This window comes from Odontesthes bonariensis, chromosome 2 (assembly GCF_027942865.1).
Source record: "Odontesthes bonariensis isolate fOdoBon6 chromosome 2, fOdoBon6.hap1, whole genome shotgun sequence".
Classification (NCBI taxonomy): domain Eukaryota; kingdom Metazoa; phylum Chordata; class Actinopteri; order Atheriniformes; family Atherinopsidae; genus Odontesthes; species Odontesthes bonariensis.
Window position 1 is genome coordinate 7117141 of NC_134507.1, and position 282608 is coordinate 7399748.

Here is a 282608-nt window from a genome sequence, read left to right on the forward strand (position 1 = left end):
TGCCTTTTGCCTTTTCTCTTTTCTTTTTTTTTCTTCCAAAAGCAGCAATCACGTTATTGCTTTTGATTCATTTTTCCAGATATGGTAAGCGTCTCCATAAGGTAAGTCTCCATAAATGACTTTCAGTTGAGAGTGCTGCTATAAGCAATCTTTCCACCCTCTTTGCTTTGGAATCGGACTAGTCTTGCATCTTAGTCAAGGTTACACCTTGAAATGAGAATAACTGTGCAGTAAATTACACACTTTGCCTGATGGTAAATGAAGCATGCCTGAGCTGGGAGGAGAAAATCATATTCCAGTATTATGACACTTTTGGTTTCTTAAGGTTTTAATATAGAATGACTTTCAGGAAGTCCCTGCTTCCCTTTTGTTGTTGGCTTCGCGCAATCTCACAGGGAATTTAAAACGTTTTTGTTTTTTTTAAATACCATGAATTTCAACATTTATGTATGATGGAAAGTGAGATAGGGGAGAGTGTATTGCTTTTAATGAAGTGGCCTCCCTGTGTGCACTTCTCCCTGCTGAAGCTGTGCTAGTGTGCTTGTGCCTCAGTGCGTGACGGGTCAGTTTATTACTGTAACTTACAAAAGCACACCTCTGCTCGGAGGTTCCCTGTAGAAACAGAAATGAACCTGCCATCCAGACAGGAGTGCGAGGGGTGGGACCAAGCACAAGTGGCCTTTTTTATGAGCAAGGTGAGTACGAGTAAAATGAGAGGCAAATCAAGGCACTGAGAGGAGCAGTGGAAGGTAAGAAGGGAAAACTGATCTATTTTCTCACCATTTAAAATATTAGTTTCATGCTGTAGATCCTGTTTTAGATCAGGGAAGTGACAGCAAGTATTGCAAGTAAAATTCATCTTGAGTGTCAATGTCACCAGAAAACTAAATCCGCATCTTTACCATCCTCAGAATAATTTGCAAGACTGTGCTGCCACCATTGCTCGACTGAAAATGGATGGACAACGACTTCTGGTGAGTTTCTCTCAGATGTGTTTAGATTTTTACCTGAGAAGTTATTCTTTCTGTCTCACGTTACCTACTAATCCGTTCAGGGTCATGTCAGGACTGCTGCTGTGCTCAGTTTGTTTAATCTATGACAAATCTATGCAAGCAATTATTGGTGTAATTATGGTCTTAAAACAGCAGTAGAATTGCATTTGCTGGAGCTGTTTGTCACAGTTTTGTCCCCCAAAAAAACAGCTAAACTCCAGTTATAATTATACAACAGATATGTTTAGGAGATGTTTTTGTTTTTTAAGTATTTCTGGACAACACACAAGAATACAACACATTCCTGTAAATCTAAATGCATACAACCACATTAGAGAAAGAGAAGAGAGTGGCATATGAGACATGACTGGTGTAAATTCAACTGCCGGCATCACTTCCCAAACTGTTCAGCCCTCCTAATATGGAAGTCGGTAAATCTGAAGCAACTTCTGCTTTAAGATATCTCTCATTGTTTTGTCTACACCCTCCACAATGTGTGCCGAAGGGCCTCGTAGTGTTTCAGAGAAGCGCACACACACATGCTATGAGAGCAGCCGGAGCTGTCTGCGCTTCTGTTTGGGAAATAGAGAGCGCTAATGGTTAATAAAGCTGCCATCCACGCTAAATAGGAATCTTTAAATTTGCCCCTGTCCTGGAGATGAGAACTGTTTAAGGAGGATTTTATGTGGCAACTAAGTGAGGAGTGGATGTGTAAGAGCACCGTTTTTTGTGCTTCAACGATCTCAGTAAGACTGGAATGAAAATGTAAATGCTCCTACATCAGCGAGCCTGTAGCAGCTTTCTTTGCATTTGCATTCTTTCAGTGGCCACTCAAACACCTCTTGTCACTCTATAAACAAGAGCAATGATCTACTCTTTTATTAAATACTCACTCCCCCTGAGAAGAAAAAAAAAATTATCTCACAGGCTTATTTCTACAAAAAAAAGAGAGGGATTTTGATCAATCCAAAATTATTAATGCTTCAGAGCAGAGATCATGATGTCGAACGTACCAGCACAGATCTGAAAAATGCACATACATGCAGAATGTGTATCGACTGATAGATCCCGCGGGCACAGATTCAGCCGAGTAAACCCATGCTTGTATTGAACAGCTGCACTGCATTTGGGTTTAACCATCTTCAAGGCCGCCAAATGTTCTCAGTCGTGCACTAATCAGTTCGCAGCTTAAGCAGCGTGGACTCCTGTTCACCAAATTTCTTTTTTTTAGTCATGATAGCAGCGTGGCTCACGGGAAAAGGCAAAGATCCTGACTCCAACCTCTGATCAACTTTTGGATTGTTTGCTTTCTGTGGATGCTGACATTCTGACTTTTGTTTTTCTTCCGGAACTGCTTAAAGGTGGACATTTGTTACTGTAGTAGACTGTGGCATCCTTTTAGCAACGAGACACAGAGCTGTAGAGTTTTGCTGCAGACAGGCCTGTTCAGGACCTCCAGAGGACTCTGGTGATGGCCTAACTTTTTGTTTTGTGCCACATGCTGGTTGTTTTTTCTTCTTTCATTTTTTTTTAAAGCTACTAAATGGCTCGTTTTTAACTTCTTCAAAATAGATTGGCTACAACATTTTGTACGAGCATTACGGATTCACCAATTATTCATCTTAATGACTCCGATGATCCCTGCCTTTTTCTCTAACTAATCCCCAATGAAATATCCCTAGAATAATAAGATGCCTGATGATGCCTCAGCAACATCGGTTTAGTGCTGAGACAACACTAGCATGCTGATGTTGGCATATGACTCAAAGCACTGCTGTGTTGGAGCACAGCTTGACAGAACCACGGCTATGACAATATACGTATGTTTGCGGATGGATCACCCAACCAGCACACTGTAAAGTGAGAGCCCTCGATGTAATTAAAGAGTGATTTGTCTCCCTGTCCTTTTGCGTCCTACCTTATCATCACCATGTGTGTTTGACAGACCGCTGTTGATATTAAATCTGAATCCACACAGATTCACTTTTGACTTCTTGAGCTTTGAAGTTTCTCAATACAAAATTGATTGACCTCAACCAACCCATTTCTGTTCATCACGCGAGATAAGATGAAGTAGGACTATTTCTATTGAAATAATCTCTTTATGCCTTAAATGGCTAAAATGTGTCTTTTGATACCTTTGACACATCCAATATTCACTGATGATTATATGCACCGCTCGTCTCCAGGCCTTCCCATTTTTCCTCTGCCAGTGCAAAGAAGCCCAGTGTGCTGCTCCATTGAGCTATAAATATCAAGGTCAATATCGTCCAAGTGTGCTTTCCTTTTTAAGCAGGAAAACGCCATGCTTCATTTGTAAAGCGGTAGGTCATGGATCATTACAAGGGCTCTGTTTCAACAGATTACCACTTAATGGGAAGATTTTATTGCAACAGAGGGCAGCAAAACAACAGCAGAGACTCTTACACTGAGCTGAAATGGGAGCACTCAACTCTATCATGTTGCCACAGAGCAAATCATGTGATGCTAAATTCTAACATTGTCCCGACTAGTTAGCGCCAAACCACAGGATAACAAAGTGGGTTCCTTGGGTTTATGGACAAAGCCCTGGCTATTTGAATCCAGGATTTTGAGACTATCACTGGTTTGCTGGGAATGCCAATGGGGGGAATAAAAATCATGGTGTTAACAAGCAGTTAACACCATGGTTTCACTCATTATAGCTTCTACCTTAAAGCCTACAAAGAAAGAAAAAAGAAACTAGGATACAGTAACAAGGACTGCAAATTACTGATTTGCACTGGAGGCGGTCTTCAAGAATGTCAGGTTTTATTGTACAGTGGGTGGTCTTCTTTTTTTTTTTGTTCTTCAATTAAGCGTGTTTCTGCTCTTTGTGACTCTCCAGTTCCTCTTCTATTTTTGACAGATGGCCTGAAATTTCCTCTGGCGGCGAAATGTCACTTCCTTTATTTTGCAACCACACATACATCCGAGGAGGACTTTGTGACACAAAAGTGAAAGCCAACCATTGTTCAGAATGCAAGTGTGTCGTGGAAATATCTAGATGCAATGTTTATGTGGAGAAAAACTGTACGGAAAAACTCAATTTCATTCTAAATCTTTACATCTAGCCTTCAATATATCTGCAGTAATACCATTTCTTTGTAGTGAACGTGCATCTGTACTTATTCCCCCCTCTGAACCCATCTAAAGTTACTGAATGTCCTTATTGCTGCTCAGTGTCCTGAGACTGCGGCAGAAGAGGAAGAAGATACATTAATAATAAGTTATGTCCGATTCATCAGGAGCTCAGCGTGTGTCTAAGGACAGAGAGGGGTTGTGCTGTGGGTTCTGAATGTCATCCAACAAATGTGCCGTTGCTGAGCAGTGCCTTTGGCTTACTTTGCATATTCATGGCATGTTTATACTGTAGATGGGGCAAAGATCATAAAATCCACAAATGAATAAGCACACGCGTGCAGGCAGCACAGATCTAAATTGCTAAAATCTAAAAACCTCAGACTCTGCTATGTATGAAGGGCAAAAGTTCAGTTCCCTCTCTTAGTTTGGTAATTGATACCAGGGGTGGGAAAAATCCGATCTGGTTCTGTATATGGCAGCAGGGATGGGAATGACAGTCTGCCAGCACAGCGAAGATAAAGGTAATCTGACTCTTTTTGATGCCACGTTTGCTCACACAGGTTGACAAAGTAAAAGAGATATGTAGTAGATCAAAGAAGCTGTCAGCCTCTATCTGCCTTTGATGCCGCCTGTGTTTGGCAGCTGTGTGCGGAAGTCACTTTCAGCTCCTGTGTATCACATCCACATTTCAAACTAAGGCCAGTCAAAGAGGACAGCTCATGCACACGTAGATGGCAGTACACTATATACTGTACATGTATTATATGGTAACTTTGTTCATGGTATCAACCATCTGCAATGATGCTGAAATGCAAATGATAAAAGCTTCAAAGGGAAGATTCTGTAACACTTCTATAGGCAAACTTTTCAAAAATAAAAGACACAAAGATAACATGTTTTAGCCTCACTTCATCTGATTCAAAAGTTGACACTTTTTCTTCCAATGGATCAGAAAAACCGAACGACACAAAAAGGCTGAAAGTCATAAAAGAGAAAAAGAAAAACACCTCAAACCAGAATTAGCTTTTCACGCCTGTAATTCTGGAACATTTAGTGTAGAGTCGTGACCTCGTGTGAAATCTGTCACCGAATGGTGAGACTTTGTGCAGCTGCTGCTGTGCCCACAAAGGTGCGGAGCTCTTCTCTCTTTTGTGAAACGAAACTCATTTCAACAGATCTATTAAAACCTCCGGTACATTTGCATTCCCACCGTAAACCGCACATGAACCGAAACAGCAATGGTGGCCATGTTTGTGCCTCTTTTTGGGTGAAACTGAGATTTCACCCAGAATACCTTCTCTTCTTCTTCTTTAAGAAAGCTAAGCACAGAGCTTTTAAACAACTGGTCCAACAACAGCTAGCTTATCTTACAAAATATGGACAATGTTTTAGATAACACGTGTAAAGCAGCTATCTGGTCAATTTTTACATGATTAAAAAATTCTGCAATCTTACCAATCGCTCTCTCGGGCCAATCTCTGTGTCAGCCGAAAACTCATAATAGGTACGTTTGTTCCATTTTTATGACTGATAATAAAATACGTACACTGGTCCGTGGAAAAAGGGAAAAACAGCTTGAGCTACATTTTCTTTCCCTACGATGAAGCTCTCGCCGGGCTGTTAAAGACATTTCCACTTCTGCCATGACATGACTGTGCTGATGCCCAACAATCGTGAGATTAGAAGAGATTTGAATGAGAAGTCTGTCTGTTGCCAGGTTGGGGCACAACATTAGTTACCATAAATTTTACAAAAACTTTCCAGATTATTGATCTCACTAACTGTGATGATCCACCCAGAGGTATTGTATTTTTGTTTTTCTGATGCAATTCTTATACTATTGGATGGGTTAGCACAAAATGTGGTACACATGTCCATGCTAGAGTGTCCACATAATATTACAGTTATGTAAAAAAGAAAGTGCACCCTCTTTCGGTTCCTTTTGGAGATTTTTACCCATCAGAATGTAGAAAAATGATCAGGTACTGGGCAGGTCTTAGAATTAGTTAGAAGTTTTGGCACTTTGTTAACACAATGCCAAGAAGGAAAAACAACAGCAGTTATCTAAGAGAAGCAATTGTTAATGCCCATCCATTTGGGAAGGGATCTAAGGTCATTTCTTGAGTCCACAAGACCTCTGGAACAATGGGCCTCATGCAAGAACATTTTCGTATTTTTATTCTAAATTTCTCTCACTTTTTTCGTAAGAAGGTCTCGTACGAACACGCCACGTCAGATTCAACAAGCGCTCTTAACTTCGTAAAAAGTGTGTAAACGACCTGCGTAAATGATTAATGCCACCCGTGCGTATTTAAGTGCACGTGCACGAGGATAGCAGATTTGCATACTCCACGCCCAAAATTATACCATATAAGGCTGTGCTTCCTCGCTCCTGCAAGGAAGTGTTGAGTGTTGAGTCATGAGAATGGCATCAAGGCGCAAAAAGAACAACTTTACGGGCTCTGAGATTGAAGTTCTGCTTTCAGAGATCCAAAAAGGAAAATCTGTCATTTTTAGCAGTGTCAGCAGTGGAATTACGGGACCTGCTGAAGCGAAGAAATAGGAAGCAATTACGAGTGCTATTAATACCGTGTCACCAGTAGTTCGTAATGTCACCGAAATAAAAAAGAAATGGTTTGATATGAAAATGGCTTAAACAAAAAAAGTCTCGCCCTGGATAGGCGCTCGATGACTGCAACTAAAGCCGTGCAATCAGTTGTTGCCTCATCATGATGGCACTTTGATGGGGTGGTCCATGAGGGGGGTCTTCTGGCACCGCGCCTTCTGGTCTGCCTGGGCTGGTTCAGGTAGTGGGAATCCCTCGTTCATGGCAATATTGTGCAAATCTGGCATGCCTTCTCTGGGCTATAGAGCAGTTTGCCCCCCGCTGTGATTTGATGTATCATGGGGATAAACTGATGAGAGCTTTGATGACCAAGGGGAGCGTATGACTCACAGAGGACTGGGACACCCCCGATCTGTCTCCAATCTCGCTCTGAAAGGTTCCAGTGGCCAAAAATCCAAGGGTGCTGAGGACCTGGATCTGTGGTGGAATTGGGTTTGATTGGCGTGTTTCTCTCTGGAGTTGTGGCTCCAGCAAGCGGCATATTTGCAGCAGCACAGTCCTTGGCAATCTAAATCGTGATGTCAGCCATTCGTCTGTCTCGACACGCTCTCTTCCAAGAGCCTGACGCACTAAGGCATCCAAAAGTAGAAAGTCAGCCGCTGGTTACGCTATCCATTGACCGTGTTATGTACAGAGTCAAATGAACGTTCAATTAGTGCATAATTTAAGTCAAACAGAATAATGTCAGCATCATTATGGGGTATAATGTATATATTTATTTATGTTTGCTTCAAAGTAATTAAATATAAAATGCATTAGTCAAGCAAACATGATTCAAAAAACAGCGGACTATTTTACAAAACTCCTAAGACAGCTCTGGATCACTCGTAAATTCTGTTCGTACCTGAAAGAAAACGTAAAATACGAAAAGATTGGTGAATGCGCAAATTCTCCTAAATCACTCGTACGCACGACTTAAGAACAAATCTGTGCGTACGAACGGTTGTTGCATGAGACCCAATGTCCTTTGGAAAGATAAAATTGGAGAGTGGAGGGGTGGTTGTTTTGGGCTTGTTTTGTAGCCACAGGACCTGGACATTCTGCAGTCATTGATTCAACCGTGAACTCCTCCGTTTGCTAAAGTATTCTAGTGTTAAACGTGAGGCCATCTGTCTGACCGCTAAACGACGATGATCCCAAGCACAGCAGCAAATCTATAGAAGAATGACTGAAAAAGAAGAGAAATCAAGGCGTCCCAATGGACCAGTCAAAGTCCAGACCCTCAACCTGATTGAAATGGTGTGGTGGGACCTTAAGAGAGCCGTGCATAAATGAATGCCTGCAAACCTCAATGAAATGAAGCAACTATGTAAAGAGGAGTGGGCCAAATTCCTCCACAATGATACAGAAAGCAATTATCTGAAATATCTATTATTTGAGATATCTTCTAGAGCTTCTGAATCACGGGATACTTCGGTGTTTTACACACTGCCTCTACATTTTGGCTCAATTTTTGGTGAACAAATTGTTACAAAGTCAAACATGTAATTGTTAATTTGAGATTTCACTGAGAGATACTTTCTTTTCGGCGTGGCTGTATATCTGAAGTACAAAATGAGCGGACAATGTGGGACCCAGCTTTGCATGGTTTTTCACGTGGGAAGCGTCGCCATCTTTTATTCAGCGAAGCAAGCAGACAGGGAGCGCTGCACGGATGGGTTGGGGGGGCACTATGGTGGGCGTTCGCGGTGCCAAGAGACTCGATGATCGTGTCCCGTCACTGCCGTGCTCACCTCCAGTCGACAGCGCTCACCGATGTTTTTGTTTAAAAATGTAATTTGGCATATGCCCGTGGATTTCCGGATTATCCCGAGAAAGAATCTAAGCTGAGCTAAAACCAGTATTTCCTGTTCTCATCTTGATCCTTGTGTGAGCTGCAGCAGCATGTAAAATGTTAAGATGGGATCGAGTGTAGTTTTACACTAAATCAGAGCTGCAGGTCTATAGTACAAAGGAGAGGCTGCAGCTCGTAGAGCTGTTGTGTCTCATCTGAACAAGCACAGACACTCCTATAAATAATTCAAGGCGGGAGTAGTACCTGAGTATCCACTGGGGTGGACTGTTTGATATTTTATTCTGTGTCAAAAGGCTAAGTCTGATTTTATACAGATGCTCCCCCCCCCCCCCTCCCGTAAGCCGGTGTAAAGATTAAGTGCGCATCTACGAGGGCAAGGTTCAGCTCTTTGAAAGAGGTAAAGTCTTTTATATTAAGTGATCCAACTCTCTGATTTACAAATGATTAAATCACAAGTTCTGCTTAAAAGGGCTTCCACTATCCGATGGTGCTTAAACACATCCTTTTGTTGTGCCAAATCTCCCCCTGTCCAAACAAGAAAGGTAGCGTGGGCTGCATCACAAAACCCCCTCACGTGTTTCTGAAACGGCTTTAAAACAAATTAAATCCGCCGTGAGCATCTGAACAGTGCATCATCGGGCGCGTGTTTCACAGGACGCTCGGCACACATAGGGCCATCCATCCACGATTCTTATCTATTCCCTGCTCGAGTCCGTACCTCATACAGTGAGGCGTTATGGCAAAGCTTCCTCGCTTTGCTCGTGTGAAATCCCTCGAGCCTCCACGCACAATTTCTGACTTTCTCAAAATATTGTTGTCAAGGGTCTTCGTTACATTACAGCAAAGTTTAAAGGGAAGAGAGACAGAGCAAGTAACGACCTGCAGCAATGAATTATGAATGAAGGGGCGAATACATAATTTAGCTGGATTTGGTGCATATTTTATGGTAATCATCTCCCTTTCATTTAGGAATCACATTTGCCTCACTGCAAGAGACAATAAGACATGACACATGTACATATATTTATGTGTGTGTGTGTGTGTGTGTGTACATTCATATACATACATGTGATTGGAAAGTAAACTTTTTTGAGTGTTTGAGGATCCAGTTGAGGTTTTTGATAGTGGTGTTCTTTGCCTGAGGATAACAAAAGAAAAAAAACTTGCAACACCACACAAAACACAGCATTTCTTTCAATCACTCTTGGCTTCATTTTCAGGCATTCGCCGCTCTGTGTGATGTTTTTTGTGTGCGTGCGTGTGCATTCATTGTGTTTCCTTTTTATTTTAGTTGCCGCATCAAATTAGAAAACAAGCAAACGATGGAGTAATATACACTTGCAATGTTTTCCGCTGTCTCTGACCCCGCAGCCTCCTCGGTGTCAGTTGAAATCAAGAACACAATGAGGGTTAAAACGAGCTCTGCCTCTGAGGCGACCTTTAGTGAGAGGCTGCCATCTGCTGTTAGCCAAGGGACGATGCATTTCTGTCTTCTGCCACACACGCTCAGGTTTTTTTAGTGGAGTGAGGTCCTTGCACTGTGAGCCTTGCTAATTCTCTCTCAGTTTTCCCACATGTGATTAAAGTTCCTTTCCCTGTTTTTACAGAACCTGTCCGAGAGTGACATCAGAAAGTTTAGTCTTCTCCACCAGCCGTAAGTATCTCACCGTCACTCTCCTTTTCCTTTCCTCCTTTAATTCTGTGCCCCTCATTTCTTGCTGTTTTCCTGTGTGTTACTGAGGGGGGGGGTTCAACATTTAGTGAAACTTTTCGTGAAAGCCGAAGTTATTCACAGAGCGTGAATTGCCATTCTTTTCTCTATTGAACCTATTTCACATTCTCAAACGGTGGATTCCAAATATTACCAGCCGGCCAAACTTGTGTTCACACCTCTACATTCGCTTGACAGTAATAGAAGGCGCAGAAACAAAATGGCATTGTTTGCATCACGTGTCTTTGGTGGATGTTTGCAGCTGTGCGCACCTTCATACAGCTGGTTTGTGCTGGTACACACGTACAGCTTGATTTCTGTTTGCGTGTGCAGTGTGTGTTGTGAGGGGTTTTATGCCTGCCTGGCTGCACCTGCACAGCACTCAGAATGTGTCTGTTCATGTTTGTCACATGCGTTTCTGTTCGTGTACCCCTGTGTGTGTGTGTGTGTGTGTGTGTGTGTGTGTGTGTGTGTGCGTGTGTGTGTGTGTGTGTGGCATTCATAATCAGACATTATTAAGTTGGAAGTGGCTCAACAGAGAGCTTTCACTGGTCCTTACATGTAATATTTAGAGTTTCTGTAAAATGAATTAAACAAATAATTGATCAACTTTGGAAAAGTCTGAAAATTCTCTTTGCCGAAATCTAGAATCAAGAGACAAAAGCGTTATTCGTAAAGATCTGCAATATTCAGTCCCAACTTTGAGGCTCGAATTAAAACAGGAAGGCCTGGGGTGGCCTGGGGTGGCCCGGGGTGGCCTGGGGTGGCCTGGGGTGGCCTGGGGCGGCCTGGGGTGGCCTGGGGTGGCCTGGGGTGGCCTGGGGTGGCCCGGGGTGGCCTGGGGCGGTCTGTGGCGTAGTGGGTACAGCAGGCGCCCCATGTACAAGAGGCTTTATCGGACGGTCCTTTGCTGCGTGTTGTTCCCCCTCTCTCGGCCCCCTGCTTCCTGTCTCTCTACACTGTCCTATCTAATAAAAATCATTAAAAAGAAAAAAAAAAGATAACATAAAACGGGAAGGCCTTACGGTGAGGGAACACATTTTTACATGAATTTATAACATGTGAAAAGTACCAATTCGTGGAAGCCTCGATTAAATAATCCGCTATGACATTTCAATTATTAGGATTCGCGATTTGTTCCTTCTATTCGCGTGAATGCTGCCATTCATGGGAAGGGCTAAAAGAACGAAGCAGCGATGGCAGCAGGTGTGGGATGTGCTGAATTCAAACATGCCGTTAACACTGATAACGGTCAGATATCAGAGGTGTAAAGCAATGATTGTACTTTGTAGTACTTTGTGGTCTCTTAAAAGAAAGACTTGAGAATGACATGTTGCTGTACTGTGGCAATGCTCGTATGAGTCATGTTTCCCTTCTGCTGCATGTCGGGTTGGGCACTTTACGGCGTCGGTGGTTTCCAGTCACCCTGTAGTCCCTCGTTGTCAGAAGTCAAATCAAGACATAGCAGCAGCAAGCTGGATTAAATTTTTGAAAAAGCAGTGAAATATAGTAAAAGTAAAAATAGAAGTTAAATATCTGGCATATAACAAATAGCAACTAACCGCCTGGAACAGGGACCAGGATTAACAACTATGAAACCATTTCATTTCTAGATTGAGTGTAGGAAGAACTCGGTCATAGGGGCCACAAACATTGAAATCATGAGGGAGTTATGTTTAGTTAATGAGTATTTGTAATTTGCTGCCACCACTGCTTAGCTTTTAGAACAGAATAGGACACAAAACAGCACTTTATCAATCCAGAGAGGAAGTTAGATGGCAACTACAAATTTCAGAGTAAAATGAGCATTTTTTTAACATTCCTTTATACTACTTCCTACTTTGATACGGTTAGTCTTAACCCTTTGATGCGCAACATATGCACACCCCCTCTAATGCACAACATTGTTCAAAAATGACCCGCATTCATTTCCAAGGTAATTTCATGCTGGCTTGAGTTTCTCTTTGTTCTATCTTTTGAAATCAATTTAATTTATGATTGAATATTCCAAGTATTCTTTAAATATCTTGTTTTTGATCACCACTGATCATTATTTTCATTTTTACTTTCATACTTTATAAGCAAAAGTAGTTTTTATATTACTACATCGAATTTACACACATGGGTCAAAAATGACCCATTCATCCAAATGTGACATAAAATAAAGTAACTTAATACTATTTAACTCTTTTCAAGTAGTTACTTTAGTAGTGAGTGGGGCCAAACAATTATTTAGTATTTGCAACATGTTTGTAATTTTTTCACACATACTGTCAGGTTTTTGGGGTGGCAAAGCAGGTGGACCCGAATGCAAACACTGCAGGCTGAGAGACTTTGAACAAAGCATCTTTAATATAACCAAAAACAGGATCCAAAAACAGAAAATGGAAGAACAAGGCAAATAGGGAAAACATGACTATGACTTTAACTATGACGACTACAATACAAATACAACTACCAGACAAAGACCAGAACGGCAAGACTTACTTTGGAAGACTAATGACGCAACAACAAAATAAATAACTTAAATACAAAGGAGAAGAAGAACAGGTGAAGAGAGGGAGGGGAAGCTCAGGTGAGGGGAGTGAGCAGAACATGGATTGGTGGGGAAAACACTAGCAGGCAGGGATGGACAAACAATACAACAAGACAGAGGTGTGAGCAATCAAAAACGAGCAGGAAAAAGACAAAGACAGTAAGTGAATTTGGAACAGAACACAAGAGGACAACCACTACAAAAATAAAACAGGAACTAAATAACAGACCCAAGACAGGAAATAACATAACCATGGTAACACATAACACATAACCCTACCCTAACCCTAACCCTAACTAAAATAGAATATGTCAACAGCTAGCTAATAATAATTATTTGTAACTTTCTGACAATGTACTCACTCTCAAGGTAACCTAAACCTAATCATCATATAATGTAATGTAATGTTATCTTTCACTACTGTCATCTAGAAATCTCTAAAGTAATATTAGTATAATTGAAAAACAAAACTTAGTGTACTTAGATGTCTGATGGGAGCTGTACTGAGCTGTGAAATGGTAAATGCATGCGGGTCCTGTCTGACCCATGTGTGTAAACTAGATGTAGAAATACCAAAGCTGTGGTTCTTCCTAAAGTAAGAGAGGAAAATAAAAATAAAGATTTGTGCTGAACAAAAACAAGATATTTACTGCATACTTGGAATAGAAAATGATTAATGATTCATTTATTTCAGAGATATATCATAGAAACACTCAGCCATACATGAAGTAACATAGAAAATGAATGCGGGTCATTTTTGACCCATGTTGCGCATTAGAGGGTTTTTATTCAAAAAGTAAGAAAGGAAAAAATAAAATAAGGATGCATGATGATTAAAAACAAGTTAATTGAGGAATACCTTGGATATTGAATGATAAAGTTAATTTATTGCAAAGATATGGAAAATTTTAACTCAGCCGGGTCACTTTTGACCCATGTTGCGCGTCAAAGGGTTAATAAAGTGTTAGTGTTAATAATAAAATAACACATGCATGCTAAATACCATGAAGTGTATGAACCGCATGGTTTTTGTTTAATGTCAGACTGTGACATAGAATCAATATGATGTACATGTATGCAGAGGACAATGCTGGGAGTAACGGCGTTTAAGTATAACGGCGTTATTTTTCCAGTAACGGAGTAATCTAATTAATTACTTTCCCCATCGTTACCACTCCGTTATCGTTACTGAGAATATAAAGTGGCGCGTTACTACAATTTGGTTGTAGGCTTTCAGCTACACATCAGCTGCCTGGAGAGAGCAGGGGTGGGGATGATGTCACCATTGCAAATGCGATGATGAGTGGCTGTGTGGGCGGATGCCCTGCTCACGCTGTCTCACTGCACGCGCTACACACACACAAGACAGCGGCGACAAGCCAGGGAAGTTCACAGGTAGCGTTCTCTAACTGGAAGTACCGGCACTACTTCTCACCCGTGGAGATAAAAGGCAACAATGTGTATGTAACATGCACGCTATGCCCAGGGAAAAAACTTTTTCCACATCTGCCTCAAGTAACTCAAATCTAATGAAGCATCTTCCATCAACCCATGTGAATATGAAGCACTTGTTGCTTCTGCAGCTAGCGTGAGCCCCAGCGAAGGAGATGGAGCCACTCGAAAGCAAACAACACTAGATTTTTCGGGTCAGAATTTATTTATTAATTTATTTCTATGCATCGTATGGCAGGCTGCAATCTATTGAGTTCAAATAAATACCGAATGTTCTAAATTACTGTATTTAGTGTTTTTATATCTTCTATATAGGGAGTATAGGGGACCAGAGTCTGGTCCATTTTTATTTTTTTTTCCTTTAGCACAAGTTTCATGTGTTTACCTTGAATGAATTAAATCAGTTAATATAAACACATTTGATGTTAAAGATGTTATAGAACACAAAAATAACGCCACAGTTACTTTGCTGAGTAACTAATTACTTTTACAATGTGGTAACTGAGTTACTAACTCAATTACTTTTTGGGAGCAGTAACTATAACTAATTACTTTTTAAAAGTAACTTGACCAACACCGGCAGAGGATGAACCAACCCTTCTGTTAAGTAACGGGACGCCTGAAGCCACACTGACATGTTTTATAGTTTCGCGTCTATATTTAGCACGGCAGCAAAAGGCTTGTTTTCTCACAATGAATCACATGCAGATGTTTCCTTAGATTCCAAAGCCGTCTGATTAGGCTCCATGATGAACAACATGGATGTTTCTCACCACTTCCTGTTTTCCCCTCGTCTGTTGACTGTGACCAACTGCTGAGTGGACATTTATTTAGCAATAAAAAAAAAATCCCCGTTCAACACATTGTCGTGGGTCATCATCCCAACACGCTCCCAACTTAGGGAGAATTTAAGATGATGAGACATTATTTTCCATGCTACAAGCGGCATGACGCGATTTTTGATGTCTTCTTCGTAAATCTAAAGTTTAAATCATTGCCTATTCTTCCGTCGGGTAAATGGATTCTTGTTCTCATCGTTTATTCAGATTTTTCCCTCAATATGCCGTCTGTCTTTAAACACGGCGCATGTCGTCATCCGAAACTGTCGACCGTCTGGCATCTGGACGGGTGGAAATTGAAGAAAATCAAGACACATGTGACACAAGAAAGTGTGGTCTAAAAAAAAGAGAAGTGATTGTTTTTCCAACAGAGGTGGCGAGAGCACAGGCCCTCCCCTCAGAGACATAGTCAAACAACGCCGTTTCATTTACGATTCTGCCTCCAACCTGGTGTCACACACCTGACGCATGGGGAGGAATGAGGCAGGACAATGCAAACAATCGGATTAAACATGAATATTGATACGTTGAGTAAACTTGCTGCTCCTGCAACAGCAAAGATCAGGTAAGAAGTTGACTTTCATTTCCACTTTTGCACCAGCGTGGACTCTGACAATGTTTTATTGAATCCTTTTGTATGCGGCAAAACGAACCACCTCTCTTAGATTTCTGCTGCCTTAGATCTTAGATTTCAGTAAAATCGTCGTGTAACGAGGTTTTTTTTCCACAGGCCACGAATGAGTTTATATGCGGGCAAAAATGTCACATTATGAACATTTATGGTGCTCTACACAAAGGAAGATTTACCATAAATCCCCACATGCAAACTGATTTCTGTATATATGAATATATTTATATATACATATGAAACTTTTGTGTTTCCCAGGCAGCTTCAGAAGATTGTTCAAGACATCAAGAAAAACGATGGCAGCTTACTGAATAAACTGAGAAGGTGAGTTTCTGAGAGATCCCCGATTTTAGGGGCTCTTTTCGGGAGGGCGAAGCGTTCTAATGTTACGATTGGAAACCAACGCGCGTTGGAAATGCGTGGGTTGAAATGTCTGTGACTTCATTCGGACACCACTCTGTGAGAAGCCTGGTGATCTAAAAATTCTCCGTGTGGTTAGTGTACACGCATCACTGAAGAATGCCAATTCCTCTTTCGCAACCGTTGGAATAAGAGAAAGACGCAGAGCAAAAAAAACCTAAAACAGATGGCTGTTCTCTCGCTTTCTTTTCCTGAAATGAGTACGCTTAAGACACAAATGTACAGAAGCCGACACATTACTGAAGCTATTTATACACATCCTGCCCAGGAAACATGCCCATAAGTCCGCTAACTGCAGCTATCTTTTGTCTTTTCACCAAAGTAGTCAAACAATTCCACTTTGACTCTCGGGCTCAAACGTGAATCATCACTGCTAAATCTTTCTGTGTGTTTCTGTGTGGCAGACTGAAAAGCAAACCTCGTCCAAACTTACCTGCGAGAGACTACAGAGGTAAGAGTCGTCAGAGAAAAAGGTTGAGAATCAAGCATTTGGATTGTTATTTCCTCTGATATTGTTGCCCGAAACTGCCCATTGGACCGAAACGACCACTTTAGATCTACAAACCGTATTCCCAGAAAAGTTACGTTTTTGTAGAATGCAACAAAAACTGCAGTCAGACACTTTGAATCGGAGTTCCTTTGAACCTTTATTTAGCAGACACATATACAAAGGAAATGATTTCATTGTAATCAGTAACCATCTTTATTATATTTAGAAAATACACAAGCAAGTGTAGAAATTGCGGGCAGTGACACACAAAAGAAGTAGGAACAGAGGCATGTTTACTGTTGGGTTTCATAGGCCTTCCTTTTAACTCAACTTTCTTATCTAATAAGAACTGGTTATACCAATTGCTGCAGTTTTATCAAAAGAATCTGTGTCCATTCTGTTGAATACAAGAATTTAGCCGCTCAACACTCTGTGGACATTGTTCCTCCATTCTCCTCCTCATAAAGCTCCATACATGTTTGATAGGAGACAGATCTGGACTGTAGGTAAGCCAGTAAAGCACTCCCTGTGCCAGTCTTTGGCGTTGTCCTGCTCAAATAACAATTTGCCTTCAGAGATAAGGCATCGCCTTGATGGTAGCAAATGTATCTTCCATTCTACGCCCCTGCATCAAGTCACCCCTGCCTTGGACACTGATGCCCACCCACACCATCACAGATGCTGGCTTTGGCAGCTTTAACAGGCTTGATGATCTTTGTCATCTTTGGCAATTAGAACCCAATGTCCAATTTTCTCAGAAGCAACTGAAATGTGGACTCATCTGACCAGAGTGCACATGTGCACTGACTTTGTGTCACTAGTGACTCTCAGATCGTTTCCTAGGGGGAAAAAAAAAAGGAAAAAGTGGCCTTGAACCACTCCGGCTCTTAAATATAAGTTGAAGCTGTCATCTGAGAGTGCAGTGTAATAACCAAAAACAAGGGGGAAAAAGCTCGCGTTTCACAGAAAAAGCCACCAATGATCCCGATTCCACAGAATCTGTTTTACTGGCGATAAATTCTACATTCATTTATATTTTCCAAACACAATTAGGTCGGCCAGTAAAAGCACTGGGAATGATTTCCTTTGTACTTCTCTACGTTAAATAAAGGTTCAAAGTAATTCAGAAGTTAAAAATTTCAGTTTGTGTCTCATTATAGAAAACGCTTTCACTTCTCTGGAAATCGGGGGTTTGTGCCAGCTTCACGCTCAGCTACACTGGTAGTTTGAGAAGTTTTCCGTGCTTAATTAGAGCAGTTTCTGTTCAAAAGGCAAGTTACTTGTTAAAAGAGTACGCCATGAGGTTCAAGAGGTGAGGGGACGTGCTTTGCAGGTTTCGCTCTAAAATTAGAAAATGTGCCCCAACACCTGCTCGTCTAACTTATTGTGATGACTGCATTTGTAATGCTTTGATTAAGGAAATCCACAATTCAATTTATTTGCTTTAGCACAATAGAAATCAGTTTCAATCACCTTTTTTTTCTATATTCTTTTGGTAATGATGACATATTATATATATATATATATATTTATTTATTTATTTTATTTCATTTTTTGCAGATGACAACAGGGAGGTTGATCAATTCTCCGATCCAGACTATGTAAGTAGTAAGATTTTTTTTTTTTTTTTTAAATAAGTCAATGAATGAATTTGATTTTTCTGTCTGAGATACTCCTTTAAAGCATTATGTGTTGTTGGCAGGACAACGAAATGGATCCACCTGACGATGACAGCTATGAGCCTCCTCCAAGCCACAGAGTCTTCTCAACTCCCTCGGCTTCTTTGCCAAGGGGCGAGTATGTTGGTCAGTTCCAGCCATTTATCTATTTTTGCCACAAGAGTTCCTCTAATTATGCTCTTCAAAACTGTCATGCTGAATCAAGTGTCCACGGTTTCGACAGGTTTGAAAGTTTCCACTTTAAGTCGCCGCTCCTGCAGAGGTGTAACTGGCTCCTTAAGTTGGACAGATTTAGACGTGTTGTTGAGCGAAAGCCACAATACACAGAAGGCTTCAGGAATTTTCATCATGCAAATGCAGATGTCGTGTTTCTGCTTCTGCTTCTTCTTTCTAGACAGCTGCCGTAACCGTCCTACTCCCAGCCGACCACCCAGGACGCACCTTCACCCAGACAAAGCCTCCAAACAACTGCCTCCTGAGCCCATGCACCTGGGGAGCGATGAAGTAGAGCCTCTTTGATTTTCTCACCTTAGTTGACCCGTGCATTGGAAAACATATTCCAGGGAGTGTGGGAACACTGTTTGTGTTATTTTGCAGGAAGACTACATCGACCCAGATGCAGCTAACGACGACGACAACTATATAGAACCAGAGGAGAATTCGTCTTCTTCCAGTAAGATACACATCAGAATATAGAGGAGAAAGTCTTGGGCAATTTGATATGTAGGATCAGAGCAGGAGTGCTGATGAAACTGCTTTCAGCACCCCAAGCACAAAATGTAAATGAAATGAAAAAAAATAACCTCAAATGGGGACTTTTTCTCAGATCTCATGTCACATGGTGGGAACAGAGCTGGAGGAGAGCGTCCACCCAGCCCAACCGGTGGGTAAAAGCTCTGTACTCAAGACAAACAGAATACATTATTTGAAAAATCTCATGTGATTATAATCAGGTGATACCGATCCTTTCAGAATAAAAGGTCATTTAAAGCTAATTAAGTCCACTGAACTATGTATCTGTAAACGTCAGAGGGGGGATTTGTATGATGAATTTGGTTGTTTTTTTGTTTTTTTAAATACTAACTTCAGTCTGTTCCAGTCTGTTTGTGATGTTTTGACATAAGTATATTGAGGTAGTGTACAGTACAAATGGTACAGATAAAACAGTTTCAAACAGCTCGTTTTTCTAAGTCTAAGTCTTGGCTATTAGCTTTGTGACACTAACGTGAGCGTGCCAACATGTTTTCACGAAGAATGCCAGATTTGAAGTCAGTACAGAGTTGACATGGAATTTTGACATGCTAACATTTTCAAATCACCATTTTCGATACTGATGTGACTAGATGTCCTGCAGGTAGTTGGGCATAATGTCCATAAACTTAATTTTTAAACAAAAACGCCTGGGGGGCAGATACCATTACATGCTGAAGACAGTTGAAAGCAGCTCAATCCAGCATCAAAGGTTGTTTTTTTTGCTTCAGGCCTAATTTCAGCTTTGGTTATTTTTCAGAGGTATATGAAGTCCCTGACACCGAGGTAGGCTGCTTTATGTATATAACATCATTTAAAAGACACATTGAAAAAAGACAATTGAACATTGCTTGGATTTGATGCTATCTTTACAGGACTTGTCTTCAACCCTTCCAGCAAACAGGTCAGTTGGCAACTTTAACTTGGTTCCATTTGAGAAAGTGGATATTGTAGTAGCCTGTAAAAAGCTTTGCAGTCTTTATCTTTATCTTAAAAATGCAACAATAACTTAAATCGGGCATTTTGTTAATTTCTTTCAACCTTTATTTAATAGACAGAAGTACTAAAGAAATTAATTTCATTGTCTTCCCTGATGAACTTCATTGTATTAAGGAAATATGAATGAATCTAGATTTGATCCCAGCAAACCACTTGGGAGTGTTCTTTATGATGTGCCACGGGCATTTTCAACAGGATAACAAATAATCTCCTATCTGCTTTTCCTTGACCTTAATAGAAAAGGTCACGAGGTTGAGGAGAGACGTAGGAAAAATTTCGGAAAAGACGGCCGTGTTGTAGGGAGACACACTCGCACGAAGCTGTGACGTGCCCGGGAATTACAGCTGCTTGATAAATATTCGACAAGAAGGCGCTTTAAAAAACATTGCAATCGTTTTACACAAAGGTTATCTCTTAGTGTGTCATATTAGAGATGATGTGGAATACTACTTTATCCATGTTCGTTATCAAAACAAGGAAAGAAAAATGTATAGAAATAGGTGAAATGGAATGTCAGCGGCTGTTCACACTCGCTCACACTCGTTCAAATATTTACTGTGTGGAGTTGATATATGGCTTCTTTAGTGTGTAATACAACTTCAGCTTACATTGAGCACTTTGAATTGCCTTCTGTACGAATTGTGCTCTACAAATAAACTTGCCTGGCCTTGCCCTTCTGAATGCAGCAGACTTTGATTGACAATGGTTTTCCAGGGTATTCCCAAGCCTGTGTGGCTATATTGATCATAGTGGCGCGTCAGTTTCTCATGCTGAGGGCTGGGAGAGTGTGCGCACCCCACAGCATTCCCCATCTTTGCCCTTTACACACTTAGATTTCACAATACGATGCACCTTAGATGTTGATAGACCAAAGTTATTTGAAATCTTGTGTTTCACAAAGTGACTTCCTTCGATAGATGCTCCTTTTCAACCCAACCCTGACACCCTTACCCCTCACCAATTATTCCCATGATTACTTACTTCTGTCTCTCGTTGCCCTCTCCCAACTTTTTTTGAGTGTGCTGCCGGCATCAAACTTTAAATTTGTTCCCGTTTCCTAAATACAAAGAAGTTTTTTGTTTAAACTTTTCTGAAAGTAGGGCTTGTCCTTGAGTTGTACTTTGACATTACATTTACATGACAACTTGTGGTTGTAGGGTTCTTTGACCCGATGTTTTGATGCTTCATTTCGTGAAGTTAACATCTGGACTCAGATGTTGGGAATAACGGGACTAAACTGTAAATAAAGTCATTTAAACTAGCCTCAACTTGATCACAAGTTGAAGATTTGGAATGCTTCCTCTCTTGTAAAAATGATTTTGGCTGTGGTGAGAGACTTAATCCTTCGTTTACTTGCCTCCGTCTCGCAGACTATGTCCAGTCCCCCCTAAACCGTCTCAGTCTTTACCACCAAAACCCAGTCCCAGGTAGGACCGACACGATTCAGTTTTCTTTGAAGGGCAACTAGAGGAGCCCGTCGTGGCAAACTTTAAAGCTCACGTTGCTTTTCTGTGTTTCAGGATAAACATGAGGAGATCTCCGCTGCCTGTAAGCAATGACGGAACGTGCAAGACTTAAGTTTCAAATCTGGGACTTAGTGGAAATTTGACACAATCTTCGTATGATTGCCTATTCCGCAGGTCCCGGAGCCTTCAGGCGAAGATGAATATGAAGTCTGTGATCCAGATAAGAGTGAGTAATAATTCGAAGAGCAAGGGAATTCAGTCACTTAAGCTTGGTGCGCCATCTAGAGGCCAGCTAGGCAGCACAACATTTCCTGTTAACCACACAGAGTATAATATGCCAGACTTAAATATTACACCGCGCTGTGTGTGCTCTTCTAGGCTCCAGTGATAGAGCTGCGGGCGGTCCTCCTCCCCTCCTACCCAGACCTTTACCCAAAGAGTAAGCATCACTTACCCTATCATTATCGCAGCTGCAGTGGAGTTCAACTCTAATTAAAAAGTGAATAACAAAGCATCTGATCTGTCATCGTTCCCCCAGGAGATCCCCGAAACCACCTTTAGGGCCGGTAGGAGTGTCTCTTGATAAATAGACAAAAATATATAACTTTTAATTATTACTGTTTAATTATCATTTCGTGTGATGGAAGTGTCAACTGTCAGCACTTCTTCTGTGATACTGAAAACCACTGCTTTCATTGCAGAGGCCAGATGTAAAACCAAGGGACAGTAAGTGAATTAAATGCATCCAATAAACACTGAACAATCACTGCTTCTATAACCACAGTTTCTTTTTTTTCCTCCAAGTTCAATTTTTAGAGAAGTCATTTGATTTCCACATTTCTCGCGTTAAACTTTCCACTAATTCCGAGAAAGAAAACAAGCTCATTTCATGATGTTTGTATTTCAAAGGCAGGACGATGCCGGTGGTCCCCGCTGACCTGAAGCTCCCTCCGAAAGCTTTCACATTGGACTACAAACGACCAAAGTAAGGCAAGCAGCTGTGCGCTTACATTATGTTTCACACGTGTTGTGCTGCTCAGATAAAGTGGATTGCAACTACTTTACTGTGCTGTGCCCCTGTTTGTGGACTCTCTTTCAGAATTCCTCCTCCACAGTTTACCCCCCCCAGTAAGTACAGCAAGCATTTCCACTGCGGTTCAGGTATGTCAGCATGAGGCGATGTCAGATTGTTACGTTTGTTGTCCCAGAACCGGCCGAGAGAGGGAGCGCCGCTGCGGAGAATGGGTCCATAGAGCAAGACAAGGTGCGCTCTCGCAAACGCAAGATAGAATAATTACATAAAACTTTCACATACAGAGTTTAGATGGTTTAGAATATTCCTGTATATGATGTGTTGTCGTTTCAGGATGCAGACGTGCACAACAAACCCTGGTATGCCAGCTCATGCGACCGCAAGACTGCCGATGACGCCTTGCTACGCTCGAACAAGGTGTGTGAGAGATGAGTGTTGTTCCTGGGAATTCCTTCCAAATCACCTCCTTTTGGGTCTGACTGGGAGAGTCTTTCCTTCTTTCAGGACGGAGCGTTTCTGGTGAGAAAGAGCTCCGGTCAGGACGCGCAGCAGCCGTACACGTTGGTGGTGTTCTACAACGGGAGGGTGTACAACATCCCCATCCGCTGCATGCCGAGCACTCAGCAGTACGCTCTGGGAAGAGAGAAGAGAGGGGAGGAGGTACACCCGAGGGCTGCCCGCCTTTTTTTTTTTTTTTTTTTTAAATTGTCTTGTTTGTACAGTTATCTAAAGAAAAAGAAAAAAAGATTGTGCACCCTCTTTTGATTCCAAAGTTTCGCTCGACCTAATATCAAATTATTCTGCACTTAAACAGCAAAATCTTGAAAACAGAGAACACGGTGACACAGATTTAGTAAAAAAAAAAACGAGGATAAATAAGTCAGTATTTTAACTTACTTCCTACATATGGTAGGAAGTCTGTTAGTTTTGATGGTGTTATATTACTTATAACACCATCAAAACGTCTCACAAGCATCTCATAAGTAGATTTTAAGGAGCATTTCTGGGATCCCGTTTTCAGTGTAAAAGCTTTTTAACATACTTTCTTTGTGTGTCTGTTTCAGTACTTCGGTAGCGTCTCCCACATCATCGAGAACCATCAGAGGAATCCTCTGGTGCTGATCGACAGTCAGAGCAACACCAAGGACGCCACAAAGCTGTGCTACCCTGTGAGGCCGTAGACGAACCCTCACCGACTGCAGACGGCAAACAGTCGGGGCTGAACGTGGCAATCTGCTGTGTTTGCTGAGGACTCTGGGGCCCCCTTGCTCTGTCACTCAGGAAGCGGCTCGCTCGGCCGCATTTTTAAGGGTGGGACCAGCTTAACTGGTAGTTGAAGGGGTTTTAAATGGCAGCCGTGCGGTAATTAGGACCTTGATGCATCATCCAAACCAGCACAGAAGCAATTCAAGGGCATCAACACTCACACCTCAAGTGGAACTGTATGATTATTTAGACTTTCTTCCTCAAGAGTGATCTAGACACACCGCTACATAACAAAGTATACAGAGTTTGCTCGCTCTTAGACAACTTTGGCTGCGTTTTAGTGTGAAATCATGAGATGATCTGCATCTTATGAATCTGTCTGCAGCAGTTTCTGTGTTTTCTGCGAGACGAGTCGGCATAAATCAAAAGGTGCAGACCAAAAGAAAAAAAGAAAAATGGAACTTCAGCGATCACATGACCCATACGATGCAAGCTCAAACACATCCTTCGCCTCAAACTGCAGCGCCGACTCCGAGGGACTTCTCAACTCGTGTTTTATTAAGATTTCCTTTTCACGCTTTTTCAGCATCATAAACTCAATGCAAGGAATGAGGGGGGGGAAAAAAAAAAAAAAAGGGAGCGGGCCGGCCCTTTTTTGTCCGAGGACCCAAAATACAAGGCTGTACATTTTTGTTTGAATAAAATTCTTTGACTCTGCTCAGGTTTTCAGTCGCAACAAGAAAAAAAAAGAAAAAGAAAATGCCACCAGGAACAGACAAAACTGTTTCATTTATTCTGTTTGTATAAGTAATGCTATCACACTCCTGCACATTTGTTGCATAACAATAATTACCAGGCACTTGGTGAAGATTCTCAGGTAACATTTTTTTTTTTTGTTTGTTTTAACAGTACCTCCAACGGGACTATGTACAAATATAAATCTTTTTTTTTTGTTTTGTTCAATCTAAACTGGAAAAGCATTACTGACACTTGAGAAAAACTGGGATTTGTGCACAATTTGGGTACATCTGTTCAATGGTCCTCGACTTTCAGTCTAAATCTGTCTCACACACGCACGCTCGCACGCACACACACAGAGGAGCCAAATGTCCCTTGTTGGGAATACTGAGGGACCGTGGCTGCACCGTAAGGAAATGTTGAGCCACGAAAAGGACACTGCTTGAGATTGTCATGGGCTCAGGCCTGGTGAGGTGAGGTAATGGGAAATAGAGATCCTCGTGTCATTAGTGCAATTAAAAAAAAGGTACGATTATCGTCATTTCAAGTCAAAAGAGGGCACAATTAAATCGCCTTGGCCTCTTAAAAGAAAAAAAAAAAAGAAAAGAAAAGGTAAAACAATCCAGATTTCTTTCAATTCATTTTTCCCTAAATGAACTGTCGGAAAGAAAAAAAAAAAAAAAACGGGTGAAATGCATATCTCTTCGCAGGTAATGCTATATTTTCTGCATACACACCATTTGGAGGTGATACAAAAAGAATTTCCAAATACATCGATTTCCTTAACGGCCCAAATCAAAACCAGAAGGAAAGAAAAAAAACAAACAGGAAAAAAAAGCCCAACAGAAGCGTATAAAGACTCAAACTAAGCATTATAAATAAACGTTGAACAGAACAGCTTATTGTCTTTTTTTTCTCCTCCAAAAACGCACAATTTTGGTATATCACGAGTAAATTGTGGGCGTTCCGAAAAACATAATAAATATGACAGCCGCGACCGCCGTCTGTTCTACCCGTACAGAAACTGATCCATAAAACAGATGGGATGGCAAATATACATATTACAGTGTTCTATAAAAGATTCCACGTGACAGTGTACGTAAATCACTTTAAATAAAGCTATGATGTAGACAAATATAAACAATACAGGGAACCAAATTATCAACGCTCCCGTTTCTTGTGGCTTTACAAATAATCGCTGATCTTTAAAGAGTTTGTTGCCGAGCCACTCGGGCTGGAAGGGAGACCACAGGTAAATGTTCGATAACCCTGAGAGTGTGAATCCTCCAGGAAAGGTTAAGAAATCAGATTCTTTGTCAAATTTAACTAATCACAATATAGACTTTAAAAAGAAAACTAAAACAAAAGTTTCCGTTATTGTTTCGTTGTATTGCAAAGCGTACTTTTTTCGCCCCCAACCTCAGACTCTTAACTTTCATCCAGTGTGTGCAACATTCAAGAGTTTTCACAGTTTGGCCTTTTCCACTCCATCAGATGTCGCTGCTGATGGGCCATCACCGTCTCCTGCCTCGTAAAGACCCGGCCGCAGAACCAGCAGGGGAACTTCGACTCAAAATCCCCGTCGGGAGAGACGGCGCCCACTATTTCGTACTTTTTCCTGCTCAACCTGCGAAGTTTGAGCTTCAAGGTGAACCTCTCCTGCACGGAGTTTTTGCCCCGCCACGCGGGCCCAGTCGGGGCCCCCGTCGGCTCGTCCGTGTCGCCGTCCAAAGCCGTGAGAGCGTTCAGAGTCCTTCGAGACAGTACGACTCTCTGAACCTCTCTGTGCCTGCTGACGACCTCCATGATCCTGGCCACCTGGGGGATGTCAGCATCCGGATGATTTAGCACCACAACAGGCTGGTCTCCCGCTGGACGCTTTACAAGCTGAGCGGGATTTATGGCTACGAGCTTCAGGGTCCTCTCCTGGTGTTTCGGGGCCGGCTGCAACAGATGCCCCGGGGCCGGTGCGGGCTCCTGCTGGATGGCTTTACCTGCGGGCAAATGAACGCTGCCGAGGAGATTTGGGCAGGAGTCGGCGGGCACTTCTCCGTCTCGTGTCCGCTCAACACTCGGGTCGCTCTGCTGTGCGGGCAGTTCGGGGCTGGAGTCTTCCGTGTTAGTCTTACCTGTGATATAAAGCGGGGAGAAAAAGAAAAGAAAAAAAAAGGAGGAGGAAATAAAAACTTAGGCAGTTTGGTCCAGTCCAGAGTCCAGACTAAACATGGAGAAGCAGCATTTAGCTGTTATGCTGCAAACAAGTGGAACAAACTGCCAGTGGAGATTAAACTTTCACCAAATGGAGACATTTTTAAATCCAGGTTAAAGACATTTCTGTTCTCATGTGTCAATGCATGAAATCTGCACAGTATCTTTTCATTTATCTGGACTGTTGCTTGTTTTTAAATTCATTTGAATTATTTTATTTGTTTCTCTTTCTATTATTTTATGTTGTTTTAATGCTTCTTCCACTCCCTGCTGCAATGCTTTTATTTTATGTAAAGCACTTTGAATTGTGTTGTACATGAAATGTGCTGTACAAATAAATTTGATTTGATTTTAAAGGAACATTTAACTGAATGTTCAAATGTCAAGAAAATGCTGTTGTGCAACTCTTTGGTCTGTGTAGAAACAGAGCCCGTTTCTTACCCTGTGGTGTAATACCAGGTTGGGGAACTGGTGGAGACTTCACTCCACCATCAGCAGTTGGACTCTGATTCTGATCGTCTGTAACGAGACAGTCGGCGCCGCTGTGGGCCTGCTGGAGCTGCTCGCTCTCCCGGCACATCTCTTCCTCGGCCCGTGGATTTGTCTGGCTTGTTCCAGCAGCCAGTCTGCCCGCGTCGGCTTCAGTCTCCAGGACAAGCGGCGGTTTCTCGGCGTCCCCCTGCGTTGCTTCGTGAGGCGGCGCAAAGTCTCTGAGAGTAGCGGGCTCGCTTCCAGTCACATGTTCCGGCTCCGTTGGCTTTACAGAGCAGCTGAGGGCCAGCTCCTTAACCGGCCCCGATTGCAGACTCAAAGTTATGGCTTCAGAAGGGTCGGCAGGGTCAGTCGGGGAACCTTTGGTCTGGTTTTTTGGGAGGACATTTTGGAGAGCCTGGACCATTTCCTCCACTGCCGGAGGATTTGGCAGCCCTTCTTCTGATGCAGACGGGGGGCTTTCTGAAACCCACTGCTTCTCCTTCACAGGATTCTTCTTCAGAACTATCTTTAAGGTCTCCTTTGACTTTGCCACCGCTTTTTTGAATCTGGACTTCCTTCTCCGCCGTCGATTCGGTCTCCTGGTCCTTGGTGAGGCTCTGCGAACGGACGTCTTTTCTTCACATTCGTTTGTCGACTTCGGATCGCCGGAGATGTGGTTCCCCTCGCCGTTCACGGGCCCCTCCGGTTTTTTACCATGTCCCTCGAGTTCCCGATCGGCCTCCAGTTCATGGTTTTCCCTGTTTTCCTGCATTCCAGTGCGCTGAGACGGCTCGTTCTGCACAGACAACCCGCTGTCATTGTGCAGTTTGCTTTCGGCCTGCGGACAAGATGTTTGATCCTTCAAATTTGACTCGCGTCCGTTTTGGTCCGCTGCACACTGGGAGTCGCCAGCGGCGCTCTCAGGAGTTTCCCTATCGCCGGGCGCCGTTGTTCTCAATCTTTTGGCATACGTAGCACCATTCGGAGCCACAGTGATCTTGTTCTTGACTGTGAGCACGGCGAGCTCCGACGGGTTCGACGCGATGCCGTTTTCCGACTTCGGGTGAAGACTCATGTCTTGAGGAACATTTGACAGAACGCTTTTAAGAGCCTTGGTCCACTTCTGGTCATCGGTTTCCCCGGCGACAGATTTCATCAAAAACTGTTGAGTCTCCTCGAGTGTCGTTTGTGGATCAGACAGATGGCAGTATTTATCCAGGAATTCTCTGCCTGGCAGAGAAAGGCAGTCCTGTGTCAGCCAGCACATTTCCCTCACTGCACTTCTCGTCAATCTGGAGCTCATTCTGGGGATCGTGTCACTGGGTTCTATTGCTATGGAACGACCCTCCCTCTTCTTTTTCCTCTGGTTACCGTTCTGGCAAACGTGGACAGCTTTGACGTGCTTGGTGATCAACCACTTCTGAGATGCTTCAAAGCCACAGTGCTGACAGCGTAAAGTCTGAGAGGCTGTCAGCTGACTCTTTGCTGCGCCCGACACCTTTTTGTGCAGCGAATGGTCGCCGCCGCCGCCGCCGTCCGGCTCAAAGTTATGTCCGTACACGTGCTCCAGGAACACCGCGACTTCCGCCGTGGAGAATTTACGGCATATTTCACACAGATATTTGCCATTCGGGCAATGGTGCATTGTCAGGTGTGCGCTGAATTCAGGCCACGTGCGCTGAACGTTGTCATGGCACAGGCTGCAGCTGGAAAACGTGTCCTCGTGGCTTAACAGGTGAACCTGAAGGTAGGAGAACTCGTGTGTGCCAAAAGAACACATGTGACAGGAAAAAACCGGCGGGCTCCCTCTGTGTTTTTCCTCAAAGTGTCTCGCTAAGTCTTTTGGCGCATATTCCGAGTTGTCCTTGCATTGAGAGCATGTGAACCTGAGTGCGTTTCCTCTGTCGTTCGTCACGCGCCGACTCTGCTGTGCTTCCTGGCGGGGCTTCTTCGATGAAGGCCACACCATGGTCTGCTCCCACTCCTCCGCTATCTTCTTTGGTCCGTTCTTATCTTCGTTTTGCATAGCTGGGGGCTGAACGGCAGTCTTCCTGAGATGAAGCCGTTTGTGCCAGTTTCTATTCTTCGCGTTGAAGCGCCGTTTGCCGCCTCCCGTGGAGGTGGCTGCGCAAATATCCACCAAATCCATGGTCGTTCCGCTTTCTGAGAGTGCAGGGAAACACAAAAGGTTCAAGGACAATTCACAATGCAATAAATATGCTTTAAAAAGTTCTCAGTGAGACACAGCATTAAAACCTTGTTTCATAGTTTAAAACAGAGGTCTTCAACAGGGGGTCCGCGCAGGTACTGCAGGGGGGGGGGGGTCGCGAAATCTTTGGTTTATTAGACGATTTTTAATATTTCTTTTTTTTCCCTCACAAATTGTGTGCAAACGTGTGCCATCCACAGATGGTTTGAGGATTCATTGTCCCATCTAAATGCATGTTTAAAGTTCAAATCTGTGGATTATTTGAATAGCTCAGTGTTGTATGCAAGATGTTTGTTTATGAATGGCAGTGGCACGGCCACCCTGTACCTTGCACATGTTTAAAATAAAAACATGAATATATTAACCTGTGTATTATTTGAATAGCTTAGTGTTGAATGTACAATAACAGAGTAGCTATGTTTATACACGGCACTAGGCCCCGTTAAATTTAAAACACAATTGTATGCCATATAAATAGTAGGGGGGTCCCTGCTCCAACTCTCCATCAGTTTCGGGGTCCCTGGCCGGAAAAACGTTGAAGACCCCTGGTTTAAAAGCAAGAAGCTGCATGGACTATCCTGCTCGATTTTTACTTCAAGTCCACCTGTTGCTGCTTATGATTCATATTCACAGCGTGGATAAGAACCTATCACACTCTTACTAACGTGTGAAACAACGAACACGGGTACTTATCGACGCCCAGATGCAGGAAACCGCATTTAAACTCACCTGCTTGATTAATCAACCTCAAACCCCGCGTTTAAAAAAAAAAAAAAAACTAAAACACGGACGCGCGCCATGGTGGGCGGTGCGATGAAAAACTTTACAAGGAAAACAATTAATGCACCTACCACCACTTAAAATGTAGCGAGCAAACGTTTCATTAAAAGCGGGCATTGTGCAGTTTAACTTCACCACATCAAAGTGATCAACAGCGGCTCTGCGCCGAGCCACGAAAAGCCTTTGGAAATTAAGTTACGATAAAAAACAAATACAGCAGCGACTAAACCCCCTTTTGCTTTCGCAAGGGGACGCGTTTTGTTTGTGAAGCAGCCGTGCTAAACTGTTAAAACTCCAGATAGCATGTGAGTGATTTGAATTAACGTGACGCACAAGAGCTTACAAAGAAGAAGAAATAACTTGAAAGCGTACCGAGCGTGGCAACAAAGTTACACCCCGCAGCCCCTTTTTAACACCACGTCGAGTTGTTGCAGCAGATAGACCCGCCATTGTTGAGTAAATGAATCATAACCGCGGAGTTGTTTAAAGTAGTTGTGTCGTTTTTTTTTTACCTTTTTCTTTTGTGGAGAGCTTGACAGCTCAGCGAGTGGCAGCCATGATGGTTTCATCCGGGGATTACAGCCTCTGAGCTGCTTTAGCCTTTAGCCTGGTGCCTGTGTGCTGTCCCGGGCCTACAAAGCGAGACACAAACACCGAGCCGAGCCGTGCTGAAACTGCTATTCGTGCCTGCGTGTCTGTCGCTGTGTAGGGATAATGCACTTCTGTCGACGGAAGGCCAAATTACCTTGAAAGAAACTTTTAAAAAAGAGAGTGGAAGAACGTTTTATAGGGAACATGAACAGACCCATTCTGCAAATGGAGTCCGTCTGCTGATATCAAACCAATAAGGGGCATAAACTGTAGGAAGCATTCCTGATACTGAGGACGCAGTCCGCTGAGCAAATACTCTAAAAAGTATTTTAAGCTGTAAACAGTTAGAAAAATGTACAAAATATATTCTTATTTACATGTAGGCCTGCTGAATATGAAACAAAGGGCCCTGGAGGAACACGCTGACTGTGGCATTGCTGTGTTAATTTACAGCTTGTTCGTTTGTTTGTTTCTAATCTGTATACAGAATAGAGTTTCACAATTAGCTACAACACTACGATTTGAAAATGGGATGGAGGAAGCTTTGCTTTTAATATTCCAACCCCTCACTCAACCGCTCACAACAAAACAAACATAAAAACACAATTCACTACAATAACTCTCAACGCAAACACAGAACAAAGACAGGCCCAGACAAACTCCAACCCTACACCCCTCTCCCAACAGAATATATATGTGTATTTACATATTCATACATACATATGTATACACATACACATATATATATATATATATATATATATATATATATACATACACACATAACATACACAAAATCTGTATATTAAGGAAAATAAATAATAATAAAAATAAATAAAAAATAGAGAACATGTCACATCATACTACATCAGTAGTGGTAGTTTAAGCTCTTCATAGAAAAGAAGAAGAAATAGACAAATATTTTATTCATGTTTGTTTTTGTTCCATTTTAGTATATTTTGTGGCCAGCTGTGCTCGTTTATGTCTCATTATTAATATTTTAACTCTTTTTATGGTTTTATCTAGCCTAATTCTTGCATCTTAAAGCAATACTATGTAACATTTCTACCTTAAAATAACAGCTTGAAAAAAATTGTGCGGCTAGAATGAGTTTTAATATTACGATTGGCCTGTCTCCTATGCCCTTCGGGGGTCTGAGTTGGAATAACTGCGCTATGTAACTTTGCTGGACCGGCCCGGGAGCTGAGCGGAAGTACTTCGACTTGCTTTCTCGCACACCTACCGCAAAAACAAATAGACCCCTCTCACGCTCCCAGGTACATTTGATTACTCTTACCTTCTCGGTCGACATAGCTTGCACCTTCTGACTCCTCGCCGGTTCGTCAACAAACGTGAAACGTGAAAGCGAAAGGGTGTTGTATTTACGACAGTGTAACCGTACATTACCTCCAAGCCTGTAGGGGGAGCTCCTTAATGGGCTTTTTGAGAAGTTACATTGTATTGCTTTAATGTGGTTGTTTTAATTGCATTTGTTCATTTCGTGTCTGATCCGGATGCATCCAGCTCTTTGTAGCCATTTTCCCTTTCTGATTATGTTTTTTCCTTCAGTTGCATCTCATTTTGGCTGTCTTATTCTTGTTTTGAGGATATGTAAGTCAAACATATTTGTGGCACAAGATCAGTGGCGCCCTGACCCATGTTCTGTAACTGTTCACTTACCTTTTTCACACACCTAAATAAAGGCTGATAGGCAGGCCGCTTCTATTTGTGCTGTATCTTTCTCGGGCGGAGGAAAAACTGCATATGGTCTGATGTTAAAACATAAAGACAGGCTGCAGGAACACGGGCTTTGTGGTTATACCATGTGCAACCTGTCGTGGTCCAGTGATAGGCAAACATCGCTAAATGTGAAAATCTCATGTGATAATGAAAGTTTCATATAGGCAAAGGACAGCCTATAAACAGTAACGAGTGTTACCGAAAGGTAAAAGAACATGAATTTTAATCCAACTTCAATCATTTCTAATCAATATTGCATTATTTTTATACTTGTAATGAAGTAAAACAAAACCATAATTACTTCAAATACAGTTTTAATACAGAAATAAGGATTTTTTTATTTTTTTTTTACATGAAAAACATTCTAAATGATAATACTCGTTTGTGTCCTTTCAAGTAAAACCCATTATCTTGAGAAAAATGCTTGAGAAATGAAACTTTAGGTTGACTCCGGTGTACCTCAGGGAAGCTCGATCACCTTTTGGTTTTCATTTCACAAATGACACGATCGCACAGTCGACGGCTGGTCCTCACACTAGACAAAGTAGTCCAAATGTAATTTCAAACAACCAACCTTGTTAACGAGATTGTAACACAGATATTTGTTTAAAAAAGTGCAATCATTCCTCATTCTTTCATTGTCACTTCCTGCGTGAATGACTGTAAGAGAGTCTCCAGTAGCAGTAGCATGTCTGAAACTCTGCTGCAAACATCCTGGCAGCTCACTGGCTTCCTATGAATTACCTGCACAAAATCCTCCAATTCACCTTTACATCCTATCCTGTTTTTGCACTCAGTAACTCTCCGACCTCCTTCACCTCTGCACCCCCACGCAACGTTGTTGTTCCTCTTACACGGGGCAGCTGTCCGTTCTCATCTCCAGAGCCTTTTAAGTCCAGACTCCAACACTCTGCAGCTTTCTTTCTCATAACACCCAGAATGTTGAAACCTTCAGACAGTTTAAGTTATTTCTTAAAATCCACCTTTTCAGACTGTTGATGCACTGGGATTTTATACATTTTAAAGGGGTTATTTTCAGTATTATGTCGATAACAAAGACTGCTTGTGATCTCCGGTTCAGTATTTCTGGCCCTGTGCTCTGAGAAAGAGCCACCAGCGGGTTGTTCACACTCCTGGGCAGGTCAGCGGCTGTCAGCTGCTCTTTAGTGAGAAACTGCATGACACCGAGAAAAAGAGAGGCACTGAATGGACTGCCACTAGCTTTGTCCACCCAGGGCGCCTTTTGCTTCCTCTGCGAGAGACTTCCAGTCCATTAAGAGCGAGACATCCCACCACTTCAGCAGTGTCTACCGCTGAGCAGTTAGCATTACCAATCCTATTAAGACTCAACCCCTGGATGGAGCCATGCTCTCAGGACTGTTCTTTTGATTGTTAAGGCACAACATGGGAGCACTTGGAGGCCGTTGGATGCCTTCTTAGTCTTTTTTTTTTTATTGAATGTGCTCAAGTGGCCTTGTGATGCACTGGTAACCTGTCCAGGGTGTACCCCGCCTCTTGCACAATGGCAGCTGAGATAGACACCAGCCCCTCGTGACCCTTAATTAGGTTAGGCGGGTACAGAAAATGAATGGATGAGTGTGCCTAAGTGTTCCAGAGAAGGGAAAATTGAAAGATTTAATGTGCTTTATATTTAAATTCCACTCACAAAATGATTTACTTCTGTCCTTAGCAGACGTTTTCTGACTGATCATTTATTGGAAGTGTGAAACAGCTGGAAATCATGCATATGTCTGCTTGGGACCCCCAGTAGGACTGGCACAGTATTTTTAAACTCTTGACAACTTGATCATTTCTTTACCTCATTTATTGGCTCAACATAGTGGACATTTATTCACAACTGTAGCTAAAATTTGAACTGCTTACACTCAATCACTTAAGTTTGTAGTATGATGTATATATATTATATTATAATTTTTTTGAGCTACGTGACTAATTTGAATTTCCCCCATTGGGTGATGAATTATGTATTTTTCTATTCTATTCTATATGATACAGTTCTGTCTATATAATGATCAAAATTAGTCTGCCTGCTAATCTGGTGTGGTGCAGTACATATGCTGTGGAAAGACTTGGGAAAACCAATGGGACATTGACATTGCTTAGATTTATTCGGGTCAAATTGACCCATTTTGCTCGTGAAATTAGTTAGCCTGCATGAAACTTAACCACCATGGCTTCTTTTGGGGGACGAAGACGTGCAGAAATACATAAACAAAAAACAACGTTTCAACAAAGTACGCAAATATTTTTATGGTGTCCATCGAGTGGCATTTCTTAAAAGTAGGCAAGAGTATATATCTTAAGTTGCTATCATGGATGTGTTAGCAAGCCAAACATATGAATGTATAAACTCATTCAGTATGTAGAGGTTGTAGTGTCTTTGCCCCTATCGACATCATATTCCATATGTTTAAGGTACAGCTGGGAGGATTAGCTGATGTCTTTAACCTTCACTCAAAATTTTTTGCATTATTATTAGAGAGACACTGAATTAATCTGAATGATACTTTAAGAATCCCAAAGGAAATTAGATTGTTGCAGTATATGCTATTGACTGTAATAAAGAACTGAATTTGAAACACAAAATAAGGCAAGGCATCTTTATTTATATAGCGCATTTCATACCACAGGCAACTCAATGTGCTTCACATAAAGACAAGGCATTTAAAAGAACAGCATAAAGCAGCATAAAAACAAGCAATTTAAAGAGAAAAAAAATAGAATAAAAATTAAAAACACAGTTAAAAGCAATCAAAGAAGAGGGGAAAAGAAAGATATAAACTCAACCATACGCACACGGAAAGAGAAATGTTTTTAACCTGGATGTAAAAGTGCTTACAGTTGGGGCTGATTTCAGTTCTGCTGGTAGTTTGTTCCAGTTGTGTGCAGCATAACAGCTAAAAGCTGCTTCACCGGGTCCAGTTTGAACTCTGGGCTCCACTATCTGACCTGAGTCAGCAGATCTCAGAGCTCTACTGGGTTTATACTCTACCAGCATGTCATTCATGTATTCTGGACCTAAACCATTCTGTGATTTGTAGACGAGCAGCAGAACTTTAAAATCTATTCTGTATCTGACCGGGAGCCAATGTAAAGACTTGAGAACTGGGGTGATGTGATCTCTTTGTTGTGGTTTAAACTCGGGCTGCAGCTGTTTGAAGCTCTTTTGGGGGAGTCCAGTCAGAAGACCGTTACAGTATGAAAGCATGAATCAGCTTCTCCTGATCTGTTTGGGACATGAAACCCTTAATTCTGGATATGTTCTTAAGTTGATAAAAGGCTGATTTGGTGACTGATTTGATATGATTGTTGAAGGTCAGGTCTGAGTCTATCAGCACGTCGAGGTTCCGGACTTGGTCTTTAGTTTCTAGAGACAGCGACTCAAGATGTTTACTGACAGCAAACCTCTTCTCTTTGTTGCCAAACACAATGAAAAATAAGATCAAAGAGTCGTTAAAGAGAGTCATTATGTAAGGTTATTGTGGTGGGCAGCAATGACCTTCTGTACCAATTCTTATTGCTTCGGAGCCGAAGGAACCTCTGACTGAAGGCCCTTCCTGACTGTTTAATCATTATGTTGTGTAAAGGGTGTGCAGTGTTGCTGCTCGTGTTTAAAAGTTTACTGCAACAAACTTGTTTCTATTATCAGAATGGCATGTTACTGCGATCTGTTCTGTCATCCAAAAGTCAAAATCTTACAATATTGAGTCATAGACATACAAATCTTGTTCTGGGTCATCTAAATCCTTACACAAATGCATTTTGGAATTCCTGTCTATGGACTATTTACTTCATCAGGGAAGCAACAATGTGAACACCATAGACTGTTTCCAATGCATATCTAAAGTCCGTATATCATTTTCTACAATGTGTGATCCAGGCCCAAGCTGTCTAGTTTATACAGTGATTGGTCGCTAACTGTTGTTGTACTTATGTGTAATTGGCTGGCAAGGCAAGGCCAGGCAATTTTATTTATACAGCACAATTCGTACACAGGGCAATTCAAAGTGCTTCACAGCTACATAAAATCACAAGAAGGCAATACAATCATTAAAAAGAAATTAAAAAATAAAATAAAAAACCCATTAAAATAATCATTAATTAATTCAAAAGTGAAGAGTGCAGATAAAATACTTTCAGGTGTCATATGCACAGCTAAATAGAACTGGCTGCGTTCCTGAGACTACTTCTACACTCACCGAGGGACGCTTTCAAGTTAATCAAAAACTCACCGACTTCAGAGATATCTCCTGAAGACAGTTGTGATCCAGGCGTAAATATTTCTGGGAGGGGAAAAAAGACATTTTATCATTGTGTTTCTTCGAGCCTATTTTCTAATAACCACTTAATTAGGGTGTGGGTTACTTTATTTTTATTTTTATTTATTTTTATTTTTATTTTTATTTATTTTTATTTTTATTTTTATTTTTATTTTTATTTTTATTTTTATTTTTTACTTTTATTTTATTTTTATTTTTACTTGTCTGTATGCTGCAACTGCGAAATAATTTCCCGGCCGGGATGAATAAAGTACTTCTATTCTATTCTATTCTATTCTAAGACATTTTAGATAACCCTTTTAAAAAGAATAATAAAAAAAAAAGAATAAAAAAAGGCGTGTAAATTGGTATACATTAGTTTGTGATGCTTTTCGCCCACATATACATCACGTGTAAAGCCTTTTTGGCCTAATTTCAGTCGTGTTGTTGTTGGCTTCTCCATTTAAAGGCTTGTATTTCGGACAGCATTTGAACGCACCCGGTGGAGTTTGATGAGCTCGTGCTGCTGAGCAGTCACGCCTCGCGGCTACAACAATGAGTGCGAGCAAACCCTGTTTGGCTCGTTTAAATTGGAGTTTACTTCAGTGAAACTGCCCGTAATATTCACTACATGTGCTCATTTGGGTGAGTCTCCACATTTAAAGCCGCACCAGTAACATTCACCAGCATTCATTTCTCCACGTCCCCAGATGAGGAAAGGCAACAGAGACCCACTGACCGCTAAGTCAACAGTTATGTCGCTGCCTCACTGCGAGTTTGAAAGTGTGACTGTGGGTCAGAAGTTGAGTTATCCATCACCAAGTGTTTTTGCCGACTAATTACGTTTTCTGTCCTTTGCCTTGAGGAAGTTTCCAAAGCACTGTGTTAAATGGAGCTAGAGGACCAATGGTGGAAAGGACAACTTGCTGCAGATATATACCAGGCGCTGCGATACAAAGTGAGTGCTGCACTATAACTTAGCGGCGTTGACAATATATGGGACCAGGGATGGAGCAGTGATGTTAAATGTGGGGGTGTTCCAGGGGGGAGGGGGCACATGAGCACCAAGCCTATAGACACCACGCTGAAGTTGGAATCCCATTCGCGAAATAAATGGATGGGCATGGATGAGTCTTTTGCATTTTAATCACCCTAAACTGGGTCCTGTATGGAAACTACAATAGTTACACTGCTCAAACCTGGATGGAATTATTCTAAAGAGGCTATAGATTCATTAAAATCTTGTTTGGGATTTGAGAAACCTTTTTCTGATTTGTAAAAATGCAGAACAGGGCCATTTTTCTGCATTTTTGATCACACTAAACTAGGTCCTGTATGGAAACTACAATAGTTACACTGCTCAAACCTGGATAGAATTATTCTAAAGAGGGCACAGAGTCTTTTTCAAACACATTTTATGATTTGTTAAAACTTTATTTGGTCATTGAAAATTCAAAAAGGTGAAATCATCTTGCTGTAAAAGTGGGGGTGTCGAAACACCCCCACCCCCCACGGGTGCGACGCCCATGGCGTTGACAATATATGGGACCACCCTAGAAAAAGTAATTAGCATCTCATTTTATTTCAAGCTGACTAAGAGTTCTGTTTTGATGAAATGTGAAAAAAATGAAAATAACGTGGGTCAGTTTTTAATCAGTGCTTAGCAATCACAGATGTGTGGTTTTGAGATCTTTATCCACAAAGTGTTCTCTAACAGGAGCTCAAGTTGCCTTCCTACAAAGGCCAGTCCCCTCAGCTCAACTTGAGACGATACTTCGCAGACCTCGTAGCCATCGTCAGCAACCGCTTCAGGCTTTGTCCCGCCGCCAGACACCTGGCCGTCTACCTGCTGGACCTTTTCATGGACCGCTATGACGTCACCATGCAGCAGCTTCACATGGTCTCGCTCTCCTGTCTCCTTTTGGCAAGTAAGTGCGCTGCTGATTTCACACCCTCAACGCCTGACTGGTTTTTGTCTTTCCACCGATGCGATGGATTTGATTTATTTTTCTTCCACTGCAGGTAAATTTGAGGAAAGGGAGGACCGGGTGCCAAAGCTGGAAACTCTGAACAGCCTGACCTGCATGAGCTCCATGAACCTGGTGCTGACCAAGCAGGGTTTACTGCACATGGAGCTGCTCCTGTTGGAAACCTTCCAGTGGAACCTGTACCTCCCTACAGCCGCTCATTTCATAGAATACTACCTGTCTATTGCTGTCCATGAGGGGGATCTGCATGATGGCTGGCCCATGACCAGCCTGGAGAAGACTAAACTGTACATGGCAAAGTATGCTGATTACTTCCTGGAGGTTTCCCTGCAAGGTACATGGCATTTTGTGTTTGGATTGTTTCCCTTTACGGCTGTCTTCCATAAGAATATCATACTGTTCATTACTGCAGCGCCTCTTGTCCCCCTACATGTGAGACACAGCGTCTGTTTCTTTAAAGGTCTTGTGCACTAAACAGACATCAAGAGCCGGCCTTTACCTGCACAAGAGGAAATAACTCCACAGAGCAGAAGTGGGTGGTTGATATGTACGTCATTCAATAAGCAAACTGGAAGACTGGAAGATAACAAATCTGTTTTCCTAACATCGCGTCGTCATTTGCTCGCCACAGATGTTTACGCAGAACTTGAGGATGTAACGAGCTGGAACGTGGTTTGTTTACTCCAGATGGCCGCCTGGTGGTTGAAAATGAGGTGGAAAAAAATGAAGATCACTAACGAGAAAAGCCATTTGTGTGACATCTTGGATCCGGTCGGAATAGTTAAAAAGAATTGACCTCCTATAGTCGTTTCCTAATCACTTTTCTTTGACCTTGGAAAATTGTCAAGAATTCAAGGATGGGATGAATGGAATTCTTAAGAGACTTGGGAGAAGACAAGTGTGCTACAAGAATCTGATCTGTTTGTGTACACGGGACTCGATCCTCCCCTCCAGGAAGACCCAGTCTGCATGCGGCAAAACTGATGAAGTGATCGATGTAGCAAAAATGACATCAGCCATTTGTTTGTGAGCTGCGTTCGACCTTTGCCAGTTTGAGGGTGAAACTGGAGAGGGATACTTGATACTAAACTGGAGAAAAACATACTTCTTAGTGGCCTAATTTCTATTAAACTACGAAATGCAGCGTCCCCCAACAGAATGTGCTGTTTCACTCATTCTCACTCCCAGCTCATCACATACCAACACTTGGTCGGGAACCCGCAGAGTCGGTGCCCTAAAAGACGTGCTGGTTTCCTTGAGCTGGTAATATCACAGTTGTGGGACAAGTTGTTATGGCAATGTTGGCAAAGCTTTCCTTTCTAAAATGCATGCGATTTTGAATCTGAATGCCGAATGAAGATGCTTTCCTAAGTACTTTTACTGTTTACATCTTTTAGAGAGGTTTCCTGTGCATGGGAAAGTGACTGCAAACAGGTACCTTGTGCATTGAAAACTGACATGAAGGGCTCGTGACCCAATGGCAGAATTTGGCGAGTTGGGATTGAAATCGTGTTGTTTTTTTATACCCTTTTAACTTGGTTCCTTGGTTAAAATTTCTTTTATTCTTAGTTCATGGCAATAAAAAGTAACTTGGTTCTTCTCTGCTGTGTAGTTACTGCAAAGTGCATATGAGGTTTTCACACACACACAAAAAAAGAGAAGCTTAACATTTCTGTAATTACTGCTTTTTCGTCTTCAGATCACGTGTTTTTGTGCTTCACGCCCTCAATGGTGGCCGCTGCCTGTGTGGCAGCCTCGCGCCTCATCCTCCACCTGTCCCCCACCTGGCCCCCCCGCCTGCAGCGCCTCACAGGCTACTCATGGGAGAACCTGGTCCCGTGTGCAGAGAAACTGCTCACGTATGTATCCGCAAGTCGCTCCGTACGTTCTCATGAAACAATTAGGGCTGGGCAACGATTACAATTTTTAATCTAATTAATCACATGATTTCCCTGATTAATCACGATTAATCGCATTTGTACGCAAAATCCAAAAATGAATTCAAAAGTAGAGTATAGCTTTTAGCATTTAGTTTTATTTTAAATGTGCTGCCATATGAATGAAAGTGCCATAACATTTATTGTGCAAACACACTTTTAACATCAGCATCTTTCTGTAGTTTTTATGTAGAAGCCTCGCTCCACTGTCTGTTTCCTTGAATGACTTGCTGCTATCAGTTGTGTGTTTTGCCTTTAAGTGATATTTTAGACTGGAACTACTACGCTGAGAAGACAATTCAACTTGGCAGCGTTTACAGATGACTTTGGTTCTGTCGACTCCGCCGTCTGGAAGAACTTTAAAATGAAAAAAGTTGGGAGTAAAAGTTCCGTACCCTTCTCCATGTTTGGTGGATCCACCAATTACTTTCTTTTCTGGTTCTGCAGCAGACAGCAGCAGACTTTTACAAAATAAAAGCCTGTGAGCAACAGACTTTTATAATAATAAAATAGATAATAAAACAGGGGTGGTCCGTGGCATAGTGGGTTGAGCAGGCGCCCCATGTACAGAGGCTATAGTCCTCGCTGCAGCTGGCCCCGGTTCGAGTTCCGCATCGGACGGCCCTGTGCTGCGTGTTGTTCCCCCTCTCTGCCAAATTTTTTTAAGAATAAATAAAACCTGCGTCAAAAATGACATGGTATCACAAGGCAACCCGCGATAAATAATTAATGAGTTTACGAGTTAAGTCGCCCAGCCCTAGAAAAAGTGACATTCACTACGAATGATTAAATAAAGGGATTGTTTTTCTCAATAGTGACTCATAGAGGTACGAATAACTCAAAGTGGCACATCGAGCACAATCTCAAAACATAATACAGGAGATGACACTAGCTCATACATTTCACACTGCACATGTAAGATAAAGACTTCCGTGCTATTCTGAAAGCACTGACTCTTGTCGCTAATCAACAGTGCAACTCTTTTTCTCTTTTTTTTATTTATTTATTTTTTTTTTTCCCTCCAGTGCACATGACAGCGACGTCAAAGAGGCCAACAAGCAAAAGTGCCAGCAGCTCGGCCAGCAGCAGGGCCAGACGGTATACCACAGTTCAGGCCAACCAGCCACTGTGTCACAGTACCTGCACCTGCCCAGTGTGCAGTATCCCCAGCAGGCTCCACAGTCAGGATTGGCCAACAACCACAGGCCCGCCTCCTACCTCAGCCACTCCACCGCCAGCCTGCAGGCTGCTAACGGGCCCCAGCACGGCGGCACCCAAGCCATCGCCACCTCTCTGGATCCGAAGTCTAACATTCCCAACAGGGCTTACCAAGTCAGCATGCACTACTCCTGCGCTGCGCCGTGTTTTGAGAGATGATGGATCCTGAAGGGTTTGATCATTTTGGTGGAGGAGGAGGTGAAATATGGGTGATCTGTTTCTCTTGAACGTTTCAGATTACACCGAAAGGGGGGGAGAAAAAAAGGAAAAGCTTGTTTTTAATTTGAAGAGACTTGATGAGATCGGTGCGGCACTTTAAAGCATGAGGTGCGCGCAATGTGCAATATGCCTACTCTGCTGTGGTTTTCAGTCCAGATGCTGCATGAGGACTTTTTCTTTCAAGAGGTTTAAGATATCGGGTATGAATGTTGTTGTGAGGTGCCTAGACGCACCGTCTGCTTCTGTCTCCATTGGTGTTGGTTTAGCCACAGACCAAAAGTCTTGTATTTATTTAAGCCAAAGTGTAACAGAAGTATTGCATGCACAAATACGCCGAGCCTCGAGCCATTGTGACTATTACTATGCTAAGTTAAGAAGGCGAGAACAAATAAAACAGATTTTTGTCAGTTTGTGGTTGAAATAAGTTTGTGTAGGTGTTGTGTTTTTTTCTTTGTTTTTTTTCTTCTTTATTTTATTATTATTATTGTTTGGACTAATGTCATTTGAGAAAAAGAGATGGTGCACCCCTCTAGATGTTACAGTGTACAGTATTAGCAGAGGAAATGTTTGCTGCTTTGTACAAAGAGAATTTCTGTCAGTGCTTTCCACCTCAATGGTTGTTTTAAATAAAAATACAAACCTGTGTTCGTGAGCATGGGGCTCCAGTTCAGTACAATTGTGTAACAAGTGATGTGACGGTGACTGAAATGACTTTTTGTTCGACATTCTGTGAAGAGTGACTACAGCCTGGAGTTAACACATGCACGCATAAAGGGGATTCTAACACAAAAACAGAGTTTTTTCCGATTCAAACAAGCTTGAAAGTCAGTGTTTGGTGTGACCATCTTTATTCTCCAACAGCCTGAACCCTCTTAGACAAGTTTTCTTGTCATTTCTTTAATTAGTCTTCAGGAATAGTTCTTCAGGCTTCTCAATGGACATTCCAAAGCTCTTTTTGGATGTTGGCTGCCCTTTGTGCTGTTCTCTGTAAAAATCCCTCACTGCTTCAATAATGTTGAGGTCCAGGTTCTGAGGAGGAGTCATGCCTCCATCAGATCTGTTGCTGCTAATTTTGTTCCTTTAAAGCTCCTTTTAAAATGGCATACCTCAGCTAGGGCTGGGCGATATGGGGGGAAAAAGTCGTATCACAATATACTTTTTTTTTTTTTTTTACAGTCTATCAATATATCACAACATAAAACAAATCACTATTTTGTGAATTTTAAATGTTCCCTGTTACTCTTAATTGAGATTTGAAGATACTTAGAAGGTTATTTATTGATTAAATATTTATTTTCTGTCAAAGTCGAACATGACGTGTGACACTAAACAACTGTTTCAGATAAATACAGAACAGGTATTTATCAACTAATCAAAAAAAGTTTGCATTCTCCATGCGTAAAGGGAGCACTCATTTTCATTTTTACACGGCTGCAGCAGCACAAACAAACAAACGTGCCACGACTAGCTGCTGGCATGGCTCTATTCTAGCCACGTGATTGGTTCAAAAGATGGAAGAATGTAATCTATCAAAAAAAAAAAAGTTTTTCCTCGATAGCTATCGTTTTATCTCCCAGCCCTAACCTCAACCTTTTCTACTTCAAACTGTGCACGACTCCTTTTTCCCACCACTTTCTGCATTTACTTTTCCACATATTAAAGGTAAAACGTCATCTTAATTACAGCTTAAACAAACGTATTTTCATAATAAATATATGAAAAGATTTAAAACACGTTTTTGTCATAAATGACCCAAATGCTTGTACAGCTAAAGCTAAAACAAATGATTAATTAACCACTCACTTAAAAAAAAAAAAATTCAATTGTTCTGATAATCATATCGTTGGGATTCAATTCATCATTGGTTTAGATTTTTTTTCTAATTAACAGCATGTATGAATGTCATATCATGTACGTTTTTTGCGGAGAGCGGGAACACCCACCTGTACTTTCCAGTGAAGGTGAAGAGGCCTCTGGGTGAAGGCACTTAGAGGATGTGCTGTGTTGTCTATCATGCTCATGCAACTTGCATCATTGTTCTTGCACAATCGGTTCTAGGCGCTCCTGTACAGTTTCCAGCACAAGTCTCGTTTACCAGTTGGTTCAGTTTCTCTGGGTTATTGGCTCTGTTGCTACAATCCCAACAGATGGCTGCAGGGAGAATTCATTCATTCATTCATTCATTCATTCATTCATTCATTAGAAACACCGATCAACCAAGCATAAATGTTTCCGGAAGGTGGAAGGAGGCCAGAGCACCCTGAGAGAGTGCAAAGAGAACTGCATTACAGAAAAAGACATGCAGCACCCTGTTGCAAATATTAAATGAGCTTCCTAAAGAAGTAGATTCTGCCCTTTCCCTTTTTTGGGGGGAAGCTTGAGCGTTGCGTTTACTCTCCAGTCTGGCGTCCGTCCAATCTTTTCACCTTGAAGATTAACTGATTGTTCCCGCAGTGTGTCACCAGTTCCCTGTGCTCACCACTCTCTCCATCACTAATACACCCCAAAAAATGCAGTCTTCTGGGTGTTTGTGCAGATGACAGCATTCAGTTGTTCTGGAAGTCTGACGTGTACAAGGTGAAGAGATACAGTAAGAGTACGGTCCCCTGTGGTGCTCTTGTGCTACTAATCTCTCAGACATGCAACCCTTCATGCTCACAAACTTTGATCTGTAGTCAATAATCCAGGCAGATGTGGAATGGTCCATCTTTATTATCTGGAGCCATAGCACTGATGGCTGATGTTACTCATGTCATGTTGCACACAGAAATACATCTTATGGAACATGTTTACAAGGTTGAACAGTCGATTTCTATTGTGTCCCTGCCGAAGTCAACTACTGATCTGACCAATGATAAGCCAGCATTGGTAACCAGCTCTGGTAGCCGAGCGGCTGATGGTGGCAAATGAGGAGACTACGTCTTCTTTGGCCCACAGCTGGATCATCTACTGTCTCAGCAGGGCATTGGCATGGAGAGGCTAACAACTAGCATCTCTAAGCTGGTGACCCTCTGGATTGGATACTCCCTTGGCTGAGCATTAACAGAGGTTGACAACCTACTACATCATCTACTACTCTTACTCTTACCAGCATGCCAAAGCTAACTGCATAAGCTGCTGAGTTGGCACATCTTCCTTTCAATTTAGCATCAGGAATGCTTCTGCCACCTAGTGTTGACGTGGCTGTTATTGCGGTCTGTGGCTCTGAGGTCTCTTTCATGAAATAAATGTTTGGGGTCTGTGGGACTTCCTGGTCAAATAAACAGGTATAACTATGAAATGATATAACTATATGCTTTCACTTAGTGTTGAGTGTCTCTTGTGTATTGTAAAAGCAGAGTGGTGAATGACTTGATTTTGAATTATATTCATTTGTAGTCTAGTCCACGTAGCTTCCAATACAACTGTCTTGAAAATGTTTAATGTTTAACAGCTGATCATTCTTGCACCACTTTGTATCTGTCAGTAGGTGTCACCGTAAACACAGTAAGGCTGTCAAAGCTGTCAGCCAGCATCTTTGCAGATCTTATTTTACCTAAGCAGAACTAAAAATGAATGCTAAAATCATCCAGTTAATTTAAATTAGGCTCAATTATAGAGACTTCAGGCTAAAATGCTACTTTGACATTTGTGAAAGAGGGTATTTATTTGCAAAAGCCACCAAAACTACAGTTCTTTAGCTTCTGTAATTTACAACACAATGAGGGCCATATTTGGATGCAGTCTGAAATCTAGTGAGAAGAAGAACTAAAGTGGTGACCAAATATCAGTTATTTCAACCCGTGCTTAAAAGATGCATTCAACATTTTTCATTCACTCAAAATACCCAAGAGGCGCACAACACTGTGAATAGAATAGAATAGAATAGAAAAAATACTTTATTCATCCCCCAATGGGGGGAATTCAAAGTGAAATGGTGTAGTGATATAATTTTAGCTTATTTTACCAAGAGGTCCTCTTGGGATCAATTGTATTTTGCAAGAGAGACATGCATAATATATCTGCCACTAAGTAGAAAAGAAGACAAGCTAACTCAGCAGTTTATTCAGTTAGCTTCAGCATGCTAATAAATAAGGCAGCAAACAAGAGCCTCGGCGGGATGGTTGCCAGGCTAGAAATACTAATGGAAAGGCTCTCAGTCCTAATACCCAGCCAAGGGAGTATGTAATCTGGTGGGTTACCAGCTTAGACATGCTAGTTGTTAGCCTCTCCCTCTCCATGCTAACGCAAAAGTTGAACAAAAAATTCTGAAATGAGTGGTTGCCTTTCTCATTTGCCAACTCCAACCGCTCAGTTACCAGTGTTGGCATATCATTGGTCGTATGAGTAGCTGGGCTCAGCAGGGTCACAGCCTCCTGCTACAGGTATATAGCCTCTGCTGAAGGCTTAATAGTCTTATTTTTGGCCCCTTTACTGCGCCACACTGGCTCTAGCACCTCCAGATGGAGGAGCAGGGAGGAAAGTGACGAGGAGCAAAACCGCTGCCGAGAGGCCGAGTTTCATAGTGACGTGACGAGGCCATGATGGGACAGCTGCAGCGACTTGGAATGAATTTGTCTGGCCCCGAACACTGCAGCACTGGCCATCCATCTCTAAGTGGTCCCATTTGGAAATTATTTGTATCTTCATTTGTTTGTCAGTGTTGTGGCTTGCTCTGAGTCTGGCAGGGCTGGTGATGCCTTAGGAAGCATCTTTCACCAGGGCCTCTCTTTATTCAGCTGGTTTTTAGCCACTGAGTCTAATACTGACTGATAATGACTTGGGTAGTATCTTGCAACAGGTCACTTTCTTTGTCCAGCTGTAATAAAATCTTTGGGAGCCATCCTTTGTGTCTTGCAGGGATGGGAAAGCCTGAGGTAACGACTTGCACCAGGCAAGTAATGAATTTCTGAGCTGGAAGCAATGACAAGTGATCCCTTACCTTAGTGTAGCGGCGCAGCAGCACCACAGGGAACTGTACCCTCTGTCTCTCTTCACTCTGTACACCTCAGACTTCCAGTGCAACCCAGAGCATCTCCAGAAATGCTCGGACGTGTCTGCAGTTGTTGGACAAGACGGACAAGAGGCTGAGTACAGGGAGCTGGTCGATCACTTTGTGGCACGGCGTTGCACCAATCGCCTCATCTTGCACACAAAAGAAAACAGATGATGGTGGATTTTATTATTTTGTATCTGAGTGCTCACACTGTGTTTTTTTTTTGCCCTGACTTCACCTTTAATGAGGTCATCGTGACTGAAATGAGATATAAGTGCAGGCCCAAAGAGAAAAGTATGGGGATGACAGAGACCCAACATTCCTATTGGAAATCCATGAGGTTCCCATGACAACAAAGGCCTCCCAGCCAGATAAGGATCGCAGGATAAGGGAGACAAAGAGAGACGCAAAATCATGATTGAATTTGGATGGTGTCTTGTGCCATCGTAGAAATGATTCCAAACAGATTGGCGATTTCTGGTCACGATTCTGCAGAACTTGAGTTGACGTCAACCAAGCTCGAGTTGGCCAAAAAAGTAAAAGAACTTTAGAGATGAAGTTGTCACCATGTGTGTAGCTATTCAAACACACACACACACACGTATAAATCCCAAATATCTCCTCCCCTCTTTTTGCCTATAATTTCCACGGTTACTTGTTACAACATGCTTTGGTGTTGGAGTCTGTAAAAAAAAAGAATTATATTAAAACTTTCTACTTTGTGTAGTCCTTTACCCTCAGTTGGTTTCAGTTGTTAATTAAATGTAAAAAAAAGGATTTAACTTGAACTTAATTTACTCAAGTAAAGAAGAAGTGAATTTTTCTGAATTTCATAGCACAAGGCTTGCTCATCAGAGACGAAAACAAAAGAATGACTTGATATTATTCGTTGGTTGACGTTTGTGGCACATTTAAAGCAAATGCACCTTTTTGCCAGAGGATTTAGAGAACGAGATATCCTCCTGAATCAGGAATCCAGTGAATCAGGACAGGACGAGGGCCACGGGAGTCGGATCAGAAGGAAGTGGTTCTGGATGCGTTATAAGGGAGTGTTGCATATTGGGCTGTGAAACGTGAAATAGAAGTTCTAAAAGTAATGGTAAAGAAAAGGGTGCCATATGTAATGGACATTAAGAGAGTGGGACAGTAGGGAGAGGATGCTGGACAAAGGCAGAGAAAAGGACGTGTAACAATGAACGAACAGAAGGCCGGCAAAACAAGGATGTTGACGGACGAAGAAAAATGGTTCCTGGCATCTGATGTCAGAATCCAAGACAAAATTCAAACTGTGGTAAAGGCAGCAGTTCATCTGGATACGGTAGGCAGGAAACAGGAGGAAATAAGAGGCAGTTTCAGTGTCTCATCAAGTTAACATAGTGAGAGGGGGCGTCATGTGTGGTTCCGAATTAGCAGTCATACTAATGTTTCAGTGGGAGCTAAGTAAGAAGCCAGATATCATGCATTCAGCAAAGATGGCTCGAGTCTAACTTTTGTACGGTCTTGTTGGAACTGGGCGAGATAGGCAAGACAGAGTGGGTGGTGGTTGTGCTACTTTTATTAAGGGATCCTTTACAGAATGCAGGGTAAAGTGGAGGTCTGGGCTGGAAAGAAGAACTTTGTGACGGTAAATTATTATAGGCCACGTAAAAGAGTACAGTTAGACGGGTTAGAAGAGGACGACAGTCAAGGTCAAAAGTAATGTGGGGACTTTGATGCGCATAACTCACTCACTATGGGGCAGCAAAAACATAAACAGTATTGGACAGATTGTAGAGGATATCCTGCATGAGAAAGGCCTGGTGTGCCTTCATGACTGTAGGAACTACTACAGGGAAACCCAATCAGTACTGGAACTTACAGTAGTATCAAACCAGACTGCCCTGTTAAAGTGACTGGATAGAAACTGCAGGAAGTAATCACTATTCAATATTCTGCAGATATAAAGATATTACTGCATTTAAGTCATAATATGACCTTTATGGAACTTGAAAACAAAATAAAACAAGGAATAAGGAATGCCGCCTTGTTGACAGTACCAAAGAGTAAAGGAAAAGCAGTAAAAGATAAGGGTCCCATGGTTGCATTTAAGGTGTAAAGAGGCAGGGGAAAGCAGAAACAAAGCTTTTCAAGTGTTGTAAAGCAGTGTTTCCCAACCCTGGTCCTCAAGGCACACGGTCCTGCATGTTTTCCATGTTTTCCATGTTTTCCCTGCTCCGGCACACCTGATTCAAATGAATGCGTCCACATCAGCCTTCTTTAGAGCTTAAAGAGCAGAAAGGCTGACTTGTTTATTTGAAGCAGGCGTGCTGGAGCAAGGACACGTGGAAAACAGGCCGAGTTGTGTGCCTGGAAACCGGCTTTGGGAACTCGGTTAGCAGAAACGGATCATTATCATTATAACATATGATAATAATGTATGGAAGAGAGACAGGTGCCAGAGAGCTGGAGGGAAACATTGATTATTCCCATTCAGATAAAAAATGACAAAAAAAAACAGGGAAATACTCAAGCAATCCAGCAAATTATAGGAGCACAGTCTTAACATTTCATGTCTATAGGTAAGGAAAATGGTAATTTATAGATTAATTTATAATCTATGAGGGAAAAAAGGCATTATAGTGGCTTGAGCAGTAAATTGAACATATAAGGAAAGGTGTATGATATACTTTTAATGAAGTTACATAATAGTAAACATACTAAACATAAAATGGGCATCAAACATAAAGTGTTCAGAGTGATAATGGATAAATGGGGGGTTTGTTCAAGTTGAAATAGGTTATGAAATGTCAGGTAAACGTGTTTCAGAGAGTAGCTCCCCACGGGAAAATAAGATAATTTTCTTTTTTCCTAATGATAAATGAGATTTTTCTGATTGGATTATCCAGTCAAGAAAATTAGGGGCGAATCGGTCGAGCTGAAAAACGAGGACCAGGATGAGGATTTGAATTCTGGAGGGGTTGGAGCCTAACCCAGCTGCCATTGGGTGAGAGGCCGCGGGGCCGCAGGGCCAACACAGAGACAAACATCCGTGCACGCTCACACGCACTCCCGAGGTCAATGTAGAATCATACAGTCGCAGCGGTTTTTATTTTTAGAATTTCCTCTAGAAATATTCCAGATTATCCTGAAAGCACCAGAGCAATAAAGTGGCACTATCAGTGGATAAATGTCTGAGGAAAAAAAAAAAAGACACGAGAAGCAGTATAAAAGTAGTACACCCCCATCTAAATGAGGAAAACCAGGATGTGATGAAAGCATTCTTTGCTTTCTGTTCCTTGAATTTATTTCAGTAGCAGACACTTTCTGTTCAGTGTATCCGTCCGCTTTGTGCGATCTGATAGTTACGCTCCCCGTGATCCTGTGCACGTTTGACTTTGCTTTTTGATCTTTCGTTTCCTATTTTTGTTCTCTGTTATCTTTTGCAGTTGACACCTTTTGCAATATTGAATTCATGTGAAATCTGACTGTCGCCTGCAGATCATGTGGGGTGACGAGGTGTTCCACAGTCTGTGCAGCATTTCTTTCTTTCTTTCTTTCCGTCTCTTTGACTTCACGTCTCGTGTTATTTTTTTGCACGTGCTGTTGAATTGTCTTTGCTCCCTCAGACACTGGACTGAGTAAAATGAAATGTCATCCATCTACCTATCTTAATGCTCCTTTTGCATTGCCCATCTGGTTTTCAGAAGGCGCCGTCCTTTATATTTCCACTTGAAAATCAAGTGATAATTATATCGTCAAGTGCACAGAGGAGAGGTTGTACAATGGTTTTCTTGGCTTTGAGGTTAAGAAAGACTGAGAGACACTAAATATTTATTCTGCTCGCTCTTCTCTTTTACACCTGACAATATCTTTAGGCGCTAATACACAAACCCCACCTCCCCTCTCTTATGTAAACCCCACATGAAGTCGTCCTCCCTCCCTTAAGCTTTTGTTTGTTCGCCTTCAGGTCTGGAACTGTTATTCTTTAAAGGAAACCCCAAGTGATCTGAAGTCACTCCAATCCAAACGGAGTTCCTGTTATAAAAAAAAGAAATGTGGCCTAAGTAAACCTCGGATGCATTCGTGATTCCACCACGTCATGATGTGGCGGGGCTGCATGGGTATAGCGTTTCCTGTTTGGGGTCGCACACTGACGAAGGCTTCCTGTGGAGGAGGAAGCAGACTGATGAAGCTGGTGATGAGGAGTCCTCTCGCTCTTCATGATTCCATGCCCCCCCCCCCCCCCCCCCCCCCCCCCTCTCTCCCACTCCAGTCCGTGCATGTGCTATAAGTCTGCCAAAACCAGTAAGTGGGCTAAGATAGATGAAGCCATCCAGCAAGTTTTACCACTCTGCTTTATCTTATTTCTGCTCCGTATCCTGCTGTGGTCCGGATGTGGAGTTGCCACTGACATGTCTTTTGTTTGTCCTCTCATGTCTGTGGTCAAGGTGACGCAATGAGAACCACAGGGGTGTTCAAAGTCTGCCCAGACAGCACAATTTAACTCTCGTCTTGTTATAGGATCCATAATCACGATACTATGTTTTCATTTGAGAACGACCAGATGAGTAAGGCAGTGGTGAAGTAAGTTGAGCAGTTCCAGTGCGTAAACTGAAAGAAGCAGAAGAGCAAATCGTATCACACATATGTGAGATGCTCCATGTATTTGACTTATGTCGGTGTTAGTTGTCAGAAAATATTTCAGTAATTTATCTGCGATAGCTTCAAGGTAATAAAGTGTCATTGGTAACTTTAACGCTGGGTTTTACACACTGCATGTAGGCAGGTGACAAAGATGGAGAGAATTCAAGCAGGTTTGAGCAGAACCAAAATGAAGTCAGCTCAGCACCTAACAGACTAAATGCAATTTTTATTGCAAATGCATGAGGTTCAAAATGGAGAAGTGCCACAGCAAAGGCACAGAAGGTTTGAGATGGTAACATTTTTGATTGCCTGTTGATTTGAATAAGACATGATGCAAATTAAATCCTAAACATGTGTTGTTGTTGTTGTTGTTGTTGTTTTTATCTCAGGTGCTTTCTATGTTCTTATTTATGTCCAAACTGATTCAGGCTCAGCAGAGGACAACGGGTAAACATGAGAATTGTGTTGTCAGGGGAGTCCTTTTCAAATCCAGGGGGCCCAAAATAAAGTGCCAGGGCTGTGTGTGTGTGTGTGTGGGGGGGGGGGGGGGGGTTCTGTGTTTTTTGGGTTGCTGGTGACTTAACCCAGCAGAGCTCTTAGATCCAAGGACTCAGGTCAGCTGGTCCAGTCCAGAGTCCAGACTAAACATGGAGAAGCAGCATTTAGCTGTTATGCTGCCAACAAGTGGAACAAACTGCCAGTGGAGATTAAACTTTCACCAAATTTTTAATTCCAGGTTAAAGACATTTCTTTTCTCATGTGTCTATGCATGAAATATCTTTTAACTTATCTAGACTGTTGCCTGTTTTTAGATTCATTTAAATGATTTTATTTGTTTCTCTTTATATTCTTTTATGTATTTTTAATGCTTCTTGCACTCCCTGCTGCAATGCTTTTATTTGATGTGAAGCACTTTGAATTGTTTTGTACATGAAATGTGCTATACAAATAAATTTGATTTGATTTGATTTTGATTTAAGACACCCAAACATATGCTCTCAAGCAAAAAAAAAAGGGATGTTTCCATAACGTACCCTTTAATGCACTTTTAACAGATAAACTCACAAACACGATCAACTATGAGAGCCAGTACGTCATGAAGCCAAGTGCCAATAACAAATCTGTTTTATGATGAATTGCCTCGGGGATGGGGGGTGGGGTCAATGGATCCATTATGTCCTTGTTAATGCATCACTCTGTTCTCTATGAGCTGCAAAAGGAAATAACAACTCACGTGGGCGTTTCCACATTAAGGCGGACGTCATCCCGAAGTGTTTTCTTCATGACATTCATGTTGGATGTTGGGTGACGTGGTTACTCACAACACTTTTACTCATTCATACGTTCGCGACAAGTTCAAGACCAACATGTGGCCTTTTTGCTTTAGTTAGTCTCAGTCAGTAACACTTCATTAAAACACCTTGTCACTCTATGGTTTTGCATTTAAGCAACACCATTACTTGGTAAGAGTTAAACTACGATGCAACCATCGCCCTCATGGATGCCAATTTTCTCGTTGCCTTGGTAACATGTGACCGCAACATGTTATGTTATGAAACTTTGTCAGTTCTTCGTTGAAACGTATCCAATAACTTGGTTAGAGCTAGAGAACAGAGCCACTCGATTAGGGCAAAATTACAAGCATCCCTTTGTGGACGTCATTTTCACATTTCACACGCAGTTGTTTTCATGCTCACTCGAGGCTGGATGCTCCTGCAAATACAATTACTTTCCATTTCAGCCCCGTGGAGCTCTTTTTGGGTGATGGATAGTCAAACTTTAAAGATTAACTTTGCCAATTTAGATGAAATTGTTTTTAACATTTTAACAAATCTCATATAGCTTGAAATTGACATTCATGACATCCATCAATCCTGTGCTTTCTCTTTTTTTTTTAGGTTCAGCCATACGAAGTTACTTCCTTAAACACATCTATGACTTGTACCTGTTGGTGAAACTAGAAGGATTGAGGTGTAGCTACAGATTTAGTTGTAAATGTGACTTTCTAACATCAGCGTGACAGATTTCAGACTTTTTTTCATACATATATGAAATCTCCTCTTTGGCATGAAGTGAAATATCGTCATGTTTGATTAAATAAAAAAAATACACATAAAAGTCACATGCTACATGTGTTTACATGCAACAGATCGATCTGATCTACTTAACATCACCATTAAAGCTTTTTATTTTATTTTTAGTGAATAGTTCTAGAGGCTGATAGACGCTGAGGCAGAAGAGGAAGAAGGTAAACAAGATTTACAAGAAAAGATAACAACACACAGGATACTGCGCTATCCTACACAGCTTCATTGTTGATGAAAAAAGAAGTAACTACAGGCTTAGAATTCCCTCCCACAGAGAGGTATAGGTTGCATTCAGTGCGTGCAACCCCTGCAACTTAAATTCCAAGAAGACGTCTGACTTGTCACGATGTTTCTCAAAAGCCAAGGTAGAATTTCTGCCTCAGGGCACCACATGAAAGCTCATATGTCTCTGCGTTTTACAGTAACCTGCTGTCATTCATGTCGCCTGGGCTGAAACGCACATTCACTTAGAAAAGTAACTGTGAAGTTGACTTAGATCAAATGATTTATGTCACTCCAGCTGAAACCAGCAACACACGAGTTCACGATCATTCATCGTGCCACAGCTAATGCTCAAACATTCACAAGTTGTTGGTAGAAGTGTTTGTTGTCATGACAACAATTTCAAGGGAGGCAGAATTGAGCAACTTTTAGTTAGCTGTTCAGTGCAGGTGGATGGACCCCCAATTAAATGCACTAAACAACACAACCAGCACAAATATTTCTGAAAATGTATCTCGTGTTGTGGCAATCAGGTTGGTTACGGGTGGACGGGAGTCCTTCCTGTGATGTCACAAACTGGCAAACACGCCACGTTCCCTCCACCGGGCTCACCACATTATTTAGCAAAAATGTCCAACAAAGAGAGCAACCAGAGTCAACAGTGCTCTCGCATTCCAGAGAATAAGACTCTCTCCCTCTGAGCTCCAACGGATATATTGTCGGTTTTCATTTGCTTTGGTCTGAGATGCTGGTGCTCTGTAGTTGTCTTTGTTAGTTTACAACAGCAGTCTCCAGTCGGTTGAAATGCTGCATCTTTGGCATTGCTGCTGCTCTAGTTAACAGGAATAACTGAGTAACTTTGGCAACAGGGGGACGTCCCAAATGCTATTGAAAAGTAAGAGGGCAATGACTACTAAGAGTCATGATGGGAGAAGTGTTGTTGTGAAATAAAATGTCACAATGAAGCAACAGCAAACCTTAAAGGATCTTTGTAACTTGTTGTGACTTACTCTTTTGTTAGAATGTTGGGTTTAATATCAAACATTTTGTGAGTGGGGTCTAATTCCAGATCCCAGAGCCAGGACAGCATACTATACAAGCTACGTATATATATATATATATGTATATAGATTCTTTATATAAGCAAGCTATATAAAAAACTTATGAAAGGTCCAGCTCATTGTGCTAAATGCTGATAGGTCGTTAAGTCCTAAAGGAAGTGAGGCTTTGCCTCAGTCGTATAGTCAAGTGCTTACTTGCTGATCCTGAAGCTATCCATTCAAGTTTAAACTGATTATCTGCAGATAAACTCAACTGTCTCAGGGTTAAACAAGTTGAAGCTCTATTTCTGTTTAACGGGCATACATATGGACCATGTAGACGTAGTCTGGCAGTCAGCATACCAAAAATACTGGTTCTGTGAAATAAAGATTCAAGCATGACAGTTTTAAGATTTTGTTGCACTTTACAAAAGTTCACAGCCAGAATTGGGGTTTCTATAGGTGTATGGATGATGTACTGCGTCAAAAGTTCAGGGTAAACTCCCCTCTCTTTGTATTGAGTACCAGATCATGTATTTGCCACTGTGCTCAGTGGACAGATGGTACAAATGTAAGCCAGCATGATTACCGTATGCCACTGAGATCTCAGCGGTATATTAAAAGATGGCGCTTGATATGTCGCACAACACATTCAGTCACAACCGGCTGTCTTTTAACTTGTAATCGATCTATTAGGATGCATTTACCATAACACAGTGCATGAAACAGGCCTCTCTCTGTTTCATCTCTCATGCCATCTCACCACAGTTATTGGTGCAGAAGATCAGCCTCAGGTATCGCTGACGACTTCCTAAATACAGCCTTTTGGGCCAAAATGATACTCATCATACCATTCGCACAAAGTTTGATCCTGAAGGCTTGCCTATTCATCTAACCTGTTTAATTATTATTATTATTAATATTATTATTATTTCCAATTGTTTCTGTGTACTCCATCCCTACTAAATGGCATCGGTGGCTTAAATAATTGAGATTTTGGAACAATATGAAACACACAACGCGCACAACCAGCCATAACCATATAAATCTGGAGCATCTGAATGTGTTGCTTCTCCTTCAGGTCTCCACAGGACGCTCTCTTTAAACTATTTCTTTCTTGTCAGAAATGTATTCACTCCTTTTTTTTCTCGTCTTCGCATATAACCACAAAATGAAAACCGACCAGTTCGGTGAACTCATTCCCATGATCGCAGTTACTTTTCCGTCAGTAGGTAGTAATATGTCAGTGGTCCACGTGCAAAAAAAGGACTTTTGCAGTCCATTCAGTCCTATGCGAGGCGATAGCTCAGGATTCACTGTGATCCGAACGTAAGCACACATGCCGTAGTACGCCAATCTGCACTACTAGGAGCCTATTTTGGACATTACGTAACAATGTTTCGTAATCAAAATTCTCAATAAAGGCAGGATGTTCACAATGTTATAAAAATAATTCCTAATCCTTCGCAGCAGCTCTGTACACTGATATTGTCGAGGATAGAAAGATTTAATATAATCGCACGTCAAAAGCTGCCCTCTGCGTGCATGCTGTGCTTAGTCTTATGTGACAAGTTCACATTCTCCTGTCCTCTTTTGTGTGTGGGTGGGTTCTTTTTATTGCTAAAAATACTATTCTTTTTTTGGGCTGCTTGCTAGACCTTAATCTGCCGTTTTTCAAGGGCTCGGGTGAAGAATGCTTTGGTTTATACGACCACACTTTGAGGCGTCTGCAGTGATACATTCATCCTTTCCTCTGCATTGAGGAAATTCAGATTTATGTTCCTACAGTTCACAGAGGTCACGCTGTACTTGTGATAGTAAATTGTCACATTTATGGGGAAAAAAATATTGTGACTCTGGGTGATTTTGGAATATCTCTAAGAGAGGAATAAAGGATGTATGATGTGAAAGCCCCCAACCATGAGAGACTGAAGATATCATTAGACTGCGGTGAGAAAGGTCACTCAAAAAGTCTAACTTCCCTTTTCCTGTCTCTTTGCAACTATGAGTAAAAACAAAGTCATACACTGATACTGTGGAAGCTTAGTGTTTGTTCTGACCTCCTTAGTGTTTGTTCTACGGTCTCAGACATAACTGCCTTTTGGAGTAATAAAAGGACCTTAATAAATTCTGACTACCCTATCAATAAAGTGTCACCGGCAGGATTTAGTCAATTCTGACAGAACAATTCTGAATTCTGTTTTTATTGTTTTAATATTGTTATTGTTTTTGCATTGTTCTTGTGTTTTATGCCTTGTATTTTGTGTTGTACAGCAATTTGTTTCAGCCACGGCTGTGTTAAAAGGCTATATAAATAAAGTTGAGTTGAGTTGAGTTGAGTAAAAAGCAAAATGTGAATGTTCATCTGCCTCAAAAGTGTTGTTCCTTGTTCAAAGGCAGCAATACAATTGTCCATAATACTATCAACATGTTTTACCAGTTTGTTAATCCTACTTAATACCACCCAGCCATCTGAAACACTAAGCATGATTAACCTCTACTGAATGCCACTCATAATCAAACACAGTTTAATGTACATCGTAGCTCAAGAAATTTTCAGTTGTGTGAAAACACAGAGATAAGATACTTTATTGCCCCAAAAGAAAGCGAGATAAATCTTTTCAGGACCATGGTCAGCTCAGAACTCAGTTGCAGCGTAAACTGAAGGCAAACCCCTACCAAATGCAAAAATATATGTAAAATTAATTAAATTCAGAAAGAAAAAGTTCAGATTTGTCAGTCTAAGAGGATTTCACACCATGTCTCCAGTGCAGACAGTAGGCTAGATGGTAGTTCAAAAATGAAATCTTCCAAGCATGAAAAATGTGTTGTGGCAGTTTTGTATTTTACATGGATGCAGGTTTATTCAGTATAGAGCAATGTCAAGCGCAAAAATGTACCTGACACGGTCAAGGAAAACTGTAAACTAGTCCTTTTTCTTTCTCTTCGTTTCCTCTTTTAACACGCATTTTGATTGGCTCTCCCAAATGCTTGTAGCCAATCAGCCTCCCCCTGCTATGGAGGAAAGAATAAATGCAAGATGGCTCCTCATATAAAAACAGTCTTCTGGGTTGCCCTCGTCGCGCAACAAAATAACTCTTTAATACTTATTAGGTTGAAATATTTATCCGCGAGGACTTCTGACGGATAAACTGAGCTATAGATTGACGTCGTTTGGCGATATTTGGTGGGAGAGGATGGCAGAGGAACCGCAGGGGCTACTTTGAAGACATGAATCGGTTGTGAGTTGTGGTGATCTGAAGCGCACAGCCCGGCCGGGCCTCGGCTAGCTAGCTAGCGGTAGCTGCTAACTAGCTAATGACTTCGCCTGCTGTTTTCTGGCGCATTGGAAACGTTAACCTGCATAGGAATAAATATATCGAGTTACTGACTACATGTTGAATGTGGGACTTGGAACTTCCTGTAACAACTGACCATGGCTGTATCAAGGTAAGCCAGCCCAGCACCGACTCCGCTCTGTATGCTCGACTTTCTTTTAACAATTAGCTATCCGACTTGCTAATGCCGCCTTGCTAGCTGTAATTTGGCCGAGAATAGCGTGGCCATGGCCGACTTAAGGCTAGCAAGTAAGCTTGGAGTTTGTAACGTTACGGAGTGAGTTATTACCACATGTGGCACATAATGGGATGTATTTGTCAAACAGAAATGAAGTTTACAGCGGGAATCTTTATTTCTGCTGATCACTTGTTGTTAAGTACAGCTTAATTAATTGTGTCAGAAGTTGTCAGGAAAGCGAGTTGGAACGGGCGTGCTACCTGTTGGGATTATTTTACTGTCACTGAAGACAGTGGGAAAAAAAAACCAAAAAAAAAAACCTCTACAGTTAAAACTCTTGTACTAGTTCGTGACACAGTTTTGTCAGTGCAAGCTGAAGTCCACGAACTGTAGAGTAGAGTATCGTTGATTAATCCCGAAGGAAATTAAGGTGTCTAGTAGCAAACATATATCAATACAAAATACACAAGGCCATATAAACATCATTGCACATATAACAGCCATATAGCTCTTCCATACATTCAGCAAAAAGGCAGATCTCACACACACACACATACACAGTATGTATGTGAACACGACGATGGCATCACTGTCAAAATCATCAGTTGTTTTGTTTTGTACTGGACTCAACGTTTGGGATCGTTGCTTATTTCACGTGTTTCCGGTGGCCTTTTTCCTGCATAGCAGAGCACATGCATGTCTTAAGTATTTGTAGTTTCTGAAGTTAAGCCTGGTACATCTGAAATCCTCTCCACACAAGGCGAGCATCGCGAGCCACGCGACTTTCAGGCGATCGTGTCATCAAAACTGATCAAATGAATCACCCTCGTTGTTGTTGTTGTGCACCTGCAGTCTGCAATATTTCTTCTGACCTTCTTGTGTGTTTTGGTACCTGTTGCCAGACTCGACCGTTTGTTCATCCTGCTCGACACTGGAACTACACCGGTAACCAGAAAAGCAGCAGCGCAGCAGCTTGGAGAAGTAGTCAAACTTCACCCGCACGAGCTCAATAGCCTCTTATCAAAGGTGTGTTTTTGATTCATTTGGTTTCCCAGCATTCTTTCACGAGCCTCTGTAAGTTATCCACTATATCAAACTTGGACATGCTTAGCTGCCACTTCAGTCACGTGCTGAATTTTGACATTTGATGATATAACAGTATAATTATCCAAAGTAGGTCATTGAGTTTCACAGCCAAATTCTGCCTTTGCTGAATTAAAAAATGTATGTAGTCCTGCAAATGTAACAGGCCTCCTAAATGCTTATCTAAGGGGACAAAAAGCATAGGTGTGGATTGTTTGTGTTGGCTGTTGCATTTGCCTTTCTGCCCCCTCTTTGTTGGTATTAAAGAAACATTTTTGTCAAATCACAAGGTCTTGACCTATCTACGGAGTCCCAACTGGGACACTCGAATTGCCGCGGGCCAAGCTGTGGAGGCCATTGTAAAGAATATTCCTGGGTGGAACCCAGCTCCCGGGCCTAAGGAAGGTGAGCTCTTTAGGCTGCTTTACGTTCGGTGAAGTCGGTGAGATTGTGTGTGAAGTTTTTCCAGGTCGGTAACGCGCGTCTCGTGAAACGGATGTTCGCAGTCGGCGGCCTGAATTTAGTGGCACGAAGTATTGAGAAAGCGTTGCTTTGAATATAGATTCTGTGTGTTGGTAAAACATGCAGGTTTTTGTTCCTAAATGCGTAAACACATCAGTTTATTGTGAATTGGGGGGGGGGGGACAAATGCATGGTTCTGAGACTCTTTGTTTCCCACAGAGTCTTATGAAGATCTATCTCCAGAGGACTCATCGTGCGATCGGTTGAGTTTCTGCCACTTTGACATCTCCCGTCTCCTCAAACACGGAGTGTCTCTGCTGGGATCTGCAGGGGCTGAGTTTGAGCTGCAGGATGACAAAACTGGTTTGTACTTCAACCTTAATGACCTTTTTAGCCCTCGGTCTATAATTTCCAACCTGTTTATTTTGACATGAGACATAAACACACTTTGCGCACCTTATTTTTAGGCCCTTTCCCAGAAGCTTCACTTTTTTGTGTGTGTGTGTGTGTGTGTGTGTGTGTGTGGTGAACTACTGTAATCAACCAGTCCCACACAAACCAGCGAGGCCACTGTTGTAAATTTGAAAGGGATTTGAATAGAGAAACCGGCCCACTCTTATCAGCTGATGAACTCCTGTCAGCGAGTCATTTTCTGTGTTCTGCTGAACCAGTCGTTTTGCTTGTCTTTTATCTGATCTTGCTTCACATTCAAGGTTCTCTTTACTGTCAAAAGATTTTTCACGTTCTACAGAGACATTGAAGCTTTTCATGATGTTTTTTTTCCTATATTTAGGCACTTCTTTGTTCTCCCCCACCTACCAGCACTTACATCCAGCATTACTCACCACTGCTCTTACACAGGCACACAAACTGACACCATCACCGTGTACTCTTCCACCATATTTCCTCCCACTTTCTAAACCCTTCTCCGCTTCTCGTCACATGTGCTCAGGTGACATGGACCCCAAGGAACGTCTCGCCCACCAGAGGAAGCTTCTCCAGAAGAAGCTGGGCCTGGACATGGGTGCTGCCATAGGAATGGACACGGAAGAGTTGTTCAACGACGAAGACCTGGATTATTCCTGTCAACAAGGTGGGCTCAGAGCCCAAGGAATCAAAGTCACAGCTGGCTCCAGCTCCCGCAACCATGTGGTGGGTTTCATTTTAGTGTTTTGGCTCTGAGTCACCAAACCGTTGTGTCGTTTGATCTGCATGATTTCATTTTCTTTCTTCTTTTTAATCTTTAAAACCGTTGAAGAAAACAAACAAGAGCTGGTCTCTGTTATTTGACCTTAAAATGTGCCACTGCAGCTTGTGCTATAACAACCTGTCGTATCTGCTAAATGAAAGAGTGGAACGTCTCTCCTCCTGTGAGAATGTGGCTTTGACAGAGATCCCAGGACTGTAACTTGAGGTCATGGACTTTTGGATCTGGTTAAGTACAACTGGAGCTGAATAAAGAAAAGAAAAGACAGCGAGTGTTTTCCTCTGGCTGACTCTGCCCTCCTGGCACTTCTGTTTTCATTGTATTTTTATTTCCCTTTTTTCTGCTTTGATCAAATTAAAAGTGGACCCTGCCTTTCAAAGCAAGGGTGGGATTCTTACACAATAATGTGCCACTGCAGTTTTAAAGGGGACAAACATAAATGTCTATAAACTCCTGTCCAATTATATTTGGCAGTCCCATTTAGGAGAGAGGAAAAACATATTTTCTTACAATAAATTATTCCTTCGTGCTGTCTTTCTCTGCAGAAGTCAGAGAGAAGAAAGACCTCGAATTACCGTATTTCCCTAATGATTAGAATCCATGCTCACTCCACACGTAGAGGGAGCCAATTAGAGCGAGTAGATGTTGTGGCAGACTGCTTAACCACAGCCCTCTGTGTACGGCAAAATGGACACGACAGCTGACAAAGTCACAATAATATTTTAATTTGGCAAATGGCGACTACGTGTGAATATAAAAGACACGTTTGGTAAATGTCCAACTCAAAAAAAGAAGAGTAGATGTTTGTGTCTTAGGTGATTCTGATGAAACTGGGAGTCTAAAGCGTAACATTAAACATTAAAGGGATAGTTCGCCTCTTTTGACATAAAGCTGTATGACATCCCATATTAGCAATATCATTTATGAACATTGACTTACCCCCCGCTGCGTCCTGTGAGCCGAGTTCCAGCTGAGTTTTGGCGTTGACGAAGGTAGTCCAGCTAGTTGGCTGGGGCCACAAAAATAAAGCGTTTTGCTTCTCAAAACAATATGCGTTCAAAAGAGTAATACATTTGCATCACAAAATCGTTCTCCAGGAAAAAGTCAGACCTCACAATCGCTTGGCGCTATTTTCTCTCTCCCTTCATATCACTGTGTGCTGCCGACAGCCGCGCCTGTTACTGTGTTTACTGCTTGTAAGCAGGGGACTGCTCGGTCTGCACTTCTGGATGAACGATTTTGTGATGCAAATGTATTACTCTTTTGAACACATATTGTTTTGAGAAGCAAAACGCTTTATTTTTTAAACCCCAGCCAACTAGCCGGACTACCTTCGTCAACACCAAAACTCAGCTGGAACTCGGCTCACAGGATGCACCAGGGGGTAAGAAAATGTTCATAAATGATATTGCTAATATGGGATGTCATACAGCTTCATGTCAAAAGAGCCGAACTATCCCTTTAAAGTGACTCTTGCATGACTTGGTGGGGAGAAGATGTGTGATCTGGCTGCTTTACTTAAAGGAGAATGCGCTCAAGTTTGAGACCCCAGAGCACAAATGTGTTGGGGTGACGCGTTTGACGGTGTGGTGCGGCTGATTGTTTTCTGTGTTCTAAAGCTGTTTTATGAACTGTTTTGTTGTCAGACCATTCAAGCTGCTGAACTGATCGACTCGGAGTTCCGGCCAGGCATGAGCAGTCGTCAGAAGAACAAGGCCAAGAGGATGGCTAAATTAGTGGCAAAGCAACGATCCCGAGATGTGGACACCAGTGAAAAGAGGTGGGACTGTGCATACGGGTGTGCCTTTGCTATCGCCCCGTTTAATCCTCACGTGCAAAGTGTGACTACAGCACTTGTTGTGAGAAAGTGACGCCGCTTTTTTTCTTCTTCTTCTTCCTCCCTTCGTCTGCAGCAACGACAGTTTTGAAGGAGAACCCGAGGAGAAACGAAGGAAAACCACCAACGTAGTTATTGACCAACCAGCAACCGAGCATAAAGTCTTAATCGACAACGTTCCAGATAATTCCAGTCTTTTAGAGGAGGTAAGGAATGGAAAAAGGGGAAACTCGAAAAGTCTTTGGTTTCAAGCCCCCGATCCATCGCTCTGATGCCAGTGATCGTGTCGTTGCTTTGCCTTTTAGATGCATGAATGGCCTCTGGAGAGCTTCTGTGAAGAACTCTGCAATGACCTCTTCAATCCGTCATGGGAGGTAAAAACAAAATGTTTCCCATTGACACCATTCTTAATTTGAGCCGACGATAAAGTTGGTTGGACGCGAAGGTGTGAGCTGAGTTACAACCTGAATCGGAACGCTTCTAAACTTAAAAAAAAAAAAAAATCCTGTCACCGTTTATAGATCCGTCATGGTGCAGGCACGGGTCTCAGAGAAATCCTTAAGTCCCACGGTGCTAGCGGAGGGAAGCTGATGGGAAGCACCGCAGAGCAGGTACGTCTTAACCATACTTTCAGGTTTTTGGTAGCATTTTGTCGAGGGTAAAACACAAAAATGACACCAGCTGTCCGGGCGTTTTGGTTTAGATGAAGCGGCAACATCAGGAGTGGATTGAGGATCTGGTCATCCGCCTCCTCTGTGTCTTCGCTCTGGACCGCTTCGGGGATTTTGTCTCCGATGAGGTAGGGTGACCGAACAGAGCAGCTGGCATGTAACACGTCACGGTCTTTCCCAAAAAAAAAAAAAATCCTCCAGCCTTGCGTTTACCCGTGCTTTTGTCTCGGCAGGTGGTGGCTCCCGTCAGGGAGACGTGCGCCCAGACGCTTGGCGTGGCGCTGCGCCACATGAGCGAAACGGGCGTTTTCATGACGGTCGACGTCCTGTTGAAGCTGCTAAAAGAAGACCAGTGGGAGGTCCGCCACGGCGGCCTGCTGGGGATCAAGTACGCCTTAGCTGTCCGTCAGGTACTGCCTGTTCCATTTGTGTATGACGACATATGAAATAAGCAGCAGCGTTGTCCAGTTATTTAATGTGTGCAGCATATGGTCGTGGATGGAAACTGGGAATGGAAGGACGTGTGCATATTTTTCTTTATTTCTTTATTTGGCTGCATATGGGCTCCTTGTATCTCCTCTGACCGTGTGGTCGTAATGTTTGCTCTTGTGTGTTAGGACTTGATTTCCGTTTTACTGCCCCGGGTGCTCCCTGCCATCTCTGAAGGCTTACAGGACCTAGATGATGATGTCAGGGCTGTGGCAGCCTCAGCCCTCATCCCTGTGGTGGAAGGCTTGGTGCAACTTCTTCCCAGTAAGGTCAGGAGATGACTACTTCCTCTTTTGTATTCTAACCACTGGCAGCGTAGCCTCCACCGCCACCTTCTGGCAACACTCAGCGGCCTCATTTATTATCTTCGAAGCGGTCTATGGAAACATGTCTGATTCTCATGTCTTTTCTGTGGGTTTAAAATATATATATATAAAGTTATTTATGTTTTGCTTGTTCTGGATGCCGTAATTTAGTCTCAAAATCTCAATGTCTCCCAGGTTCCCTTCATAGTGAACACACTCTGGGATGCCCTTTTGGACCTGGATGATCTCACCGCTTCCACCAACAGCATTATGACTCTGCTGTCCTCACTGCTGACCTATCCCCAGGTCCGACAATGCAGGTCAGTAACTGGATAATTAGTACAGATAATTAGTTTATTATTTAGTATTCTTGTTAAGGGCTTTCCTTTCTAGTCATTTTGACCTGCTTTCTTCCTCCAGCATGCAGCAGTCGCTCACCGTCCTGGTTCCCCGCGTTTGGCCGTTCTTGAGACACACTATATCATCAGTAAGAAGGGCAGCGCTGGAAACTCTGTACACGCTGCTGTCCAAAGCCGATCAGGTCAGTTCCCTCAAGCACATGAACACATTTTGTCACGAAAAATGTAGTTGGCAAAGAAGAGTAGTCGAGGTGCTTTTTGTTGTCCTCCCTAATAAATCGGATGTTTTCTTTTGTTGTTCCTCAGAGTTGTGCAGTCTGGATAAATCCCATCTTACAAGATATGCTACGGCACATCTTTCAGTCCTGCATACTAGAGAGCAACGAGGAAATCCTTGAACTGATACAAAAGGTTTGTCGAATAACTACTTCAGCTGACAGCCAGAGTTGATGGATTAAATGAAATTATTGTGTTAATTGTCTATTGAGCTCATTTTCATCATAAACTTTGGTTTAAAAAAAAATAAAAAAATTAGACTTTTGTTTTTGGATATGAATTGGAAGTGGAGGACATTCGGAGGATTTGTCTTGTTTTGTTAATGTGTGTGTGTGTGTGTGTGTGTGCAGGTGTGGATGGAACTGCTGTCTCAGGCCCCTCAGCAGTACGTGGTCGCAGCCAGCTGTCCGTGGATGGGCGCCTGGCTGTGTCTCATGATGCAGGCCTCTCGCATTCCTATAGATGTGAACATGCTGCTGGAGGTGAAGGCCCGCTCCAAGGTTGTACAGCTTTTCTATCTACATTAGAACTAAATACTATCACTCTAAAATCAAAGTGTATCTTTTGCACGATTATTATTATTATTTTTTTCCCAAATAGCTGGTGCTGTGATATGTGGGGACCCTAATATTTTTATTCGAGTCAGGTTTTTATCAATCCCGATGGCACGGTTTATCTTCCTCGTTGTCATACAAATATTACAAGTGACTTCAAGAAGCACTGCACGGATGCCCTTTGCTTTAGTTGCTAGGCGACAAACTACCAGCCAGCATGAAGGTAAAATAAGATATGTTGCCAAGGGAGCTCTGTGCCCTTTTCACACATCTCCTGTGGCTTATGGTGCAACAAAGATGTCTTCTTTAACCCGCTGCTGTTCCTCTTCGGTAATTCACACACCAGAAAGAAGCGGATCGGCCGACACATCAATGTGTGCCTGCGCACATGAGGCCGGAGTCGGCTTAGTGACGGCAGTGTTGTTGGTTAGAGAGGCATGTTCCGCTTTGCTGCCTCTGTTTCGACCACAGTGCTGTTGCTGTAGTTTCATATATGACACCAACGTGTAATAAGGCAAATATCAAAAGGCCTTCTGACTTTTGAGGAAACGGTTATAACACAGCATGACATTTTCTTTTAGATATGCTAACTGATGATTAATATCGGTAATGCAACAGGATAAGGCTGGAGCAAAGGCCCGTCAGGGGATCTGCCAGGTGAAGGAGACCATCCAGGAATATATAGCTGGTGCAGAGACCGTGACCGATGACCCAGTGACGAGGGACTATGTCGTGGTCCGCGCCCGACTCATAACTGCCAAGTAAGTTTGTTGGGTTTTTTGTTTGTTGTTTTTTTGGTAAGTACTTTTGAAGTCGTAGCGCACTCTGACTGCGTTTTTCTTGTGTAATCCAGACTGCTGGGGGCGCTGTGTCGGTGTATCTGTGACCCGCAGCTCAACGCTGCATCTCAGGAGATCCGACCAGCCGAGTCTCTGGGCCAGCTGCTGCTCTTCCACCTCAACTCCAAGTCCGCCCTGCAGCGTCTAGCTGTGGCGCTGGTGCTTTGCGAGTGGGCCACACTGCAGAAGGTGACGCTCGGAAAGAGATTGTTTTTTTTGTTAGTTTATTTTATGAGCAGAACCGGTCGAGGCTAAATTGGGTTTCTTTTTGTCCCTTCAGGACTGTCAGGTGGTGTCATCCATGGTGCGGCCTCGTCTTCTGGCCATCCTGACGGAGCAGCTCTACTACGATGAAATCGCCATCCCCTTCACACGCATGCAGACTGAGTGCAAGCAGCTGATGGCGCTGCTGGCCGAGGCTCAAATAGACCTTCAAGAGCGTCTCAATTGCAGCGTTCTCACCATCGACCAAGCCAACGACTTGGTAAATCCCCACTCTGATACGTTTGAGCTGTACACCTTCATCTTAAAGGGATTAGCAATATCATTTATTAAATTTGACTTACCCCCTGCTGCGTCTTGTGAGCCAAGTTCCAGCCTCGTTTTGGTGTTGAAGAAGGTAGTCCGGTAAGTTGGCTGGGGCCACAAAAATAAAGCGTTTTGCTTCTCAAAACAATATGCTTTCAAAAGAGTAATACATTTGCATCACAAAATCATTCATCCAGAAAAAGTCAGACCTCACAATCGCTTGGCGCTTTTTCTCTCTACCTTCGTATCACTGCGGGCTGTATAGACCGAGGAGACCGAGCTTTCCCCTGCTTCCGAGCAGCAAACACCGTAACAGGTGCGGCTGTCGGCAGGTGGCTGCACGCATTGATATAAAGGTAGAGAGAAAATAGCGCCAAGCGATTGTGAGGCCTGAATTTTCCTGGATGAACGATTTTGTGATGCAAATGTATTACTCTTTTGAACGCATATTGTTTTGAGAAGCAAAACGCTTTATTTTTCAAACCCCAGCCAACTAGCCGGACTACCTTCTTCAACGCCAAAACGAGGCTGGAACTCGGCTCAAAGGACGCAGCAGGGGGTAAGAAAATGTTCATAAATGAAATTGCTAATATGGGATGTCATACAGCTTCATGTCAAAGGAGGTGAACTATCCCTTTAAAGCAGGCGGCCCTCTGCAGGACTCCAGACTAACTGAACGCCCCTTTTTCTTAAACATTTAAATTGGACCCACGGATACATGGAATGGCATTGCATTCTTTGCAGGGTAGTTAAATGGGCTGATATTTCTGGGTTGAGTCGTGGCCTGAGAGCGCTGGTGGCAGACGGTGTCACAAAAAGGCAATTTGAGCAGCACAAGAAAAGAAATACAGTTTTTGTGTGGTTTTTTTTTTTTCTTTCTTTTTTCTTTTCTCCAATACTTTTATAAACTGGGTGGGTGTTTTCCAAACTGGCTTTGTATGCACTATCTTTAGTCTCTGACTCACACGCGCACATAAATTCCCGCTCCCCGCTGTTGTTTCATAGGATTTGATAATAAAAGCTCAACACAGTTTTCCCCTCTCGTATGAGTTATGATGAAGCTTTCCCAAATTGTTCTGTTGCCCATAATTGTTGGATTTAGTCTGCTCTGCCCACGAAAACTGGTGCCAGTCAAAAACATCTGCGCCCTGCTTGTTCTCTAGGTAACCACCATCTTTGCGGAGTCGACAGCGAGTCTCAATTCGAAGTCGAAGCAGTGGCAGGCGCTGGAGAGTAAGCGGCAGCAGGCTCAGTCCACGGTGGTGGAGACCAACTCGGACTGGCAGCAGCTGCATCTGCGCGTGCACATGTTCACGGCCTGCGCGGTGATCAACCTGCAAGTGCTTCCTGACAAACTCAACCCTCTGGTCAGGCCTCTGATGGAGGCCGTCAAAAGGGAGGAGAACACCCTCATCCAGGGTTACGCCGCCTCGTTTATAGCCAAGCTGTTGCAGCAGTGTTCTCCCCGCTCACCGTGCCCCAACCCCAAGATCATCAAAAACCTGTGTGCCTCGGCATGCGTGGACTTTGCAGCCACACCCTCATCTGCTTGCCCTGTGCCCCCAGCACAAGAAGATGCCAAAGGTATGAGCTCTAAGAGTTTTACAGTAGTTCCACGTGGGTTGTTATCTATTAGGAGGATTACAGAGTTTGCTCCACATCAAGACTTGACCTCTAAAACAATCCTTTGTCAGCGATGACAAATAATTTAGGGCTGGGCGAGTTAACTCGTTATAATCGCGTTAATTATTTAACGCCAATAAATATTTTATCACGCATTAGCGCAGGTTTTATTATTTATTTTATTATTGTTAAAGTCTGTTGCTCACAGGCTTTTATTTTGTAAAAGTCTGTTGCTCACAGGCTTTTATTTTGTAAAAGTCTGCTGCTGTCTGCTGTGGAACCGGAAAAGAAAGTAATCGGCGGATCCACCAAACATGGAGAAGGGTACGGAACTTTTACTCGGCCATTTTCATGTTAAAGTTCTTCCAGACGGCGGAGTCGACAGAACCAAAGTCATCTGTAAACACTGCCAAGTTGAATTGTCTTCTCAGCGTAGTAGTTCCAGTCTAAAATATCACTTAAAGGCAAAACACACAACTGATAGCAGCAAGTCATTCAAGGAAACAGACAGTGGAGCGAGGCTTCTACATAAAAACTACAGAAAGATGCTGATGTTAAAAGTGTGTTTGCACAACAAATGTTATGGCACTTTCATTCATATGGCAGCACATTTAGAATAAAACTAAATGCTAAAAGCTATACACTACTTTTGGATTCATTTTTGGATTTTGTGTACAAATGCGATTAATCGTGATTAATCAGGGAAATCATGTGATTAATTAGATTAAAAAATGTAATCGTTGCCCAGCCCTACAAAAAATACTTGGTTAGAATGTCCCTACATATCCCACCTTTTCTGCTTGTAGGGGGCGGGTTGGAGAAAGATGGCATGCATCACGTGGTCAACAAAACCCGAGGCATCATCACCCTGTACCGCCACCAAAGAGCTGCGTTTGCCATCACCAGTAAGAGGGGCCCCGCCCCGAAAGCTCCAAAGAACCACACAACAGAGCTTCCTCCTGGCAGCGCTGTTGGCGCTGACAATGATGAGGTACAAAAGGCAGCTGAAGCCAACTCTCCCGTCATTTAGCCCATATCCACATCAGGTTGTGTGTGTATAGTTTGTATGTTTTATTTGGGTTTTTTTTGTTTTGTTTTTTCTTCTGACCCTCTCTAGAGCAAGAAGCCATTTCTCATTCAAAGACGAGGCGCCGACTTCTGCCTGACAACCATCGCCAGGCACTTTGGCTCCGACCTCACCCAGTGTCTGCCGTACCTCTGGGAGAACACCGTCGGACCTCTGAGGACGGTGGCGGCAGAAAAAGGGAGCATGGGTACGCTTTTAAGCGTCGGATTTTAATATTCGATGCGTACTGAAAACCATGGTTTTGTTGCTTATTATTATTTAATTTTTTTTAAATAAAAAGAACAGAGGGGTGTAACAGAAATGTACATGGTATGTTAGGACCTCAACATCTGGTTTCTTTAAACAATTTAATAAAATAAACGGGAGACCGAGCAACCTTTTCCTTAGACAGTAGAGCTGTGTATCAGATTATGAGAAAAAATGAAACGAAACAAATAAATCCCAAGAATTAAAAAAATTAATGAATAAAACAAACAAAGACAAAACGCCACCACAAAAACCAAATCTATCAATTTGTTAACTCCACGAAATCTGGCTATGACTGTTGTACATAGGAGAGCCATTCTGACCACAACTTAATAAATCTGTTCATTTGTAGGCGAAGTGACAAAGTAATTTTTTCTGTTGCTTATTATTTCATAATACAGCGATTATTGATTCTAGTTTAGACTGAAACTCTAGTTCTAGAGTTCAGTTTGAAATCCTAAAATCTTGGATCATCTGTAGCTTTTGCATCATTGTTCACATCGGTACAAGTTCAAGTGTTTTTTGTTTGTTTTTTTTTTTTCCCCCCACGTAGACAGTCCTCCCAGTGTTATACGCTGCATGTTTTAAGAAGAGCAACAAGTCTGAAGGCGGTGCTCTTAATCACTGTGTGTGTGTCTCTTGTGTGTTTTAGACAGGCCGGCCCAGCTGGAGAGGGGAGATGGTGCTGCTCAGGATTTGGTCAACTCCCTGCAAGTGTTGGAGGTCATGGCTGGAGCCATGGCTGCTGAGCTCAGACCTTTGGTAAGAGTCTGATTCCATCATATCCTGACTCCACAGTTCAACACTGTTGTTGTCCTTTGGACCCACTCAATCAGTTTACCGGCGTAATGCAACAGTATTTGTCAGTTCAGGATTTACTCGCAGTAAAAGGTTCTAAAAGGCTTCTCGCAGCAAGTTTTTTTTGGCTATTGAAAAATGATCGAACTTTGTCTCTTGTGTGCTTTCAGCTACTGGAGCATCTACCTCATCTGTTCACCTGCCTGCAGCACCCATACACGGCGGTGCGACACATGGCGGCACGCTGCGTGGGCGTGCTCAGTAAGATAGCCACACTGGAGACGATGAACAGTTTCCTTGAGTGCGTTCTCCCCTGGCTGGCTGCTATCGACGACTGCACCAAACAGGAGGGGGCCATCGAGGCTTTAGCCTGTATCCTTCACTGTCGCCTTTGGAGTTGCTTATTCAATGGGAAAAAAAGGCAGCAACACGTCTTTTAAGTTGGGACCGGGCCACGTTTTACCACCGTGTAGCATCGCCTCCTCAGTCTGTAAAAGCTGTGGAACAGAGGAGAGAGCCGCGTTGTCCCAGGATTCCAGCTGCTCCACAGTCTCGGGTCTTCCTCTTTGGCAGCTCAGTCCAGCTACGAGAGCTTTAAACCTGCATAAGTGAATGGAACGGTGAACCGTGTTCACAGACATGACTTCTGGAAGTGTTTCCTGAGCTCACGCAGGGATTTCCAGGACCGAATCAGTCCTGTTTATGATGCCGTGCTGCCTGAGGGTGGACGCATTTCCGATTGCTCAGCCCTCTGCTCTGTTTTTTCCTCTTAAGACTAAGACGCTCTTTAAAAGAAAAAAAAAAAAAAGTCACGTGACTGACCTGCTTCTAATGAACCTAATTAGTTGCAACATGTTTCTCCAGCTGTTTCTTTTCCTGCTTACCGTTTTTTCCTTGGTTAACTTTGTGTGACGTGCTGCTGGCATCAAATTGAAAATGAGGGAATATTTTTCAGAGTTTGACATGCTGTCTGTAGTTACACTTGCACAACGTCCCAGTGAGCACTGTGGTGTCTGCTGTTATTTCTGTGCATTACTGTCCTTGACCGGCATCTCTCCAGGTGTGATGGAGCAGCTGGATGTTGACATTGTGCCCTACATCGTGCTGCTGGTGGTGCCGGTCCTGGGGCGGATGAGTGATCCCAGCGACAGCATCCGCTTCATGGCCACCCAGTGCTTCGCTACGCTGATCCGCCTGCTGCCGCTAGAGGTCTGAGCGCTCGCAGTAGAGATTTATTCTTCTCCACGGTTTCGATTCTGATGATGGGGTTTCCTTTTTTCACAGGCCGGCATACCAGACCCTCCCGCCATGTCCGCCGACCTGATCCGCCAGAAAGCCAGAGAGCGCAACTTTCTGGAGCAGCTGCTAGATGGCAGGAAGTTGGAGAACTACAAGATCCCTGTGCCGATTAAAGCCGAGCTCAGGAAGTACCAGCAGGTGTGTGTGTGTCACACATGGAGAATGGCCCACCCTGTTGACACATTGAGCAGTTGCACGTTCAGTCCACCTCTGGACCACTTCGATGCTTTCGTGGCGTCGAAGCCTGTGCCGACACCACAAGTGTGATAATTTTTCTGCTCGACTCAGGAAAGGGAAATGCAGCAAATCTGCAGACCAGCAGCGCATACAACAGAGATGCTGACGACAAAATATTGCTTCTGACTTTTTACATTAAAAGCAGTCATGGGGCGCACTGCTTCCTCTTAGTGATGCTGTGTGCTGGCAGCAATGGAAGTTTTTCTGTGCCATCAGTTTGAATATGAATTTCTAATATTGAATTTTTACAGCATCAAAATCAGACTTTGAATTTGAAAAACCAACAGTGTAAAAAAAAAAAAAAAAATCAATTTCTAAAAACAAAAATTTGTGTAAAAAATTCAGTGGAAAAAGAACCAGACTCAACATCCGGGCAAACGGGGAGAAGCAATCGATCCCCGTCTCAATACATCCAACGGCAGCCAATCAAGTTACGCTCCAATGGACTTGGTCCAATTGATTCTTTATTTTTTTTATTTTTTACACTGTTGGTTTTTCAAATTCAAAGTCTGATTTTGATGCTGTAAAAATTCAATATTAGAAATTCGTATTCAAACTGATGGCACAGAAAAACTTCCATAGGCAGCTCTGCAGTAACCAGCCATCCGTCTCTTTAACGGAGCTGTGCAGCCGTCCTGTTTCATGCGCCGCTGCTTCTGTTGGTCAACACACCTCGCAGTGCAGCGACAGACCTCGGAGGTCTTTGAAGTCAAACCTTCTCAATCTGAGGGCTATTTTTAAGGATTTGCGTCATAAATCTTTGACTGTATTTTAGATGTTTGAGTCATTCCCACTTTTCATGCCGAGAAATCCGTCTCCTCTTGCAGGACGGAGTGAACTGGCTGTCGTTCCTGAACAAATACAAGCTGCACGGGATCCTGTGCGACGACATGGGTCTCGGTAAAACGCTGCAGTCCATCTGTATTCTGGCAGGAGATCACTACCTCAGGTACCCAGGCCGAACGGCACTTCTGCTGCCGCTTTTCTTTATTTTATTTTTAACTTTGTTTGCTGTAGAGCTACTCTGTCCCAGCACGCCGACTCACCTCATTCTTTCCCTTTACTCTATACTGAGTTCCATCCATTGTTCCATTCACTTCACTTTTGATGTTTTCCTCTGGATCAGCTGAACACACACAGGACTTTGTCGAGTAGTAAAAGACGAGTGCAGATATGATCACGTTTAGCTAAGAGAATGATGAAAATAAACCTTTTTGATGCTTGCTGTGTGTGATTCAGGGTACAGGAATATGCCAAGACCAAGCATGCGGACTGCAGCCCCCTGCCCTCTCTGGTGGTCTGCCCTCCCACACTCACCGGCCATTGGGTGGACGAAGTGAGCAAGTTCTGCTCCAAAGAGTACCTGAACCCGCTGCACTACACCGGGCCCCCCACAGAGCGGATGCGGTAAGGATCAGTCGGTCTGGGGGGGTTGGGGGGGTGGGGTGATCCATGCTGGTCTTTCTAAGGCTGAATCCGTTTGTGAGGACGATGCTTAACAGAGGAATTACTTTTCCAGGTTGCAACACCAAGTGAAAAAACACAATCTTGTAGTCGCCTCTTACGATGTTGTACGGAACGACATCGACTTTTTTAGGTGAGTCTCCCCCCCCCCCCCCCCCCCCGATCTGTCTCTGTTTGCTGTTGGAATCTTCTTTTGATGACCTTTTGTCTTTTTTTTCAACACAACTTTCAGAAATATAAGATTTAATTACTGTATCCTCGATGAGGGTCACGTTATCAAGAATGGGAAAACCAAACTTTCCAAAGCCATTAAACAGCTAGCTGCTAACTTCCGGGTCATCTTATCCGGAACACCCATCCAGGTGAGGCCCGCGGAGATCCGGCTCCGTTGCTCTTTGTGACGGCTTCACAGAGCCTTGATATTTTTGCTGTCTGCCCCTCAGAACAATGTGCTGGAGCTCTGGTCATTGTTCGACTTCCTCATGCCGGGCTTCCTTGGAACAGAGCGGCAGTTTGCCGCTCGCTACGGGAAGCCGATCCTGGCCAGCCGAGACGCCAAAAGCTCCTCGCGGGAGCAGGAGGCAGGTACGTCCGCTCTTTGGGAGTCTTTGATAACACCGCAGATGTCGCAGCGTTTGACTTAACAGTAAAAAGGCCATTTTTTCTGACTTTCAGTGTCTTTTTTTGCAAATGAGATGTGAACAGTGAAAGTATGGCTTCCCTCCTTGTCAGGTGTGCTGGCGATGGAAGCCCTCCATCGACAGGTGTTACCTTTCCTTCTGAGGAGGATGAAGGAGGATGTCCTCCAGGACCTTCCTCCTAAAATAATTCAGGACTATTACTGCAGCCTGAGCCCTCTGCAGGTACCTTTGGCCCCTCCAGTTACTTTTGACAAATCAATTCTGTTTCAACTTTGAGATGGGAAGATATTGCAGCTTCAGCCAGTACCTCAAGTTTTTAATTTTTTTTCTCACCAGTGGGCAAAACTATCGAGGCCATGAAACCCCTTTAAATGTTTTTTTTTTTTTTTTTTTTTCTATGGGTACTATAACTCGTGTGCGTGGGCTTTATTTGATAACCTGCTATGTTTTCTTCATACTCTCAGGTTCAGCTATATGAAGACTTTGCGAAGTCTCGAGCCAAAGCCAGCGTGGAGGACAGCATCTCCATGGCGTCCACAGAGGAAGAGGAAAAGCCCAAACTGAAGGCCACGGGCCACGTCTTCCAGGTACAGACTCTCTCCTCCTCAGAGGATCTTTCAGGTGTAAGAAGTGTGTGGATAGAAACTTGGTTTTGAAGAAAATAAAAATGAAAGTGAGGATGAAAGATGATAACAGCTCCCACCCGGCAAAAGTGGAAGTCGTCGACTCTGCGGGTTACTTCTGAGTGATCAAGTTATTTTCCTACGCCAGCTTCATACCTGGAAGGTGTGGCATGTGTGTTTGCTTTGCTGAGCTGCTGCATAACTGCCGTGTGTGTGTGTGTGTGTTTGCTTTGCTGAGCTGAGCTGCTGCATAACTGCCATGTGTGTGTAACTGTAAATCAGTCGTTGTCATAAAAGGTGCACTGCACCTTTAAGGTCTGTGACATGTTGCCTAAACACTGAAATACAAAGATTGATAAATGTTTTGAGTGTATTTTGCTGAGTCACAAGTCGGCATGAAAAACCTGATCTGTTGACACCGAAGTTCCACACACGCCACGATCCTGCTGTGACCCCGGGCTTCCAGTGCAGTGCCATTTTTAAACTGGCTTTCCTCACGGAATCGGGTTTTATTTGTTTGGAATTGATGATAAACACTGATTGTTGATCAGTTTTTTTTGTTTGTTTGTTTGTTTTTTTAATTTTATTTATATATATATATATATATATATATATAAATATCTCCTCGTCTTTTGATTGTGACATCGTGTCCATTCCTTCAGGCGCTGCAGTACCTGCGTAAGCTGTGCAACCACCCCAGTTTGGTCTTGACCGCGCAGCATCCAGAGTTCAAACGCGTGACGGAGCAGCTGACGGGTCAGAACTCCAACCTGCGCGACATTCAGCACGCGCCCAAACTCTCCGCTCTCAAACAGGTAATCAGCCGTCTGAAGTTCAGCGACTGTAAAGCGCTTACGTAAGAATGGAGATGAAAAGGAGGCGCCGACTGGTTTTTAGCTAAAGTGTCCAAAGGGATCTTTTGGTCATGCTTTGCTTCACCAGTTGCTGCTGTCCAATATGAACGCTGTTTCTTCTTCTTCCTTCTGTGATGAATATTTCCCCCCACGTTTCGTGTGTGTTCCCCAGCTGCTGCTGGATTGTGGCCTCGGGGGAGGTGGCGGCTCAGAGGGGGGCACCGAGGCAGTGGTGGCCCAGCACCGTGTGCTGATTTTCTGTCAGCTGAAGAGTATGCTGGATATTGTGGAGCAGGACCTGCTCAAACCCAAACTGCCCACGGTGACCTACCTGAGGCTGGACGGCAGCGTCCCGGCTGGCCAGCGCCACTCCATCGTTTCCCGGTCAGTCGGTTCCGTCTTTTCTTTTTTTCTTTTTCCTCTGCAAAGGTTTTAATCGGCTGCCGTGTCGTGTGAGACTAATGCTCTCGTGTTTGTGCCTCAGGTTTAACAATGATCCATCCATCGACGTGCTGCTGCTGACCACCCATGTCGGCGGTCTGGGTTTGAACCTCACAGGTGCCGATACTGTGGTGTTTGTGGAACATGACTGGAACCCCATGAGGGACCTGCAGGCCATGGATCGTGCTCATAGGATCGGACAGGTGCTGTGGTTGGACACAGTCTGCTTACAGCTGACTGTGTAGATTTTTTTTTTTTTTTTTTTTTTTTTTTTTTAGCTTCACACGTGACATTAAACCCAAGCTGGCAGGCCTGAGATTATGTGAGGTATACATTTTAATTTTTGTCTGTTTTTGTGCAGAAACGGGTGGTGAACGTGTACAGGCTCATCACACGAGGCACGCTGGAGGAAAAGATAATGGGACTGCAGAAATTCAAGATGAGCATCGCCAACACCATCATCAACCAGGAGAACACCAGCCTGCAGAGCATGGGCACAGACCAGCTCCTCAACCTCTTCACTCTGGACAAGGTGAGCTGCACTGGACAGAGCAGAAACACTCTGGAGGGGGGGGCAGCGAGCTTAAAACGGATGTTAATTTCCTTGATCTGAGTCGTGCAGACGTGACTGATCGCTGTAACCATGTAGGTTAAAGCTGCAGTCTGCAGGATTTGTTGTTGTCATACGTAAAGTCCTACTTTTTGGCATTTTAAGAGTTTACATGATCTATCAGAACGCTTGAAGTTGAAAACGGTGACCTCCGTAGTCGCAAAATGCAAGAAATGCTTATTTTTTAACCGAAAAATAAAAAGTTATTCAACTTCCTGTCCCGCCCCATCAAAACACATGAGAACTCGTGCATGTCTACGTGCACACCAGATGCGCCTACACGACTCCTCATTCATCAACTCACCTGTCATTTGCGATCATGGAAGACACAGTAAGTAGACTAGCCCGTAATGAAGTTCAATAGTCTAGATAAATAAGCGTGGGGACGAGCCTACCTTGTATCGCGCGTGCACAATCGGTGATTGACAGGCAGCAGAGCCCAGCTCGTAACCTGATTGGTTACCTTTTACCGGTCCGGTCTGCAATTTTGTAAACAAACCTGCTGGCTTTGGAGGGACCTAGCGGGACATATAGGGGACCTAGAGAACTCTTTTTTTTTTTTTGTATTGGGGTATTTAATGTACTACTTTCAGAATCCCCGGACAGTTCCAGGCATTATGCTTGAAAAAGAGTTGCAGACTGCAGCTTTAAAGGTGACCTTTTATTTTCTTGAAAGAAAAGCTTGTTGGGTGACTTTGGCAAAGGTACACACCCGTTCTGCTGCCGTCCCTGTGCGATGTTGGGCTGAACTTCCTCTTTCTTTAAATGTTTCAGGACAATAAGGGTGACAGAGGCGAGCATTCCTCATCATCATCATCAGGGATGAAATCTGTGCTGGACAACCTGGGAGAGTTGTGGGACCAGCAGCAATACGACACGGAATACAACCTGGACGGCTTCATGCACTCCCTGCAGTAGCGGCGTACGAGCCACCCTAAGCCCACACCCGGCAGTCTGGTGGCCAAGCAGGACCTGGTCCCAGCCTGAAAAGACTCGCCTCACACAGGACCACGGTTACAGTATACGTTCCCCAGCAATATTTCAAACACAGCCACAGTGAGAACTGTTTTATTGCTCTGAAAGGTCTCCAGAAACGATGTTGGAACGTATTCCTTTTTTTTTTTTTTTTAAGTTTGTCACACATCCCGGGATTTAATGTTGAGTAAATGGCCTTCAACAAAACCACTGGGAGAATGAAATGGTTCGATGTGTCTCCAGTGTTGGTTTACAGCGTCTTCAGTAGTGAGCAGCAGCGCCACCAGCTTGTTCTCCCCTCTCCAGCACACGTGTGTCATACTCACAGCCGTCACTTATAGTTACAGCACCCCAGCCTTCTTTGCACATCACATTGCCAGAGTAGACAGTGTTAACTGCGTCAGACACAAGGCAGTTGGATCTCCCTCACATATGCCCCCCCCGTCACAAAGTCTTAAAAGCACTTGCTGTAACCAGCCACACCTGTCGGCACCTCTCTGATGGATCCATGTTATTGTAGGACAAAGGGAAACTGGGTGAGAGTGACAAGAAGCCATAGGATGTCATCACTGTCCTGGCCTTTTTATAGCACCGCCGAGCTGTTTGGGCTCCAACAAGATGGCTCCCATTCACAACTTGCTGCTTAAGGAGAATCTGTTCCTGTGGCCATCAACGGGCTGTGGTGGGGAGGCAACACCGTGTCCACCTCTTCCACATGTGGTGTAAAAAATCACCTGGTGAAAGCACTGCACTTGAAGCATAGTTACAGAGACTGAACACTTTTTTGGGGAGGGCGGGGGGGTAGCTGAGACTGGTACCCGAAACTTGTCACAAGTATTTTAAAAGAGACTTGTACATATTTTCTGCAATTGCTGCTTTTTGTTTATGAACGTGGAATTGTAATAAATTCTACAAAAATTTGAACTACTTTATGCTTTTTGGTTTGTTTGTTTTTTAACTGTGAAGACCAGTAGGTGGTGTCGTTACACATCATAAAACCATAACCCGTGTGAACATGGCCATGTTGGTGGGATTGGTCCACGAGTGTTTGTCCATCTGAGGATTGCATCGTGTTCTACTGCAGCAACACGATTCCAAGGAATACACTGAAAAGTCCACAAACAGGATGCAACTTTTTCACTCAAAACAGCACTTTGGGGAAGTGTCCATAGCAACATTATTAACAAAAACTACTAAAAGGATCGTATGACTGTTTTAACACCACAATGTGCCATTTTAAAATGTGAATTTAAGCACTTTGATTGTAGTTTTGCTGAAGTTTCTCAGAGGGAAAGTTTCAGTGTAATTTGTGGACAAATGATCATTATCAAGAGAAATGCTAGTCAGATCTGAATGTTGAAAGTTGTAGACGGAGGGGAAACGGTGTCATGCGAGACACCACAAGGTTTCACCGCATGAAATGGCTACTTTTAATAAGGTTTTGCCGATAAGTGCAGGAAATAAGCCAAACTGCAGGTTGAAAATGACCAAATCTGAAGCGGGTGGAAGCATTTTTAAGTCCGTTATATACTGTGAAAGGTGGAGTCAACAGTCTCAAAATCCCTGTGGAGTTGGTGTTAATTCAATGTTCAAGTCACAAAATAAAAACACAAGATGCCAGTTAAAGATGAAAAAAACAATAGAAAAAAAATCACATTTCAAAAGTAGTGGGATGTTTGTGGGGAGAAATAAAATTATTATTTTTTTTAATCTCATTTGAAATTACATGACAAGATGTACAGTGTTAACCTGCCCAAGAAGCAGAAGTGAATGTACAGTATATTGTTCAGGTCACGTTACATGAAATGCATCTGAACACCTATAGAGAAGAATACAAAATGGGTGCCAACATGCTGTATAAACTGAGAGAAAAGGCCAAAAACGCCACACACACGAGCACTGGAGCCTTTAAGATGACAACTATAAAGTGAGGTGTCACAAACCCAACCAGGTGATGGTACGGAAACCCAGAACGGCCATGGATTTATTTCAGTTTTTTTTTTTTTAATTTTTTTTTTTTTTTTTTTTTTATGCACTTATCTTGTGATAAGGATTTATTTCAAAGTTGTGGAAAAAAACCCTACTTATTATTTCATTATCTCGATATAACAAAGACTTTTCTCGTGATAATTTGAACTTACAAGAGCTGCCACGACCGGCCTCCGTACATCTGCTAACCGGTAGCCCCTAAACAAACCCAGTCAAGTTAACAAACTAACGTAAAGTGTAACTTACCGGTAGGCTACAGCTACAGCCGGTGGCTATGGAAGCCATTCTCGGTGGGAGCTTGTTCACTGTATTAAACTGAAAGTTAGAACTATTGATAAACTCTTATATGTTAATAAAAGCCTGATAGGGGATAATTAACCTAGTTTCACATAGAGCCATGGAACCTCTTCAAGGAAACTTACGAAAGTCACTTAGTTTCAACAAGAAACGGAACATTAAAGGATAACTGTGGTATTTTCAACATTAAGCCTCTTTTATGAGTCGTCTGCAATATTTTAGAACCCCCCTCACCGTTTTTTTTAATTTTACTGCCGTCTCCGGTATTTGCCTAATTTTGATTCATCTCAACCTGCTTCAGAATAGAAAGTCATGCGCATGTCCAAAAAGGTCCGTAAAAGCACCATAAACGTCCGTTTTCAAAATCATCAACTCACCGGAGTGGTTACTGGTGTGCACTGGTAATCCATATCAAATTTCGTTGCGAAAAGTTGCTTCTGTCGTGTTTTATTTGGCAGCTCGTTCATGCTCGCACTATTTTCTTAGCGGTGGCGGAGTAATATCAACGAACATCCAGTACAAAATGTCAAATAAAGTAAAATTAAAAAAAAATCGGTGAGGGGGGTTCTAAAACATTGCAGACGACTCATAAAAGAGGCTTAATGTTGAAAATACCGCAGTTCTCCTTTAAAGGAAAAAAAAAAGTTGTTTCTATTTTAATATTTAGTCTATTGTCTACATAATCAAAACAAACTGATGACCTGTTACTTTGTGGCCCTAAACTGGCATTGTTAGCTTTGAAAAAGAAGTGCATGATTAAGGCAAGAATATGGAAGCTGGTAAGGGTTAGGGTATGAACAGGCTGAGGACATGTAGTGGGTTGTGCCTTCGCTACTCGATAAAAAGAAAATTCGTAGCAGAGCTAGTGGTTTTCATATTTCCAGTCTATGCTAACTGCTTAGCATTAACAGCCACAGCTTACTGAACAAACCACAAGCCTTTGGCGTAGCATTAGCACAACGACAAGAGCAGAGACGAAAAGTTGGGCTGCCTAAACCTTACAAATTCACTTGGTCAGTTTACCAAAAAAAAAAGCTTAACAGCTGAACTTGCCAGCTGTAGCTTTGTTCTGACCAAACACCAAACCTTTAGCTTAGCCTAGCATAATGACTGTATCTTCCAAATTTATATCGTATGTTATCCATGTATAAAAAGAAAAAACTGAAAATGAGGGTGAATTTCTCATATTTTTTCACAAACATATTTCCGCAATAATATAAAGCGATTATACATCCACCTTTCATCATTAATTTCCATCCGTATGCAAGTACAGCCACTGGTGTATTTTGCAGCGCCTGAACCATTCAAAGATTTAAAGATGTTTTATATTATATATTTCACACGAGAAGAGGCGAGGATCAATTATTGTAGCGATGGTGTTAACATTAGCATTGGGAGTACCAGAAGTAAAAGGTCAGTGGTGTGTTATCTTAACACAATTACATACAACATACTGCGTGTTATGCTCCATTCTGCCATTTTTATTTTATTGCCCATTCATTTGTTTACACTGCGAATCACTTATACATCACCAACCACCAATTCTGTTTCTTTGTGAGTAGTTTTTTTTTTTTCTCTGTAGATCATTTTCACACTAATGTAAGCAACATCAGCGAGTTAACACATAGCTTAGCAAGAAAACGAGACACTTTAGTAACAATATTACAAAGGTTGTTTTTTTTTTCAGCTTCAAAAAAGAAAAAGAAAAAGTGAACAAATGGAAAAAATAAACTTTTAAAGAATTAGCATCATAAAATTAATTTATTCCAAGTAAAAATACAAAATAATATTAATGACATTGACCAGATATGAAAGTCTCCCCCTCAACGGTTGAGAAATAAAGTCTGTAAAGAAAAATCTGAAATAAAAATGAAAATATGTAAATATGTTTAAACTCTTTTTCTTTTTTAGCAAAAAACTTTCTAAAAATAATGAAAATTTCTCAGTACAAAGGCTACATTACTACTGGAAGGTACTAGCAGGTAGAGTAGGTAAATACACAGTAGAAAATGATTTTAGTGAATCACAATGCTAGCAATGAAAATAATTCCGCAATAAAGATTTATGCCTCTTTTTCTTGTTTTCTTCTTTTCTACAAACAGTACAAACAGTATTGCACATTACAACAAAGAATCAAGGCCATTAGCCTTCAAAATAAAAGAAAAAGAAAGGGACTAATTCAAGTCTTGCGTGAATAGAAGGCCACCAGTCAATTGATGCACCTTGGGGGCTTTCGATCAAGTTTCAGGTGAAAACACTTGTGTCTGTTTTGTGTTAAAAAATAACATTCTTTTCTCTCCACCTCCAACTGTCCAGTGGACTCTTACAAGTCTCGCTTTATTCCTCTCCCAGCTGTGACAGGCCAACAAATTAGGGTTGCCTTTTTTTTTCTTTTTTTTTTTCACCAAACAATTTTTTTTTCTTACAAAACAAAAGGGAGCACATACTTTTAGGAAACATAAAAAACTTCTCTTAAAAAAATAACAAACAGAAGATCTCTTTCACAACTCTGGTCAGCATAGTAAATGATTGATTAGAAATATACAAAAAGGTGGGAAATCGGTTTCGTCGCCTTTCCGAGCACCTGATAATTGATTTTCCTTAAGAGCTCCTCTCTCTGATGTTTCGGTTTCGACCGGGTTCGACTAGCGGGACGCTCCAGCTTCCACTGCCGTAAAGTAGACAATACTCTAACTACGTCATTATATTAGTTATAAAGCTCTAGCTCCTTCAGTTGTTGTCTTTTTCAAAAAATAAATTCTTAAAACAGAAATAAAAAAAAAAGCATGATAAAAAAAAAAAAAAAAAAAAAAAAAAAAATCAACCATCTGTTAAATCATTTCTCTTGAAGAATTAAATTAATATATATTTTTTTCATCTGAATAAACTTATTTAGAAAATATCTGTTTCTCTCCTAATATATTTCAAAATTGAGGTATTGCAAAAGATCTTGTCAGTCAGAAAGCACGCTTTTTCTTCTTCTTCGTCTTTTTCTTTTGTCCTTTAACAAAAATAACTGCTGACTGTCGAAAACTGTTCACATACAAAGTGTAGTGCATAACAAAATATCGACCATAGAGAAGGAACAAACACAGAAAAACTGTCTGGATGGGTGGGGGGCGAGGGGGATGTCACAAAAAAAAAACAACCAGAATTTATATTGATAAGGATGCTTATCATTACTCAGGGGTAAGCCTTTTTTCCCCCCCCAGTTAAAGAAAAAAGTATCTCCTGCTCCATTTCAATGAGCTTTTCTTCAATAAGAAATAAACAAGAAACATCCGTCATTGAGCGGAAAAAAAAAAAAAAAAACAGTTTCCGACTAAAACAAGAAAGGGGCAGGGAGGGGACTGCAGGGCGCCAGCATCACATCTCACGGAGAATTAAAAGGGGAAGGGGGCGACACACATTAACATGCAATGATGTAGGTTCCCGTTTGGATTGTCCACAAAACTGCTAAAAACCAGTGTAACTTAGCTTTGCAAACCCCGCCCCCCATCCACCAAAAAAAACAAAAAACAAAACAGAGCCGCTCTCCTTCAGCAGCCAATACTTAAATTTCCTATGCATTGCATTCAGGTCTACCAGCCACCCCGCACTCATGTTGGATTAAAACTAAAAGTATATAGCCTACGTCCACCTCGTTTCTTTTTTTTTTTCTTTTTAAGCAGGTCCGTTACTTCAAGCTTTGCAGGAAAAAAATAAAATAAAATGAAATCTAGATAAATATGGTAACCCCGGCTCGCACACCTGCATGTTCTGGCAACGTTGTCCCCCCGCCCCCTTTTTTTACCCCCGCCCCTTTTAGTGAGAGCATGTGCAGGGCTCAGTTTATCTGCAGTAGCTTCAATGTTTCATTTTACAGCTCTCTGTTCCTTTTTGCCAAAAAAAAACCCCAACAAAACAACAAAAAAACGCCCTCCTTCGTCGCTTGTTCGAAGCCAAAACGCGTGAGCTCTTTGGTTGCATTCTGGGACGTAAACTTGCGCTTTTCTCACAAAAGACGGAACAAATTTCTTAAAAGAAAACTTTAAAAAAAAAAAAAAAGAAAAAAAAAAAGAAAACCCTCAGTTGTCAGTTTAAGCTCACATTGTAGCGTCTTCTCTTCAGGTCAGACTCGTGTTTGTAGGCCTGTTCGTGTGCGTAAGAAAGACAGCCGTCCAAAAAGGATATGTTCGTGTGTGTCCAGAGGCTTCTGTGTGTGTGTGTGTGTGTGTGTGTGTGTGTGTGTGTGTGTATACAAGAAACATATATACGTGTGCATACACTAGTTATGAAGTTTCACAGGACTTCTATGTCGGACATTAACGACAGTTAAAGCGAATCACAGTTCTAGGCATACTCAGATCTAACTACGTACGGTATAAAAAAAAAAATTGCACAATTATATCAACAATCACTGCAAAGAAGTACTTCACCTATCAGACAGTTTTATATGGTAATCCTACATTTTATTCGACATGTAATCATTAGTTGTTTTCCCCCACCCCCACTTCCCGTCGCCTGGTTGTGAGCCCTATGACGCGGAGTTGCCCTGATTCCTTTGACCAGCCTTCCCGGTTTCTGTCCAGTTTTCGTGCCAAGTCGAACTACGGTGTGTTACGCAACCGTGGGCAGAATCGAACAGTTGACATGATACTGAAGAATCTATTGCATGCAGCAACCTGATTGAAAGAAACATGCAGTTAGGGGCGACCCACCCAACAAAGTTCGCCGTCGTTGCCTCGGTGGGGGGGGGGATCTCCTTCCCCAAGACAGCCCGTCGCTCTGAAATAACCAGGTGCGTCTCTGCGTCTGTTCCTTATTATTCTACACCCTAGCCTGAATAAAGTACTTATGGTATGGGTTTATACCATGGATTTAGCAGCAAAGCTATTGCAGCATTACATTTACATAACACTAAAAAATAATGTTATTATAAAAATAAAGACCTAGAAGTCGAAAGCAAACTAATCTGATTGCGCGCGTGAGGTATTAACATTTTCAGAGTCAAAAATTGAGAGCGAATATATCCGTTTTTGTTTCGGGTTTTTTTTTCCTTAACTTCGGGCGATACGGGCCCACGCTACTAGATAGTTGTTAAATCTTGCTACATCTTATGCCACCTATTCTGCTTTTCTGTACGCATTCCTTTAATTTGCCTTTGGTTATACTTTTTTTTTTAGTTTTTTTTTTACTAGGGGCAACTTAGGTACAGCCTTTTGAAAATAAGTGCATGCTCCTTTGACGTAAAATTTTAATTATCTATGTATGTATAGATAGGTACAAAAACAAAAAAAAAATATATATATATATATATATGTTGTTGGTTTTTTTTTTTAAATATTCATATGGTCCCACCTCTGTTTCAGTAAGGGGAGGGGTCCAACAGGACGTACCACACCACCCAGTCAACAGAACAGGGAGCTGATGGTAGCCAGGTGTCTAACATACCATCCTCTGTGTGTGTGTGTGTGTGTGTGTGTGTGTGTGTGTGTGTTTCTTCAGTGAGATTTTGTGCCAAAGTGCAAATTCTAAGCTGATGGAGTTCATTCCCCCACAAAGGGAACACTAGACAATGAGTTCAGAGTCGTGTAAGTTACAGTCCCGCTAAGAGATGGTATCCTTTCTTTTTTTTTTACCCCCCCCATGAGGGGCTTGTGGGGAGCAGGGTGGAGCAGGTGGGGTTGAAGGAGGGGACTTTGCAGCACTGTCCCGGACTGCAGGTGGCCTTTTGCTTTTTGCTTTTTTTTTTTTCCGGGATCAGGTGTGGGTACGGCAGACTCGTGACCATCCTGCCCGCCACCCCCCCCTCAGCTCCAGCGGAAGGACACGTGTCTCGGGCGGTCGCCCCCCTCCTTCACCAGCGGCTTGTGAAACTCGCGGCCGGCTCGTGAGTGGATGCTGGCCCAGCAGTACTCGCAGTAGTACTGCAGGCAGGTGACGTTGGCACAGAAGAAGGGGGCGAACTTCCCCCCGCAGCGCGCCCCCTGGCACTCGTCGCACATCTGGTCATCGAGTACGTACGGCTTCACCTCCACCTGGGAAGACAGAGCCGGAGAGGAGCCTTTCAGTTTAGTTTCAGCCCAAATGGCCAATTCAAGGATTGTAAACTGCATATTTACCTAAACCTTTCTCACCACATGTAAAAGAACATTTCCTGCTCTAGAAAAAAAAAAGGCCATTTTTCGTTTTTTCGTTTCTAATCAGTTCACTACATAAACCAAGATATACTGCACGGTTTGGAGGAGTGCCGTTCAATAACAGCTGGGTTGATCCAGATGTGTCAGCCAGCATCAACAGAGCCCACCCGAGCTGATCTCTGTGCAGTATTTCTAAATAAAACCGAGCTGGACTCAGGCAGGTATTCTCTCATCAACCAAGGAAATGAGTTTGCCCACTAAGCCAGGAGGCAAGAAATGAGAGCTTAGTCACCATGGAGACGCCTCTGCGTATAACCAGGCTGCCAGCCTTGGCCACAAAATGAAAGGTTCACTTAAACAGCAGACCACTGAGCTTCCTGCCTAAACTGTGCAACAACTGTGGTGCGATAACTGCAGACAAGTGAGAAGAAAACTGCAGTTTCTCCAAGATAATAAAAAAAAAAAACTCAACCGGGTGGATGGCCAGGCTGACCTACGCCCCATCAACGAGAGCCACGTACAGTAAACGGAACCGTGAGGAAAAGAAAAGAGGAAAGACAGCATGTGGCAGCGACTGGCATCGATGCTCCGCCCCACAGCTTTGAACTCACGAATCTGAAGAATGCGCCCCACTTGTGCTCCATTCTCTGCGGCCCCGCAGTGACCATAGATTGTTCTGTCGTGTTAATTCTGCCAGCGTAAATCATTTTGTTGCTACGGCGATTGAGGGGAAGAAAAATGAAAATATCTACTTACAGCACGAAAAGACAAATTGCTGCCAGTTAGCTGGTTCACGGACTAAAAAAAAAAAGAAAATAACCATTGTCTGAATTCAGGCCCCTTTGATGTTGACTTAAGTGTTGTTTTTCTTCGACTTGTTTTGAGCATTATTTGCATCCCGCCCACGTTCCTGTGAGAATAAAGACAAAACTTAATCCACACTGAAGATATATGGTGATAGCTGAGGTGGGGCGAGCTGCCCCGCCCTGCAGAGGCTCGGCTTCCTGGCTGACAACCAGTCTCTCTCGGTCGTGATCTGTCTCGCTGCAACTGACCGGTGTGCCGAAAATAACCAGGCTGCAGTAGATATTCATGTATGGGGAACTACTATAATTAAACCAGCCCTATGTGTCTGCAACTTGAAACATCTGTTGGGACTCCGGCAGCCAAAGGCCGTAGTGATTACACAGCCAGGCATGGCTTTGCGTTATTGTAGGCTGTGCTGAGAAGTTGGCTGAAAACCCAGCTATAATGAAAGCTCTGATACATGGGAGAGCACTCGAGCGGGGCTCTGCCATAGGAATGACTGTGAAAACCCCACTTGTGGCCTGGAGCCTGCTTTCTCTCGGAGGAGGGGCGCCGTGAATGAAGCTTGTGAACCCGCTCACCCTTTTGTCGATGTCATTGTGCTGCAGCTGAACAAAGCGGGCACTGATTGCGGCGATGTAGCTCTGCTGATTGGAGAAGGCCACGCGGCCGGCTCCCTTTGGATATTTGAGCTCCGGGTCGGTGTCGATGCCAGCGTAGCAAACACCCCCGTACAGCCGGTCCATGATCATAGCCAGCTCCACTGGAGATACAGAAGGGGAAAATGGAAGGGAGGGAGATTATTAGTGCCGTAGATGGTCCTCACAGGAGATTTATGAGATTTATTGAATAAATTATTCTTATCTAGCTCTTTTTTTTTTATCTCAGTTTTTGAAATTCTACACCATTCCCCTGAGCAGCAGTCTCAAACTGCTGGGGGTAATTAGCTGGGGTCAGATTGCAGACAAGCCAGCCATGCTTATCCCTGTATCACTGAGACCGAACCTTCCATTACACCATGAATTCTTAACATGATGACCACTGGGCCGACTTCCTGGAAACCCGAGATGAGGATTGCTTTGTCACAGGCAGAACTTTCATTGCACCCTCAGGCCGCCGGGCTCGGATGTTACAGAGCAAATCTAAAGGCTTTGGGGGCTGACGAAAAAAGATATTTGATTCATATCAGAGAGTTACCTGCACGCAGGGGCCGTGGCACCCCACCAACAAAGATGGTCTTGCGGGGGTCCAGAGGCTGGGAGCCGTCCATGACGAAGTCACTGTCGCTCAGGTTCCAGGGACGGATCTGGACCTGAGAATGACAGACAAACACGTGGCCCTTAGAAAACACTGTATGCTTCCTGAGAGGAGGTTATGAATGCATTTAGAGCGCTGGATACAACTTTTCATCTGTGGTAATAATGGTAACTAATGACTAATAACTAATGGTTTCAATTAGGAGTTTTGAATTGATGTAGATTTGCCCCATGTGGTGTCATCCATCTGTAATTATATCGTATTCAGCAGCGCAGTACGAAGCAAAACCCCACAGAATGTTGGAGCTCCTGCCGCTCTGGTAATGAGCTGCTCGTGCCATCACAAGATAGAGGATAGATTTTAAAATGTCTGGACATCTTTTGCCATTTCACTGGAAGACTTTCTCTCCTTACTGGTTTGTCTTTGATGGTGGGACTGGAGACACATAGGTAGAGCTTGCCATCCTCTTCGATGCAGGCGTCTATCAAGGCCTGAACGGAAGACTCTTCTTGGAAAAGCAGGAAGGCATAGCCTGAAAGGGACAGAAATAAGATTTTAGGGTTGGAAAAGAAAAAAATAAATAATAAGGTTACTATACATGTACTGTGGTTTGCAGTCACAACCCTGGGAATAGGATGTTTTTAAGCCTTTCCCTTGGGCCAGGATTGATAGATGAGTATTTTCACAGAGTCGGCATTGTATGAGTCCCAACCCCGTGACTCAGCCCCATCACTTTTTTTCCTTTTAACTATTGATAGTTTCAGACAACTTGGGCTCCACGCAGGCATATGACTGCATGGCATGTTTTTCTGTCCTTAGTTATCCACCCCTGGCACCTTGCTGCCTCCCGAATAAATGGCTGCGAGCGCCTCGCTCCAGAAGGAACCATGCAAAATTGATCAGCCTTAACACACCGCAGGTCTTCCTGAGCAGTGGGTCAGGTGGTGGGGGGGGGGAGAGTGGCGATGTCCTTGCGAAGCGGAAAGAAAGAGCAATTCAGACAGTCACTCTGTACTGCTGAATTATTTAGCTGGGAGAGCTGAGACCTTACACAGAGTAAGAGCTATTAAGCTATTTCAAGAGAGACAGAAAACCGATTGAACAGGGTGACGTCCATCACGCGATGCTACAGAGGTCGCTGAGTAAGACAGAAAAAACAAAGAGCCAAAAGTTCAAATCCACTTTGGGTTTTTTTGGGGGCAATGTCAATACTTGTCGATACTGAGAACCCGCCCCAAAAATGAATCGCTTTTGACCAGACTACGCTATAACCCCCCAGTCGCTTCATTGGTAGTGTTTCAAGAGACCACTACAAAAGCCCCGTGTCACCCGAGGACACACACACACACACACACACACACACACGCACCTCCGCAGACAAATGCAGGAGTAAAAGGGGCAGACAGGAATGTGCTGCTGTCATGTCTCGCTTTCATTGTTCCTGAGTGGGCCTGCTGCAGCTGAGCGGACCGGTGAAGGAGACGTGTCCTCAAAAGGGTTGAGGACCGGCGGAAATAGAAGTGGGGCAGGACAGGAAAAAGCTTCAAAGGTGGGGTGGGGGGAAAAAAAAAAAAAAACAGGTGCAGAGGCAGGCGGATGTGTCCTCGGGAGGACTCAGAGCTGCTGGTGCAGGAGACGGCTTCTGTCAGTGTGCGCGACACGTGTCCTCGTGAATCTGTGTCACCATGATCGTGACAGCGATCCAACCCCCGAGCAGTGATGCCATTCGTGACATTTGTTTCTATAAGGGCAGAAAACTTTGCAGATCACCATGCGCTTCACAGAGCTAAAGGGTAACAATCTGATGACATTGAAGAAGAAAGCATCAGTCTCTGCATGCGTCCGGTGTTATGCAAAGCCACCCCAGAGGAACTCGGTAATGAAGTCATTCTAGTTGTTGTTTGCAGCCCAATAAGCACAGCAGTGCTGTAATATTTTCCTCTAATAACATGCCTGAAGAAAAAAAAAAAGCCACAATCTGAACCTAATTGCAATCAGCAGCTTTATGTCACCAACTTAACTCGGGTTTTTAGGCAGCTGGTTATTATACAGCCAACACCTACCACGACCACACACCGAAAATACACGTTTAGATTGGGCATAAAGAGGATTTTGTGCTTCTTCATCTCTCGACGTAAGACCCCTGCGGGTGTTGTTGCAGGCTTAAATAAAGAGGGTTTGTCACTGGGAGAAAAAAAAAATCATGTGGTTCAGCAAGGACATCCCCCCTCAGAGAAAAAACAACTTACACAGAGAGACGAGAAAAAAAAAAGTCATGAAAAGGCAGAGCAAGCCAGCAACTCATACAGTCAGAAGGAGGGAACAACATGTTCCATGACCCAGGGCAGAGGAGACACAGAGGAAGCAGGAGGGGGAGAGGAGTTAGGCAGATTGAAAGAGGAAAAAGGAAAAAAAAAAAAGGTGAGGAAAGGTGGGGAGAGAGGCGGCGTGAAAGAGCGCATTACAAACTTAAAGTTCAGAGACAGATGGGAGGTGCTGGTGAACAGTAGGGACAAGGGTGACAGAGAGACTGCCGAGGCAGACAAATAGCTTTCAGGGACTCTCTAAGGAAGTTGCAGATGCCTACAAATCCATTTCACTCAGCAGGAAAAAAAAAGCACGAGCGAAACGGTGACACCTGACAGGGCAAATTAAAATAACCAGTGGGTACTAACATCAAGGCAAGCTCATTGTACACAATAAAAATCTCTGTTAAAAGTGACACAGAACCAAACATTTTGCAGAATAAATTCATGTTTATCGTCTTTATAGACCCACTGGGGGCATATGTCAGTTATTATAATTCCTTCCACTTTAAAACAACCCTAACTCAAGCACCACAATGCGCAAAAAGTTGCGTCTTTCCATCAATATGCTTCAGAGCCTAAAGACTAAAGCCTCGCAAGCAGACTCCAAATTCCATCGGGCGCTATGCTACTTTAATGCTCTAATATTCAGCCTGAACGACGCAGAGGATCAGTCTCTGTCTCCATCAGCCTTGCGCAGTGCGGAGGCTTATGCCACAGGAGGAGAGCGCAGATCTGCAGTGGCTCGTGCCTAAGATTTATAGAGCTTTTCTGCTGAGCTCCCAACTCTGTCTCCAAAGCAAGGGAATACGTACACCAGCAGCATTTCTACACGCTAAAGGGCACCGTTTACAGATAAACAGGGACCTGCACAGACTAACTGACCAACAGTGACCTCATGCTGGACTGATGCTTTTTCTCCCGCCGTGGAAGCCAGCAGTTTGACTCATGGGAGAAAGAAGCTGTCAGCTCAATGGCCTCGTGACATGAAATTTTGTCAAATTTGAAGGAAAACCAAAGAAAACAATGACTCTCTGTTGCCACTTCCCTGATAACCATTACCTACAACAACACTGACTTACTTAGCCTTCAATATCAATAGAAAAGCTTAACACACGAGGAATAAGCCAGTTTGACTTTCTAGAGAAGTAACACCCACTGAACTCTACATTAACTCAAGGTTACATGCTGGAATCTTTCTTGGTTGCGAAGTGCTAAGCTAAGCTAATGCTAGCCATCTTCTAGCGTTAGCTTCATTTTCATAGTACAGATAAAATAGTGGTGTCAAGCAAATTGTTTATTGAGTAGATATAAAATGTGAGAAAAATCAATGCAACTAATCACTTATTAAAGATGTTAACGACGATTGAAGATGGCGTTATCCCTTTCACTTTGTGAGTCGTGACCCCATGTTAATGCTCTGAAAAAACACTGCTGAGCCACAGTAGCCTATTGCACAGCTCCTTGGTGCTAGCTTCAACTTCCTTTATCTACATTGCACTGTTGTGCTTGTGCAGCTGATACTGAAGTCATTTAGGCTCAGTCATAAAGCAGCACACAAAAATCCTTTCACTGGTATATCAAAGTCTGACATAGAAAAATGATTTTCTGATGACGTCTTGAACTGAAAGTTATGTTGACTTTGCTTAAAACCTAGTCCACTGACGTTCCGTTCCTTTCCACAGTCGCCTCAGGCGAGATTGGACTGACGGCAAGTTTTGGTGCAATCTGTTGGTTTCCTTAGCTAGGAAATTGTTTTTGAATTGGCTCTATATGAATGAATTGGATTATTTTATAAATAATTATGACTACAATGAATTGAATTTGGCTTGAATTGGACTTTATTATTTAAGTGCCTTGAGATGACATTTGGTGTATTTGGCGCTATATAAATAAAAATGAATTGAATTGAACTGAATTGACTAGATGCTGTGCACTTTTCCGGCTTTAATGCTGACATTTAAACCGAGGTTTATCTCATATGCAGATTTGGTTGCCCAAAGAAGAAGACGAACGTCTTTTCGGCCCTGCTGAACAGAATGACCAAGAAATACTGGAAATCTGCAACTTCATCGAAGAGACATAAGAGTTTCAAGGGTGTGACAGAGGGAGACACAAACGTCTTCAAATATAGACCCAGAAGTGAACCAGTTGGAGAGTAGTTGGGGATAGAGAAAGAGGAGCAGAGTAGTCAAGAGTCCCTAGTAATCTCAGTTTGAAGAACCCGCTCCTTGGGTATCATTCCAACAAGATAAACCGAGACCTGGCTAATGCAGTAAGGTGCAGGACTGTCACTCTTCTTGATCTTGTAACATTCAGACTTATATTACAGACTCCTGTATTGAATGCCTCGTGCTGAAAATAAAAAATGCTGATCGCGTGGCTGTTGTCAAGGGACGGCTCGGCTCTAACCTTTTGAAGGCACAGTTATTGGAGTATGACGTGAGCATTAGCATTTTCATCGGTTTATAGCTCCCAGCATTCAGTCAATGCCAAACAGACAGCACAGCCTTTCCCCTCCTCCTCCTTTTATCCCCAGTCACAGACAGAAATAGCTCCCTAACATTTCAAGCTCACCACCAACAATAGCGATGACTGTTAGGAGAGGATGTGAGTGACAGCACCATGGTGACCACAGCTTACCTTTTATTTTTCATTCTAAGGGCGACGTGGCCAGCTATGCTGCCCCATATTTTACTGTTCATGAAACTATGTATATTTTACGAGCTGTTGTGAACATACATTGTTGGCCATTTGGTGGGCGTCGGAACAAGCTGCAGCTTGAAAACAACACTGTTTAAAAGGGTTACATGGCAAATAAATTGGCCAGCTGCTACTCGTGAAGGCATGCCCAGACACAACTCAACATTCGAGCCTTTACACTCTCTTTAAACCACGTTCGATTCTCCACCCATTCCTGAGGAAAATACGTGCATCTTAAAAAGGTCATTTTCTGCTCCACATTCACTAGTCTCTTAAATTTGTGGTTTGCTGCTGGGCCCAAAACCTAGATTGGCTGAGGCTGAGCTGCCTGTCAATACCTAATGTGAGTCATCCCATGCGAGTGGCCCAGAATATGAGTCGCTCAGGCGCCATTTTGAATCGACCCTCTCCAATCTCTAAACCTGCATACAGCAAACCCAGATGTGAGCCGGGCATTCACTAGTGAAGGCTACGTTGCTGGTGATTGTATTTCAGTAGACAAAGTAGTTGTCCTAACTGACAACAAACCTTGAGGAGGAAAAAACAACAACAACAACAACTATAGACATCCACAATAGGAGACGAGATGGAGTTCTTCTTTGGGAAATACTTTATTTTTGGGGAATATCTAAAAAACTTTATTTAATACAAGATGAGGTTTTTAATTTTTTTTTTTAATTCACATCTTCTAAATACAAATAAAAAATGGAGATGGGGGGGCGGTCTGTGGCGTAGTGGGTACAGCAGACGCCCCATGTACAAGAGGCTATAGTCCTCGATGCAGCTGGCCCCGGACGGCCACATCGATCGGCCCTTTGCTGCATGTTGTTCCCCCTCTCTCTGCCACCTGCTTCCTGTTTCTCTACACTGTCCTATTTAATAAAGGCATAAAAAGCCCCAAAAAATAAAAATAAAAAATGGAAATGGACACTCAACTATCCCCCAGACTTTACAGTCACTAGTCTTCCACTGCAACTTTTTTTGCTATTCTATGGACTAAGCAAGCAGTATAATTATTTTCTATTAAGAATAGACAATCGAAGTTCAGTTTTTCCACCAGCTTGTGTTATTTTGAAATCCACTATAGTTGGGAAGTAATAGCGTCAGGCAGACTAACACCGGGTAAAGACACAGCCTGCTGAGGCTGTAAACGAGACTGACGATAAGAGTAATGAGACTGTACTAAAACTGTAAAGTCGCCGGCCATAAAACCAAAACTGTGAGCTGAAAGGTACTAAAAGTCAGTTCCTGAAATTTTCTTCCTTGAGACTTCTTCAGCACTCACACACCCTTCTGATCCATTCTAATATTGCTAAATGCAGCGTTTATGTATCAACAAGTAGTAGTTACAGTAACATTGTGACTGGTTTCTGTACACTGGCAGCAAAAAGTTTGGATCCTGTGAGTTTCAAGTTGAGGCTTGACAGAGCATATCGTCCTCGTGTTGAGGAGTGCTGCTACCATGGGAGGAGATGTGCTTGGTGAGACAATGTGTAAGTGTGGTACATGTCAAAGGAACCTCAACATAAATGACAGTTTTCCCAGCAGCAAACTGCATTGCAACAGCAAGAAATGGTGTTCTGCAGTTCATCTGCCGCTGGCTATGATGATGTGGCTGCCTGGTGTTATTCACTCTTATCTGAAGTTCCCTCATAGCCACCAAACTGCACACCAAAAGTGTAGTTTCTGTAACATACTTTAGCAAAACAGAGAACAACCCTCCGCCCAGCATTCCATCTACATACACCGACATGCAACAAATAAAGAATGAAGCCTGAAAAAATGGAGTGGTGACAACGCAAGACCCAAAAGAGCAGCCAGCTCATCTTTGTTTCTACTCTCTCTGGCCCTTGAGTCAGACTCAGCCACAATATGAGTCATCCCCAAACCAAAACGCTTTCATAAGTGCGCAGACACATGCTGCCGGCAGTTTTAATGTGAAGCAGGACGGAAAGTGACAGCTACCTTCCATTCTGTCAAGCTTGGAAAGACGTTTAACAGGAGGAGGGGTTGATGACCTCTCAATCCCACGTCTATAAATTACTCATTTTCACAGTCCCCACAGCGGTGAGACACATTCACACACATCCGTGCACTTGCTCTCAACCCCCGAAGCTATTAGCGCTAAGAACTCTGTCACCAGGCATCTGTCCAAGCTCCCCTAATGTGGAGTGTGACATAAACAGGATATTTCAGCAGTTTCTCTTGGAGTTTAGGAGAGGGGCTCTAAATTAGAGTGAGGGATGAACACTGCACAGATCACTAGTCCCACATGTCTCCTCCCCTTACATGGCGGCGTCCTCCAGCTACCATAAGCTCATTCATTCCCCTAAAAGGATGCTGCATTTTTCCTTCTGTCTTTGGATGTGAGGGAGCCAAGCCTATTCAAAATAATCCTCAAAAGCATTAAATAAATAAATATATATATATAAAAATATGAAAGGAGAGAGGGTAGAAAAATGAGAGTGGAGGAGAAACTGGCAGTTATTTTCACAGGTCCTCCAGATGTGCATTTCCATCTGCCTATGGAATGTCAGTTATTTCCAGTGTCTTTAATAGCTTCCCTAATATGACACACCGCAGCTCCCAGGCCAAAAGGAGGCATGCAGAGGCTTGGAGGAGGGTGGTGCTACTCTGATAACCTGCCCAAAAATGACACCTGTGAGTCTAAGCAGATAGAAGAGGATCTTTCAAATTTCTCAGGCCACATTTACACATAGCCGGGTATTTAGAGAAACGAATATTTCCCCCCCTCCGTTTTCAATAATAACATCGTGCAAACAACATCGTTTTCAAAAAATTTATTATTATTTACATCAACCCGCATAAATACGCCGTCAAGCGCCATAATAACTCTGCCAAACCTATTGGCGGCAGTGTAGGGAAAGGAATAAAGCCATGCAAGCCAATCAAAATCCTCAGAATCGAGGACTTTCCTCATGTGAAGGAGGAGATAACGCGAGCAAATATCACAACAAAACTGAAGGCAATAAGAGGGAAATATAGACAGTCAGTGCATACTGGACGCAGGAGCGGCCACGGAAGAGTGGTGCTCCTCTACTTTGAACTGTGCGAGCAGGTTTGGGGTGGCAAATACAATAAGGCCAGAATCGTTTGCAGAAACGTAAAAATTAGTAGAACTTTAACATCATCCATGATAATCCTGATCATTAGCCAAACAAACTGTAAACATAAGGCGCTCGCATGACGTTAAGTATTTTCTGGCGCATAATGTGACGTTTAAGAACCTAAAACGCCGTTTCTCCCAGTTGACACGGCAACACATAACCGGCGTTATCAGAAATCTCCACTTTGGCCAGAGGTTTTAGAAATAATCATTTTCTGTGATAAAAATGGGGTATTGGTGTAAATGAGAGGCCAAACCGCAGGAAAATATCTGCGTCTTCCTATTGTGTAAACGGGGCCTCAGGTGTAAAGAGTTCTTGGTGGCCAGTAATGGAGTCATTTTATACTGTATGCGTCTCTACGTGGGATGACCACAGGGGATTCCTCTTATAAACAGACACCTTCATGGTTACCCAGCTTGAGCCACGGATTGGAGGTAATACGAGGCTTTACAAAACTCTAAGATGTCGATGCACCCGAGGTGATATTTATTAGTTCAGACTTTGATGATAGATGGGAAAATAAAGATTCTGCACTGAGAACCTGCTGTTACCTTTAGGTGGGAAGTAGGACTTGCTCTCAGCTTTGTGGGGCCAGTCTACCACCAGGTGCCCGTAGCGGCGGAAACTGTTGGTGATTTCATCTGAAAAAAAAGGCAGAGATAAGAAAAAACTAACTGTTATTTTAATTAAACTGGACCCACTGGTTGTTGTGCAGGTAATACAGATAAGAGGGATTTAATGCAGAGCCTTGCTCAGTGCTCTGACAGGCAGGCATTCTATTTTTTGCCCTGTTCCTACTGCAGTAGTAGCCACTGCAGGAACAGGAACAGAGGCAGAGTACATCCAGTCTGCACTGGGCTGACTCGTGCTGTGGAAACTCATGAATTTTTTACCCTGCTCGGCACACGTTCAGTGCATCAGTTCGGCACTACATGTTCATGTTCAACTGTGCAGAACATCTCTTGTTAAAGTTAAAAGGAGAAACATTTGTAAAAAAAATTCTTTAGTTTTTGGTTTAAAAAATTGGCATTTTCGTTTGACTTTATTAAAAAAAAAATAAACTTTGTAGTTTTAGTTACAAAGTGTCAGTGCAAACTATGCAGCAAAGCCAATGCAAAATTTAAGCACGCCTTTTTTTCATTTTTTTTCTTTTTTTACAACAGCTAAACTTTGGTTGAAGTAATACATGCAGAAAGGACTGTCAAGGTGTCCCTAAAAATGTATTCTGAAATAATGAGAAATGCCCCTTTATAACTTTCTTGTCAAGATTCAGATCAAATTCTCTCACTTTAACAGCAGCTAGTTAGCTTAGCGTAGCTTAGCAACATGGTAAAAACCGCTAGTTTGGTTCTATCCAAAGTTTTTAAACTTGTTTTCCTCATGCAAGTTACTATAAGCTACACCAGTTACCTCTAATGGTACTAAACTAACCAACAGTTAGCCTTACTTTCGGATTTAATAGCCATATGTTTTTTCGTGTTACATAAGCAAGATAGCAAAAGGATATTTCTTAAAATATCCTTTAAACCTGATAAACTGATTAAAATACTGTTTTAGGTACAAGGTTTCAAATGAAAGAATCAAACTGAACCCAAACAGACTTTTTAATTGTAAAGAAAACCATAACAATGGTTACTGTTAGTAAGCTAAGCTAGCAGCACACTTTTTTAACGTTAGAGAATCGTGTCATCTAACCCTCTGCAAAAAAATACATTTCTCAAAATACACACTATTTGATTAGTTAAAATAGCATGTACATTTAATATATTCTCCAAAATATCCTTAAAAAAGAAGTGTAAAGTCCCCTTCAGCAAGTTTCACATTTATTAGTGTAATTGTTAGTGGCAAAAAGCCAAAAACTGCTTGTGAACTGGGTGGCATCCAGCTGTGAAGGTTCTGCACAAAATGCATCAGGATTAATCTGCGGCAGGATGGTGCTGACTCAGGTGTTCCCTCACTCTCAGGCTCTTTTCACCACATGTGCAAAATGAAAAACAGTCCCTTGTTTACCTTCATCTATGTCAGGGGGGAGGCCTCCGACAAAAACTTTTCTAGAGTAGCGCTCCATCCTCTCTCCGTTCTGACAGCGGGTTGGCGAGTTCAGGCCCGGAGTCATGGAGGGGTCACCGTGGCCGTCGTCGAGGAAGCCATCTTCAAAGGGAAAAAGACAGGAACGACCTGGGAGGAGAGGAAGAGAAAGGGACACCAGGAAGACGGATAGGAAAAACAGGGGGAGACAGAGAGGTGCGAGAACATGAAATAAGAAGGGAGGGAGGGTGTGAGTATTTTTCACATATGGAAGCTGTTACAGCAGCAGCAGTTTGGATATTAGAGATTACCATCATAAGTTTGGTTAAATTCTTTTTTCATCAAAATTTATATACTTTCAGTCAGACTCTTATGCGATTAAGGTGTCCTGTAACACTTTCATGAGCCGATTCGTGTTTCATTCTCATGCACTACAAGTACATTAAGACTTCAAGTTCTTTTTCATTTGGTGTAATGGTTTCCCACCGCGTACCAATTGAGAATCTTATCTTTCAACACATGTAAAACTGATGAGGAAAAAAGGTATCCACGCCTCTAGATAATCTTGCAATCTTTTACAGGGGTTTTGAACAACAATTCTTCAGACTATCTGAAGTTCTTTTAGAGTTTTCCTTTACACATTAGCTGCTTGTTCACTTGTTTTAAGTCCAGTACTAAGACCTGACCATTTTCAGAGGAATTGTTTTTTTGTTTGTCAAGATAATTTACACTAAGCCTGTTGACTTGACGCTAGAAAAAATTAATTATTGTGCGAGTCCGGCTAAAACCAGATTGGCACATACACATGTTTGTCTAAGCAAAATCACATAAAGTCAAAGCTCTGACAGCCAAACTAACAGATGTTGGGGTTGGAGATCGAATCACTTCTTGCATGAATATGCTTAACTAAACTCAACTGGGCCTAGGCGGTCCACACAACTCCAGAGTTCTATCTTTTTGTAAAAAAACTAAAGTGTAAATGTATGTTTACACAATGGAATACCGAAAAAAAGCTGCTCTCATTCACATGTTTTTCTGAATGATTTGCTAGACGGATAAATGAGTCAGAAATTGTGACCATTAAAGTAAACTAAAAGAACAGGTCTGTGCAGTGGTTTGGGCTCTACTTGTACAATAAGAAGCAGCAGAATATCTTGAATATTTATTGAACGAGCCGCAGCGTCACAGTTTCGGACAGACTTTGGTCAAATTCAGCTCCTGTGCACTCATACTGGGACAAAGGTGTTGGTCTAGTTAAATAGCAAAGTGGAGATGTAACCGTAGCTCGACTCAGCAGATGCACTGCTGTGCTAACTGATCTATTTTTCCCTCAACCATAAAAAAAAAGCACCCAACTCAAGGGATGAATCAGTGTTGTGTCTACACATAACAGAACTGTATTGCCATTCAATTTTGCACGTTTTGATTAGTTGCTGCACCTATTCACCATTTTCCTGCCAGATAAAAATAAATTAGAGGTGGCTCAAGACTTTTGCACAGTAGGCTACAGTGCAGAAAAAGACCAGAAAAATAAAAAGGCCAGAATTATGTGGGGAAGGTATACAATATTCCCCTTTCATGTGGAAAGATTCTCAAACGATGCATACGGCTGTAATATTATGGAGTATTTGTACGGTTGGCTGGTGTTTATTTCAAAATCTAATCAGAAGTTTAATATGGCGCTACAACGCGGTAATGATTCTTACTCCTAAACACCATTACAGCAGCAGTCAGTTCACTGAACTGAAACACATTATGAGAATGGATGGACTGTGGATCAACCATCTTTTAGTTCCACTGCAAATTAGCAAAGAAAAATAGAATTTTAAATGGTATATTTTAGTTTGTTTAGGTGTTGTTGTTGACTACACAGTCACGTGTCTCTTTGCTTTTTAACAGTAATACTGCCTCCCAAGACTTTTCATGTCAAGACCCGACGAGCACTTTTTGTTGAAAGCAACCTGATCAAGACGACATTCCCTTCACAGTTCCAACAAGTTTTCCCCAAAGCCCATGACTTCACAAATGTCACACAGCAGTCTTGCTCAAGAAAAACTGAATCAATTAAACAGCAAATCAAATCATAGATGAGTAATGTTTCCAAGCACACGTCTTTGCCCTCGAGATGATGGATTACTGAGTCAGAGCACTCTGTCCGGAATCCCTTCAAATCAATTTTGAAATCATTCCAATCAAAGTCAATATTAGTTGTATCATGTGTATATATATATAGATATATATCTATATATAGATATATATAGATATATATATATACACATACAGACAGGTAGTAAACTGACTCAGAGGGAAGAGAAAAGCAAGAGATTTGTTTTCCCCCTCTCATCATCAAGCAGATTCATTCAGACAGATTTGATGGACCCCTGCCCCTTCCTGATTAAGCACAAATGATGGGAAATAATGTGTCAAAATTAATATGATTTCATTCAATCACAGCACAGATTCAAAGCAGAGAGTGACACCACACTAAGACCCCCCTCAGCCTCGATGCGAGACACGGCTGGAATGGCAAGCAGAAAACCCAGAGAAAATGCCACACGTTACCTCTTCTGCGGCCATAGCTCCGGGCTGTCAGTGCAGTGTGTGGAGCGGGAGGGGGGAGGGAGGGAGGGATGGGGGGGGTGGTTGGTGGGGGGGCAAGGAGAGACAGAGGGTTGGGGCAGGAACAAGAACAGGAAAGAGATACAGAGATATGGGTTTTGTGGAAATAAACCAAACCAAGAACATCTCTAAGGCAACAGTGAAACAGCAGATGACCACACCTAATCTTCAGCAATGGAACGAGTGATTATGGCAGCCTGGCACCGGCCCACGGTAAACCTGCTGCACCTGCCTTGGCAACAGAGGCGTGCAGATGCTGCCCGGCGGGGAGGACCGATAGCCACGGAAACGACCGAGGTACTTAGCAGCATAATGTAACGCCACATAGCTGGAGATTATAATCTCTATTTAATGAACCCGGAATGGCTAGAGTCCCTGATAATCTTCTGTGAATATTCACAAATGAGGCCATAAAGCTGAGTGCACGTAGGGCAGGAGGCTGAGCAGGTTAGTCATTATCATGGCCGTGGTGAAATATTAAAATTGCTGTAGTGTCAGAAAGGGCAGGCCAGGTGCGAGTGGAAACTTCCCAGGGGATAAGGAGGGTGTTAGGACATGGCTGGAAGACCTCACGCTATGAGAAAAACATGGAAAGAGGAGGAGGGCCATTGTGTGGTTGGCTGTGTTGTCACACCTGAGCAGGTCTGCATCTGGAGCAGGGCAAAAGTACAGTCCACTGCAGGTTATAGGAGCCAGTTCTTAAAAGCACTCGACTTATCTTTGAACACAAGTGCTGATTTCACTGCCATGACTTGGCAAGTTGGAAAGAAACTATGTTCTCCTGTACATTAAAAAAATAAAAAAATCTTATAACATACTTCTATAAATCAAGCTCAACATTATTCATACCCGCGTCCATTCTTCTACCATCCTTGGCAACTAGTGGCAAAGCCTTCATTTGCCATCAAAGAGCTCAACGCCATTGTTTAGCAGCTTCACTTGGATTTTTGGACCACTCCTCTTTGGCAACGATCTCCAGGTCTTTGAGGTTGGAAGGCTTTCCTGCCATCACTATGGTGTGGATAACCTTTGACCAAATTATGGAATCGCCACTCTTTGAGGATGTTGATTCAGGAGTTATATTTTGTAGAGACATTCTGGCTTTGTAAAACATACTGTAAACATACTGCTTTGTTACAGGCCATTCATTTCAATTTGATGACCATTTCATTGAGTTTCTTTCCTAAAGGAGAGTTTGATGCTCTTTGCTCTTTTGGAATCCTCATCCTTAAAAACTCGGCATTACCAGCCCTCCTTTCGGACTGATGGAAGGATGAAAGTGTCCAAAACTTCATTGTCAATCATGTGTTTTCACCTGACATGAACTCCCTATCATCAGTGACTGTTGAAAGTTGCTTTACAGCCATCTTTATGTTTCACTGGACCTGCACCAAACAAAAGTTCTGGCATGATCTCCTTGACCACTGCAGATACATGATTCCCCACTGAATATCACTTTCATCCACGGTCCATTAAAGCTTCTCTCTAGCCCCCCTGTAATATTGTTTTCTAGTGTTTGTTTAGCTGTTAGTGATGGTTCACATTTTGCTTCTGGATGGAAATCCCATTTCCTTCAGCTGGAGCGGCACATTTTTCATTTTCAGGCATAACCTCTTTGAGTTTTCTGACGCTTTGATGTCTTCCACGGTCGACCTGTACGTCTTCCTTTTACAACCTTCCCTTTTTGTTTGCGCTTGCTTCAAATTTTAGACACAGCTGACCCTTTGGCCTCACTCTTTCTAGAAGGCAGTTCAGCTTGGAGTCTTGTAATCATTCCCACTGTTTTGACTGACAGATGTCTAGGTGCTGCCATGTTTCCCGTCAGTCAGCCAGGTGCAACAGCTTGTTAACCTCTGAAAGCGCTCTCTCTTATCTGCCGACTAATTTTGCGTGTTTTGACTTGGCTAAACATGCTAATTACAAGGTGATTCCATCTTTTGGCCAAGGGTTGTAGTTCCTTACAGAGATTCTGGGTGGAATTCAGGTTGCTCGGCTCTAATAAAATCCTGAGTTCATAACAGCATCACCCGACAATATCGCCATGCAAGCAAACGTCTCTGCAGTTAAATTCGGAGAGTACATGTATGATAATCTCCCACAGAGAGCGTTAGAATCAGGAGAATGTCTGAACATTTTCACAGTCCACAGTATCGTGGCAATCGACATACTCCGGTCAATGACTCGATTCCCTTCAGGAGCACGTATACTGGAACAAGGACGGTGGTGAAATTGCAAGTCAAGTTGCTTGGACACGGGGACGTGCAATGCATGTGATGACAGAAAGAAGAGGTGGTTTATTCAGCCTCTTAAATAAAGTGGAAATTGTTTCATAAGAGGAAGAGGTCCAAAGTCTCAGAATAAACATGCAAAAAGCTTGTAAATAATTATCATTCAATTATCCCAGAGAAAGAATCCTCAGATATGAACTTATTAGATACATTAAAATGTTCGGGATGAAGCTACCAAGTGGACCTGAGTAGCTTTTTCTTTCTTTCTTTCTTTCTTTCTTTCTTTCTGTTTCTAAGATGAAAATGAACTTTCACATTCAATAAAGCTTTATAGACAAAAAAGGACCTACCTAATCTTGTTTCAGGGTTGTGTTTGAGTGTCCCCGCCCCCCCATCTCTGAAATGTTCCCACTAACAATTTCGAAGAGAATCCTGCTGTGCCGCTAAATGAGCCCACAAAAGTGGCAAAGTGTGGTTTAAGACAGTGCAAATGCCAACAAACAGCAGGAACTGAGCACCAAGCAGACCCTCCTGCACCTCTAAACTCATCAGTCACAAAAGCAGACTTGTCGCCTCAAAAACTAATATGGGCTTTTGCATTGAGAGGGCTCCATTATGTGACGTGCCCCTTTGGCTTTTACTCAGTGAGTATATTGTCTCTGAGCCTCTTCTCCCTGGCTATGGTTTCATTAAAAAAGATCCGTCTCTTCGAACCAAAAAAAAAAAACAACCTCAGGCTGTCTCTCTGCAGCTTTGCCCTCTCACCGTCTGGCCTTGACAAAAACAAAGTCACCTAGCAACCGGGGCAAAATGAAGAGAACGTTGAGCTGGGAAAGCATCAGATGCCTCAGAGACGGAGAGAGCACAACCCAGGAGGAGAGAGAGGAGGGGAAAAGCAAGAGGTTAAGAATAAGAACAAACTTCAAACTGTGTGTGTGAGAGAAAATGTTCAAGAGGAAACTGGGCGATTCCTGTGGGCACGATGAGTTTGAAGTCTCTCCAGCTTCGCTCAGCTTGAGAGCCTCAAAGACAATTCTATTACGCTTTCAAGTAAACAACAACAATAAATCTTGATGGGGGAGCTTTGCTTAATATTCTCCACTCTTTCTTCTCCAGTTCAATTGTTGCTGCCATCCGTAGAAAGTACAACCCTTACAGATTCACACAGCGTGACGCCCCAAAGTTAATGGGAAGAAACGGAGGGAAAACGCTGAGTAAAAGTCTTCCGTTTGAAACCAAAGCGTTCCTGTCTGCAGGCATCACAGACTACAGTGGAGACGGCCAGCTCTGACAGACTTAGAAGATCCGGACAGATCTGTGCTCGCCTCAGCGGAATCCCATGACACAACGGTTTAACATCAATCTGAGATACGATTTCCAGGGAGACAGATGATAAAAAAAAACAGCAAAAAAGAGCAAATGGCTCGACTTTTTGGCTTAACTTAAAAAAATATCCGACTTTACCAATTTCTATACCCTTTGGAATGACCGAATATGCCCAAAAAGGATCACCAGTTGCCTAAGACGCTCTTAACCTTATGCCGAGATTTGGACCCAATAAGGAAAAACATGACAGACTCGAGCAGCAACGAGAGGATCAAGTCAAAAAGCCAAAGTCGGGGATATGGAAGAGGAAAACAAATACCCAATCTCATCCAAAGACAGATGAGGAGCACTGAGAAAGTCAAACCCAGGCCCAGAAAATTCGGGGGCACCTATTTAGCAGCATATGACATCAAGAACCTTCCCTCCCTGGTTCTGTCACTGTTGGTCATCTGCCCGCTGACGAGGAATATAGTCTTACATGCAGGGGTATTTTTAGAAGTGCTATTCACAGGTCGAGTGTGCTTCCCACAGTGCTAAGAGGTCTGTCCTGGTTTATAGTGTCAGGGAATCCAGGCCTTAGCAAAGAACAGCAAGGTGCGCCTGATCTGTATCCCTGTTGAGAGGGCACATTTATCATGAAACTCCCTCCCGCTCCTGGTTATGTTTTGAAAGCAGAAGGCAAAAAGCAGCTGCAGTTTAGTGTATATAAAGTGTTTATGACTAATTCCTACAACACAAGTGTGACTTACTATTCAACGGCATTATGTGGTCTGCTCCGGGATGATGGAAGTTGAGTCCCATTCGTCCTGTTGAGGAAAAAGAAGAGAAAAGATGATGAAAAAGAGGAACGTATTTGATAGAAGTTGGCCTGTCCACTGATATTCATTTTTAATTTCCCCACTCTGCCGTGTGCACGGGGGAAACTGCTGCGCTAAAATCCTTTGCCCGCCCTTCGTTCCTTTATGTTTTTGCTTCAAAGCGCCCGGAGCTTTTTGAATTCTTCTTCTAGTTCCAGTTCTCAGGGCTTTCTGAAGATCTTTTTTGACGTTTTTCGAATTTTCCAGTCCAGTCCTCTTACCTGACAAATTTCAGAGGCATGTGATGTTTCGCCCGTTAAGCCACTTCACACTGACCTAAGAATCATTCAACCAGAAAAATGGCACTTACAGTGACTCATCAGAAATGGTCCCAATTGGAAGGATGTCTGTAAAGAAGCCATTTTTTAGGAAGAGAAAATAGGATAAAAGGCCTGATCTGAAGCTCATACCAAAAATGGACTTTCGAGTTTATTAGAATTGTACTAGAATTGGGTGGGATCAGTGGGCTGCTGCTCCCATTCACCGTTTTTCTCGCATTATATAAAGAAACGAGTGGCGACTCAAGACTTTAGCACAGTACAGTATGATGGACATGAAATTAATAGATTACTCTAATAGATCCACCAAACATGAACCAATAGGAGGAAGGACACACAGAGACAGCAGATATGGAAAAACAATGTGGAAACACACATTCCTTTATTGTCACATATCTTATAACAGCTACGAGGCTAGGAATCCAACATGGCTACTATGGTGACAATGTGTGCGTGGGCCCATCTGTCAGTGCTTTCATAGAAATAGGGGTGGTGTGGGACATGTAAAAGGAAGACTTCCAGGTTATCTCTGCCTCCGCTGTCTTGCTCACACAGAACGCGGCAAGGAAAACAAACTCGCAGAAAAAAGCCAAGAGAAGACACTGCCGTTTCACCGTCAGCATCAGTCACAGTGGCAGCTGCCGAGCAGAGCACTTGAGATTAGAAACAACAGCAGCTCTCAGCCCACTCGAGCCTAATTTCCCGCGAGCGCATCTCACGCATCAACATTTGGCGAATTTGCTTTGCGATTCAACCAACTTAAGGTGTGTTGCTGACCTTAACACTTAAGTGTGGTCAAAGTTAAAAGGTGTGGGCGGGGTAATGGGTTAATGCGTTAATATTTCCCTTGACATGGACATAATGCTTGCTGCTGTGGCGTAAACAAGGCGGCTCATCAACAGTTTCATAATTCGGCCACAGAAATCAGACAAGGGGGGGGAAGTGGGGCGGGCCCCTTCCTGGCTTGCAAACAAGGGTGGAGCTGGGAGTTAGTCCTGGTTGAAAACTGGAGAGGCAGGCCTGAAGGGGGGGGGGGGGCAGCCACCCTGAAGTTCCACAGATGTGGATTGCCACACTTCTCTCAGAATAGTGAGAATCCAGGCAACACTGCTACTCGGGGGCAAAGAGAGTGTGGCCAGCCCATCGCATGCACGCACAGGTTTGCATGAACACGTGGACGCGTGCGACAGGTATGACCGGTGTCAGATTCTTGTCGCCGTCTCCAGCCGATAATCACAAAGATACTGAAGTTTAGAAATGAAAAGCGTGTCGTGCCCTGACTCATAAGGGCGTTATTTAACTCTCCCCGGAAAGATCTCTGGCCCTTCTCTTGTTTTCTCTGTCTCACCACCACATCATCTGATGGTTGAGCCAGGCTGCTATCCAAGTTCAACAGCCCCAAGGGATGGCAGAGCAGAAAGGGGCATTGGTAAACGTGTGGGTGGTTTGTTTGTTAGCTCTCCCGCCACATTACAAGGTCTCGGCTCAAACATATGACTGGCTGAAGGGCTCTTCACAGAGAATCCCTTTTACCTCAAAAGCAGGTCATCCACTTTAACCTAGTACAACCGCATACAAAGAAGAGAAGATGATAAGACCAGATTACAACACACTACATTGAAAACAGTCGCAATCAAACCCATGACTTTGCTAATTGGAAAGCAAATGTTGCAACAAACACGAGGCCTGGGCTTGACTTTCTGTCTATATTAGATATTTCGGGTGACATGGGGGGGGGGCAGACAGTTGCCTTCCCGAAGCCTTTAAATAACTCCGGGCATGTGCCATCTGTTTCCCTCAGGAGCTGCGTGGCACAGCCTGAGGGGCCTCTGGGTTGTTGCTGTTCGGGTGACATTTCCTCGCTGAGAGCCCGAGCTATTCTCAACCTCTCCGTGGTGGTCGCGCAGCAGCATCGGCCCCTCGGAGCGAGAACCCACCCGTCGGCTTCCTGGTTCACCGATCAAACGGCAGCTCCCCTTCGCATGCCTGACCCGATCTGCCAAGTGGACAATGACATCGCTGTGACTGCTTTGTTAGCGAGGGTAAAGGGTAGGGAGTCGATTAGCTTGACAAGACTGGTCGCAATCCCTTTGGGATGTACTTCCCTTAAGCGGGAGTGCCAAACGTTTCACTGTGGGGGAGGGTTAAGATGAGCTGTCAAAAAGAAGCTCCTCTCAGCTGCTTTGGTCATGCGCTACTGCCTCTGGTCTACATTACAGCACACACTTAATCCCCGAGAAAACACCTCCAGGAGAAAACACTAACAGAGGTTATGAGCAAAGAGTGGGTGTGTGCCAAAGGCAAGCTGTGGAAAGGTCTGTCCGTTTGGGAAAAAAAAAGAAAAAATCCTTCTGACAGACACAGAAATCTTCAATTAACAACACCGCACGAGCAGAGAAAGGGAAACAAAAAGTGCTGCAGGAAAACCTGGCGAGAGTTATTTTCTGTACTTGTCTTTTTGCCCTTGTGACCGACTTTATGCATTTCATAGCAGCTTGAGCTGAAAATAACATCGCTAAACACAATGACGGAAGGTGGGGAAAAGCTCCTGAGGACTTATGAGCCAGACATAACACCTTTATAAAAATGCACAGTATGCTAACAAATGATAAGGGTGTATCTAAAGATGGAAACAACAACTATCTGCACAGCAACCAGAAATCCAGAGCCACTCATCTCTCTACTTACAGGTACAGCAATGTGTTGACGCATCTACAAAAATACACAAAAATCACAGTATATAAGGCTGAAACAGAGTTGGCACAGTTCTAATGAGCTTTAAAGTCAATATTTGACACGACCACCTTTATTTGTCCCACTTCTTAACCACATCGTTTTGGCTCTTTGGAAGCAAAATGTAAAGAAATGAGTGCGGCTCAAGACTTCTCTGCATAGCTTGCTCAATGACAGTAAAAAAAAAAAGATGACAAAACTCTTAAGTACCTTTGAAATAATAGGAGAGACTTCCCTGTTAACCCCGCTGTCCTACTTGGCAGACACTCACACTTTCAGCAGCAATTCAGTTGGCGAGATCTGGATAAACTGCTATTTTAATTAAAAAAAAAAAAAAATAATAAATCAAGCCCAGACTTGTTCCGTAGCCTCGACAGGATATGCTTGGTCATGGTTACGGGAGTCACCACAACAAAACAAAAGTATTCTGACAACGTTGTTTATTGCAAGCACGGTGCAATCTACCCTTTCGCACAGCTAATAAACCCATCATCTTATCTCGGCGCAGTCATTACAGGCCGTTGAAAGTGCAGGACATCCCTGCTTGACACGAAACCATCCCGTGTGTCGCTGACTGCGAGGCCTGAAAAGTTTGAGAGGTCAAAAGAAGCTTCAAAACCAGGTCGGGAAATTTGCCCAGCCAGATTTAACTTCACGTTGGGCCGATCTGACCCTTTCCTGCGCCCGAGCAAGACGAGCCTGTATGAAAGCAGTGCGATCTGCACTCGAATCCTCATGTTTAAAACTCTGTCCTTAACCTAAACCTTCTCGGAGGTCCTTCGAAGCAAAACTTTTTCCTGTGAAGATATAGAAGTGCAACATCTAGGCTGTACTTTTGCGGAAAAAAACCCAAAACAAACAAACTTACCCTTACCCACTTACTCTTTTTGGAGAAGAACTACCCAAAATAGACCTGCGCTGTGCTTGAAATTCATGTTTTCCACTGACCGCTGGCCCTGTCAACAAGTGCAACGGAGCCAGTGTTTGCTTTCCTCTCAACCACTTCCTTGAGTTAGGGCTCTTCTACGGTAACATTATGCCATTTCCAATCCACTGTTTAAGCAATTCGTTAGGCACGGGCTGCGATCAGCAGCTTATACTTACATACTTTCTTATAAGGACTGATACCTGTACGGACTGAGTGTAATCTATTCTCCCATTTAACAATAAGCCCAATCATCAAAGGCTGAACTACAGCTTTAACCAGTTAATGCAAAAAAGTAGCTTGTTATAAAGAATAAACAGAAATTGCAGTAATTCAAAATTCAAGCCCTCTGAGAGCTGCGTTCAAGCACACAGACACACACACACACACACACGCACACACACATACACACACACACACACAATGCAGATTGCAACTGACATATGAGTAAGACCATGTGAGTCATAGCAGCTGAGGTGGCCTTGTGTTCGTGTTCAGACCAACACAATGGGTGGAGGAGGCCCCGCACACAGCTTCCACGGGGACCACAGGGACTTCTTATCACTTGTGGATGTCTCAAGTGGTTAGCGACAACATCTGTGAGACTGTGTGTGCGTGTTCGTGTAACCGTGTGCGCGAGGGGTGGCTGCACAGCGCAGGCAGACTATCCCATCTGCTGAGCCCATCTTGTCCCCGAGACAATGAGGACTGACGGCCTGAGATAGTGGAGTGTGAGGTGAGAGTGCTGCGCGTGGAATGTCACAGTTGATTTGCATGTCGGGGACAGTTTGGACGTGCGTTTCCTGCATGTGCTCGTGTGTGTGTGTGTGTGTGTGTGTGTTTGAGTGTGATGCCTCTGCTGGCAGCAGAGGTGGTGGCTATTGTCAAACTGGCTGCATTTTTCCAGGCCAAGGGGCGAGAATCTTTGATGTGTGTGTGTGTGGGGGGGGTCACGCACGTGATCTCAACTGACCCAGTTCAGAAACTACATGAGACTTGTGTCTGTTTGTGTTCGCACTGCAGCAAAAAGGGCTTGTTTGTTCAGACGTCCCCGCGGACCAGCTCCTCTCAGCCAGGAGCTTTAAGAAAGTTAAAAAAGATTCACAGCAACGTAGTGTCTCTCAACAAACTTTTTTTTTAAGCTGAGCCATCTCCAAAAAAGGGCTAAAAAAAAAAGAAAAAAGAAATAAATAAAACAGCACAACCTCACGTAGTCCTGTCCTGATAGAGAGAGGTGGAGGGTGCAGGACTCGCCTCACGCTCTCTCTGACTCCTATTTGCATCGTGCCACAAACGCTTTGTTTGTCCCTTTAAAAAAAAAAAAAAAAAAAAAAAAACACCCGCACACATACTAGAAACATATAAGGACCTATAAAAGACTCGAGTGATAACAGCTATTCCAGGCACAATGAGAAGTATGCGAGAAATGTCTGTGTTGGGATGGATGTGGGCGGGAACCATTTGGCTGGGAATGCCAAAGTCGGCCTGCTGGGTTAATTAGTTTTGACTGGTGGTTGTCAGCTGGTGAGTGGTATCCCCACAGAGGGATGCCAAGCTTAAAAACCCCACAATAAAAAGCTTAGGATTGATCTTGGATAGAAAAAGACTAAACATCTGTTAAACAAATAGAGTAGTGCTGGCAGAAAATTAACCTTAACTTTAAAGAAGGGGGGGAAACTGCCGCACCAGATCATCTCAGCTTTGCTGCTCCATGATAGTAGACCCATCTAATGTAAAAATATGAATCTACCTGGTGCGAGTCCTTAGGGTTATATAGGCATTAGAGAGAAGTTTAGTTTGTGCTCACTAATCAGTAGGATTTCTTAAATTCCATGACACGATTGGCGAGAATAACTCTTTGTTTGTGGCAACTTCGCTGCACGGGAACAGGTTCTTACAGGAAAATAACACGGAAGGAGGAGAAGCTTTTCTATCGCGGAAAGGTTTTTGCAGATCTTTATGGAGGATAAAAATGCGTCTTGTTACTTTTTTGTGGTGATTCAGACACATTTTGCACGCAAACTACGAACCGCCTCTTCTGCTGTATCAGGACGAAGCCTGGAAACATCTTAAATGAGCTGGCTGTAGCAGCACAGTGCTGTCAAATATCTCCAAACGGAATGTAGATGAGGTCTGCTAAAAAAAAAAAATAAATCTTTGCCAGATGACTTCATTCGACACATTTATGACAACATAGTTTCGCATTTGCTTTTCTGCTTTTTTTGCCAGCCTTTTACATCCGTTTGCTTTTCTCCTCTTCTGAATCGTAAAGGGACCGTTCGCCTCTTTTGACATGAAGCTGTATGACATCCCATATTAGCAACATCATTTATGAACATTTTCTTACCCCCTGCTGCGTCCTGTGAGCCGAGTTCCAGCCTCGTTTTGCCGTTGACGAAAGTAGTCCGGCTAGTTGGCTGGGGTTTAAAAAATAAAGCGTTTTGCTTCTCAAAACAATATGCGTTCAAAAGAGTGATACATTTGCATCACAAAATCGTTGTCCAGGAAAAAGTCAGACCTCACAATCGCTTGGCGCTATTTTCTCTCCCTTCGTATCACTGCGTGCTGCCGCCTGCCGACAGCTGCGCCTGTTACGGTGTTTACTGCTCGGAAGCAGGGGACTGCTCGTTCTGCACAGCACGCAGTGTGATGCAAATGTATTACTCTTTTGAACGCATATTATTTTGAGAAGCAAAACGCTTTATTTTTGTGGCCCCAGCCAACTAGCTGGACTACCTTCTTCAATGCCAAAACTCAGCTGGAACTCGGCTCACAGGACGCAGCGGGGGGGAAGTCAATGTTCATAAATGATATTGCTAGTATGGGATGTCATACAGCTTCATGTCAAAAGAGGCGAACTATCCCTTTAATACAACCGAATTGCCAATAAAGCTGCTCTACATCACATGTCTTTCTGTTCCGGGTGTCGGACGAGGAAACAAGTGGCCCGCAAAGACTTTGTGTTCACCCACAATCTCTTCTTGTGAGCTTCTGCTCCGCTCTAATAAAGAATCAAAAAAAATTCTCCCTTAAGCGACGCGTCATCTGACACAACCACCCCTTCACTGAATGAAAGTCTGTGCAGTGATTTCACTTGAACTGACATGTACCGTGATTATCTCGCTACTTCCTGCTCACTTGTATGCAAAGTACACACACACAGCAGACCACTACACCCTGCCCTCACGCAGCAATATTTGCATATATCTCCTCGTAAGACGGAGAATGTTTGCCTGGAAAGTCACTAGATCAGTCGCTTGTTGCTTTTTTTTTTCCACATCAGCAGCACGCGCAAGCTTCAACTTTAATGAGGCAATTATGTCTTGCGATTCAAGAACGCCTGCTGATTGAAAAGCGTCCGCTTTGATTGGGAGACGCCCACCTCTGCTCTGCACACACCTCCGACCGAATCCTCTTCCTAGGGTTCTGGCTTGCAATCTGGCATCACTCCAATGAAATTATGTCACAGAAAATGCCAGCAAGTGCATAAAGAGATCAGAAAAACTTTGCGAGATACAATAAAGATTAAATAGATGAAAAAAAGGAATAAAGTCTTCGCTGCGACTGCCTCATTGTCCGCTGAAAATTTTCTGTCTGGGGTAGATGAATCGACTACAGCTAATAAACAAATTCACTTCCAGTTCAATTAACCTGTTCCCACTGGACATTACACTTACACTCTTTCCCTAAAACAAAAGGAAGATGGCCCAGACCTCTAATTGTTAGGTTGCAACAAAAAGTCTCTTCCTACGTGTTGTTTTTGTGTAACATGCCAAACTGTGGTCTGAATCAGCTCATGAGCTGAAACCCACGGCCCTCCTCAGACACCGCGTAGGTATGCTGACGGGGTGGAGTCCTCCGTGGTGAGCAGAGTCGCTCTGCATGACGACGGCCGGGTAAAGCACGCACAGATCCCGCACCACCCTCCCTGGCTTTTCTCATATCTCCTCTGCGTTTGTTGTGCTTTGGCAAACACCGACCAGGGAAGCCCTGCTGGACGTTACGACACCTTTCCAGTGAGGCTGATTACAGGGATGATCACTTTGCTGAAACAACGCACACAAGATTTGGAAAAACAAGCCCCGTGGATGGGAAATTGACATGCTCTGCCCATTGTGCACTCCTCCCACCAATCTTTCCATTGTTAAGATGGGAAGGCCCCATCTGGGAGGCAGAAGTTTTTACAATGGACACGTGACTTGCGCTGCAAAAATATTGACTTAGAAAGCCTGACAGACACAAGACGGCCTTAAAAGGGTGTGAAGAGAGATTTCTTAAGCTTGTATGATTCCAAAGGTTCTTAATATTTCCCAAGGAGATAAAACAGCATGACGTTTGTCTGAGGCGGCGTTTCACCGTAAAGGGAAATCTCTGCATCAATGTTGCTTAGCAACACCGACTTAATCCTCGGGCTATCTTTTCTCAAATGTGACATAAAGACTAAATCTGCTTGATTTTGATCACCAAATGCAACAAACAACAACAACAACAAAAAAGGCACAAAAGAAAGCAATTTGTGGATAAAAAAAAACAATAATTACGTTCACATTACAGTTTCTTCGGTCCACTACACACGTAAATTATGTGAGATTTTGCAGGTAAGGTTCATTATAACAAATTACTCATTTCTCTTTCAAGCACAACAAGATGATCCAAACTGGACTGATTTGGCAAATAAAAAAAAGAACAAATCCAAGATGATATATGCCCATGAAACAAAGAACGCAAAAAAAAAAAAAAAAAAGAAGCAACCTAAAGACGGTAAACATGGACGTATGAATATTCCTAACCTGCAAAATGATTCCTCCATATAATATCAGCGATAGTCATTGGTGGGCCACCGGCAGGGTGTGGTTTACCTTTGTCGTGATCAGTCCTTATCATATCCATTAAGGAATTCTCCAAAGAGTGCAAGCTAAAAGCATCGAAGGGCCGATTCCGGTCCTGAAACACACACACAAAAAAAAACAAAAAAAAAGGGAAGAGGGTCAGTATTAGAGTAAACATAGTGGATCATATACAAAATGAGGTACGGGTGTCAGGATTGGGTATAAAAGGAGCATCATCCAAAGGATAAGTTGGATGGATGGATCATGACTCATTGCTTTGTGCCAAAAATCGGTTAGTTTCATTACTGACTAACAAAAAATATTTCTCAATACAAAATTACAAAGAAATTTGGTCTTTTGACATCAACATGATATTGTGAAATAAAATTAAAGGTATCTATCCATCTAAGCGTTTAAAGACCAAGGACTGAAACCACTGCTGGACAGCTGTGACCTTGGAACCCTCAGGCAGCACTGCATGAGATACCATCATGCCACCATGATCAATATAGCCACATAGGCTTGGGAGTCACTTGGAAAACGATTGTCACTAAATTCATCCCGCTGCTGCATATATCGACTCTACAAAGGAAAGCCACCAAGCTCTCTGGGAACAAGCTCATCTCGTGCTCTGAGGTCAGATGGGGGCTCGTTTCAGCTGGTTATGGGCTGGGATGATATGGGGGCGGGGTCTTCGGTGTTCATAGCGTCGATGACTTCCACATGTGTGAAGCTACCATTGATGCAGAGGTGTATATTAGAAATTAGAGAGACATATACTACCATCAAGGTAGTTATATTTAGTGAGTCCCTCGCCGGGATTTGAGATTTTTTGCACATTTCTCCCGCACGGCAGTGTTGAATATCTCAAAAATAATTGCTACGCCTCGACAAACGACCTGTGATATCTGCCTCACAAACAAACAGAGGGCAGCTGTCTTCGAAACCAACCAAACTTCAATTTGGCCTTTGAGTCTCACCGTTGAAACTCCGGTTGGTTACCTCGAGGGCAGATGACTAGTAAAAACCTGCATGTACAGACAGCACCTGTTTTTGTTGAAAAAGACAAGACAGGCTCAGCCCGGCCTGTATTCTTTGCCGGCTGGGCTTATGTAAATTAGGAATTGGGGGTCGAGATACTACAGCGAGAAATAGAGAGAAAGTGTGGGGATGATGGTGAACACAGCTTATACTGAGGAAAGCATTGTTTCTTATTATTATCCTTTCAGCAGTTTTTAAAGCACTTGCTCTGAATGCAGTCTTTTTGTCCTAGTCCTACAGAGAAAACGTTAAAATGCACTTGATTTTAATGCACTTTGTATTTATGTAAGGAGATACCGCATCTAATTCTGCTCATCTTCCAGCAGCCAGTTATAGGCCTGTCGGCTATTCAGTAGTGGGGCCAAGTAAAACATTTGATGTAGAATTGTTGGACTGTCAGCACTCGGTGCTACATAAACTTGTTCATAGTTTTGTAACTGATTTATTCCTTGAAGCATGAATATTAATTATTTGGTGCAACGCCTTGATTTTTGGTGAGGTAAGTACGCAGCCATAACGGCAATGGTACAAAATATTGGCCGAATCATTTCTTTCGGTGTTTCAGTTCAATTCAATTCAATTCATTTTTATTTATATAGCGTGAAATACAACAAATGTCATCTCAAGGTTGCGTTTCCTAATTTTTCGATTTCGGCCAAAAGATTTAATTTCGGTGCATCCCTTGTAAAAGTGGTCATGTAGCAATCACTTTTATGTCAATCAACCAAAATCCATCACGATACATCAAGAGTCATTTCAATTCACCAAACTGGGCTGCCAACATTGGGCTGGACACTGCTGCTATTGATGCTGCTGGAGCTAACACCAGTTCTTCTACTAAAACTACAAGGACGCAATTAGGACATATTACACTGAAGAAGATTAAAGGTCTAAAATGTTAAAAAAAAAAATTAAAAAAACTATTAATAAAACCAACCAAACAAGAACTTAGAATTGTTGTCGAATCTATCCGACAGGACATCGGTTCCATCCGATCCAACAGGTTTTGAACCTGCCCTCAAGACTTTAAGCTAGTTTACGCTCGGCCTCTATGTTCTGTTTGGTTTCATCTCCAGAACCTCTTCGACCTCTTCAACGAGTCTGGTTGCGTCCGCAAGACTGGCCACCCTAACCCGGAACACCTTAAAGAGGGGCCTGCTCGCTGCTGATTACATGTTTCCTGAATGGGTTCACAAGAGCGACATGTGTGCCAAAGGTGAGGCCGGAGAGCGCACCTAAGCAGAGCTGCAGGACTCAGCTCGGCAGCTGGCGTCTGCTGTCCGAGCTGGAGCCACATTGTTTTCACACCACGGCTATTGTTGCCCATTCGGCTGAGCATTCAAAAGTGTTATTCCCCCCACTCTGGACCCGACAGCGCCACACAGATAAAAATCTGCCCACTTGGTGCAAACGGTAAACACTTAAAACGCTGAGCTTTCAGTTTCCTCCGCCTCTTTCCCTCCGCTCTGACACATGTGGACGAACACGGTGACGGGCGGCCGCCCGGAGAGCTCACTGCAGTCAAATAACCTGAAGAGATAACATATACAATCATCCCAAACAGACTTTGCTCTTGGAACACATCGAAACGGCCAGTGGAGCGTGGAATGCCGGTTCACGTTGACCTATCTTGATTACAGAGCAGCTCATCTTTCCTCGTGACACATAAACAAGATACAGCAGCATTTATGGAGATAAGAAAAAGAATAAGCATTCAAGATAAGGCTAAATACCTGTTTTCAGATAAATAAAGTCTGCTCAGGAAGAATTAGGGTTGCCAGATTTAGAAGCAGATGTGAAAGCTCTACAGAGATTGTGGGATCATACTGTACACCAGGGTTGGGAATCCAAGCCTTGAAGGGCGCTATGTAGGTTCAAGAATTCCCTCATTGGACAGGCGGCCATTTTGCAAATAAAAGAATATCTCTCCGCCAGGACCTTTGTATGTGTTTAGTTGTGAGCCAACTTAAACATCTACATGAATAGGTAATCATTTATGTGAGAAGGTTTCCTAATACCACATAAACTAATGTCTCGAGTCCAGAATAAAGATATTTTTCCAATTTGAGCATTAAACCTCTTTTTGTTTACCTTTTTGGTATCGAAACTGAGAATCCGTGAGAATAAGAAGAATCTAAATCAGAATTGATAATATTCAAAGAATTCCCAACCAGATTATATGCAGATATTACAGTGATATAACAAGTTAAATTACATTGTTAAGGAACTTTCCAATGTTCATTCGAAAATGGGCAAGATGCAGTTCGTGAGCCCCTGGCCCTTAAAGGACAGTAACTATCTTTCCCTTATTGTTTTGTTTGTTTCTTTCTTATTTTACCAGTTAACCATGTGGTGTTTTTCCTGCTAATTTTCTGAGGACTGTTGGAGCCAGTGATTGATGGCGGTTGGAAAACCACGATAAGAACAATGAAACATCAGGCTCAGATAGAAAACAATAGTCAGAGCAAAACCACATGAGCGTAAATCCCATCGGACGCAGCTTTAAACTTGCTGGAAGTATTCGGCTTTTGACGAGGAGACCCGACCTGTCAGTCTGCCAACTAACTTCATTCCCATCCCAAGAGGACGGGACTGCCGTTACCATAGTTTTCAAATCAGCAGCTCTCCCGAGAAGCTTGTGTGACTTTGCGTTTCAGGCCTGACACCGACATGTTAAGTTGAATTCTGCACATTCCTTGGCCTTTGAGCCGGCAGCGGGCGAGTACGAGCACATATCCGAGCCCACGAGACTCAGCGTTTCAGCCTGTGGCTTCATCTGGGGCATGTGAAGTTATATCGAGGGAGTCCTAAACAATGGCAACAAGTGCAGCTGTCACCGGCGGTCCAAACGATTATGAAGGAGCAGTTGTTTGATGTGCGAGTGTAGACCCTGCCTGCTGCTCGGCTCAACAAATTTATCTGAGTTCCTCTCCAGTGAGCAGGCCAGCTGACATGTGGCACACTGACCTTGCATCCTGGTGATACCTCGTCTGCAATTATGGGTGTAAGTGTTAAGCAGCCGGGTGCGAGTTACAGTAAGGAGCCAATCGCATGGCAGAGGCACCAAAGAATGCTTTAAAAACACTGATCATATTACTCAATGACTTAAAAAACACACTGATAAAAAAGAATGATTTCTGTGCAGATGTTTATCTGATATTAAAGGAGCAGCCCACCCAAACATCAATGCACCAGTAAAAGTGATTTGAAGTGGAATCCAGCAATGTGCTTTCAGGGTTAAGGCCACTCTGTACAGGGTGACATGTGGCCCCCTGACCTTGTCTCGTGGTGATAACTCCAGCTGTAATCCAGCTAAGAGAACATATACAGATGCTTTGAAAACTGAATAATAAAGCCTAACCAGCACACGCAAAGTCGTTATCTCCTCGGAAGGCTATACATTTCAGGCCAGCTGGAATTTCACCCACCGAGTCGAGCTGCGTTTCGTCCGCACACGCACTTCTCTCCGCAGTGACAGGTCAACATTTTGGCTTGAACTTTGCCCTTTCTCTGATCGATGAACACGCGCTTCTTTTTATGCTAGTCAGTAACTTAAGGAGGGAGAACCGGGTTGGTTGACTTAATATGTAGACTTGTTTGTCAGGCAGCATTGCTAAACATAGGTCAAACTCGTGACGAACCACGGGAATAAGCCTTACAATATCCTTGCCGCTCATGTTTGTCAACTCTCCGCTTCAGACCTGCCAGTCAAGGCATAATGGAAGACTAAAATTAAGTCAAAATACTGTGGGTCCTTTAAATGGAATCTCAAGCGTGGGCTAATATTTTTCACACGTCAGTGAGGAGTATTCGATGATAAAGGCATAGGTATATAGCTTTTTCCTAACATTAATATTTGTACTTTGTTGTCCATTTGAAACAGTTCCAACCTAAAAGCTCATTTCCGTGTTAACTGTCAGCTTTTAAAAGAAAAATATCCCCATTCAGGAACTCTTTGAAGGGTTTGACCCCAAGTAAAACGAGCTTTTATGGTCAGACAGCCTCCTCACAGCAGGGACATAAACATTTATCAGTGTCAGCTCTTGTATTACTAAAACTGTTTTTTGTAAAAAAACTTTCACTAAGAGTGAATTATTATCATTTTTTTTAACCTTCCGGGTTGAACCTGCGCTCCGTTTTTAATCTCTGAAGTTTAAACTCTGCCCACTATCAAACCATAAGCCAATCAAATCGGTATATGAATGTTACCCTGAAGACTGACGTCGAAATTCCGGATATTACTCACAACATACCAGCAACATAACATCAGTAGCAGCAGAAAAGCAAATATTTAATGAAAAAAAAGCCTTGACCTTCAGTGGTCGGCCTAGGTTGCCAGGTTCCTCAAAGACTATAAAAATCCCCCTTAATGCGGAGCATAAATTAAAGATGTTTAGTTCCTGAAACATACTGTTTAAATTACCGCGCGGCTCCATCTTTCTGCAGCAAGCTCTGTTTTACGACTTAATGTTAATGATGTTGAACAGCACTCAAATCAACGAGATCAAGAAGTCCTCCCATACACTAAGCGTGGGAGGATCACGTGTCCTTTTAAATCCATGTTGAATGAGCAGATAGAAAAATGAACCAGTTGGCCTACTGAATTGCACCGGGCCAATATTTTTCAAACTAATCTGCGTTTTTAATAAATGAATGGTTAAAAATACCCCATAGTTCATGGGCAACTAAAGGTAAACTGGTGAAGAAATGTTTTGTGTAATTTATCTTCACCACACAAGTCATATCAATAGCAGCTACTGGTACAAAAAAAAAATCGTGAGTCTCCTGTGAAGTCAGCTATTCCACATGGGTCATATATGCACATTTTAGAGTATAGGTAGGAATAGCTCTATACAAACACATATGCCAATACTGAGACATAATGATATGGGCTTATTGCAGGATAGAGTCTAAGCTGTCAAACATTATTTGATTCATAATAGGATACAATTCCAGTTAATGTAGGCATAAAAAACTTTAATGGAGAATTAATTTCCCAAACAATGGTGCCTTATTTATCTAACAAAGCCTAGTTTAGAGGTCGACTGCTAGGTCAAAGTGTTATTTTCTTTTTAAACACACACACATAGACCCACACAGGCCCGTTCTGTTTACCTGGAAAGGCAGTATGTTGTTGCTGTTGTCAGTCCTGAATGCGCTGTCATCCATCCAGGGTTTGGAGTTGAGCGGACCGGGTCTTGGGAATTTGGGGGGTGCTATAACATTGCCGCTATACGGCTTTCTCATGGGGGAGATCGGGTTCAGGGGTGACGGCACCCCGACGCCGACTCCAACCCCGACCCCGACCCCGACGCCCACCGCTCGGCGCGGGTCCCTGCCCGCCTGCAGCCCGCTCCAGGGGTTGGAGGCTGTGCTCCACGCGGCGTTTTGGTGATTATTCCAAGCGGACGACGAGGCAGAGGAGGACGACGAAGACCCCTTGCTGTTATTCATGATGGTCTGATAAGCGTTTCTCTGAGGGAAAGGGCCTTGGCTGGGGCTGACAGGGGACCTCCTCTGCTGGGGCTGCTGGGGGGGCTGCTGCTGCTGCTGCTGCTGGGGCTGCTGTTGATGCTGCTGCTGCTGCTGCTGCTGGGACTGGGGAGCGAGGCCGATTTGCGGGGAGAAATTACCTCCGAAGACCGGGTTGACGTGGTGAGGGAAGTTCTGGAAAAGCATCGTTCCGTTCATCGAGGGTATTCCTTGGAAAAAGCTATCGTCCACGGCGTTAGTGGTTCCAGTGGACCAAGTGCTCCCGAACGAGGAGGGAGGGGAGGAGAGGGGGCCGCCGGTCTCCTGAGGCTGGTGGTGGAAGCTCAAGCCGGGCAGGATCGGCGACTCCATCGGCACTTTGTCCTTGCTGCTGCTGCTGCTGCTGTTGCTGCTGCTGTTCAGCGCTGAAGCCGCTTGGTTGCTCCCGGATGACGGGCTCTCCGACTCGGATGAGGAAGAAGTGGGCTCCGATGACGGGGTCGGCGTGGAGGGAGGAGGGTCTGCTCGCGTCGGGTCTTGCTGATGATGAGGCTGGGCTTTGTTTTTGTCCATCAGTAAATCATCCTGCATGGTTTGCTGAGCTGCAACAGGGGGAAACAGACACGAGGAGTTATTATTATTATTGTTGTTGTTGCAAGTGACGAGATCGCACACGGGGCTCGCGGGGCTGCCGCTGTAGTATCTGATGAACTGGGAGAGATCCGACAGGGGTATGATGTTAGAGGGACCAGGCAGCTGCGAAGCGAACGCGTGATCACCCATTTAGCCGAAAAAAAAGAAGAAGAGGAAGAAAAAAAAAAGAAAAAACACAAACACTTCCCAAGACTACAGAGTGAATCATAAATCTCACAAATTATACACGGAGCCTATGGGCAGCGGATATTCACCAGATTTCGCCACGTCTCGTTTTTCCTTCCACGCAGGAACTCCAGAGCTGCAATGTAAAACTGATTCGGTGTGTTTTTTTTTTTTTTTGTGCCAAAGGACCTCCCCTACATTCATTTACATACGTCAGTAAATACAGCTGTCCTTCAGCAAGGTGAAAAGACGCTTCTACCCTGACCTAAACGCGACGACACGCGCGGCCAAAGGGCTTTTTGTTTTTATGACTTCCGATAGAAAAAAATAAGGCACGCGTCGTCCGAGTTTCTTTTCTTTCTTTTTCCCCCCCTTTCTTTACTGCAGTGAGTGACGCAGCTGGACCGCTTCAGTATTGAGAGCCAGACAGTTTCCTCACAGTAAACTGCACACTTTGATCTGTGCGTGGTCTGTGAGACGCATAAAGTTGACGGACCAAATGAGTTGATAAGTTATAGGATTTAGAAAAAGGTGACTTAATCATGAGCGCAAAGAGTGACTGCCCGAAGTCCGCACTGTCACTGGCACGGGGCTGGCTTTTTTTTTTTTTTTTTTTTTTAAATAATACAGTGTGTACTTTGCGTTTTAAGGCAGCAGGCTTTAAAAAAACAACAACCCAGGCTCTCCTTTACTTTGCACCTCGGAGGCAACGCCTTGCAAAAGCCTCGGCAAACACATTGCGGGTTTCTCAGGGGGCAAAAACGTGATTTCAGAAGCGTAAAGTTTCCCCACGACAGATTCAACAATGAGCATGTACAAATGTAAACAGACCATGACATGTCCGATTGCTGTGAGGCTGTACAGAGTGGATGAGCACCGGTCCAGCCAGGTGGCACGGAACCCGGTGTCACATTCATTCAAGGTTAACAACAAAAACATATAATTGTGCTCAATTTAAACCAGTGGTGACACTGATAAGGCTTCTCTATGGCCAGAGAAGAGCTAACATGCAGCCCTTACTGGGGCCTGTCAAACAAGGATGCAATAGTCTGAAGACTATGGAAACAGCCCCTCAGAAGTAATGCCTGGGTCATTTCAGCACCATGTCACCAGCGACAGGAGTTGGACTTTAAAGGTAATCGCAATACCGCGCGTTGCGCACCGGTTAACCCGTGTTTTTCTCCTCCAAGAGCAACGCTTCCAAGGTCACCAAAGCAGCACAATCAGCAGCCCAAAGTGGCTCATCTCACCGGCCCTCTGTCGCACACCCTGACCGACAACCCGACCCTTCAGCTGACAGTTTGTCGCACCGACCGAGACATTCGCTTTACATTTCACCAAGCTTTTGCCATGAAATACTCATCTAATCCAAATGTGTTCCACTGCAAACGACGGAACAGCATGCACACACACACACACACACACACACACACAAACACACGCTGTGGGGTCGAATGTCTCCCCTGCGTGAAGTTTGAATTACCTTTATCGTTCACCTTTTTGAGACTCTGTGAATAAAGGTATTTCTGTTTGCCTCGTCAGGGTTTTAGATATGACAAACGAGCTACCCTTGTGCCGAGGTAGTCAGCAGTTGCCTCAACAGCTGATTGACTGCGGCGCATGGATGATACCGTGGAGGCTGCTGGGAGTTGTAGTATTTGAAGATGTAGGCCTAGTAGCTGGCGTACAAACGCTTCCTCTTTGGCTGTTGTGGTCGATGGTACGTCCTGTAGTCATTACATCTTTAATGCTGTGAGTTCAGTGGGACAAGGAACTCAGCAAAGCAGCAATTATTCACCAGTTGTCTTCTCTCTCTCTCTCTCTCTCTCTCTCTCTCTCTCTCTCTCTCTCAGACACACACATATAATATAATATAATATAATATAATATAATATAATATAATATAATATAATATAATATAATATAATATAATATAATATAATATGTATGGTTTGCTGAGATGAGGACAAGCATCAAGAAACTACATTTCCCTTATCAGAACACAAGTGCCCTTTGCGGTGTGGTCCTTGTTTTGATGACGCAGTCACGCACAAACGTGCTTTTTTGCGTTACCTCAGAGACGGCCAGTCAATGGAGTCAAACGGTCACGCCAAACGAGGCCATAACAGGTTTAAAGAGGATTTTTACTCGAAATAGTTCATCGACCGCTGTGAAATGCTATTCAGGTAGCCATGACTGCGAGAGGATAGTTTTATGCTAAAATACTTGGCTCGTTTGCAGCTGGCGCGCCGTGTCAACACAAAGGCCTATGGTAGCTCGTCAGCTAGCTAGCTAGCCAGCCAGCAGTTTTCAACGCCGTCCTCGGCTGCAGCAAATTACCAGGCAGCGTCTTTCATGTTTTAGTCGCAGCGTCGTTAATCCCATCCACCTAGAAGACAGCATTTCATCTGAACGTTGGTTTCTACCACAATGGCGGAACAGAGTGCAGTGGCCACGCCGCAGAATTTGGACAGGTGAGTTCCAAGTTTGAGGCTAACATGCTACGTAGCTTTACGTAAAATTACAACCTTGTCATAAATCTGTGTTGTTTTTGTTGTTTTAAAAGGAAAAAAAGCTTTTTGTGTTACGTTAGAAAAATATTTGTTTTGTTAGTTTTTAAACCCAGCACTGATTTCTTGTAGTTTTGAGCGTCATTATCTTTTTTTAAATTTTTTGCAGGGTTGATACAGGGACGCCCCCCTCGGCTATAATCCATAGGCATGAGTTATTGATGCTGTCCAAAGTGTTATTGTGTCACTCTGACGTTACATAAGTAGTTGTTCAACGGTGCAGTTTGTAAAATAGGTCATATGTATATAAGGCCTCTTATCTGTTCACCTTTATATGTAAACAAATTCACCCAGTGAGGTAAAAAAAAACAAAACGTAAAGCTTCTGGGCATCTTCGTACACCAGAAGCTAGATTTTTTTCCTTTAATGGCAAACAGGCTTTCTTTTATTAATTGGAAACGAAAACTAAAACAACTCGAATTTAGGTGTGGGAGAAGTAGTACATGCATCATGTTTGAAGACCTGTTAAAGCAATAAAACATAACGGGAAGCAGAAGAGAAACTTTAGCCGCCCAGACAAAAAAAGGCTTTAAAAAAAAAACAACAAAAAAAACGCCCTTATGTGGTTCGGACACTTTGTGTCGTACACGTCAAAGCTTTCTTCACCATCTTGTAATGCTACGGGTCTCCCATGTTCCTCATGCACTTGATTACATTTTTGATTTAAGCCCCGAGAACAGGTTCCCCAACTGACTCGATAAGCTCGAGTGGAACATCTCCCTGCAGATGATGAAGGGAAGATCCGTTATGACGCATGCTGTCCTCACAGTCTCACTTTTTCAGAACAGGATTCTTCCTCTTTCGGTTTGGTCGGCAGTTGGGAAAACCAACATAGAGGCAATAGAGCAAGCATCAGTTCAGTTTGTGGCTGTGACAAAAGGTAATCTAGGCTGAAATGTGAAAACTCCATCAAGTCAAAGCGACCAACAGGCTTTTTGTGTTTAACTGCCCGTTGTTCAGTTCAGGTTTGACTTGGATCTCAATCCAAATGTCCTTGCGTCTTACTTGTAACTTTCATATGAACAAAATTGCCCACTAAAATGACGCATGGCGCACTATAGATCCTCATTGCGCACTATAGACCCTCATTGCGCGGGTCGGCTGTTAGTATCTGCTACAGCAACATGGTTGCGAGACCACTCGGTAGAGACGAATAATTCTGAAATGGACGCTTTGGTGCATGAGCTCCGGAGGACGGCTGTAGAGGACGGTTTTGAGAAGGGCTACAAATGCAAGACCAGCAGCTAGCTTTGGCTATCTTAGAGGCTTTTGTGTACTGTCCTGTATCCTTGGTGGATGTGTAAAAAGCAAAAAAAAGAAGAAGAAGCCGATTGGACTCGAGCATGAGCGTCCCTACTGATCTCGCATGGCTAATTCATTAATTCTGTTTTTGTAGCGTCTAACCAAATAATCGTGATAGAATTGGCAAGTGATTCGTCTCCTTGGGGAGATTGATGTATTGAGGCCTCAGAACATAAGATCACCAAATACCAGGACCTGGTCCAGCAATGCAGAGACTAATGGTGGCAAGCCTGGCTTTTCCCGGTCGAGTTGGGATGTAGGAACTTTCCTACACAGTTGGTCTGGAGGGCCCTCACAGTGCTGGGGATGGCAGGAAGGGAGAGGAAGATGGCTGCTCGCAGGTTGGGCGAGGCAGCGGAGGGAGCCTCTTGCTGGTTATGGAGTAGTGGGGAGGAGTTAAGCTGGAAGCCAGGAGAAGATGGGCAGAGACTGGGCGTTGTGGTTCAGGGTCGAAACGCCCGAGGAAAGTTGGATGCCACCTGACGACATCTTCTCCTGGCTGAGAGCGTCAGTCTCTTCTCGAGTGACTGTGAGAGGTTGCAGTTAGTGTAATTCTTCGAACTGTACTGTTTTTGTCCGCCTGACAGGACACAAATTAGGGAAACGTCAGTGTGACTAAAACCTGTCATCTTCCACCGTCTCAACAAGCGGCTCCTTAAAAATTGTGGACCTCATTGTGTCTCAAGCATTTTACACAATTAGAGAGGCTTAACGTTCATCCGGTCTCCATTTCTGTCCTCCAAGCTTCACCACGTCATGTGACCAGAGTCCGAGTGGAAGTGAGATGCAGGGACTTTAACCTCAAGCACGTGCGTGTGCCGTTTCCTTCAAAACAGCAGCCAGCACCTGATAGCGTGCGCCGAGTGCACCAAGAGGCATTCGACTCTGCAGTCTCTGTCAATATTGAACTCCGGACTTTAAACCCGTCCCCCCCGAAACACATGGAAAAGCAGCGAAAAAGAAAAGAAGGGCACGTGAGCTTCGTGCAGTGGCTTAGCTACGTGCTGCGGCTGTGTGGCAGAACCTGTAACCCTGCCGCTGTTTGAGGAGCAGATAGCTGTGAGATGTGCGTCGTGTTCCTTTGCTTCTATAAAGTTGGTTGTGTACCCAGTCTCTATCGCCGGCAAACATGAGGCCCCACAGGCTCTTATCTGGGCCCGCCAGCAGCAGCCAGCTGCCTCTGCAATGCAGTGTTTCATAAGTTGATGTGGGAGACATGTTTCACTCCAGCCCTCCTTTGTTTTTTGTATATATAGGCTCTTGCACAGCCGTCTTGTTCTATTACTTTTATTTTGGTCTGGTACTGTCCAGAATAGCCGCCCCTCTGCTCGCTGCATGAATGGGTTGATAAATACGTGCCGTGTGTGGGTGCAGGTCCGTCACAGTTGTGTCATTTCGATAAAGAATCGCTAACCGCAAACTGCCTTTCTCTGTTGCTTTTCATGGCACTTTTTTTTTCAAATTTATTTATAGCATACGCCGACTAACAGTTCAGTCGGTTAAAAACAGAAAGTTCAGTTTTTGCCATTTAAGCTTCCGAAGCAAAATGTAGACATGGTGGACACGTCCACAAGAGAAGACGGAGGTTCCAAAAGGCGACGTCATTAAAAAGCAGACTGGACTCGTTTAATCCAGAAATGGTTCATCTGAACTTCATCCTGCTCAGATGGTTCGTGCTGACCTAAACCTTTTACAGGCAGCACTGGAACGACCGCTATCTTTGAGAAGGAAGCTGCATGTGAGCGTAATCTGTAAGCGACACGACTGTGGAGTCTGCTATTTAAAAAAAAAAAAAAAGAAAGAAAGAAGGAATGATTAATATAACGTGGCGCATCACTGGTGTCGGTGCTTTTAGCTCCGGAAAATCAAGGCATAAACAAACACTCGTTCCTGGATTCACGTGTTAAAAGGCAAATGGTCGCCTGAGGCTGTTGTGGCTGTAAATTGCTTTCATTCAGTGGACAAAATAGACTCTTTAACACTTTATCTTGACTAATAATCATTGAACGGGACTCTGACTCAAGGTAATTCTCCCCTCAGACTCTGGGTAGCTGGATTCTACATTGATTTAAGAAATACTAACACCCAGAGTTGTCTCTGTTTGGGACAAAACTAATTTAGGATAAGGAAGAGGCAGTCAGACATGGTGGACCAGAATCCGGCGCTCCCGTCCCCTGCTGTTGTTGTTTTTTCTTTTCCTAAGGACCCATCAGTTTTTCCCACAGTCACATGACCATCCATTAGTGAAAGGAGCCTTTGTGGTGTGGCTTACGCACTTCTTAACGATCAGGAACCTGACCTGTGAGATAATGAGAGAGGAGCTATGCTGCCACACATGCCTTTGTTGCCGTGTGTCGGTCCCGTCGCCGTTCTAAATTCCTTTCAAACTCCCCGCCACACCCCGCTGTACTTGGGTCTGTGTGATGGCACGATGCACCTCTTATATCTTCTCCGGTTGTCAGGCCGCAGCCGAAGCGGAGCTCGTGATGCTCGCCCGACTCGACAGGATCCGCTGGCCGGGAGGATCTTGAGTTTTTTGTTTTGTTTTTTGTTGTTGAAAGTAACTGGTGAAGTAAAAAAAGGATAATGGACACTGCTCCTCACCTTCCCTTGATGTTTCAAAGCAGTCGGTTCGCATTAGGCTCATTAACACATGTCGCAGGAGCAGTGCCCCTCTTCAGTTTGCCTGTTTATGTTGTAAATAAGTGGGTGAGACTTTGCTTCTGTGAAGTTCAGACCTTTCAGATCTTGATTAGCAGTAATTAGAGGATTGATCAAGACTGACCTGTTGTGTATGTATTTACACACTGTAATGTGTAAATATGCAAGCAGACAGGCTCGGCTTGCTGCGTTGGCCCTGTTAGTGATGGGAGAGTTTCTATGAAACTATGTTCAACTCCCATTTCGCGTCAGAGCTTTATTTATCTATGCATTCCTTTTAAAGCCGGCCTTCTTTGAGAACCGCAGAAGAATTCTCTGTATTCAGGAGACGTCTTGTACCTGTGCAGCGTCGGCTTATTTGCCAAAGTGTCTGTTAAACGGGGCAAAAGCAGGGTGGAGGTTAAGGTTTGGCGCTGGTTAAGGGTTAAGGGTAGCGTTTCAGCGCTGCTGCATCGGGTCCTGTTGGGCTCGGGGGCTCGGTTACAGGAAGAGGAGCAGATGAATCTAAGGCAGCGCTCTGTTGTTCTCCGGTGGACGCATCGCTGTTCAACACTGTTCTTCTCAGCACTTTGTTTTATAGCTGCAGCACTTTATGTGTCTTCATTTGGAGCCTTTTTCCGCCCTCACTGCGTAACAGGCGTATTTCATCTCCGTTAAAGTACACGTCTGATTCACCTCGTGTTGCCGCTGTGGCCCTTTGCCTGACGTGTCACCTGAGCACCCCGACCTGAAGCCTTTCCCCTCCTGCATTGTCATGTCTTATTCAGCACTACGGGGGAGGGATATTGGAAAAATCATCCATTACATGCAAGCAGCAACCAGAGCCAATAGTCCCAGCTTGCCACCCAGAGCAAAGACAGAGCAAATTCTCATGTAACGCGTAACAGAGTACGAGCAGACCTCCACAAGACGATGACAGAAAGCCACAGATTTGGCATCCATTATTCACCTGCGGCGGCAGGAGGGCTGAAATATACACGCCTCCCTATGGGGATCTGCTGACTCAGGCTCTGTGGCCAAATGTTGAAGCAGCTGCGATAGAAAAAGCATTTTCTCTTTGTTTGGGCCATCAATAATCACACGGGTCATAATGTTCCAAAGACAAACGTCTCAGATCTCGGGGGTTAGGGGGTGTAAAGCTGAAGAGGTCGGTGATACGAGTCTCTGAGAGAACGTTTTTAACTAACCCAGTTTGAAACCTCTCTACTGGCTTTTTTTCCCCCATAAGTATAGAATAATTACCCTCCACGAGGTGGAGAGTAATTAAGAGAAACGTAGGCAAACATGACACATTGAGTATCGCACACTCTGACCCAGCGGGGGTGTGCTGTTGTTAGGTCGGGGAATTTGGAAGCGAAATGACCTTCCAGATGTCGGGTCGACACGAGGCAGAGGAAGCGTGCGGTGCGTGTTGTTTGGGCGTCCGTGTGCAGAATCTTTCTGCTCTCTGTGCTCGTCCTGTTTGGCCATCGGAACCGTTTGGTTAATCGCTTTTCTGCTCGAAAAGAGCTCGGGTAGATGTGCCCAGATGTTGGCCTCGTGCTGTGTGTTCACCAGGCGTCCAAAGAAAGGCCGTAAGGACACTGGGCTCAAAGATGTAGCTTCCTCTTTGATAGAAACTGTATTTCTGCTGACTTTCATGCTGCTGACCACCAGCTCTTCCTTCAAAGGGGACATTGTGGATCGCGTTAGCCTTTCTTGCTTTCTGTCCCCCTCCCTCACCATCGACCTTTGAATTCGGGACTTTGAAGCTGTCGCTGGCCCTTGCTGCCGTGACGACCTCCCAGCTGCGTGTTTGGTGCCCTAATCCTGCCTGCGTGCGTGTTTGTTTCAGGAGCTGCTGGGTGTGCTTCGCCACAGACGAGGACGACCGCACGGCAGAGTGGGTGCAACCGTGCCGATGCCGCGGTTCAACCAAGTGGGTTCACCAGGCCTGCCTGCAGCGCTGGGTGGACGAGAAGCAGCGGGGCAACAGCACGGCCCGCGTGGCCTGTCCACAGTGCAACGCAGAGTACCTCATCGTCTTTCCCAAACTAGGTGGGTTCCACTTCACCAAGGACAAAACGATCCGGGGAAGCGACCGGAAGGGTTCAAACTGAAGAGACGGCTTTGAAATGGCATAAGATCGGGCTGACGGGCGTTAAGTGTCAGGGGAAGTGGGGCTGTGACATCAGCCGCACATCTCTCCACAGATAAATGGACTTAATAACCGTATTCGCACTGTAGGAACCTTTGGCAGTTCCTATAACCATTTCAGGAACGGGGCTGTTTTCTCCCGCATTCGCACATACATGAACTAAGGACCACGGCCCTCAGTTCCTATAACCATTTCAGCTCCTTCTCCTCAGCTGGGTCTGTTCTGGGTTCTATAGGAACACATCTGATGGAGGTGTGTGGTGGTCGGTAGCTACGCCCCTTGTCATGCTGTCACGGCTGAAATGTTTCCTCATAGGACACGGACACAATAAGTTAAACGTTCACGTGGTCTCCTTTGTCTGCGGCGCTCTGCTCTCCTTCCTTCATGAAACAAAGAAGTATGGCCTGCGCTCGATCCTGACTCTCTCTGTGAGCTCTTCCAGCCTCGATATTAGACGCCCGATGATATGCTCAATATCACCATCATGCAGACCATGAACACGGTGGCCTCCGCGCTCTCCATGTTATCGTCTTGGTGGTGTTTTTTCTTCTCTCCTCACTTTTCACGGGTTTTGTTTTGTTGTTGAATGTGGCGCTAAAGTAACACGTCACTGTCGCAGACAGTTGCTTCGCATCAGTCCCCATCAAGGTCCCGACTCATGTGCGAACTGAAACAGTTCCCCTGGGGAAGGACAGTTATCAGAACAAAATTCGACCGTTCTTAGAACTGCTCTGTCCGAATGCGGCTTATGTTGACCATACAAAGGGCCACGCTTTACCACTACAAGGAAAATTCACACAATTTTTCACACAATTGGCGAAAGGTTTGCAAACTCATAAATTTGTTTGACTGTGAAAAATGTCGCAGCAACTCTTATTATTCGGGTAGGTGTGGACATGGAAGCGGCACCACAGCGGCTGACGCTCCTCTGTGAAGGCACTCGTGATGTTTGCCGCCCGCGGCTGCAGCCAAACTCCGAGAGCTGCTCGGTTTGTTCTGCCCGAGTGCAGGTTTATTTGCTCCAGAGACAGCGGAGGTTCTGTGACGGTGAATATTTCCTTTCGGCCTGGCGGGCTCGCCTTTAAAGGCCTGGCTGCCGGCTGATTGACCAGCAGCAGCTCAGGGGAGCAGCTGCCTCAGTTGCCCCCGGCATGCGATTGTTCCCAAAAGCTCTGACGCGCGCAGTGAAAACCCGCCGTACAGCCAGCTCCCTGTGAAATCTCTCTACCTTTCTAAGACGGCAACTTCTCCTCGGACAGAGCAGATCAGAAGGCGCTGACGGGGTTTTAAGTTTGATCCCATTAAGAGGACTCGACTATCTTTCTCGGTCATAGTGCACACGCGTCACTTTGCTGCTGCTATTTCCACCTCGTGTTGGGAGAATCTGCAATTTGAGACCCAAGTCGGACCTAAGACAATGTTTGCCAGCAGGAGCCTGGGCCCAGCTGGTAAACAGGTTCAGATATATTAATAGCAGCCAAAGCTGCGCTGTCACTCACTTTAGTGCTCAGATGAAGGTTTAACTCGAACACTTTTAGACGTCACATCGCTCTTAAGTGTACGTCTGTATCCTTGATTAGTGAGTCATCCTGGCTTTGATAACCAGACGTATATCCAAGTCTCTCCTTTGGCTTTTGAATTGAAGTGTACAGACACGTTTCTCCAGTGTTGCTTTCTTACTCTCACACTCTGGCTTTGGGTCCAAAGACGAATCAAATGAGTCGGAGCTGTTAGTTGATTGGGTCGTGCTGTGCAAACCCGATGGAGTTTGTTCCTGTATTTCTGGTGCCGTAGACATTTTTAGGGCCCTATAAATTCTGTTTTATTTTTTCTCAAATTCCGTTAAAATTTTGGGGAATCCTGTTCTTTTACCTTTTTACTCATAATTTACTCCCAAAAACAGTGTGTTTTTAATGCGAATGACTAAAATGTACACAAATGAAATAGAAATTAGCCTAAATTCATTGAGAAAATTCCTTCAATACATCATAAGTGCATCAAAAACAAGCAGTAAGTAATGAAACTTTAGTTGACTTGTCATAAAACAAGAACCAAACATTTTAAACTTCTCCAAATTGATCTTAAACAAGTTACTTTAAACCCGGACCTTATTTCTAGCTGTATATACGTCGCTCTGGCGTTATTGAGATCATTGGAGAGCCGCATATATATCCGCGTATAACGGGAGTGATACCTGCCCCCCTTTCTTTTCTTTTTCTAATCCCATTAACAAGTGTCAGAGGTGGCGAAGGGAGGCGAGCAGGGACGTTGGATGTGTCTGGGAGAGCAGTGAAACCGGGTCACGGGATGAGCGAAGGGACGCTGATGAACTCACGAGATCACAGACTTAAACAACGCGTTCACGGCGCTGCAGACGTCAGGCCTGCGGGGACGGTATCTTTAGACGATAAAGGGCGAGATGTACCTGAGAGAGGCTCCGGCAGAGTAACACAACGCGGTCATCAGATGGAGATTTGGACCTTTGCCTCTGTGGAACCGTTAGTCAGGCTGCATTGGCAGGCTGTTATATTTGTTACTCGACTGTTTTCTTACGATTTCACCACCATGAGAATAGTCTGATGACGGAGGAGGTTTTGAACTTAAGGAACTTGCAGCGACTGTGGTGATCCTCAGATTAACAGCAGGTTCACAGCTTGATAGCAACGCTGCGACACCTTTCAGTTTGGATAATGGAGCTAAATCCCAGCACCGCTGGGAAGCTGCCTCACATCCTAATTTACTCATCTTTACACCCCCTAACAAAAAAAAAACCCCGCTGGGACCCCTGCCTGCCATTCAGAGCCAAAGATTATCATTTGTCTCGACGCAGGCTTTAATTGTTGTCAAACTTGTGGCAATGAGAAGCTGGTAAGAGCTCCGCCCTGCAGGAGGAGGGGGGGGACAGCTATATGCCGCTCTGGCTCTACTCCCAGCAGCACCTGCTGCAGAGCCGCTGCCAGACTATCACACTAATTTGGCTGCCGACACCGCTCCGAGGACGGCGTGTCCTTGCTGCCGCTCCTTCACTCACACTCAGCCCAGAGTGAGTAAACAAGCCGCTCGGAACAGTGGGCCAATGTTCGAGCCTCTGCTGAAAAACTGCAGTCGCCCTTAACTTCTTCCTCCTCAACTTTCTCTCCCTCCTTTCTTTTTTTTTTTTTTGTCTACCTTAATTATGGAATCTGCTGCCAGCGGCTTAAACGAATTGCTCGTTCTCCATTAGAGGTGACCCGGTTCCCTCCGGCCCGCGGTGGCGTAATGCTTAGGCAGAGAAGAAGAAGAGATTCCAGTGCTTTCATCAACGTATTCCATATTAATAAGTTGAAGCGTTGGCGGGGGGGAAGGGGACCCTGTGGTCAGCAAACACAGGTGCAAGGAAAGCATCAAACGGCCGAGAGCCGCAGGGCCAGCGTCTGCAGCGTCTGCTGCTTCTGCTGCGAGTTTCTGGAGTTTAGAAAGTGACAGACTTGTGGGCAGCGCTGTCAAAAGAAAAATATCTTCGGTATGGCCTCTGGAAGTATTTTTAGAGTGAATTTGCTTCTGTGTGGCTGCGCTGCGCAAACATCCCCGAGTATTTTTGTCCCGAAGTGAAAGTAAAAAAGCCAGAGTTGTTTCAGAAAGCCGTTTCTGCGCCGATGCGAAGGCTAAATGAAACCTTGTAGAAGGAGGCGGTCGCACCGCAGTGTCGCTGCGTCAGCAGAGCCCGTGAAAAACCTTCCTGTATTAAAAAAGAAAAAAAAAGAACAGTGTGATTCTGTGCTGCAGATGTTTCCAGATGGGGAAAAAAAAAAGCTTACGAACCAAGTGCTGCTCTCACAGCTCGCAGTGACTCGGCACTGCTCCGTCACGGCATGACGACGAGGCGCTGGGATTTCTCATCGCACTACATCGTACGTCTCCCAACTCTGGATGACCCACGTGTGTTCCCGTGAAAGAGTTGCTTGTTTTAGACGACCGAAGCGAGAATAGGTGGCGTGCGACGAGTTAAGGCCTCAGTATGCTTCTCCGTCAATCCGTCTCCGTAGTCCGTCCTTTCAAAGTTCTCCGTCGGGATGTCCGATACGCAAGGCAGTTCACCTCCCGGTCAGTAGGCGTCGCTACGTTAAGACGACCCAATCTGGCGACGTCTATCGTGCAAGCCGACCAATCGCAACCCTTGTGGTCTCCGCGAGTCTCCGGCTGTGTTCGAAACCGCATACTACATACTACATACTTGCGAACTGCATACTTCCATACTGCATACTGATCGATCAGACAGTATGCGGAGCGTTTACCCACAATGCATTTCGCTCCTGCCCGAGCCGATATCAGCCGGCCTGAAGCTGATTTCGCTTAAGCTCTAAACTCTGTAAACTTTAGCAACATTTGAAACATTTTCAGGCGAGAAAGTAGTCGTTTAGATCCCCAACGTGTTGAAAACCTGACTAAATACCGGCTATTTATAATTTTGTTCCCACGAATTCGGCACTACTAAAGCTAGCCGCAGTGAGCAACGCACTTCCGGTTATTTTCACAAAATAAAATACCCGTTGCCTTTTATCATAGGGAAAGCCATTACGATACAATTGGAGCTTTTGTTTTGAAAACAGGAAGTGAACCTACCCTCATTATAGCTAGCTTAAAACTGCCGTTTTGACAGGAAATGACGTGACATTACGTTGCATCTTGGGTAGTTTGAGTATGATTAGTAACCTCATGATGCATACCCAACATTTCGGAGAATCTAGTATGCATCCGGGAACGCGTACTCAAACTCGCATACTAACTCAAAAAGTTAGTATGAGTAGTAGGAGAAGTATGCGGTTTGGAACACAGCCTCCGTCTCCTTTACGGATAGATAGGAATTTTGGCTGATGCACGCAAGCAACAGAGAGCGTCTCAGGGAGGGTCTCCGTCGCTCTCCGTAGGCGACCATAAATCGGCCTTTAAGCGAGCTGTTTGCGGTTCCGTCGCCGCAGCAACATCCTTTCTCACGCACTCATCGCTAAGCAGAGAAGGGAAATGCGTCCGCCAACGCCGTGGCTGTGCGTGTTGCTGGCATTATTAAGGCTTCACGCTCGATTTAAACGTAAGAACACTGATGTGAGCCTGGCTTTGTTTGGAGTCCTTAACTCCTTAATATTTCTGCATTTAACTCGCTCTACGCTGCCGCGACCTTCCGTCTGCTTGGTGGAAAATGTTGTGTAATCAGAGGCGACTGAACTTTGACCGGCTGGAAGCGCCAACAGAAGCCAGCAGAAAGGATCCGCCTGCTGGCTGAAATGAGAGTGAAACTCGACCCGACTTTCTGCACCAAGTCTGTCTGTAGTGACGAGGCGTTTGAGGAAAAACAAGGTTTCCAGGTCCTTGACGCGCACGCCGCTCTGCGCCGTGACGTCATCTTGCAGTCGATTTAAAGTTCCACTGCAACACACACACACACACACACACACACACACACACGCGGGCTCGGCCCCCCCTCCTCCTCCCACCGACTCCCGCGCCGGTTATTAATAGGACGTGGACGAGTCTGTCCGAATGAGGAAATCAGGTTGCCTTCCTGTAAATATTGCATGATTTCCCTGGAGTCGGCTGGGAATGTCGGAGAGGAGGAGGCGGCAGCGGAGGATCTCGATGTTATCAGTCGCTGATGTCGCTGCTCCGAGGGCCAATTTGGACTTCATATCAATCCTTGTTCTGTGCTCGTTCAGAACGAGCGGGGTTATTTTTAGCCTCTCCCCGAGGCGCTCCGCCCTGTCCGTCGTTAAGCCGGGAACGCGCCTCAGAAAAGCCCAGAAGAAGAACCTTTCACACACCTGTGTTGTTAAGAGCACACAAAGAGTCTTTGCTACATCTCTGTTACTAAAGTGTGGAACCGCCTCCCAAAGCCCACCTCAAAATATTTAAGTACAAAAATAAGGATCTAAATCACGAGCTCTCCTTCCTGAGAGCTTTGCTTATGAAATGGTACTTATAAAAAGGCCTGTGATGTCTAAGTTGTTCCTGCTGACCTCCACCAGGTCCCGTGGTTTACGTGCTGGACTTGGCCGACCGGCTCATCTCCAAGGCCGGCCCCTTCGCTGCAGCTGGCATCATGGTGGGCTCCATCTACTGGACTGCAGTCACCTACGGCGCCGTCACCGTCATGCAGGTGCGACTCCAGATGTTTCCGTTTTTTTGCCCCCTTATTTGTGAGCAAAGGTTTGGCTTCTCTGCTGTAACTGTGACTCTGCTGCTCAGGTGGTGGGCCATAAGGAGGGCCTGGACGTGATGGAGCGGGCTGACCCTCTGTTCCTGCTCATCGGGCTGCCCACCATCCCCGTCATGCTGATCCTGGGGAAGATGATCCGCTGGGAGGACTACGTCCTGCGTCTGTGGAGGAAGTACTCCAACAAGCTGCAGATCCTCAACAGCATCTTCCCAGGTTGGAGCTCCGTCTGAATTATTCTGCGCACAAGCCGGCGAGCTTTCTGCGCTAAAATAAAAATGTTTGAACTCCAGGGATCGGCTGTCCAGTTCCTCGCATCCCCGCAGAGGCCAGCCCCCTGGCGGACCACGTGTCGGCCACGCGGATCCTGTGCGGCGCCCTCGTCTTCCCCACCATCGCCACCATCGTCGGGAAGCTCATGTTCAGCAGCGTCAACTCCAACCTGCAGAGGACCATCCTGGTGGGTAAACACACAGACTCCTCACACACGCAGTGAGCCTGCAGCTGCGGCCGTTTTAACCGATTAGACGGAACCGGATTCATTTGATGTGCCTTTTATAACGCGTGTCTTCACTGAAGGTGCAGATTTGAAACTGAAACCGGAGAATTCTACATTTGGGTTTCAAATTTGACTAAAGTTTTAAAACTCTTAAAAAAATATGTTTCCCGTTTCTACGTCTCTCTCTTTCGTCTACAATTTGAATTCCCGCTCCTCGGCGTCGGCTTTGAGCCGACATAAGAAGCAGAATGTAGTGCTGTGCATGTGTTGTAGATTTTCCTGCTCGCAGCTTAAAGGAGAATTCCGGCATTTTTACAAACATATCCCATCTGTTGGAGACCAAGGAAAGTTGGCCAAAGGGAAAAACGTGAGAAATTTTCATGCCCGCTGCGCAAAGTTGTCCGATTGCGCTGATTTCCATGAAAGCGGGCTCTATCGGGCAAGCTTTTAACCTTTCCTGGGGCTCTTAACGTGTATCAAAATACTTTTTACCGAATTGGCCGTGGTGTCAGTAGCAATACAATTCAACCCAGGGGCTAACCATACCGTTAGCTAGCACAGCCGTGATGTCATGGAAGCAATTTCGAGATGGATAGTTCGTCAGATTCTGATGTTGGAATGGAAGAGTTTGACGAGTTTGATGGTCGGGGTTATCTTTTTGAGCCAGAATACACTGATGAAGAGTTGTTGGCACAAGATGCAGCGAGGATGGCTCAAACCGATGATCCAGAAACGGGAGCTGCTGCTAGGTCACGCATTGGGGAGACATGGTGGTGCAGATGTGGACATTGTATTGCACTGACCACAGAGGAAGACAGTACTTTGGAATACTATAGTGTATGACTTCGGCGATCGATTAATTTGTGCGCACGCCTGTGGAACGCGGAAGCTGAGAGAGGTAGGTGCGCTGTTTTTGAAATCTCAAAATGTATCATGTCTGTGCTAGCTAACGGTATGGTTAGCCCCAGGGTTGAATTGTATTGCTACTGACACCACGGCCAATTCGGTCAAAAGTATTTTGATACACGTTAAGAGCCTCAGGAAAGGTTAAAAGCTTGCCCGATAGAGCCCGCTTTCATGGAAATCAGCGCAATCGGACAACTTTGCGTAGCGGGCATGAAAATTTCTCGCGTTTTTCCCTTTGGCGAACTTTCCTGGGTCTCCAAATGATGGGATATGTTTGTAAAAATGCCGGAATTCTCCTTTAACAGCAGCCCGTAGAGGCCGCTGTGTTTGTGTTTGAGGCGGTCGGCGTGAAATGAGAGATTTCCTTAAGCCACGAGAGGCTTTGATGTGTTGAGCAGAATCCGTCTTTAATCCGTCTCGTCGGGGACCCGTTTTTGCTTGTTTGTTTCCACAGGGAGGCATCGCCTTCGTGGCCATTAAAGGGGCGTTTAAGGTGTACTTCAAACAGCAGCAGTACCTGAGGCAAGCCCACCGCAAGATCCTCAACTTCCCCGAGCAGGGAGAGGCCTGAGGGGGGCCTGAGGAGGCCGGGGACGGGACGGATGAACTGCAGGTCTCTGCTCCAGGGGAGGTGGAGGGCGTCGGTGGGGGGGAGTGTCGGCCAAACGCTCCGAATCATTGCGACACCTTCACTCCCCGCCCGTTACCGGAGAGATTCGCGGCACCGACGCCGACATCCACGCACGGATCGCCACCGACGCCACTTCACGCCATTTTTCTGAACTTGTGACGCTTTTGTGTGGCGACGGGACGCAGCAGCAGTTAGTGTGCAGTAACACACACACACACAGACACACACGGACACACAAATTAACACACATCTGTCTCCCGAGCATCGTGCTGTGCCTGCAGGGTGGATGTGCTTCAATCACGACTAAAACTCATCGTAAACTTACTGTGTTTAAAAGGAGAAAATGCAGCGCATGTGTAATCAAGAAGTTTTATAAGAAAAAACTGGTAATAAATGAATGTTTTATAATGTTATGTTGCAGGTGCGAAACCTCACTTTTTGCCAATGAGTTCAGTGTGGAATGTATTAATGACAAAACAATAAAATGTAACAGTTGTGAAGTAAGATGCAGTCCATGAACTACGAGCAGGAAGAACGTCTCATCGGGACGCAGCGTGGACGTAGCACACCGGCAACAGTTAAACAGAGGTGTGTGTGTGTGTGTGTTTTAGACCTTTAATCGTTAGAGGCGTTTTAACAGATGTGGTCAGCAGCCTTGGCGGTGTGGCCACCTCATGTGTGAAGAAGAGAAAAAAAAAAAGTCACAATACTTAACTTTTTTTTGTTTTAAAGTTGGAAGCGGATATCGCACACCATGACTCAGCACTTTCCACTGGGAGATCTGAAAACTTCCCAAAAGTAGACGACACTTTTGTTCATTTTTTTTCTTCATTTCCCCCTGGGACGGCGGGGCGTGTTGAACCGCAGCGCTGGTTCTCTGTAGAATAAAATCCGACTCGTCGGAGCAGTTGAAACTTTTCTTTTTTGCGCTGAACTCTGGAACGCGGAGGGTCAGCTCACCCACACGAGCTGCAGGTTTAAGTTTTCCACCCAGGACTCTGGAGAAACATGAAATAGTGTTGTTGTTTTTTTTTGCATTGGAAGAGTTACCATTCCAACTGTGTTTAAATGTTATTTGGCACAATATCTTCTGTATTCCATAATAAAAAATGAAAAAAAGTTTGAGTGATTTATTGTAGTGTCTGAGAGCAAAATGTGAAAATGAAGCGAGTTAACCGATCCCAAACACAGCCGAGGGAAATCTGTTTGAAATCAGCGTGTTGTGACTTCTTTGCCGCTATATTCAGTTAAGTCTCCAAAGAGGAAACGAAGAACTGTGTTGCTGCCGTAAGAGTTCTGTGAATAAACGTTTGTTTTTGGTTTTTTTCCCCCCAAATGTTGACGTGCCCGAGGCGGAATTTGGAAGGAAATTTGCAACGACACACACGGGTCCATCCAGTTTATTCATTAGACACACACAGGAAACGTAAAAAGACCAAACTTAAAACATCAGAACTTCTCGGTGGCCGTGTTCGCTGAAGACATTCAGAAATGTAAAGGAAAGAAAAAGACGAAACAGCTTTTAAAAGATTTAAACCACTCACAAATCACTTCACAAGATAAAACAGTGCATGGCCCGACCCAAGTCTGATATGTAATGTTGCAGATTTCATTTCTCAGATGCTGCTGCTGCTCGTCTTTGGGCTTTGACCACAAAGAAAACGGCGCCTTTTTAACAAAGCAATAAGCGTAAAGAAGAAGAAAAAACCTGAACTAAATGGATTTTGAAACTGGTTGAGACGTAGTAAAATGCTGGAATACTTGTGAGACAGAGTCGTGCCGGCGCTCCCTGCGTTGGAACATGTTGTCCTTTAAAGCTGAACAGCAGGTGAGGTGTTGGCTGGTTTAGAACAGAGCGCCTGGCAGCTTTTTTATCTATTTACACCGCAAAGGTGGGTTAACACCTGAGAGAGCAGCTCACACCGCGCTGACATCACCGCCGGTCCTCTCAGAGCAGCGAGGACTCGCTCTACCTCACGGCTTTATTGCTTAATGACTGAAGTGCATATATTAAGAAGGAACATTTGTTTTTTTCTTGACATCTATACGCTGCAGGATTCTGCAAACACAAACTAACTGAAGCCCCGTTTGAAAGGCACAAGCTGCAGGAAGTCTCGCATCCAGATGCAGAGCGTTACAAAGTGACACCTCCCCAGAAACACGTCTCCACCGCCGGGATTCCATCAAATGTTTAAAGTGAACAAAGTACGAATGTTGATTCATGTTGAGCGGTTTATTATTTATTACCAATAAAAACAAACAACAAAGTAAACAGCATGGAGTTACCCCTGAGCTGTTTGAATCAAACGGCTGTAAAATCCTGTAAAAACTTAAAAAAAAAAAAAAAAAAGCTTTCTCAAAGGGTCCCAACATTTTACCAGTGGATGGGCGAAAACATTTCAAAACAAGCACGGATTAAAACCATAATAAGGCTTCAGAGATGCATCCATCTGATTAAAACATTCCATTTGACGAGGAGTCACACGGCGAAAACGCGCCCGTCCAACACATAAAACACAAGACCTTCACTTCTACAATCAAACCCGCAGTCCGTTCTCAAAGCAGCATCTGAATACATCAAATATAACCCACCTCTCCTGTGTAAAGGGGTCTTTTTCTTTTTTTAAGGTTCTACTTCCTCTACAACAGCCGACACAGAACTGTGAAGCGTGTTTGGTCTCCATGGAGACGTTAAACATGAGGTGAGTCGGGTGAGACCTCTATCGTTACCACAGCTACTTAAACACCCACCGCTAACTTTGTGATTCTTTTTGTTACCGAGCATCTCTTCTAGTGGCTGCAATCTGCCACACGTGCACATAGCACAGTCACGTGCACGCACGCACACACACACACACACACACACACTCATGCAGGCTCAGTCAGATGAACGCGTTCCTGATGAGAGGAGAAGGTAAAGAGGGAGGAGGGGGGGGTTTAGGTTGGACACAGCAGGGGGTCCCCTTGCTGGCGCCCCCTCCCCCCCACCTCGCGCCGCCGCCGCCGCGTGTCGACCAGCCGTCCTCGCTCACAGTTTGGCAGCCATGAAGTTGATGTGCGGCTTGGCCAGAGGGAACAGCGGCAGGCTCCTCTTGAACTCCGTCATGTTCTGAACCAACGTGGGCTGCGGAAACAGAACGGCTTTAAGACCCAAGTCACGATACACGACCTCGGTTGAGGAAAATGGGTGAAAACGAAGAAGCTTAAAGAAAGAGCACAGCGATTACCTGAGGCAGGGAGGGAGCAGGGGCCAGGTTGACATCGTTCTGGGCGGGGAACTCTCCCACTATTGGACCTGGCGTGCACACAGAGTTCATTCAGAGTTGACTTGTTACACGACTCAGCGTCCGGCATGTGTTCACAGATACTTACAGGAGTCCATCTCTCGGGACAGGACGTGCACAGACACCTTGTGTCTCTTCGGTCCCTCCACAGTCAGCCGCTCCTGAGGAGACGAGCACACAGGTGGACAACGTCACTACGACTTGATTCGTTTTTTTTTTTACCCCCGACTCCAATTCTTTGTCTTAAGGCTCTAGCATGGTTGCCGCGTCTGCTCGCGCGAGCGGTGTTGATGACGTCATGAGTTCGTGCCCGCCATAGGACCCTATATAGTGGCGCAAGTCGTTGCGCGCCAGTAGTTGCAATTTTCTCCGTCACAGAGGTGGCGCTGCTGCGTGAAAGTTACCTCTACTCTACAACCACGAAAGTGGAGAAGAAAACAATGCCGCTGTCAGAGCAAGAATACTGTAATTAATGATACTGCTGCAGTTTTCGGATCATTTTAATTTTTTAATTCAGTTAATAGAGGTGAAGGTTTGAAGCCCCCGGCATCAACAGAGTCTCTGCCCTCTTCTTTGCCTTCACGTATCTGTCCCGTAGCTTCTTCCACACATTCTTACAGAACTCTCCCTCTTTCCCCAAAGTTCTGCCAATCTCTGTGTACCAGTTTTGGGAGTTTACGTGCTCGCTGTGCTGTTTCACTGCAGTTTCGTACAGCTGCCTGTACAAACGCACCTCCTCACTGAGCCTGGTCTCACATCGGTCCATCCGGTTCGTTGTGCTCGGCGCCGCCAAGTTACAAAAATCGACTGGTGCACGACACCGCGCTGCGCCGTCTTTTCAAGGGAAGCGCCAGGCCTGAAACGTCATTTTGACGTCACGGTCCACCACCGCCGTGACAGACGCGGCAACCATGCTACCGCCTTAACTACCCATCTGGTGGTCTGGGCTGAGTTGCGGCCGCCATGTGGAGGGTTCAGCCACACTCTGTGGAGTCAGACAGCGCCAGCTTGGGAAACCAAAAGTGAAATAGGAAGCAGTGGCTGTGTTCGAAACCGCATACTTCTCTTACTACTCATACTGACTTTCCCGGATGCATACTAGATTCTCCGAAATGTTGGGTATGCATCATGAGGTTACTACTCATACTCAAACTACCCAAGATGCAACGTAACGTGACGTCGCCGATCGTCATTTCCTGTCAAAACGGCAGTTTCAAGCTAGCTACCAGCATAGACATAATATAGGTAGACGCCCCATTGACTGCTTCAGACCGTTGCCGTGACGTAAAACGTCGCCGCCATATTGCTAGGGGGGTCATTTGGACCAGAGGTCTGTCAAACAAGCGCAAGTTGCCGGGAGCATCGTTTTTTCTGGATAAAAATCACGATTGTCTTACATTTTGCAACCGATTTCACTGAGTCGTTTTTACATTCAAGGGTGTATGATCTACGTGGAGTACCCCCCCAAAAGATTTGTCTCAATGTTTGAATCTCGCTAATTAGGCTCTAACCTCCACACATGTGCATATGTCTATAATAATCGCTGATAGATGCTCACTTTTCTTGTACTCCCACAGCTCGTGCACAAATCTAAACTATCAAAATGGTGCTTCTTTAGCTACTACGTATTGACCATCATTAAGAGAAATAGCCTACAAATCAAATAGTGAGACACTGGCAGTCAGTCTGTTTTTTGTAGTTGCGTTTCAAATATGTGCATTGAGAAACCACCTTGAACAGTGCAATTGACAATAAACAGTAATTTGACAAACCAACATTACAAAAAAAGACAATGGTGAACAAACATCAAAACAGCTGCAGCTTTCTATATTTCTATAGCAGTAAAGTATACATATCTCAAAATATTTAAATCGTCTAATATAAATACCATAATATAATATAATGACTCAGTATTATGTGTGATGGAATAACATATGTGTGTGTATATATATATATATACACACACACAATCATGCTCATAAGATTTTCACATCTAAGCAACAGTGCAATTGACAATAAAAATTAATTTCCCAAACAAAAACTTCTGATACAGAAGCCAAATGTAAACAAACATCAAAACACCTGCTGCTATTATAAATAAATACCATAATATTTCAATAGTTTAATTCTAATACACATATAGTAATATAAAATATAATATAATAATTTAAATATGTATGTATATATAAGCTTGTGTCTAGGTTTGTATCTTGGAGCTAGAACCCTTTAAAAAGTATAGTTTTGCTAAGCCTTTTTCGGCTGCTGCCACTGTAATTCCAGTGTATTGAGTTTGGCTATGTGGTGCAGCCTGAAGTTTGTGAAATGTGGACACAACCAATGACAACAGTGAAAAGTGGTGGTTGTCTATACCAAACTGTGTGTCCTGAATGTGCTCCTTGAGCAGAAACACATCATCTGAGCCAATTTCAGCCCGGACAAACTGCTCTTTTACAGACACACTGACAGCTTGCCCCGATACAGACTGGCGATCTTGACGCAACTGACCCCCTAGCAAGATGGCGGCGACATTTAACGCGACCCAGAGGCGAAAGGGGCGTCTACCTATAATATGTCTATGGCTACCAGAGAGTCTCTATTATGAGGAGAGGGAAAACTGGCGGCTATTTCCGGGTGGTACTGCACTCTAGGGGCGCCAACGAAGCAGTGCAGAGCACGCCGAACTCTATGGTGGTACTATGAAATCCACCTTAGATCCAGCCATTGCTTTGGATATAATTTTTTATATTTTTTCATTTTAATTTTCCTAAAGGCAGGATAAATTATCCTTTCAAACGGCACTTGGTTTGATTTTTTAGACTCACTAGATTTGTTTAAAATACACATTTATTGTCAGTATTGCATCCCGAGTGACGTCACGCATGTGGCATCACTTTACGGCATGGTCAGTCCTAGCGCTGAGCTAGCAGAGAGGGGTTAGCTCAAATAGTTACAGATTTCAGCACAGCCCTTTTACATACTCTCTGACTAGCCTCTGGTTTAGCTTTCGTTGTTGTTAGCGGCACCAGGTTAGCACTCTGGCACGGTGGACGAGTGCCGTAAAGCAGCCGGTCGTAATCAGCCGTGCGTTCTTCAGATTCCGTTAGCTAGATGCTAGCAGATACTGACTCGCAAATGCCAGACCTGTAAGAAAACAGAAAGCTATAACTCCCAGGTTATTGTACTTTCGATATAAATCCACATCCCTTTGTCAGAAATCACAGTATTATTTTCAGGTTTCAGCCGCTAGCGGGGACATTTTTTGAGTTATTAGCGCCAGCCCTATGGCCAATGGTCATTCTGCACTCGCTCGCCAGCGCCCCCAGAGAAAATCAACTGAACTGCAGCCAAATTTTTTATAATGGGGCGAATAGGAAGTGGAACGGCTGTCTGTAAAAAGGGCTGTGCTAGCTACAACGAGGGTAGGTTCACTTCCTGTTTTCAAAACAAAAGCACCAATCGTATCGCAATGGCTTTCCCTATGATAAAAGGCAACGGGTATTTTATTTTGTGAAAATAACCGGAAGTGCGTTGCTCACTGCGGCTAGCTTTAGTAGCGGCGAATTCGTGGGAACAAAATTGTAAACAGCCGGTATTTTGTCAGGTTTTCAACACGTTGGGGATCTAAACGACTACTTTCTCGCCTGAAAATGTTTCAAATGTTGCTAAAGTTTACAGAGTTTAGAGCTCAAGCGAAATCAGCTTCAGGCCGGCTGATTTCGGCTCGGGCAGGAGCGAAATGCATTGTGGGTAAACGCTCTGCATACTGTCTGATCGATGAGTATGCAGTATGTAGTTTCGAACACAGCCAGTCTCTGCGATTGCTGCTGGTACGACATAAGAAATGCATTAGGTGCACTCTGCACGGGGGCTGGAGAGCTTTCTGCTGGGCTCAGATAGTTCCGTCTGCGGCCCCTTTATCTCCCCCTGAAAGTGGCTGTCAGTACGGCAGCTCGTGTGCTGTGAGCATCCTGTGCCGGCGTCGCCTCCGCGGCTATGAATAGAAGCGGGAGGCCACCGGAGATAAAAGGCAGGAGGGCGTGTCTGCACACACACACACACAGCTGTGTAACAGAGATTTTTCAACATTTCATACATAAAAGATATCTCCATGAATCGGTTTATCTTTTATGTTATTTAGCGTTCCAATGTAACGTCTAATAGAGCTGAACTGACCCCCAGCGGTGGAGCCCGACCCTCTCAGAGACCACGAGCCGTTGGTTTATTCCTCTGCCTTTTAACAACAGCAACAAACAGCAGCAGTGGACTGTCATGGTGCCCATTTTGAATCACAATGCAGCTCAAATGTGCATCTAAAATATGGCTTAAAAATCTCTTAGCTCTGTAACCAGCATTTTACCTCCAGCAAATGCATAAAAATGTCCATTTTCTAACAAATATGGTGCATATGGACAAAAAAAAAACCCCAAAAAAAACAGCAGTAGGTCAGGCTGACAGTGAGAGTTGGAACTCAGACATGTGACTGACATGACGCCCTCTGCGTCGGAGGAATTCAAGGGAAGAGGCGCCATGCGACAGAGCTGCGCTACTTACGGTGTAGAAGTGCATTACGTTCTCTTTCGTCAGAGTCTTCAGATGTGCGACTTCAATGTTATCTGCAACACAACGGGGGAGAAAGAAGAGCGTCACCATGAGCGCTTTTACAGCATTTCAAAGTCACCACGACACCTGAAACTGAGTGTGAGGTCTTATTAGTGGGCTGTGCCGTGCATCTTTCTGTTCCCTTGGCTGTGTATGTGTGAGAGAGAGAGTCAGCTAGCCTGGCTCTAACACTGAAAGCATCAGCGATCGTCACCGCTCCCTCGAGCAGCCTTTCGGTGTCGTCATCGCTCGGGGCTTCAGGCAGATGACGAGTGAATCGTGACCCTTACGACACCACAGAGTGCTGCGATGGAGAGGTGTGCCGCGGCTGAACATCACTGCAGCCTTTGAATCAGGGCTATTCAATTACAAATTCAGTTGGGCCAGATTTTAAAACCGAGACCTTAAGCTGGGCCGGACATTTTCAGCGGTCAGTAAAGAGGTGATGACAAATTTCAAACAACACAAATATAATGAAATAACATGTGATGTTTATTCATCATTTCCCCTCCTCATATTTTTGTAAAACACATTTCGAAACTTTTAAATGAACTGAGGTAGTTGCAATACTCTCGCTCCTGAAATAGCCCAGGTATTAAAACAAAAAGTGCACATCAATGGTGATGAAATAGTTTCCCCTTTTGAAATAAACATATCTGACATAAGAACACCAAAAAGTGCATTAAAAATGTCTCTAAATAAATAGAACCTGAGGTAACAGCAATGCTATTTTGTACTTTAAAATACTAAAAAGAATATTTTGGTCCCAAAATGTTGTCTCCCTTTTGAAATTAAATCAAAGTTGGATGTTTCAAGTACCGCAACAGAGTCATTGCAAAGTGAGTTTACTTTGCAATAGGTTTGGCGTTGGTGGTAAAATAAAACAGTATCTTTCCGCCCAGGCAGGGTTAAAACGACGGTTTTCATCATCAATTTTTCGTTTGAGGGTTGAGAGAGATACTTTTTTCAGTTGGAGTTGAGCTGCTAACATGGTTCCATCAGTAACTTTCAGAACAACGCACTGCATTGTGGGTCGGTTCAGTTTTCACCATCTGATCTACAGTAGGAATTCTGAGCTCATTTTCACGAACTATGTTTTTTTTCTCTGCTTTTTTGGCTGAACCACAAGTTGGGCCACTCGGGTATTGCTTCTGGGCCGCATGTGGCCCGCGGGCCGCCATTTGAATAGCCCTGCTTTAAATGGATCCCAGTCGGTGCAGCTTTCCTGAGACCGACCAAAATATTGATGAGGAGGAATGCTCGGAGGGCTCACCTCGATCAAAGTTATACTGCTGAGAGATGATCTCTCCCCAGTACTTGGCACACTCGGCAGACAGCTTCTTGGGCTTGTCCAGGCGGCGGATGGCCAGGGCCTGGATGTGTTTCTGGAAGGCCTCGTCGCCCATGTCCTCCACGGCTTTCTGCATGGTGCTGAGGAAGGCCTCCACGCGGCTTTCCAGGTAGTGGGGCGCCTTCTCCGACTGGATGATGAAGCGAAGGCCTTGCACGCCGTTTGCCCGCCGCGGCCCGCTGAACACGATGTAACCTTAGAGTGGAAGGGAGAAACATAAGAGCTCACTGTTACATCCAAAGAGATGGGGTTCAACTTTCATTCTCAGAGTTGTTGTTTGGCTCTGGAAAATCACGGAAATGCGTAAGACAAACGGCGTGTAAAGGTTCTGTTGGCTCACCCAGCTGCTCTTTGGTTCTCAGGGTGTTGAAGCAGGGCTCAGAGATGATCTGGCAGAACAGCTCCAGCAGCATGTTGTCGTGGGTGGTCTGCATGTCGGTCTGGTAGTAGATCTCGATGCCGCAGTTGTTGTGAACCTCATTCCTCTGCTGGTAAACATACCAGCCACCTGAGAGGAACAACACAGCGTCATCAAAAGGAGAACTCAATCCGAGATGCGTTCGTCCAAACATCTGAACACAAGCAGTGCTGAGGCCGGGAGAAATGTCAGAGATGAGCCTCAAAGGCGGCGCTTTGTGCGCTCCGAGGGGCTTTCAGGTGAACTCGGGGACACGTTCGTCCGCTCCTGCATCGCTGAGCGACTCTTTCAGGCCGAGCGATGTTTCAGTTCTCAGCACTTTGCTGGAGGAAGAGTGTCGCACAGTTTAAAACCAAAGTTCAGACGGAGGACAGCTGTGGCACTCAAGAACACTGATTGCTTAAAAAAAAAAAAATTTTAATAAATAAATTAATTGCTTTCAAGCCGAGTGGCTCCGAACTGCTCTCCTCCGGCCTTTGGTCTGTACTTTAACCCCCATACCTGATTTAAAACACAATTTCTGCATTCAATGTTGTTGCTAATCATTGACATATCACAGACCATAATTATCCCTACTCAATAATTCCACTTTGCATTCCATGTTTTGAAAATACTGGCACCTAAAGGCTTAAAATTTGGGCTAAAAAGTTCAAATTGGCATCTAAAGGGTAACATTTTTGAAAATAATTGAAAACTTGGTAGTTATGATCAGAACCGAAGTGGAATAAAATATTTATGGAAAAAAAAAGTGGGAAAAAATATTAATATATCATGTTTTTAGGTCATTTTAAAAGGGGACAAAAATGTCCCTTTTCAGAAATTAAGGATTTTTCTTCCTACACAATGAAAAATTGCATTGTATATGATGTGTGTTTAAAATTTGAAAAAATAGTCAAAGATGCACAACTGGACCAAATATGATGAGTATCACTATTTCCAGTGTTAAAAGAAATTAAAAGAAAGTACAGCTATTTAAAGTACACCCCAAGTGGACAAAAATGTCCCCCATCAGGGATTAGGGTTAAGTTTTCTTTCCTGTGGAACATGAGAGAGACGCCAGACGCTGTTGCACGTAAAAAACTCCCATCATGCTCAGCTTCGGTTCGTTTGAGGCCGTTGAATTGAGGACGAGTCGAGGCCGTGTGGTGCAGGGAGTCCTCACGGAGCTGCCGAGCGAGCAGCAGGTGGCCTGAACAGCTCTGGGTTCCTCCACATATTTCAGACGGGCGGATGGAAAGAAACAGGCAGCGCGGGCGGGACCTACCGTCTGGAACCTGCACCTCTCTGTAGCGGATCAGCTGGCTCGGAAGAAGGGGTTTCGTGTGAGCGTGCTCAATGAGCGTGTCCTCCAGCATTTGCATCATGCCAAGAGCAGACTGCAGAGAGGAAACACGGGGAGGGAAAACAACAACACGTGAATGGGAGTTTATTTCCCCATGAACATCATCGGACACATTTCGAATGCGAGGAGCTTTTTTAACTGAGGGTTTTCTACGACTCTGAGCAGGAGAAGCAGAAATCCATCGTGGAAAAGAGTTCCCCAGATTTCCCAAAGCTGGCAGTAGAACAGAGACTCTGAACAAACCTCTTTGGTGATGTTGCCATGGAGGAGGGCTTCAATATGTAGCCGTGACAATAGCTGAGGTATGAAGGCCTTGAGGCGTGGGAGAGTTACATCTGGAATGGAGATCACAGACGAGGGTAATCAGTCTGAAAGCATTGTGTTCATTGTATTACATCCCTGTCTCTAAGGAGGCAACGGTTACATGTTCGGTAGCTGTGCAAGATGCCGAAAATAAATCGATGAATCAATGAATAAAAATCAAACTATGATACTCTATGTCGGCTGGCCAATCTGAATTCGAGCAACGTGTGACCCAGATTCAGGGATGAGCTCCAACAGGGACGCACGCTTATGGAAATGATTGTTCATTGTTAAAGCCGAGGCGTTAGGAAACTAACGATGTTTGAAAGACCCCGAGGAGGGAACGGACTGTGGTGCCCGGAGGTCCGAGGGACTGAGCTGCAGACCCCCGATCCTTCACGTGAATCCGAGGACACCAAGCTAAAAATATAACAAGCTGCCCTTCGGGCTCCAGACAGGAGCTGCAAAGAGGAGAGACTGCAGCCAGGGAGGCATCTGCTGGAGAACAGCCGCCGCATTCAGATGGAAAAACTAGGTTAGCGGAGAAGGAGCAGCCTTCTTTTAAATGTGAGCCGTCCAGTTGCACACTTCAGGAATGCGAGTTTTTCTGGAACATTCCTTATCAACTGCTACACCTACCCTGCCATTTAACTTAATACAACTGACACATAGTCCACAATTCCCCCGCTCAGTTCTGGCATGGCTCTTTGTTTAAGCTGGATTTCTGTGAACGGTTTGTTCCATAGAGGAAAAAGATGAAAAACATTACGATTTAGAGACGACATCTCACCATCTAGGGCCTCTTTGAGCTCATCTTTGGTCCAAGCGACCTCAGTCATGAGCAGACGGAGGTAGTACATGGCGTGCTGGTGAGGCTGCTCGGCTCTGAAGTTATTCAAAGACCTCATGTACTGAAGGGAGACGAAGAAAGCAGTCAGGTCAACGTAAACAAAAAAAAAGACAAACAGAACATAAGAAACTGGAGGAAAAGGCAGTTTACAACAACTATGGGTGAAAGTTAAAACAACCCTGACTTACTGCTTCTTTGATGATGTCGAAGCGCTTCTCGTCTATTTGAAAGGTCGCCATCTTCTCAATGATCTTCTTCAGCAGGATGTGCTGCTTGTCGCTGTAACCTTTGACAGACAGCTGCGGCAGACAGACGGGAGACGCGTTACTGACGCGTGACAAAGTGTGAAATCCAAGGTGAAAGTTTGAGAGTGAACACGCGGCTGCAGAGTACCGGGGAAAGTCGGGCCGACTCCTTTCAATGAACCCTCAGAACGCCGCAACACGAAATCTAAAACAGGTCCCTGTTCAAGTTAACGCCCAGAACCTCTTTTAAGCATCTTAAAATCCAGCTCGAGGAAAATCTCACATTTTGAAATAATATATTTCACGACTTTCACTCTTTCAAGGAGACCAAACAGACCCGAGAGGCTGACGGTGCAAATCCAGGTTATTTAAAGCTTCCGTTTTTTGCAGCGTCATGCACATCGAGGTTTCGCATGATTCAGCGAAACCTCCCGACTGTCAGACTCGTTCCGTTCCTCGCCTCTCCCTCTCGCCGAGTCCCTGCGGCGACGCCCGCTCAGAGTGCGTCTCCACGACTCTGACCTTGACAAACGGACGGCCGGCCACGCCGATACTGCTGACTCGCCTAAAATACATGCAGCCAAACACACAGCTCCGCAAAAAAGGGCGTTCAACAGCCACCTCTGGGCACACGTCAGTCATAAATGCACCGCGGACAGACAGCAGAATGTTAGTGTGGCCAAGGAGGCCAAAAAAAAAAAAAAAAAAAACACCCCCACAGCAAACTAGATTTCTGTGTTACACAAACTGCTCCATTTGAAAATGGGGTGAACTGCATTTAACCTGGCCATTGACTGAGCAACGTCCGACCCACATTCTCCCCTTCGGCTCAACCTCCATTATGCATGCTTCAGTTCAGCGCAGAAGAGTATGTGCACAAAGAAAACAGGACACCCTGAATTTGTTCCCATAGAGGGGAGGAAAATGGAAAAAGCCAAAGCCAGCTCTAATGAGCCCAAACCCCCTGGGTGCAGATCCACCTCCAGCACCGCTGTTGGATGCTCTTGCGTCAGCTTCAGAAATGCGACTCTGATTATGTTAAAAGATCAACTTACGATACTCTTTTTACCACTAATCTTATAAGTGAAAACGAGTTAAACCTTAAACTTAGAGAACAGTGTGGGAATGCGTGCCCTCCTCTAATGAAACCTAAGGAGGATTCCCTCCGGGAGAATTCCTTGGCGAGGCCCATCAGGACCAGATGCCACATCTGTGCGCACCTCTCGATGAGGGCAGTCCATTTATCACCAGAGCTGCGGCTCTCAAATTCTCTTTAATGCTGAGAAATGAAGGTTTGGTGAATAGTTAGTGTTTTCCAGATCCTCCAGGTTTGAGGAGGTCGCTTTCATACGATATTTGTGCGCCCTGGGTAATAAATCAGAAAAGTCTTTCAATTGCAAGCAGAAATAAGCCAATACAGTAGCTTCTGTCATCTGTCCAGCTGCCCATCAGTTCCATGACATCAGGTTTGACGTCGCATACGTTCTACAGGTTGGATGAACAGGACAAAAGCTCACACAATCAAACCGAGCACAGAAAGCCAAAGCCATTTTCACTCTGTTAAAGCCCCCAGATCGGACCCTTGACCGGCACCCACACTTCCCTCCACACTTCAAGCGGCTTTACTTACGAGGATGGCATTCATCCCTGAGGCTACGCCATACACAAGGCCCGCCAGGCGGGCTGCATATGTATACTCTTTTAAATCATCCTTCAGTAACCTGAGTAACAAGTAGGTCATGTTGCAGTGCAGGGGATCAGCGTAAAGGTAGCGACTGATGGGAGGAAGAAAAGAGCAAAACAAACATGTTTGTTTAGGTTGAGGGATTGGCCCAAAAAAAAAAAAAAAAAAAAAACCTACAGTGCATATATAAAAAGAATAATAAGAAGAGTATGTATATGCAGCCACACCAGCTTTGTTTTCCGTAACAACTGACACAACTTTCCTACAGACGACTCGCATCACCAGCGCTCTCAGATCAAATTTGGAAACCAATCTCTCTCTGTAGGTAGAGACGCCGCTTCGCCTGAAAGCGTTCGTCACACGTGTGCATTTAAACCCCCCCGATAAGTCTGAAGGAGGGGGGAGGCAATCTGATACGGAGGGATGAAACATTCGGAGGCACTCGCAGGAAAGAAGGGCTGATGAAGAATGAACAGAGATGTGGAGGGAAGAGAGGACAGACCAGCCAAACCTGGGCTGGAAGGTGTGTGGAGAGGTCAACTTCATTGATTTACAGTCTCAAATTATGTTTGACCAATATTACAGAGCAGATTCCGGAAATTGTTAAAAGTTTCATCGCGTGGGATGAAACTAATGAAAACCCAGGCCTGGCTGAGCCACAGCGGCTCAGTCTGAGGATGATTTGGGGGGCGTGAGGTCTGCGATGCGGCGGGAGGGCGATGGGAGGCGGGGGGGCGGATTCAGAATACTTACATACATCCCATAGACGGTATTTTGGAGGTCATAGTTCAAGCCAGCTAGCTCGGCTGCATATGCATACTCGTTCAGGGAGTCCTTGAGGAGCTCCAGGTACAAATACGCCATGTTACAATGCAGTGGGTCCACATATGCAAACGGGCTGTAGAGATAAATTGCAACAGTTACACAAAGGATGGAGAAACGGGGCTCAGCATTGCTTAAAGGCACTGCGGTTTACAGGGATGTGATGGTACAGGTGCTCACCTATACAATCTAAAGTCAGTTGTATTCAGTTTGCTTTGCTAGCTGCACTAATCCAGTCTCAGCCTCTCCAGATCGTATAGAGGCGTCTCCATCAACACAACTTACCCTCTTCAGTCCAAGTGTTCCCAAAATCAGTGATTCATCATCATCATCTGCTTTACTCCTAAATTTGCCATTTGCTGTAGCCACATAGAAGTCTGAGTAATTCAGTCTTTTATAAAATGTTCCATTGCCCATTGGAGCTGTGAAATAAAGCTACTTAAAGTGAAGGTCCCTCGCTCAGCTCCTGTTTTAATGTGGTTAAAGCAGAAGAGTGGACTTTGTGGGAGAACCACATTTAAACCTTCTTCATTATTATCTGGAGCCGTAAGGCCATGTTTACTTATTGTGTACTTTTGATATACCGAGGAAGAGTTTTGTGCCCCGTCTTTCTCTTAAGCACACATTTCTCATCATAAGTAACGTACCTGAAGAACTCAAAGTTCAGGCATGCCTTGGGAAGGAAGAACTTGTCATCCTGCTTGAACCACACCTTGCTCATAGCGGTGTCCTGGAAGAAAAGAACGCCAGACAAGACAGCGGTCATTCTCCGAGCAGGGAACTACTTTCATTCACAGAAATCTGACAGAGTTACTCTGACAGGTCCGTTTGCAATAAGAGGAAAGGTTCAGCAGCTTTCGTTCAATAATCCCTTCTGAGACGGAAATATGTTGCAGTCAACAAACGTTTGACCTTCCGATCACAACACTGAATTATCGTGAGAGCGTAATAGGCTTCTGACATAATGGAGTGAAGCGGGGGACAGTCTGCTGTGCTTGGGCAGAGGAGAGCGGCGGCAGAAACACTCACCTTGATTAAAGTGGGAACCGAAGGAGAGTCTTTCTCCAGACTGTAGATCTCAAAGTTGGTGGGGATGAACTCGTTTTTCATCGGTAATTTGAACTTGCCGTTCAGGTCGGCATCTGCCCATTTCTAAAACACAGGCGCACAAATCAGGAGGCGGAGTCTTTGCTTTTTTTCACCAAAGAGCGGAAAAGTCAGAAGGCAGGAATGTGCGGGACCAAAGAAATGTCACCTTGATGGTCTCCTCAGAGATGGCCTCTTGTTTGAAGTGCGTGCCGTACCACTCCTCTGTCCTGTCCGTTTGCCCCTCGAATGACTTTGACACCACAGCAACTCTGGAAAGGTGGAGAAAAAAAGAAAAAAAGAAGACATGGTTACATATAGAAACTTCTGTCGGAGCTTGTTATTTACGCCGTGTCCTGTTGGCTCCATGAGACACCAGTGTTTTTTTCACATTTGATCCAGTTAGGTTCGTGTTTGCACTGCCCTTTGTGCAAACAACCTCGCATCAGACGCATGTGCATTGATTTTTTTCCCTCCAGCACTTTTGTCACAATTGAGCCTGCACTATTCTGCGAGACGCCCCAGATAATAGAAGTTGATGCCTGGATTATCGACTGAGGGGCTGTGTGTCAGAGGAGAACAAACACTCGGATGACTCTGCAGCTGTTTGGCGTGTAAAGGCTGAGCAGAGGGAACCGGTCGACCGCTTTGTGCCATGGTGTGGAAACAATCACCTCATCTTACCATGTGAAGACACAAAATAAGATCGTGTAGACGTGATGATGGACTACAGATACCTGGATGGAAATGCTCCGTCTGTTCAAGTACAGACGGAGCAGATGGCGCTTCCTAAGGAAGCTTAGCTCCTTCCATGTCTGAACCAAGATGTCCCACATCTTTAATAAGTTTGTGCAACCTGCTTTCATCTGTTAGAGCACATTTAATGAACTTACTGAATATTTGAGTGACCGTTTTCTTTTCTTTTTTTTCCTCTTAAAATCATAGTTATGTAAATATAAGGGTTAAATAACCTGAAGCTACGTTTGTCACACTGACCTGACGTTTTCCGGTCTCAGCTTGTCGAGCACCATCTGAATCAGATCTGGCCTGAAGTCCTCCAAAAGGTACTCCGCTGCTAGTACTTCCTCAAGAGGGTAGTACTGCAACACATACAGGAGATACTCGTTAGAACAGGACAGACTGCATGATTTCTGTAAGTGGGGTCACATGGCACTGAAAGGATCGGATAATTGGCTAAATTACAATAAGAATGAGTTGAGCGAGGGTAATTCTCCTTGGATATACGGCGGTGAATTAATCGAATCAAACTCAGGCATTCCAGAAAATGGCGAATGAAGAGCAAGATGAAACTACGTCCCTCTACATTTCGTTTGTGATGAGCTGCTTATTGCACAAACGCGATGCACAACGGCACATTCTCCATCGCGTTGTTTGTTTCTTTCCGACAGCGACTACAAAAGTAATATCGTCTCTTCCGACATCCCGGATCACGACCGCGAGAAAAAAAATCTCGAGCATGCGCAGACAAAAAAGTCTAATTCACCACGTGCTTCACCGTCTGCAAACACGTTTAATTTGACTTTCAACCGAGTTATCTCAGGGTCTTAAGCCGATTAGGGCAGAGTAATCCGATCCAATTCCGATGTCTACATGCACTTAATAACTCATTCTTATTTTAATTTAGCCAATTATCCAATCCTTTCAGTGCCATGTAACCCCACTGAGTGTCTTCTGGGATTAGCTGTATAACATCTGCAGAAACATTTCCATTCAACCACATTTTCCACAAGGCTAAATAATTGTTAGCCTTTAAGTAATACGAGCCTTTGCTACACCAACACGTTCATGACTTAATAGCTGAAAGAAGACTCAAACTGTGAGAAAAATGGGGATTAAACCGAATGTTTGCTGCACACTTAAATACAACTGTGTTCTATCTTATAATGCATGTGGAATGTATGGACCTGTTATAATTGATGCGGAGTAAGAGCTCTACAGCCAAGTTTGGTGTGACACGATTCCTTTAATTAGCACAGCAGTAACTATCGTGTATTTAACTACCTGCTGGGAGAGTCAAACAGCGATCGCTCTAAAAATAAAAGCTAGCTTAAATCTGACTGCGTTTTGGCAGCAGGCAGTGTGATGACGGCAGCAGGTGCCGACACAATGAGCCGCGTTCCGTCTCCTTGGAAACAACCTTTGGAGCTGAAAAAAAAAAGTGAACCTACGTGTAGTAATCCGGCCACTTTGGAGGTGTAGCCACGGGGTCGCTCCTTGTCCTTAAACCTGAAGGCCACCTTGCTTAGATCCTGCAAAGAGAAACAGAGGCGGGTGGAACAAGTGCAGGCAGGACACATACAGCTTTATACAGCTGGAATGTAGTTCATAAAGCCGACTTAGGGCCTGCGTCTTTTATGAGCACCAGCTCCCATTTCCAATTGTTACCGATGAAGAGAGAGCACGCACAGAGGGGAAGCGCTACACCCAGTGTCTGTTTGATGCGCTTGATAGTCTAGAAACTTTGATAGAAAGGCACTGGTGCCATCAATGTTGCTTTTTGTCAGCTAACCAATCAAATGGAAGGAAGTTGTAACGCAGGAAAATTACAGATAAACGGATTGTCATTGTGTCTTTCTATCCCAGCCATCTAACATGTCACACAAAAGGAACAAAAAGCCCTTTTGTGGGGGCAGATCAGCTGGACATCGACTGTTGCCAGTGATGATGCTGATAAAAAGTCTGCGACAAGGCTAAAGCAGCCTGTTCAAAAGAAAAAAAGGCCGTTATCTGCCCCACAGGAGACAGCGACGCCCTCGCAGACATACTGAAGGGGTTACTCTCTCTGAATGTACTCTGCAGATGTCGTCACTAACGTGCCGAAAACAGTCCCACCCAATTTATTCCCTCCTTTGACCTGAAACCGGCTCAAAATGAGCCCTGAACCAAGCTTCATCTTACAGCCGCTTCTACGACTATAAGACCCCAACATCCACCTGCTAATCAGTAACGTCCGGCTTCATATGACAGGGTTAGAGTTAGCAGATTAGCTGGCAGCTCTGATCCCGTCGCTCTCTGTTCTCTACATCTGCGCTGCTTTATTAAAGGTAGCCGCTGTCTCACAACAAGCGGCCATGTTTGTCCTGCCCACCGGATATGATGTGGAGAAAGTCATAAAGATTTACTTTGCACTCTTCAAACACCCATTCTTGAGGCCCCTCGGTGCGCAGTTTCTGGACGTACTGGAACATGTGGAAGATGATGTCCTCAACGTGCACTACACGGACAGATCAGAACGCTGTGATTAGAGACTTAGTTTCCTTTTTCTTTGGTTCATAAATCACGTGCAAAACATGCAGGGGAAAAAAAAACAAAAAACATGCAGTACTTACAGAGCCCCTCCTCAGTCAAGTCCACATTGATGATGAAGAACATAAATCCTTTGGCTCCTTCCTTTTGCCCTCCAACGAGAGTGTTCACCCAGCCTTAAAAACATTTCCTTTTGTTTATTATAAAAACACTTTGAAGCATCTTCAGTTTTATGACATTTTCTACAACTCTCAAACCGTTTGCCATCGGGCTGCAGGTCAACACCGTGCCCCGGTACCTTTAGATTTCAGCTCAGATAACAGACTTCCAGGCCCTTCGTGACCAATCAGGTGTCCCAGATAGTGCCCAGGGTTCGATTTGTAGTACTTCTGCAGGTCTGGGATGGGAAAGGTCACATACAGGTTCCTAATGTCTTTGATAGGAACCACTTTGTAGAATTGCTGTAACAGAAGAAGAACCACCTTTACTGAGAAGTGCATCCATGCCAAAAATCAACAAGTATTTATGGGAATTTTCCCAACAAAACACCAAAAGAGGTCATTTACCAAACACTGAACTATGTGGAAAAAAATGTACCGATAAGGCAAAAGTTTAAAAAAAAAAGAAAAAGGACAGCAAAGAAAGCAAACAGGGCTCACTCTGAGGTGTTCTTCCTGGAAGGGGTGCTCAGGGAACTCTGGGATAGGCACGGTCTTGTTTTCCACCTCTCCGAACAGCTTCACCACCATGGACGTCAACTCGTCGAGCGACTCTGTGGAAATTCGTCGCATAAATTCACGATTAACCTTCAACGTGTCATTGGGAACAAATGCAAAGAGGATCTACGCAGCAGACACACCATGCATCCTATTTAACTTTAAGTGGAACAATCTAGAAGAGAATTTATTAGTTTCTGGACTCTTGTCTTGTGTCTTTATAATGGTCGCCTGAAGCACCTTTGTGGTTGTTTAGAGCGTTTTTGTTGTATTATTGTGCATTATTGAGGTCATTTTGTATAACTTTGTCACTGCGATGATCGTGTTGTGTGCATTTTGTAACTGTTTTCAAATTAAACTTGAGTAGTTGGGTTTACACGTTCATCACAAAGAGCACAAAGTCATGCAAGATGTAAGAGCTTTCTTGTGTGCCGATGGTGCAGAGCTGAGCACTGCTCAGAATGTACATTTCTGAGAAATGAGCTTCTTACCTCTCCCTAACACGCAGAGTCCCATTAGGTTAGCAGAGTAATATGTTGAATGAAATTTCAGGAGCTCCTGGCGGACGTCAATCCCATCTTTCGACGGCCTGGTCTCGAGTGTCAATTTGTTACCTGCAAGAAAATATCGAATTCATCCCGTAGATGTTAGTTTGACACAAACAACCCCAAACTTTTCGCTAACACGGCTACATATGCAGGTCAATAAAAAGCATTGAATATCACAGGCCGAACTTCACTTTCAACTATTAATGAGGTCTGAATAAATGATTCAGAAACACAAGCCCTTTGGTCGGCACATTATGGGGATCATGGGATACAGAACCAAGTCAGCTACTTTCTTTTTTCAGCTCGTGACTGCATGAGCATTTTTATTATTTTTTATGATACTGTAGACTGTGCTCATAAAACTATGAAAAGTACACAAACGAGATGCATGCATGCTACATCTAAAAGTAAGGAAAGTCCCAAAGCTACAGTCCAGAGATTATGTTAGCTGGCAGTGAGAGCACGGCTTTCAGGCCTGCCTGATCCTCCACTTCCCTGAAACTGGAACAGAGATTATAGAAATTAAGACCGCCATCGGGTGGTTATTTCGAGCTCAAAGACGCTCTGAGTGCATATGACTCTGATCTGGAAATTCATTGTGACGGATAAAATCCCTTTCCTTACAGGAGATTCTTTCCCTTATGACAGCTTTCCATGAGGCCCTTACTTTTTAATTTGGATAACTAAAACCAGTAATAACCTTTGGTAGGTCATTGAAAACTGCGAGCTTAACATGAATGATCAAATTCAGCTCAGACAGTGAGCTAAGCCAACGTCTAAAAATCACATCATCGCAGCTCCACAGTGAGTTCCACTGATTTCATACTGTCCAATAGCACCGCTGTTATTGTGAACACAAGTTAGGAGCATATATTTAAGTGACATCCATCCATAATAATAGAGGAGAGATGCAAAAAACAAAAAAAAACAAAACAAAAACCCATGGAGTCAGACTATATCATTTCATGATGGACCATTTCAGCCAAGTCTGGTGAAAGTTCTTGAGGGTTTCTACCTGTGCCAAATTTACTGAAGGGGTGGTTCGGGTTGCCGGTGGCTTTCTCCAGCTGGAAAAGCCTCCAGGCATCGTTCATCAGGTTCTTTTCATGCTCAGAGTCCACGGCGTTCACTTCCCGGTCCTTACAGCTCTCATCAAACAGGGGGCACAGGAAGAACTGGGCAAACCTGCAGAGATTGAGAATGATGAGAAGAAATCAGTGTGACGCATAACCAGAGAATCAGGCTTTGTAAAAAAAAATAAACGATTGTATTCCACATAAAGTGGCAACTGTTAGTGTGCACAGCAGGGCACTCAAAAAAAAAAAAAAATCAATTTGCATTAAAACCGCCATGCAAATAAGGGAATGCAAAGGACGTCTGATGCTCTACATTCAAATGCTTCTTCACCGTGATGCTTGTGGAGGAAGGCATTTGTAGCACAAGATGCTGTGTTCTTCAAACGCACATCCAGGCTTCCCCTTTTGATCACAAGGAGCGGGCAGCTTGACCGAGGTTTCTGCTGAGAGCTTCATTTAAAATCTTCCGTTTAATTAAACCATCCAGACATAAATGTGTAAGAGATCTATTGCCTTTTTAGAAAATTAGCATGGGAAAAAAAAGGGAGGTAGATAGTGATACATACGATCCTTTCAGACAGTGTTTTCATCAATAATTGAACTCGGTTTGCATTGTCCTTTCCTGCCACTGCCAGATGGCCATCACAATTCACCAGCGCGTGAGAACAATGAGCCAATGCCACTGAGACAGGTGCTTGCTGGGCTGTCATTCATTTCTAATCAGGTAAGCTTATCCCTATAGGTTCAATTCTGGCCTGCATAGGTGCCCTTTCCAAACCAACACAGCTGGGACGTGAGTATGGGCCCCCTGCAAAGCTAAGGACATCAGTCTCACCCTCTACTTGAGGTTCCGAGCCTGAAGGGGAACAGGAACCGAACCAATAGGTACAAAAGAGGCTGCTCTGGTAACCGCAAAGGGGCAGATAATGACCGGGAAGTTCTCATGGATGAGCATGCAGACTTGTGGACGGTATACTGGTAACCAAACAACCACGCTGGCTAAAAAAGCAAAACAAAAAAAAGAGTGATGAACTTTTAAGTCACACGCATCATAAAATACTAAACAAAGTGAGCAGCTGTACAGAGTCAAATTTGCACAGACAAAGCTGGGCAAGATTCAAAAGAATCGAACCAAGGAATAAAAAAAGTACTGGGTAAAATTAGCCCCATCAAATCCCTGTGAAAGTACCTATCAAGAGCGCCTTCCAGGTGCTCATGGGACACGTCAAAGTAGTAGTTGGTGTGCTCCCCGCTGGTGAAGGCATTGGAGCTCCCCGCATGCTCACTGAGGAACTGGCTGTACTCGTTCTCCTTGGGATACTTCTGCGTTCCCAGGAACAGCATGTGTTCGCAAAAGTGCGCCAGGCCTGAGATGTTCTCTGGGTCCGAAAGTGAACCTGTGAACAGCAGAGAAAAAGGACACACCAACACGTCTTAGCTGATGTGGAATTCGGGAGCGAGGCCTTTACACATCAATACATTGTTACACTTTTTGCTGGGACACTAACAGCACAAATGCTGAGTAGATAGCGACTTTACACTCTTTACAAAAAGGTTGCAATAGGAGCAGTAAATGCTACACATCAAAGACGCTTACGCTCAGTATAGACTAAAAATTAACCCGGTGGTGAAATCCCAATAATCTGCAAATCATTATTAGACCAAACTACATGATGAAAGTCATCAGTACACGTGCAAAACAGCAGTCCTAAAATAACACTTTACCTATGTGGACATCCAAAGCAGCCGAGGATTTGTCTGTGGTTGGATCACTGATGAGCATCGCCTGTAAGCCATTGGTAAACTCCAGGCCCCTGTAAACCCTCTTGTCCTCTGGAGAGCGAATTACTTCACCGACCACCCTCTTTACTGCTGGGTCGGTCATTCTGAATGGTAAGGATGACACCAGCCTGCAGCGAAGAGGGAAGGAAGCAAAGTTTAGCCAAGTTATGAGTCTGTCCTGACACGTTCATACTCCAATTGAGCCCAACATGACGGACAATCGGTATCTTAGCACTAAAAAAAACAAAAACAAAACATGCCTCCAATGTCTCTTTAGGCTTTAAGTTACAGAACTCAGTGGGGTAAAAGAAACTATCAATTACCCCTCGTATCATTGTTGTTAGTAAACTCGTGGCTAAAACAATACTGTGAACTGTGACTTTACACTGGCTGCCTGTCCATCAGAGGATAGACGTTAAAGTTCTGATGCTGCTCTATAAAGCTCTGAATGGTCCAGGACCAAAATACATCAGTGACCTCCTGACCCAGTATGAACCTTCCAGACCCCTCAGGTCATCTGGATCCGGTCTTTTATCAATTCCCAGAGTCAGAACCAGACATGGAGAAGCTGCATTCAGCTTCTATGCTCCACATGTCCGAAACAAACTCCCAGAAAGCCTCAGATCAGCTGAAACACTCAGTGTGTTTAAGTCTAGGTTGAAGACACACCTATTTTCAGCTGCATTTGAATAAAGCTCAAAACTTAATCACATTTTAACTACTGATTTTGTATTGTTCTTATTTCCTTCTTTTTTGTTTAAAATTGAAATCATGCTTTTTATTTCTCTAATTTTATCTATTGTTATTCTTTCTTTCTTTCTTTTTTTGTTTAAAATTTAAATCATGCTTTTTATTTCTAATGTTTTAATGTCTCTGTAAAGCACTTTGAATCGCCTTGTAGTTGAATTGTGCTGTACAAATAAACCTGCCTTGCCTGAATCAAATCATTTAGGGTAGTATTGGAAACACGGTGGAATACCAACAAGTAACCTGTTTAGACACGTTTTTGGGATTACTTTAGCGTCGCTGCTAATGTGAAATACATATTAAGATGTTGTTGTTTTTTTTAAACCAACTAACAAATATAACACAAATGTGTAAAGGTGACTGTCTGGCATATGCTTACAACGGCTTCACTGACAGCCGATAGTTGCACCAGTGGAGGACATAACATAATCCCGGTCACAAAAGGGACAACTAGCATTAGCTTGATTAATGAGAAGCAACCGCTCCAGAAAAGTTAGCAGGTATCGAAATAGCAACGGGGCTGCCTCGTCTAGTTCTGTGAAAACGTTTAATTCCAACTCCTGCTGGAAAAGAAATTAACTAATGAAGTCACTGCGGAGAACCGGATGCAAACTGGCTTTAGCTACCTCGTAATGTAGCAACACTGCTAACAGTGTTGGGCTTAGCTAGGTCAATAAACACCGGCTTCTAGGCCACTAACGTTAAGGTTGGTAGCTAGCCAGCTTGACGTCGGGTTTAAAAATAAATTAACAGTTTTAACTAAAAAGCTCCAACATTTACCTTACTTGAGATGTCGGTTGATACAGACGCCGCTTCCTGTTGATTGGAGATATCTCGCAATGTGGGCCGTTCGGTTAATGCACTTAAACATACTTTACACCCATGGAAAACAAACCACGGCTTTTAACGCCGCCATCTTGGAACAGACAGGAGCAGCTGAGCGCAGAATACAGAGTGACGCTGTTTTGTATAACGTATCAATTCACTTTCACCACTGATAAATTGTAACGCAATAGTGGCACTAATCCTGCCGTGTACTTGAATTAGAGACAAACGACGAGCGGCAAACTGTCCACAACCGTTCTGAAAAATTCCGTCGTGTCATCAATTCTGATATCGATTAGTCGGCCTGCAAAGGGTCGTCCTTTTATGTCCAGCCTGTAAAATCAAGTTTTTTTTTAAATACAACTTTATTTTGCTTTACAAGATACAAAAACAGTGCAAAAACATGACAAGTATCATTAATAATAAATGAAGAGCAAATAAGCATACCAAAATAAATACATACATAAGTAGTTTGAATAATAAATGAAGAGAGAGAGAGATAGAGAGAGAGAAAGAGAATGATAGAGAGAGAGAATATACCAGGGGACATGAACAATGAGGATTACACTGAGTTAAAGATTTCAAAGTGGGAGACTAGATTTTTAGTTTTGATAGCTTTCTTGTTATTAGAGGAGGAAATTGACTTGAAATATATCTGGAGTTCTATCATGAAAGCACAAAAATTGGGTTTCACTTTGGCAAATTTACATTTATGGATGTAATACTGAGCAAGAATTAAAATGAGATTAATTAAAAATAAATATTGTTTTTCAGTGGGAGCATCACTCTTTATAAAACCAAAAATGACATTTTGCAGAAGGAGCTCAAAATCACAGCATATATTATCTAAAATAAATCTACAAATATCTTGCCACAGCTTACGGGTATATTCACATTTCCAAAACAGATGAATAATGGTCTCAGTATGAGTGTCACAAAAGGCACACTTCAGATCAAGATCAACAAAATTGAATTTGATGATTTAACCGGGTAACATCTATGAATAATTTTGAATGAAACTTCTTTAACCTTATTAAGCACAAAGAATTTTTGAGGAAGAGACCAAATTTTATCCCAGCATAAATCATTTACACAACTATTCCAGTGAAAAATTACAGGAGAAACAGATCTGCCTGTAAGATCAAGTTTCAAGCCTCGTGCGACTGTAAAGCGCACGAAGAGATAAATCACGTCGTGATATTATCTCCCTACTTTTCCGCATTTATTTGTTGCCCAGAAGGCATGAATTTTAAGAGGACCTAATTTTCAACAACATGTCGAGAATAAAGATTTCGACTTTATTCTCGACAGGCAAAATATAAATATTTTTTCTTATGCCTGGCCCTAATACTCTTCCGTAACATCTTTTCCTATCTGAGAGCCTCTTTTTCAATCATTATTTTAGCTTATTAACTGATTTAATGTTACTTTTTGTGTTCCGCTGCCCCAGACTGTGAACAAATTTGTCCGGACGAGCAACGATAAAGGACAGAGCAAAAACATTTAAAGATGGAGAGTTTGGCTTTTTGGTTGTTGTTGTAATTTCTGGGATTAAAGTCATAAAAGCTCAGCTTTACAGGATTTTTTCGCCAGCATCTAAGAACAGCACCGTGAGGAGCAAGTTTTTATTAACTCGCACACAAATAAGACCGTTGAATTGTGGCATTTTTAAGAGCGGATAACCTACCGGTAATTCTGCTACATAAGCTATAAAAAATATATTTAAGGCACAAATAGAGACATATATTACAAAGGAAACATATGTAAAGAGCAAATTATGGGTCAAATCGATATGATTTTTTTTTTTGGCCATTAAGATATCTGCTGTATCTCTATGAAATATTCGGTATTTCTACTTCCCTGCTTATTCTAACTGCTTATTCTAACCTGCGTTACCGTCACCTTTCCACTAGATGGCGACAGATTGCTTTACTCGTGTATTCAAATGATTCATTCATTTAATACGTCACCTGTCACGTGAAGCAGGACCAGCCGCCTGTTACACAAGTCAAGTCTTCTCAGCCGAACCCTGAACAACATTTACTGTTACAAAATGTTCATTCTTACGTGCTTCGAATCCACTTCGGAACAAAAACGTAGAGCTGTAATTACTAATGACTTTCTCACCTGTCAATATGTGACAACATCCAACAGGCATGCTGAAATGTTCTCTAACCATAGCAGTATTATATAGTCCTCTTATTTGCCCCAAACATGTTGTTTTAAATCGCAGCTGATAACAGGTTTGGGCTTTATGACCCCAGAACGAGCCGTCAGAAGCTGCTCGGAGGGCCCCCGTGTTGTTATCGCTTGTTCCTGTTTGCATTGGAAGGGGAACTGATTATCAAAGTGACATTCGTGAGATTCCAACGAGATCCACCGCGCTCCTCCTCTTTTTAAATCTTAACAACCCAACCGCGCTGTTAATCACTTTGCTCCGGACAGTGAGTGGGCCAGACCCCCCAGATTATCCTGAGCGACATGGAGGAATCAGCAGGCAGACAGGCCGAGAGGAAAGTTGTAGCAGTGGTGGGCGGTGGTTTGGTAAGAAAAGAAAATGAAAGTGAATTATTAAAGGATAAGATCGGTTTTTTGACATTGGGCCCTTGATTTCACATTATAACATGATGTTCTACTCACCCCTGCTTGTTGTTGAACATTTGGAGCTGTTCCGAAGATATTCGAGAGGCGTCTGGCTGCTCTCTTGAGATATTCGGCCATGAAACGGTTTCCTATGGGCAAGCTTATACAGGCACAAACTATGCTGTTTATAATTTATTAATTACTCTACACTAGCACTGATAACGTGGAGGTGCGTCGCTTACTTAAAAAAATCCGGGTTACTAATTTTGAATTTTAGCCGAATGAATAAATAGGCAGCAGGTCTGTGGGCTGTCTGTGGCAGTAGCACGACGAGGACGTCAGTAACACCCACTTTACGACAAAAAAAATCAAAATTACAACAACCCGGATTTTTTTAAGTAAGCGACGCACCTCCACGTTATCAGTGCTAGTGTAGAGTAATTAATAAATTATAAACAGCATAGTTTGTGCCTGTATAAGCTTGCCCATAGGAAACCGTTTCATGGCCGAATATCTCAAGAGAGCAGCCAGACGCCTCGCGAATATCTTCGGAACAGCTCCAAATGACCAACAACAAGCAGGGGTGAGTAGAACATCATGTTATAATGTGAAATCAAGGGCCCAATGTCAAAAAACCGATCTTATCCTTTAATTCACCCCTCATGTGGTCTCTTTTATTATCTTATTGCAAATGTGGCCTGCTTTTCCCACGGCAACCCCATTTATTGTGAAGGGATTGGTTGTAAAAAGCATTGCTCTTTTGCAATGTGGTGAAAGAATCTGCGTTTAAAAGCGTAGAGCACAGGTGGGGAAAAGGTCACTGATGCGTTAGGACTCTGGAGCTTGTACTGTAATAATGCTGAGCTGCAGCCACTAGAAATGATTGTGTAGGAGCTATTTGTAGAGTTAGTTTTTGGTTCTAGTTGTAAATTTAATTAGCTAATTATGAGTAACTTTATTTGATTCATTTCAGTGCTTTATTTAGATTAGATTTTTCTTGCTAATATTCTTTGTTAGTTATTTGTTTTGAATATTTTTCTAATTGGGTCACACTGGGCACCTGGAGTACCAGCATGCACCTGGGCGGGCCAATGGTTTTTACCAGAGAAAGGGAGAGAGCAGTAGGTTTTCTTTGTTCTTTTGTTTGTTTTATTGTTTTGGAAATAAATAATCAGAAAAACGCAAGAATTCATTTTTGGACATTCATCTTCTTTTGCCTGCGTTAAACCACATCCCCCATGGTGCATCAGTGGTCTTTTGATTTTGTTTGGTTTAAGTTTAATTTGTTTTTTTATAGACAAATGGCCACTACAGATTGCATGACTGCGTAAACTTCTCATCAGGGCGAGGTTTTCAATGCATTTCTCCTCACCTCTCTCCAGGTTGGGGCACTGAATGCCTGCTACTTTGCCAAAAGAGGCTTTGAGGTGGAAGTCTTTGAAATGAGGGAAGGTAGTGTTGGGAGCTCTTTTGAAACCCTACTTTTCAAAGGAAATAACACTGGCACATCACACCCCAGTTTCAAAGAAATGCACCAGCACATACACTGCATACATGTTACTGATCTGTACGTGCACCCTTTACACACAAGTTTCCCAAAGCTGGATTCCAATGATTGTGTGTGTTTTTTTTTTGTTTGTTTTTTTTTTGGCCAGATATCCGAAAAGCCAAAATCGTGAGGGGGAGAAGCATCAACCTGGCCTTGTCTCACCGAGGCCGGCAAGCGCTGAAAGGTGTTGGAATGGAGGAGAAGGTATGCCGACTGACTGGTTTCACCATTTGTAAAGTGGAGAGGAGATGGACTGTTTAGATGCAAAAGTCTTTAAGATTTTCTGTTGATTTCTGATAATGAAATATTGAATATGAGGCCATGCCCTGGGGAATGGACCACGCTGCTTTCTTGGCTGGCAGTTAGATCAGCAGTCTTTTCCAGTCGGTCCGCATTCGCTGCGCTGAGCTTGTTAAGCACGCCTTGGGCTTCTGCATCAGCCCCTTTTCTTCACACTTGCATGACTTTTCAGCATGACAACATCAGGTCTGCTTTTTTTGTTTTTTTTGCCAGGTTTTCACCGGTGCATTCAAGGGCAGATGCAAAAAGTAACCACAGTGTCAAGTAGCCACGACTCGCCGTGGCGAGATGTGCCCCTTCCTTTCTTTTTCATCGAACACACTTGTCAGTGCAGACCACAACATCATGTGGAGTTGTCTGTGCTGAATGGCTCTGCCTGTCTGCTTTGATAGGTGTTGAAAATCTTTTTTCTTTCTTTGCTCAGATCGTGTCAAAGGGAATCCCCATGCATGCAAGAATGATCCATTCACTGAATGGGAAACAGTCCCCAATCCCCTATGGGAAGAAAGGCCAGGTAAGCCGGCCATTTTTGACTTTTCATCTCCCTGCTGACTGCAAAACTACGAGCTGTTCGACTTATTGTTTATTTTATCTTTAGTGTTTCTGCAAAAATATTCACATAACACTGCAAATACTGATTAATCACCACAGTCGCCTAAATGCAGCTAATAAATATATCATTTTGGATCCCTGACAACTCTCTTTCTTAACTAAATGGAGGTTAGAATGAGAACTATAAAATGTGTGAGGGTGAGTTTTGTCATCAGTTTGGCCGAGGCTCTTAATCTCATTAGGGGATCTTCGTGGGTTAAAAGAAAAGATGTTTAAAAAAGATGGGCAGCATGTAGTAGGAGTCATGAATTTAAACGCTGGAGCCTCCCCATCTTCATTTCAAATGAACACACTTAACGACTGTGATGGAGAAGCGGTAACAAATCGCACTACCTTGCACCTTGTTCTCCTTTCAGTACATCCTGTCTGTCGACCGCGCCAATCTGAACAAAGAGCTGCTAACAGGTAAGAACGCTAATGATGTCCTCGTGTCCAGCACAAATTGCTGTGGCCTTTGAGTTAAAAGGCAATCTTATAAAAAGAAAGACAGAAAAAATAAGTGCCCTGAAATAACCAAGTCACAGTCCAGCCCACTGGGCGCTCTGATCTTCAAATGAGAAAAGGAGCCTGAAAGAAAGCAGCCTGGTCAGATTATTACACAGAACTGGTTGTGCAACTGTTACACACTTTTACATTTGGGAAATATACCAAGAGTTCCCATATGATGTTCTACAATTTTCTGCTTTGTATGATTCTAAAGCAGCGTATTGAAGCGGGTGATGTTTCCTGAAAATGGCAAAAACTGTCGTTCAGCGTTTATTTAGTGTTTGTGGATTGAACTTTTGAACCATTTCCAGCACCAAATCCTGAAACCTACCACAGTCTCACAGCAGCTCATCACTGCTTCATGTCTTGGACTTGATGTCTTGGATAAACTGCATGTAGGAGACCTGTCGCCGTCTCTGGTCTTTTTGATGTATTGTGTGAAGTCGCTGTGGTTTTGTTTGGTCGAAAGTCTCGCTCCCATTTACTTCTTGCACCTTGGCAAACTCGCTGTCTGATTTATTCAGTGGAGTCTGCCCTCTCTGTATTCTCCCGCGGTTACTTAATGTTGGCGTTTTTGCACCAGGCTTTCAGTCACCGACCGCTCCCCCCCCCCCCCCGCCAGGTGCGTTCACCTCAGCTCCGTCTCTTGTGCGTTTGGGTCCTCCCTCTCCTTTAGCCAAGGACTGTGACAAGTACAGTCTCAAAGTATTTCACATAAGGAGTGTTTAGCTGTTTTAAGAGTTGGAAAAAGTTTATATTGGGCAAGTGGCTATCATTCAGGAGACCTAAGTTAATTTCCAGTTCCATTCTTTTTAATTTTTTTTTACTTCCTTTGTATTTTACATAATAAACTTCTATCTAAGGACTTATATATGAAATACCTTTGATTTCATTTGCTGTTTGATTACATTCAGGCCCTGAAAACTGTGTTGCCATTACAGGTGGATTTGTTTCGGGATGCATCGATAGTGAAATTCTGGGCCAAAACAGGCGTTAAAAGTTGATTCAGCCGTTAATGCAAACTACCTTTGAATAAGCACAAATTCTTTTACACAAACAGTAAAACCTTTATCATACTTTTCACACAAACCTGAAAGTGTTACCAACTCAGTGAATTTGCAGTGCTTCCATCACCTCGCAGGTACTGTTTGAGCCCAATAAGATTAAATATCAATAAGTTTTGCCTGTTTCAGGGCAAATTCAATGCAAACAAACCAATAAATCTGTGCACCCCTCGATCTGGTTAGGGAAGGCATTGGGGTTTGGACTGAAATTCACACTTTTACAGCATCCACTGTTACAAATTCTTTTTTTTTTTGTTAATTTTCTGGCTTCCCGGGTCATGAACACCCTCCCATCTGAAAAATCAGATGGAAGCAGCGGGAAAAAGGGTTACACATCTTACCGACGGAACACTTCACTCTAAATCCTGCGCAGGGTACCACAGAAATAATGCAGTAGTGTCCATCAGCACATTAAAAATGATATTAGCATCATACATGTTTCATGTTTTGCCCTGAGACCAGGTGGATAATGCACATATTTGGTGTATTAAGTCGTGTTATCCGAGAGTTGAAAGTCTTGAGTGGAAATTAAAGCAGCCACGAAAATTTCCAGCACGGACCAAAGGAAAGGATGCATCAGTTATGTAACACTTGTGATGTGATATGCAATGCACTCTCTCACTGTGGAAATTACCTATGTGTGACTCTACACCTAAACGGGGGGGATTTTCACGAGGCGAAAACGCAGATTTAAGCCGAGATCTGTGGATTTCTGAGTAATATCGCACCTACTGGTCCATTACAGCCTTATATTGTCAGGTTCATGGGGTTTTCCCCCATGATTTTAGTTTTGTCATGTCACGTCTTAGTTTTTAAGTTCATGTTTAGTCTTGCCAGTCTTTCCTCAGTCCCCATGTTCAGGTCATCAGCTTCACTTCCTTCACCTGTGTTTTCCCCATCAGCTGTACTCACTCACCAATCACCCTCCACAGTACTTAGTCTCCCAGTTTGTTCATGTTCATTAACAGATCCTCACCCGTCACTGTCTCAACCAAGTGAAGAACCCTTCTAGTTAGCCCTAGCCCTGTTTTGTTTAACTCTAGTCGTTTTGTTTTCGTCACAGTTTAGTTTTTGGTATCCGGCTCTGCTGCGCTTTTTGTTAAACCCTGTTTTTGAAAATAAACAAAGTTTTGCTTTTGAAGAATCTGCATCCGCATCCTTCCTCGCACCCACCCTACCTGACATATATGTCGGATTGTGAAACAGAAGAGGGCACATTTTGGCTTCAAAGTAGTTGAAGCTTTAACCCCAAAGTGTTTGCTATTCTACACAACTGTCACCAATAAAATGGCCTGGCAGCACGTAGCCCTTGAAGTCATGAGATGATAAATGTAGAAATCTTCGGGGGGCAAAGATTTCACTCACCTGTGCAGCGTAACTTTGGATGAATACCTTTTTGTGCTCACATTTGTAGTCTTTCTGTCGACTTACACTATGCGAGTGATTATTTTTCATCTTTTAAGTCCGTCAGAGGTCCGTCCTTAGTATTTAATTCGTTCAAAGACTTGGCACAAAGCTCCCAGTAAAGGACTCACTCTTTTTCTTCCCATCATTTGTCCTCATTTGGGCTGCTTGCTATAAAACTGAGCTTCAACCGCTGCAGACGGCCCCTGTGCATAAGCTTTCTCGACAGTCTTTAAAGGGCATAAGAGCGTTGGAGAAACTTCAGGGAGCGTGTTTGTGTTTTTTAGCCCGAAGGCTTTTGCCTAATATTTAATGAGGAGCCTCGGCGTAGTGTAGGTTCGGAGATAATGTGTGACGGCACGGCTCTGTCTTTAATTAGATTGCCGGATGTGCTGAAGGAGAGGCTGACTGTTGTCTCTCTTATCAGGGCCGATCCAGGCTCCAGCAGTGAACATTGAGATAAAGAGATTTTGCAGTGTGACATCCCAAACACTGGTGTTCACACAGCCGGATACACTGACAGCTGTGTCACGCTTTTCGGGAGAATCGTGCTGATTAGCACAAGGCTGCTTCCCCTTGACTTTGTGCAAAAAAACAGCGAGCCCCCTTCATCCATTTTGCTTGCATTTTAAAAGTCTGCCCTATATTTTTGATGGTGTTTATATGTCTTATGACACTGTACCCACATCTGTAACATAAGCTCTTTTGGTGACATCTCACTCTCACAGAGGCAGAGACGTATCCAAACACAAAGCTGAACTTCGACCACAAACTGCAAGACTGGAGTGCTGAAACGGGGCAGATGACCTTTGTCAGGTAAATAGTTGCAGCTCTTACACGTGTGTACCTTGGTACACACAGGATTACCGAAGAGGGGGATCTGCTCGTATGGATTTTTTTTTGGATTTATCGATCACGTTCTCCCCTAGCTCGTGCATGTAAAGGCACGCGTGTTTAACCGCAGGGTCGCGGGAAAGCGATGGACATGTTGTCCTTGATGTTGCTGTGTGGGGCGTTTCAGTCTATCTACTTTAGTACGTAAACGTGACACAATTTACAATCCAATTAACACTAAAAACACCTCCAGGTATTTTTTGGCTGTGGGGACTGCTGAAGTTAATTAATAACACTGTAATGCACGGCCACTCACTCTGTTCAATTTGTTTTCGTTCTCAAACTGAAAGGAGTCTTATCTAAAATGTTGAAATATCCGACTGATGCCCATGCTGTCATTTCTGTTTATTTGATTTTTTTATTTTCATGCACGACAGTACCCACTTTTAATGTGGATTATTGAGAATTACTGCAGTTCTGGCTAAAATAAACACTTCAAGCCACTATGATTAAATATGATTATACATTCGGGTTCCAAGCTTCTCCCTGCGGTGCACCTCACACATCCCTCTCCCTGTGGTTCAACTGTGAAATCTTACATTTGCTGCCTCCAGCCCCTATAATTAAATATACACTAAGAACCCGATAGCTGCATTTCCTCCTATACTTACTCGCCAGGAAATGTACAGATAGCCATCAGCATGAAATAGATGTAAATAAACTCCATTCTTTTCCTTGTCTGGGCTATACTCATACAATAATTTGCTCTGATACTGTAAATCTAATAACATGCTAAGGAGGAAATGTGAAATCGCATCCCGTGATGCAGGTGAATGCGTAAAACAAGCCGACTGCCATTCGCTTTGTCACTGCAATCAGGAAATCAGATGCCATGCTAAGTCCATTAACGGGTTTAATGGTTGCCGCACACGTTTTTGCATTTTCTATATATATGTAACTTCCACGAGGAAATAAAGCTGTCGTGGACAACAATAGATCAATATAGTTATTGTGTCTAAAACCCATTTTGGTGGCCCACCAATCTGCGACCACAGGGAACGACTCACCGCCTGACCTCCTCTGCCGCTGCGAGTTAACTTTGAGCTGGGGAGATAATGGAGAGGTGCTGTGGAAGTGCAGGGACAAAAAAGCAGACGTATGTCAGTTTTAGAACAGAATTTCAGGGATTAGGATTAACAAACAGAACCACAAGTGTGCGTGCCCCGGAATGTGCTGAGTGGAATTACAGATAAAAGAATTTGTCTCCTGCTATTAACCTCACCAGCTGCGCGGCTTTATGGATGGAAATAAGTGTCTCAAGTCCTCGTATGAATATTTATTGGATGGATTGCTTAAAAATGTTGAATTTCCCAGTATTGTGGTTTATGAAAGACAACATCTGCTATTAGTTTATTTTGCGAACAGCTTTTTTTTTTTATTTGCATGTAAGCATTGACTGCATTCATGGACATGAACGGTGCTCTCTAACCATGCTTCCTGCTCAGGGAATGTCAGCTACAGGACCTTCCTGCAACATCATCATTGGCAATCACCTTGTCACCCAATCACCTGAGATATCTGCTACTGCTGTTATAATTTTAGCACCAAAAGCTAACATCGTTTGTTCCACGATGCCTTTGAATTGAGTGTTTCTGCACCCTGGGGTTAAAGTCTTATTTAACATGTCTGAAGATCCTGTCCAGTTAGGGCTGAGCAATTTTATCAATACTGCGATATATTGTGATATTTTGTTTCCCGATAAAGTATCGATTTTTCGGCCACGAGTATCAATTTAAAGTTATTATTTTTTTTAATTATTTAAAATTTTTATTTATTTATTTTAAAGCAAACTTTATTGAAAAGTCAGACGTTCCAATTAGTGAAAACACAGAACATTAATATAATACAATACAATGCCAGGGGGTCACATTCTACAAAACAGTGATAAATTAGTTCATAAAAATGTTATATAAAGTGCATAGCTCTCATGTTTGTTTCTGTTTCTGTCAAATCACACTGTCCCTTTTTTTTCAGAAAATGATGTAAGTGTATCAAATTGTATCGAATCGTTGGCTGAATATCGTATCGTATTGCGAGATTCGTGTATTGCTACAGCCCCATGTGCAGTCCACTTCACAAACCACTGAGCAATCAGAAAGCAGCCGTCGTAATTGATACTAACAATTGTAACAGGTTGATATTTTGTTCGGAGCCTCACAGACTTTAAACAGATGGTAGACCTTAAAATAGAGTGGATAAGTACAAACTCATCTCCTTCCTCATGGAACACTACCCATTGCAGAGGTCTAGTTTAATTGTCTTTTATGCTTAGGAAGGTTTGTGAAATCCCTTGGAAATATGTAAAGTGGTCAAATAAAAAAGAAAAAAATCGAATTTCCTTCGCCAAAAGAGCTCCATTGCTTCCACGAATAGCTCCTTTTGAAGCATTGGCCCATCGCTTATTAAAAGGAAGGACGTAATGCAGTCCCACTGCTCTCTTAAAATTCACATAAAGCCCATCTTTAACCTGCAAGAAACAGCATGGTACGACCCAACAGGATGAATGGTTTAATACAAAGTAGTCTACACTACAGTGAAGTCATCCCGCATCACAGCCAAGTGCGTCTATGTCAGTGGCGGCTGCTGACTTTTAAAACAGGGGAAGCCCATATTACGCCATTGTGACAAAACTACTAGCTAACACGACAAACAAATGCACAACAGGAATATGATTGACAAAACTTCTAAACAAGGATGTGTTTCTTATGTACAGTGTAATATTTACAAAAGCGTATGTCTCTTTCGTATCCGCTTGGGACTGAAGTTCCAGCGTGCTTCTCCCCGCTTAAAACTTCGGCTGCCACAACATCTCTCATGATGGACAAACACCGACTCCAATCATCACGACACAGCCCCTCATACTGACACGCCCATGTCTAATCTACCCCCAGAGACGCCGAGCAGCCTCGGAAGTGATGAGTTTTTGTCGATTTAGCCAATGATGACCTAGAATACGCAGCTATAATGTGTCCTACCACAATTATGCAGATGACACTCAGATCTACGTGTCACTGACGGCAGGAGAACACGGGCCTGTAGATACATTGTGTCGCTGCATCGAACAGATCAGTGAGTGGATGCAAAACAGTTTCCTCCAGCTAAACTCAGACAAAACTGAAATCATTGTCTGTGGCCCACAGAAACAAAGAGAAAGTGTTATCAGTCACCTTGAGACTTCCTCTCTGAAACCTAATAATCAAGTTAGGGGTAATATTGGACTCAGACCTGAACTTTAACAGCCACATTAAATCAGTAACTTCAGCAGCTTTTTACCATCTAAAAAACATTGCCAGAATCAAAGGAATAGTGTCTAAACCAGACTTAGAGAGACTGATCCATGCGTTTGTCTCCAGCAGGTTAGACTACTGTAACGGCCTGCTCACTGGGCTCTCTAAACGGGCTGTAAGACAGCTGCAGTACATCCAGAACGCTGCTGCTCGAGTCCTGACTAGAACCAGGAAATACGACCATATTAGTCCAGTGCTCAGGTCTCTGCACTGGCTTCCTGTCGCTCAGAGAATAGACTTTAAAACAGCTCTGCTTGTGTACAAGTCTCTTCATGGTCAAGCACCAAAGTACATCTCTGACATGTTAGAGCCGTATGAACCAACTCGGGCTCTGAGAACCTCAGGGAGGGGTCTCCTGCTGGTGCCCAGAGTCAGGACTAAACAAGGTGAGGCTGCGTTTCAGTTTTATGCTCCTAACATCTGGAACAGTCTTCCAGAAGATGTGAGACAGGCCTCAACTCTGACAATGTTTAAATCCAGACTGAAAACAGTTCTATTTAGCTGTGCATATGACACCTGAAAGTATTTTATCTGCACTCTTCACTTTTAAATTAATTAATTAATGATTATTTTTTTATATTTTTCTTTTTCCCCCTCTTCTTTGATTGCTTTTAATTGTGTTTTAATTTTCATCTTTTAAATGCCTTGTCTTTATGTAAAGCACATTGAGTTGCCTGTGGTATGAAATGTGCTATATAAATAAAGATGCCTTGCCTTGCCCAGAATTGTAGAAAAAAACTTGACTCTCCCGCCCCCTCCTGAAGCCGGGCAGCCCTCGGCTCGGAAGCCTGGCTGTTAGTGGGGGCTTCATAACATGATTTCCTCAGTGAACGGCGGCGATTTCAGAACAAATCACTTCATTAAGCTACAGGACAACATGTTGTAGTTATGAAAGTAAATGCAGTATTGGGCATATCTTGTATTTTGTGAATAACTGTTTTATCGTCAATTTAACATTGAAGATGTAGCAATTTCGCCAGAGAATGGGAGAGGCTGTCCGGCTTCCCGTGTTGTCTCTGAATAGCCGCGGCTGGTCTATGTCCTTAAGAACACTCCTCGACATCATTCTTTCATCTCCTGATTTATTTTTTTTCCATCGCGTTTTGGCATTGCTAATTTGTCTGACTTTTTAACCCTAAGGTGTATGTAGGCAAGACCACATAGATGTGTGTTTTAAAACAATATGTACATTAACAGATATCATCAGTTTAATTACTATTTAAGACATCTATGCAGTGAAGGTGACTTTAGTTCATTGGCCTTCTTTTTATTTCATTAGGACATTCAGCAATTACTCTAAATTTAGTCCCCGGTGAGATGGTGGCAGTGTGAAAACCTCATACAGGGGCACAGGTCCTGTCTTTGCATTCCATATGCATTCAATGGTGATTCAAAGCCTCATACAGGCCTGGAGCAGCTGATATGGTTATGTCTATGGGGTGAAGAATAATAATTAAATCAAATTAATTTTACTCTTGCCCTTACTCTTGGCTTTTAAAGGGCAGATGAAACCAAACAGTCCACAGCGAGTCGCAGTCTGCAAAGGTGCCGACATCTGTGAGCGCCGACAATAGGTCACGTTGCAGTGAATCATAAAAAGCTATGAGCTCGTCATCGTCATATTCAGAAGTGAGAGTTGTTTCTGTATTATCACTTGGAAAAACAAAAAAGTTTTACATTTCGTGAGCCATTGCGCTGGAGAAGACGGAGTGTGAGAAAGGAAAGCTTAAACGTACAGCCGTGTAATGGCTGGATTAAACCTGAGGCCAGTCGCCTGAGGGCTGAGCGATTACCGAGGAGTTATCAAATAAGAGCCCGTGTCAGCCTGGGTTACAGGTGGGGAGGTGGTGGGACTTCACTTCCAGGAAGCCTAACGAAGTTCCAAAATGTTGCTTATAGAATTATTCAGTGGAAATGAGCATATTTTTCTTTTCTTTTTTTTTTTTTCGTGATGGTAAAGGCCTGAAAGCAGGAAATCTGTGGAGTCGGGCTTCGGACGGATGACTGTCTTTATTGAAGTGAATTTGTCGTGTTGCATGTCCGCTTCTCAGGTCAGATGGATGCGAGAACCAGATTCAGGCAGACCTGATTGTAGGCTGTGATGGCGCTTTCTCTGCCATTCGCAAGCATTTCCTTCGCCGCAGCCGCTTCAACTTCAGCCAGACGTACATCCCTCACGGCTACATGGAGCTCACCATGCCACCCATCAACGGAGAGGTCAGTCTGCTGCCCCGCGGTGACACAAACTGCTGTTTACTCCTGTTATCGTTGTCTTATTATGAGTCAATATTGTTCTCGTTGTTTCCCCTCATCTCCAGTTTGCCATGAAGCCAAATTTTCTGCACATTTGGCCACGAAACACTTTCATGATGATCGCCCTGCCCAACCTGGTGAGTGTGAAATCACTTTTCCCCCTCTCGCGTCTCTCTTTTGATTGAACTTTGTAAGTGCTTTTTTTTTTTTTTTTTTTTTTTTATTTGGGAAATTATTACCTCATTAGCTAGCTATTAGAGCGAGACAAAATCCTAATTGATTCAGAAAATCTAAGGATTCTAATGGCTCTTTGGCCCGTCCTCGCAGAGTTAAGCCGACCCTCCCCACTGTCAGAGAGGCTTACTCATCAGAGCACTAAACATCTTGGCTCCCTGAGGTGTACCCGACTTTTCAAACGCGAGTTGTGTCCTCCTTTGTCAGGCTCCTCTATCTGTCCCCCCTGTCCCTTTTTAATCCCACAATGCTTTTTCTGCATGGCTGACTCAGCACACAGTGTTTTTTGCTCTCCTCAGTGAGACCGCGGTTAAGACAGTTAGCTTTAGAGAGCGCCCACATTGTCACTTGCCGCCCCAGTTGCTAGAAACCCATTAGGATCGTGAAAAAAAAAAAAAAATCTCCTTGCTGCTGCGGATGTCATGGTAACAGTGACACTGTTAAAAGGTCCACTGGGAGCACTCCTCAGATGTTTATCGATGGCACTCACTCAGATGGGGGATAATGATACGCCCACGACCTCGGAGAACTTCCATCTGTGACTTGGTTGGGGTTTAGCATTTGAATTGATGATGGAAAATTCTGGGAGATTATTCAAAAGTTCAAGTAAATTTGTAAAAAGGCACATAATGTATGGTGTGTGCTGTATTTATATATGTCGCCGGTTCCTTCATTAGATCTTTATCAATTAAATGCATGAAAGATCTGGAGTTGATTCCAAATGTTGCGCTAGAGTTTAGATTTGCTGTGATCCTACAACATTCAGTACAGTAGGAAGAACTCTTTGTCAGGGAAAAAGGTTATTGTTAGGCTACAGAAATAAATCTCATCCATCAGAGAGATGGCAGGAGCACAAGGAGTGTCCAAATCAATAGTTTGTTACTTTCTGGGAAAAAAAAGAAAAAAGAACACACTGGTGAGCTCAGCAACATGAAAAGGCCTGGATGTCCACGGAAAAGACAGCTGTGGTCGATGAACACTCTGTGGGAGGTAGACATATCTTTACCCAAGTCTTTTAGAAAGAGAGGACTTTTCAGAACAAACATAGAGGGTTCACCTGAGGTTGAAAACCATTTATAATCCCAGAGAACTGAAAGGCCAGATAGGACCTAGCCAAAAATTCTCTTAAAAAAAAAAAAGCCAGAGCGTCTCTGGAGCAGAACTCTTAGCACAGATGAGACCCACCTGCACCATACATCATCTTCTCTACTACACACGGCGCGATACACAACATGGTAACAAATATACAAATATACCGTCTGCTCTGATTCAGCTAAATGCTGCAAAGTTGTACAGATGGACAGTGACCCATCGCCTATTGAGAAAGCAACCGAGGAATTTTTCCAAGGTGAAGAAGTTGAATATTCTGCAATGGACAAGTCAGTCATTTGATCTGAACCCAGTCCGGCTGCTTTTTACTTCCTGAGGACGAAACGAAAGGCGACAAACGGCAGCCGAACCATCACAGAAGAGGAAAGCCATTATCCTGTTGACCTCAGTAGACTCCACAGCGAATAAAGCACCAACTGAGAGGAAATTGCTTCAATTTGGTAACCAGCAGGTGAATTAGTGTATCAATAAAGAACAAGATATGATGTTTGAGTTGAATGAATCCATAGAAGTGCGCTGCTGTCGCCAAGCAACCAGAAACAAAACTTTGTATCATCTAACAGTCAGTGTTTACAAAATGCTCCTAATAAGGTTTAACGTTATTAATTGAGCAGGTTATTAATGGTTATATTAATTTGAAAAGGAAGGTTCTACATATCAAAAAGCTGTTTATCCAGTTTTGCAGCCCATGTTAATTATGCAGTATAGCAGTAGCTCGATTATGTCTCGATAAACAGCTAAAATAACAAAGATTCTTTCACTTTTAAAGCACTTGCAGACCTGCCTGTGGGATGTTGCAAAAAGGGCCATTCCGCATGATAGATCATTTAAGTTTTGGTACATTAAGTGTAATTAATATGCTGTCCCATCTGGCACATGAGCTCATTCTTCAATAGCTGCTTAAACGTGGTTTACATTTCGCCTGAGTTCTTATCCCACAGAACAAAAATGTGTTATTCAGCACACGACAAGCATCAGCGTGTTCCATTATCCAGCTTGAGCAATTAAAAATTAGACAAGAAATCCAAAAGCTGGAGGGGCTCGCCCTCAAAGTAAGTTAGGTGTTTTAAAGTTTCTTGGCCGCAGCAGCCAGTTCAAAGAGAACAAGACGAAGTTAAGAAACAAAAAGCTGATAATGCGAAAATGATTCCGAGCTGCTGTGATGGACCCCAAAGGACAGCTGGGATAGGCTCCAGCCCTCCAGAATAAATGGATGGGTGGATTCCCAGCTGAATTTATTGTGAACTTTGACTCTGTTGTTAGGTCTGTTGTCATGATAAGTGGGCTGGTATGTATTTGATGAAAAAAACCCCGACATGGTTTATGTACTGTTCTCCCACTCTAAGCTACAACATTTAAAATTTTAGTTGTTATCATTTAGCAATATTACCTTTATTCAACTAGGATCTGTGAGATCTCTTTTTGCACGAGTATCTGAGCCAAGAGAGCAGCTTCAGTTCAACACACAAACAGACATTTAAATAATTTATTTATCTACATAAATAAATGCACAAGTGTCATGCAAAGTTTACATAAGATTAAATGTGAAGTGAGAATGCACTAATGAGTCCTTAAACCATCATTATATAAACATCACAGTCAGAAAAGATAAGATGAATCAGACCAGATTAAAACATGTACGTCCTAAAACTTCTAAATTACGCAAAATTGCTTTGAATCCATAACGGCGAGCTTTAAGCGTTTTTGAAGCTGAATAATTACAAAGGGTTGCAGTATAATGAATATAGAGGCAGCAGACTGAGACTAACCTCGTAAGTAAGAAAATATCAACGACTGAGATGGTTTTTGGTGGGTGATCCTCTGGCCTGATAAATTAAAACAAAGCAAACACAGTGGAAGTAAAAACTGCTAAACACGGTGAACAACACTGCACATCCTCTACACATCGTGGTGATTAACAGTGTCTTCAATCAGAGGCTTCTTCAGGTCCGTAGCAATTAGGACACATACAGGAGGTCCCTCCTTCCCACAGCGTTTCTTCTCATTATCATCTATCCATTTTTTTTTTTTTAAGTTTGCAACAATGTAATTTTTCTTAGGGGTTAATAAAGTATTATTAAAGCAGTTTAATTGAATTGAATATAACTGAAACGAGTTGCCACTTGCTTAGATAAAGTCTACATGCCCTAACTTCCAACATGACTGTGCACTCTGTTCATTTTCCCACTTCAGGACATGACATTCACCTGTACCCTCTTCATGCCCTTTGATGAGTTTGAGAAGATCACCACAGGAGATGAAGTCATTGAGTTTTTCCAGAAATACTTCCCCGACGCCATCCCACTAATCGGAGTGTAAGTGACCTTCCCGCTCCCCACCCCCACGACTCTCCCGCCGCTCATCTCTGCCTTTATCTCGTCATTCAGCCTGCAAATGCATCCTCAGAAACACCTTCAGTTCCCATCGCCCTGTAGACTCCGGCCACATCCAAAGTCATGATCTGTGAAGTGTGAAATTGCCGACCGAGACTCACATGGACTCCATGTGAGGTGAATCATATGTTGTGGGTGACGGAGAGAGATGGGGGAGGCGCGTTAGGTGCAGAGATGCTCGAGGCTTTTATTCACTCACCTCCCTGAGCTGACTTTATCCAGACTGTTCAAGCATAAACAGCTGATTGCCTGCTTTCGTTACCTTTTTTTTTTTATCTATATAAACAAAGGGCCGATAGAGCAAGGCTGTTTCAGAAGACTCTGATATGGGAGCTGCTTCTGTTGTGAGCAGAAAACAGAATCTGTTGTTTAGAAAACGCCCTCAGATTGGATCATTTGCTCAAACTAAGTTTGGAAATGGTCTTGTTTCTATTTGTGCTTTGCAGAGATGCTCTCAAGAGAGATTACTTCCAACTGCCTGCGCAGGCCATGGTGTCTGTTAAGTGCTCCCCGTATCATATCGGTGACAAATGTGTTCTCATGGGAGATGCAGCCCACGCTGTGGTGCCTTTCTATGGGCAGGGAATGAACGCTGTAAGTAACGCTAAATGGAGGAGAAGAAAAGGCACAAGTGAATTGCACGAAGACTCACTCACTCATTCATTCATGCTTTGCAGGGCTTTGAGGATTGCATTGTCTTTGACGAAATAATGGAACAGTTCAATGAGGATTTCAGTAAGTGCCTTTAAGTGGATAAAAAGAGAAAAGGCAAAGCAGAGAATAAGCTGACGACACATAAGAAAATCTATCTCTCGCCCTTTGTTTTACCTCCCCAGGTGCCGTACTGTCAGAGTACACCAGGGTGCGGGTTCCAGACGACCACGCAATTGCAGACCTGGCCATGTACAACTACATCGAAGTAATTTATATTTCTTTTACATGTCTAATACACATTTTGAATGCATATCTTCTTGCAGCTGTCACAGCAGGCGCATTCACACCACTTTAGATCTTTTGGTTAGAAAAATGTGTGGAATTTGCATGTTCTCCTCGTGCATTTGTGGGTTCTCTCTGGGCAATCCGGTTTCCTCCCACCGTCCAACAGCACACATACATTGGGGGTTGTAAACCATTGTGAAATACATGTACCTGCACAATTTTGATTTCTTTCCCATCTTTTGCCAAGAATTGGTGTTAGACATTTCTCTTAATTGATCCTTTACATGTAAAGACGTTGCACCTAAACTGAATACATTTGGCAATGAAAGCAAGGGCAAAGATTTTTTTTTTTCGGAAAGTAAAAGTGAGAGATCGGTTGGTTAAGAAGAGAAAAGGAAATCTGTTTTATTTGGTGTCTGACGTTCTGAATCACCAACAGAATAAAAACTTCTGAGTGGTAAAAAGTGACCGAAACAATGACCCCAAATTCAGAGCAAGCCAGCCGTGCGTGGGCAAAGTAAGACCACAGTGTTCCTCACACAGCTCAAAAAGAACAGCTACGTTAAACCCAAAGCCCTCCATAACCGCTGTGATCATCTTTCCCCAGAAAATTAGAGTGATTGCAAAGATCACTTCTTAAAGTCGCATTAGCAAGATTATCAATCAGTGCCAGAGCAGCAATCCCTACGAGTGGTTGCTATGCGCCTCTGTAGTATTTATAGCTCCCATCATTAGTAAGGCCACACCATTAGATCCAACAATAGGAAACGAAATCAGAAAGAATTCACCATCACACTGAGAAACACGGAGAGAATTTTGTGTGTACTCGTTGTTTATGCATCTAACACCTGGTGTTTTGATGTTTTCTGGTGCACAAAGCTGTTAGCTTTTGGATGGAGTCGACAGCTTTAATTCAGCAGCTACAGCCAAAAAGAATGGCAAACTGTCAGAAATTGAAAATACATAAACAGAGCACCTTGACACATTTGACGTCCAACTGGCTTTATTTAGTCTTCTGCTCATTAAAAGTCATTCAATCCAGCGATTCTTCATTGTCCTTACAGATCTTAAAACTGATTCAAGACTTTGTACCAGCTTAGTACTCAACTATCCCGGCTGTTCAATCAAACTTTAGACCAAGTTTGATGTTGCACCTTTCATGCAGGTTTAAGGTGCCGCGCAAATGGCCGATAAGCAGAATAGAAGACAATCAAGCGTAAACAGAGAGATGAAAATTAGATTAAGAAACTAGAAAAATAGAGTTAAATGGCAAAACAAAAAAAAGAAAAAGGACATTTATATTTAAAAAGTTTTAATTGAAAAAACCTCCCAAGAAACCCAATCAAACACCAGTGTAAAGAGGGTTTACGTTGAAAGATTTCAACACGACATGATGTTGGACAGATGGTTCACCTCGTTACCTTTATTTGTTATTTTACTCTGTAGATGCGCGCGCATGTCAACTCCAAATGGTTCCTTTTCAGAAAGTACGTTGATGACATCCTCCACGTCCTCATGCCAAAGACAATAATTCCACTCTACACAATGGTAAGTATGTCACCGACAGAGATTGACCGCAGTCGCGTCCCTTTGTCGACTCCTCCAAAAAAAAATCAGTCTTGTTTTTCGTTCCTCCGCTGTCTCCAGGTGACTTTCACCAGGACCAGATACCATGAAGCTGTGGAGCGCTGGCATTGGCAAGACAAAGTAAAAGTTCTCTTTATGTCCTTTCATTTCTTTCTTCCTTCTTACTCTTTACTTCTTGGGGGACTTTTCATACCCAGTGTAACACTCTCTTTCAGAAACACCTCATTTAGTCAGCTCTGCAGCGTGGAGAGACGTCTCTAATCTCTCAAAGGAGACTGCGGAGAAGCCAGTTAGTCCTTGGCCTGTGTTGATGACTTCTGCTCTAACGGTCGAAGAGACAGCAGAGATTTTCACTGCTTCCCTTGTAAATTGCTGAAAACCCAAAGGGATGTATGGGCAAAGGGTGAAATTAACTTTACGGAGAAAGGAAAATCACTGTATGAGGCTGCATAGACTGTCGAACGGCATCATGAGGATACAGTGGAGTGTGATCCTGAAATGGAAAAAAACGGAGCTCTGAGGAGAGGCAGGCAGACAGTCAGTGGGGTTACATGGCACTGAAAGGATCGGATAATTGGCTAAATTACAATAAGAATGAGTTGAGCAAGGGTAATTATCCTTGGATATACGGCGGTGAATGAATCGAATCAAACTCAGGCATTCGAGAAAATGGCGAATGAAGAGCAAGATGAAACTACGTCCCTCTACATTTCGTTTGTGATGAGCTGCTTATTGCACAAACGCGATGCACAACGGCGCATTCTCCATCGCGTTGTTCGTTTCTTTCTAACGGCGACAACAATTGTAATATCGTCTCTCCCGACTTCCGGTTCACGACCGCGGGAAAAAATCTCGAGCATGTGCAGAACGCAAAGTCTAATTCACCGCGTGCTTCACCCGTCTGCAAACACGTTTAATTGGACTTTCAACCGAATTATCTCGGGGTCTTAATCCGATCCAATTTCTTGTCAGATTAAGGTGTCTACATGCACTTAATAACTCAATCTTATTGTAATTTAGCCAATTATCCAATCCTTTCAGTGCCATGTGACCCCACTCTGTGTCTTTACTGAGTGTAGTGCAATTAAAAAAAAAAAAAAAAAGGGGAAAAATAAACTTATGTCCTGCCAAAACCAAATCAAATCTACAGCTCTGTAAAAGAGACTTTTTCTATGGAATAACTTAGTTGTATCTGAACTGTTTTACTGTATTACTTAAATGATTTTTTTTCACGTTGGACTCTTTGGAAAACTATCCAGTCTTAATTATTCATTAGCTGATTATAAGTTTGCAAATATCCCTATTTGTGAAGGGAGCCATCAGGCCCACAGCGCTTGGGTAGCTTCTGGACCCCAGAGGCAGTTACCAGGTAGTCGCAGAAGCAAAAACGTGCCTGTTGGAGGAGTTTGAGGCTGTGTAAAATGATTTTTCGGTTGGGCTCAGAGGGATTCTGGTAAACCATCAAAAGGTCAGGCGGGGGGAAGCAGTGTTTCATAACTGACCGCAACTGGGGATATAGTCTGGCAATGGAAAGAGTAGCTTCAGGATCTTCTAAACCAATTGATATTCCGTCTACAATGGAAGCGGAGGAAGAGAAGTTTGGCGGGGACTCATTAATTCCCGGGGCTGAAGCTGCTGAGGTAGTGAAACAATTTAAAGAGTTCCTTAAGGTCCTGGATGCTGTTGGACTGTCGTGGTTGGCGCCCCTTGACTGCGCCTAGAAATTCCGCCCATAAAGTTAATGAACAGAATCTGTAACAAAGGGCAGACCTGGGCGAATCCAACTCATTCTGGAAACGAGTCTTACTTGCCGTTGGCAATGCAAATGAAGCTCTCACTCTGCTTGCACAGGGACTGCATGGCTGTTAAAGAAAGTGAAATCAGGCATCATATTTCAGAACAGCACCATGTTTTTTTGCAAAAGCAGATGATAATTTCCTCAAAATGCTATTTATATACTGAGCCTGTAATGGTGGTGAGGGGCAAGTGGCAAGCAAGTGTGTGCACAAAGCTCCCAAAACTGAATCGGTTGTTTATTTTTTTCCTTTCTGCACAGGTGATAAACCGTGGCCTGCTGTTCAGTGGTGCAGTAGCTGTTTTGGGAGGCTCCTACCTGCTCATTAAAAATCCTCCAGATATCAGCGAGCTCGTCATCCCTGCTGAGAAAATGTGGAACAGGATTTTGGCTCTAAAGACCCCCTGAGCTCTGGCACCATCGTGGATCTGACAGACAGGTGCAGTGAATGGAGCGATCGACGGGGGAATGAACCGAGGGGCGTCCCGATTTAATTAAGACTTTGATTAGGTCATCTAGTTCACAATGAAAGCTCTGTCAGGCACATTTCCATCCTGTATTAATGGGCTCACTTAACTCATAGAAGTGGTCGTGATTAACAAGATTTTCCAACATTTAATCAGTGATGAAGCAATAATTGTTAGTCTCAGGGAGCCCACCGGGGGAAACTTGCAGCCTTTTGATTAGATTGCAACAAAGCCTACAGGATCATGCTTTCAGACAGGATCATGCTTTCAGACAGGATCGAAGATGCACGTGTGAGTTTGTGTAGCTCTTTTTACACGTGCAAATAAATGTTACTTCTCCTAAAGGTTGCTGTTGGATTTTTTTCTTTGGCTTCAAACAACATTCGTTAGGGTCTTTATTTTTCCTAATGAAGCTGCTGTAATTTGGATTGGGATGTGGCGGGGCAACATTTTTGCAAGAAAAATAAAATATACATATATATATATATATATATGTGTATATGTATATTTTATGTGTATATATATTAGGGCTGGGCAATGATTACATTTTTTTAATCGTAATTAATCACATGATTTCCCTGATTAATCATGATTAATCGCATTTGTACGCAAAATCCAAAAATTTATTCAAAAGTAGTGTATAGCATTTAGTTTTATTTTAAATGTGCTGCCATATGAATGAAAGTGCCATAACATTTGTTGTGCAAACACACTTTTAACATCAGCATCTTTCTGTAGTTTTTATGTAGAAGCCTCGCTCCACTGTCTGTTTCCTTGAATGACTTGCTGCTATCAGTTGTGTGTTTTGCCTTTAAGTGATATTTTAGACTGGAACTACTCTGCTGAGAAGACAATTCAACTTGGCAGTGTTTACAGATGACTTTAAAATGAAAATGGCCAGGTAATAATTCCGTACCCTTCTCCATGTTTGGTGGATCCGCCGATTACTTTCATTTCCGGTTCTGCAGCAGACTTTTACAAAATAAAAGCCTGTGAGCAACATACCTTTACAATAATAAAACCTGCGTTAATGCGCGATAAAAATATCGGCGTTAAATAATTGAGTTAACTCGCCCAGCCCTAATAAATAAATAAATAAATATATATTTATGTATGTACATATACATCAAGGCACATTTCTTTTTGATTTCAGTGAGGCGTTTGTACATCTTACTAGCTATTCATTGTTCATTGTCTGTTGGCTACAGTGTTAGATTTGTGCAAAGATCTACCTTTTGAACATAATCTGCAAATTGTGCACTTCAGGGGAATAAAAAAAAAAAAAAAAAATTCAAAACAGGGGTTATCCAACTACGAACTCAGATGGAACAGACCATCGTTCCCTTCCGGTCCATCCATTTTCAGCAGTGGTGGGGAGGTTGCTAGTGCCTATCACAGGTGTCATTGGGCGAGAGGTAGAGTACACAGCCAGCCCATCACAGGGCCCTTCCAGCCCATCATTGGCTTTTAGTCTCATCAGAAATACCAGTTTTATAAACATAAAAATGTATCTTTTATCAACATTCAAGTTGATTAATTTTCATCGTGTCTTATTCCTCATGAGATATAGATACAGCATTTCTGTATTTGTGTTTAAAGTGCCAGAGTTTGTAACTTTTACTGATCTATATCGGGTCAAAAAGCCACCAGTGACAGAGCAGGGGAACGCCAGGGGCCGGCCGCATTTCAGCAGGGGCCAGTGCTCCTCTGGTCCTGCCCATCTAGTTGGGAATGATGTAAATGTGCTTTGTGGTGATGTTAACAAGTGAAGAACGAGAAACCTGGACTTCCTTTGGTGTGGCTCTGTAACTGCAGACCTTTTACTTCCATGAAAAAATATCCAATACATCAACAGAAAGGAAATTGAAATCTCAAAAAGTATAACGTCCTTTCTTAAACGAGCTATGTATACGTGCGATCTTTTGACGTCCTCACAGATGGATAGAACTAGATTAAGTTTTTCCTTAATTTCCAGTCTTTATGGTAAGAAAACTGTCTCCTTACTGTGGTGCTGGCCTGCCATAATGTTCAACTAAACAGTGAAAAAACGAAGAGGCTCACATTCACAGTGAAAAGGGTTTTTATTAGCTTCATCACTTTTAGATTCATCACATCTATTCTTAGCTGACAGCCCAGAAGGTTATAAATGGAGTGGCTCACTCAGGTTTACGGACTCCCCATTCTCATCTCCTCTTACCTAATTACACTCCCGTAGTGTTTCGTACATATAATTCCATCAAATGTCATTTCACAGTGACTACTCTCGGCACACTGGATGCTGAAATGAGATGAGACAAGGTGCACAAACCAGGTAGCTAAAAATACGATCTCTTTATGGAATCCATACACAGTAATGTCATGTTCTATGGCTAAAAAGCTAAGGCTTTACACACTTGCAGTTGGGTACCAACCAAAAAAAACCAACCAAAAAAAACCCAAAAAACATTCTGCTATCACATGTTTATCCAAAGTCAGGTAAATAACTGGCCTGTAAATACTCAACACAGTCCTGCAGTTGTAACATGTACTGCATGGCAGAGAGAGACATACAACTAGTTGTTAACTACATCATTAAGTATTAAATGTCACCACAGCTGATGTTTGGTGAGGGTGCAACACTTTCATACCACCCAAACGGTTTAGCTGAGAACTTGGGTGGAAAGTTGGGTATATACACTCAGTTGTAAAAAGTCTGGAACTGCGTATAGACACAGAAGCATCCAGGGAGGTCAGACAGGATTATTTTGGCTTGGAATTGCATGTTAGGTCATAAGGCATACTGAGTGGTGGGGGGGTGACAAGTCCAGTTCTTGTGGTTCACAATGGCCTGACTTGAATGACGTTACCCTGCAAAGAATCTCCGTCTTTGGAGGAGACGTCGAAGCGCTGGAAGTCGTCGCCGGTGATGATGAAGACGATGGAGGAGGAGTTGAAGGTGACCCTCTTCTTGGGTCGCTCCCTGGTGCCGCACGCACTGGACATGACGATCGGTCGGATGGGGCGCTCGACCGGAGCCAGGGGTCGCTCTTTGAGGCTGCGCTGCAGCCAAGAGAGCCTCGAACAGAGCAGCTGCAGGAAACAGCGCCGGAACTGGGGGAGGACGAGGGGGAGAGGGAAGAGAAAAGAGGATGAGGTTTAACACGGGGATGAAATAGCACCCCATTTCTTGCTCTCTCACAGGGCCGGTTTTTGCTTTGGGCAATGTGGGCGACCGCCCAGGGCCCACATATGTGAGGGCGCATGTGAAAAATGTAAAACGAAATAAATTTAAAAATCTGTGCAGTCATCTACATGAATTTGTTTACGTCACGTGACTCCGGTTGATTGACGGGTGAACGGACGGTGTTAATGGGAAAAGCAAAGGTAATAATGTCGAGTCATCATGGATCATCATCATGGTAAAAGACCAAAGAAGCCATCAGGTGCCCAGTTTAGAAAGAGAAGAAAAGAAGAAGAGGAGAAACGGGCAAAAGATACAAGTATGCAGAAATCTATAAGTGACATGAGTGACGTAGGCTATAGGCTATCTGTTAGCCTCTTGCTAACATGTTGCTATTAGCCAGGACTATTTTAGTTTTAGTTTTGCTGAACTAGAATTAGAATTGAGGCATCATGTCATGCAATTAATTTCACCCATTGGCAACCTAGTCTAGTTTGTGTTTGCAACACAAGTTCAAATTCACACAGAAGTCCTGACTGGATTTTTTTTTTATTGTTATGAGCTATATGCAAAATCAAATAACTTAAATAACTTCTAATATACATTGACATGGCATTTTGTAAGCTACATGTGGTATCTTTTTGTACCTTTTTGTATTTAAGATCATATATAATAAAATAATACAAATAATATAATATGCTGTTATGTTGGTGGCGGGGCAAGTATTTTTTTTTTGGGGGGGGGGCGACAAGGGATGGTTTGCCGCACAATAACACAAAATATCCTCCTGTGACAGCTCCGCTTCCACAAGCATTATAATTACACTGTGTACATAGTGGGGCTTGGATCATTGAAAACTTGCATACATATTCTCGAAATTGTATTTGTGTGAAAAACTGAAGCAAAATAAATGGTGAACCTTTAACCCAACACTAAATACCAACAGAAAGTCGGTAATTACAATAGCAGGCTTGAGAGGTAGGCTACATATTATTCACAAGTATTTTAGATTACATACAATTGACAACTCCTCCCAATAGAAAAAAAATCACAAAGCTCTTTGATTACAAACCTTTCTGCTCATGAAGACATAGATGAGGGGGTTGTATGCTGTGCTGGACTTGGCAAAGAACGAGGGGATGATGGCCACTGTGGGGGAGACCATGCTCTTCCTGCCGAAGGCCTCCATCATGGACACGATCGCGTAGGGCGTCCAGCACACCAGGAAGCAGGATATCATCAGGAGAAACATTGCGGCCACCTTCTTCTCATAGCGTAAGATCTTGATGATCTGGACCGTCTGGAGGTCTTGGATGGAGCGCAGCTAAAAGAAATGGGAGAGAGTGAGCTGGCTAGAGGTTTGCTGGACCTCATCAATGTTAGCGGTCAGCCGACCTGGGCAGCACTTTGGTTGCCAACAGTGAGAGAAAAGAAAAAGTTTCTCATAACATGCACTGAAGCCTAAATTCTTGGCGAAGGTTGAAAAAGATTTCCCTTTTTCTCAGAAGGCTGAACTAATGTTGTAAGATGTTTTTTCACGCTGAGGGCATGTCAGTGTGTTTCTGTGATCTTGGTCATGTGGTGAGCCAAAATGTGGCTCGTTTGTGTGCGTTCGACCGGTGTTATGCTGAGAAGTGCGTCCCCATTGGCGGGAGTGCGCGCAAGCCGTCTCAGGTGTGGATTATTACATTTATCCAATAAAGTTACAGTCTCAGTTCTTCATGTAGATGAATAATACATGTACTCTTATTATAACCCGACAATTGTACAGTTTAGAGCATCTCTTTCACCAATTATCCTATTATTATACAAATATTCCAAAGGACCATGACTAACACTTTTGTAGATAGATAGATAGATAGATAGATAGATAGATAGATAGATACTTTATTGATCCCAAAGGAAATTCAAGCATCCAGTAGCAAGACATAATGAGCAATACAAATGTTTATACAATTATAAACACTTTAAAAACAATCTAAGAATTTTAAAAAAAAAAAGTTAGCCCTAAAGACTGTTGGAGACATTTTCTATGAATCTTTACTCAGTATAGACCAGGTGAAATAATATAAAACTGAACCTAAAACTATGAAATTTAATTATTTTAATTTTAGAGACAATTTTGGACCTGTTGAAATTCGCATCTGTTAAATCAATCAGATAAACAAATGTATGATGTAGTTATATCATTCCATTCCAGATTCTATTTAAAGCGTGACCAGCAGGGGATGCATATTTTGGCAATGCATGCATCCCCTGCTGGCCCCTGCATTTCTCGGCAGAAGGCACAGAATCGGATAAATCTTTGAATAACTGACCATCTACCGTTACCGGCCAGTCGGCTGAAAGCCGTTCAATTCTGGTCTCTCGAAGTGCGTGATGCCAAGGTGCCGACTGTCCGTGTGGTGTGGTTTGTTCATGTTTTAATCCCCCCCCAAAAAAAGTGTTTGTCAAAAACGACAGGATGCATTTGTCCGTAACCCTCTTTAAAGCCGATCTAGTTTATCAGACTTGACGATGTCTCTTCTGTTTGTGCCTGTTATTGAGGATAAGGCTGGTGAAGATAAGATAATGATCATGAGATAAGATAACTAATTACAGGCCCATTGCTTGAGACAGCGACCTGCCAAAGGAATAGGTAAACAGCTGCAGATAACCATCGGTTTTTGTTCGTTTTATTGAAAGTTATGCTTCACAGACGGGTCCCTGAATATATCTCTGGTCTGCCAAAAAAGACCATGCAAATGAAGCGGGGCGATAGTGTTTCAGTCCCATTTGAGGCACAGCAATGGTGTCAGACTGGAATGTTTTTTTTAATTCTTCACAGGGGCAAGCTGTAGCAAAGTTAAAAGCTTTTCAAACTGGGCGCACGGTTAGTAATTTACCAGTTTCCCATCATATCATGTATGCAGATGATGTTGTGTTCTTTAGTCCAAGTAGCGCTGACTTAAAGCAGCTCCTTGTAGATTGCTCGCTGTTTTGGAGCGGAACGTGCACATTTAAGAGTGTTACAGTCTGTAGATAAAAGAAGACAAATGCCCTAAAGTTCAGTAGCTTTAATTTGACTGATAATCCTAATGTCAGTTATAAGGTCAAACATCTCAGACAACTAATCCCAGAATCAGTGACAGATGATGAAGATATTTATGAGCAATGATCTGTGCATGAGAAAATACTCCCAAGCAAGTTTGGTGCACTTAGCAATGGAGTAAAGCTCCCTTTATTGAAGCCATACTGAACACCACTCTATACTGCACATATATACGAAACTTCTGGAAAAGCTAACCTTCAGAGTTTACCTTGCTTTGTGTTGCCGGCCATTACAGAACACATTTAGAAGAGACAAGAAACCAACTTTTTGTTCGGCCTGGAGAGTGAAGGGTTTGAGACAACGTTCTTTTCTCTCAGCACGTCTGAAAGGCATCGGTGCAGATATCTTCACAGCATATCTATGAGACCTGGCAATGGGCTACAGTTAGAGACTGAAGCAGATCAATCCCTGAGAATGCCAAACTGAAAGCTACTGCCTCTCTTATTGCAAAGAAATCTTTATTTAAAAAAAAAAGGCTGCACAGAGGCACGAGGTCCACTTTCAAATGCCACACAGTGTTGCTTTAAATCTAAAATAAAAGAAGCTTCGGTGGAAGGAAGAATCATTAAGAACCTGTCGTTTCTATAATCTCCTATTTTGGCGTGGGTTTGCACCAGCCCCATGGGATTAACCTTCTCCGGTGTGTGTGGAGTGAGTGGTCCGCATCACATGATCGGCCTCTAACGCTGAGACTGACCCCGCTTAATGACTGTCATTATTAAGATCATGATTAGATGGGCTCCCGGTCCATCTTTGAGTCGATTTGGTGCCGTATATGTGCAACTTTCCTTTCCCCTCGTGAGACGGGGTCAACACATCTTGGTAATAATAACTCACAGCTCCTGTAAACAACATGGTAATAGCCCAGCGATGGACTGAGTGACACTGCAAATTAGATGTGCCCTTCAGCTAAAGTGATGAGATGATAAACGATCTATTTCCCAGACGCCCTTTTCTTATTTGTGAATTTTCAAGGCCTGTTTTTTAATTTATGGTCTCTTCCTTATGAAACCCCACTCTTATTTCCATTTCAACGGTCCGTTGCCCTCCAGGGCTTCAGATATCTGTGATGAGATTTTTCCGGCTCTGGGAAAGCTGCCCAGCTAATCTTGTGTGAGACCAAAAAGAGTTACTCCTCTTTGAAGATCTTCCCAAAATGCTGCGGTGTGTGTGAGGAGTCCTCCCAGCCAGGCCTCCGCTGCGTTCAGGGACTTTTCCGCTGCTCGAGATCGGCGCTCCGAGGAAGCGGCAGCTCACACTTCCAGCAGGGTTGTGAATATTTAAGGAGAGAAACTCTGATGCAGACACACATGTGGGTCATCTGATGTGAATTGAGTTTCTGTTTCATTCGCACATTTGCTTTCACACGCGTTCCCGTTCAACAACTTCCGCTTCCCTATTCTCTGAAGAGCTTCTCAAGTGTTTTTTTTTTTGTGAAAGTAATTAACCTGAACACAATGTTAAATTCTTTACCCTTCTAACACGGTCTTTTGTCGCCAACAATTTCCGGCCCCGCTTAGAGCACGAGAAAGAAGAGAGGACACAGAGGAAAATATTGATGATAAATCCTGGAATTGCAACGCTCGGCCTGTTAAGGTCAAGGACTGTTTAGCATGAAAATGAAAGTCTGCAAGGTTCTGCAGCGGAGAGATTTCGGCTGAAAAGAAATAATGTGATGAGTGTCTTAAGAATTTGGAGCTACTTTGGAGCTTAAAGAGGTTTCAACTGAAAAAAAAAAGAGGTTATGAACATCCTCTTTCAGTACATAGAAAAAAAATGTCCTCACTGGGTCTTAAAATATGGGACATAAAACTTCAGATGAACTACAATTACAAACACATCACACCGTGTCTTAGTTAGAAAAACTAAGCTAAAGTGTGGAAACACTATGCACTAAAACACCAAACTCAGCAGCAATAACTCTAAGTCATTATTTTCTGTATGTTTACAGTCTCTCACGTCATTGTGGAGGAATTTTGGTCCCCACTTTTTTTTTTCTTCTTTTTTTTTAACAATGCTACTTCAGATTATTGAGGTCTGCCGACGTTCAGCTCTCACGGTGAGATCTGAACTTTGACTGGATCACTGCAACAGCTTGATTTACAGCTTTAGCAGCAGGGCAGGTTTGATTTGATTCATGGCCGACTGAGTGACTGCAAGGTGCCCAGGAGCTGTGGCAGCCTGTCCACACAAGCCACACCCGTTCCGCCATTTTTTTCAAATTGTACTATCGACCTTGGGGTGAAATTCCTGGGATGTCCACTCCTGGATGGTTGGCAACTGTCTTGAATATTTTCCATACGTGAATAATAATCTTTCCCACCGTAGAATGATGGACTCCAAATAGTTTGGAAATGACTTTATTGATGGGCGGCAACAGCTGCTTCTCCAAGATCCTTGCTGATGTCTTTCCTCCTTTGCACTTTGTTGGCACAGACTAGAAAACTGCCAAAGGCCTCTGCTCTTACAGAGAAGCGCACATTAACTGATGATTAGTTAAAGTGCATCTGATTAACCCCACCTGGCTGCTACTAAAATATGCATGTTCTCAAACTAATACCAACTACAAACTATGAGCAAATTCCCAGGGACCTGATTCCCCTTGTTCTTTGAAAAATGTACGGCTCTCTAACAATGACTCAGTGCATCTTCAAACTCACTTCGCAATATTGATAAATAGGCCTCTTCATGGCCACTTTTCGATGACACTTAAAAAAATGCAACTTCAACAGAATAGTTACAGAACATAACTACAATCAAACTTCACATTCCGTCTATATACTCCAGCCCACAGTGCTGTGCAGTCTGCGTCTGAAATCACTGGAGGTTGAGCGTGTGGGGGGGGGGGATTAATGGCCACCCAACGGCTGTCGCAGCTTCAGTGCAGGTCTCCTGAGGCGCACGGTATCTGCAGACGCATGTGCCTCTCTGTGTTGCCCCCGGTCCACCTCAGCAGTCTGTTGTCTGCAGTTCTCCATCTGTCAGGCGATGCTGCGCACTGGATGACATCACTCCAGCGGCTTCTCCCAGGTCTCAACGGATTTAACGCTGGGGAGCCCATGGAGGCTGCATGTGCGATGTGCCTGTGCCTCCTCTGTCTTCCGGCTGCCTGACCTCATCACGGTGCTGTAGGTTCACCCTCGCTGTTCGTCGCACAGGTACCCCCCCACCCTCCACTCTACTGGAACCGTGGGGATTTTTGGAGCCTCAGTGTGCCATCACAGACACTAGTGAGAGGACACACCCGAATCATCTTAAACCACAAAATTTAATTCCAAAGAATCTATTTATTGCTCATCGCTTGGAAGCAGTAAGGGTGAACTTAGTTTTTCCTCGCACTGCTGCTGACATCCTACGTGTTTCACCTGAGGTTGCAATCGCTCCATTCTAAAAACAAACAGGGACTACATGATTTTTCTTTATTATACCCTTTTACATAACCCATAAAAAAAAAAAACACGATATTTTTTAATTTTTTCAGTCAAAACCTAACCTTATCCTCATTCATCATCTCACCTGTCATTTGCGATCATGGAAGACACAGTAAGTAGACTAGCCCGTAATGAAGTTCAATAGTCTAGATAAATAAGCGTGGGGACGAGCCTACCTTGTATCGCGCGTGCACAATCGGTGATTGACAGGCAGCAGAGCCCAGCTCGTAAACCTGATTGGTTACCTTTTACCGGTCCGGTCTGCAATTTTGTAAACAAACCTGCTGGCTTTGGAGGGACCTAGCGGGACATATAGGGGACCTAGAGAACTCTTTTTTTTTTGTATTGGGGTATTTAATGTACTACTTTCAGAATCCCCGGACAGTTCCAGGCATTATGCTTGAAAATGAGTTGCAGACTGCAGCTTTAATGAAAGAAACTAAAGTGAGTCCAAATGTTCTTTCAGTGTGCCGTTTGTGATGAACTGACTGTAAAATGAGTTAAAATTGAAGTCGTGAAAATTAAATAAAAATCGCACAGACCTGATAGCATTTCAGACGTGACTCTCATTTTGAGTTTTGCCACTGAAGACGGGCAGTGAGAGCAGTGACCACAGGTCTGAAGCGGTTCTTTCAGTGCTCTGTGTGATGACCTGACCTGGAAGTGAGTTGAAGTGGAAGTCCTGAAACAGATCATTGCCAGGTCATGTGTACGAACCGGGGCGCTCCAGAGGAACCTTTTTCCACTAATGCGTCTCCCTACTTAAAAATGAAGGAGCACCGGCGCAGAGCTGAGAAGCATCTGTTAAAAAGCTCACCCGACGCGACACGTTTCACGTCTAATTTTCCTTTGAAAAATGTATTACTGATCAATGCTTGTCATGTCATGTTACGTCGTAGTGGACTGTCCATTCATCACATTTATCAGGTGTACAATACAGATGGAAAAACATCTTTTTTTCAAGTGAAGCTTTGAATCTGAGGAAGTGTGGAAGGTTTTCTTTGCTGTAGTCTGTGTTTCAGAGGCATAAAAAATATTTCCCTTTGTTGAAAGGTCTCGACCTCTCGCCAGTTCAGCACCTGGGCTTCTTCTACAATGAAGCCATGCTGATGTAATAAATGAGGTAAGCAGTTTAGCGCCGTCCAACTGAAATATGCAAGGCCTTCCCTAAAAACAGGCACAGTCTGGTTGGGAGCATTTGTTGCTCTGTAACCTGTGCATGCTTTTCAGCATCGATAGTGCCTTTCCAGATTCCAAAAAAAATTATCTCAGATTTCAATCCCATTTTCAGATTTTTCAGTCCGTTTTGAATGAGATTCGGCAGCGTTTCTTTAGCTTCTTCTCTGCACGACAGAGCTTTAACCTGCAGTTGTAGACAGTGTAGTTAACTATGATCACAGTGATTTCCGGAAGTGTTCCTAAGCCCGCGGCGTGATTTCCACGCCTTTCTCAACACAGTCCTGCCTGTAGGCAAGAAATGGCTCCAGATTCTCTGAATCCTTTGATGATATTATGTACCGTAGATGCTGGAATATTCAAAGTCCTCGCAACTTTACACCGAGGAGATGTGCTTCTGAAATCCCAATTTATCGATGCAGTTTTTTGCATTTTCAGTTCTGAGAGACTCTGCATCTCTTAGGTGCTCTTTTTTATACACAATCAATATTACTGATCTCTTACAGATTAAAAGAAATAAGTAGCAAAATGTTCCCTCAAGCTGTTTTTTTTTTAAAGTATCCCCTCCAGCCTTTTGTTGCCACCACAACATCTCATTATTAGACATGTTGCTGCCTTTAAATTCACGAAACAGCAATATTTCTCACTTACAACATTTGAATGTGAACAAAATATTTGCTTATGACATTTGTAAGTCACTGCGTTCTGTCTTTATTTACATTTTTACACAACAGCCCAGCTGGTGACAGATGGCGACCAATTAATTATGTTCTGCATTGTGACAATGAAAGGAACTCCAAGTCGACTCTCAGCCAGTCTTATTTGTTAGTTTGTGCACGGATTCCTGCTCCATCCAAGAATGGTGATATACAAGGGTGAGTTTTACAGGAAAAAATTAAGGGCACACTTTCAGGAGTCTAGTTTCATGACTACCACTGGAAGGTGTACGCCCAGCGGAGGTGTCAGGGCACAGAAGAATTCTATTGTTGATTTGAACTTCGACTCACGTTGAAAGTCCCGTCTGCTGGATTAAGTACTTAATATTTTCATAATAGCGGATTTTTTTTTGTCTGAAGCGGATGAAACATCAGTAATACCACTCTCATTTACAACAATAATGGGAAGCAGATCCGTTGGGGCTTGTTTACAAGGTAGTTGTCAGAGTTGGGGAGGTTCAGCAGTCCATTCACATGTTCATGTTCTTTATTCGGTTTGTTGTTAGAACTTATTAATGGTTTATTCAACAGGATTACATAACAGAAGAAAAAAACAAAAAACATTTGCAGGCCTTACCATTCTTACTGTGTAGAGGATGTTCCCATAGCAGTAGATCATGACACCAACTGGCACGAAGAAACATCCCAGGAGGAAGAAGAGAATGAAGGAGGCGTCGTTTGGGTCTTTGGACGCCCAGTCCAGCGAGCAGCCCAGCTGGTGGATCTCCAGAGTGTAGCGGTTCCACCCAAGCAGAGGAGCCCCCGTCCAGGCCAACGAGTACAGCCAAATGTGGGCGATTGCCCGCCACGCCCACGCGAAGTCCACCACCTGGGCATGGACCACCCGGATGTAGCGCTCATAAGCCAGGGCAGCCAAAGTCATGATGGAAACGATGCCTGGCAGGGGAGAGCGGCAGAGACAAACACACTGAGTAATGCAGAGTGCTCACTGAAGGATCTGGGTCATTGGCTACTCAGCGTCTCTTTGGACTCAGTTTAATCATACACCGTGTAAACACAATCCGGAACATCACATTCAATCGTTTCAGTCCGAGGCCTTGAAAACTCAAGAGAAAGTGACTCTCCACTCCCCCACACACACACCTCTAAGACCTGCATCTGCGCTATGCCGTCTGATTCTTCCACACAAAGTGATGTGGAGAGCTTGCTTCCATCGGTAGCTCTTATATTCGTGGTGTGCATCCTTTTTATGTGCAATCTAAATCAGAAAGAGCACATCTGCAGCACGCAAGCTGTGCGGTACAGTATTTAAAAGTGATCCTGCGTCTTTGTAATCAGGACACGTCACAATAAACACATAAATCTATATAATTAACCTCTTAAAGCTATACATGGATATATCAGAGTTGAAAAGGCTGTTCTCGAAGCAAAAGCTTGCAGATTTGCAAGTCCTCTCATCCAGCCATGCCACCGGGGCCACATGAACGACCTTGGATTCTCGCATGTAAGAATGGAACTCGGAGGATGTGAGGATATTTAGCAGGGGCGCTGCATTGTCAGTAAACAAGGAGGAGAGGGGCAGGCGTTATCTGCCAGGTTTGCTCTGATCATCTGAGCGTGGGCTGCAGCAGCAGGGCATCCTTTCTGTTCCCCTCAATGCAATAAAATACAAAAGTAGAAGACTTTGATGTGCACTCCAACTTTGCAAGGCTTTGGATGTGCAACTCTCGTGTGGCATATTTGCATATTCGCTGCAGTGCTCCTCGCTGACAATGTCAGCTACAGGAGGACAACTGTCCACTGCTTCTTTGCGTTTAGTCTGATGATGAAGCCGTCAAAGGCTCCGGGGCTCGTTCTAACGAGCTCGTTATCGCACATCAAATCTGCAGTGGTGGCACCTACAGAATGACCCCCCCCCCCCCCCCCCCCTTGTGAGTGACATGTCACAGCAGCACAGGCACAGCTGAGGTGACAAAAGACACCTCAGCGTGACGCAGTGGCTTGCAGAATCTGTGTGCATGCTGAACATAAATAATACATACTGTAGTGTTTGACAAGAACAGAAAAAAAGAAGAGACAACAATTAAAAGGCATATAGGTTGTGAGATTTTCACAGCACCTCGGAGACTAGATGGTCAGCATGCTGCCTCTATTCAAACGCCACGGAAGGTTAATTGTGCAAAAAAAAAGAAGCTTTTAAAACATGCCTAACTTTTATCAGCATGTATTATACATGAAAAAAAAATATGTAGAAGTTATCTTCATTGTGTATGAGCGCATTTCTGACCTGAAATGAAGAAAGGCTGCATTTGTCATATTCATATAGGTCTACGTTTACATAATGTGGGAAAATACTAATTGAGCTAAAGAGAGGTCAACAATTTTAGTCATTTAACAATTTAAAAAACAAAACAAAACAGCAATTACCACTAAGGATTCAGCTTAAAACAGGCTTGTTTGACACCCAGCCCAACATACACGCTTGCCGGACACAAATTGTTTTCTCGGGATTTTTTCTTTCTCTCACCAAACAGGCTGTTGCTGAAGCCGTCCCAGACGCACGTCGTCTCGCTCCATATCCACCTGCCTTTGACGCACGAAGCGAAGGTAAAGTTTATACCGATGACAGAAACCAGAAAATCACTCAAACTTATGTTGACCAGCAGCAAATTAGTTGGCGTCCGGAGCCTCTTGAATTTACAGTAGAGCACAATGACAGCCACGTTATTGCAAAAGCCCAAAACTCCAATAGTCCCGATGGTGAAAGCGAGAAGTTTGTAGGTCCCAGCTGCAAAAATGTATTGCTCCGTACTTCTCTCGGCTCTGGTTTCGTTGACAGGATTCATTGCGCGGGTGCAAACTTGGTTCCCAGCATTGTGAGGCGCGCGCGACTGGAGTATGATAGAATGTGGGCTCCATCTGAACCACAAGACCCCCCCCCCTCCTCACCGCGCGCCGCTAATTCAAACCAACACCGAGGCTGCCGCTTGAAGAAAGTGGGTCAATTAAAAGCGTCAAGTGAGGCAGAAAGCTACTGTCGGACTTCCGCTGTCCCCCTTCAAAGTAAAATGTATTGGGAGCTATACGTTTATCGGCGAGTGTGGTTTACAATGGTTTACAAATCCCAGAACGGTTTAGCCCCAAAATACATCTTATGTTCAGAGAATATAAAGCCAGCAGAGCTCTTAGATCCAAGGACTCAGGTCAGCTGGTCCAGTCCAGAGTCCAGACTAAACATGGAGAAGCAGCATTTAGCTGTTATGCTGCAAACAAGTGGAACAAACTGCCAGTGGAGATTAAACTTTCACCAAATGGAGACATTTTTAAATCCAGGTTAAAGACATTTCTGTTCTCATGTGTCTATGCATGAAATCTGCACGATATCTTCGAATTTATCTGGACTGTTGTTTTTAAATTAAATTATTTTATTTGTTTCTCTTTATATTCTTTTATGTATTTTAATGCTTCTTACACTCCCTGCTGCGGTGCTTTTATTTTATGTTAAGCACTTTGAATTGTTTGTACATGAAATGAATGCCTTGTTTCTGTTTACCTTTGGGTAAACGTTAGGCTCCCAAATGCAGCGTGACAGTCAGGCCCGCCGCTCCGCATATGCAGAGTACGCAGAGCGCGTAGGGCCCCAAGTACCTGGCGGGGCCCCCCAAAATTAAGGTTGTAAAAAAAATGTCATGATAGTTATTATATTATTACATGAAAGAAATTATATAAATTAGTTATGAACAGGCCCAGCGTTTTTCTTAATTCTGTGCCCTATTACTCGATTCGGGCAAATTAGATGTGTTTACCTTATCTATACCCCCCCCCCCCACCCCACCCCTTCCTGAAATGGTACAGTCTTCAAAGTTACCGCATCGGAGGTGGTGGAGCATCCTCCTACCTGACGTTTTCCGAGTTATGCCCGTTAACAGTGAAGAAGATTTAGAATGTCAAGTAAAGGGCCACATGATTCTGGCGCTGACAAAAGAAAGAAAAGAAAACGGAGAGATGACGCTCGTGCATCCCTTGCTGGTAAGTTCGTGTTTTTGGTGTAATTGTTTTGCTAACCCAACGTTCAGTGATATTGCTGCCAGCTAACGTCAGCTAACGTCAGCAACCTAGGCTTGGTTAGCGATTGGATTTGACGAAAAGTTTGGAGTTATGAACAAAATCTACGAATGCTGGCGACCGTGTGTAGAGTTTGTGTAAAGTACAGCACTGTCACACGCTGAGTGGCGTAGCAGGCCGCCAACAGGTGTGACGGGAATGATTGACATCTACCCATCATTCCCCTAAAAAGCGAGAAAAGTTAACAAGACAAACTCCGTAATGGCATCATAAAGAAGTTATATTAGTGGCGCGGAAAAACGGAGGAAGAAAAACGGCCTGAGGACAAAGGCATGTGTTGGGTGATATTGGCTGGATAGCTGGAGGTGGGACGTTTTTTGTGTTTATTTGTCCTGCTAGCTAGTCTCGGATAAATGTTGTGTAGCTGGCTGGGATTTGTTCGTTATAAACTCGGCTTCAGTGTTTGCCTCATGAAAGTTTGCTTATATAAGATGAGTATGTCACACGTGAATGAACAGTCTGTCCTGCCATGGGAATGACTGACTGACTCCAGACCCGTTTATTCAGATTCTAGCAGGGAGGGAGGCATGTTGTTGTCCTGCTCTGTCATTGTTCAGTGGAAGTTGTCTCTCAGGTATTTGACACGATTTTGGCATTACTTAGGATTCATTTACTAAGTTTGCTGTGTTATTTATAGGCCTCTAATTAGAAGTGTTCTACTGTTAGTTTTTTAAGTGAAATACAAATATTAGGCATCCTGTTAATTATTTTAGAATATTGTGGCATTGGATCATTATTCTTAGTTTTATTACTTTAACTAGTACAATGTGTAGATAAATGCAGAAACTTCTTAAAAGTGACAACTTCCAAAACTCTTTTGTTCCTTTGGCCATCAGGATGTACAACAGCTTTAAGTGATGGCGCTTCTGTATTTCCCTGGTCACTTTATATTTCACTTTGGTCTTATTTCACTGGTCACTTTAGATTTTTAAACAGTTTTTTTTAAATAGTTTTTTAAATTCTTAGATTGTTTTTAAAGTGTTTATAATTGTATAAACATTTTTTATTGCTTTATGTCTGCTACTGGATGCTTGAATTTCCTTCGGGATCAATAAAGTATCTATCTACTTTGTAATTGGGTACAATCTTTAAAGGGACGCAGTACATTACAGTTTAATATTTTTAAAAAACTCAAAATATTTGATTTATTGTTTTCTTTGTATTATATATTCTTATTAGTTTAACTTGCCTGAGTGGTTCAACTTAAGATGTTTAATTTAAACTCTAGCCTGTTTTGCTCATGAAGTGTAATAGATATTAGTGTTCCATCTAAATGGTTAGGAATCTCTTCATTGTAGTTTGACAAACTAGGGGCCCCCAAACAGCATCTTGCTTAGGGCCCCCACAAAGCTAGAAACGGCCCTGAGCGCGGCCGTCACCGGACCTTCCCGCAGAACACGCCTCCGTAATGGCGCCCTTTTACTTTGAAATAAAAATGTCGCGGTGATATCCGGCATTTGTGGGAGTATTTGTGAGTGAAACAGTAATGAGGCTTGAGACGAGTTAATTTAGTAAGCGGTATTGCTTTAAGCGCAAACATTCTAGCTTCCTCTTTCTTTTTTTTCTCATTACAAAAATGATCACAGCCTACAAAATGCGCTTTCAAGCTTTTAATCACGTATCCCACGTCAACCAAGCACACTCAGAATCCCATTAGCGTTTTTATTCTTTGGAAATCACTTAAGAGGCAGAGCGTTTCCAACATGTTTGATTGGATCAAACATGCAGCCCAGGTGCCTGCTTGTTTCCTACACTGTGGTCTGTGTGTCTGCTTCTCTGTGGAAGAGTCTACCAATGAAACTTGACCTTTGTTTTTCCTTCTTTTTTTTTGTATCACCTTATTACATATTTTCACTTGGATGACATCTCTGTGAGAAAGCCTGCCAGAGATCTGGTGACATCCCAACTTCTCACACCTACACTTTTTTGTGTGTGTGTGTGTGTGTGTGTGTGCTGCTGTTGCCGGGCTATTCCTCCTGCGATGTGGCATTTCCAGTCGCTCTTCCTTCAGTGTTGTCTCGCGTCATCTGGAGAGACAAATGTCAGTGCTTTGAAATGCTCCATTCTCCCCCCATTTTTTCATAGCCCACAGGTTCATTCAAAGCCAATCTCTCTCTCTATCTCTCTCTCTCTCTTTCTCTCTCTCTCTCTCTCTCTCTCTCTCTCTTTCTCGGATAACACAATAACACAATCGAAAAGAAGGCGCATGGCACACAGAGTCTAGGAATGTTTTAATTATCACCCACCCACTGACTCACTCGTGCGCCCCTCATTCATTGTCGAAAGGTTTTTCATTCAAGGCTAAGATGAAGCCTTACTGTATGCTTCTCGCGGTATAATCAGTTTTTTTTTCTGCTGTAGTCTGACCCTTTGTAGATGTGAGATGTAAGCCCAGTTTCTCACCAAGGACAATGCAACAGGGCACTGTTAAATACTGGATTCAATAGTATATATCCCTGAAACATTTATTACAAGGTTGCCTACGAATAACACTGACTTCTCTCTGGAAGCACTGCAGGGAAACAGTGATCCACAGATGGGCATTGCTCACGCCGGCAACAGTAAAAGAAAAAGAAAGAAGGAGAAAAAGCCAATTAAGCATCATCCAGATATCTTATAAGGAAGAAAGTCTTCAAGTCCAGGTTCTCTTCTGTTCCATTGCTTTTGTCGATCAATTGATCTCCTTTGGAATTCAATGAAAGTTGTTTTTATTTATCTATTTTCTCAATCCTTAATGCATTTTGTCTCTGGTCAGAGCTTCTCCAATCAGGTCAGGTGCCCCACCAAAGCTTTCCTTGCTTTTCCTATCTATCCATCTTTATTTGACTCTCTTGGCCTGTGAACATTCCAGATTTGACTGAGGCTTCCCGTCCTTAGCAGTGCCGATCTGCATGCGTGCACATCCACTGCAGAGCCCTCCCCTGAGATGCAATTATTGTAGTACACAGTCACCGTACCGGGAGTCGCTTCTATGATTTTTTACGTGGCTCTTCGCTTTCGCAAATTTCAGCACCTCAGGCACGACAAAACTCTGTTCTGCTGTCTCTGCCATCACACATCTCATCATCGGTATTCGTATACACTTCCTGATACTCTCCAATCAGGCGGCTGTGGTTCACTGAGTAAATGCCATCCTGTCTCCTGTGAACGAGCTGACGTGAAGCTCCAGAGAAAGGGTGGAATTAAACCTCTGCCAGGGCCTTCAGTTATGACAGCCGCATGACCGTGCAGCTGCAGGCGATAATATCGGTGGGGATTTGCTGACTTCTCCGTGTTTGAATTCTGGTGGGAAAGCAGTTCAAGTCAAAACATATATTCTCTGGTGTGAATTAAAAACGACAATTCTTGATCTGAAGTGGACGAATAAAAGTCCCGTACAAGCGAGAGCAAGAACAAGAGAGTGAATCATTTCTGAGCTGTCACCGTGATCAGAGCAGCTGTTCAGACTCGCACTTGCCGGGAAGGGAAATAGGCTCATTTCCTTTCTTGCCAAGAATTGAAATAGAAAATCAATATCATTCTCATGTGCGTACAATGTGTAATCCAATTCAGGGTTGTGGGGGGACTGCAGCCTAGAACCCACAAGCTGCTATTGGGCGAAAGATGGCATGCAGCCTGGATGGGTCGCCAGAAACCCGTTTGCTGGGAGGCGACAGTGCTAACCGCCACCACCACTAAACAAACAAACAAAAACAAAATTAAAGCTGCAAGCAGCCTTGAGCGGGACCGAGCCTGTGCGCACGTCGGGGGCAGGCGCGTTCAGGCTGGGTCCAGCATTCGGCACATTGAATTTGGGACAGATTGGATAATGTATGTGGGAGTAATAAGCGCCTTCATTTTTTGTGGCGAGTGATGGCGAGTCATCGAACTTTGAGGCATCACTATAGCCACGCCCTTTGAGGTTTGAAAAAGTTTTCCCTCCCCCATGTCTTAAGACTAACCTGGCCAAGTTTGAAGTCTGTAGCATTAAATCTGTGGGACAAGTTCGATCATATGCAAGGCATGGAATCGGTCAAAAATGGCACCAAAACACACCTTCCATCCAAAATGGCCGCCTTCCTGTGGACGTGGGACCATTGCGGCATGAGACTTTTTTTTGCGTCTGGGCATAATGAATGAGTGTACCGAATTTCAATGCCCAAGTGAAACTAAGCCCAATGCGGGGACCATTTTTAAGTATCGTAGGGGGCGCTACAGAGTCAATGAGCAACTCCCAAAAAAAAAAGTCTTTTGCAAAAAATAAGAATAACTCCTACAGATACAATAGGGTCCTTGCAGTTTCACTGCTCGGTCCCTAATAACTATGAACTGCATAACCAGCGCTTTGTTGATAAATGTCCAGGTAGAAAGATTGTTAAAAAAAGACACAAAGAGTAGAACGTCGGGAGGCATTTCAGTTCAGCTTGCAAAGTCGACTAAAAACTCGCCAATGCAGGAAACAGAAAATGTTGCAAAAATGGTCTCCCAGGATACATCACAAAGCAGTCGCAAAAACTGCAAAAAAGTTTAGATGTGAGTTTTGACGGAGCGTAGAGCTGCCGAGTGGCCGTTCCATTCTGTGGTGTGGCATTTCAATAATGTGAGCCAGTTCAAAAAGGACCACAGGAAATCATGTCAATGTGTGAAAAAGGACAGAGTATTTTTCTAATGTGACACAGGCTGCTAGCACAAACCCACGAGTTCATCACGTGGCCCTTCACTTTCTTTAGCCACTTGACTGTTACACAGACAGAATCAGCTAGTGGGTAGTTAGCACGTAGCTTAGCATAAAGACAACAACATGGGGGAGACCTGATGGTCTGTTAAAGGAAAACGTCGGAAAATTTCAATTTTCCTATTTTCCCTGACACCTGTCCCCCAAAATCGATTTCTCACACTGTTTTACATTATTCAACCCATAACCTTGCGCTCCCAGATTTTTTCACTTCTGGCCATGGGCGCAGCCATGTTCAGCCACATCCGGGCATATTTTACGTCAGAAATGCAATTCTACTTGTGCAGCGGAAATAAAATTCTACTTGTGTGGCGGGAGTGTGCTCTAACAAAGTGTAGAGTGTAACTTGGAAATACACAACATACTACCTGTATATAGTAGAATTAGAAATTATTTTTATTTCAACATGTATGTTCACATATATCTGTAGTGATAGTCTACAACTGCCTCGTCGGCGTGAAGGAAACCCTTGTAGGTCCCGTCCTGCAACTCATATTTATCCCTGATCACCCACACCGCACAGGAGGGAATCACTCTTCGGAAGCGCTTCCCAAGTCTCCCATGGAGAAAGTAGGTCACCTGCCGGTAGGCCTGGAAACGGTACACAAGGTTGGGCATGGGGTCCGGAAACGCCTCACGGCTCGTGGATACAACCGGTGAGTCGTTAGCATTTGGCGGCAGTGTCGCGGCTGCTGCGACAGCCACTTGTCCATCCTTATTTTTAGCCTTATCCGACCATCTCGGCTGATGGCTATAAGCTAACATAACTTGGATCGAGAGGCTGATCATGATCTGACTCGGACTCAGGCGAAACTTCGCATTCTATCTCCGGGTCCGAGTCAGACATAGACAGTTCGTAAGTGTCTTCCATTGCTGTAGAAAAAATGTTTGCATTTCTGACGTCATGTTGAGTGAACATGGCGGCGCTAGGGAGGGAGAGCCAGAGCGGTATAACTTGAATTTCAAACATTCGCGAATGTTACTCTCTCGGGCTGACAAATGTAAACAAGGTGAGAAATCGATTTTGGGGAACATGTACCAGGGAAAATAGTAAATTTGAAACTTTCCGGCGTTTTCCTTTAAGAGTCGGGAAAACTAGTCTAGTTCTCAGCCTTGCTTACAAAACACACACACACACACACACACACACATAGCTTAACCCAAACCCTTTCCCTACCTCCCCTTAGCCTCCACCCAAAGATAAAGATTAGTGGTCAAAACAAGGTCAGCGATTATACCGTTCTAATGAGGGAACAAAGTAAACACACACGAATACTCGACCACTTTATTCATCAACGGATTTTTGCATCATACAAATGAGGCTCTCAAAATTACAATTTGGCTTATAAGCTCCAAACCGTCTGCAATCAGAGGTTTGTCAGTCGACAATCCCCTCTAACTCCATTACAATTGAGTGCGTATGTGCGGTAAAGGACCTCTTAAAAAGAGTCAGATCCTTCAGTGTATTTTTCTCCCATTTTGTTGTACTCTCTCCTTGTGGTTGAACAGAAAAGCTTTTTTTTTAGGCTGTAGACTAATTATCAGAAAGTTTGTATAGTTCCAGTGAACGCCATCGGCAATCCATCCTCCCCACAGCCATCAGACTGGGTAATGCCCTTCTCGGTAACTTGACCGCTCAACAAGCTGATCTCTCTCTTCCATACGTTATTTCTCAGTATGTCCGTTTAATATCACTCAGGTGTGCAATAAAGGGGGTAATACTGCTGATAAGTACAATAACTGCCCTCCTTCTGGGAATGTGAAACACCTTGTCTGTATGTCGTACAATATAGTTACAAAGTGTGTTCAGTCAGAGGCTTCTTCCCCTCGGCTGCAACACAGAACAGTACAGGAAGTCATTCCAGCCGGAGGCAATAAATACTAAGACAGCTTATAATGTTTGGTGGGGGAAAAAATAAACAAATGAAGGAACATTATCATTTCCTTTTGGGATTTAATAAAATATTTCTTCCATTTAAATTAATTTAAAGTTACCAAGGGAACCACCATTTTTTTCTGATTCCTATTTAGATTCTCTTCTGCGTTTCAACACTTACACACTCAATTCAAACGATGTCACATGACTCTATGACTGACTATTTAAGATATTAAACAGAGGAATAAAAAATCAGGGTAAAGAGCCTGAAATATGAATGAACCCTCTGCTTTTTCAAAACTGTTTCATGCTTAGTTTTATAGAAATCATCACTTAGGTTATTAAGGTGACTTAAAATTGAAACGTTATCCTCATATTAAAGATTTTCAAGGCAGAAAGCTAAAATATTTGTTTTAATGGAACACAAAGTAGTTTATAAACAAGTATTCATGTTACATTTGTAACATCGTGTTACCGTGATGCTGGCTTAGATCCATTTCTCAGTTGGATAAGGCTAATTTGTTGGTCATTACAGATAGCGGTGACGTGGCTCACCTGGTCAGAGTTGATCTGCAACATTCTCAGATATTTTAGTACCAAAACATGCACCATCTCTTCAGATGAAGACTCATCACAACATCACATAACACACTGTCCGTTTGAAAGGTCATGAGAAGCTTTGCAGCAGCATTCGATGAGTTCCCCATGAAACAAGAACGTGTGCTGTCGAAGGAAATATATTTTCAGACCCATGTATCCCCCCGATTCCAATCTTCATTCGACAATCAGTAAACACTTCTATCTTAATATCTAATATCAAGCTTAAACAGATATGAGTGGTGTTAATCTTCTCTTTTAAATCTCAGGAAGAGCATTTTCAAAAAATGTTCAGCTATAATTTTTCATTTCTAACACTTCAAAACTTTATGGAGGTTGAGGATGAGGTAGTTTTTTTTTGTGTGTGTGTGTGCGTGATTTGGTTTTGGCATTAAACCACACAAAAAAAAATGATGCCGGCTCCTTCAGATTCTGAATTCCCTGTGCGAGCTGTTTACATCTGATGCAGGGAGCTTGCTTGAACTGCCTTTGTATTCATGTATTGCTGTACAAGCTCGATGGTTTCTCTGCTTTTCGAATAAACACATATGAAGCGTGTGCCTGAAACCAGCTTCTCTCAAATGGCTGCGTGCCACATCATCCCTGCCCTCTGTGGGATTAACAGAGCAGTTGATGTGTGCCGCTGTAATGCACTGCTTTCTGCAGAGCATTTATGACAGCGATGAAAACGCACTTTTAGATGCGTACATCTGTTCTGGCTGTTTTCCAGTGACTCAGATAATTGGGCACTTTCAGTCTTGCTACTGGATTGCAGGCTTTTAATTTCATGACGTTCAAAAGAAAATTCTTATAGCGAATGTGATGGGAGACATTTGTCGTTACATATCAATCCTTGTCACTGTCACCGCAAAACGTCTTTGGGAATTCGCCCAAGGAGCTGTGCTGTCAGTGTGAATAAACTGTCTGAATGCCCGAGTCCTACTGCTTTTTTGCCTTTTACACGTAATAGGTGCATCCGAGGTTGTTTCACAGTAAGCGACAGTAGCGATGTGAGCAAAGTTACAATCTATTTCCCAAGCTTCCTCGGATGAATGGAGAATGGATACAAATGGACTCAGGCAAATGATGTGCATGTGTGGGCGGGCAGACTGTGGCAAAGCAACGCCACGGAATCTTCTCGGAACTAGTTTAATCGCTTTGTTTTAACATTTCACGAGAACCTAAGACAAATTCCACGTGCAGCAACAAGGGCATCCAGAATTAAACCCTAATCACTGTGAGTCACAGATCGGTGGCCAGGTTCCGCCTTATGCAGAAAGCAACTTAATTATGGCATGTCAGCGGAATTCAAGAAATAATCTTTAAAATGGATTCAAAGCAGATGCTTCCAGATTAACAGGCTAACCTTTGTGGTGCATCTTTATTGAGTTATGAATAATTCATTACAGTAAACCGAATCTTGTTCTCACAGTAATTGGATGAGGTAGGGGTGAGTGCATGTATGAATGAGCATTACAATGGAGCTGAAGTAAATGGTCCCCACTTACAGAGCTTGGCGACACACATGCAGCTCCTTATTCTATCTATACGCACAGTTTATACGGTATGCAATCCAACTTCAGTCAACATATATGGGGGGAAGTGTGGGACTCAATGTGCTGCCCGAGGACACTTCAATGCACTGTGGATCGGATATATTCTGCTAGGAAAATCTCCCTTTGAGATGATTTTTTTATCATTGTTTATCGAGATACATTTTGTGCTTTGCCTACAGACATGTCAGCCTCTGGCTTGGATGCTGTATCACAAGGAAATCCCACTTCTGAGACCTAGGCCGTTTCTCAATATGCGTACTTGTCTGTACTTGTGTTCTCGTGTACTTCTGAAACGTCATCAGGAAAGGACCAAGTACTGGGGTGGTCTGTGGCGTAGTGGGTTGAGCAGGCGCCCCATGTATAGAGGCTACAGTCTTCGCTGCAGCTGGCCCCATCGAGTCCCGCATTGGACAGCCCTTTGCTGCATGTCGTTCCCCCTCTCTCTGCCCCCTGCTTCCTGTCTCTCTTAACTGTCCTATCCATTAAAGGCATAAAAGCCCAAAAAAATTATAATAAAAAAAAACGAAATGACCAAGTACTGTTCCAATTCAAAGTACGCAGCCGGACAAGTGCGCTCCAAGTACTTGCTCCGCCCATTTCATCGAGTCTGCTTCTGTGGTGCCTTGTGTAGACTTCAGACAGCTTGCTATCCCAGAAAGCAGTGCGGGTCAAGCGAAGATGGCAGAGGAGTTGACAAAAGTTGACAGGTGTGCCGTTAGCCTGCTCCTCCTCCGCATCCTGGCTCGTTGCTCCTGTTTCTCCCTCCTCTGCCTCACCGCTTCCTCTTCAGCTTTAAAATAAAGAACTCCAACAGCAGCTGAAAGCACAGCTCGGTTCATTTTCAATCTTTTCTAGAAGTTTAGATTTTTCTTTGCTGTTGAAATCACTCACGGGCAGCGATGAACAGAAAAATCAAAAACAATCGTTTTTCGTTTTTTATATTTTAATATTTTTGGCGGCAACGTCAACGTCTTTGACGTAATCAAGTACGCTTCCGTTCCAAATGCACAATGAGCGTACTTGCGTACTTCTGTACTCAGAAGTCCATACTTCCGACAAGTATGTACTTGTAAGTACACAAGTACGTACTTGGTATACTTGGTATTGAGAAACGGCCCTATACTGAACAACTCTCCCAGTGCCGCTAGTAACAGGTCACATAAAATGAAAAATTTCAAATTCACTGTGCACTTTACACACTTCTACATACTTGTATCGATATAAATATATATTCATATATGATCAATCATATCCCCTCTCATCAGAATTTGTAAACTATGTATTCTATCATATATCTATACATACACCTATGTATGTGTATATATTTCTCTCTCTCTCTCTCTCTCTCTCTCTCTCTCTCTCTCTCTCTCTCTATATATATATATATATATATATACACATTTATATTGTATTCTTCAGTTGTTTGTTTTTTCTTTACTAGTCTTGTTTTTTTTATTCTGTTATTCATTATTATTTGTATACTTTCCATCTTTATATTTTCCATAACTGTGAGCTATTCCATCCTTTCGATGCTGTAATATTTGGAATTTCCCCTTGTGGGACGAATAAAGGTTTTTATCTTGTCGGATCTGGTCTTGTCTGAAATTGTTGTGAAAATGAATACACAGTCTTCAGAAACAACGCACAAAATGAGACTGGAAACCCAACACTAGTCTTTTTGTGTGTTTATTTAGGCCTGACTTTGTAAGGGAGCATTTCCAATGCCACCCAGGCTTAACAATGAGTAAAGCTACAGAAGAAATGACAGAGACTATTATTTCTACTTGGCTTTAGGGCAAACCGAGACTCGCTGAGCTTGAAGCAACATGCATTGTTGCAATCAAAGGGACGAAAAAAAGGGAACATTTGTCCTGACCTTCCCTTCTCTGAATATCACGTGCACATGAATTCAAGAAATGGTCTTGCAGTGACGGACACAGACAATCATCACCCAAATCTGCAATTCAAAAACTCACTACACAGCAGAGGGACAATATGAGTGACTAGCTGGTGAACACGATGAAGCATGTTGTGACTTTGCCGAGTTGGTGGTGCTCCCAATTAAGTTTAGATGAGAACTTTTTTTTTGTCTGTTGGCCTGTGATGTTCATGCTAAAACTCCAACTTCAAAAATAACAATAACTACTGTAAAAATGCTGAATTACGACTAGGTTGTGGTCCACAGTACTGAATGCAAGATGTTATTTATGTTGTAAACACAGTATTTATGTATGTACACTGCCTTAGCTTCACTCTGCGTGTTCTGAGTGCTCTTTGAGACATATCTGTTTTCCTAAATGCTGGAATAGATTCTGCTTGATATCCCCCCCCCACACACTTACAAAGCTTCTCACAGCTTTGCTTTTTGTGCATGCTGTACTCCTCTGTGCTTTTGAGCCTCGATGCTACCTTTTCCTATCCAATATGTTTTTCACCACTTTCTCTGTGTGTGGCTGATGTCTTAAGAGTTCTTTTTGTGAGTACCTCTGAGGTCCATGCTGAGTAAAGCGCTCACACCTCCTCCTGTATAAATGCAGACGCTGACTGACTCACGTACCTGTGCATGCCAAAAACGTTGTAGATTCAGCTTTGTCTCTGCTATTTGTTCTTTTCTGCAGGTGCCGTCTTCATGCACTCTGCCTGTGGACATTAAAAGCATTCCCCACACAGTCAGCCATTGGGTCAGCTGTCTATTTTCTGCTCAACTCTATCAGTCGATGTCAGTCTGACCATACCACTGGAAAATCTGATGCCAGTCAGGCTCTTCTCTCTAAAGGTGCCATAAGAATATGCACTTGTGTAACTTATTTGCAGCTGTCATCGTTATACTGTAAAACAAACATCTTTGCCAACCATGTCACCTCGACTTACTTTGAAATGTGCAGTGCAGGCAACCGAGGTGTCATCTTCAATGTCCTTTGCTGTCATGATGAGAGATGCTGATTCATGCGCAACTGGTGGTCCCCTCTCATCATATTAGCTGGAATGATGGACGCAGCGTACACAACCTTATTACAATGATAATCATCCTTTTATGACCTGATTTAGAAAAATGCTTTAGGAAGTTCAAATGAAAAATTGGTGACTATACACAACTGATTTACATGATTAGTGTCCCTCGGAATTACAGAGCACGCACGCTGTAGGTCAGGATATCACATCATTAAGGTAATTTTGTGTCTGAAGTAAGTCTACTCGAGGTGACGTAACGCGACAAATGATCATGTATCAAGAGGAGCCATTACTATAGCCATTGTACTACATTAATTTGCTTCTAACTGCAAAGTGATAATCCTTCAGTTTGAATTGATGGTTTAATGTGGCTGTACTCAGATAGCATTACCGTTGGAGACAGGAATCAGCATTCAGCAGCTGATTTTTATGCATCCTCGGTGATCTGGATTGAAGGAAGGGAACAGTCTTGAAAGCTGTCCAGTGCAGGAAATTCCTTTATGGCAAAATATAATGCAGATCTATTCTGCCCCTTTTAAAGCAATCCTTTTTCAGCTCTTTAGATTCCCCTATAGTTGTGGAATTTAAATAATCCTCTATCTGAGCCCCACACACTCTCAACTATACGAATGAATTTGTTGCCATGCCAAAGAAGTATCTTTGAGGTAGTAATGACAAAAAAGGTTACAACTTACGTTTCAACTTCTGATGTATTACATGACACGGATGAACATGAACCAGTCATAAGAAAGAAAGCAGGTAAATGTCTGGAGTATGTAAACATGTTTCAATAGCTTTGTTGTAGGAATCAACCACAGCTTCCATCTACTCAGATTTACAGACTCCACAGAGCGAAGGGAGAAATGATCACACAGGTACTTTTTCGTGCTTATTAACCTTAACATCTCCTTTGTCGACAGAGCTCTCCAGTGTTGCTTTAAGAGGAGGGCTGTGCATTTGAAGGCAGCTGTTTTAACTTGAAATGTACTGATTCAAATGAAAGTATGAACTGAAGCATAGATTTGCTTGATTACTACAAAAACTGGTACTGGTAATGATAATGGTAAATGCTACTACAGAACATTCTGAATTTCCAGCAGTTAGTTTAACCATGAAAATAACTCATAAGCTCTTTATGGTGGTGATTCTGTAGGTTTTTACATTTAGCTTGCGTGCTGTGTTCTGAGATAAATTTGGATCTTTTACAAATAGATGAATAAACCTGATAGCTTTATGAAATGCTTACTAAATCACATGATCATTGATTTAACAGTTCCCGTAGCTCAGTGGTGCTTTAAAAAAAACCCAACACACTGGACTTTTCTGGACTTTTGATTCTGCTTTAAGGATGAAGTATTCTGTGAGATCAAGAGCTTTCTCAAAATAAATTTTCACATTCTATTACCTCCTCGTGCTTGCTATTGTTACCTTTATCGGCAGCCTTCCCACTGGTTTCACCTCCCGCTCAAACTTTGACCACCGCTTTGTGTGACAAGGCTGAGGAGGACGTGCTCTCCTCTCAGTGCCCTTATCCGCGATGGGCGCATTCTCACAAGGGCAAGAATTGCTTCTATTGTCTTCACAGTTTGTTCCATTTTCCCCTCCACACAGAAACAGCTCTCAGTGTTCTCGCAGATGAATCAAAAACTGAAGAGCATCTCTGGTTTGGCATTGCCACAAGTGTTCTCTTGGCTGAGTGCAAAAATGTCAGGCCGCATTACCGTGCAGTTCTGTTGTCACCTCTGGTGTTTCTGTCTCCTAAGATAGTTGAATAAGGGCCTCAGAATGCATAATATGTTTTGCAAATACAGTATTTTTGTGTGAGATAGTTACTCAAGGCAAATAACAGTATGTTTTATACATGTGAGCAGTCTGTAAAAAGTGCGGCAAAATTCAAAGAAATTGGGCCCTCGTCACTTACCTGCTCACTTACCACATTTAGTACTTTCACATGAACGTTTAAAGGGATAGTTCGCCTCTTTTGACATGAAGCTGTATGACATCCCATATTAGCAACATCATTTATGAACATTTTCTTACCCCCTGCTGCGTCCTGTGTGCGGAGTCCCAGCCGAGTTTTGGCGCTGACGAAGGTAGTCCGGCTAGTTGGCTGGGGCCACAAAAATAAAGCGTCTTGCTTCTCAAAACAATATGTGTTCAAAAGAGTAATACATTTGCATCACAAAATCGTTGTCCAGGAAAAAGTCAGACCTCACATCGCTTGGCGCTATTTTTGCCTCCCTTGATATCAATGCATCCAATGTAAACTGTGCAGACCGAAGTGCAGACCGAGCAGTAAACACCGTAACATGTGCAGCTATCGCTAGGTGGCTGGACGCATTGATATCAAGGGAGGCAAAAATAGCGCCAAACGATGTGAGGTCTGACTTTTTCCTGGACAACGATTTTGTGATGCAAATGTATCACTCTTTTGTGTCCCCAGCCAACTAGCCGGACTACCTTCGTCAACTCCAAAACTCAGCTGGAACTCTGCTCACAGGACGCAGCAGGGGGTAAGTCAATGTTCATAAATGATATTGCTAATATGGGGTGTCATGCAGCTTCATGTCAAAAGAGGCGAACTATCCCTTTAAGTCAAACTACTGTTACTGCTCTACTTGGCCAGCTAATTGGACTACTCTTTTTTTGTGCCTGTATACATGCATTTATTGACTGAAGCATGTCCAGCACCACAGCACTGAACTAAGATGCAGACGCTGTCTTAAAGTTTCTTGAAAGGTGATTTTTCTTTTTTTTCCAAATAATGCTGTGGCTACAAAATCAAGATTTTCACAAGAGTAGAACATCTGGAAATACTGGCAACTGTGAGTTGTTACATAGTCTGAAATGGCTGCTTTTCAGTCTAAATTTCTATCATGTGTACTGTCTAACAAGAGAAACAGACAAACATGTGAATAAGAGAATCTTTATTGGGATGTTCAGCTGTTTAAAACAAACACTTGTGCTTTTTTGTTGTTATTGAGTATTGTGAATTATGGCTTTTCCTTTTTTCTAAGTTTTGAACTGGAACTGTGGAATATGAGCAAAGTATCCAGGCCAGTTTGAGGCTAATTGAGCAAATACAAGCAGGAGTAATTTGATTATTATCAAGTTTATTATCTGGATGTAATGAGAAGAACACTTTCTTACAATTTAGGCCACACAAACATGTTTCTATGCATTTTTGGTTAAATCAACACGATAATTGTTTTTTTTCCCCTCTAGTGACATGTAAATGTACTGATCATAATGCATTCCCATCAAACTCTGTGTTATCTCACTCTTTTTCAATGTAAATATGAAACATTTTACTGTCAAATGATTGATTCAGCCAATGCTCTCCATCAAAACTGTTTATCCTGCTCCAATTGCAAACTTGCAACACATTTTTCAAAAGAGTCAAAAGAGAAAAAAAAACATATTAGAGCAAATGGATTGATACAGGAGTAGACACTGAGGAAAAAGAGGATTTTTAAGAGGATGCTTACTGTCAATCCAGGTAAGTAATGTTCCAAGAAATGATTTGAGGCAGGCACAATGGCAGAATGGCTGGCAGGCAGGTAAGTGAAAGGCTAAGAGCCGGTGTGACATGAATTCTGATGAGCAGCAGAGAGAACGGAGATTAGAGAACGGCAGTTTCACAAGAGCGAATGGTTGAAAAAAAAAACAACCCAAAAAACACGATTGCCATCAAACATTAACCAACTCTGTCTAAACCAACAACCTGGTGCCGAAATAAAGGTGAGGTGGACTTTTCTTTTTACTTATTTAATGATATAGGCTTTAATTTGACAACTTATGTCCAATCGATCAAACCAGTGAACAAATAGGGATCAAATCCTGAACATCCCCGTGAAATCTGCAAAGCGTGGAGCTGCATTAATGCTCATCCTTGACAAAGTGATGGTTTGTTCCAACAAAAACGCACCACGATAAGAAGTCAGTCATAAATCCTGAGTTCATGTGAAATATGATTGAAAAAGGAGTAGAGGAGAAATAAAACGATATTTTAAAAAAATACCTTTTTTCCATAATAGTCAGAGAAACACAGTCAGTCACAGTTAAACAAAATGATAATGTTTTACTCAAACAGGCTCTATGATAGCGGACATCAGCGGAATGTATTTCACAGCGTATTTCACTGGCTTAACAACCGGAAGGGCATTGAATTGTTAATGTGGTATTGAGAAGTTGTAGGTTATTGAGGAAGAAATGAGGAAGGACAGAGCACTGGGAATGTGAGCTCCAGGATTAAACGTCAGTGTCAACTCTGCGTTTTGTTTCAGCTAGAACTGCGGTGTAAGAAGAGGAAGGCGGAGGATTGGGAATCGTCACTGTGATGCAATGGAGTTTTAAAAGTCAGGCCAATGTCACACGCTGACTGGAACAGGGAACGTATTGACAAAAGAGCTACTCACACTATATCTCACTACTTTTATCGATGTTTAGGTGTGAATTTACACTCGGTAGCTTTTTTAAACAGTATGTCAGACATTTGAGGTGTGATACCTTTTGTTAACTATGCTCACAGTGTCACTCCTCAATGATTTACCTTGTTAACGGTCATGGAGAGAAACACTGGCACAGTTGCAAAATGTGATCCAATAAGAGAGATGAGTTCCAAAGTGAGGATGCCCAGTAGCAACTCTTATCACAGGCCAGTAAAGTAAATTTATCACACCAACCAGATTGGAAACCAGTCTGCCACTTGATATAACACTGTTGGGCCTGCGGTGAGGTTGATGACAGATGATGAATAGACTTCAAGCTTCGGAGTTTCAAGCTCAGCATACCCCCTGCTGGCTCTGCAAACTTGCAGACAGGTGGGGGGTGAAACCAAATAGTACTGTGAGATCAGGGTGACAGTTTAGAAGCCACCCAATCCTCTCACAGTCACTCTCACTATTCAGCACATTCCCTCACAATGAAAACAGAGCTGGGTCTCCTGCAGGTTTGAGGTGAAGGTCAGGTGCGTGCGGGGCTGTTTGTAGCTGCAAAGCCCATCAGCCTAATTGTTTTTGATACTATAAAACGATGCTCTTCTTCAGAAGTTTTAATCTTTTTTTTTAACATAATAAGTGAACATATTGCATTGCATGTTTATTTGTAATGCAAGACAATCTCAGTGTGAGAAAATAACACCCCACACTTTTATTTTGTGTAATTTATATGCAGTTCTTTGAGAGGCAAATATAAAATAGATTCAAGTCAGAGTAAAGTAATCTCTTTCTGCAGTGGAGCACACAAACTGCAAATTCTTTTCCCTTCAGCTTGCCCTAGTGGATGCACTGAGACATTTTCTTCACCATTAAACAGCCAGTTCGGTGGGACCAGTTTAAAAAAAAATGTTTATTATTGTTTCTGAACATAATTACATTGCCCCTGTGGGTGTAGAGACCCCCAAAACACCCTTTTGTTTTTATGTTTTTCCCTTTCTCCACAGACTAGAAGGTGTGTTTTTGAGCACACCCTTTTCAGAAATGTGAACACATATGGCCTCATATATTCTGGATGAGCAGCTGCCCCACAGTTTGTTATTATTTCCTTGCTAGCCTCTAACTGTAAGATGTCTCAACTATGAGCAAAACATACAGAGTGCTCTGTTATTTGCAGCAAGAATGAACTTGAGTCTCTGTTGACTCCTATGGAGATTAACACCCAGTGGTTACATTTTATTTTTTGATGGCACTGTTCCCACAACATCTGCCATATTAGCTACTGCTATGCTAGCACAGCTGTGGCTAATGTGGCTAATGTTACCATCCCCTCTCTTCTATCTGTGTCCTCACAGACATTATACTGTATTTCAAAGTAGTCAAACTCCCAATAAAACAGTTTAAATGTTCACAGTAATTTTATGTCTGTTGCCAAACAGGATAATGATGTTGCCCATTAGAGAGTTAACTACCCGTAGCCGAAATACAAGCCATTTTTTTCAACCAACTTCTTTGTAATGTTGAAATACCCTTTTTTAAAATGAACCGTTACTTTGTCTCACAAAATCACAACACACACAAGTTAAAGATGAATATTTTATTTAGATGAAAATCTATCACCCATTTTTATTTATCTCATCTCTCACACTCTCACCTACCTCCCCTGGCACCTATCGAATAAGGGCAGAGAGTAATCTTATACGAAGGGTTGTAAGCAGCATCAACATGGCTGCATTTAAAGAAGTCCTGAAACATTTTAACGTGCTTTTTGAGCTAAAAACTGAAGCACATGTCTGTATTATGACGGTATAGCTATGCTATGTGCTATTGACATTTTTACCAAATTTCTAAAAATGAGCATGTCATTAGGTTGAAAATGACTCAATAGGCTGTGCAGTTGTGTGGTGTTTAGCACTGTCATCTCACAACAAGAAGGTTCCTGTTTTGGGTCTTGGCTCGGTCTCTATGCATCTAGAGTTTGAATGTTCTTCCAATGCTTTTTTGTCTCATTTGTCTCTGTATTGGCCATGTGATGGACAGGCAACATGTCCAAGGGATACTCTGCCTCCTGGCCAGTGGGACCTGCAAAGGCTTCAGCCCCCATGCAACCCTGAATTGGATAAAGCAGATATGGAAGTTATGAATGAAAATGCCTCAATAGGTCGTTATGTTTCAGGTTGCCCTGAACTTTTAAAGCCAATGTCATGTCTTGGTTCATCTTGAGATTGAAGTAAGGACCCAAATGCTGAACTGCCAGGTAAGGAAGCAAAGACTGGTGGTTAGAGGAACAAAGGTTTTATTACATAGACACCGCCAATGCAGGTAATAGAACTCACTAAGAGAACAAAGAGGATGGACTGCAGAACCACAGGGTAACAACAATGATCCAAAAATGACTCAGGTGACCGGAGAGCTATAAATACTGGAAGGATTGATGAGTAGTGACAACAGGTGAGTAATTACCATGAGACAGGTGTAAATGAGACCAGGGGACAAGACCAAGACGGCTGAGGACATCTAGGGGTCATGACAACAAGAATACAACAGAATCTAACGGTGGGGACTGAAAACTAAAGCAGAATACAAGGAATAAATCCATCCATCCACTGTCTTCCGATTATCCAGGGTCGGGTTGTGGAGGCAACAGGTTCACTCGAGAAACCCAGTCTTCCCTCTCCCCAGCGACACTCTCTAGCTCCTCATGGAGGATCCCAAGAAGTTCCCAGGCCGGAAAGGATATATAATTAAATCAAGCTAATCGAGCTCAAACAAAATACCAAAACCAAAACGTGAACACAGTACAGAGGGTGAACCAAGGCACTAAGAAATAGGTCAACCAAAAGACAGACAAGCAAAACAAAAGAAAATGACAAATCATGACATGTTGACAGAGTCAGCAAATGGGGACTTCCATTACCTCATGAAATTCATCAGAGGAAGGAAACTAACACCCTCGCATCAACGGCCAGCTTACCTTCTACAGCCCTCACACTTGAATGAGAGATAGCTCATTTAAAATCTGTGTGGATCAACACTCATCATTTACAACTGTTAATAGTACTTTTTGCGAACAATTTACTTTTCACTTCAATTCACAACTCACAATTTGGCCTTGTGCACCCTGCAACCCATGCAGCCTCTATTTAGCACTTTATAAGAATGTACAGGATAGGCTGCACAGTGCCTCACAGCAAGAGGGTTTCAGGTTCTATTCCTGGCTGGGGCTTTTCTGTGATGAGTTTGCATGTTCTCCCCATATATGTGTGACACCCCCCCCCCCCCCCCCCCCCACCTAAAACATGCATGTTAGGTTAATTGGTGATGTGAAATTGTCCCTAGGTGTGAGTGTGAGCCACTGGTGAGCATCTCTAGTGCTGGTCCCAAGCGTGGATAAAGGTCAGGAAGGGCATCCAGAGTAAAACATGTACCATATCGATGATGTGAGATTTACGTTTTTTTACACCCCCAAGCTAAGCTCACTTCTTAAAGAGAGATATTTTCATATGTACAATACACAAACGGCCTCAAACACCAGGTATACATTGGTCTTTAGAAGATATGAATAGTAAAGGTGAATTGAAATGGTAACAGTAAGAAAAAAAGAAGAAAGAGAAAAACTTCCACTAATGTGCAAAAAAATCATCTGATTAACTAGGGTGCATTTTTCATAGTTTAAAGAAAACCTAAGGGATGTCTGGGGAAATGGACAAATTGACAAACTGCACCTGGCCAAGCTTAAAAAGAGTGAATTCAGTCTGGTAAACATATGGTCATTGATTATGTGTGAAAATAATTAATCTATTTTCCCAAAAAGGGAACCTGGGCATTTCTGAGCATTTTCCTGATCTTCCCCTCATTTGAATCATTGAGGTGGAAACCTCAAGCAGATTCAGGGAGCAGAAGGGAAAAACAAGCCTCTGCCATGGTTGTGGAGGAGCGGACCCAAGTGCAGGACTAAGAGGCGAGAGAGGTGAAAGCTGGCAGATGGTCTTGAGGCTTTGAAAACTGAGGCAAAACTAACAGAGCAACACAGGAAATCCTACAGGCGACGTATAAAGCAGCAACATGCAATGTTCAAACAAAGGAACAACTGAAAAGCAGGAGTATATATGCAGAGGGAGTGATGAGGCGACTGGAAACAAGTGAGAGCTAATCAGCAGAAACCAGGTGTAACGCAGGAAAGGAAGTGATCCTTCCATCCATTTTCCATACCTGCTTAATCCAACTCAAAGGGGGGAGGGGGTGCTGGAACCTATCCCAGCAGTCATTGGGCGAGAGGCAGAGGCATCACATTAACCTAGCATGCATGTTTTTGGGCAGTGAGAGGAAGCCAGAGCAGAGTACCCAGAGAAAACCCACAGGGAAAACATGCAAAAAGGCAGAAAGACCAGGATTTAAACCAGGAACCCTCTTGCTGTGAGGCAGCGGTGCTAACCACCACACCACCGTCCAGCCCTGAAGTGATACTTAACAGAATAAACACGGGGGGAAATCTCTACAAAATAAAACAGGAAGTAACCAGACCACAAAAATCCAAGGACCATGACACCTTGATGTGTGAGTTCAGCAGCACTTAATGCGCTGCGGGGTAACCAGAAAACTAAATAACTGCTTCTTTGATGTGTCTCGTGTTTATGTTAGGCATGTTGAAATATGTTTCTAGTAACACTTTCAGAAACATCTCTTCTTCAGAGTCGTATAAATGAACCAAAGAGCTGGGTGAGATGTTTGCACGTAGAGCACAGAATGTTTAAAACTGCCAAAGCAATTCAGAGGCAGGTAAAAGACGACTTGCAGAAGATCGACTCTTCTCATCTTTAATGCATTACCCCCCCCCCGTCTTTGTGGGTGAGTCAGAGTCTTGTTTGAAGTCCCCTAACCTCTTAGCTGATGGGGGAATCGGGACTCATCTTGTGCATGTCTGTGTGGAGTTTAGACCCTAAAGTAGCGAGTTTGGATGCTTCTTTGATGTTCACATCGGGGGATTGTGAGTTTCTTGGCAGCATGATGGTCCATTGTGATGGAAAATCCATCCCTTCCAAAGTCATTCTCAAGAACTACCACACAGAGCAAATCTTCCTTAATCAAAGTAGACAGACACATGTCTTTCTTTTGTCAAGGCAGAGACAGTTTTGTTAGCAATGCTAATTATACTTATTAGAAGAAATAAGTAGCTTGACATTTTGGTAGTGCATGGAAGAATGTTCCTCTCATCACAGTAAACCATTGTCTTGCATCAAATGTATTATCTCTTTTGGCAACAGCAAACCGTCTAACAGCAGGTGCTCCTAGCTTGCTGTGAGTTCAGGGCTTGGGTGGGTACCGGATCGAATTTTCCCTCTGCTTAGAGTAAAAGGCAGACTGTCTGAGCAAAAGTCTTTGAGGGGATGATATATTCTCTTAACGTTCAGACAAAGGGTAGCTGTTTGTGCAGGAAATTGCTTGTCCACACAGAGCAGCTCCACGTCAAAGATAAATGTTGAGCATGACTGCTGCAATCGTGCGCCAATGATTAAAGTGACAGAGGTGGAGTTTTTTTGGTTTTTTTCAATCTCTACCCAGCAAATCCACAAGTTCCCTGTCTTTGAACAGTTGATTTCAAATGTCAACATGTGATGTTAATTTTATGTGAAGAAGAATTATGTTCACAAGTTTAACTATTGCAGTGTGTTGCTGAAGTGGGATTGATAATAATTCCTCTATGTTCTCTTAATCTTAGAACCAACTTTGAGATTCACTTCATGGTGCTTTGACTTCACAAACTTTTCTAACTGTGTCTTGGTTTCTGTTAGAAAGGATTACCTCTTTCACAACATCAACCCAGGTAAGTGTTGCTGAGCTTGATGGTTTAGAATCTATTTCATAGCCAAATACGGAATCAATCTGTCATGTTCTGTCCTCTTATTGGCAACATCTGAAGGGACAGTCGCAACCTTTGCATATAAATATTTCTCAGTGTCAGAGAATGGAGAGCGTCTACTGTTATCAATCTACTAGTGTTTCAAGAAACCCCTCTGATGGCTACATTAATGGCATATTGATTGAAATTGCTGAAGACTTGCCAAGATTTCCATTCTGCATCTTCACGTCCGCCAAAAGCATCCTCAATGAGCAGGACAGCAGTGGAAATAGACCACAGGGAATTAGTAGGTGGTCTGGTCTGATTTATCACCTTTTTCTATTGCATCACACGTTTGGCCAGGTGTGCTGGCGTTGTTTATCAAATGAAGTCAAACTTTACTGTAGCCCATTTTATACTAATCCGTCAACATCATTTTCATGCATTTCAAAGAGCTTCAAAGAGAACTAAAGGCTATGAATGATAACAGGGAATTAAAAAGGAAGGATGGAGTTGGATCTTGTCCATTCGTGTAATTTGGCAAACTCTTACTTTTTTATGCATTTGCACATATCTCCCACATGCAAATGCAGTATGTGGCTGCTGAGAAGAAATCGTTTAAAAACTGCTGGCCAAAGGGAAGACATTTACAAACTGTTGCTGCAGTATTGTCGTGTGGAAAAGATATCCAGGGTTTTTGGCTTCCCACGTCAGATTCTTGCTCTTTGGCTCCCCCTACAGTTCTGAGATCCACTACCGTTGTCATAAAAATAAAATCTCAGTGTATGCCCTCCAACTGTGGAGCCACACATGTGCATTTGTTGTCATGTTGAGGAGGCCACCAAAATGCCACCAAAAGCCCAAAAAAATGATCCAGCAACCGAAAGGCAAAACAATGCGGCGAGGGGCTGGAAACTAAAGTTGTGAACTGCGGTACATTAAGCCTCATTTCCACTGTCAGTATAGTTCGGGTCACTTCGTATCGGTACGGTACGGGTCGGGTCGGGTCGATTGGGGTCAGCTTTGCGTTCCCACTCTACAAAAGGGACCCTCAGGGGTGGGCGGAGTGCGTGCCGAAGCGTCACTATGTCGATCGCTCCGAAGCTTCTTCAGGTTAATGTGACACTGGCTGGTGTCAAACTCTGGTTGAAACCACTCTCTGCCATTTTTGCGGCAATCAGCTGGAAAACTTTTTTGTTTCGCACAGCGCCATCGAGCTCCCGCTGCACAGCCTCCTCACCAACAACGGAGAGCAGAGCCTGGAACCGGTCCTGTGTGCTAGGTACCCCAAGCAGAAGGGTTACAAAAACGCTTTTGTGGTAGTGGAAACACTGAAATAAGCGAACCGTTCTGAACCGACCCGTACCGGACTGCATAGTGGAAACGGGGCTTAAGTGCCAAGGCACTCTAGGGCAGTTTTAGGCCTGGGAGTGTGCATAAAGGCCGGCACACACCTTTACGATGTCATCGTTGCATCGTTTGTCGGCATAACAATTCGGACCGTATTTGACACGCTCGCACGTCCACCGCACACACTTGCGAACTTACGAGTTTTTTGACCGAATGTTATCACATGACCGAAATAGGAAGCCACAAATCACGTGACTTTCAAACTGGAGGCAGCCATGTTTGTGTCGTAGTCGGCCAACGTGACTAAGTGCGCTATTCCCATTGGCTGTTTAAATAATCCTGCGTGATGACATCGGAACAGAGACCGCACACACATACGATTGTATTCGGCACAAGGAAAATCCGTACGGAAATATCAAACATGTTTGATTTGATCCGATGAAACGACAAACGACAAAATCGTCTGTCGGCTGCTACCGCACACCTTTACGATTCCCATGCGAAGTCATCGGGCCGACAAAATCGTACACGAATCGTAAAGGTGTGCGCCGGCCTTAACAAAATAACAAGTCAGAAGGTTTAAGGTTCACAAACTTAACTCGTGTCACTTCAAAATCTACCATTTGTTGACACCTGAACAGGAGACGCCAGCAAGACAGTGCCTATGCTCACCTTTTGTACACTAATGCATACTTAACTCACTGAAGAACAGAAGCACCAGAACGAACCACAGTCTCTGTTACATATTCCTACAAAGTACCAGCCGCCACTGTCATCCGTTTTTGATGAGAGCCATGATCAGACCATCAGAGGGACAGCTTAGAGATTGAAGTGGTTGTTGCCGCAGCATTTTCTTTGCTGTTTCTAAGTTAGTTGCTTCACCCACACATTGAGGCCCCTGTAATGAGATCACCTGTCAATTCTGTCAGAGAGCTGTGTGCACACTGAAGTATTAAGCAAATGAAAAGAGATCACATATGGCAGCCAGTGCCTTTGGATTGTCAATACGAGTACGTTGGGGAAATGTTAAGCCAATTATGTATCACTAGTACTCTGAATACGTTCACTGTGGAACTTGTGCTGCATGGGTTAAGCGTTTCTCTGTGGACAGAGTAGAAGCGTAACCCAGCTGCTATTAGGCGAGAGGCAGAGTGCACCTTGGGACAGTAAAGACAGAAATTCATCCATGATCACACTCACTCCTACTGTCAATTTAGAATGACCAATTAATCAAACGTGCATGATTTAAGACTGTGGGAGGAAGCCAGAAGAAGCGAAGAGTACCAGAACATAGACACTCCACAGAGAAAGGCCCCAGCTGAGATTCAAACCGGGAACCTCCTTCCTGTGAGGACACAGTGTTACCCATCACACCACTGTGCAGCCGCACTTAGATCTTCTGTTCTGAATGACCCTCTCTCTTTAGCTCTGATATCAGAGGGATCATAAAAGATATGATCACTTTCTTTTACAGTGTGAAAAAGGATAATAGTCTACCTTGAGATCCCTGAGTGTCTTCTTTAATACTCCAGAGAACAACCACCCACGCTTCTTCTTACACTAATGTGATGTGATGGCAGATGGCAAAGAATGTTATTAGTTGGTAGATAGTACTTGTAACTCTCACCTCAAATTAATTAGTTTATGAAGAAGACTGTAATTTTCAAAGATAATCACTGACAGCGCTTAGAAAATATTTGACATTTTGACATGCATTATTTCCACCTCATGCTCAGAGAAAGCCAGCAGACTGTGTGATTAGTTTAACACAGTGGAGCCAGGGAAAATCAACTTGTGTCAGTGAAGCTCTTACTTTATTGGAAAAAACAGGCCGGGTAGAAAATGCATCCTTCTGGGCTGATGAGCACATGCAGGCACCATCATCCAGTTTATAATGCCATGGCGGTTGAGTCTTAGTTCCCCATATCGGTTTAACCTTTCACATTCATCTCAGAATCCATTACTGTACGCCCTTTGATAATCTCTCATAATAATTTTCACAATTTTATCATAGTGTTGGTATATCGATACATCCATATAGGCAGCTTTGGACACTTAGTCTTGAGTAAAATAATTAGATTTGAGTGATTTATAAATCTGAGAGTAAATAGGCTACTTGAGCCTGATGAGATGCTGCAAAAACGCTTATAGCAATGTACGCTGAGCCACCAATCCTTTAAAAAATGTACGTTAGGCAGTTATTGTCAGTGGTGTCAAAAGTACACACATTTGTTACTTAAGTAGAAGTATAGATACTGCAGTTTAAAAACACTCTGGTAAAAGTTGAAGTATCAACTTGACCTCTTTACTCAAGTAAAAGTGAAAGTATGTGCTCCAAAACCTACTTAAGGTATAAAAGTATAAAGTAACCTTTAAATAAAAACATTTTTTTAAAAACCCACACACAAAAAGGTAGATGCCACTATATGAATTGCAAGCTTAATTTGAAAACTGATTAGTTCTACATGTGGCCCAAGACAACAATCATAAAACCATTACTGTCAAAGACAAAGTCACTCAAGGAGCATGTTCTTTCTCAAACTTTATTGGAATTTTATTACACGTGAGATAGTATTCAAGAGGTAGGTCGTGAGGTATTCATGTTCGTCCCGTCAAAAATACAAAAAAAAAGTCTTACTGCCTGAAAAATTCAAAGAAAAAAGATATACACACGCACGTTCCCCCCTTTGTCGCAGCTGACAGTCAAGACAAAAACTGAAACGAAAATGAGCTCTTTAACACAACATACAGAGCATCTAAAACGCTCTGAAAATGGCATGGAGTAGGACAGTGCAACAATTTTGCATACACACAAAGATTATGTTAGACACTTTGAGCAGCTTCGCGTTTGCAGTTTGTAGAACACCTGCTTGCTTCTGACGAATGACGATTTCCTTGTGCGTCAGCACAAATTTGTGGAATAGCCTAACCGATGAGTGTTTGCGTTATACGATTCATCCAATTACACTCGTTCTCACTAGGTGTGGATGGCGCCACTGATCTGTATTGGATGGCGCACATGACGTGAAATACATAAACATTAAACTGAAGCCAAGAGTTAAAAAAAAAAAAAAAACTGAAGCCAAGAGTAACGAGGCTGTTTGTTTTGAAAATGTAAGGAATAGAAAGTACAGATACTTGTGTGAAAATGAGTAGAAGTCAGAAGTAGGCAGAACAATAAGTAATGGAGTAAAGTACAGATACCTAAAAAGTGTACTTAAGTACAGTAACAAAGTATTTGTACTTTGTTACTTGACACCTCTGGTTATTGTCTAATAATAATAATAATAACTGCCTAACTGCCTAAGCTATTCATACATTTAACTTTTATGTTAAATGTATGAATAGCTTCGTTTTCACACAAATTTACAATGTACATTAATCTCTATCAGATTTCAAACTGTATTCTTTTAGGTGTTTGAATATCTTTTCTTTTCTTTCCAAGCTACCGTTGGAATAAACTGTCATTTTTGCTTAGAGCTTAAAGCTGCGCTGGTTCTGTCTGGTCATATTTTCACCTTTTTGTTACACCGCGGTGAGGTCAAGTGGTTCTTTTTGTCTCGTCTCGTCACTTCCTGTTTTATTTTGAATGACTGTTTGTCGTGTGAATGATTCCACCTGTTCCCTATTATCCCTGTGTGCATAAGAGTCTGCGTCTCCCCTTGTCTTGTGCCAGTGTGTTGTATTTCTTTGGTCTAACGCGCGTTCACTCTTGCCATTTCAAGCCATAGCTCAGTCTCGATCCAAGTCACCGTTTGGTTGATTCCTCGTTAAGATAGTTTTTTGTTCTTGTTAACTTTGATATTCTAGCCTTGCTAAGTTTAAGTTCAAGTTTTATAGCATTCTTGTTTTTCCTCCCAGTGGAGTGACCTTTTGTTTATATAATATTTCATAGCATAGTGCCTCCGATTTTCAGTTGAGGTTTTTGTTTCCTCCGTGGCTGGAGTGATTAGTTAAACTTTTATAGTCCTTTTCGTTTTCTCCTCCTTATAGTGGAGTGATTCTTATTTTGACAATTTTCATAGTTATACTTCTATCGCTTTGGGAGAAGTATATATTTATAGATAACTTCCATAGCCTGCATTTGTTTCTCTCTTGAAGAGATCTTGTGATCTGCTGCTCCTCATTAAAAGCTCTTTTTTTTTAAACATCATCTCCTGCTCCTGCGTCCTCCATTCTCTGGGCTTGACACTTTTTTTTTTTTTTTTAAATATATTTTTTATTGAGCTTCAAGGACATAATATATAAGTACACATACAATGCTCATTTTTATACTTATATATATACTTACATTGACTAACACCCCCCCCCCCCCCCCCCGGAACATGTTGGACGCCACTCCAATTTAATTTTAAAAGAATAAGAAAAGGAGATAATAATAATTAAAACTAATCACAGTCGAGAGAGAAGAAAAAAAAAAAAAAAAAAAAAAAAAAAAGTATGCATACATCCATATGTATACAATATTACAATAAGAGCTGTGCACCAAACACGATCTGATCCATATGAAATTAATCACAATCACAACACAAATGCCTGGTGGCCGCTAAGTGTTTAACAAGTGGGCAGAGTTTTAAGTTTACCAAGATACTTTAATACCGGATCCCAAACAGAAAAGAATTTGCCTCTGGACCCTCTGAGAGCATATTTTATTTTTTCCAATTGTATAAATTGTGCTAGGTCACTAAACCATAAGGACACTTTGGGTGGATTTTTCGCCTTCCAGTGCAATAATATTCTTCTACGTGCAAGCAACGTTGTGAAAGCAATTATATTTTTATAACATTTCTTTAATGATGCATACCTTCTATCCGTGATACCAAATATGACCATAGCTGCGTTGGGTTGAATGTCAATATTCAGTGCTTCTGACAACGTTTTAAAAATAGTAGACCAATAGTTTGCCAAGGCTGGACAGGACCAAAACATGTGCGTTAAATCAGCAGGAGTGTTCCGACACCAGTCACAACCTGCATCAGTGTTTGGAAATATTTTGGCCAGTCTTGCCTTGGAGTAGTGGATACGATGTAGAACCTTGAACTGTATGATGTTTAGTTTAGCACAGGAAGAACTATCGTTCACTCTTAAAAGGGCGCTCTCCCACACCTCCTCTCCGAAGTCCTCCCCCAGCTCATCCACCCAGTCTGCTTTAATTTTTGCCAGTGTTATTTTTTTAAAGGAAGCTATACAATCATTAATTCTTGAGATGAGTCCTTTAGGGCTAAAGGGAGATTCCAACAGATCATCTAGACCAGAAGATGGTGTTATGCATGGAAAATCGGGATCGTGACGTTGAATGAAGTGGCGGACTTGGAAATATCGAAACAGGCTAGACCGAGGAAGGTCAAATTTACGCATCAGATCATCAAAGCTTGCAAAAGTAGAGTCTATGTACATATCCTTAAAATTATAAATGCCTCGTCTCTTCCAAAGACTAAATTCAGAGTCTAACCTGGCTGGAGGGAAGAGGTGATTATTGTGGATGGGACTTAGATGAAGAAGGTGCTTGAACCCAAAGTGACGTCTAAGTTGAACCCATATTTTAAGGGTGTTTATGACTATAGGATTATTAGTGTGTTGTGAAACAGAGAGGGGAAGGCAGGAGGTGATCAGGGCTCTAAGAGAGGTGGAGGTACAGGACGCAGCCTCAAGGAGACACCAGTCTGCGTCAGGAGTATGGAGCCAAAACATGATTTTTTGTACGTTAGAGGCCAGGCTTGACACTTTTTAATTACAATCTTTGCAACGTGGCTCGGGTTACGGTTTAAAACGACATATGTTTGTTCATTTCACCAGCTTGTGAAGCCATTTGCTTACAGGGAACATTTAATTGGTACTCTCGCTCATTCTCACAGCACCTGTCTCTGTTATAGGTCAGACCTACATTATGAGTCATTGCCATGAGATAAAGTTTTAAATACCAAAATGATCATTTGTAGGCACCAGCAGTAAAGGACAATTTGTTGTTTGATTATCAAGAAATACTTTGCACAAGCTCTGTTTGGTATGTGACAGCATACTTGTTATTCTAATTGGGTCTGATGAGCTTGTGTGGGAGAATAAATGCATTTCTATCTAATGATTTATGTGTAGGATTCAGAATATGTGACACTTGACTATATATTTTTGGCTGGGAATTATACACAGTTATGATGTGACGTTCTGCCTACATCTGTATCTAGACTGCACAATACCATAATGAACTTGTCTTAACAATCTCATGCAATCTGTCATGACCCGAGGGGGCAAAAATACGATGCGCTGTGACTAGAAATAGGAAGCGTTGTACATGAGTGGTTTCAGCTTAATTTAAAACCACCAGCAGTTACTTTTTTTTTCTAATGTTATGGTTTAGTCTCTCTATATGAAGAAATACAAAATCATAATTGTAGGTTTCATGTACCCAAATACTTCAAGTTTAGGGCTCTTAAATTTCTTTCAGTTCAAACATCTTTTTTTTTTTTTTTGCAAAGTGATGGCTACAAAGCCACAATCCCCTGATCACTCAACCACTTCACACTACACAGTCACCGTGGGACATGTGAGTCACTTCAAACTGTTCCACAAAAAGGTTTACAGGAAAATTCCATCAACGGTGAAGTGGAGCACTAAAGTGCAGCACCTCTTCCTGAGACAAGTAAAGAGCTGCCGTTCCGTCAGGTCACATTAGCAATGTCTAGTGTGTTAGGAGGGATATTTAAAAAGCAAGAGGAAGAAAATATGTCAATTTTGTTGAAGAAATTCTGTGAAATTCTCCTATGACCTGCATGGTGTACATAAGCTGAAATTAGAAGCAAAAGCTGCTTGAATTCTTAGCTGCTAACCTGTCTCTCTGCTGAACGACTTGGTGGAAAACGCTGATCCATTTTGGATTTACTTGATGCTTGCCAATGGACACACATCTGTGTCCGGGCGATGACGAACATGTTGCAGCAATCTCAGACACAGTGGTGCTTGACACAGAACATTCTGACCCTAAACAATATGTGCTTCGAGCAGTGTCAAGACCCTGCTCTCTCCCATTCTCTGTGCACATACTGACCCAGTATGAGCCTTCCAGACCCCTCAGGTCATCTGGATCCGGTCTTCTATCAGTTCCCAGAGTCAGAACCAGACATGGAGAAGCTGCGTTCAGCTTCTATGCTCCACATGTCTGGAACAAACTCCCAGAAAGCCTCAGATCAGCTGAAACAGTGTATTTATGTCCAGGCTGAAGACACACCTATTTTCAGCTGCGTTTGAATAAAGCTCCAAATCTGAAGCTTGAGTTTCAAAACTTAATCACATTTTAACTACTGATTTTATCTGATTTTATCTATTGTTCTTCTTTCTTTCTTTTTGTTTAAAATTTAAATCATGCTTTTTATTTCTACTGTTTTAATGTCTTTGTAAAGCACTTTGAATTGCCTTGTAGTTGAATTGTGCTGTACAAATAAACTTACCTTGCCTTGCTTTTTAAATGATTCCTCGGCAACGGTTTCAATGTCCCTTTTTATTCTCCCTGTATGTTGCTTCTTTCAAATCCCTTGTTCTCAGATTCGATTAAATAGCAGTTACCATGACATTTACACAACAACCATTTACCTGAGAAAACATTGTGCAATCAAAGATAAAGAGTAGATTGCTGCAAACTCCCTAATACACTAAAATGCCTGTAATGTACACATATGAACTTGTGCGTGTATTTAAAGTCCAAGCTGAGACTTGTTCTGGGCTTTTTTTGTTGTTGTTGTATTTTCTCTAAAAAAGGTGTTAAGAGTGAGACAGGGTGCTGGATTAAAGCCCCACAGATTGTCTTGGTTGGAGGGAATCAAGCGAGGGAATCAAGCGCTTATGGGAAACTGATTGCTAAAAAAAGAGGTTCTGCAAGTGAGAGGAGAACACTTTCTCAAGGACAAGGTCATTCGGGTTGGCACAGCAGGAAAAACGGGAGATTGAGCGCAATTAGGCAAACTAAGCAAAGTGGCTTTGCCGCGCACTTGACAGAGGTGTTATTTGTGAACATAAATGCCTATCTACAGGTGTGTTACATTAATCAGCCTCGTGTTGAGAATTAAGATGGCCTGCCAAAAGGTACAATTTCAACACACGACTACACTGATGCTTCACCTGTAACACTGACTGCAGCATAAAAGCCGAGTTTGTTGCTGAAAGTGTAGGTGGGAGACGGTGGTCAGTGACAGCAGGACAGATTTTTCTTCTGCATTCATTAGTTCTGCTGCTCAACTCTCTGAATCTGCCTCATTTGCTGCCTTGGCTTTCTTTTCTCCTCCTCCTCCATCACATTTCGGTGGAGGTGGTTATCTGCACAAGTAAAGGCAAGTACCGAGGAGGCAAACAACCCGCTACAGCTGCCATCCTCACACCTCTAATGAGCTCTGACACACACATAAACACACTGTGAACCTATCTGAAGTCATCTGTTCATTGTGTCTTTGTCCATTGCAGCTTTCTGCACACATGTCAAACCCAGTTTAGTACGAGATATTTTTAAACCACAGCTAAATGTCTGGATTTCATGTGGAATAAAATCTCAAAGGCACTGCATGTTCCGTTTCTTTTTATTTTCTTGGTTTAGCTTAGAGTAGGATGGGGGAGTTATTCAATTCATCTGAACCAAATCGGCAGACACCAGAATTAGGAAACATATTAAGATGAGATAATCTGCTAATTATGTGTGATTTAGTGGACATGAAAGAGAGATAAAGACGTGAAAGGAAGCAGAAAAACAGCCAGGAAAGGGAAATTATGCTGGAGATGCCTTGCTGTGTTTGCACTGCAGGACACATGCGGCCAATGCCCACCCTGCTTGCAAATCAATACAGACCACCTCTCCACCAGCAGCCTACTTGAGAAGTGGTGAAATAACGAGAGAACAGCTTCATTTACCCCGAGGATGCTCTCTATACTTTTGATTTGGCTGTCTGGTCCCTGGCTTTAACAAAGAATCACTCAAACTCACTGCTAACGAGATGTGTAATTTCATTTTAGGATTTGCATTTTGTTTTGATCTTAAGCTCTTTTTAAAGATGTTTTCAGAGTTCTATCCTTATTTTTGACAGACTGAATGAAGCGGATGGCCAGGAGTGGATTCTGCACATGGACCTATCGAATGGACCAGTGTGTAGGATTTAAGTGCAGTACATCGGCCGGAAGAAGTTACTGTTTGCAACCAACTGAATACGCCTAATTTCAGCCTCACCTTCCAAGTGTATTGGAAAAACTTTGGTTTTCATGAAAAATGCAGAGACCTTGAGTCCATAGCCGGGTTTCCATTCATGAGCGTAGTCAATCTGAGGTGAAGCTGTAAAAAGGTGGGCAAAATAAATGTCAATAGGGAGAGATCAAATATGATGTTGATGATAATCAAAAAAAAGTTTGGCATACAAATAGTCAGAAGAAAGTTTGGTATAATGCTAACGCTAATGCTACATCAAAGAAGAACTTCACAGATGCTGTCTAGATGCTGGTGGTGGGCTTCTACCTTGGGCAAATGGAGAAAGTAGGGTTTGGAAGGAGGTGGGATGTGCACTGCAAGTTCTGGAAGGAGAACAACAGCAGAAAAATACATTTAAAAAGGACAAAAAAAGAGGCTAATTGGCTGGGTGAGAAAGGAATTAGGAAGGTCATCGGGGCATAGCAGTGACATCATTATCAATGTGGAAGTGTGGGAAAGAAGGGAAAAGCAGGGAAACAGAGGAAAAGCCCAAATAACAAAGAAGAGAGCGAACAAAATCAATCGGATCTCCCTTATTGAACTTTTGCCAAAGCTTCATGTCAAGCAGACGTGTTTCCATTGGCTGGTTTGAAGTGACTAAAATAGGTTGTATAGAGTCGCCAGACTTGTGCTGTCTGTATATAAAAACGGCTCCTTCTATCGTAACATATTTTGAGATTCTACATGAGGGCCAGAGCCAGACCAAGTCTCACCTGATGTGAGGGAAAGTGGGTAAATTAAACAAGTTAAGTTCTTTCCTTCCATGGTGAGGATTTCCTTTTGAGTACACATTGACACAATGTCCTCTAAATACTCAGAAGATAATGAGAATTGATTCTGAAATGTCACCCGCTCTGCATGTTTCCATCTGCACAACATCACCCCCCTCCTTATATCCTTATTCACAGCCTTGTCATGTCCTGCATTGATTACTGTAACCCTCTCCTCTTTGGTCTTCCTCACAAATCCCTCCATAAGCTTCAGATGGTCCAGGATTTAGCCGCCCGGAATTTTTACCAAAAGCCCCTCTTTTCATCACATCACCCCTGTCCTACAGCGGCTGCACTGGCTTCCGGTTAAATCAAGAATAGAAAGTTCAAAACCCTCCTGAACACATTTGAAGCCATCCACAAAACTCGCCCTTCCTTATCTATCTGATCTCCTCCCATTCCCTCAGGTCACCCTCCTCCATCCTCATCACTGTGCCCTCCAGCCGTCTCAGCACCACGGGGAGTAGAGCATTCAGACGCTCTGCTCCCCACCTCTGGAACTCCCTCCCTCCAGACTTTCGTAATATTGATTCTCTCCCTGTGTTTGAATCAAGACTCAAAACTCACCTGTTTAAGAAAACGTACTCTACATATATTACAGTGTTATAAGAAGTTCTATAAAGTTGGGAAGTTTTCTAAAATGCAGTTTGGAATTTGTTAAATCACTTAAACCTTTATGTAACAGGTCCAATCTAAATTAAATTCCTTTCAGTGTCTAATTATATTTAGAAAACATAAACAAATTAAAATACAAAATATGAATATAAGCCCTGGATGCAGAGTGGACTGCACTGACCCATGGAGCTATAGTATTCAGGCTGTGCCACCTGAGGGCTCATAAGATTATGACCTTGTTTTTCAATGCTAACCTTAACCAAGTAGTTTGTAATGTGTGAAAAAACACCCGAAACCTAGCGAAAGCACAAGGAGACGGCAGCTGCTTGTAAAAACATTTTGAAAGCAAATTAAAGTTACACGAAGGAGCAGCAATTTAATACAAAAAGTACATTTCAAAGTTTTTGGAAGACACCAGTGGGAAAGACAGGACTCTGTCTTAAAGGGGGAGTTTGTTTTTTTTAAACCTGGACCTTATTTCTGGCATAAAATACGTTCATCTACTCACAATAACAGTTTGGTGAAAGTTAGATCACTCGAGATCCACATATATCCATATAACGGGACTGAATAGGCCATAGACGATACAGCCTCTATGGCAGCGGTCCCCAATCCCCGGGCCACGGACCGGTACCGGTCTGTGGGTCGTTTGGTACCGGGCCGCACAGAGAGAATAAATCACTTACATTATTTCCGTTTTATTTATTATCCGAGTCTGAACATGTTTTGAAAAACGACCGATTTCTCTCCGTTACATCCGTCTGTGATTCACTCTTGACACGTGTTAAGATGCTTGTCTGGGTCACGTGATACATTAACGCTAATATTAAACCCATAAGCTAGCTTGGCAGTCATATGGGTAATTCCCCAACCTCCTCCAGGCTCAGAATAGGCCTTTTTTTTGTCTGTTAAATCGATGCAGAAGTCAATGGTGACCAATTAAAAACAAACAAAGAAACAAAAAACGTGTGACACTGTGTCTGGGTACAAGGGCCACACAGGGACAAACAGGACAAACAGCCATTAATACTCACTCTTTAGAGTCACTAACCTAACATGCATGTTTTTGAACAGTGGGAGAAATGTTTGTCTTAGCAACGAGTCCGGGTTGAAATATCAGAAGCCTTTGAGCATTTGCTTTTTATGTCCATATTGGTGAACCTGTCATTTTTCTGTCAACTTCAATGTCAGGTGTTCGGTGGTTCTTGTTCATCCTCTTAAAAAATGTTTTGTCAGTTTCCCATGTTTGCATGTGTCACCCTCCAGCACCTTTAATGGTTTTCTTTTTTTAACACCCAATGTTTTCAGCTCTTCGTCTTTGTCTATTTTTCTTGTTTTGAAAAAGGCTTTCTGTCACCACTTCAAGGGACAGACAACAGCAGTTTGTAAAGACAGCGCTGCTTTGTTTGGTCCTCTTTGACAGTTGGAGAGGGGGAAATATTTGTCAGACTCCATTTAATGAATTGCTTTATCACAAATGTAGACAGTGAAAGATGGATTTGCCAGGCACCTTGAATGGCGTAACGATAGCCCAGGTCGCCGACTGAAACGCCAGTTAAACACTTGAGCAGCCCACCGAGAATGCTCTTTTCACTCCCATTTTGCCACTCAGTCATTATTCTATTGAAAACATCTATTGCAAAACTGCCAATGAATCCTCCAAAAGCTGCACTTAGACTCTAAACCTTGACGAACGAAAGAATGATATGTTCTTTGTCTCCTTGGGAGAAGCAGAGGCACTAAATGATCAAGCATGTGTCCTAGAAGTTTATAAAAGCTGTGTTTCATTTACCACCACATCAAGTAAATACACTGAAGTAATTGGATTGTTCATTGTCCTAAATGCTCAAGAGCATTTGGCACGGCTCCTCGCCCATTTACAAACTGTGTTTTTTTCCGCCTCGTGATGGCAGGTGGTGGGTTTATCTGAGTGGTTTAGCAAAAAAACAGAAAAGCAGCTGGATCCTGTGACTGGAAACCTGGTTGATGAGATGGGTGACTTTAAAAGCCAAAATCAATGAGCCGAACAGAACTCCCCCAGAAAATACAGAGGTAGCAAACAATTCCATTACCTGCCAGTACATGAAACAGCATGCACGATCATTTGATTTGTTGATTTTCTCGAAACATCGATCGGACCAGTGTGTGGCCTTACCCTGCAGTTTTAAGAGATACATTTTGCAAGGCAGCCAAGGCAGACAGTGTGTGCACTACTCAGATCCAGATCCAAACTGGGTGACAGTCAGACCAAAGCATTTAGTTAAGAATTTTGGGATAGTTTCTTTACAAATTTCTGCTGACTATAGAAGAGGCCTTGGAGTGACCTACACATGCATTGAGGCAGTACAGGAGACCCGCTGATACCTAAAGTGTAAATGCATTTGTTTTCATGACAGGATTGCCAGGGCACATGGTGGATTGCCTTCACAGTGTATAACAAATTGCACTGCAACAGCTCAGTGTATTTTTCAGCTGCCCCGTGGCTCAGGAGAATAGCGACTCCACGAATGTTCCCAGGCGGAAAGGACTCCTTCCGCTGTGACCAAATGAGTCACCCTCAGTGGTTGGAGCAAAAGGGTAATTTCATGGTGACACGACTGCAATGCTCACACCCTCCGTCACACTACTGGGTATTTATTTTCAAAAGGATCTAAAATGCACTTTTGCTCTTTTTAAATGGAATTAGGGGTAATTATTCAACTTGCAATGTTAGAGACCTTTTTGAAAACATTTAAAGGAGAGTTTGGTAATTACAAACTAAGAACACTGTGTATTTTTATAATGTAGCTTTTCATGTGAGTTTTGTTTAGGTGAAAATCAACTATAAATTATGTGCAGTCAAATAATCCTGCAAAAACTCATCTGACATCAGTTCCTCGCAGTTGAGCTTTTCTGTAATGAGATGTAACGTGCTCTACGTTTACCACCTGCCTCGGGAGCATCTGTGAAGACTCGGCTTGAATAACCACATCTGCAAAAAAGATTTGATGCCAGGCAAGGCAGTTTATCATGTGCTTAGATAAAAAACTTTGAAAAGTTATGTTCTCTTACCTTGTTGATTTTAGGGCAGTGTTAATACCATGTAGAGCAACTCAAGGCTTTGAGGCTCTCTAAGAGTTCTCCCCGAGCTGACAATTAGTCCAACGGTATGTTCAACGGCTTTGTGTGAATTTTTGACCTGTGTCTTTTGAAACCCATCACGCCTAAATTACTTCTGTTCAACCGAATCCACTGCAGAGAGGAATTAGCCTCTGACTAAAATAAGATTATCTCCTCCTGCAGTTCTCCTGGCATGCTGACGACGGATTCATTCAATGGGCTGTTTCAGTCTTTAAAAAGTGAATTTAAAAAGTGCTCGCTTGTTTTGACCCCCTTTACCCGTTTTCTTCCTGATCCACAGCTCCAAACCAGAAAGACATTTTATGGAAAGTGCTAATTAAAATTAATGGGGAAAAAAACAACGATGATTTACACATTCACAATGACTTTTGACTTCATTGTAGACCGTGTGAACCCAAGATATTTGTCGATGTACATCTATTTTTGCATTTCAGGCTTGCAAAATATCCCAGAATAAGTTGGGACAGCAAAGCCTCTACCTCTTTGTAATGTTGTCATTGTTTCTTACAACACACAAAAGACATTCTGGCATTCAGGATACAAAGCCTTGAAGCATTTCTGATGGTAATTTGACCGATTCTTCGTGCAAACATTCTTAAGGCATGTAATAGAATGGGGTTTTTGGTACGGCTGCAAAATTCTCAACACATTCTTCGTTTGGGGCAGGTTGGAACCGTGTTGCTCTAAAATTATCAATGAAGTCTAAGAAGTGTAAATGGGCTCGGCCACTAGCACAAGTACAACTCTATACCATCACAGACTCCAGCTATTGATCTTGCTTATAACAGTGTGAATGGTTTATTTTTGTCTTGCACAGGAAGAACATGCAAACTCCACACAGAAAGGTCCAAGCCAGGAACCCTCTTACTGTGAGGTGACGGTGCTCACCACCACACCACCGTGCAGCCCTCGTTTTGCCCTTAAATATGACTCATAACAGCGTCCTGCAAGTGGCTAAAGGAAGACACAACTCAGAGAAGGTGTAACTTTCAAGTTGTTCATTCAAGAAGCCATAAAGTTCTGATATTGAGGAAGGAGGTGCGTCTGTGGGGAATGTCTTTGTGTGAGCTCAGATGATGCTACATAAAATGTAACTGTTGCTGTTATTGATGCCCTTAATTGGTTACCATTTGTAACCCTTGCATGCAGCTGCTCTTACAACTTTGATCCAATTATTTGCTGTATCTGCCTGCATGAAGAAATGCCTCATGGGCACATTTTGACAAATCCCTTTCAATAATTCGTCGAGAAACACGTGAACTTTCAAAAAGTTCAATGATTTTCTTTTTAATTTTTTTTTTTCCAAGGTCTTTTTTTTAATTTTTTTCAAATATAACAAACAAAGGAAATACATTTCACACACAAGACAATCAAGTCCATTCAAACAAACCTCCCAATGCCCCCCACCCACATGTACTGGACCCCAAGCAAATTTCAATACATCCAGACATCGACACGTACACAAACTAGGTAAATAAAAAAGAAAACCATAACGGAGAGGAAAAAAAACAAATGGGTAAGTTCAATGATTTTCACAGAAATGGAAATCCTCTGCCTGTCTTTTCCCCTCAAATACTTAGCCATTCAAGGAAGGCTTTAGCATGGAAAAACATTTAATCCCAGAGTGCTTTTAAAGTCCAGTGTAGTATATTTTTGATGTATGAAAGACTTTGATTTTCTGACCTTTATGTCAGCGTGAATACCAGTAAATGATTGCTGGTAGTATTCACATAGTTCACAGACAAGCAACTGAAAGTGACCTTTGATTTTCATGCTTTTTAGTTTTCAGTGAGACATTTTCACACCAATCCATTGACATATTCTCATTAAGTTATGTTTGAAATAATCCATCACGAGTGTTTTTCAAGCCCCAGGAGGGCCTTTGTTTGAACCCGTCCCTTTTCAAATGGAATTCTTGATGAGAATGTCTTGAGTAGTGTATATTGAACATGAACATCAATGTAACTTCAGTGTATGCTTTTATCTTGAGCACTCAAATCTATAAGCTGTGTAGGTCATTGCATGGCAAACAATGTGATGTTTGGACAAGGAAGAGGCGCACTAACTTTTAAGCTACCTCTAACATTAGCAAGCTAGCTAGCAAGGGGCTGTCTAAATTCTCATAAATGGTTTGTTGTTTTGTATACCCTTCTAATCATGACCAAAGACACATTAACTTTTGTTAAGCATCATACTTAATGGCATATTGCACATAAAGTGGATATACAAACTAAAGTTCTAACTAAATTAGATTCGTAACTCCTCAAAATAGCCTCTTTTAGCTTTAATTAAAGCTGCGCTAACTGTTACCATCCTGACAAATAATTTCATGTAGCTTGCTTAAATTTAAAAATGTTTCCAGATTAGCTCTTGTTGGCTGGATGGTTCTAACACTTCAGTCAAGCTCATCCCATGACAAGTTTATGTGATTAAGGTCAAGTAACTGAGGTGGCCATGACAGGGCTGACCTTCACATCATGCCAGTCTTCTCTTACTTCTTTAAGTCGAAGAGAGGTGTGGTTCTCTCTGTTATAGTTTGACCAAAACATGTCACAGACATTTCTATAAAACCATGGGAAATTGTATTAATCTGTTGGACCAAAAAAAAATTGAGCATTTGTTTTAAAGAAACTGGTTACGATGCTTTTGTGAAACATTCACATAGGGGGTTGACCTTCGAGCTCTTTAAAGGCTAAAAGTCTAGTTTGCATCATATACACCCTCAGTCAAGGCTATTCTGGGTAAATGTTTCTTATAACATTTTTTTTCTCCTGTATGTTTTGCAAAATTTTCTTTCACAAATAAGATCACAATTGTAATTCAAAAGTATGAATACTATTTTTGCATTTCAATGTCAAATATTCAGGATATGCCATATGTATATATATACATATACATATACATATACATATATATTTAGTTGTTTGTCTTTGTGTTGACCCTGTAAAAAAACTTTCATCTGTCCAGGATGTACCTGTAGCAATGCCTGGGAGCTAATTATTTAATATGAGACTTAAAGGCATGGTTGGTAATCCTGGAGAGCTAGCAAGAGAGCTGGTTTTTTGTCCTCTTCCCGAGGAGTTTGGATTGGTCAGCTTTTTGTCAGTCCTGCAGCTGCCACAGTTGTCTGATTATTTTCGGCCCTTTTTCTAAATACATCATGTATAGATTACTCTCAGGATAGACGGACCATTTAAACCAGTATTACAAAATGTGTTTCTGAACAGGATTACCAACCATGCCTTTAAATATTGATCTAGCTTGCATGTGATTTATGTCAGGTAACATTAGGTATATTAACGCTCAACAGGCTCACTTAGTTAATTGCTTAGACTATGTACGACAGCACTGGGCTACCCTATAACAGAGTCAGCCACAAATCTTTAACTCCAGTAGCTGTATGGGTTGCTTGGTCTGATGGCAAGATAATGTTTAGTCTTTCCTCATTTGTAAACAGGATTTCAGACTGAGTGGCACTAGATTGTCAACAGCAGTGGTAGTAGGGGCAAAATTGAGCAAAATTGAATAAACACGATACTTCACACCATCATCAAGCTATGTCATCAACGTCACAGAGTTTATCATGATTTTCTTAAATGGAGGTTTTTTTTACCATGGTATGTGTAAAATAGATGGAAGAAGCAATCAGGACATCACTAATTACTTTGTAGAGTAATGTTTTAAAGCCTTGAGATAAGTATTTTTGCCGTTGCCTTTTTGGTCATCCTAAATCAAAAGATGTGAGCAAGCGATCTGACTATGATTTACATAAACTGCACTCCCTCTTGGTCGTAGCTCGTCGGTCACAAGGTAACCCTACTTTAATGCATTTCCTGCATCATTGTCGATTTTAATCTAAATATCAATTCAGTGAAAAAAATGAACATACTTTATTAGATAAGATGTGAAAGTATGGAATAAGGCCATAAATTCGTTCAGGAAAATAAAAACTGAGTTTACAAATCAAGTTAGAAGTAGAGTCACTTTCTCATGAAGTTAGAAACTGACTTCCTTTTGTAATCATAGGGCTCGACCCCTGCTGGCCATTAGACAGAGTTCAGAATACTGATGGCGCACCTTTTGGCTTAAGCACTAGATAATTTTCTTAGTTTATAAGATTTAAGATTACTTTATTGTCATGCATCACACGAAATTACTCCTCCGCTTTTAACCATCCAGGTTGGCACCTGTTGAACACACACATGCACATGCACAGGGTCACACACTCATGGAGACAGATGCCATACACTGGAGCGGTGGGCAGCCAATCACAGCGCCCGGGGAGCATGGGGGTACGGTGCCTTGCTCAAGGGCACCTCGACTGTGGCAGGGAGGTGGACTGCAACCCCTCCAGCTGTCAGACCACCAATCTTTTTTGAGCGGCGAGCCAGGGAATCGAACCGGTTATTGGACGACCCACTCTAACCACTGAGCCACGACCGCCCCTATATACAGCACTGTCTAAAAATAAATTTAGTTACAGAATTTTCATACAAACACACAGTATACTGTACAATACCAATATTAAAGATGCTACTACTAATAATAACAATCTAGATTAGTATAGGGTAGGTGTTCCCAATAAACCAAGGGCGCATATCTCACTGTAAAAGCAGCAATTCACAAAAAAATTCAAATAAAAATTTCAAATAAGAGTCGGCAAAAGACTAAAGATGAAGGATGATAAAAATCGCAGACCAGGACAGACAAAAAGTTACGAGTTAACGTCTTCCGTTATTTTCAGTAATACATAGACTGAACTGTTGAAATGCATGGACCTAATGCACTGTATTTTCATGTCAAATCCAACACCACCTCACTGCACCTGTGTGGGAGGGTGAATATGACAACTGAAACTGAACACGTGACAAGGCTTACGATAAACTTTGATAACAAGAGGGAATCAGTTGTAGGACAATTTAATCATGCTATTTCATACAGGCATGTGAAGCATTTATCATATTACCATTACATGTTTAAAAGTTGTTACAAGCAGAATAAGATCAAATAATTGTTCACATAACCAAGCATTTAGTTTCCAAAAGCATAGAGATAAGGAAATAAAGAAAGGAAGGCAACAGTGGTCACGGTGTAAGGCAAAACTTCCCTTTGCTTGTGTGCTAGTTTCCTTTTGCTCGTTTTGGTCTTCCTGCTGTGAGAGTCTGTGATTTAAAGAGAAAAAAAGAAAAAGATAGAGACGAAGAAGAAGAAGAAGAAGCCAACAAAAACACAGATGCTTCTTTCTATCTCGAGCTCAGCTTTTCATCTCAGGGAGGAATGTTAAGAAAGGCCACTGTTATTAACGGGGGGGGGGGGGGGGTACAGAAACAACCATCTGTGGTCTATCTTCTTCTTTGGCTTTGAATCTGACACAGAAGCTGAATGTTCGGGAGCTGGTTGTATAGAATTTAAATGAGTTGCGTGACGTTTGCTGAGAAGTCCAGAGTGGGCAGGCATTTGTAATTCCAGTGTAACATAGAGCTCATAACTAAACCTTTTAGAGGGTTTGAAAGATGTCCTTTTTTTGTAGGAGACATTTATTTGACACACTTGTGGCAAATATTTGCCCTGATGATGAAGTGTTTCGTCATGAGGCTAAAACCTCCGCACACACCACTTACTTTACTTTGATGAGAAGCAATATAGTTTTTCATTTCTGACCCTTTAATCCACTTGCCCTGCAGTTTCCCTCACTTACCCGCTCACTTCCATCCCTCACACTCCCTCTGTGTTTAATTAACCTATTGCCACACATGTAGTGTCTATAGTGTATCTATATCAGTGTGTTTAAGTTACTAGCTTTGGTTTTTTTATACTGAAACTACTACGGTTTGCCTGTCTGTTTTTCTGCTCATATTTCCTGGATAGCTCAAGTCTTCTGTGGTAAATTTAGCACTGAGCTGACAGGTAGATGATGGCGCCTCCAGCAGCAGAGTAGTGTAAATCATCCTAAAGTGTCAATGCCTCTATGATTGTGCAGTCCTGGCTATGATGGCTGCAGAAGTCCTGTGTTAAATGTGTCATAACCCAGCACTGTTATGCGCCCTCAGTTTGGGGATTGGGTAAGAACTAGATAGGAGCTATTATCTCCCTGCTCCACCTTGTGCACACTGTCCCCCGAGGGTAGTGGCGTCTGTCATATCTCATTTTTCCCCGCTGCCACAGCGCTGGAGTAGATACCGAACCTCAGGTGGATGGGCGGGTATTTGTTGGGGTTGGTGCAAAGAGTTTTGAAAAGCAGTTTACATAATTGACTGACGTGTCTCCGTCATAGTATCCCTCAGGCCCATCCTCGAATCTCTGATCTCTCAACCGGAGATGTTGAAGAACTTTCAAATGCTTGCCCTCTTTACATGCTACTCAATGAATAGTATCATACCAGAAAAGACCTTGTTGTTCGCGATGGGGCTTTTGTGTTGTTCTCTCATTGAGAAATTGAGAAGCCACAGAAGTTGCAACAAAGCATCCATAATTCATCACTCTTGAGTCCAAATGTGGAGGGGCAGGCCCACTTACGCTGACTTGTAATTAATTCTTGTTCTGTGGAGCCTGTTGTTAATCAGGATTGCTTAGCATGAAATTACAGTTAACTACATCTGAGCCTGGTAATATATTTCACAGTCAAAAAATTACACAAATTCCCACTTCTACATATCAGTGGTAAAAATCATAGCTAGGGGGGCAAATGTATTCATCCTCTGTTGTGTTTTCTTTGCTCTTTGCATAAACTGGCTATTTGCAACACAGGAGTAGGGAATCTAAAAGTAGTGGGAAATAAACAAAGCTGCATAATGAAAGGAAAATTCCAGGACTTGAGTTTTGTTTTTGATGGCATTGTTGGATCGTTTGTTACAGAGATTGTGGAAGTGTTGTGGAGTGTACAAAATTGTTCATCATGTACATCAGGGCAAGGACTATTGACAAAATACATTTGAAGTTTATGTTGAGTATTTACATCTATTTACAAGGCCTTGCATTCAGAGAGAACATAGGAAGTTTCCCCTCATGTAGGTAACTGAGGGTATAACCTCTTACCATGGTCTTACTGTTGCTATGGAAACACAGGTTGATTGATGACCTTGAAGTGATGAGGTTTCAGCATGCTCTATTCCTCCTCCTGACAGCCTTTTAAAAAGCATTTAATTGAATTTGGCCACATGATGTTTAGTGCCATTACCTTCCATCTCATAGAAAATTAGCTCGATGTTAAATGCCTTTTTATAGGACAATGCATGACCTCCCTCAGATGACGCACCAGATGTCTGAGATACCACAGGTTGATGCCACGATGGGGATCATTTAATCATTTAAATGCACTTATACATTGCTCATAGGATTTTTCATATAGCTGGCTGCATTCATGTTGCAGATCACATACTCGTGTCCAGTAGTATCCAGTTTAGGATTTTCCATTTTATTCAATTGTATGTTATTTCTCTCACGTCTGACATTTTAGGCTGTTTATGGTATCCAACATTAAAGAAAAAATTGCAACAAAATTGCTATATTTTGAGATGTTTGTGTATTGATGCGTCTCTAGATGAAAGTTGTTCCAATGCAATTCCATGTAGAGAAAATAACTACCACCGTTGCATCACATGACCCTCCCTGCATCTCTTTCCAGTCTGCTGGTCAGCCTCTTGTTATTCATAAACCCCTACTTTAGCACTTTTTCACCAGGTTGTTTTTGTGCTCAGTGCTTCGGTTTTCCTGTGTTCAGGTGTGTGTCCAGTTTCTGTTCTTCTTCAAGATCCCTCTTGGCTCTTTTTCCTCAGCAGAATACAGATTAAAGTATCCAAAAATTCAATATATTGAAATAAAATGTCTATTTTGACTTTCTTTGAAAACCTCATTTTAATTGAACAGTACTGTCATAGTCGCCATAGTCAGTTCAGATTTTTTTCATCTCTATTTTTTTAATACAATCAGTATTAAATGAATTAGTCCTCACTTGATGTTTGATATTTTTGCTGCTGCTTAGTGAGTTGATTCTGAATCTGGAGAATATAAAGTCAGTACAGTTCTACAACACGGCAACCCTGTTGTCTCTACAATTTCCAAAGCATTTTGAAGACAATACATTTGTGCAACACAACCACATCATGAGAAAGTCTCTAAATCACTTTATGGTTTTCAGGTTTTATTGCTTTCTTCTTAATAATGTTCTGTACCCCAGTTGTCATAATAGGGTTTGGTTTAGGACTCACAGAGTGAAAGCTGAGGCTATCGATAATGAGAAAAAGATTGAATTTTAGGCTCCAAATTGAAGTGCTACAGATGGTTTCAGCAGTAAAGAGATTTTATGTTGCTCTCCTATCAAACAGTAACGTATTGCAGAATAAATCTTGTTGTTATTACCAAAGGCTTAATATCGTGTATTTTCTCTGAACTATCTGGGATTAAACGGTAAAATGACCCATTTGGAAATTGATCCACCATCTGTATCATGGCAACCATCCACATTTTATTGTCATTTGAACATTCATTTTGGAAGTTTTTGGCTTGTCATCTTATCAGATGTAACAGCTACCAAAGCCATTTTATCAATGACTGAATCATTGAGCTAAATATTTGCCAAAATTTCTAAGCCATGTATTTTTTTTTTTTTGGGGGGGGGGGGGGGGGGGGGGGGGTTGTCTGTGGAATAAACTGAGTGAGGTTTGAGATTGGAGAAACTACAGGGAGGGAGTAATATTTTGTATTTTAAGAATGAAAAGATGAAAATAATGGATGAAAAAAGAGAAGAAGAAGAATCATTTGCCTTCATACTGCAGCTGTTGGTTTGTTTCGAGTTCCTAAAAAGGGACAAAGGACTGGTTTTGCATTTGACCTACCTACACTATGGCAATGTTAACTTAGACAGCAGGTTTTTATTTAGTTTTGCTATTTTGACTAAAATGTTTCACCCTACTGCATCTTTTATTTAGATTTATTCAACAAACCTTCTTTAGTCCATTTTTTGGAAGGATACACTCTTTTTTTCTGACAAATTGTCTAAATAGATATTGAAATTCAAGTTTCATTTGGTTAGTTTTTATGTTGTTTAGTTAGCTCTATGAATATCCATTTGATTATTTTGTAAAAATATTATTATTATTTTGATTAAATCAAAAATGTTCAATTTAATGTTAAACGAATATTCAGTTTACTCCTTGATAGTGCAATTTACGTACTGACTGGATCGGTTAACCCTGAAATTGGGATAATTGAGCCACATTAAAACTTTTTAAAGCCGCAACATAGATTAGCTGTGACGATTTACATTGAAACATCCTGAAATGCATGGTTGGATGCATTCATTGCACGTCTGTCTTATTCTCCCTTATCTTGAGGACCGCATCAGAAAAACAAAATGGCTCAATTTACTCCATTCTCCCCATCTGAAGACTATTGCTGCACCATGTTGATTTGAGCACTAGATGGCACATGAGATTAAATAATCCACGCCATTTCACACCCGAAATGAATAGAAATCACCACTTCTCCCTCAGTTCTTTTCAACTTTGACACATGAACTGTGTTTGGTTTTCAGCCTTCTTTTCTGAAGTTTTAGAAAAATCGCATTACTTTATGTTGTGCAACCAAAACTTCAAAGGCTCACGCTGTCTATTCAGTCTGCTTTGAAGAGCTTCCCTTGATCTCACCATCACGAAACAAGCAGCTCAACATGTGGATTTACAAACTGCCTGTTCTTTGTAGACACACTGCCAATAAAAACATACAACTGTATCATTCCTGCTATGCAAGTGTCAGTTGAAAGAGAATATGATATTAGATTCTCTGGTGCAAAAACCACCGCTAACTAATCAACTGTAAATATTGTGCAAGCATATAGTTATAAGCATTTGCGCATATGCACATATATACCTGCCACAATAGCTAACCAGACACTGAGCAGTGACGCTTTAAGACCAATTAAAAACTTTCCACATGGCTTGCTAAGTCAGGGCAGTTGGTTTAAACATGCAACAATAGGTTTTCGATGTGAGATTATTGATAAGATTTCAAGAACACAATTCTGTTGCACTTGCCAATGAGGTTCCAGTCATATGGCGACTGTATTGTGACTGCTCCAGTTTTTCAGTTGTTAAACTCTTCTAATAAGGTTTATGTAATTTAGGAAAGCTGACTTGGATCGGATCATTTTAGAGCTTTAATGGATCAGTTAGCATGCAAGGATTAAGCTCCCTCATAAGATTCTGTATCGGTGCCAGCCCTTTGGAATACAAACACTTGGTGCAAGTCATAAGAATTGTGTTAAAGTGGAACAATCATGTTCAAAATGATATATATATATATAAATACTGCATTAGAATTTTGCGAGCTTATGATTCAGATATCCTGTTTGTCAGAGCAGAGGGATGATGGGAACAGATCGAATATTTGCTTGAAGCCTTTTTTTAGGGTGGAGAAGATACAATTCAGCTGACTTCAGAACACAGTGGGTGAATCTACTGTCTCTAATATAGTTTCCTGTTGCACACCCTTTTTTTATAAACATTAGTCACAATTTCTTTTAGCTCTCTCTCCATCATACTTTTGTTTTATCCATTTTCTTACCTTTTCCGGCCCACATTGTCTTCCACACAGTGACATAAAGGTACTTGAAAAGAAATGCATCAAAATCATGTCGCGGCTGCAGCTGTAGCTGCGACATGATTTTGTAATTAAGGGTCTGCAGATGCCATTACTTGTTTTTTTTTGTTTGTTTCCTAGACTTTATTTTAACAACCATATTATCACTTGCAGGTGCAGGTGCAGGTGGCTGGCATCATCTGCATTCTTGTTGCTTGGTCCCAGAAGTTTACTAACTTAGAGCTGTTTGTACAAATGCACACATGAGCATAACAAATGTGCAAGTGCGGTGATAGCACCTGATTTAGTGTATTTACAAGAAGAAAAACCTTTTACATGTGCCACCACAAAGAACAGAGCAGGTTGGAATACAACACACACAAAGCAACTGTAGCTTTTCCTCTTGATAAGACGTTTACACCGCTATATTTCAACATAGCAAGAAGTTGTGTTTGCTGCTGTGGTTTCACAATATTGTATAATATGCACCTTTAATATTCCAGGATTCATGTTTCCTACTTTTCTCTGAGATTACAGGCATATACATATTTCGCCTTTATGTAATTTATAGTAATGATATGGTCCAGAATACATGTCTCCGGTGTCCTGTGTATGGACAGAGTTTGAACACCACATGTCCACAAAGAGTGCAGTCAACCCCCTCATGCTAAGACACTCATTAACTCTCAGTGTGTTGGGAATATGTTCCATTTCGAGACAAAGTTCACAGATACATCACAAAACAGAGAGATGACGGTTAGTTGTCAACTTGAAGAGTATTCTGTGATGGCAGGGTGCCACCCAGTGGTTTTACATATTACAAGAAGACAGTAATAAAAAGACAAATAACTGTAATTACCCAGGTTCCACATAATGATATGAATTCTGGCTAAAATCATGTTGGATTTTTTTCAGGAATGAAAATCGGAATTATAGATATCTTCCTCTGGGTGTTGTAATTTTAGTTTAATTAATAGTTACATTACACAGTCATGTTAGGAAGAAAAACGAGTCTTCGCATTTTCTCTCCTCTTGTCCTCTGATCCAGAAATTATATTTTCACTTTGAGGTTTTCGTTAAAAAAGCCTAAGAGATCAGCTGTACAGAGAGAACAGTGGAGATTTGTACACATTTCAGATTCCATGTACTAAAAGCCATGAACCATGCTATCAAGATGCTAACGATTTCTAATGATTTTCAGATTGAAAAGAGCTTCTGTAAAATGTGATTAAGATGATTTGTTAGAAAATATGGATGGCTAATTTTCCATTCAGGAGAGACAATTCAGGTGACTTCTGCAACACAATAAATGCGAAAATAATGCTAAATTTGGTCTTCATAGGTGTTTTTTTCTACCGGATTGAACTGCCTGTAGCCTTGAAACTGTACAGCTCGTTGTGATAAAGTGAGGTAGACCAGAATATCTCTCATACTCTTTGAGCAGTTTACGTGTGTGGAAATTAGTCACTACCTTTCACATTGTGTTCTTATACTGTAACCAACAAAATTCCAGGTGAGATGTGTCAGTTGCCTGACAACCTTGTAGAGGAAGCACATATATGGTCTCATGAGTAAAACGCTGTTGGCACACAGCATTTCTAGACCTTTTAAAAACCTCAAGTGTCCTTAATAAGTTAGACAAAATGTGCACAAATTATCTAGACTCAATAAAAAAGGGGCTCTATCTTCTGGCTCTACCTTATGTTTTGATAAAGGTTAGAACTAATTACAGATTGTAACTAAATGCAATAAAATCTAAGGAACATTCGGTACCAAAACACAGTGAAATAGAATAGAGAGTAGTATAAGGCAGAAATACGAGGGTATCAAGTGTGTCAAAATTGTATATAAACATATTGTTTGAGTAAATGTTGGTTAGTTAGCTGTATTCCTACATGTCGTAGCAGTAGCAAATATTAATTCACATTCGTAACAGACGAAGCCCCCAGAATAGAAGAAAAACACCCAAAACATTTTGATTTGTTAAGAGTGTCAAAATGAAACACTGCTTTTGATACAAATTTGTTTTTCCAGATAAATGTTTCATCACAATTGGGGCCAGCATGATCATTAATTCTCTCTGCAACAAATACGCAAATAACAGAGTAATACTTATTACTCCTCAAGTGATTGTCCAGACGCTTTGAATCTTACATTAACCACGTCTAACCGATAATTTGCTCCCTGGGCACTAACGTGTTTGATATTGGAATAATTAAATAGGCACAGGTCACATAAATGTGTTTTTACAACCCTTAAGCCTCTAACAGCTAATTTGTTTAGAATTCATTTGCTATGTGTGCCCTGGCCACCTCTGCTCATTTACGGCCCCCTGCAGTTGGCCTTGAAAAGAGTTAAGAGCGGGGGGAGGTTTGGACTTGTTTGGTGACCGTTTCTGACGGGGCACTAATGATCGACTGGCACGCAAGCCGCTCGTTAGCCAGCCCGATGAATTAGCAGGTTGCATGCAAAGCAGTTGGGATCAGGCCAGACCACAAAATAGTTGAGTCGTTTTCATTCTTCCTCTCCCTGCTTTTGGAGGGAAGTGCGAATGCAGATAATCTCATTAGCAAAACATAACTTTTGTAAAAGAGTCTTGGAGTAACCCTTCAGTGCTCAGTTTGCCTGGACAGCTCTGTTACATATCCCCACTTCCCTCAAGTCTCAGCAGAATCATGTTGTTATATTACTGTGTTGTCAGTATAATTTCTCTTGAGATGTTTTATGGTGCTAATTATGTAAAGAATTTTACAACCCATTCAGCTCACTTTGTGTTTTGATGCTTGATCTCCCCTGACCCAGAGGATAATTATGCAATCTGGATGGGGCCATTATGGCAATGCATTTAGCCTAGAAAACACTTTGATACACTGGCAACAAAAGTTCTACAAGTCTCTGACAGATGCTATTTCTGACAGGACAAAACGCCGCAGATTAATTACATCTAACCATGAAATAAGGGGGGGGAAAAAAAGATCTACAGCAAATATTCACTGACATCCCACAGATTAAACTCTCTAAGGCAACATTGAGAACAATTTCAGCCTTAACAGTGTTTGACATTCAGAAGTGAGGAATGTTCCTTTCAAGCGGTGGGACCAGTCTGAGTGGCCTGGAAATCGGCTTTTTGCCAACAATGAAGAAATCCTATTATTAGATATAAAGCTGTGTTTGTTGGGCTCCTGGGATTATGTTAATCAAGGCTGTATTTGAAAGATAATGGACTCAGCTGTGCAGACAGGCACTAACACGACAGCAGAGGGTGCTACTCACCATTATCTGATATCTACAGTGACCACTGAAAAGCTTCATCCATTTCTTTGATTTTTTTTTCACATTTTGAAGTTTTGTCCTGACTTGCTCGGCTACAGGGTCACCACTAAGTCACAAGAAACAAGTGGAATAACTTGCAACAACCTTTTTGCACCGTGTCATTATTTATTGAACAAAAACTGCAGAAGCATCAAGTTAAAAACTAAGAACACCCCATGATTCACTGGCTTGTTCAACCATCTTTAGCAGCGTTTGCCCGAGGTAACCGATTCCAATATGACATCATCGGTCTCTTACTTTTTTTATGGAAGAATTTCGGCACACTGTTCTTTACAGTGTTGCTTTAGTTCATTGAGGTTTGTGTGCATTCCTTTATGCACAGCTCTCTGAAGGTCCCAACACAGCATTTTAGTCACGTTGAGGTCTGCACTTTGACTGCACCATTGCAGCATTTTGATTCTTTTTTGATCGGCGTGCTGATAGACTCAGACCTGACCTTCAACAATCATATCAAATCAGTCACCAAATCAGCCTTTTATCAACTTAAGAACATATCCAGAATGAAGGGTTTCATGTCCCAAACAGATCAGGAGAAGCTGATTCATGCTTTCATCTCCAGCAGACTCGACTACTGTAACGGTCTTCTGACTGGACTCCCCCAAAAGAGTCTCAAACAGCTGCAGCTCATTCAGAACGCTGCAGCCAGAGTTTTAACCAGAACAAAGAGATCACATCACATCACCCCAGTTCTCAAGTCTTTACATTGGCTCCCGGTCAGATACAGAATAGATTTTAAAGTTCTGCTACTCGTCTACAAATCACAGAATGGTTTAGGTCCAGAATACATGAATGACATGCTGGTAGAGTATAAACCCAGCAGAGCTCTGAGATCTGCTGACTCAGGTCAGATAGTGGAGCCCAGAGTTCAAACTAGACACGGTGAAGCAGCTTTTAGCTGTTATGCTGCACACAACTGGAACAAACTACCAGCAGAACTGAAATCAGCCCCAACTGTAAGCACTTTTACATCCAGGTTAAAAATATTTCTCTTTCCTTGTGCGTATGGTTGAGTTTATATCTTTCTTTTTCCTCTCTTCTTTGATTGCTTTTAACTGTGTCTTTAATTTTTATTCTATTTTTTTTTCTCTTTAAATTGCTGCTTTATGCTGTTCTTTTAAATGCCTTGTCTTTATGTAAAGCACATTGAGTTGCCTGTGGTATGAAATGCGCTATATAAATAAAGATGCCTTGCCTTGCCTTGCCTTTTCTTTTTCAGCCATTCTGTTATATTTTGCTTGGTGTGTTTGGGATCGTTTTCTTGTTTCATTACCCAGCTTTGGCCAAGCTTCAGCTGTCAGAAATATGACCTCTCATCTGACTCTAGAATACTTTGGCATACAGAAGAGATCGCGATGACCACAAGGTGTCCAGATCAAACAAGGCCAAACCATCACCCTTCCACCACTGTGCTTGACAGTGTGTATGAGGTGTTTGTGCTCATGTGCTTTGTTGGTCTTTGTGCAGTGCAGAAGTCTTTTAGTTTGTTCAGACCCAACTTTTCAGACCTAAGCCGTGTCATGTTCTTATTAACAAGAAGAGGCTTTCTCCTGGCAGCCCTTACAAACAAGTCATTCCAGTTCGGTCTTGTTTTAGCTGTACTGTTTTTAACTGTAACATTTACCAGACAGCATGACATGTCTGAGATGTAGTGCTTGGGTTTTTGGCATTAAACAGTCTGACCTTTTGGGACTTTCACTCCTGGGAAGATTGGCGACTGTCTTGAATGTTTTACATTTGTGAATAATCTCTTTCACTGGTGAATGATGGACTCTAAAAAGAGTTTGGAAATGGTCTTCTAACCAGTTCCAGATTGAAGGTTGCGTCTTTGATATGATTGCAGATGTCTGTCCTGCTTGGCATTGTGTTAACCCACATCTGAATGGCCAAGACCAGCAAACTGCCAAAACTTCTGTTTTCATAGAGGAGCTCACACTTGCTGATGATCAGTTACAGTAAGCAACTGTATTTGATTAGCAGAACCTGGCTGGTGCTTACTCTCTAAAATCGCATGGAAGCATTAAGGATAGGCTCAGTTTTTTTCCCCCACAGCTTCCATGTTTGGCTTTGTCTACCTACGTAAACACATAGTGTAACAAGTCATGTGTTGTTGTTCAGTCTTAGCTTGTATGTACCTTAAGGGCGTATTTTCGTTTTCACTTGAACGTAAACTGTTCTTTACAAGGTAAGGAATGTACAAAAATTTCTGTTTTCATGGTATTCTACACAGCTGTGCATTTTCTAAAATTAACTACCTCGCTGTCAACCAGTTTCGAATCAAACTCCGAATCCCAAACTGGTGCAAACTGGAAATTGTAGACGAGGAGGGTTGCAAGTGCACTTTGTCATCTTCCCTGCTGAAGCCTCGCTGATAAATAAGCCCACATGCACAGAGATGAGGCTCATCAATGGGATGGACGAAAAAATAAAAATAAATTAGACTAATGAATAAATGAAAGAAAATAAAAAAGACAGTTCCCAAATTCCCAAACCATATTAACCTCCCTACAACTTAATCTATTTGTATGGAAAGTAATTACAGTATTTATTTCTACCACAACAGTGTTTTTTTTACCGTTTTTTTCTATCTCTATGCATCAGTGGAGTTCTACTAGCGGAGCTGTTTCTTTTCCCTTATCTGATTACAGTATTTATCCATAATTTATCAATTTGACAAAATGGGAAGCTCAAAAACATGACAGAAGAGCAACTCCAAAATACAAGAGTTCTCAGATCCTCATTGGTCCTTAGCCCTGAACTCAATGATCTATCTTTGGTTTAGGATATTCCTTACTTTGAATGCCAGAGGGTCGTGCACGTCAACCTTCCTGACAGCCTAAAACATTATCTCTGCTTTTGAGAGATCTCACTGCTGGTAGTTATGCCATTGGCAAGAAGATAACTCTGTGACCTGTGACTCCTGGGGAAAGGTCATTTATGTAAAGGCTGATCAGGTTGTTGTGGATCACTGAAGTAGAAATAATGTCATCAGTCAAATAAGTGTGCGGTAGCTGGGAAAGTGAGTTTTCAAAAATGTTATTCTACATGCTGTTTGATTTATTGTTATGGCAGAAACTTGCCCATAGAGGGCTCACTCAATTTACTACTTTCCCTCTCTCAGCTCAGAGAGAGATTTACTAGACGTACAGACATAAGATCGGAGATTTTCGGGGGACGTGTTATGGAAAAATCACCTTTTTTCTGCGCTTCAGGGCGTACATTTGGGTGACTGAAGTTACAGCCAAAAATAAAACCCTGCTTTTTGTTTTGTGCCTCATATATCTGAAAACATGACCATCAATCAGTCAGTTAACGAGCCCTTTAGATTTGCACTGTAAATTTATGTCACTTCATAAGTTATAAGTTCATAAGAGACTCCTCCCTCAGCATCTCGGCCGAGCTTCAACTTCAGATGGTACTGCTCTCCTGTACTGCTTTCCTCAAAAGTTGGAAGTTGAAACTCTTTTGCTCTTGCATTTCGCTTTGCTACTGACATAAAATCTCGTCATTAGTTTTATAGCTCACTTAGCATAAGAAATGAACGAGCTAATAATGCTCTACCGGTCCTTTCTCTTTAACAGTCAAAAGACAGACATTCTGATATCCCATTTGTCACTGAATACCCCATCTGTACACCTCTGGAAGCAGCATTTTCAAACACTGGTGAATTATTGCCCTTGTAAGCAACAATTCTTAATCTTAGCAACTAAAAACTTGCACAAACCATGAGGAATAGAGCTACAGGCAAGTCCAGAGTTTATGGAGCCCTTATGTGACGGGGGGATTACGATATGAGTTCTCAGTGTTGTTATTTACGCCAGGCTGTTACATTTTGCAGTGCGCGTTTTAACAACTTAGACCTCCTCAACACATGAGAATGTGCCTAAAAGAGGGATCAGTAGCCTACCAGCTGTCCACGGTCCAACTGCAGATGAGGGGAAATGTGAGTATTCAAGAATAAAATTGCCAGCCAAGTATCAGTTTGGTGTGTGGTCTGAGCTCTCAGGCTATTTACTGTATGCTCTCTCATACCCTAATAAAGTGCTCCAAGGGGTTGTTAAGTACTGCAGATCTATAAAGAGGCAGACCCTGTGGAAGAGAGGGGTGGAGAGGAGTCGAGTGGGTCATTCCATTGCCCCTAAAAGATCCGCTTGAAAAGAGGTGTGAATTAATGGATGAAAAAGCAGCTGTTGTGTGTTATTTTGACCAAAGCAACATTTCCAATGACCTCAGGAAATTGTGTCGGCCTGTGAAAAAAATGGACATAACACGACTTTAAGGCTAAGGTGACATTCAGCTCTGAGTTATTGGTTCAACCTCTGAGATATCCATATCCAAACACTGACTCCTGCTGTATTGTTAAGTGATAAAACTCTTAATGTTGATCTTTGCATTCTGGGCGTCTGTCCAAGACATTTTTGAATGTTAACAGGGGGTGGTGAAGAGATCCAGTCCTCATAGATGACTGACAATCTAAGGAAAGAGGCTGAAGTATAAACTATGGAATTATGTTGCTCCCCCACAGTGTAAGGTGGAAATCAGATGAATTCAACAGACGTGTCACAGTGCATTGCTGGGGGAAGAACAATACAGATCTTTAGAAGGGGGCAAAGGTCACAGCATATGGTACATTCATTCACTCATTCACGACTCTCGCTACTTTTTATTTCATGCCGCACATTGTTCCACTTTACCAGCCCAGCTGTAATTCAGCTCTGCAAACCTGCAGAGTAAAGGCACCCTGAAAGAAAGCAGAAAAACGAAGCTGCTTTTTCATTTTAGGGAAGGAACCCGTTAGGAATTTCCCTGCAGATGTGTTTGCATGACTGACTGGTGACAACTTATAAAAAGAGACTCTATGGCACCCAGTGAGCCCCAAGGGGACAGAGGGATCACGCTCACATGGGGATAAGGAGAAACAGAGTGGGGTCTTACCTTAAAAGGCAGAATCCTACATGCTGCAGGGCATACCGACAGGAATGTTCCCTTGACCTGAACCTGAGAAGTTGGTGTTTCAGGCTCTTCACTCTCTGTGACTGTAATTTCACTCATTACATGAAACTGCTCAAAAAGACATCAGTTCAAGCATCAGTTCTGAAAGGCTCCTTTATGGATCTTAATTTACTCGACAGCCTCTGACTTCAGAATGACAAAGAAGTCATTCAGGGATTTAACAAGACACCAAAAGATTGTGACATGGATGTTAAAGTTCTCGAGCTAGGATTGTTCTCTTATAATGTGGTAGATGTCGTCTTTATGTTAATAAAGTATTGTTAAACTCGATTGTTGCCCACAAATCAACTAGTTAATTCCTTGTATGATTTCGACAGCAGGTGAGAGGTGTAGCTCTAAAATCGCTGCAAGCAGCGTAACATTTTGTTTATTTTTGAGGGTTAGCTGTGTGGTTACTTGTCCTCGCAGCTGAAAATGCAGAGGTAGACCTCTACAGATTCACTTGATAGGTAGGTCAACACTTCAGCATTGGCTAAACAGGACTTTCCTCTCCAAGTGTTTCTATATGCAGGCTGAACTGGTGTGTAAATTGATGCATTTCGAGCTATCAGACTGCTTTATCTCTCGTGGAAATGGTTCTCTTTTGACATTTTACTCACTCTGTGCTTCAATTTTGCACACAAAGGGTGTCTTTCCACTGGACAATGTTGGGCTCAGGCTCCTGTGTCCACGTGTCTCATTGTAGAGATTTGATGTGTCTGGAAGATATGCAATTTTATCTACAAAATTTGCAGCTGTGCACACAGCTGCAGATTGCACTCTATTGAGGATTTGTGTTTTTTTCCCCCATAAGATACACACAAACTTGTCCATGCGGCAACCAACTTACCCCTGTGTAACAGCAGTATTTGCGCATTCCCATACAGACTTTTGATAATCTTGTAAATGTTTCACGATTTTGTACATTTCCAAAACAATTTTAACAATGATACTCATTGAAAATCCTTGGGAGGTGGAGACTCCAGGTTGGCAATAACTGGCCTAAGATATATTTTTTAGATTCAGTTGAAGAAAATGGCTCGTCAACTGACTACATATGTAATCATATATGTATGATTCCAAGCAATAACATGATGCCACAGAAAAAGAAAAATCTTATAAACACCCTCTAAACTATTCTTAGGAGTGCTGCATCCCTCAGTAAACACAACTTCAAGGCCAACTCAGTGACCGAGCCTGACTATCAGATCACAGAGCCTGACAGCGATGTTGTTGACCTGTTAGATGTAAAGATGGTAAGTGATGTCACCCGCATCTATAAGGAGAGATGCCCCTAAGATCTTTCCCTCCCAAACCCTTCCCTCAGCATAGCATTAAAAGAATTCCAAGAAGGCTGTCTCTGGGAAATGTATCACAGAGCAAATATATAAATACCTCCTATGGATGGATATAGATCCCAATAGGCAGTTGCTACACTGAGTTGGGAGCAGACCATTTAAAAAGAGAGAAAACATATGCATGGGTGATCTTAGAAGTTCTACATTTCCTTGTGCTGCTATAGAAGGAGAGCTCAGATAGAGCGATCACACAGTGCATTACTGTTTCGGCTAAGTTGCATTTTCAGGCTGAAATGAATATGAAAGAAATATGAATAATTCATGGATTGTTAGATGTGGGAGTTGTTGCAGATTAAGCAGATTTTAATGGCAAGCCCACACTTTTGGGCGTGCACTGTTCAGAGCCTAATGTCTCAAAGCAGCCTTGCAGTATTAAGCTGACATGAAGACAGCAATTGCATTAAGGTAATGACTACATGCTGAGCCTTATAAAGTAAACTGTTACAGGGGTCATGGTAGCACTTTGATCGATCTGATCCCACCCAGGGAAAAGGGTTTGGGTATTCAACCAATGCAGATGGACTTGTTTTCCAAAAAGCTAACAGATTCTAGCCTTCTTGGAAATTTTACCACCAACTGGCTGAATGTCAACTTGCTGAAAGTTGACTTAAGACGTGAGGGGCCGACAATAACCGAATTCATCCCAATTTGACCAATTAGTGATGAATTTACTAATCTCAGTTTAGATTTAAATAAGCGTTTGGACAAATGTGATTTCCAGATGCAATTTGTTTGATTCACAAACTGAGAAAGAAGAAAAAAATAGATCGTAAGTGTGACTTGCATAAACTGCTGCTCCCGTTGTTTTGAATATAAATCAATTCTTAATGCTACTACACATTGTCTGTCAGAATGACAATGAAATCATTTTCAGGTACACAGAGTTCCCTTTCTTCAATTTGTTCAATATGAATTCAAGGCAAACAAAGCAGTTACTTTTGGCACGTGCAGCATTTAGACTTCACCCCTCCCTTTCACACACCTCTGCACAAACTGCCACAAGGGCAGATATTATGGTGTTCATTATGCTAATGAAGCCTGAATGGTTGTGTCGTACAGATATTTAGATTAGATTGAGTGATTTATATTTGGCAATTTAGCTGGCACTTTTACCCAAAGCAGACTCTTTGGCACATTCAAGCTCTCGTACAGTAAATGTATTTACATTTGTTCAAATTACAGAGATCGAGAACCGAAAGTACAAAAGTGCAAAGTAAATGCAGGTTATGCATTTTAGAGTGTTGGTAAAACACAGGCATGGTTCAATTTGAAACCCTGAGGAGGTCACTTACATTTTTGTAGTCCACACTTGATAGCGTGGCATCTACCAAGCAGATGCTCTGTCCCTGCTGCTGCTCTGCATAGGGCTGAACACTCACAGCCAGATAATCAGTGGCTATGGATGCTGCATCTGAAGTGGAGTACGTACCTCCTTTACATGGAGGACATCAAGCTGTAAGCCAGCACTGAGTGAGACGTCGATTTGCTGAGCCACCTTACCAGGATATACAGCAAGGACATCGGAATGATTTCGGAATATAATAATAATCGGACTAGATAATTGCAGCCATATGGTATCAAAAAGGCAAAATAATTACAAACGAAGCCCTGAACTACCAAAGGGCAACATAGAAGATGTTCAGGACAGCTACACATACCTTGGGATCCCATTGGCAAATGAAGAGGCTGTAAAGGGGTCTCCTAAAACCAAATACCTACAAAGTGTATGCCAACTCCTGAGGACTCCGCTGCATCTCCAAGACCATCAACATATTTGCCCTGCCAGTTCAAATACCCGACTGTTGCATTAACCCGGCCAAAGGAGAAGATAGATGCCACTGACATCAAGAAAAAAAAAGCTCCTCAGAATGCATGAAGGCTATATAAGACTATACACTAAGTGGAGGAAGGGAGGCTGGGAGCTTCTTAGTGTCAGAGCCACTATCCAGAGCAAAAAAAAACAAAGATCCAAAAATATATCAGGAAGATTAGCCCTGGTGATGAATTGCTAAATGCATTCCTCAGGCAGCCGAAACACAGTGGGAGAGGAGGAAGAGGAGGAACCATCTTAGAATGATAAGCCCCTTAATGACATGTACCACTGACATATCGAAGAAGTGGCTGATATCAAGAAGTCCAGTGACTTGAAAAGGCTGGTCTAAAAGACAGCACAGGGCCGCCAATCATGGAAGTACAAGAACAGGCACTGACTGCAAGAGCAATGGAGGCAGTGGTTTACCACAGCAGACAAGACCCCAGCTACAGGCTGTGCAAAGAGGCCCCTGAGACTATTCAGCACATAGTAGAAAGGGTGTAAGATTCCGGCAGGTATGGCACACTTGGAACACCATAACCAAGCAGCTAGAATAGTGTAGAGTAAAACCTTTACTAAGTATGGGTTAGAAGTCCCCAAGTCAAAGTTCCTCATCACTTAGCTCAATGAACTGCTATGCTTTTATTATCTTAGAGTGAACATCTTTATGTCTAAGAAGAAGAGGGGGAGTACTGGGGAAGATAGTGGAGGAATCAATGGTTGTTTTCTCACTATTTTGTGAGAAAGCTGCGGTGCATGTTTGAGAAATGAAGGATCATATGTAATAACCTAAAAGGCAACAGGTTACGTATCAACCTCAAAAGCATGTAACACGCAAATCGAATCGATGAAATCAGTAGGTGAAAGCAGAAACTCAGGATAAACATTGGTGTGGCTGTTCCCAGATTGAAGTCGCTGAGGTCTTCGGAGTGAGGCAGTATTTGCTTGCTTTTTTTTCAACAGGTAATTCAGCCTGCCAATTCAGTTCTGCTTTTTTACAAGACAGTAGGTGGATGGTATTTACGATGGAATGTATACCCAACTTGAACGCCAGATGTCCTCGTTTGCTGAAAACTGTTATGTTGAATAATTAACAACCATGGTCACCTCAAAACTTGTGTAAATCAAGACAAAACCCCCTTTTTTTTTGTTAAATCTTAAGACTTTATTTCTAGTTTGAAAAATTACAAAACATTATTTTAAACTTGGTTGATGACTGTATTGCTAAGCTACAGGTGAAATTAAAGGTCCTTGTTGGTCTACAATGTTCAACCAGATCCTTTTTTTTCTTTTGAATACTTAATTTCAGCTTCTAAATAAGAGAGAACAAAACAACATATTCCTATTAAACTTGCATAGTTAAAACAAATAAAAACAAACCAACGTGAAAACGTTCAAGTTATTGAACTAGACTCTCTGGAAACAGCAAGAACTTTGTTAATGAGATTCCAGACTATTACCAAGCCTGAACTTTGTCACCTCAATGAGGAGACACCGAAACTGTGTTTTTAGACATGTTTACATTTTTTTTGAGGAATGGGGTCTAGCTGATGGTGAACAGTGCGGAAACCCGAACTAAAACTGGTATTTCCATTGGAAAACACAATTTAACCGAGCTGAGACCTAATGTCCTCATCAATTTAATTGTCCAAATCAGATTCTTCTCCTCTGATGGTTTGGTTCATCATTAATGAGTAAACCATGTTAATAGACAGCCCTGAACTTTTCCTGCTGTGAAGGTCTTCTTCTACTATTGTCGGGTTAGGTCAGGTAATTTGTCTCGCTCAGACTTTTGGGACGTCTCGACAGGCCCCAGAAAAAAAGAAAAAAACCCTGCAGATAAGTGTAAAGTCCCACAGCAGTTTTAGTTTTGCTCTACATAGCACTGCACCATGATTAAATGAGCCTGGGTTCTGTCAGAGAAGTATGCTGGTGCCTCTTAGGTGACACTTGCTCTGTTTAACTCTCATCCTCTCTCTGGCCTCCTTTCTGTGCAGCTCTCACGTGCCGAAGACACAAATTCAACTCGCTATGGTTACTGTCAGCCAAACAACAGTCAACAGCGCAGTAAACTTGAAGTATCCTCTGACTGCCAGACCAAACTGCATGTGAGCTCAATCATATCTGCTCTGCATCAATCCCTGCTCAGGCTCATTTTATTCAGGCCTGAGAACGCTCTCTCTGCTCCCTCCTCTTGTTGTCTTTTGAAGGGGGAACTGTAGCTCTACACTGCTAAATCAGCAGATCTGCAGAGTAACATGAATTCAAGATCCATGTTCAGCATCCCAAAGTAAATGTTTCCAAGAAACTTCTTCTACTAATACCCTAATTATTATGGTCATGGCAATCAAAGTTGGAACACTTACAGTATGTGTCAACAGTGAATGATATCTCTTGAGCAAGCAAAAGAAATATTTATTGATAATATTGCTGAGGGTTCTGCTCATAACTCAAATATTTCCTCTTGCCCACACTGTTGGCTGGACGGAAAATATCTGAGTTTAGGCTCATTTTGTGCCATACGGGACATTTGCTGCAGGTGAGGACAAGAGGGGCATTATCCCGTTGCTCGTGTCTCTGCTGTTTCTATCAAGGCCCAGTGAGCAGGGAAACATCTTATTAAAATATTCCCCCTCTCATCTGCCTGATGCAGCCCATGCAGGGCTATGAGGGGCTCCTTCACGGGCTATGTGAAAGACAGTGTGCACATTATGCAGCTCTGTCGTGAAGGTTGGGTGGAAAAATTCTGCTGAGTCTTAGCTGTGTATTTTTTGGCTCTGGTGGCTTCTGGGCCAAAGCTTATTCAACTGTGAATTGACAGCTTCACCTTAGCTCAGGAAACCAAGGAGCAGGAGCCCTGGATGCATGCACTACATAAGAGGCAGCCTTAGTCTCACCAGAAAATGGGTTGTATGTCCATTACATTTTCCCGCTTGCCCAATTAAAAGCAGTGTATTGCACAATCTATGGTTCTAAACTATGAGATGGCATTGTATGCTGTTGTTTTCTGTTGGGCAGGCTTTACCTGACATGATGGTAACTGTGTAAAAAGTGTATTTTTATATGTTTTTGTACTTTTTCACTGTCCAACCATACATTTTGTAACATGTGTATGGACCTTATTATGTATGTCAACGCTGATCTTACCCATGCACTTTTAACACCTAACTTATACATTCACGGGTAAGAGTGCGGTAGACAAGCAAGAATGAAAGTAGAAAGATTTTCCTACATGGCAATTCTCCTTCTAGCAATCTCTTGCATGAAAGGTCCAATGATTAGTGGCTCTCAGCAACTGCTGTGGAATTTCGCTATTTGTCTTTTTCTAACTATTTCAAGACAGCTGTTTGATAGAAAATTAGTCGTACAAAGCGTAACACCTGTGTCACCTCCTTGTCTCAGTGCATGATAAGGGTTTGGCTGTTATTCCCCTTATCTCGGTAACAGACATTTTTCTTTACAGAAAATATTTCTTTAAAGGCTTACAAAAATAATCTAACTCTTTCAAGGGAATTTATCTCTAGAGGAATCTAAGTGCACTGGGAGCCACATGCTCAAGCTGCGCTAACCAAGGCTTGCTAGCATAACAAGCAGAGTATTGTTCTGAATCTGTGGGTGTCACACAGTGAGCTGCTTGGTTTTACCACTCTGCTCTGTGTTGGTAACGTGGAGGATATGTTGGAGTCAAAGTTACTTCAGGTCGAACTTCCACCTTGGCCTTGGGGTAATGAAAAACAGTTGACTCGGTCCATTTCTACCCTCCATTTTTGGTATTTTCTCATCTGCCCTCAGGCTCACAGGGAACACTAAAGCCAGTGACAAGACAAAAGACTCAAACACGCTGATGGAGTCGTGCAACTGAAACACAGATGAGGCGATTTGTTGTTTTAGCTTTGAAAAAACCCAGAAACATCCATCTTACTTAATACAGACTCTTACAACTTTAAATGCAGCATGCCAGTTCATTGCTCAAACAAATAACATTCTCTTCATCCTTCATTCAGGGCTCTGAACTCACAGTAATGAAAAGTGCTCACTGTCTAACATATGTCAAGTATTTGTTTTGGATTTCATAAAACACTGGTATTTCCTGGCACATTGTGTGACAGAGAGCTTTGGCGTGCCTACTGAAATACTTCTAATATGTTACACAACATGCTACGCCGCAGTGGTCGCAAAGTTCTTTTGTAAGCCAAAGGGAATTCGCTCGGGGTTCATGCCTGTCAAAAATGAGGGCTGTCATCAAGTCAGTGATGGACCATCGCAGGTATAAGCTAGTAATTACCTTGACAGAGAAGGTTTTCATTACTCATGTTCAGAGGTTGTGTGCTTCAGCACAGCAGATGAGAACTCTTATTTTCCACTGGTTGGGGTATCTGCCATGACATGGGTTTTCTTGCGTGGGGAAATGATCATGTCTGCTCTAACATCTGGTTTCACAGCGCCTTCAGATGCCTCGGCTGGACCGGTTGCGGTTGTTTACGGACATCGTGAGGCCTTTGAAGGATTTAGAGAGGTTTACCACATTTGCCCAGCTCGATGTAAGAAGTGGAATTGAACCCAGATAACTATTTTCATGTGAAAGTAGCTTGCTAAAACAAAGTAGAGATGTTGTTGTTTTCTCTAAACGAGCATGAAAGTGATATGTGGGTGATGGGATAAGCCGTACCCAGACAGGCATAGGATCTTGTTCTGACTATCCCCTTATAACTACAATGAAAAGGGACCTTAGAGACGGAGGATCAGACTGCTGGAGGTGGCTGCACAGCATGGGCACTGCTGTTCTGCTTGGTCAGGCTGCTGCCTTTACATGTCGGGGTCAACATATATTTATTGTGACTAGACAGGAGGACAGAGCCCATCTATTGTTCAGCATTGAGCAAGGTTTACAGAAAGTTTCTAAGCATGTGTTTTATGGCCTACTTTCTTATACACTCTAGCTGATAAATAGTGTGGCTCTAGACCAAAGCCCTTCCTCCTCACTTGAAACAGCTGATTTATGTCCGGTCCTGGACACTTGTGCTCTGTGGCTGGAATGCAAGGAATTCCAAAGACCCCTCCTCTGTCGGTCCCATGCACACGCAAACAAATGGTGCAGGCGCCTGACCGGGTAGATGAAGGCCCACTGATGCTCCCATAGCAGGGCAGTGAGGCAGAATGTAAGGAATGTCAGGGGCGAGAGAATAAATATGTTCTCTCCTTCTTTCTGTCAATCTGTAGGTCTTTTCTTCTCCGTCTCTCTTGTTTGTGCCTGTTACTAATTTCCAGCCTCTCCAGAGTCATAATAAGTTTGCGATGCATCTTTCAATCCTGATGTATGAACACAATTCCCAGCAAGAAAGATAGCCAGAATAGAAAAAAATGGATTTATTTGTGTTACAACTTTAAATACACAAATATGCATAGTCTTCTGCTGTTTCTGCTGTTTCAAATAGTCATTTGACCAATGAACCATGTGACAAACAAAAGAAAAGTGCTTTGTTAAACACACTCAAAATCACAAAATGCATTGTGTCCACAGAGTCTGAGATTTAAAACCGTGTAAAAAAAAAAAAAAAGAAAGCAAAAAAGCAAAGGGCCTAAAAGTAGTCGTGTTTATATGGTGAAGGTCAGCATAAGAACATCAATCTATCACGAAGCATTTTTACAGTAACGGAAAATCAAAGGCACGATGGCTGTGTTATAGCTGTAACTCAAAAAGCACATGCATCTTCAACATGCTGCTGGCATGGCAAACAAAACAAAGAAGAAGAATCAACACTCCATAGAAGCTAGAACAGTTATAAGTTTTGACAATAAAAACATAAGCAGCTTTGTCTATCGTAGCTGATTTTCATCTCAATGATATATCCAGACACCATTTTGATTACTTTTTGAGTCTTTCTCCTCTCCTGGCAATATCTTAATAATTCCCTTTCTCATCTTGAGGGCCTCAGCACAGCTTAAGGCCTGCTCTTTGCTGCGGGTTTGTCCATTATGTTGAGCACGTCATCCAGGATGGATGGGCCCAGATCAAGTTCGAGGGAGAGGAATGACCCCGTGATCTGGGCGAGGGAGTCCTGCGACGGGCTCTTGTCTTTGGAAAGCTCAAACTCAAAATCACAGATGCGGCCCTCCTCCACCCCACTGTCCCTGTCCACCCACTCTCCATTGTGCTTGGAGATCTTCTGCTTAAAGCCCAGGGTAATGTCATTGTTAAAGTGCCCATAACCATTGCAGTCACCATTGCCGTTGAGACTCCCTCTGCCATTGCAGATCTTGCTCTGGAAGTCCTCTTTGCCGCTGTAGCTATCGAAGCTGTCGCTGCTTGTGTTGCTGTTCAGGCTTCCGTTTGCTGTATAGATGCTGTCGGTGTGACCGCTGATATAATAGGAGGTTGGCTTGTCGAATCTGCTTTCGCTCTTGTTTAATTTGTTAGCCTTGCTGACTGCCTTAGAGATGGGCTTGTCTGTGTTTTCCAGCAGATCTAAAAGGACATCGGGTTTGGATGGGATGTCTGCAAAGGGGGACGAGGGCTCGCTGCCGAAGACATCCAAGGAACGTAACAGAGCATCCATCTGCAGGATCTCTACCTCCTCGGCGCTCTCAGCTTTCATAGGAGATGCGGATCCCATGATGACATCCAGTGGCTCTGGTGGCATGGAGAAAACAGTGGAGGAGAGCAATGGAAGGGTGAGGGCCTGGCAACCACCAATAGTCGGAAGTGAGATTGCATTCTTGAGAACTGGAGATGGGGTCTCGGCAAAGGAAGCATCACCCGTGCTGTTTGCTCGCAGAAACTCACCCTGGATGCCATACTGAGGGTGGACTTCTCCCTTTCCTGGTAGAAGCTCGTACTTTCCTTGAAGGAAGGACATATCTCCGAAGGCGTCTCTCTCCCCACCTCTGCCAATGTGAATAGTGTGACGAAAGTCCCCGAGCGGTGGACTGATCATGTCAGGGGACAAAATGTCTCTCAGACGACATTTTTTCCCCTTCTTACTATTGCCGGGTTTCAGGTATATGGGGGCCTTCGCTGGCATGGCTGTTTCTGTGGACTGGATCTCAGATCTAGAGGATGGAACGGTCAAAAATGCTCTGTAATGTCTGGACGTTATGATTCTCCAGTGGGGAAGATTGAGTTACATTCTCAGAAACACTCCGCTCTTACAGGACTCCAACAATAATTGCAGCATCGATCCGGAAATGTCTCTCCAAGCGGTTCTGGTGATGTTCAGCGATGTAGAAAGGTCGAATGGATACTATTCTGAAATCAGAGACAAATGCAGAACATATTAGCATTTTTTCCAAAACATGAGACACATTTCCTGGAGATTTCTTTGATGAGAACTGCTGCTGATGCAAAACTGCCATCATGAAAAAGAAATCTGGCCACCACACATATCTCATAAATAAACTCTGGATCTTGCTAGACAAAAAAAACAAAAAAACATCCTCATCCTCATCTGGCAGACTTAAAAACGAAAGCAGAGGAGAAAGAGGCCTGGGTCTAAGGCTTTTTGCTGCTCTATTCGCATTTCCACACATGAGGCTCCTTTGGCCTCCACAACTCTGGATGTGCTAATGTGGAACAGCTGGACCACAGTTTGGGAGAGGAGAAGCAAAGGGGGACTTTAGATGGATCAGAGCGGGGCAGCCTGTTTCAGGAGTGAGCTACTGCTCAGACACGCACAGAGATAGACAGAGATGGAGCAGAGTGGGGGAAGAGGGAGGAATGAAATTTACAGGGTTTAGGGGGATTGTGTGAGCGATAGAGGGAGGGATTACAGAGCAAGTGGATCTTTAAAAAGATGGTGCTGCAGATTGTGAATTGATTTTGCTTTGAAGCACGCGGGGTCACCACAAACTTTTTCTATGTGCAGAGATACCAGCCGGGTTGCACAAGACTTCAGGATGGGTAAACATAATTAAAGGGGGGTTTGGATCTGATAAAAGGTGTCTGATGGCACACTGCCTTCACTCAGCTTTTCCATTACAAATCTTACCAAGAATGTCACCGAGTTGGCCGACAGCTTGGTGGAGGATGCATTCAGTAAAAAAGCGGGAGAGAATCACTTTGACCGTTGAAATGACATAGCAACCAGGGAAAAAGGGAAAACACTCTGTGTTGGAGGGGGTTGATTTCGTGTGTGTGTGTGTGTGTGTGTGTATATTAGAAGGGGGTTTTGAAGGGATCACCAGTGAGAAGAGAGCTTGCCCATTTATAGACATATTTACTTATGAGAGGTCTGTCAGCAGTGACCGTCTGACAGTGCCTGGGCGGTCAAATCCGTTGCCCCCCCCCACCCTACATTAAGAAAGGTTTCACTGAGAAAACATCCACATTCCTGCTACAACCGACCGACACAGACACACTGGACCGGCCTTATCAGAGACGCTTTAAGTAGGCTATGTTTATTCAGGAGGCACATTAACATGGAGCTGGAGAGAAAGACACTTGCTTGGTATTTGAATCCCAACAGCACCCACTTTAAGTTCAGCTTCTTGTCTCTCCAACAGTAGTATCAGTAACTACCTCACAAAACACGGCAACTTCATTAAACTTTAAAAAATGTGGCTTACAAGGTGGAATCTTCTCACTTTAAACACATCCATTACAACACAAATAAACCTGTCACCCAGTGAGTGCTACACAACTATATATAGCGATGACACACCGAGGGATGCAGGATATGTGTGAGTGTGTTGAATGGCAACGCTATTTGAGGGCTGGTGTGATTGGGAGGTGCCTGAGATAGCAGTTTTGAAGGCACGCCATGTGTATGAAGGAGAATGTGTTGGTCTGCTAATAGTGAGGAAGAGAAAGGGAAGGGGCAAGGCAAAGAGGAGTGCTGCAGTCTTTGATGAAGGGAAGGGGGCTGTGGGAAAATCTAACGCTTCACTTTGTTTTGTTGTATTTCTCCTCCTTCCATTTGCATTTTCCCTTTTTTCAGCATTGCTCCCTTATGCCGGCACTCCTTGATCCTTTTTGACCTTGACAGCTGATGCTCGCTGCAGTGGGAAGCTGGGCCTGGATAGGAAGTGAAACAACTGCACTAATGAGCCAAAATCTGCTTTCCGTGGGCTCAGAATGTACAATATTACCAAATATCTCAATTAACTTTTTTGCCGCAGCTCCCAATAACATCATTGCAGCACTGCAGGCTTAAACACCTCCACTCATACATACTGATTGTAGGTCACTTCTGATGAAATTAGAACAACTGCCCGGTCTGTGTGGACCCATCTCTCCAGTGGCAGGAAAAACATAGAGGCGAGGCATTGAAAGATGATGAGGTTGGCTGGGCTCAATAGTTAAGGATGGAAATCTTTGAACCAACTATTGCAACTCTCACGAGGAGACATATTCTGTGCTCTACCCATGAGAAGTCAGCTGATACAGTGAAAGCTTAGAAGCTCTGACCTTCACGTTGACCATCCTGCTGGTGGGTCAGCTCGGCTTAAAACGCAAACATGAATGGAATTTCAGAGGCAACCAACAAAGAATGAGGAAAGCAATAATGACATGCCAGTCTTATATAGTTTCGCTATCTTCCTTTGCTGCTGGAGGCTTGATCCAATGAGTAATTGAGTAATATATTATTGATTTTTGTGAATCTCCCGAGTCTCAGCAATATAAGTAAAGCTTGTTTTGGCTCAAGAGGAAATTAATCAATAGCAACAGCTCGGGTTTTACCAGGATGGAGCCTCATGGCTTGCTGACCCTGTGAAACCGTGAATATCCCTGCAGGCTGTTAATAGTTGAACAGGAACAGGTGTACTCTAGTGTATCCCACAGGCCAAGGCCAAATCTGCACCCTGTTTTTGGAGCTACTCCAAAAAGAGGCTGCATGGCACGCTCTGAGAAGTCCGATCCTGTTGGCGCCACCACCGCAGAATGCAGACCAGGGTTCCATTTACACCCCTTGGGAAGTGAGGATCTGATGGCAGCTTCCTCTCAAATTTGCTTGCCTGAGCAGTCATCCGGTCATAGGATCATGGGAGCTGCAGGATGAAACCACTGTGTCATTGGGTCAGCAAGAGCTATCTGTCTGGGCATGAAGTGATCTGGAGCCACTAGAGCCCCATTAGATGTGGAGCTTTGCCTCAACACTTGGTGATTGGAGGGCTGGATATGAGCACCGGGGCAGCAGAAGGAGCGGGGTGATGAAAGTTTGAGTGTGGGGGCAGATAAATATAGGGCTGGTATCTGGTAATTTAACTAATGGCTCGTGATTTGTCTGGGTATTCCTGGACACCTAAAAGTCTCATGTGACATGACGAGGTTGGTGTATTCTGAGAGGCAGTGTAATCTTACTGTAGGCTAAATAAATACTACAGTTTGACGATGCTTTACAGCTCCCCGTTAACCCATCTGCTTCCAAGGCAGGACAGCAGCTGTTCAGAATATGACCTGTATATGACTTCCTCTTTCGTTAAAATCGAAACCATGCATCCCCCAGAATGTCCCTCCCATGATGGGATGACATTTCACATCAGTGCTGCTAGAAAAATAGCAACCAAATTCTGCATTTCTGTTCCGTTCTGATCTGCAGTTGTGATCAGTGTAACATTCCTGGGATGTGAGAGACAGACTCCAGTTTTTTCCCACTCTCCCTACAAAGTAACTTCACGGAAGTTTAAAGTCGCCAAATACTCCTTTCATATCCAAATGTGGCGCCGACTCCTGTCGTGTCTCCATAACAGAAAGACCCCTTTTTGAGGCGGTTATAAAAAGCGCATACCACAGAGGCTAATGGTAGCTTTACAGAATACTGGTTGGTACATAAAAAAGACCTCAATTATAGGCAAAGACCTTACTTTCAAAGGACATGGTGGCGGTGCTGGGAATAAAGTGAATAGCAGGGTGGAGTATTTGTTCCGTCTTTCTTTCTCCTTCCCCCTTGTGCCACCCGCAAGCATGGCCAGCACTTGCCAGAGTTATCCTTGGCAGATACGAGCAGGAAACTCAAAGCGTATGAAACATGAAGAGAATGTCAACACAGACTGGCAAAAAAGAAGTATTTTTCTTCCAGTGTAACTGTATAAACCTCCTTAAAATCTGTTCCCCTTGAGAGATAAAGGGCAAACCAGGTCTGCATTTCAGGGGACCATGCCTGAAGCATGTAGCCGGACTTAAAAAGTCTATCCTGGAAAGCAGGAGGGATATCATGTTGCTCAGTTCTTATGTTACATGCATGAGAGCCAGACAAACACTTTGGTTCAAGCTTGACTTACCGTGCATGCTTTCATGAATCTCTGTCTCTCAGTCTGTTACACACATCCACTGAGACGAAAAACCTCTCCACAATGACAAAAAAAAAAATCTCCAGCACCACCATCCTATCCTAGCAGTCAGACTACACCACCATCACAGGAGGAAATAAAGCATCTTCTCACTCACCTCAGATGTGCTGATGGAGAGATCTTGGCTCTTCCCACGTATGGCTGGTGTTCTTCTGAACACCGAAGCCCCGGGATGAAGTGTGTGTCTCTAAGTGTGTGTGCTCAGGGTCTGCTGGGCTGCTCCCGTGGCTTGTTGACACTGTCCTGCCTTCTATCCCTGCCTCGGGGGCTGCACTTCTGTCGACTGAGATGTCTGCCGGACAGCTGTTTTGGAATTGCTCTCCGACTCCTTTTCCCCTCTACAGCAAGTCAAGTCTCCTCCTACGCCCCCCCCCCCCCCCCCTCCCCTCATCTTCCTCCTCCTCCTCTCTTTCCCTCTCCTCGCCTATTTCTCTCTTCCTGTTCTCCCCCTCGTGTCTCTCTCTTGCAGCACCTGTGCATGTCTGTCCTCGCTCTTTTTTTTTTAAGCAGTTCTGTGGCGTTTGACAATAATTCATGCGATTGATCGCAAGCTTCTGTCTCGCAGCCCCCAAAATTAGCACGGTGTGGAGATTCCTCATGGGATGTCAGGCTGTCTCTCTGCTCATGATGTCTACACTACGTCTTTCCCTTCTGCTTTTTTTCTTTTTTTACCCCCCCTCAGACTGTCTGACTATGCACATCCGATAAGATCTAAGATGTATAAGTGCAGCTGGGACTCCCCCAATCTGTCTTTGGAGCCTCTCCTCTCTCTCCTTATCTGTGTATCACACACGCACACCCATACACTCACATTATTTCCCCAAATTCTAACTCTGCAAAATCAGCTGTAGGCAACTCTTGCTGTGCATGGCTGGTTTCTAAGTGCGGCATCATGCTGAGGCGTCATCAGTAGAATGGGCTAATCGCAGCAGAATGCTGCAGCACTGCAGCACAAACAGGGCACATCGACAGACAAGCATAAGAGTGGCTGCAGCACACGCAGGCTTCTCTCTGTGCTCCTCTGCAATGATTTTAGATGAGACACGAGGCAGTGTGTGTAAAAGAGATCAACCAGATGCCCTAAAGTCAAGGACTTGACACCCACCCCCCTTTTTTCTTTCTTTTTTCATGGTAACCTCTACAGCTCAGAGGTGATATCACCAATGGCATCATTTCTTTCTACCAAAAAAGCAGAGCGAAAGGTGTGTGTGTCTCTGCTCATGTGGTGTGTTTGAAAGCAGGGGGAAGACAGTATATGTCGGGGGAGGGGTGTCTGTGGCTCAACCAGTGAGTGTGCGTTCTACGCTCGGGTCAAGAGGCAAATTCATGTCCTTCCAAGCTGTGATAGTGCTTAACAATAAGCCAAACTCGTCCACTGTATGAAACAGCACATCCTTCTGCAAACATCACAGCTTCACTCTCCTTCCTCCTGTAGCCCAGGCAGGTAGCTCAATCACTTTCATTTTTTCTTATACGTTACGTTTCATAAGATGGATGCACCTCTGTCACAACTAGCACCGCATGATGCTTCGCAGAGTCTTACACCAAAGTGAGCGCTGGGTTGTGTCTGTTTGTGAACAGCTTACAGTCGCAACGACATCCCTGTATTTAACTTGCGCGAGCGTTATTTAGCGGCAGTTAAACAGCAGTTGTGAATGAGGCCCTTTGGTGTTGTCAAATCGCCCCAGGGTGATGTCACTGTGGGATCCATGTGGCTGGCACATGATCTTTAAGTAAGAACACACAACCCCGTCTTCTCATTTACTGTTGGAAGACCATTAAAACTTGGAAACTCCAGGCTACTTGTGCTCAAAAAGGCACCGATAACTAATTCCCCCTGATAAATCACTCAGTGGAAGAAAGATTGGAAATTCCGTATTTTTGGTAAGATACGGACAACCCAGCAAGAATGTCCCACAACAGATATTTTAGCTTGTTGTAGTAGCATTAACAATCATTTAAGTCTCAAATCACATCATTTGGTACTTGCTAGCTAGTGTGACAGTCGAAGTCAGATGTTCCCACACTATGTGACTATAAGCCAGCAGACATAAAAACCAGGACCCTCATCTAGAAGCTTCCAAATGGAATCCAGCAATCATAATTTGATCATTCACACGTGCTTTTTTAAGCTTAATAGCAAGACTTGTTCAAAAACAAAACATGATGCAGGATGTAGGGTTACAACAGTTGTTAAATTAGCACTCTTAAAGGGGACAAACAGTCAGTGGGGTTACATGGAACTGTAAAGAATCGGATTAATGGCTAAATTACAATAAGACTGAGTTATTAAGTTCATGTATACACCTTAGTTTGACTAAAAATTGGACAGGATCGGGTTACTCGCAGTCGGATTAAGACCCTGACATAACTCGGTTGATAGTCGCACTAAACGTGCTTGTAGACGGTGGATTGGACTTTGGATAGGAGGATAATCCAATTATAGCTATAATCAAATTAATCTCATCATGTAGACCCACTGACTTTGTGTGTGTGTGTGTGTGTGTGTGTGTGTGTGTGTGTGTGGGGGGGGGGGGGGGGGGCGGGTGTAGTAAAGATACAACTAACTCATAACACAACCTAGGTCTGAAAATATTCCATACCAGCTCAGAGTAGCATTAAAAGCACAACACCAGAACCAAAAAACAAAAACTACCTCGGAAACATCAGAAAATGCTGCTAATATAAGCAACAGATCTTAACTTAAGAATCTAAATACATACAACATACAAATACAAGGTCTTAGACCAACTGGAACCGACATGTGATGGAGGAGTTAAGACATGCTTCGAGTCGTCTATCAACTGCTGTTGCTTCCTGTCAGCATTGCTATCTTTACTGGAGTGTTTTAGGCTGGTTGAACACACGACTCACAAATTAGGACGAGATCATGTCTGAAAAAGAAATCAACACCAACTGTCTGTGGCTGAGGTGCAGACGAGGGAAATAGTGATAGTGTCAGCTCTCAGGCTAGGTACTGTATGATCTCTCATGTGACATAATGCGGTTCAAGATTTATTGAGCGGAATTTAAGTCCAAATTTACGCTTGCGAGGCTCATCATGCAAAGCTGCATAACTGATCTCAAAAGGGGACACCCCCCCTGAGGGTGGAGAGGATAAGAGTGTCTCATTCTATTCCTGCAAACCAGCTGCTTTGAAGAGAGGTGTTGTGACACGGTTGCAAAGGGAGCTGTGATCCTGCACCTCTGTCCAAGAAATTTCGTTAAGACCTCAGGAAATTGCATTAACCTTGTGACACAATATGTACTTTTTACGATTGCGTACAAGCCATACAGAAGTGTGGAGCAACAAGGAGCAGTAAAACATGGACGTGACAATGGCGTTCACTGTTCACCATATAGTAGACAGAGCAGCTTTATTGTGAAAAATGCATAACCATGACAATAATCAAAATAAAGTGCAGATAGAAATATTTAGAACGCATTTCACTCGTTACCAGACTGTGTAAAGACAACCACCCTGTATGAATATTAATCCCTGGAAGACTTTTTATCATTTACAACTTCTCTCCTATGTTGGATCACTGTTATGAAAACCATTATAAACCATTTGTAACTGAACACACAGCAGAGCTATACATTATAAGCGACTGATGTTCACATGATCAGTTTGTACAGTTGGTACAGATGTTTTCTCTGCATGCATATAGTGGACAAGAAAGGGGCGTTTTTAAATGTGCAGATAAAATGCTGCGGGACACTCACACCGGCGACAACCTGAAACCATTTGTGTAAATGAAGCATCATTCTTTAGCTTCAAACTGTTTCTGTGACCGTCGCCTCTTGTCAGCAGCTGTATTGTACTGTGAGCGCATTTGTCGGGAAGCCTTATCAGAATCAGAAGCATTTACACAACTTGGATAGAGTCAGAAACTAATTATACTTCATGTTTTTTCACAGTGCTGTTTCACAATAAGTTCACTCCCAAAGACTCCTCCCAAGAACCTACAGCGCAGCAGCAACGTGCCCCCTGCCCCCAACTTCTACTGCTGTGCATGACTTTCCTCACTTTGTAACCAACTGTCAAGTGTGTAGTAACGTTAGTTGGACATAATTGTGAATATTTCTCTTTTAATATGTCTTTTGTGCATTAGCAGAGTGCTATGAGTGGTTTTGTCCTCTTTATTTTTCTGAGACAGTCATTTAGCAAGCCCAAGGGAGCACAAACTTTGCGCTATAGGCCATGTTGTATTCTGTTGAGTACGGAGGGTTCGCCTGGAATAGGCGTGTAATCTTTTTTTCCTTTTGCAATTTCATCACAAGTTGTATTTTGGGTTTGTTATGGAAGAAATTTGCCTTCCTTTTTAAAAAAAAAAATTCCAGTTCAAGACTAATTTGCTTCTCTCTGCTTTGGCTCGTGTCTCGACGTCTCGGCCCTTTTCAACAAGAAGCCTCTCTGTGAGTGAGGTTTCTCTGCAGAGTGTAGCCGTCCTGTCTGAACTGTTCCACTGATGTCACTCCTCTCCCAACCGACACACCGCGTACCCGAACGCAGGTCGGGCTAAACAAGCCTGTCCTTGTATGCTGAAGTAAATTAACGGGAAAAAAGTGGATTTACCGAGAAAAGAGCGACTCTTCATATTCATTCCATTCAAATTCAGGTTTCGAAGGTGGGCGGTGTTTTCACAGGGAGTGATTGTTGGAGGTTGTTGACTTTCTCCCATCAGACAGATTTAGTTTTAATCTCATGTTGACACCTCACTCATTTGACACATCCGCCAGCTCCACCCTTGCTCTTCCAGCCACTACGACAAGTGTTCACACCCATTATTGAGCAAGCTCCATCATTATCACTTGGCGTCTGAGAGAGGCTGAGGAACCGAGGTGGGCGATTGACGTTGACTTTTGAACAGGCGGTTCCCTCTACATCTGAATATTTGAAACTGGTGATGGGAGCTCGATAATAACAGCAGCTCTATGAGCCATTTTCATTTCCATCTTGGAAGGGAAAAACACAAAGATAACAGATATGTGTAGCTGGAACAACAACATTCCTCTTTATGACTTTCAGAGGGGGGGGTTTCATGGCATTTCCTAACATTGTTTACAGCCTTTAAAATCAGTGTCATGAGCTAAATATTCAGACTAAAGACCTGGAGGCCGGACACCCCCATGTTCTCTGCTTTACATTCTCATAAAAGCTTTGTTTCTGAGTTCCTTCTTTTTGTTTCTCTGAGGCTTCTTTTGCACATTTATTTTCATCCTGACAGTAAACATTTCACAATGTTCTCGCCTCTGCAGGCAGGACACAGGGAGTAACTGTATGCTAGGGGCACTGGCCAATGTTCTGAGTGTGGGGGGGACGTGGAGCCGAATGGAGGAGAGGATGGGATTGTGGGCAGTCTAAACACCGTCTTGCTCTGTGGCTGTATCCCAAAATGTTTATCTGTGTGTGTGGGCGACAGACTAACCTGAATTACAGCAGACCACACACACCATGAGGTAGCACCTTGGCTTCCGTGTCTATTTTAGCAAGAAAACAAACCTCGCTCAAGTTGACGGGCAGATCTCAGGAGTACGGAGGCAAGAAGCCAGGTTCAACATGCGGCGTTCAGAATTATTGTGCATAAGCAATTGGAGAATTTTTCTCTCTTTGGTGTGCAAAATACTTTAACAGTTATGGCAAAAAGCTGCATTCTATGTCTAATTTACAACACGGAAATAGTGAATTGGGCAATATTGAGGTTGTTTTCCAAGCCGTAAATCCAAGTGTATATATTTTATACCTGACGTAGCACTATTTCTTTCCTTAGGTAACAACTAACAAATGAGTGTGTTTAATCTGGAAAGGATCAGTTGTGGGAACCTTTCATCGTAGGCTTTAATGTTTCAGCTGTTTGTTTTGGTCTTAGGGCAGCGCACCAAAAAGGCTTGTTGGAGAAGTTAAAGGGATAGTTCGCCTCTTTTGACATGAAGCTGTATGACATCCCATACTAGCAATTTCATTTATGAACATTTTCTTACCCCCTGCTGCGTCCTGTGAGCAGAGTTCCAGCCTCGTTTTGGCGTTGACGAAGGTAGTCCGGCTAGTTGGCTGGGGCCACAAAAATAAAGCGTCTTGCTTCTCAAAACAATATGCGTTCAAAAGAGTAATACATTTGCATCACAAAATCGTTCTCCAGGAAAAAGTCAGACCTCACAATCTCTTGGCGCTATTTTCTCTGCCTTGTATCACTCCGTGATTGCCACCTGCCGATAGCTGCGCCTGTTACAGTGTTTACGAAGGTAGAGAGAAAATAGCGCCAAGCGATTGTGAGGTCTGACTTTTTCTGGATGAAAGATTTTGTGATGCAAATGTATTACTCTTTTGAACGCATATTGTTTTGAGAAGCAAAACGCTTTATTTTTGTGGCCCCAGTCAACTAGCCGGACTACCTTCGTCAATTCCAAAACGAGGCTGGAACTCGGCTCACAGTACGCAGCGGGGGGGTAAGAAAATGTTCATAAATAATATTGCTAGTATGGGATGTCATACAGCTCCATGTCAAAAGAGGAGAACTATCCCTTTTATATTCAACAGCATTTCAACATCATAACAGCACATAAAATCGCAACAAAACAGATGTATATTCGTGTTCAGGCATGAAGATTTCAAACCTGAGTGACACAAAACACAACACTGACTCGTTCTGCTGGCTATTTTATGCTTTTCTCCCGATGTCATCAGAGGCCGACTTTACCTCAAATGACTTAATCAACCAGAATGCAACACGGTCACAGTCAAGAGGTATTTAGAGTCACGTGCATGACTTCATTTTCCAAATGGGAAAACTTGCTTGCACTCACTCATTATTGTTTATGCTTATTATAAGTGTTATGCGCCTCTTGACAGACATGACATCCATGTGAAACCACAGCTGATTGCAGCAGACCGAGGCAGTGTCTGGGGCTTGGAAGGGAGAGAAACTCGAGGGGAAAATATTCAAGTAATTGTGACTTCATGCAGCACTTCCTCCCAAAAAAACCTCCTGCAATGCATTAAACATGTCAGAGTGACGACAGCACGAGACTATCTGAGGGGATTTTTATCTCCCAAACACAAAATCCTCTTTTCAACCATTAGAATATCTGACCACATCTACTGCATACTGGTGTGTTGTTGTCTGGCTCACAACCTCGGAGAGGGAGGAAGTGATGCATCGCAGTTTAAAGAGTGAGTCTTCCCACTGGAATTCCACTCGCTGCGCCACAGGCCACCCTCTTGAAGTCAGTCAGTGGTTGTCCATTCCCACCAGCCTTCTTTCTACTCCATCCACAACCAAAGCACCATTAAATCCATAAAACTGGCAGGCTGTCCTCACCCGTATGCATAGAGGAGAAAACCAGCTAGAGTCAAGCCGAGGCCAGTCCCAGAAGCCGGTGCAGATCTTTAGATAGGATGTATCGTACACAGTGTGATGTGCAGTACACTGCCCCTTGATTTATTCTTTGCCCCCTGGCAGAGTCTGTTCCTCATTAGAAATGGCTTCCAGTCTCCGGGAACATGTCCCACCATGTTGGAATTTTGAGAATGTACAAAGCGGCGGTTATGCAATTTTCATTTTAAGGTTTAATGTGAGTAAACTCGTGTTTGGATACAGTTATTGAGCAACAAGCGAAACAGTATGTTTTTTTCTCCGTGCATCGAGCTGGTCACAAGGGGAAAGGGAATTTCTTTTTCAGCATTTCTCCGAAAAAATACCTAATAAAAAAATGCACAGTTGTATTTTTAAACCTGAAGGCTATTACATGCTTATTACTTGACAACTCTGGGGGGCGAGTGACCTCAACTGAGACCCATCGCCGTGGCGTTACCTCCAAGCTGATCAAATGATTGCTTCCTGTTTGTCTTCATACCTTCTTGCATGTCCACCGGGAATGCAAAGTGTTGCTCCAGTTTTGGTTTACAAACTCTTATCTGTTTGGTCTGTAAATAACATTCCAGGGTTGAAGAAAGAGTTTTTTTTTTCTTCTGTTTTTCTTTTTTGACTGACACAGTAAATTTCCTCGCGTGGATTTATAAGACACACACTTTGTTGCTACTGGAAAGCACCGGTAGAAGAGATGAATCACAGACACAAAGTTATGCTTTTGATTGATAATGCCAATGATAATAGGAAGCATTCGCGATCTGTGGGAGTGTTCTGCAGCACTGTACATTAATACAGAAAGTTGTGTGTTTTGGCTACTTTTCATCCGCTTTAGATAGAAGCGTGTGTGCTTTCATTTCCAGCAGCAGACCTGCGCTTTGAGACATCTGGTGAGATTATCTCTAAAAGCTCAGTTCATTAGAGGCGTTGGAAGGTTTCCAGCTGCCGGTTTAGAAACACTTTGATTGAGTTGATTGCATTTGTAGTTTTTATAGAACGGCTTAATTGGGCCAATTTGAAAATTATTTGAAGAGATACATTCTTGAGGAATTTGTCAACCATTACATTTGATCACTTAAGTGAGAGCTCTCCGACCGGCACGCATCTCTAAATAAAGGCATATGACTGATTCCAAAATAGTGCTGAGCATGAAATGGTAGAGAGACACGTGGAGATCTGAGCCAGACACCATCAGCTGACGTTATTAGTTCAACAAACATAATTTGAATGTGATTTGGCGTGCAGCTCCCGTCTTTCTTAAATGAGTTCAATTAATCAAATTTTTTTAGGAAGACAATGGATAAAGTCGTGTGATTTATGTTATGCGATGTATGGCCAGGTGCAAGGTGTATTGATAGTCTTCAACATGATGACTCTTAAGTTTGATTTAGACCTCCAGGTTGGGTCAAAACAGAGTCCAAGATGAGCTGCGTGCCAACGCTGTGGTTCACACCTGGACAGCACTGAGCGGTGATGTTATTGGTCTGCCTGCCATTGCTCGGCATTCATCTGCTCTCTATGCACCAGTTACATCCGGTAACTTCTGTTTTCAGGTGCTATCCTTTGAAAAACACACAGACACATAAATAAAGAGCCCCGGAGCCCCACATCTGAGTGGTATTTACTTGGAGAGTAATGGAGACACAGCACTGCACATGAAAAAAAAACAAAAAACAGAATGACGTCGGTGACTAACTCATCACCTGCATTTACGTGACGTGAATAAGAAAAGGTGAACGGAAACAATAAAAATATTCTCTTAAAACTACCAGTAATGCACAAAAAATGTATATGCTCATTTGGGATTGTTTTTGACTGTTTTGAAGAAAAAAATCGTGCACATTTGGGCTAATATTTCAGTCTGAGCCTGAAAATGATAAACTCGAGTAACTGACCACATTCTATGAAGATTTGATACACTATCTCTGATATTTCAAGAGATACAAGTTATTCCTTAAGAAGTGTTGTCTCCATTTTCCTCTTTATGGATGTTTTTTTTTTTCTTCCATTTGGTTTGGACAACTACCCCGTCTACTGAAATACAACCACAAGCAATGTAGCGTATACCAGCACCCGCTGGCAACGGTATGCAGCCTTGTTAACTTGCTTCCATGAAACATGTCTGATTCACTTTTCTGTTTCTGTTTTTTTAGAAATATAGATATTTCTTTATTGTATTTCTTCATATGTATTCATTTGTAGGGATAATTTTCTACATCCAGTTCAACAGAGGAATTCTTTCTTTGAAAGCAGCCACTCACTTTTCTAATACATATATGCCAAGCATATATATGTAGATCATAGATAATCTTTAAAATCTATCTATAAAAATAACAGCTTATCACTGGTTGGAATTGCTATGTGACAGTAGCACCCGACTGGAATAGGCCAATTCAAAACTTTTTGGTTGATGAAAAAAATACCAGTTTCTCTGGAAAAAAAGCCATTTTGACTGGTGTCCAACCACAAGAAGACAGTCATGACAAGTTAATTGTATCATGATATTCCTCATAAAGAGACTGTTTGGATCTAAATTGTACCAGTCA

At 42.9% G+C, this 282608-nt stretch overlaps 10 protein-coding genes across 21 annotated transcripts; 5 read left to right on the forward strand and 5 right to left on the reverse strand.

Annotated features, from left to right (window-relative positions):
• The first annotated feature begins 581 nt into the window (after window positions 1-581).
• Window positions 582-24441, forward strand: blnk (B cell linker). 3 transcript variants are annotated; one of them, XM_075474781.1, is made up of 24 exons: window positions 582-695; window positions 912-974; window positions 10123-10169; window positions 15940-16005; window positions 16506-16552; window positions 18152-18192; window positions 18294-18396; window positions 18665-18774; window positions 18868-18943; window positions 19097-19153; window positions 19781-19806; window positions 19896-19924; window positions 21390-21446; window positions 21540-21567; window positions 21660-21711; window positions 21864-21924; window positions 22024-22051; window positions 22187-22211; window positions 22395-22470; window positions 22585-22613; window positions 22694-22749; window positions 22852-22935; window positions 23023-23178; window positions 23583-24441. In XM_075474781.1, the coding sequence occupies exons 1-24, from the start codon at window positions 627-629 to the stop codon at window positions 23697-23699; spliced, it is 1503 nt and encodes a 500-aa protein (XP_075330896.1). In that variant the 5' UTR covers window positions 582-626; the 3' UTR covers window positions 23700-24441. The 3 variants fall into 3 exon arrangements, with proteins under 3 accessions (XP_075330896.1, XP_075330888.1, XP_075330879.1); XM_075474773.1 differs by having other exon boundaries at window positions 688-749; XM_075474764.1 differs by lacking the exons at window positions 582-695; window positions 912-974; window positions 10123-10169 and adding an exon at window positions 15447-15618.
• Window positions 24442-25201: 760 nt separating this feature from the next.
• Window positions 25202-30965, reverse strand: znf518a (zinc finger protein 518A). 2 transcript variants are annotated; one of them, XM_075474740.1, is made up of 3 exons: window positions 30646-30965; window positions 27112-29307; window positions 25202-26591 (listed from the first exon to the last, which is right to left on the reverse strand). In XM_075474740.1, the coding sequence occupies exons 2-3, from the start codon at window positions 29291-29293 to the stop codon at window positions 25918-25920; spliced, it is 2856 nt and encodes a 951-aa protein (XP_075330855.1). In that variant the 5' UTR covers window positions 29294-29307; window positions 30646-30965; the 3' UTR covers window positions 25202-25917. The 2 variants fall into 2 exon arrangements, with proteins under 2 accessions (XP_075330855.1, XP_075330864.1); XM_075474749.1 differs by lacking the exon at window positions 30646-30965 and adding an exon at window positions 30506-30583.
• Window positions 30966-37333: 6368 nt separating this feature from the next.
• ccnj (cyclin J) lies at window positions 37334-42640 on the forward strand. Its single transcript, XM_075483623.1, has 6 exons — window positions 37334-37389; window positions 37614-37702; window positions 38462-38709; window positions 38747-39066; window positions 40432-40591; window positions 41695-42640. The coding sequence occupies exons 2-6, from the start codon at window positions 37634-37636 to the stop codon at window positions 42044-42046; spliced, it is 1149 nt and encodes a 382-aa protein (XP_075339738.1). The 5' UTR covers window positions 37334-37389; window positions 37614-37633; the 3' UTR covers window positions 42047-42640.
• Window positions 42641-58078: 15438 nt separating this feature from the next.
• btaf1 (BTAF1 RNA polymerase II, B-TFIID transcription factor-associated) lies at window positions 58079-78997 on the forward strand. Its single transcript, XM_075474796.1, has 38 exons — window positions 58079-58503; window positions 59472-59595; window positions 59943-60057; window positions 60334-60477; window positions 61067-61266; window positions 62968-63101; window positions 63235-63364; window positions 63464-63532; window positions 63680-63769; window positions 63862-63957; window positions 64063-64239; window positions 64447-64587; window positions 64819-64943; window positions 65044-65164; window positions 65289-65393; window positions 65609-65758; window positions 66431-66573; window positions 66666-66840; window positions 66932-67135; window positions 68343-68763; window positions 69609-69793; window positions 69920-70076; window positions 70788-70897; window positions 71104-71305; window positions 71994-72142; window positions 72218-72370; window positions 73297-73418; window positions 73709-73876; window positions 73989-74066; window positions 74166-74295; window positions 74377-74518; window positions 74666-74796; window positions 75039-75161; window positions 75860-76012; window positions 76224-76435; window positions 76536-76695; window positions 76854-77024; window positions 77877-78997. The coding sequence occupies exons 1-38, from the start codon at window positions 58490-58492 to the stop codon at window positions 78018-78020; spliced, it is 5568 nt and encodes a 1855-aa protein (XP_075330911.1). The 5' UTR covers window positions 58079-58489; the 3' UTR covers window positions 78021-78997.
• Window positions 78998-85516: 6519 nt separating this feature from the next.
• On the reverse strand, window positions 85517-123451 carry cpeb3 (cytoplasmic polyadenylation element binding protein 3). Of its 6 annotated transcripts, none has more exons than XM_075474857.1 (11): window positions 123325-123451; window positions 120666-121624; window positions 114471-114624; window positions 105637-105693; window positions 101277-101300; window positions 98697-98864; window positions 97238-97327; window positions 88963-89081; window positions 88490-88604; window positions 87874-88055; window positions 85517-86383 (listed from the first exon to the last, which is right to left on the reverse strand). In XM_075474857.1, the coding sequence occupies exons 2-11, from the start codon at window positions 121611-121613 to the stop codon at window positions 86156-86158; spliced, it is 2085 nt and encodes a 694-aa protein (XP_075330972.1). In that variant the 5' UTR covers window positions 121614-121624; window positions 123325-123451; the 3' UTR covers window positions 85517-86155. The 6 variants fall into 6 exon arrangements, with proteins under 6 accessions (XP_075330972.1, XP_075330944.1, XP_075330954.1 ...); XM_075474829.1 differs by lacking the exon at window positions 123325-123451 and adding an exon at window positions 121931-123264; XM_075474839.1 differs by lacking the exon at window positions 123325-123451 and having other exon boundaries at window positions 114540-114624; window positions 120666-121920.
• Window positions 123452-123897: 446 nt separating this feature from the next.
• marchf5 (membrane-associated ring finger (C3HC4) 5) lies at window positions 123898-139147 on the forward strand. Its single transcript, XM_075474924.1, has 6 exons — window positions 123898-124315; window positions 130209-130411; window positions 136511-136641; window positions 136731-136914; window positions 136992-137158; window positions 138558-139147. Exons 1-6 carry the CDS (start codon window positions 124272-124274, stop codon window positions 138672-138674), a joined length of 846 nt encoding a protein of 281 aa, XP_075331039.1. The 5' UTR covers window positions 123898-124271; the 3' UTR covers window positions 138675-139147.
• A 971-nt stretch (window positions 139148-140118) lies between these two features.
• ide (insulin-degrading enzyme) lies at window positions 140119-166021 on the reverse strand. 4 transcript variants are annotated; one of them, XM_075474888.1, is made up of 25 exons: window positions 165807-166021; window positions 162051-162235; window positions 161515-161722; window positions 160265-160434; window positions 159193-159315; window positions 158645-158757; window positions 158284-158446; window positions 158069-158161; window positions 157862-157953; window positions 156908-156988; window positions 155715-155818; window positions 154888-154990; window positions 154662-154784; window positions 154280-154362; window positions 153564-153708; window positions 151070-151180; window positions 150822-150942; window positions 149972-150063; window positions 149651-149762; window positions 148309-148476; window positions 147891-148163; window positions 146570-146631; window positions 142107-142179; window positions 141962-142029; window positions 140119-141858 (listed from the first exon to the last, which is right to left on the reverse strand). In XM_075474888.1, exons 1-25 carry the CDS (start codon window positions 165824-165826, stop codon window positions 141763-141765), a joined length of 2982 nt encoding a protein of 993 aa, XP_075331003.1. In that variant the 5' UTR covers window positions 165827-166021; the 3' UTR covers window positions 140119-141762. The 4 variants fall into 4 exon arrangements, with proteins under 4 accessions (XP_075331003.1, XP_075330995.1, XP_075330986.1 ...); XM_075474880.1 differs by lacking the exons at window positions 153564-153708; window positions 165807-166021 and adding exons at window positions 152757-152901; window positions 163640-163797; XM_075474871.1 differs by lacking the exon at window positions 165807-166021 and adding an exon at window positions 163640-163794.
• Window positions 165862-186925, forward strand: kmo (kynurenine 3-monooxygenase). The gene is made up of 15 exons (XM_075474911.1): window positions 165862-166223; window positions 167645-167714; window positions 167918-168015; window positions 168536-168625; window positions 169080-169128; window positions 172406-172493; window positions 177910-178075; window positions 178177-178248; window positions 181649-181770; window positions 182295-182442; window positions 182526-182583; window positions 182685-182767; window positions 184234-184335; window positions 184435-184494; window positions 186431-186925. The coding sequence occupies exons 1-15, from the start codon at window positions 166161-166163 to the stop codon at window positions 186575-186577; spliced, it is 1416 nt and encodes a 471-aa protein (XP_075331026.1). The 5' UTR covers window positions 165862-166160; the 3' UTR covers window positions 186578-186925.
• A 1758-nt stretch (window positions 186926-188683) lies between these two features.
• On the reverse strand, window positions 188684-201085 carry opn3 (opsin 3). Its single transcript, XM_075483635.1, has 4 exons — window positions 200699-201085; window positions 198788-199107; window positions 190869-191120; window positions 188684-189726 (listed from the first exon to the last, which is right to left on the reverse strand). Exons 1-4 carry the CDS (start codon window positions 201015-201017, stop codon window positions 189454-189456), a joined length of 1164 nt encoding a protein of 387 aa, XP_075339750.1. The 5' UTR covers window positions 201018-201085; the 3' UTR covers window positions 188684-189453.
• A 65673-nt stretch (window positions 201086-266758) lies between these two features.
• On the reverse strand, window positions 266759-273039 carry cdc42ep3 (CDC42 effector protein (Rho GTPase binding) 3). Its single transcript, XM_075474937.1, has 2 exons — window positions 272790-273039; window positions 266759-268652 (listed from the first exon to the last, which is right to left on the reverse strand). Exon 2 carries the CDS (start codon window positions 268426-268428, stop codon window positions 267349-267351), a length of 1080 nt encoding a protein of 359 aa, XP_075331052.1. The 5' UTR covers window positions 268429-268652; window positions 272790-273039; the 3' UTR covers window positions 266759-267348.
• Between the last annotated feature and the right edge of the window lie 9569 nt (window positions 273040-282608).

Excerpts from the sequence above, each read along its gene's own strand:
- cdc42ep3 (XM_075474937.1), bottom strand. The coding sequence starts at position 268,428 with ATGCCAGCGAAGGCCCCCATATACCTGAAACCCGGCAATAGTAAGAAG.
- ide (XM_075474880.1), bottom strand. The coding sequence starts at position 163,725 with ATGTTTAAGTGCATTAACCGAACGGCCCACATTGCGAGATATCTCCAA. Across the intron at positions 149,763-149,971 it reads ATGGCAACATCACCAAAGAG|TCTGCTCTTGGCATGATGCA; the intron begins GTTTGTTCAGAG and ends TCCTCTCTGCAG. Across the intron at positions 148,477-149,650 it reads AGAGGTGCAGGTTCCAGACG|GTGGCTGGTATGTTTACCAG; the intron begins GTAGGTCCCGCC and ends TGTTCCTCTCAG.
- kmo (XM_075474911.1), top strand. The coding sequence starts at position 166,161 with ATGGAGGAATCAGCAGGCAGACAGGCCGAGAGGAAAGTTGTAGCAGTG. Across the intron at positions 181,771-182,294 it reads GCCATCCCACTAATCGGAGT|AGATGCTCTCAAGAGAGATT; the intron begins GTAAGTGACCTT and ends TGTGCTTTGCAG. Across the intron at positions 182,584-182,684 it reads ACAGTTCAATGAGGATTTCA|GTGCCGTACTGTCAGAGTAC; the intron begins GTAAGTGCCTTT and ends TTACCTCCCCAG.
- marchf5 (XM_075474924.1), top strand. The coding sequence starts at position 124,272 with ATGGCGGAACAGAGTGCAGTGGCCACGCCGCAGAATTTGGACAG. Across the intron at positions 130,412-136,510 it reads CATCGTCTTTCCCAAACTAG|GTCCCGTGGTTTACGTGCTG; the intron begins GTGGGTTCCACT and ends GACCTCCACCAG. Across the intron at positions 136,915-136,991 it reads CCTCAACAGCATCTTCCCAG|GGATCGGCTGTCCAGTTCCT; the intron begins GTTGGAGCTCCG and ends TTTGAACTCCAG.
- blnk (XM_075474781.1), top strand. The coding sequence starts at position 627 with ATGAACCTGCCATCCAGACAGGAGTGCGAGGGGTGGGACCAAGCACAA. Across the intron at positions 18,397-18,664 it reads GCCAAGGGGCGAGTATGTTG|ACAGCTGCCGTAACCGTCCT; the intron begins GTCAGTTCCAGC and ends TCTTCTTTCTAG. Across the intron at positions 22,614-22,693 it reads TCCACAGTTTACCCCCCCCA|AACCGGCCGAGAGAGGGAGC; the intron begins GTAAGTACAGCA and ends TTGTTGTCCCAG.
- ccnj (XM_075483623.1), top strand. The coding sequence starts at position 37,634 with ATGGAGCTAGAGGACCAATGGTGGAAAGGACAACTTGCTGCAGATATA. Across the intron at positions 37,703-38,461 it reads ACCAGGCGCTGCGATACAAA|GAGCTCAAGTTGCCTTCCTA; the intron begins GTGAGTGCTGCA and ends GTTCTCTAACAG. Across the intron at positions 38,710-38,746 it reads TTCACACCCTCAACGCCTGA|TTATTTTTCTTCCACTGCAG; the intron begins CTGGTTTTTGTC and ends GATGGATTTGAT.
- opn3 (XM_075483635.1), bottom strand. The coding sequence starts at position 201,017 with ATGAATCCTGTCAACGAAACCAGAGCCGAGAGAAGTACGGAGCAATAC. Across the intron at positions 199,108-200,698 it reads CTTCAGCAACAGCCTGTTTG|GCATCGTTTCCATCATGACT; the intron begins GTGAGAGAAAGA and ends CTCCCCTGCCAG. Across the intron at positions 191,121-198,787 it reads TCCTCTACACAGTAAGAATG|CTGCGCTCCATCCAAGACCT; the intron begins GTAAGGCCTGCA and ends CATTTCTTTTAG.
- btaf1 (XM_075474796.1), top strand. Across the intron at positions 67,136-68,342 it reads TCGACCAAGCCAACGACTTG|GTAACCACCATCTTTGCGGA; the intron begins GTAAATCCCCAC and ends CTTGTTCTCTAG. Across the intron at positions 69,794-69,919 it reads TTGGCGCTGACAATGATGAG|AGCAAGAAGCCATTTCTCAT; the intron begins GTACAAAAGGCA and ends GACCCTCTCTAG.
- znf518a (XM_075474740.1), bottom strand. The coding sequence starts at position 29,293 with ATGGATTTGGTGGATATTTGCGCAGCCACCTCCACGGGAGGCGGCAAA. Across the intron at positions 26,592-27,111 it reads ACCTGGTATTACACCACAGG|GTAAGACTAACACGGAAGAC; the intron begins GTAAGAAACGGG and ends TTTATATCACAG.
- cpeb3 (XM_075474810.1), bottom strand. The coding sequence starts at position 121,805 with ATGGGTGATCACGCGTTCGCTTCGCAGCTGCCTGGTCCCTCTAACATC. Across the intron at positions 89,082-97,237 it reads GTCCTACTTCCCACCTAAAG|GCTATGCCTTCCTGCTTTTC; the intron begins GTAACAGCAGGT and ends TGTCCCTTTCAG. Across the intron at positions 88,056-88,489 it reads GCCACGGCCCCTGCGTGCAG|TGGAGCTGGCTATGATCATG; the intron begins GTAACTCTCTGA and ends CTGTATCTCCAG.